At 49.7% G+C, this 235,235-nt stretch overlaps 1 protein-coding gene and 2 long non-coding RNA genes across 9 annotated transcripts; 2 read left to right on the top strand and 1 right to left on the bottom strand.

The window, feature by feature from the left end:
- Positions 1 to 6,738: 6,738 nt before the first annotated feature.
- LOC149437630 (asparaginyl-tRNA synthetase-like) lies at positions 6,739 to 186,722 on the bottom strand. 6 transcript variants are annotated; one of them, XM_089660820.1, is made up of 14 exons: positions 186,677 to 186,722; positions 143,962 to 143,990; positions 141,778 to 141,974; positions 136,144 to 136,253; positions 124,541 to 124,661; positions 121,486 to 121,626; positions 109,331 to 109,405; positions 104,204 to 104,304; positions 96,816 to 96,948; positions 92,544 to 92,642; positions 87,905 to 87,942; positions 79,824 to 79,890; positions 56,145 to 56,282; positions 6,739 to 6,894 (listed from the first exon to the last, which is right to left on the bottom strand). In XM_089660820.1, exons 3-14 carry the CDS (start codon positions 141,913 to 141,915, stop codon positions 6,793 to 6,795), a joined length of 1,263 nt encoding a protein of 420 aa, XP_089516946.1. In that variant the 5' UTR covers positions 141,916 to 141,974; positions 143,962 to 143,990; positions 186,677 to 186,722; the 3' UTR covers positions 6,739 to 6,792. The 6 variants fall into 6 exon arrangements, with proteins under 6 accessions (XP_089516946.1, XP_089516948.1, XP_089516943.1 ...); XM_089660822.1 differs by lacking the exons at positions 143,962 to 143,990; positions 186,677 to 186,722 and adding an exon at positions 143,996 to 144,037; XM_089660817.1 differs by lacking the exon at positions 186,677 to 186,722 and having other exon boundaries at positions 143,877 to 144,012.
- On the top strand, positions 143,871 to 153,937 carry LOC149437632 (uncharacterized). The gene is made up of 2 exons (XR_016308033.1): positions 143,871 to 144,203; positions 153,351 to 153,937. It is a non-coding gene; the product is annotated as an uncharacterized LOC149437632 (long non-coding RNA).
- On the top strand, positions 159,808 to 163,187 carry LOC149437631 (uncharacterized). Of its 2 annotated transcripts, none has more exons than XR_016308035.1 (3): positions 159,808 to 160,113; positions 161,901 to 161,974; positions 162,887 to 163,187. It is a non-coding gene; the product is annotated as an uncharacterized LOC149437631 (long non-coding RNA). The 2 variants fall into 2 exon arrangements; XR_016308034.1 differs by having other exon boundaries at positions 159,978 to 160,038.
- Positions 186,723 to 235,235: the final 48,513 nt, after the last annotated feature.

Here is a 235,235-nt window from a genome sequence, read left to right as displayed (position 1 = left end):
TGGGGGGTTTAGTGGCTGTAGAAAAAACATCAAAAGCCAAAAACAGCCGCTGTAAAAACGTCCCGTGTGCATGAGGACTTCGGAGGATGAATTCAGCCACTGGCCTATGTAAACAGTGAATCCAGGACCAGAGGACAACCAGGACCAGAGGACAACCAGGACCAGAGGACACCCACGGCAAGGGGACACCAAGGACCAGAGGACAACCAGGACCAGAGGACACCCAGGAGCAGAGGACAGCCAGGAGCAGAGGACAGCCAGGAGCAGAGGACAACCAGGACCAGAGGACAACCACGGCAAGAGGACACCAAGGACCAGAGGACACCCAGGACCAGAGGACACTCAGGAGCAGAGGACACTTAGGAGCAGAGGACAGCCAGGACCAGAGGACAACCAGGACCAGAGGACAACCACGGCAAGAGGACACCAAGGACCAGAGGACAACCAGGACCAGAAGACACCCAGGACCATAGGACAACCAGGACCTGTTCAATAAGTACTGTCTATGTGTAAACTTTAATTTATGGGAAGTGTTACCAACATGACAGGTTCCCTTTAAACTGCACAAGTGTGAATGAGCCCTGAGGCAGAGGGACCCATCCTGATCCTCAGCATACATCTGGCTGGACGGCTCCTCCCGTCGGCAGGAAGACTGCGCTGCCATAATGTGGCTTCTGTGCTATATTTATCTCGGGCTCAATTAATTTAATATACGTTTATTAGCTTCCCAAATCAGAGCCAGCTGATGAGCGTCACATGCGCTGTGTGTGCGATGCAGGAGGATCCGATTAGGGGCCAGCTGACGGGCCCCGCACACAAAACTTCTAGGGACATTTTATGTGTCTGGAATCAGAGCGACAGAGATGTGTAATTAGGGGAAGATTCTCCATTTGACCTGTGAGCCGAGGGTAAAGGGCTAGTTTACGCATGCATCAGCCCTCTGCAGAGCGATCTGCAGTGGATCGCTTAACAGAGGACATTTGGCGGGTGTTGAGGAGGTGAAATGACATCTCCTCGCCTCCTGTTTTAACCCCTAAAACACCGCACCGCCACGTGATTGCAGGGTGGCTGCGACGTGGCCCCATCCGCTTGAATGGGTCACATTCGGCAGGCAGAAATGTGTTTTTCTATTTGATCATTTCTACTAAAGTGTATATTTTTGTACTCCTAGTTTATTTTTTGTTGTTGTGTCTTATTCTGGGTACCTTGTAACCACTTGCCCTCCAGAGGATTTACCCCCCCCCCCCTTTCCTGACCACGCCATTTTTTGCGCTTTAGTTGCGCGGTCATGCAACGCTGCACCCAAATGTCATTTATATCCATTTCCCCCCCACAAATAGAGCTTTCTTTCTGTGGTATTCGATCACCTGTGCGGTTTTTATTTTTTGCGTGATAAACAAAAAAAGACCGACAATTGTGAGGGAAAAACAATATTTTTGACTTTTTGATATTAAATATGTCCAGTAAAAAATTTTAAAAATCGAATTTTATCCTAAATTTAGGCTAAAATGTATTCTGCTCCATGTCTTTGCTAAAAAAAAAATCCCAATACGTGTAAATTAATTGGTTTACGTGAAAGTTATAGCGTTTACAAATGGCGGTATAGATACTGGGATTTTTTTTTTTTTCCGCGATCAGTGACTTATAGAGGGACTGCGGCGGGCATTCTGACACTGGGGGGGAACTGACTTGGTGTCACTGACATCCCCAGTGACACCAATACAGTGAGCAGTGCGAATAAAAAGAACTGACACTGTACTAATGGCACTGGGCAGGAAGGGGTTAACGTGAGGGGCGATCAAAGGGTTAACTGTGTGCTGTTTTACTATGGGGGCTGTGTGTTTCTCTGTAAGCACACTGCTTTGTATAGCTCCGCTATACAAAGCAGTGTGCAGGAGCTGACAGGGGAGAGATCTATGTGGTTTATACACAGGTCTCTTCCTCGTCAGAGATACTTGGTGATCACTGGGTGCCGGCGAGAAATCATTGGCTGGGACCTGGTGATTGACAGTTGAGGCCATGAATGGCCTAACTGGAATTGCAAAATTGCGTATATATACACGTGATTTTGCACAGCCCTGCAGCAGTGTTTCTGCTATAGGGCAGCGCAGAAGTGGGTAAAGAATACTCCCACTTTTGTTGAGCAGAAACACCCTCTGAGAGGGATTTTAACAAACTTTGTTGCAGATTCCTACCTTCTGTTACTCTGAAGAAATAGCTGTTTGTTTGTCTGTGTCCATGTGCAGAGTGAATGGGAGTGATTTTATCTACTTGTGGACCAGTGATGTACCTATATGTCACTGGACTTTAAAGTGTTCCTAAACCCAGGACCCTGCATTCACTATATCTGGTCTCCCAGGACCCTGCATTCACTATATCTGGTCTCCCCGAACCCTGCATTCACTATATCTGATCTCCCAGGATCCTACATTCACTAAATCTGGTCTCCCAGGACCCTGCGTTCACTATATCTGGTCTCCCGGAACCCGCATTCACTATATCTGATCTCCCCGGACCCCGCATTCACTATATCTGGTCTCCCCGGACTCTGCATTCACTATATCTGGTCTCCCAGAACCACACATTCACTATATCTGATCTCCCCGGACCCCGCATTCACTATATCTGGTCTCCCAGGACCCTGCATTACTATATCTGGTCTCCCAGGACCCCGCATTCACTATATCTGGTCTCCCCGGATCCTGCATTCACTATATCTGGTCTCCCCGAACCCTGCATTCACTATATCTGATCTCCCAGGATCCTGCATTCACTAAATCTGGTCTCCCAGGACCCTGCGTTCACTATATCTGGTCTCCCGGAACCCGCATTCACTATATCTGATCTCCCCGGACCCCGCATTCACTATATCTGGTCTCCCCGGACTCTGCATTCACTATATCTGGTCTCCCAGAACCACACATTCACTATATCTGATCTCCCCGGACCCCGCATTCACTATATCTGGTCTCCCAGGACCCTGCATTACTATATCTGGTCTCCCAGGACCCCGCATTCACTATATCTGGTCTCCCCGGATCCTGCATTCACTATATCTGGTCTCCCAGGAGCCCGCATTCACTATATCTGGTCTCCCAGGATCCTGCATTCACTATATCTGGTCTCCCAGGACCCCGCATTCACTATATCTGATCTCCCAGGACCCCGCATTCACTATATCTGATCTCCCAGGACCCTGCATTCACTATATCTGATCTCCCCGGACCCTGCATTCACTATATCTGGTCTCCCAGGACCTTGCATTCACTATATCTGGTCTCCCAGGACCCTGCATTCACTATATCTGGTCTCCCCGAACCCTGCATTCACTATATCTGGTCTCCCAGGACCCCGCATTCACTATATCTGGTCTCCCAGGACCCCGCATTCACTATATCTGGTCTCCCAGGACCCCGCATTCACTATATCTGGTCTCCCTGGACCCCGCATTCACTATATCTGGTCTCCCAGGACCCCGCATTCACTATATCTGGTCTCCCAGGACCCTGCATTCACTATATCTGGTCTCCCAGGACCCCGCATTCTCTATATCTGATCTCCCAGGACCCTGCATTCACTATATCTGGTCTCCCCGGACCCTGCATTCACTATATCTGATCTCCCAGGACCCTGCATTCACTATATGTGGTCTTCCAGGACCCCGCATTCACTATATCTGGTCTCCCCGGACCCTGCATTCACTATATCTGGTCTCCCAGGAACCTGCATTCACTATATGTGGTCTCCCAGGACCCCGCATTCACTATATCTGATCTCCCAGGACCCCGCATTCACTATATCTAGTCTCCCAGGACCCTGCATTCACTATATCTGGTCTCCCAGGACCCCGCATTCACTATATCTGATCTCCCAGGACCCTGCATTCACTATATGTGGTCTCCCAGGACCCCGCATTCACTATATCTGATCTCCCAGGACCCTACATTCACTATATCTGGTCTCCCAGGACCCTGCATTCACTATATCTGGTCTCCCAGGACCCTGCATTCACTATATCCGGTCTCCCACAGTACACACAACATGGAAATGCAATTATTTTTGTAAATATAAACTGATAAACACATTTTCTCATCAGCAGTACATAGCAGTCTTGTGTTTTCTATCGGTGTCCAGCAGAACACTGGTTAAAGCTTGTAAGAGGAGAATTATTTCTGCTCTAGGAGGATGCAGAATCCCTGACCTCTGACTGAACAGTGCTGATTGGCCCTGTGCTGATCACATGCACTCTCCCAAGAAAAAAATAAAAAAAACTTCTCTAGCAACACACACTAAACTGAGCATGTGAAGAGTGACTCCACATGATATGTCTTATCAGGAGCTTAGAGGGGGGCACTGGAAGAAGGGGAGGATCAGAGAAGACAGGATCAAACAGTGTTTTTACACAATGCGGAGGATTAACCCCTTAAGTTCCACAGTGAGTATAACAAGCATGCTTTACTGCATCTACAGACTGATTGTTCTGTTGTGGGTTTAGTAACACTTTAAGTGGTTATACTGGAGGGATGCCTGCAGGCACAAGAGTGGAGTTCCCCTTTAAGGGGAGCCTTGCATCAAGTGAGCGGCCTTACCAGAGCCAATGAGTATTAGGAGGTTTGCTCTGTTTTATTCTAAAGTCCCAGCGCTTTTCAGATATGTGATTTTAAAATGTTATTAAAGTATAACAAAATGCAAAACTTTATTTTTTGTTTTAGTTTTTGGATAGAGTGGAGAAGTATTAGAACCCCTGTCAGTTGTTACTGCTGTCTGTGCCCCCGTTAGGGAGTCTCATCCTCTCTACTTGTCCTGACTGCCTTTATCACCGAACGTAAAAGAAAATCCCAAATTTTAGGTTGACATCAGAACAGGAATAGAGGGGAAATCTTTAAATGGGGACACTAGTTCAGGTGACACACTGGGATTTCCTCATGTTGGAGAGATTTGCTCTCACTTCCTGTTTGGCTATGGGACTGAAATGAAGGGAAATCTCCCCAATGAGACACAGATGGCAAAAAAAAAAAAACTGGGGTTACCTACTCTATCCAGAAGGAAACAATATTTTGGTTCTACTTCAAAGTGTTACTAAGCCCAAAACAGCACAATCAGTCTGTATATGCAGTAAAGCATACTTGTTATACTCACTGTGGTTAATCCTCTGCATTGTGTAAAAAGGCTGTTTGATCCTGACTTCTCTGATACTCCCCTTCTTTTACTGTTATATACTGCTGATGAGAAAAGGTATTTAGCAGTTTATAGTTACTAAAATAATTGCATTTACGAGCTCTGTGTCAGATATAGTGAATGCAGGGTCCTGGGAGACCAGATATAGTGAATGCAGGGTCCTGGGAGACCAGATATAGTGAATGCAGGGTCCTGGGAGATCAGATATAAAGAATGCAGGGTCCGGGGAGACCAAATTTAGTGAATGCAGAGTCCTGGGAGACCAGATATAGTGAATGCAGAGTCCTGGGAGACCAGATATAGTGAATGCAGAGTCCTGGGAGACCAGATATAGTGAATGCATAGTCATGGGAGACCAGATATAGTGAATGCATAGTCATGGGAGACCAGATATAGAGAATTCAGGGTCCTATGAGATCAGATATAGAGAATGCGGGGTCCTGAGAAACCAGATATAGTGAATGCAGGGTACGGGGAGACCAGCTATAGAGAATGCGGGATCCTGGGAGACCAGATATAGTGAATGCAGGGTCCTGGGAGACCGGATATAGAGAATGCAGGATTTGGGGAGAGCAGATATAGTGAATGCAGGGTCCTGGAAGACCAGATATAGTGAATGCAGGGTCCTGGGAGACCAGATATAGTGAATGCAGGGTCCGGGGAGATCAGATATAGAGAATGCGGGATCCTGGGAGACCAGATATAGTGAATGCAGGGTCCTGGCAGACCAGATATAATGAATGCAGGGTCCGGGGAGATCAGCTATAGTGAATGCAGGGTCCTGGGAGATCAGCTATAGTGAATGCAGGGTCTGGGGAGACCAGATATAGTGAATGCAGGATTTGGGGAGAGCAGATATAGTGAATGCAGGGTCCTGGAAGACCAGATATAGTGAATGCGGGGTCCTGGGAGACCAGATATAGTGAATGCAGGGTCCAGGGAGACCAGATATAGTGAATGCGGGGTCCTGGGAGACCAGATATAGTGAATGCGGGGTCTGGGGAGACCAGATAGTGTGAATACGGGGTCCTGGGAGATCAGATATAGTGAATGCGGGGTCCTGGGAGACCAGATATAGTGAATACGGGGTCCTGGGAGATCAGATATAGAGAATGCGGGGTCCTGGGAGACCAGATATAGTGAATGCAGGGTCCTGGGAGACCAGATATAGTGAATGCAGGGTCCTGGGAAGACCAGATATAGTGAATGCAGGGTCCTGGGAAGACCAGATATAGTGAATGCAGGGTCCTGGGAGACCACATATAGTGAATGCAGGGTCCGAGGAGACCAGATATAGTGAATGCAGGGTCCTGGGAGACCAGATATAGTGAATGCGGGGTCCTGGGAGACCAGATATAGTGAATGCAGGGTCCTGGGAGACCAGATATAGTGAATGCAGGGTCCGGGGAGACCAGATATAGTGAATGCGGGGTCCTGGGCTTAGTAACACCAACTTCCTGGGCAGATGATTGGCCTCAGAACGGAAAGTAAAGAGGAATATTCATTTTGGGTGTCACATGATATTGCATATGTGTGAAGAATGGGGAAAAATGACAAGGCCGGGTCTTTATACATCCTCCCCCGGCATTCTGCTTGCGGCTGATTGAAGCTCGGTTACCTGTCAAGACGTGATTGCAGTATGTGAAGTCTCTCCTCTCTCAGGCTGCCCCCAAACAGCTCCCCGATTCCTGGGACCAGCAGATCCACTGCAGACACCTGGAGAACAGAGAACGAGACATCTTATAGGTAAAGGGTTCCATCACACCTGAGTGACTTAAAGGGTTAAATGATGCTGTTGTTGTGAACTTCAGGCCTTGTAGTACCGGGGTTCTGGGCTCCAAGCAAAAGGTGCAGCGCGACTCACGCATGCGCAGTAGGAAATCCGCTACTTAGATTAAAAGTCAGCAGCTACAGTATTTATAGCTGCTGACTTTTATTCTTGTTGGCTTTTCACCCGGTGACTTGGTCAGTAACACACCTCCTGTATTAGAGTGCCCCCACTCTGGATGAAGGAGCACAGGGGGCACAGCAGACAGCAGGACTGTCAGTCTGGGGGGAGGGTTAGATGTACTAGCAGATTTAAATACACTAATAAATGGAAGCCAGCCAAACTCCAGCTCACACTTTATAATCGGTTATAGAAAACATTTCTTTGTTTCCTTTTGGGATAAAGATTTTTAAAAGGTAAATAAAAGCTGATCATTGTAGTGACACCTGCCAGTGTTCGGTGGTTTGTCTCATCCATGTAAATGATACATTCTAGTGATGCACAGATATATCGGCGCCCAAGATTTACCGGCTGAAAAGAGTGTTAGCGGCATTTTGGCAATAGGAAAGAAGTAGCTGATAATGGCCGCCGAAAACATGCAATTTTTCCTGAGATTTTACCACTTTTAGGGCCGGTTCACACTGCATGCGTTTCAGTTGCTTTTTTTCTGCATCCAAAACGCACAGAAAGTAGGTGATATGGTTGTTAATGTCATAGTTCACATCCGTGCAGGGGCGGACTGACCATTCGAGCTCTCGGGCACTGCCCAAGGGCCCAGGGTCAGTAGGGGGCCCCATGAAATGACCCTGGTACGTTTAATAGGCTTTTTTGGGTGTGCTTTGAGTGTGGGCAAGGACACAGGGGCCCCATGTTCCCCTACAGACCGGGGGCCCCATGAGTTGTCAGTCCGCCCCTGCATCAGTGCTTGCAGATCCAGTGCATTCCGGTTGCAGGAAAAAAGTAGAAAAGGCTGCATTTTTCTGCACAGAACTGTACTGGAATACGGTAAAACGTATAAAAAATGCACATGTCCCTATTTAAATTGAAGAAAAAGAGGGGGAAAAAAATTAACTGAAATGCATTAAAAAACGCAATGGAAAGCATCAAAACTGCACCGGAACTTGTCAAAAACGCACATGCAAAAAACGCATCCGGAACGCATCTGAACGGCGTTTCTATAGTGTGGACCGGCCCTTTTCTGCATCCAAAACGCACAGCAAGTAGGTGATATGGCTGTTAGTGTCATAGCTCACATCAGTGCTTGCAGTTCCAATGCGCTCCGGTTGCAAAAAAAAAAAAAGTAGAAAAGGCTGCATTTTTTCTGCACAGAACTGTACTGGAACGTGGTAAAACGCATAAAAAATGCACCAGAACGCACATGTCCCTATTTAAATTGAAGAAAAAGAGGGGGGAAAAATTAACTGAAATGTATTTAAAAAACGCAATGGAAAGCATCAAAACTGCACCGGAACTTGTCAAAAACGCGCACGAAAAAAACGCAACCAGAATGCATCAGGGCCAGGTTCACACTACATGCGTTTCAGTTGCTTTTTTTCTGCATCCAAAACACACAGAAAGTAGGTGATATGGCTGTCAGTGTCATAGTTCACATCAGTGCTTGCAGTTCCAGTGCGTTCCGGTTGCAAAAAAAAAAAAAAAAAAAAGTAGAAAAGGCTGCATTTTTTCTGCACAGAACTGTACTGGAACGTGGTAAAACGCATCAAACGCGCACATGTCCCTATTTAAATTGAAGTAAAAATTAACTGGAATGCATAAAAAACGCATCAGAAAACGCACCGGGACACACCAAAAACGCGCATGCAAAAACACATTTGGAAGGCATCTGAACTGCGTTTATATAGTGTGAACCGGCCCTTAGGGTGCATTTTTCATAGGTCATGTGAGTAAAAAAAACCCAGCCTCAAAACGCAACACGTGTGCATTTTTGTTGGGTTTTCAATGCATTTCAAGCCTGGTTCAAACCAATGCAATTTGCGTTTTGTCCGTTATGCATTTTTGCATGCGTGGTTTTGATGCGCTTTTTTGATTTTTTTTTTTTTTTGCTAACTTGTTGCTGGTCAGATTCAAAATGCATCAAAAATGCAACACCTGCAATTTTGGTACATTTTTAATACATTTCAGGCCTGGTTCACACCAATGCTGTTTGCGTTTTGCGTGCAGGATTTTGACATGTTTTCCGTGCAGTTTTTTTTTAAGTGTTTTGCATTTTTAATTTGTTAATTAACCACCTCCCGTCCGGCCATTTTATATAAACGGCCGGACGGTGGCAGTGCAGGGTCGGGTGACCGTTTATTTATTGGTGGTATTTAATCGTCGCTGGATGCTTTACTTTTTGCGCTATAAACAAAAAAAGTGCAAAAAATTTGAAAAAAAACAAAACGTTTCTTTGTTTCTATTATAAAATTTTTCAAACAGGTAATTTTTCTCCTTCACTGATGTGCGTTGATGAGGCAGCACTGATGGGCACTGATAGGCGGCACTGATAGGCAGCACTAATGAGGTATCACGGATAGGCGGCACTGATAGGCAGCACTAATGAGGTATCACAAATAGGCGGCACTGATAGGCAGCACTAATGAGGTATCACTGATAGGCGGCACTGATAGGCAGCACTAATGAGGTGTTACTGATAGGCAGCACTAATGAGGTATCACAGATAGGCGGCACTGAAGGCAGCACTAATGAGGTATCACGGATAGGCGGCACTGATAGGCAGCACTAATGAGGTGTTACTGATAGGCAGCACTAATGAGGTATCACTGATAGGCGGCACTGATAGGCAGCACTAATGAGGTGTTACTGATAGGCAGCACTAATGAGGTATCACAGATAGGCGGCACTGAAGGCAGCACTAATGAGGTATCACGGATAGGCGGCACTGATAGGCAGCACTAATGAGGTGTTACTGATAGGCAGCACTAATGAGGTATCACTGATAGGCGGCACTGATAGGCAGCACTAATGAGGTGTTACTGATAGGCAGCACTAATGAGGTATCACAGATAGGCGGCACTGAAGGCAGCACTAATGAGGTATCACGGATAGGCGGCACTGAAAGGCAGCACTAATGAGGTATCACAGATAGGCGGCACTGATGATGGGTACTGATAGACAGCACTGATAGGTGGCACTGACTGGTGCAACCGCTGGGCACTGACTGGTGGCAATGACTGGCGGCAGTGGTGGGTGGCATTGATGGGCACAGGTGGGCTGCACTGGTGGGCTGCACTGCTGGGCACTGATCATCAGTACCCTGATGATCGGTGCCGATCCCTGCTCTGACAACTGCCGGTTCTCGGCAGTACTTTCCTCAGCCTCTGACAGCGTGAGGAAAGTGCAGCCGAGAACCGGCAATTGCATTTCCCGGTGATCAGCATGTCATTGGACACGGCTGATCACGTGGTAAAAGGCCGCTGTAATTGGAATTTTACCACATCACGTGATCAGCTGTGTCCGTAGGACAATGTGATCACGGAGATCGCCGGGGGCGCGCAGGAGAGCGCGTTCTGGGAGGACGTCATATGACGCCCTCCCACAGCGTAGCCGTCATTCGGCTATCTGCGGTTGGCAAGTAGTTAATCTTTCAAGTTTTCGGTTTGCACTCCTAACACAGCCATCATGAAGGGGGTCCCACTCCATCTGTTACATTAGTTATGAAGACTGGAAGGACAGTGGGAACCCCCCAAAACCTTGCAGTATCAGAGTTGTCAGCAGGCATCCCTCACTGTTGGGTGGAGTGCCCCTTTAAGCCGGGACTCATTTTTCTTGCCTCCTTAAAGAAGTCAGAGTTCACATGGAACCCAAACACTTGTGTAACCCACTCAGGTTCCTGTCATTACCTTTCATCTCTCAGTGTTAAAGGCATCCCGAAATAGATCGTGGAAACTGCCAGAAGGGAAGCGTGAGCGATCGTTTCCAGAGAATGGAAACCTTCGTATGGCCACGCTGGGTAAGTGTGTTGTAATTAGAAGCACAAAAAGTGCTAACCGACCAGAAAAGGACAGGAGACACGACACGGGGCAGCAGCTCAATCACAATCTCCCAGCTACAGCCGCCTGTATATCACTTCATCTGCTTATATTTTACCTTCCCTGGTACCCCCCCCCCACCCCCACCAATCAACATGATGATGACGACATTTTTAAATGAAAGCTGTTTTCATTACACACCTTTTAAAACCCAGTGATGTCATCACTTGGTCTATGTGTTTCACTATGCAATGCAGGCAAATCTTGGCTGGGGCCGGCAGGGAGCTGTACATAGCGTCCTGACAGAATCAAGCACCCCTATCCGTGGGCTGGCTCTTGGGAGGAGTTTTGCAAATATTAAAAAAAAGAAATGGATGGGTGCCGGTATGGAGAGGTTCCTGGGCACGCTGTGTTTCCATGCAGGCCACCTTAGGTAACCACATGTGATGCTGAGCCTCTGTGTTCCCTGAAAGCACAGTACTATACTATTTTTTAGTCTTCTTTTATGCTTGCCTTTTTGCAGAAGTCTTAAAGTGCAGGACCTCGCATTCACTATATCCGCTCTCCCCGGACCCTGCATTCACTATATCTAGTCACCCAGGACCCCGCATTCACTATATCTGGTCTCCCAGGACCCTGCATTCACTATATCTGGTCTCCCCGGACCCTGCATTCACTATATCTAGTCTCCCAGGACCCCGCATTCACTATATCTGGTCTCCCAGGACCCTGCATTCACTATATCTGGTCTCCCCGGACCCTGCATTCACTATATCTGATCTCCCCGGACCCTGCATTCACTATATCTGGTCTCCCCGGACCCCGCATTCACTATATCTGGTCTCCCCGGACCCCGCATTAACTATATCTGATCTCCCAGGACCCTGCATTCACTATATCTGATCTCCCAGGACCCTGCATTCACTATATCTGGTTTCCCCAGACCCTGCATTCACTATAATTGGTCCCAGGATCCTGCATTCACTATATCTGGTCTCCCCGGACCCTGCATTCACTATATAGGGTCTCCCAGGACCCCACATTCACTATATCTGGTATCCCCAGACCCTGCATTTACTATAATTGGTCTCCCAGGCCCCTGCATTCACTATTTAAGGTCTTCCAGGATCCTGCATTCACTATATCTGATCTCCCAGGACCCTGCATTCACTATATCTGGTCTCCCCGGACCCTGCATTCACTATATCTGGTCTCCCCGGACCCTGCATTCACTATATCTGGTCTCCCCGGATCCTGCATTCATTATATCTGGTCTCCCCGGACCCTGCATTCACTATATCTGGTCTCCCAGGACCCTGCATTCACTATATCTGATCTCCCAGGACCCTGCATTCCCTATATCCGGTCTCCCAGGACCCTGCATTCACTATATCTGATCTCCCAGGACCCTGCATTCACTATATCTGATCTCCCAGGACCCTGCATTCACTATATCTGGTTTCCCAGGACCCTGCATTCACTATATCTGGTTTCCCCAGACCCTGCATTCACTATAATTGGTCCCAGGATCCTGCATTCACTATATCTGGTATCCCCAGACCCTGCATTTACTATAATTGGTCTCCCAGGCCCCTGCATTCACTATTTAAGGTCTTCCAGGATCCTGCATTCACTATATCTGATCTCCCAGGACCCTGCATTCACTATATCTGGTCTCCCCGGACCCTGCATTCACTATATCTGGTCTCCCCGGACCCTGCATTCACTATATCTGGTCTCCCCGGATCCTGCATTCATTATATCTGGTCTCCCCGGACCCTGCATTCACTATATCTGGTCTCCCAGGACCCTGCATTCACTATATCTGATCTCCCAGGACACTGCATTCACTATATCCGGTCTCCCAGGACACTGCATTCACTATATCTGGTCTCCCCGGAACCTGCATTCACTATATCTGATCTCCCCGGACCCTGCATTCACTATATCTGGTCTCCCCGGACCCTGCATTCACTTTAATTGGTCCCAAGACCCTGCATTCACTATATCTGATCTCTCCGGACCCTGCATTCACTATATCTGGTCTCCCAGGACCCTGCATTCACTATATCTGGTCTCCCACAGTACACACAACATGGAAATGCAATTATTTTAGTAAATATAAACTGCTAAATACCTTTTCTCATCAGCAGTATATAGCAGTCTTGTGACTTTTGTCAGTGTCCAGCAGAGCAGTGATTAATCTTGTAAGAGGAATTTTATTCTGTCCTGACTGTCCTCTGAGGCTGCATAACCCCTGACCCTCTGTCTGGACAGTGCTGATTGGCCCTATGCTGATCACATGCACCCTCCCAAAGAAAAAAAAAAAACTCTCTAGCAATACACACTAAACTGAGCATGTGCAGAGTGCTTCCTAGAGCTCTGTACTATTAGCAGATGAATTGTGAATAGTAGAAGAGGAGAATCAGAGAAGACAGGATCAAACAGCCTTTTTTTTTACATACAATGTGGAAAATTAACCCCTTAGGTTCCACAGTGAGTATAACAAGCATGCTTCACTGTATATACAGACTGATCTTACTGTTGTGGGTTCAGGAACACTTTAAGGCTGGTCATGTGACAGGCAAGATCCTTTTCACCCAGCACAGGGCGATCCCTCAGTGCAGTCAATATAGCAGACATGACATCAGCACCGCCTATTCTTCACTATATTAGGAGTGCAGGACGCTGCGGTGACACCCCCCCCCCCCAAGGGGCAGGTCTACGATACCCTACATCACAGGTGTTAAACTGGCGGCCCTCCAGCTGTTGCCAAACTACAAGTCCCATGAGGCATTGCAAGCATGACTCCCAAAGGCAGAGGCATGATGGGACTTGTAGTTTTGCAACAGCTGGAGGGCCGCTGGTTTGACACCCCTGCTGTACACGGGTTGGATGTCCTCAGTCTTTCAGGTTGCTTGACACTGGGTGATATTCAACCTGAAAGACTGACATCTAATGGCGGAAAGTGCTTACTGCAGCATTGCACCCATAAGAGGAGCCACGCTGGATCGCAGAGCAGGGATAATGCCAGTATTGCAGCGACAGCAACATTTTATGTTGTTAAAATTGCCGGACAACCATTAAAAAAAACAAAACAAAAAAAAAACCAAAGACTTGGGATTTAAGCTTATATATTTTTAAACTTTTTTTTTCTACACTATTTGTTATTAACCGATAAAAACAGAGTGCAGCGCTAAAAAATATGAATACAAACGAGAAAAGTCCGTAATAATTAAATAGATGTATATCTTAACGAATCCCAAGGAATAGCTGATAAAGCCCGGAGACAATGGAAAGAGTGCGCACTCACCGGACGCGCATGGAAAATGCGCATATAATAAATATCCCCTGGAATCTTTATGGAAATGAAGAGAATAAGCTCCAACTCTGTAAATCAATCAGCCTGGAGATGTATGAGAGAAGTCCGGAGATCCCCTTTACAGGTGGTAAGGTAATCAGCCAGGATCCAGAGCTCCGTCCCTCCGGTGGTGGTAAACACACACTACAGGAATCCTGCAAATGGATTTAGCTCCCAAACAGGAACCAAAAAACAGGTGCCCATAGTGTAGTAATTCAAACCAATTTTAATAAAAAAATCAGGATAAAAATACAGGGTAGTAGGCTGTGTACAATGGATATATTACAGCAGAGTACGCAGCAAAAGGTACTGACCCTAAGTTAAAATGGCCGCCGGGCTATCTCGTGGCTCCGGGCGGGAGATGACGTCATGCTCTGTCGGTTCCTCCTAAGGCCTTTCGTGCCCAAGCACATCATCAGAGGGGATACCAACCAGAGCATGACAGACGTCCATCTAATTTATACTGAATAGCGGCACTCGCGCATGCGCAGTACGGCGCCGCCATTTTGCCGAAGTTCATGGAGTGCGCATGCGCGGCTCCATAGAGGCCATTTTGCCGTGGGTGAAGTCATATGCAGTTCGTGATAAACAAAAACGGTTGCTACCAACGTTCAATGGTGCAACCAGAAGATTTATTCTTTACACCAGGGAATTAAATAAGGTTAAACACTGGTGTTATAAATAGTAGATGGGTAAGATGAAAACCCATAAGGTGCAATTACACTGCCAAATGAGGATCAGCATTATTATACTCTGCACTACGGCAAAAGGGACACAAGGGGGTGCCAAATCCACCAAAAGGATAAAACACAATTTAAAATATATATACATTGCAGATCATGATAACAACCTATTAAATGGTTGTAAAAATCAATACATGATAAATTCATATTGATAGTAAAAGCATAATACCGGAATATACAAAACCCAGAGAATCATAATATGGCTCAACATTAAAATTAATGAAATGTGAAAGAAAAAGAAAGATAGGAAAAAATACCAGGAATCCAGTAGTATCCAAATGACCTTATGTGGCGAAGACTGTATAGATGCATAATATATTATCAATCAGTGATTTGCAATAAAGCAGTTGACATCAATTTCAATATTGTGTCCTAATGGGTATAAAGTACCCAATTCGTATACCCACTTGGTTTCTGCTTGTGAGACTGCGCGTGTTTTGTTCAGGCCTCTCCAATGTGGGGTAATGATATCAATAGCCGTGAACTTAAGCGAGGTAGGATCTTGATTGTGATAAATCCTATAATGATTAGATAGAGCATGATCCTTGTATCCTTTCTTAATATTGGATACATGCTCGCGTAAACGATCACGTAATCTTCTAGTGGTACGACCCACGTATTGCTTTAAGCAGGGACATTGGAGTAAATACACAACGTACCTGCTATTGCAAGAAATAAAGTGTCTTATAGTATATGTTTTCCCAGTGACATGTGAATTAAATAAATTCACCCTGCGTTTTCTAGTGTTGTCACATTTACATATAACACACCTATTGCATGGGTGAAAACCTAATATATCAGCAAATAGTTTAATATTTTTAGGAGGGTCAACTACATTCGGTGCCAGACTGTGTCTCATAGAGGTCGCTCTCCTAAAAACAATCTCTGGTTTATCTGGCAGAATCTTACCCAGAATAGGATCAGTTTTCAAGATATCCCAGTTCTTTTTTATTAATCTGCTGATAGATCTATGTTGTACTGAAAATGTTGTAACAAATGGACAAACTTTAGCTTGTATAGGTCTAGTACTGTTCTGTAGCATTACACTTCTATCAGTGTTGGCTACATCATTGAGGGTATCTGCCAGAGTGTTCTTATCGTATCCCTTTTCAAGGAATCGATTTTTCAGGATCTGAGCTTGGGAATGATATACAGTCATGGCCGAAATTGTTGGCACCCTTGATATTTCTCCAGGAAATCATGTATTTCTCACGAAACGTATTGCATTAACACATGTTTTGCTATACACATGTTTATTCCCTTTGTGTGTATTGGGACAAAACAAAAAAAGGGAGGAAAGAAAGCAAATTCGACATAATGTCACACAAACCTCCAAAAATGGGCTGGACAAAAGTATTGGCACCCTTTCACAACTGCGGATAAATAAGAATGTTACAAGCATGTGATGCTCCTGTAAACTCACCTGGGGCAAGTAACAGGTGTGGGCAATATAGAAATCACACCTGAAAGCAGATAAAAAGGAGAGACGTTCACTTAACCTTTGCATTGTGTGTCTGTCTGTGCCACACTAAGCATGGACAACAGAAAGAGGAGACGAGAACTGTCTGAGGACCTGAGAACCAAAATTGTGGCAAAATATCAACAATCTCAAGGTTACAAGTCCATCTCCAGAGAACTAGATTTGCCTTTGTCCACAGTGCGCAACATTATCAAGAAGTTTGCAACCCATGGCACTGTAGCTAATCTCCCTGGTCGTGGACGGATGAGGAAAATTGATGAAAGATTGCAACGCAGAATAGTCCGGATGGTGGATAAGCAGCCCCAAACATGTTCCAAAGACATTCAAGCTGTCCTGCAGGCTCAGGGAGCATCAGTGTCAGCGCGAACTATCCGTCGACATTTAAATGAAATGAAACGCTATGGCAGGAGACCCAGGAGGACCCCACTGCTGACACAGAGACATAAAAAAGCAAGACTACAGTTTGCCAAAATGTACTTGAGTAAGCCAAAAGCCTTCTGGGAAAACGTCTTGTGGACAGATGAGACCAAGATAGAGCTTTTCGGTAAAGCACATCATTCTACTGTTTACCGAAAACGGAATGAGGCCTACAAAGAACAAAACACAGTACCTACGGTAAAATATGGTGGAGGTTCAATGATGTTTTGGGGTTGTTTTGCTGCCTCTGGCACTGGGTGCCTTGACTGTGTGCAAGGCATCATGAAATCTGAGGATTACCAAAGGATTTTGGGTCGCACTGTAGGGCCCAGTGTCAGAAAGCTGGGTTTGCGTCCAAGATCCTGGGTCTTCCAGCAGGACAATGACCCCAAACATACGTCAAAAAGCACTCAGAAATGGATGGCAAAGAAGCGCTGGAGAGTTCTGAAGTGGCCAGCAATGAGCCCAGATCTAAATCCCATTGAACACCTGTGGAGAGATCTTAAAATTGCTGTTGGGAAAAGGTGTCCTTCCAATAAGAGAGACCTGGAGCTGTTTGCAAAGGAAGAGTGGTCCAAAATTCCGGGTGAGAGGTGTCAGAAGCTTATTGATGGTTATAGGAAGCGACTGATTTCAGTTATGTTTTCCAAAGGGTGTGCAACCAAATATTAAGTTAAGGGTGCCAATACTTTTGTCCAGCCCATTTTTGGGGTTTTGTGTGACATTATGTCATATTTGCTTTTCTGCCTCTGTTTTATATTTGTTCCAATACATACAAAGGGAATAAACATGTGTATAGCAAAACATGTGTTAATGCAATACCTTTTTTGTGTGAAATACTTGATTTTCAGGAAAAATATCAAGGGTGCCAACAATTTCGGCCATGACTGTACCTCTAGATCTGTACAATTTCTCCTAATCCTCATGAATTGGCTCTTGGGTATATTCGCCAACCAGTTAGGATGGTGACAACTGTTGGTAGGGATATAGCTGTTACGATCCGTATTCTTAAAGAAAGACTTGGTCATAATTCTTCCGTCCATGTTAATGAGTGTTAAGTCTAGAAAATTGATTTCTTGCTTACTATAAGTGTATGTAAGGTGAATATTTAATTTATTATTATTCAAGGTGCCAAAAAAATTGGTCAAAGATTCCTCATTACCATTCCACACCAACACAATGTCATCTATATATCTTTTATAAATAGTTAATTCCGGCCAGTCTCTAGCATATATCAAATCTTCCTCCCACCTTGACATAAACAAATTTGCGAGACTGGGGGCAAACTTTGCCCCCATGGCAACTCCCTTAATCTGCAAGTAATAGGTCTTATTAAACCAGAAATAGTTTTTCATCATGGCAAAATCCAACAAACGTAAGATGAAATCTTTCTGTATAGTTGGTAGGGAACTATGGTGTGTTAAATAAAAATCAGCGGCCTCCATTCCATCACAATGATTAATATTAGTATACAATGAAGTTACATCCGCTGTCACTAAAAATGTGTCTGAAGAAATAGTGACATTATTCACGAGATTTAATACTTGCTTAGTATCCTTTAAATAGGACGGTGTCTGTGTGACCAAAGGTTGCAAGAAGAAATCGATATATTCTCCAATTTTTGAGCACAAAGACCCTATTCCACTAATTATAGGACGACCTGGCGGTTTAATAGGGTCTTTGTGGATCTTAGGCAATATGTATAAAATGGGTAGTTTAGGGGCAGCTGGAATCAAAAAAGCCTTCTCTTTCTTATTTAATATATGGTTATCATACCCATAATTAATAATATCCTTGAGAGACCGTTTAAAGTTAGTAAGGGGGTCTTTTGCTAATGGGACATATGTAGTCCGGTCTTTCAAAATATTTTCGACTTCTGCTATATAGTCAATTTTATTGAGTATCACTACCCCGCCCCCTTTGTCTGCCGGTCTTATTACCAAGTCTTTCTTTTCAAGAAGTGATCTGATGGTTTTATAGTCTCCTGATCCATCAAATGGCCGTTTAACGGATAAATTACCCAATTCTTTAAGAACTTTATCTTTAAATATGTTAACATGAGAGTTAGTTTGTGGAGGGGGGTTGAAAGTTGAAGCATTACGTAAGTTGGAATGTGTAAAATTATCATAAGTTGTAATGTTATGAGGACGGTTAGCAAAAAACCTTTTTAAAGATAGTTGCCTAGCGAATTTGTGTATATCCATGTATACTTGGAATTTATTCAGTTTACAGGGAGGGGCATATTTAAGCCCTTTATCAAGCAACCTAAGTTCATCATTTGTAAGTTCTTTATTACTGAGGTTAAATAACCCTTTACCTACTACATCTTTCTTTTCTTGTTTGTGTCTATTAGTCCTCCTCCCTCCCCTTTTTCCTCTGTAGTGTTTCTTCGCTTTCGTGTATTGCCATTCCCTAAAAAAGGTTGTCGTGGATTATTATAATTAGAATTTTGAGGATTCATGTTTCTATTGGGAGTCATAGGGGGTGCCTGGTAACCATACGATTGATTAGGAGGTGCCTGATAACCATAAGATTGATTATTCCTTCTTGGACCTTGCCAGTATTGTCCATTATGAGATGGTTGTGTCCTTCTATTATTATATTGACGTGGAGGATAGTAAGAATTGTCATATTGGCGTGAAGGAGGATAATGAGAAGAGTTATCATATTGGCGTGGAGATGGATAGTAAGAATTGTCCCCATTACGCCTTTGAAAATTATCGTGTCGCTGAAACCCATTTTGCTTAGGGGTATGAGTGTGCATATATGTCGATGTCTCCATGGTAGAGTGCCAGCGAGAACCAATGTTATCATCATATGGTTCATAAAGAGGTTCAAACCTATTATGAGTCTGAATATTGTAATGTTGAGTCTTTTGATTACCGGTATGATATGTAGGTCGAGATACAGGACCTGAAGTGTTCGGTATGGGGTTATTAATAGGTGGTACCGGTTGAGTTTCCTTATTTTGCCAATTAAATACAACATGTTCAGAATAGTCTTTATGGTCCCTCTGGTATTTTTTCCTTTTCTTAACCTTCTGTTCCTTTTCTACTCCTTCCAGATGTGTTTTTAATCTGTCTGATTCTATTTTATATTTCTCATTATCTTTATATGGCATGAGTTTTTCTCGAACTGTATTAATTTCCTTATCAAGATTTATTAATTTTTTCTTTTTCCTCAAAATGAGAAATTTAAGTAAGTCTATGCCAGCAGCATTAAAAAATTGATACCATTCCAAATGGCCTTTAATATCATCTGAATCGGGAGGTACATCCCATCGTAAAGATCTTGGCACCATTTGCTCTTTTACATATTTATCTAAAAAAGAGATATCCCATAACGTTTTTATTTCTGTAGTGTGTGTTTACCACCACCGGAGGGACGGAGCTCTGGATCCTGGCTGATTACCTTACCACCTGTAAAGGGGATCTCCGGACTTCTCTCATACATCTCCAGGCTGATTGATTTACAGAGTTGGAGCTTATTCTCTTCATTTCCATAAAGATTCCAGGGGATATTTATTATATGCGCATTTTCCATGCGCGTCCGGTGAGTGCGCACTCTTTCCATTGTCTCCGGGCTTTATCAGCTATTCCTTGGGATTCGTTAAGATATACATCTATTTAATTATTACGGACTTTTCTCGTTTGTATTCATATTTTTTAGCGCTGCACTCTGTTTTTATCTGTTACTTGTAGGTATACTGTGATTACCTTTAGTGCCTTAGCTGCTTACTTAGGAGCGCTCACTTTATACCTTTTATTAGTTTGCCATTTATCCAGTGCTAAGTTGAAGCGGCTCTTTTATTCAGTGATACTACTTTTTACTTATCACCATTTAATATGGGAGATATATTTGACCTCAGATTATCTAGGACAGAGTTATCTGACGATTTTTTCACTATTGACAGTGATAGTGATGACCTTAAAGGTCTTTTTCTACATCTTAAAAATCTCACCACAGCAGAAATAAAAACGTTATGGGATATCTCTTTTTTAGATAAATATGTAAAAGAGCAAATGGTGCCAAGATCTTTACGATGGGATGTACCTCCCGATTCAGATGATATTAAAGGCCATTTGGAATGGTATCAATTTTTTAATGCTGCTGGCATAGACTTACTTAAATTTCTCATTTTGAGGAAAAAGAAAAAATTAATAAATCTTGATAAGGAAATTAATACAGTTCGAGAAAAACTCATGCCATATAAAGATAATGAGAAATATAAAATAGAATCAGACAGATTAAAAACACATCTGGAAGGAGTAGAAAAGGAACAGAAGGTTAAGAAAAGGAAAAAATACCAGAGGGACCATAAAGACTATTCTGAACATGTTGTATTTAATTGGCAAAATAAGGAAACTCAACCGGTACCACCTATTAATAACCCCATACCGAACACTTCAGGTCCTGTATCTCGACCTACATATCATACCGGTAATCAAAAGACTCAACATTACAATATTCAGACTCATAATAGGTTTGAACCTCTTTATGAACCATATGATGATAACATTGGTTCTCGCTGGCACTCTACCATGGAGACATCGACATATATGCACACTCATACCCCTAAGCAAAATGGGTTTCAGCGACACGATAATTTTCAAAGGCGTAATGGGGACAATTCTTACTATCCATCTCCACGCCAATATGATAACTCTTCTCATTATCCTCCTTCACGCCAATATGACAATTCTTACTATCCTCCACGTCAATATAATAATAGAAGGACACAACCATCTCATAATGGACAATACTGGCAAGGTCCAAGAAGGAATAATCAATCTTATGGTTATCAGGCACCTCCTAATCAATCGTATGGTTACCAGGCACCCCCTATGACTCCCAATAGAAACATGAATCCTCAAAATTCTAATTATAATAATCCACGACAACCTTTTTTAGGGAATGGCAATACACGAAAGCGAAGAAACACTACAGAGGAAAAAGGGGAGGGAGGAGGACTAATAGACACAAACAAGAAAAGAAAGATGTAGTAGGTAAAGGGTTATTTAACCTCAGTAATAAAGAACTTACAAATGATGAACTTAGGTTGCTTGATAAAGGGCTTAAATATGCCCCTCCCTGTAAACTGAATAAATTCCAAGTATACATGGATATACACAAATTCGCTAGGCAACTATCTTTAAAAAGGTTTTTTGCTAACCGTCCTCATAACATTACAACTTATGATAATTTTACACATTCCAACTTACGTAATGCTTCAACTTTCAACCCCCCTCCACAAACTAACTCTCATGTTAACATATTTAAAGATAAAGTTCTTAAAGAATTGGGTAATTTATCCGTTAAACGGCCATTTGATGGATCAGGAGACTATAAAACCATCAGATCACTTCTTGAAAAGAAAGACTTGGTAATAAGACCGGCAGACAAAGGGGGCGGGGTAGTGATACTCAATAAAATTGACTATATAGCAGAAGTCGAAAATATTTTGAAAGACCGGACTACATATGTCCCATTAGCAAAAGACCCCCTTACTAACTTTAAACGGTCTCTCAAGGATATTATTAATTATGGGTATGATAACCATATATTAAATAAGAAAGAGAAGGCTTTTTTGATTCCAGCTGCCCCTAAACTACCCATTTTATACATATTGCCTAAGATCCACAAAGACCCTATTAAACCGCCAGGTCGTCCTATAATTAGTGGAATAGGGTCTTTGTGCTCAAAAATTGGAGAATATATCGATTTCTTCTTGCAACCTTTGGTCACACAGACACCGTCCTATTTAAAGGATACTAAGCAAGTATTAAATCTCGTGAATAATGTCACTATTTCTTCAGACACATTTTTAGTGACAGCGGATGTAACTTCATTGTATACTAATATTAATCATTGTGATGGAATGGAGGCCGCTGATTTTTATTTAACACACCATAGTTCCCTACCAACTATACAGAAAGATTTCATCTTACGTTTGTTGGATTTTGCCATGATGAAAAACTATTTCTGGTTTAATAAGACCTATTACTTGCAGATTAAGGGAGTTGCCATGGGGGCAAAGTTTGCCCCCAGTCTCACAAATTTGTTTATGTCAAGGTGGGAGGAAGATTTGATATATGCTAGAGACTGGCCGGAATTAACTATTTATAAAAGATATATAGATGACATTGTGTTGGTGTGGAATGGTAATGAGGAATCTTTGACCAATTTTTTTGGCACCTTGAATAATAATAAATTAAATATTCACCTTACATACACTTATAGTAAGCAAGAAATCAATTTTCTAGACTTAACACTCATTAACATGGACGGAAGAATTATGACCAAGTCTTTCTTTAAGAATACGGATCGTAACAGCTATATCCCTACCAACAGTTGTCACCATCCTAACTGGTTGGCGAATATACCCAAGAGCCAATTCATGAGGATTAGGAGAAATTGTACAGATCTAGAGGTATATCATTCCCAAGCTCAGATCCTGAAAAATCGATTCCTTGAAAAGGGATACGATAAGAACACTCTGGCAGATACCCTCAATGATGTAGCCAACACTGATAGAAGTGTAATGCTACAGAACAGTACTAGACCTATACAAGCTAAAGTTTGTCCATTTGTTACAACATTTTCAGTACAACATAGATCTATCAGCAGATTAATAAAAAAGAACTGGGATATCTTGAAAACTGATCCTATTCTGGGTAAGATTCTGCCAGATAAACCAGAGATTGTTTTTAGGAGAGCGACCTCTATGAGACACAGTCTGGCACCGAATGTAGTTGACCCTCCTAAAAATATTAAACTATTTGCTGATATATTAGGTTTTCACCCATGCAATAGGTGTGTTATATGTAAATGTGACAACACTAGAAAACGCAGGGTGAATTTATTTAATTCACATGTCACTGGGAAAACATATACTATAAGACACTTTATTTCTTGCAATAGCAGGTACGTTGTGTATTTACTCCAATGTCCCTGCTTAAAGCAATACGTGGGTCGTACCACTAGAAGATTACGTGATCGTTTACGCGAGCATGTATCCAATATTAAGAAAGGATACAAGGATCATGCTCTATCTAATCATTATAGGATTTATCACAATCAAGATCCTACCTCGCTTAAGTTCACGGCTATTGATATCATTACCCCACATTGGAGAGGCCTGAACAAAACACGCGCAGTCTCACAAGCAGAAACCAAGTGGGTATACGAATTGGGTACTTTATACCCATTAGGACACAATATTGAAATTGATGTCAACTGCTTTATTGCAAATCACTGATTGATAATATATTATGCATCTATACAGTCTTCGCCACATAAGGTCATTTGGATACTACTGGATTCCTGGTATTTTTTCCTATCTTTCTTTTTCTTTCACATTTCATTAATTTTAATGTTGAGCCATATTATGATTCTCTGGGTTTTGTATATTCCGGTATTATGCTTTTACTATCAATATGAATTTATCATGTATTGATTTTTACAACCATTTAATAGGTTGTTATCATGATCTGCAATGTATATATATTTTAAATTGTGTTTTATCCTTTTGGTGGATTTGGCACCCCCTTGTGTCCCTTTTGCCGTAGTGCAGAGTATAATAATGCTGATCCTCATTTGGCAGTGTAATTGCACCTTATGGGTTTTCATCTTACCCATCTACTATTTATAACACCAGTGTTTAACCTTATTTAATTCCCTGGTGTAAAGAATAAATCTTCTGGTTGCACCATTGAACGTTGGTAGCAACCGTTTTTGTTTATCACGAACTGCATATGACTTCACCCACGGCAAAATGGCCTCTATGGAGCCGCGCATGCGCACTCCATGAACTTCGGCAAAATGGCGGCGCCGTACTGCGCATGCGCGAGTGCCGCTATTCAGTATAAATTAGATGGACGTCTGTCATGCTCTGGTTGGTATCCCCTCTGATGATGTGCTTGGGCACGAAAGGCCTTAGGAGGAACCGACAGAGCATGACGTCATCTCCCGCCCGGAGCCACGAGATAGCCCGGCGGCCATTTTAACTTAGGGTCAGTACCTTTTGCTGCGTACTCTGCTGTAATATATCCATTGTACACAGCCTACTACCCTGTATTTTTATCCTGATTTTTTTATTAAAATTGGTTTGAATTACTACACTATGGGCACCTGTTTTTTGGTTCCTGTTTGGGAGCTAAATCCATTTGCAGGATTCCTGTAGTGTGTGTTTACCACCACCGGAGGGACGGAGCTCTGGATCCTGGCTGATTACCTTACCACCTGTAAAGGGGATCTCCGGACTTCTCTCATACATCTCCAGGCTGATTGATTTACAGAGTTGGAGCTTATTCTCTTCATTTCCATAAAGATTCCAGGGGATATTTATTATATGCGCATTTTCCATGCGCGTCCGGTGAGTGCGCACTCTTTCCATTGTCTCCGGGCTTTATCAGCTATTCCTTGGGATTCGTTAAGATATACATCTATTTAATTATTACGGACTTTTCTCGTTTGTATTCATATTTTTTAGCGCTGCACTCTGTTTTTATCTGTTACTTGTAGGTATACTGTGATTACCTTTAGTGCCTTAGCTGCTTACTTAGGAGCGCTCACTTTATACCTTTTATTTATTTGTTATTAACCATTTCAATACCGGGCACTTTTACCCCCTTCATGCCCAGGCCATTTTTCAGGTTTCAGCGCTCTCACACTTTGAATGACAATTGCGCGGTCATACAACATTGTACCCAAACTAAAATTTTATCATTTTCTTCACACAACTAGAGCTTTCTTTTGGTGGTATTTAATCAACGCCGAGGTTTTTATTTTTTTGCTAAATTAACAAAAAAAGACCAAAAATTTTGAAAAAAAACACGTTTTTCTTTGTTTCTGTTATAAAAGTTTACAAATAAATAATTGTTCTTCATAAATTTAGGCCGAGATGTATTCTGCTACATGTCTTTGGTGAAAGTAACCCAAATTAGGATGTATTATTTAGTTTGCAGGAAAGTTATAGCGTTCACAAATTATGGCATAGATCTGAATATTGATCAATCCTGAAGTACTGACAGCCAATCTAATTTCTTGAGGTCCAAGAATGTCAGAACAGTACAGATATCCCCCAAATGTCAGAACAGTACAGATATCCCCCAAATGTCAGAACAGTACAGATATCCCCCAAATGTCAGGACAGTACAGATATCCCCCAAATGTCAGGACAGTACAGATATCCCCCAAATGTCAGAACAGTACAGATATCCCCCAAATGTCAGAACAGTACAGATATCCCCAAAATGTCAGGACGGTACAGATATCCCCCAAATGTCAGAACAGTACAGATATCCCCCAAATGTCAGAACAGTACAGATATCCTCCAAATGTCAGGATGGTACAGATATCCCCCAAATGTCAGGACAGTACAGATATCCCCCAAATGACCCCTTTTTGCAGAGTAGACAGTCCGACGTACTTCATAAGAGGCATGGCGAGATTATTGAAGTTGTATTTTTTTTGTCATAATTTTTCGGAAAATGAAAAAATAAAAAAAATTATTTTCACTATTTTTTTTTACATACAGTCACCAGTGCAGTACAGCGTCATCATATAACTGGCATGGCGGTGATCAGGGACACTGACTGGTGACAGTATTAAAAAATATATATATGTTTGTTTTTATTTTTTTTATTTTACATTTTTTATTACATTTTTTTTTCATATTTCACTATGTCCAAAGTAGTACAATGTTACCATAATAACATTGTACTACTTTGGGGAAGTGATCAGTATTTTTTTTTTTTTTCTACACAATTTGCTTATAGCAAAGAATTACTTTGCTATAAGCAAGCATTTACCTGAATGACATCGATTCATTCATTGTTTTTTTTTTTTGTGCTTAGCTGTGATTTGGCCACAGCTAATCACATGACATGTGCATGTGACCTGCTGTGACCATTCACAGCTAGGCACTAGTATACAATGGATGGCATGAATGAAGCCATCCATTGTATACAACTGTCATGTGATCTGCTGTGATTGGTCTCAGCAGGTCACATGGTACCGACAACGGGGGTCGGTACTCAGATTTGTCATCGGCCGTGTCCGAGGTACACGGCCGGTGACAGATCGCCCCGCTGCGCGGCTCTGCAAGCGCGAAAACTGCAGATGCCCGGGAGGACACCATATGGCGTCCACCCGGAAATCTAAAGCACTTTGCCGGACGCCAAACAGCTATTGGTCGAAAAATAAAAATGAATAACCCTACACCCACAGTTGATCCAGAGGAAGGAAAAAAAAAACAGCAAAGCACGCTCCAATTTGCTCCTGCAGGGGAAAAAAATCCTCCCTGATTCCCTGAGAGGCAATCTGATAATCCCTGGATCAACTTATAAATGTTATATCCAGTTATATTCTGTGTATCCTAGGAAGAATCCAGGACTTTTTTTTTAAAGCAATCCACTGAGCTGGACAGAACACACTCATGAGGGAGTCTATTCCACATTTTCACAGCTCTCACTGTGAAGAAACCTTTCTGTGTTTGGAGATTACATTTCTTTTCCTCCAGATGTAAAGAGCGCCCCCTTGTCCTCTGTGATGACCTCAGGGGGAATAGCTCTACACCGAGTTCACTATATGAACCACTGATGTATTTATACATGGAGATCATATCCCCCCTTATGTATTATACATGGAGATCATATCCCCCCTTATGTATCATACATGGAGATCATATCCCCCCCTTATGTATCATACATGGAGATCATATCCCCCTTATGTATTATACATGGAGATCATATCCCCCCTTATGTATTATACATGGAGATCATATCCCCCCTTATGTATCATACATGGCGATCATATCCCCCTTATGTATTATACATGGAGATCATATCCCCCTTATTTATTATACATGGAGATCATATCCCCCCTTATGTATTATACATTGTGATCATATCCCCCCTTATGTATTATACATGGAGATCATATCCCCCCCTTATGTATTATACATGGAGATCATATCCCCCTTATGTATTATACATGGAGATCATATCCCCCCTTATGTATTATACATGGAGATCATATCCCCCCTTATGTATTATACATGGAGATCATATCCCCCCTTATGTATTATACATGGTGATCATATCCTCCTTATGTATTATACATGGAGATCATATCCCCCCTTATGTATTATACATGGTGATCATATCCCCCCTTATGTATTATACATGGAGATCATATCCCCCCTTAATCTCCTCTTCTCAAGAAAGAATAAATTCAGTTCCTTAAATCTTTCCTCATAGCATATGTATTATGTCATATTCATCTGACATGCAAATAAAAAAGCATTATGCATTCTGTTTAAAGGATAAGTTCACCTTTGGAACATGTAACATCTTCCCGTAGCTGCAGCCGTGCCTGCCACATTTACATCCCAACTATTCTGACAGGTCTGCAGGAGACCTGCATGGCATCACCAATCTACTGATCGCTGGTGCAATGCTTTCCAGGTTCCTTTGGACAAAAATAATAAATGCACATTTTTTTTATCTGCAAAACCTATCCTTTAAAGAGCTCCTGAGATCTAATTAAAAAGCTGAAAACAGGATTCTTTTAAGCTGGTAAAATCACAAACTGTAAACCATAAAAAAAGAAAAGAAAGAAAAGAAAGGAAAGAAAGGAAAACAAACGAAATGCAAACCTAGCCAAAAGTGAAATTAATTTGAACTGCAAATAGAAAATGCTACAAAAAAGTGAGAAAATGACCTCGATGATCCAGGTATATTAGTAATAATTGTATATATGCACATATACCGTGCATACAAAAACACACAATATTTGTTATATATATATATATATATATATACACACATACAAACACACACAACCTTTTTTTTTCAAAAATTAATTGAATGCTAGACAATGGATTCCCAGAGTGCTAAACGTTATCTTAAACAGACTAACATAGTAGAAGAAACAGGCAAAAGTGGTCTCCTCAAAGAGAGTAATTTGTAGAGAAGGGAAAGAGTCGCAGTTTTAACTCAGTCTCTGTGTGTAAATTTTAGCTTCAGCTATTGAGCTCTGCAAACAGACCTTTAAAAAACAAAGCCCCTGGAAAACCAGTTAAAATGTCTAAATCTCCATCTGCTGGCTACAATTGAACTCAATGTTTTCTATGCAGGGCACCTTTGTTGCACTCTCCTTTGGCGATAGCTTTGTGGGAACTTCCGGTTACACGACAGCCAGCTTTAGCTGCCGCTTCTTGTCATAGCCAGCTTTTATTTTAACACCCTTGTCTATAGCTCTCAGTACTAGGGGTGATGTAATGATGCAGCCCCAGCAGCCAGAAGTCTTTAATATTGGCCCAAACAGCAAAGCATCAATGCCCCCCACCTTGAACCATACAGATTTTCTGGGACAAGTAGTTCCTGTACTGCCACTGCTCCCTGCCTGGCTCCACACCACAGAAAGGAGAAAAATGGGTATGGACTGGTCATGCGACCGCTCCAGTAAAGTCTTTAAAAAATTATCTAGCTAGAAATGTAAGATACAAGGTAAGGTACATTGCCCCGGGGTAGGGGAGAAAATGATCACTTGAATGCCTGGAGTCCGGCTTTAATCACTTTGCCAATAAACCAATAATAAAAGTACCCGGGAACCACACGGCACACATCTGAGCACAAAAATCTGATTGGATTATTTTGCGGTCTCTTCCCCCACTGGGAAGATGTCCCCTTACTTCTGTGCTCCCAATGGGAATGAAGACAATTAAAGAGGTATTAAACCCAAAAGCAAACATTTACTACATTGTAGCTCACCAATCCTTAGATGTGATGGCTGCTTTAGTTTTCTTTTTCTTTTTTTTTTCTTTTACTTTCACTTAGTGATCCAGCCAGTAAGTCTGTTCTTTTTCAACAGAACAAGCTGTCCTGCAAATGCATCAGTTAAAAGTGTTGTGACAAACCATTTACCACTGACAGGGGTGCTTGCAACCATCAGCTGTTATGTATGTAAATTCTTTCCCAAAAGAAAAAAAAAATGTTGCTGTAACTGTTTATAAAGTATGAGCTGGAGTTTGGCTTGTTAGTGTATCTAAATCTGCTAGTACATCAAACACTCCCCTCCCCCTAGACTAGCCTTTCTCAACTAGGGTACCTTAGCAAAATGTCTACGAATTGCACAAAACCCAGTGGGTAGAACAAACCTGCCTTTTAGTTACACAAAGTCACAGGATTTTCACTGTGCACCATTCCGACCTTCTAGCCTCCGATGTCCTAACTGTCAATGACATCATCAACTGATAAGGAGGATGTCAACTGCCTGCACACAGGGGCGTCCCTAGGCAGGTGGGGGGGATGCGCAACGCACCGGGTGACACCAACCGCACAGGGTGACACCGGACCTACTTCACGAAAAGATAAGTTGTAAAGCAAGCCAAAGATCCCCGCAGGATGGATCGGATCTGCGGATTGAGCATAATGGATCAGAGTCCGATCCATTATGCTCCCCAATCCGCAGATCCGATCCATCCTGTGGGGATCTTCGACATGCAACCTATATGGGGTGACACCGGACCCGCTCCACGAAAAGGTAAGTTGTAAAGCAAACCGACAATCCCTGCAGGATGGATCCGATCTGCGGATTGGGGAGCATAATGGATCGGACTCTGATCCATTATGCTCAATCCGCAGATCCGATCCATCCTGCAGGGATCGTCGTACAACTTACCTTTTCGAGGAGCGGGTCCGGTGTCACCCTGTGTAGTAGGTGTCACCCGATGTGGCGCGAACCCCCTGCACCTGCCTAGGGACGCCCCTGTGTGCAGGCAGTTGACATCCTCCTTATCAACTGATGTTGTCATTGGTTGTCAGGACGCCGGCGGTTAGAAGGTCGGAACTTACCTTTTCGTGGATCGGGTCCGGTGACACCCCATATAGGTTGCATGCTGACGATCCCCGCAGGATGGATCGGATCTGCGGATTGGGGAGCATAATGGATCGGGCTCTGATCCATTATGCTGTTGTGGTGGTTTATGTAAGGGTATATATTATTTATAAAGGGCGTGTCCCTTTCCCTTAGATGAAATATTACAGTGCCTCCAGCCGTTAAAATACGGCAAATATTTAGTAAACCAATAATTTGGACACCTTGATAATTTGATCACCACTTATTATTATACCTTGAATTCTTTTAGCCAATATGATTTCGTACCATACACACAAAATTTGCCTTATAATAGATAAATATAAAAATTTATTTATGTACAAAAATTATATATATATTAACACAAAACGCAAAAGACTGGTGATAAATGAATATTGGTACACACAATCAAAGATATAACCTACCAATGTAAGACACACTAATCAAGTTTCTAACTAATTACATCAATTACAATTTTTAAATGATATGATTATTTATTAAATTTATTAATAATTAATAATTTCGAATATCTCAAAGGTTATATTCTCGCACGCCGTGGCCATAGGATTGCAAGAAGTAAGCCCTTGATATGTGATACTCTGGTTATTAATATTCAATAAATTATGAAATATGGAAAAATTTATAATATGGCAATAAACAATTTTTAACAGTAACACAGTATCTTTCTACATATCTCTAACTACCCAATATTGTTGTAATACACTAAGGTAATTTTATGATTCTACACAACAGAGAAATTAATTAATACAAAATCAAATAAACATCTCACCACACCCGGACGTCAGACTAGGCAACTCTCCCGTGGATTTAGCTGGCAGTGGAACGCCTTTAGACTGATATATAGGGCAAGTGAAAGATTCTCAGTAGGGGAGAATGTAGGAAGTTATAAGATTAGAGGTTTAAAGTTTTAAGAAGTTTGAAAAGATGGAAGAGTAATTATTTCAGCAGAGATCTTCTTCAGATGTCAGTTCTTTCCATGAGGTCTTTATGAGGGTTCCTCCTTTTTTTAAAGCACATGGGCTTTTATATCCACTAGTCCATTGTTCTAAGATACCTTCCCACCAGGCTTCCTGATTGGCTAGTTGAGAAATGTGTGTACATAAGCTATTTCTCACCTGCCCGCCAGGTGGCGGTCATGTATCACAGAACAATGTGAGCATTTGAGATGACTCATACCTTGGGTGGAATCTTCAGGTAATTTCAGGAATAAAATATACGGCTCTATCCAGATATAGCAGTGATACCTATATTATTCTAAATAGGGACCATGGAATATAGGTGTATATTCGGTTATTCCTCCTGGAAGTACCATCCTGTTTGTTTCCTGATAAGACATGTAACTAATGCTAGTTTATAATACATCTTACTTCCCATCATCTCAATACTCAAGTTAGTGATATGTAGTTCCCATTGCTGAGTATTTAGTGGTGTTTAAAGTCTATGACATCTTATTTATAATCTGTTTTTGTAATACATTTTTGTAATGATATACAGTGAACTTTTAAACTTAAATGTCCTGAATTTCACCCCTTTGTTTCAGAATCAACATTTCCTCTGTGTAGGGAAAAAAAATTCTCTATTTGCCTGGCCCTTGTATTGGACTCATGGTAAACATCTGTTAATGCCTTCACCCTTGGTGAACAATAGTATATGGTAATAGTTTCAGAGGTCTGTTGGTTCATCACACTCTACAAGGTTTGGGTAAGCTCTCAGACAATCAGTTTGGTTCCTCTATTGTCATGTCCAGACCTTGTATATGTTTACCTGCTTATTGAAGTCTGAATAATGGTGTTTGATCACCTGTAGAACTTCAAAATAGTATTGTCTCTAGGAGGAAAGAAAAACAATCCCTTCACCCATTCTCTCCAGTTCTTTAACTAGAATTCTTGGTGGTTCAACCAAGACAAAATTAACTCTTAACATCCGGTTATGCTGATCTGTTTGCCATATAATATTATGTCTTGATAAAAGTCATATTCTTGAGACATGATTCAAAAGCCCACAACAAAATCCCCCTTTGTTTTTGGGGTATAGGCACGCGTAGAGGGGTGTCTGTATCGAAAAACATGAGTGGGACTTTTGGTTAGAGTGATCGTTCGTCTTCTCCGGTGAAGGGAATGAAATTCAAAAAAAAAATTTTCGATAATAAAATGGCAGCGGTCATGCTGGTTGTTCCTCAACTTGACTCGGCGTCTTTAGATGGACACTTCCGATGACGATCCTGGTCTTGTGATGAGGCCGGCCTGGCCTGGCACATCCACCTTGGGGTCCATGGGTCCTCCGCACGACAGGTCTCTTAGACGGTCTCCTAGGCGGGTCTTTTCCTCTGGACTGGCCCTTGGTGGCCTGGGACATCAGGTTATCGTCTCCGGATCGATCTCTGGCATCTGGTCTTTCCCACAGGACATTATAGCTTCCTTCTAGGGTCCGGTCATTGACACCTCCGATCGCCGGTCTGGTCATAGTCTGGGCCTTCCTTTCTAAATTATTAAAATGAACAGTTTGAGTAATGGATATACATAAAATTATGTTACTGGATCCTGTAAGGCAAAAGATGAATTATATGTTTAAAGGAAATTTAATAATGATCTCAATATCTCCAGATAGGAATTGGTGGGTTCAGTCTTCCAACAACTGCAATTGAGACTTCGGATGGCAAGCACGTAATTGGTTGATGTGCACCCATCTATCACTGATTTCACCATACCGGGTAACCTGCAATTTATATGCGACCGGAGAGATTTTATCAATGATAGAGAACGGACCTTTCCAAGATGGAAGGAATTTCCGTTCCTTGATCTGGTCTCTTGCAAAGTTGTATAGATAGACCTTGTCACCAATCTCATATTCCTTCTTGGAGGTTTTGAGATCATAGTATGTCTTAGCACTAGTTGCAGCTCTTTCCAAATTTCGCTGGGCAAAGGTAAAAGCATATTGCAGATGTTTACGTAAATCCTCTATGTACTGGTGTGTGGTGGTAGCATTGATCAAATTTTGATCTGTAGTGCGATACAATAAGTGCTGGGGCAGTACCATCCGTCTACCTGTCATCAGTTCAAAAGATGACATTTTTGTAACTGTATTCGGAGTAGCCCTCAACGCCATCAGGACCAGCGGGAGCTTGACATCCCAATCTTTGCCTGTTTCCTTAACAAATTTCTTAAGGACATTAACGATGGTCTGATTGTATCGTTCTACACCACCACTAGAGGCTGGCCGATAGGCGATATGCAATTTCCTTTTAACCCCCAAAATTTTCCACAATTTGGCCATCACTTCGCTAGTGAAGTGCGATCCTCTATCAGACTCTATCCTCTGAGGTAAACCAAAACGTGAAAATACATGATTTATTAGCAATGCGGCACATGTCTCGGAGCTGTTATTTGGTGCTGGTATACATTCGACATACTTGGTGAATAAACATGTAACTGTTAACATATACCGATTTCCTCGTGAAGATTTTGTTACGGGCCCAATAAAATCCATCTGAAGGTCTGACCAAGGCATACATATCCCCCTCTTCTGGAGAGGTGCTCTGTGAGTTGGCTTGGTAGGTTGAAATTGGGGACATATTAGGCAACCTTGGCAGTACTCCTTCACATCACGTAACATATGAGGCCAGTAGGCATAATCCCGCAGGATCTCATACGTGATCTTCTCTCCACGATGACCGGAAGTGGGAGCATCATGGGCATGCTGTAGCATCAAACCTCTAAATTTAAGTGGGACGACCCATTGTTGTACGCCACCCTTTGAGGTACGTATCAACAATCCCTGGCATAAAGAGAATTGGGATTTGGATTTCATTAAGATACGTAAATCCTCCTTCCCACTACATACTTCCTTATTTATGGGATTTTGGTTGGGATCTTCTATATGACTATAAAACAAGCCAATTATTGGGTCTTCTTTTTGGGCAGTAATTAAATCCTCACTAGGAGAATCGTGACTCCACTGTAATGCATTCGGATCACCAGCTGTTCTGGCCTGTTGCCTGGTGACAGCTTCAACCTGTACGGTACCTAAAAATTGATCAATGTCTAACAGTTCACCGGTGATTGCCCCTTCCTTGGCTAGAGAATCGGCCAGATCGTTCCCTTCTTTCTCGGCACCTAGAACCTTGGAGTGGCCTTTGGTCTTCTTGAAGTGCAGGGTGAGATCATTGGACCTTACCAGTTCATCGATGTGACAAAAGAGCTTACCATGTTTCACGGGTTTGTGATTACTCTTGTTCATGTTGTTTCGCTTCCACCTAGGGAAATACTCCACAAAACTATTCCTGACATAATTGGAATCGGTTATGATGGCACACTCTCTGATGTTGAACTCTATAGCCATCTCAACTGCTCTAAGAATTGCAGTAAGTTCAGCAACCTGACTGCTTTTTGGTCCAAGTTTGTATCCCACAGAAATTGGGGTGACACCTTGGGTCCAAACGATTCCAATACCTGCCACTAGTTGGAGCTGTTCCCCATCCTTGTGATGAAAAGCACAACCATCCACATATACACATGGCAGCTGTTTACAGTATTCTTCATCGTAAACCTTGTAGGGAGAGAACAGTTGTTCTTCCAGAAAGTCAGTGTCCGGGGCCTCCATAGCAGGCGTAGTTGCGGAACAATCATGGAGCTCGGCTAGGCCCTGGGCTACTGGACTTTCCTTGTTCTGTTTGTACCGAATTTCAAGAGGCCACCCTTGCAAAGACAAAGTCCAAGCAGTGATGCGGCTATTAGACACATTTCCTCCCTTGATACGTTCACTCTTTAAATACTGTAAAGGCTGGTGTGCCGTTTCAACAATGATTCTCTCTCCCTGAATGTAACTGCGGAAATTCTGTAATGCCCACACGGTGGACAATAGAGCTTTTTCACAGTCACTGAACTTTACTTCAACCGGGGACAAAGTTTTACTGGCATAGGCAATCACCTTACTGACATCATCACGTTTCTGGTAAAGAACAGAACTCATACTTACCTGCGTAAACCCTGTCTCTAGATAGAAATTTTTACCCCCTTCGGGATATCCGAGACACGGAGCTTGTGTGAGACGTTCCTTTAACTCCTTCATGGCGTCCTCCTGTTTCTTACCCCACGACCATTCGACATCCTTCTTCAGTAGGTGAAGCAGTGGCTTGCTTATCTCGGCGTAATTATCAATAAACTTACGCGAGTAGTTTACCATACCTAGGAATGATCTCAATTCTTTAAGGTTAGTAGGGACTTTACAATTCAGAACCGCCTCAACTTTCTTCTTTTGTGGGTTCAAACCTTCAGCAGTAACTTCATGGCCTAGGAAGTTTACCTTCGTGCGACACCACTGGGCTTTTTGTAAGGACAGTTTTACTCCTGCTGCTTTTAATTGGCCCAGGACATGCCGAAGTTCTGTAATGTGTTTGGCCATATCAGTACTTTTGATCAGGATATCGTCCACATATGCCAACGTCCCCCTTTCGAAGGCGTCTGGCATGGCCTTGTGCATGAACACAGCAAATTCATGTCCGGAATTTATGAATCCGAAAGGCATTCTCACCCAACAATATTGTCGATTCCCAAAACTGAAGGCCAGTTTGTATTGGTCTTCCTCGCTCACCTTTATGGTCCAATACCCCTGTGCACAATCCAAGGCTGTGAAAACTTGGGATCCTTGGAGCTGGGCTAGACATTGGTCTATGTATGGGACAGGCCATCCTGACATGTACACACGCTTGTTTAGCTGACGGAGGTCAGCGCACAGACGCCATTGTCCATTGGGTTTTAAGATACCCAGGATCGGGTGGTTGTAGGAGCTGTGGATGGGCCGAATTATACCCCTTTCATGTAACTTCCTGATAATCTCAGCTAGAGATTCATAGGAAGCTAATGGTAACCTATACTGTCTTACGAATACTGGTGGGGCATCTGGATCTGTTTGGATCCTAGCGATGTGTAGGTCAGTAGTCCCACAATCGTAAGAATCCTTGGCAAAGATCTCTTGGAATTCAAGGAGAAGCTCTCGGAGCAATTGTCGGTCGAGATCACTGGCACACGCGTCGGCGAGGGCCACCATCTCTTCCACTAACTCCTTGAATCCAGGAAAGCTTTCCGGCTGACCTATCTCATATGCCTCTTCAAGTTTTGTGGTGAGGTCATTGGGTATGTGATGTGTGTGTGTGTTCTCCTGCCATCCAGGTTCTTTGGGGTACTCTTGTTCTTTGATTGGGTGATCAAAGACAATTGATGTCTCTTCGATTCGACAGGTGCCATCTTTAGAATCGAATGGATAAATGGACTCTATGGTGAAAATACCCTCTGGTAATGAATGGAATGTTTGTTCAATTAATTGTTCCTCCGACAAATATTCATCGGGGATGAGTCCAATCACCTGGTTAGTAACCCCAAAGGTATAATATTCAGTCTCTACCGCTAGACCAATAAGGGTCTCTTTGGGTAAGACGATGTCCTGATTGGACAGATTATGTACGTAAATGTACATCGGGGATTGATGTGTGTTGACTAGGGGCGTGTGTGTAATGTTCAGTCCCTCCCCCTGCATTTTATGGGAGAGGCATACTAATGCATCTGACCCCTTCAGTCTATGTCCCTTTTTAACTTGGATGGGGAGTATGAAATTATTTATGCCCTTAGGAATTGTAATCTTTTGGGCTACCTGGACTTCAACAGCATAAGGCATCTGTTGCTGGGATTTTAAAGCTAAGTCCAGATTTTGGTATTTTTCGGGGTCCCCCTTTAGTCGACTCCATAAACAGTCATTAATTAGGTCGACTTGCATTGCAAAGCGATGTAATACATCGTTGCCAAAATAAATTTTAGTTTGGGGATTATCCAAGACTAGGAACACATGGGTGGCTGTTTTGTTTCCTACAGTGACGTTTAAGAGACACCTAGCCATTGAATTGTGATCATCAGAGTCATCAAGGGAGTCTGAAATCCAATGACGCTGAGGTGTGGAGAAACGGATCATTTCCATTTCGGTCAGTTGTTTTATCAACCCATGGCTTACAAAGCTGTGTTCCTGTCTCAAATCTAGTTTGGCATATTTTGACCTATTAAGACCATTTATCCGGATGGGGATAAACAAGTCGCTGTTAACCCTTTCAATACCTGTCAAGAATTGGGTATGATCTCCCCCTTTTCTTGGTTTATCCTCCTGATGAAAAGATATCGTAAGGATGTCATCTTGGAGGGAGATATCTTTTATTTTATCTTGGGGAATTCTAAAAATGTGTTCCTCATCTCTTCTGATAGGGTTACAGTCATCAGGTTTGATAACCGTTACATCAGGAAGTTGGCTGTTCCTGAAATGGATTTCTAATGATCCAGGCCTTTCTTCCACCAGGTGGCAGTGTTGTCGGGAATGGGGAGTTTTAAGTTTCCCATATTTAATTGGGGTATTTACCTGTGACCACAGGACTTGGTTCACACAGTCAACTATGGTGTTCAGCCTTTTTAGGAAGTCCATCCCAATTATCATGTGGTGCTGGGAGATACTGGCAATGATGATGGGGTGTCTCAGTTCCTTATTACCCAGTTTCAATTTAAGCCAGGCGGTACCCATGACTTGTAACGGGTCTCCACCTACACCAATCAATGAGCTGTCAAAACTTTTAAGTCTCGGCTTGGTGGGCATGACATTCGCCACTTTGTCAAAATGTTCCTGTGACATGATGGTTGCTTGGGATCCAGTGTCTATTAAGCCGACAATCGAAAGATCACTGGCATCCTGCACCTGCACCGTGGCATAATATCTCCCATCAGATTCAGTCAGCTCACACATGAAATTAGTGTGGTTGAAGATCTGTGGGCCCTTCAATAACCTATGACTAGCTCTTATCTCACCGCATGTGGTGGACACATCACCCTTATCCTCCCTGGTGGGATTCTTGGACTGTCTCAAGACAGAAGCACAACTAGAAGTTGGTGCTCCGTCTGGCTTGTCAATCCCGACGACTTCCGATGCCGCGACTATATTAGGGGCAATAGATGGACACTGAAAAACAGGAGAATCATTAATAACCAACAACTGGTCCCCCTTTGCCTGAGAACTAGCTTCTCCATTAGTAGGCGTGTCAGGGACGGGGCACACATCTCCTGTCATTTGACTCAGTGTCCTCCCCTGTTGGTTTAAGGCTTGGGTGCCTGTTAATTCTGTGACCCTTGGTTGGTCACAGGAGCTGCTCCTAAAAAAGGATTGGATGGAAATTGAGTGACAAGCCTGTCCATTTGTTCAGCCATTTTGCTGACCTGTGCCTCTATTTGTCCAATACGCTCAGAGGAGTCATTCTGTTGATTCTCCCTTTTCCTATACTTGCGCTTGTATTTTGGACGAGACTGGTAATGAGACTCAGAGTCAGAACTACTGCTCTGATCCCGACGCCATTGTTCTCTCTGAGGTTTTGGGGTCTCCCTGTTATTAAAGGGAGCCTGGGGTACTGTATCCCCCCTTTGAGCCTGAGGGTGTTCTTGGCGTGGAGGAAATCTTTGGAAGTCGGAGTTTTTATTAAAATTGGGATTCTTATTGTAATTATGGTTCCTATTGAAATTGGGGTTCCCATAAAAATTCCCATGTTGGTTTTGGCGAGGATAATAGAACCTCTGAGGATACCATTGCCTCCTTTGATTCTCATCACTGTACTGACCCTTACCATACTTTTTATTCTTCTCACTTCCACTACCGTAGTTCCCTGGCTTTTGTCTATCCTTTCTCACCCACTGGTTTTGGGGTGCAAAGTTTTGGACCTCCTTCACTTGCTGGGTTTGAGGTACAAATCTAGGGGAACCATTGGTTTTACCCCCACGGACTACTTCCGCATATGATTTCTTCTCTGCCTGCAAATTTGGATTTGGAGGGGATACGGTAGTGGCTGCTACTATCTTGGGGCTATTTTTAGGTTCTCTTTTTATCCCGCCCTCACTGGACTGTTGGATCGAGAATAAATAGTCACTCTCTCTCACCAACCAATCAAGAGAGCATCCCTTTCTGTAATCCTTTGCAAGTCCCAATTTTATGTAAGCAGGTAATGCTTCATAGAATAGTGTCTTGAATTCTGGCTGGTTAGGATTGGGATCCTTTTCAGCCAGGAAATAGGCATTTCTGAGGACAGCCAGAAATTCTGCAGGGCTTTGGTGAGGACCACACTTTAAATTGTAGGCCGCAGCCTTGGCAGAGGTTACAGTTTTATAAGGCCCAAATTCCATGTGGCACTTATGTTTAACCTCTCTCCAGGACTGATTGGAATAGGCCCTCAAGGTCTCAAAGAATTGCCGGTATTTCTCTTCAAACACCCATGGCAGCAATTCTATTTTGGTGTGGTCATCTCTAATGCCCAGAATCTCTAACGTCTGTTCATATGTTCTTATGTGTTCGGTGACCTCAAGGGACCCTTTCTTAGAAAACATAGGAACAGTGTCCTTCAGGAATTTAATAACCTTTGGGGTGTCATATCTCCTGAATGACCCCTGGGATTTCCCTTCCTGCCTATATGAAACCTCATATTTTTCTTCAGAGCGCTCTGGAGTGTATCTTGAAAGCCTAGGAGGTGACCTATATTCTGACCCTGACTCACTATCAGATACTTCGCTGTGATGCGGGTATCTCCGCTCATCAGCCTCTGGCTTGACTGGGTTGGTCCGTCCTTGGACCCCAGAATTTATTTGGGCCGTCAACCTTATAATCTGCTCCTCCAGAGTTTTCTGCTCAGATTTTATCAAGGTAAGTTCTGACTGGTCATGCTTATCCCCTGGGTGAACTTTAATTTTGACAGGAGATAACCTCTCTGATCTGAAGTACTCCACCTCATCTTTTAAGTCCTGATACTTCTTTTGAAGTTGTTTTAATTCCTGAAAGTTTCTTTCATATAGGTCCTGAGCACTTCGAAAGTCTCCGACCAATCTATCATAATGTTTCTCGGATTCGTCTAAACGAACACCGGCATGACCAAGCTTCCCTTTCAAAGACTCAATGTCCTGATTTTTGCTTTCTAACAAGAGGCGGGCCTCTGACAACTCTTCCCTTAGAGTCATGGTCTGCTGGGCAGCTCCAGCGGTCATGAACCATAACATGGGCCAAGCTTCTAGGAGAAGTCTGTCACGGCTTCTATCACTTTCTGCTCCAGCAAATGCTATTAAAAACCCAACAACCTGGCCCTTTTGGTTGAACAGGTCCTCAAAAGTGCTAATAGCCTGCTTTTTCTCTTCATCCACAAATTCCATATTGCTATCCCCCAAACTTAATCTCTTGCGGAGATAATCTATTACTTCATTTTCAACATACTTCTGCCAAGCACCGGCAGCTTTCCGAGCTGGCTTCATAACTTCCTGCTCAATGCCTTGAGCCGCCATATTTTCCTCGTTATGCTTGGAAGAGGTGGATCCGTGATTACTGGATGCCATTTTGATACAAAATATATGTTTGATAAAGTGTACAAATATACAATCACCAGTGCGTTTTGTGTTATGGTACGATTTCTATGGATCTCAGCAGTGCCTCCAAATTTATGTTGTGGTGGTTTATGTAAGGGTATATATTATTTATAAAGGGCGTGTCCCTTTCCCTTAGATGAAATATTACAGTGCCTCCAGCCGTTAAAATACGGCAAATATTTAGTAAACCAATAATTTGGACACCTTGATAATTTGATCACCACTTATTATTATACCTTGAATTCTTTTAGCCAATATGATTTCGTACCATACACACAAAATTTGCCTTATAATAGATAAATATAAAAATTTATTTATGTACAAAAATTATATATATATTAACACAAAACGCAAAAGACTGGTGATAAATGAATATTGGTACACACAATCAAAGATATAACCTACCAATGTAAGACACACTAATCAAGTTTCTAACTAATTACATCAATTACAATTTTTAAATGATATGATTATTTATTAAATTTATTAATAATTAATAATTTCGAATATCTCAAAGGTTATATTCTCGCACGCCGTGGCCATAGGATTGCAAGAAGTAAGCCCTTGATATGTGATACTCTGGTTATTAATATTCAATAAATTATGAAATATGGAAAAATTTATAATATGGCAATAAACAATTTTTAACAGTAACACAGTATCTTTCTACATATCTCTAACTACCCAATATTGTTGTAATACACTAAGGTAATTTTATGATTCTACACAACAGAGAAATTAATTAATACAAAATCAAATAAACATCTCACCACACCCGGACGTCAGACTAGGCAACTCTCCCGTGGATTTAGCTGGCAGTGGAACGCCTTTAGACTGATATATAGGGCAAGTGAAAGATTCTCAGTAGGGGAGAATGTAGGAAGTTATAAGATTAGAGGTTTAAAGTTTTAAGAAGTTTGAAAAGATGGAAGAGTAATTATTTCAGCAGAGATCTTCTTCAGATGTCAGTTCTTTCCATGAGGTCTTTATGAGGGTTCCTCCTTTTTTTAAAGCACATGGGCTTTTATATCCATTAGTCCATTGTTCTAAGATACCTTCCCACCAGGCTTCCTGATTGGCTAGTTGAGAAATGTGTGTACATAAGCTATTTCTCACCTGCCCGCCAGGTGGCGGTCATGTATCACAGAACAATGTGAGCATTTGAGATGACTCATACCTTGGGTGGAATCTTCAGGTAATTTCAGGAATAAAATATACGGCTCTATCCAGATATAGCAGTGATACCTATATTATTCTAAATAGGGACCATGGAATATAGGTGTATATTCGGTTATTCCTCCTGGAAGTACCATCCTGTTTGTTTCCTGATAAGACATGTAACTAATGCTAGTTTATAATACATCTTACTTCCCATCATCTCAATACTCAAGTTAGTGATATGTAGTTCCCATTGCTGAGTATTTAGTGGTGTTTAAAGTCTATGACATCTTATTTATAATCTGTTTTTGTAATACATTTTTGTAATGATATACAGTGAACTTTTAAACTTAAATGTCCTGAATTTCACCCCTTTGTTTCAGAATCAACATTTCCTCTGTGTAGGGAAAAAAAATTCTCTATTTGCCTGGCCCTTGTATTGGACTCATGGTAAACATCTGTTAATGCCTTCACCCTTGGTGAACAATAGTATATGGTAATAGTTTCAGAGGTCTGTTGGTTCATCACACTCTACAAGGTTTGGGTAAGCTCTCAGACAATCAGTTTGGTTCCTCTATTGTCATGTCCAGACCTTGTATATGTTTACCTGCTTATTGAAGTCTGAATAATGGTGTTTGATCACCTGTAGAACTTCAAAATAGTATTGTCTCTAGGAGGAAAGAAAAACAATCCTTTCACCCATTCTCTCCAGTTCTTTAACTAGAATTCTTGGTGGTTCAACCAAGACAAAATTAACTCTTAACATCCGGTTATGCTGATCTGTTTGCCATATAATATTATGTCTTGATAAAAGTCATATTCTTGAGACATGATTCAAAAGCCCACAACAATGCTCAATCCGCAGATGCGATCCATTCTGCGGGAATCGTCGGAGGGGGTGCCACCAAGTGTTATAACACCGGGTGACACCAACTCTAGGGACGCCCCTGCCTGCACAGCATCCTAGTTTGACCCTTCCCTGCCCCTCTCCATCAGTGCCGGAGTCACATTAGCTCAGTGATGGAGGATAGGAGCTTTGGGACTGCCCACAATTTTAAAGAGTGCCTTGACTGAAAAAAGGTTGAGAAACGCTGCCTTAGACTGACAATGTTTCTGTCTGCTATGCCCCCGGTGCTCCTTCACCCAGAGTGGGGGCTCTCTAATACAGGTGGTGCGTTACTGGCCAGATCACCAGGTGAAAACAGAGGGGAGTGTAGCTGGCCAGCTAAGACCAGTCCTAGGTTGCTAATATGGTTCACATATATGTGTATACCAAACCTGCCAATAACATCAGTATAGTATATATGTGCACATGTTAAAGCCAAAAGCAAAATCATTGCTGTAATTTATGTCTTTGATTGTTATATGACATTTATATATTCATTGTGTTAGCAGAAGCAGAAAAGGAAAATGTGCCTTTAAGAGTTAGTATAAGGTGAGCCAATCACAGACAGCCTCACACTGTACAGAGCCTTAACCAATCCCAGCCAGTTTCACATCTATGCCTGTGTAAAACTCCCTGCTAGGATTTTCTAGAGACACATGCTCAGCAGACAGAGGAGGAAACAGACAGTTCCAATCGGAAAAGCTTTATGGAGCAGAGAAGGCCAAATAGGTATTTAATGCACTTGTGTGTTCCTCTATTGTTTGGCAGTGCAGGTGGATCTGTGTGTTGAAACTGTTGTGTGTGTTTTACTTGTAGTTCCACCGAATATAACGAACGATCGAACGAACTTAACGAACGAACGAATATAACGAATCGAATATAGCAAATCGAATTTACTGAATCTAACAAATTTATCAAGCTATCAAATCAAACCACTGTAATATAAAGAAATAAGCTACTGTATGATAAATGAAACAAGCCATTGTAAGCAGTTATATGAAGAAGATTGAAGTTATTAAAGAAGTTAACTAAAGTATTCGGTGTGCTCTTTAAACCTACTGCATCCATAGAGCGGCATTGGAGGAATTACAGAGTAAAGTCAGTCTAATCAAACAAAGAAACAGCAATTGCATAATTTTTCTAATGCCACAGCGCACAAGGCACCAAAGGGTGCTGCGCCTGCCACAGGGGGGGAGGCAAAAAAAAAACAAAAACCAATGCAGCCGCCACGTCTAATGATTGGTAAGTGGCAATATATAAAATTTTTGGTTTTGGGCTCAACCACTTCCTGTCCGGCCCATGTATATACGTAAACAGCCAGACGGTGGCAGTGCAGGGGCAGGTTGCCATTCATAAACAGTGTTCAGCTGTCCAGAGGACACAGTTGAGCACCGATCGTCGGACGGGACCTCTGTGTGAGGTCCTGATCATGTGATCACTGATTGGCCAATCAGTGATCACATGAATAGTAGTAAGCAAGATGTCACCTTCTGACATCATTGCTTACTACATGTGAAATCTGTGAATGATGACAGAGGTCACATGGTACAAGGCTATTCACAACAGCCTTGTACCATGTGACAAGCTGTGACCAATCACAGCTCACTCAATATTCCTCAATTTGCTGCAAGAATGCAGCCAGAGAGAAGGAGAAATGATTGCTTTTACAGCCTTTATGGGTGTAAAAGCAATCAGTGTAAAAAAAAAAAAAAATCTTCATCACCCCCCACAAGTAGTACAGTGTCACTATGGTGACACTGTACTGCTAGGGTGACAGTATGTTAATAAAACAAAAAACAAATAATAATATAAAAAAAATAAAATCGTAAACTATTTTTTTGGAAAAATTATAATTTTTGGTTATAAACTAATTTGGGTTATTTTTTTTTTTTTTACTAAAAAGATAATTGAATACATTTTGGCCAAGATTTATGAAGAAAGATTATTTGCGAAATTTTATAAGAAAAACGTTTTTTTTTTAAATTTTTGGACTTTTTCATTTATATAGCAAAAAAAAATAAAACTCCCAGTGGTGAATAAATACCACCAAAATAAAGTTTTATCTGTCTCCAAAAAAGATGCTAAAAAACTCATATGGGTAGAGCGTTGCATGACCGCGCAATTGTCATTGAAAGTGTGATAGCGCTGAAAGCTGAAAATTGGCCTGGACAGGAAGGGGGTGAAAGTGTCCGGACTGGAAGTGGTTAATATCGCTGTAAAATCTGTCCAATAACTGGCTGGCGCTCCACAAGCTAATAAAAAAAACATTAGTGTAGTTCCTAACCCAACTGCCACTTTTTTTTCAGCATACTGTCTTCTACAAAACGACATGTGTTTTATTAAATCTGAAAAATGTTTTTCAGATGTCTGTGAGAGCGTCAGACATTATACAGGGAAGAGAGCGTTGGCTTCAGATGTCACGTAATAAAGCCCAGCGACACATCTGATTCACATGATGCAGCGAGCCGCCACGTTTCATTCATTACATGTCAGAGCCGTATTAATCAGTGACATCTGTGATGCGATCTCCTTGCTGGAAAATCGTATGGAATCAACAAAAAAATAAAAACCGATCATTATTAATAGAAATGAACACATCTGTTCCTCTGCTTTTGCAGTAGGCGGGGGCAGAGCCATGAAATCCTTGGAACCAAAATGTGGAGCGAGCTCATAAGTTAAAGGATAGGTCCACTTTAAGGGACAGTTCACATCAGGGGCGGACTGACCATTTGGAAACTCGGGCACTGCCTGAGGGCTCGGGGTCAGTAGGGGGCCCCATGAGATGCCCCTGGTACCTTTTTCATAGGCTTTTTTGAGTTTGGGCAAGGACACAGGGGCCCCAAGATCCACTAAATTGCCCGGAGGCCCCATGAGTTGTCAGTCCGCCCCTGGTTCAAACCACAAAAACGCACTCTGAATGCATTCCGGATACGTTTTTGCTTTGCAGTTCACATCGCTCTCTGTTCCGGTGCAGTTCTGATGCAGGTCCAGTATGGTTCTGTGCAGAAAAAATTCAGACTGTTCTACTTTTTATTCTACACCGGGAACTGACTGCACTGGTGTGAACTAGGACCATTGGAAAACACTGTGCATGCATTTTTGATGCAGAAAAAAAAAACGCACTGGACTGCATCTAGTGTGAACCAGCCCTAAAACAATTGTTTCACTTTTTTTCTCCAAAAACAAAACGAAAATAAAAATAAAAAAAACAAAAATAAAAAACAAAAAAACAAAAATAAAAAACAACAAAAAAACAAAAAAACAAAAACAAAACAAAAAAAAAAAACAAGAGGAGAGGTAGCATACTCACCTTGGCAGTAGTCCATATCTCTTGCCTCCTCGCTGCAGCCATTTACAAGCCCTTCAGGGACTGTTCAGGGAGTGTTGGGGTACCAGCAGACCTGCTGCATGCTGTGGTTTCATTCTCTGACCCCTTTGCCACCTTACTACACAGCAGTCATTTAGGAGGTCAGAGAATGGAACCACAGCACACAGTGAGTACTGGTATCGGACTCTCCTGGAAGTAGAGAAACAATTGAGTACTGTCCGTGATACTTTTTTTATTTGCACCAACATCCAATTTTCAGGACAAGCTTTCGGGGTATGTCCTCTTCTTCAAGGTCCAAGCAGTACCAAATGCTAGAGGGCCTGGAGGAGGTTGCATTTCCCGGAACAGAGGCGAAGTTGGAGATACGGGTCAACAGAGAGGTGGGATTGCTACCTCTTCTTTTGCAGGGAATTTTCAGCTCTATTTTTCAAGGACCTGACAGGGTCGCTTTAACTAGTTGCTGACTTTGGGCATGCTACACACGTCCCAAAAAACCCCATCATCATTGTACACAGAATGTGTGTAGCACGTCCAGTCTCTCTACTCTGTTTGTGGGACCCTCCCCCCACACTAGTTTTCAGAAATCGTTGGCTTGGATTAATCAGAGCGGCATAATTGTAAGTTCAGAGAAGGTGTCGGCGGCTGTAGCTGCCAAAAAAGCGTTCTGCATAAAACTCTGTTTACACTAGTGTGACCTGCAATGCGAGTTTGGATACCAGGGGCGGACTGACAACTCATGGGGCCCCCAGGCAATAGAGGATCATGGGGCCCCTGTGTCCTTGCCCAAACTCAAAAAAGCCTATGAAAAAGGTACCAGGGGCAGCTCATGGGGCCCCCTACTGACCCCGGGCCCTCGGGCAGTGCCAGTTTCCAAATGGTCAGTCCGCCCCCGTTGGATACAGATGGTTGTGTGACAAGTCGCAGCCCATCGATTGAACGGCACCCATTCCATTCTATGTGACCTAAAGTCGCAGTAACTTTGAAAAGGTTCCTGCACTACTTTGATGCCACTTTCCTGCTATTTAAGTGCCAGAGAGTTTAAAGCCGCATAAAAGTCGCACAACAAAGACGCACTCGAAATCGCGTGACTTTGGAGTCGCCCTAGAGTGCACAGAGCCTCAATCTGCGATTATACAAAGATACAAAGTAACATTTTGTTACTTTTGTATCATTCTATACACTCATCTGCAGATCAAAAGGGATGTCAGTTAAAGCAATGTGACAAGTAAAAAAAAAAGTAAAAAATAAAATAAAATGTTCCTCTTTTTAACCCCTTATTAACCCTTAATTTACTCTAATCAGCCCCAATTAACTGCTTAGTCTCCTTCTCCCTTAAACTATTATTTGCCTGCTGATTTTTTGTTTCTATTTCAATAACTATTAATATTGAAATATTTGTTTTTAAAGGTTAATGTTTTTACAAAGGAGTGGCTTCGTAAGAAGCATTTCAAGGTCCTGGAGTGGCCTAGCCAGTCTCCAGATCTCAACCCCATAGAAAACCTTTGGAGGGAGTTGAAAGTCAATGTTGCCCAGCGACAGCCCCAAAACATCACTGCTCTAGAGGAGATCTGCATGGAGGATGGGGCAACATACCAGCAACAGTGTGTGCCAACCTTGTAAAGATTTACAGGAAACGTCTGACCTCTGTCATTGCCAACAAAGGATATATAACAAAGTATTGAGATGAACTTTTCATATTGACCAAATACTTATTTTCCACCATAATTTGCAAATAAATTCTTTCCAAATCAGCCAATGTGATTGTCTGGATTTTTTTTCTCATTTTGTCTCTCATAGTTGAGGTCTACCTATGATGCCAATTACAGGCCTCTCTCATCTTTTTAAGTGGGAGAACTTGCACAATTGGTGGCTGACTAAATACTTTTTTGCCCCACTGTACACAACACAGATATATATAAAAGACATACACACATTCATATATATATATATATATATATATATACAGTGGGGCAAAAAAGTATTTAGTCAGCCACCAATTCTGCAAGTTCTCCCACTTAAAAAGATGAGAGAGGCCTGTAATTGGCATCATAGGTAGACCTCAACTATGAGAGACAAAATGAGAAAAAAAATCCAGACAATCACATTGGCTGATTTGGAAAGAATTTATTTGCAAATTATGGTGGAAAATAAGTATTTGGTCAATATGAAAAGTTCATGTCAATACTTTGTTATATATCCTTTGTTGGCAATGACAGAGGTCAAACGTTTCCTGTAAGTCTTCACAAGGTTGGCACACACTGTTGCTGGTATGTTGGCCCATCCTCCATGCAGATCTCCTCTAGAGCAGTGATGTTTTGGGGCTGTCGCTGGGCAACATTGACTTTCCACTCCCTCCAAAGGTTTTCTATGGGGTTGAGATCTGGAGACTGGCTAGGCCGCTCCAGGACCTTGAAATGCTTCTTACAAAGCCACTCCTTCGTTGCCCAGGCGGTATGTTTGGGATCATTGTCATGTTGGAAGACCCAGCCATGTTTCATCTTCAATGCCCTTGCGGATGGAAGATGGAAAACTCACGATACATGGCCCCATTCATTCTGTCCTGTACATGGATCAGTCGCTCTGGTCCCTTTGCGGAAAAACAGCCCCAAAGCATGATGTTGCCACCCCCATGCTTCACAGTAGGTATGGTGTTCTTTGGATGCAACTCAGCATTCTCTCTCCTCCAAACACGACAAGTTGTGTTTCTGCCAAACAGTTCTATTTTGGTTTCATCTGACCACATGACATTCTCCCAATCCTCTTCTGGATCATCCAAATGCTCTCTAGAAAACTTCAGACGGCCCGGACATGTACTTGCTTAAGCAGGGGGACACGTCTGGCACTGCAGGATCTGAGTCCCTGGCGGCGTAGTGTGTTACTGATGGTAGCCTTTGTTACGTTGGTCCCAGCTCTCTGCAGGTCATTCACTAGGTCCTCCCATGTGGTCCTGGGATTTTTGCTCACCGTTCTCGTGATCATTTTGACCCCACGGGGTGAGATCTTGCATGGAGCCCCAGATCGAGGGAGATTATCAGTGGTCTTGTATGTCTTCCATTTTCTAATTATTGCTCCCACAGTTGATTTGTTCCCACCAAGCTGCTTGCCTATTGCAGATTCAGTCTTCCCAGCCTGGTGCAGGTCTACAATTTTGTTTCTGGTGTCCTTCGACAGCTCTATGGTCTTCACCATAGTGGAGTTTGGAGTGTGGCTGTTTAAGGTTGTGGACAGGTGTCTTTTATACTGATAACAAGTTCAAACAGGTGCCATTGATACAGGTAATGAGTGCAGGACAGAGGAGCCTCTTAAAGAAGAAGGTACAGGTCTGTGAGAGCCAGAAATCTTGCTTGTTTGTAGGTGACCAAATACTTATTTTCCACCATAATTTGCAAATAAATTCTTTCCAAATCAGCCAATGTGATTGTCTGGATTTTTTTTCTCATTTTGTCTCTCATGGTTGAGGTCTACCTATGATGCCAATTACAGGCCTCTCTCATCTTTTTAAGTGGGAGAACTCGCACAATTGGTGGCTGACTAAATACTTTTTTGCCCCACTGTATATATATATATAAAAGATTTTTTTCCCCTGCATAGAAATCACGTATATATTGGACTGTGTATGGGACTTAATTACGAATTGGACATTTATACATAATTGTTTAGTGTTGATGTCTAAATGTATTTTTCTATTGTGGTTACCGATGATATAGTAGAGCGCGTTGCTATTAGTTAATATGATGTTCACATGTGTGCTGATTGCACTGCCAGGTTGTAGCAGCTCTGCAATTGCAAAACTGTTTTCTATTTTCACATTTTTTTCTATATTATTTTTAATTTGATTTCCTTTTATTAATTTTGATATTTTTTTGTTTGAGCACAGTAATAACATGGGGATCACTATTTATTTTATATTTGTTATCACATCTTAAGTAATGACAAAAGGTATTGCCGAATTAACAGGTCCATAACAGAGATATAAAAACTGCTCTTCTCCATAGGGGGAAAGATGAAGTAGTTAAGATATATCAACTAGCCGAAGACACTGGACGTGCTGCACATGCCCATAAAAAAACATCATCAAAGTACACAGGACATGAGTAGCACATCCAGTCCTTCTACCCCTCTGCCCCCTTCCAATTGCTAGCCGTTCTAGGTTCTAAAAATGAAAAGAAAAAAAGCTGTCCGTTTATCAACATTGCTCAGATGCAAAATAGACAGATACAATGTAACAGTATTACTTTTGTACCTACTACATTTTAGTGCTCGGTCACACTGAATCAGACTTTGAAATCGTGCAACTTCACTTAAAGTCGCACGATTTCAAAGTTGGATGTCAGTGTGACGTCAGGTGCGACTTGCAAGAAATCTGTGCGACTTGCATAGGCACATGTGGCTATGCAAGTTGCCCCCGAACTTGCAAAAAGTAGTGCATGCACCGATTTCAAAATCGGTGCAACTTTAATGAAGTCGGAATCGCACCAATTTGACGGCTTCAATTGCAGACAATAGGGTGCGACTTGTCATGTTGATTTGAAACTATCAAATTCCATGATGAGTCACAATGATATGACTGGGGTCTTACCCTAGGTTCACATCTGTGCGGGTGGTGCCGCTGCAGATCCGCACGGAAATCCGTGCAGCCGCACCACCCACACAGAGAACTGCGGACCCGCGGGCGGGTGCCGTTAGTTCTAATGGCACGCCGCCCGCACTGGGAAACGTAACCGTAGTGGGAACCGAGGTTCCCGTGCGGGCTGCGTTTTCCAAAGAAGTGCAGGGACTTCTTTACCTGCGTGTCACGGGCACGGGAGTCCATTCAAATGAATGGGCTCTCGTGCCCGAGCAAAACGCGTACCGCACGGCCGCATATGTGTGAACCGGGGGTTACGGCTGATTCACAATGTAAGGAGTGCTACTGCAGCACTTTACTTCTGCGAAAGCTCTTTGTCGCCAGCTGCTCTAGGGGGTAGTGTGGTGCGCGAATCAGCGCATTGTACTGCTCCCCCCCCTTTTTTTTTTCTTTTTCTGTATAAACTTTATTTGAAATGTACAAAATGTACACTTCATTCACTGCAATGTCATGCAGTATGATGCGATAAAGTGCAGCATGTCTGCATTTTAGCGCAGCGCTAGGCTGTGTTGCAGTGTGAATGAGACACATAGGAAACAATTGTTTCCTTTGTGTACCTGTGGTGACAGACGTTTTTACAATGCGGTAAAATGTCTGTAACCGCACATAATTTCAATCTGCATATCCTGTCAGTTAAAGCAGCCTGACAAGAGGAAAAACACATTTATTAAAATAAAATTGGTCTATTCAACCCCTTATTAAACCTTAGTTTACCCAAATCAGCCCAAATTAACTCCTTCTTTCCCTTCTCCCCTCAACCATTTTCTTTCTAATTTTTTTGTTTATTTCTATTTTATTGAAGTGGGACTAAAATGCACAAGACTTACCTCCCCCACTCTTCTAACAAGCCACCAATCAAAAAAAAACAAAAAAAACGCACTTGCGCAGATGCACTGCTGGTCTCCTCCAGGCTTTTGGGAACTGCTGGAAAAGACCGGTGATGCAAGCTGCTTGGCGATAGTTTGGTAGCCCAGTCCAGCCTTGTATAGGTCTACAATCAACAGACTTCATGAGGGTGGCCTGAGGGCCCGACGTCCTCTAGTGGTCCCTGTGCTCACTGCCCAGAACCATAGAGCTCAATTGACATTTGCCATTGAACACCAGAATTGGCAGGTCCACCACTGGCGCCCTGTGCTTTTCACAGCTGAGAGCAGATTCACCCTGAGCACAAGTGACAGACGTGAAAGGGTCTGGAGAAGCCATGGAGAATGTTCTTCCCAACTCCTCCACCTAACCTCCTCCTTCGCGCTCACACAGCACACTCAATCCTCCACCCACATCATTGGGAACACCCTGGACCTCGTCTTCTACCACCTCTGTACCCTCAACCAGTTCTCTAACACCCCCTTCCCTCTCTCCGACCACCACCTCCTCACGTTCTCCATCTCCCCTTCCCCTAACTCCCCCCCCCAGAGCGCCAAACCATCACCAGCCGCAACCTCCGCAACCTGAACCCGGCCCCCCTCCACTCAGCTGCCGGCCGCCTACACGACAGCATCCTTCCACTGTCTTGTCCTGACCTAGCCACTAACACGTACAACGACTCACTATCAGCTACCCTAGACTCTCTGGCACCCCTAACCACACGCTACATCAAACCCAGACTGCTCCAACCCTGGCAGAACGACCACACTAAATGCCTCAAACGTCGCAGTCGCGCGCTGGAGAGACTATGGCGCAAAACCAGGTCCCCCCGTTCATTCTCCCTCTACAAATCTGCCTTCCTCACTTACACCTCCTCCCTCCACGCCGCCAAGCAGGCTTACTTCGTAAACCTGATTAACACCCTCTCCACCTGCCCTCGCCGACTCTTCTCCACCTTCAACTCCCTGCTCTCCCCCCCCCCCTCCTCCACTCAGTACCTCACTCACCGCCCACGAAATTGCCACTCATTTCCACAACAAAATTTATGCAATCCGTCAGGACATAGTCAACTCGCAATCTACCTCCCCACCTAGCCTCCCCCCCCCTATCTCCCCCTCATCTCTTCCCTCCTCTGACCTCGCAACCTCACTGCCCCCCTCCACACCCAAGACCCCGCTTACCGTAACCCCACCAGCTCTGCACTCCTTCAGCCCTACTACCACTGAGGAAGTCACCAGGGTCTTCTCAGAAGCCCGCCTCACTACCTGCCCCCTGGACCCTATCCCCTCTCGACTCCTCCAGTCACCCCCCTCTTCCCTCATGTGCTCCCTCACCCACATCTTCAATCTCTCCCTCTCTACCGGCGTATTCCCCTCCCCCCTAAAGCATGCGCACATCACCCCCATACTCAAAAAGCCCTCCCTGGACCCCTCTGACCCAAACAACCTCAGACCCATCTCCCTGCTGCCACTCACTTCCAAACTCCTGGAGCGCTTAGTCTACAACCGCCTAAGCGCCCACCTAACTGACAACAACCTCCTTGATCCACTACAGTCCGGCTTCCGTCCCCTACACTCCACCGAAACCGCCCTCCTCAAAATCACCAACGACCTGCTAACCGCCAAAGCCAAAGGCGACTACTCTGTCCTCCTCCTCCTGGACCTCTCCGCGGCCTTCGACACAGTTGACCACCCCCTCCTCCTTAATAAACTACTCTCCCTTGGCATCAGAGACACCGCTCTCTCCTGGTTCTCCTCGTACCTATCCCGACGCTCCTTCAGTGTCACCTACAATGGTGCCACCTCCCCCTCACTCCCCCTCTCTGTTGGGGTCCCCCAGGGCTCTGTCCTTGGACCCCTTCTCTTCTCCATCTACACCTCCTCCCTTGGCAAACTCATACACTCCCACGGCTTCAACTACCATCTCTATGCTGATGACACTCAAATTTACCTCTCCACCCCTCACCTCACCTCCACTTTCTCCGCCCGCATCACTCACCTCCTAAACGACATCTCTGACTGGATGTCGCTCCATTTCCTCAAACTCAACCTCTCCAAAACCGAGCTTCTCGTCTTCCCTCCTGCCAGCGCACCCCCCCCATCCTATCCATCACTACTAACATCACCACCATCAATCCCGCCCCGCAAGCCAAAGTCCTTGGAGTCATTCTGGACTCTAACCTCTCCTTCCAACCTCATGTCAAATCACTTACAAACACATGCAGACTCCACCTCCACAATATCGCCAAAATACGCTCCTGCCTTACCCCAGACACCACTAAACTACTTGTACACTCCCTGATTATCTCACGCCTTGACTACTGCAACTCCCTCCTCACCGGCCTACCCCAGTGCAGGCTCTCCCCGCTTCAGACCATCCTCAACTCAGCGGCTAGACTCATCCACCTCACCACCCGCTCCACCTCTGCCACCCCCCTCTGCCTCTCCCTCTACTGGCTCCCTATCGCCCAACGCATCAAATTCAAACTACTCACTCTGACCTACAAAGCCATTCACAACACTGCCCCTAACTACCTCACCAACCTGATTCCCAAGTACCACCCTACCCGTACCCTTCGCTCTTCACAGGACCTCCTTCTATCTTGCTCCCTGGTCTCCTCCTCACACGCACGTCTGCAAGACTTCTCCAGGTCCTCCCCCATCCTCTGGAACTCACTACCCCAATCCATCAGACTGTCACCTTCCCTCCTCACCTTCAGGCGCTCCCTGAAAACCCACCTCTTCAGGGAAGCCTACCCCACCCTCACCTAACTGCTGCTCTCCTTCATTCCTCCTACCACTCCATCCCCCACAGCCACTTCCTCCTGTACCACTACCCCCTCCCTCCTAGATTGTAAGCTCGAAAGAGTAGGGCCCTATAACCCCTCGTGTGCTGTTTGTAGTTGCTGTAATGTTTCATGTATTGTCCCCCCCTCTATTGTACAGCGCTGAGCAAACCCTTTGGCGCTATATAAACTCAATGTAATGTAATGTAATGTAATGTTCTGCTCCCTGTAATATGGTTCAACATGACCGTTTTGGTGGTGGGTCCAGGGACGGACTGACAACTCATGGGGCCCCTGGGCAATAGGGGATCATGGGGCTCCTGTGTCCTTGCCCAAACTCAAAAAAGCCTATGAAAAAGGTACCAGGGGCATCTCATGGGGCCCCCTACAGACCACGGGCCCTCTGGCAGTGCCCGAGTTTCCAAATGGTCAGTCCGCCCCTGGTGGGTCAGTGATGGTCTGGGGAGGCATATCCATGGAGGGACGCACAGACCTCTACAGGCTAGACAATGGCACCCTGATTGCCATTAGGTATCGGGATGAAATCCTTGGACCCATTGTCAGACCCTATGCTGGTGCAGTGGATCCTGGGTTCCTCCTGGTGCATGACAATGCCCGGCCTCATGTGGGGAGAGTATGCAGGCAGTTCCTGGAGGATGAAGGAATTGATACCACTGAATGGCCCCAGTGCTCGCCTGACCTAAATCCAATAGAACACCTCTGGGATATCATGTTTCGGTCCATCCGACGCCGCCAGGTTGCACCTCAGACTGTCCAGGAACTCAGTGGGCCATACAAACTACCGAGGACCATTCTAAGTTGCTGCAATGAAATTTCAGCAAAATGGACTAGCCTGCTGCATCATTTCTTCACTTTGATTTTTGGGGTGTCTTTGGATTTAGTCCTCTGTAGGTTGATCATTTTCATTTCCATCAAACGATGGGACATCCTTACATTCCGAACACATTACCCAGTCCATATCAGTATAGATATCCAGCATGATATTGAGATCTGATGTGTTTTCAAAGTGTTCCTTTCATTTTTTTGAGCCGTGTATATAGGTTCGGGAATTTTAAATACTCTCCAGACCCAAAATGTACATTTTAATGTGTGCAAAAAAACATGGGGCCCAAGCAGCAAAAGGGCTCATTCTATTGCATAGGAAATTCAAATAATGAAATGTGTTAATCTAGAACTCAATGTGACTGATCGATCACAACCAGATGACTACTGTACTTACGGTACGCTGAGGCCCGTCCTCATTGTCTCGAGCGTAGAAAGGTTTGAGGTCATATGGATAGTTGATGACGAATACAGGGACGTCCCCACAATGTCGGACCAAATATTTCTCATGCTCCGTCTGTAGATCACAGCCCCACTGCAAGTGAAAGAAACACAAGGTATGTTAGATTAGAGAAGGACTCCAGGAATCACTATTGATACCAAAAGTGTTCCCCTGAACAGAACTGCAATTTTAGAGAAGAATAACCCTCCTTGTATGCAAACAGATGCTGTTTTTGGGGCCCCTGTGGCTCTACTAATCGCTAAGGTGCAGCGTACAACAATCATCCTGTTTTGCTGACTAACTGCGGTGTGTTTTATTTGAATAGGCTGCAAAACGCACTGCACCACGGAAAAAGTAGTGCTTGCAGTACCGTGCGATTTTGTGGCTGCAAATGCACTGCGTTTGCAAGCTGCATTTGGGATGCCATTAACAATACATTTGTAAGGGCAGCGCGTTCACCTGCAGTGAGGGAAATTTGCATGAAATGCGCCTTTCCTGTTCTGCTTTCTGGTGTGAACTGGCCCTAAATTTGAAGAAAAAAAAGAAAATAGTGCATTTGCTTATGTCATGAAAGCCATGTAAACAGTACTGAATAGGATCAGAATAAGCACACTGAAGCACATTATAGATACTAATCAGCCGCTTTGTTCATCATTCAAAGCAGAACTCCGGGCAGACAGCTAAATACACAGACAAAAAATATACATGGGAGCTGTTCTACATACCAATGGATTCTGTTTTTTTTTTTAAAATAGCAAACATGTTATATTCACCTGCTCTGTGCAATGGTTTTGCACAGAGCAGCCCGGTCTCCTGCCAGTGCCCCCATAGCAAGCTGCTCGCGGGCTCGCTCCCAAGTCGTGCTTCGTGTGTCCACTGACACACAGAGCGCTACTTGGCCCTGCCAATGGCTCCCACTGCTGTCTTAAATCCTATGAGATCAGGCTCAGGTAAGTATGGGGGGGACTGGGGGAAAATGCATGCTGAATGCATAGAATGATATGACTATGGTAAAAAATAAAACCATGAGCCTTTAGAACCACATTAAAGTGTTACTAAGCCCAGGACCCTGCATTCACTATATCTGGTCTCCCATTACCCTGCATTCTCTATATCTGATCTCCCAGGACCCTGCATTACCTATATCTGATCTCCCAGGACCCTGCATTCACTATATCTGATCTCCCAGGACCCTGCATTCACTATATCTGGTCTTCCAGGACCCTGCATTCACTATATCTAGTCTCCCAGGACCCCGCATTCACTATATCTGGTCTCCCAGGATCCTGCATTCTCTATATCTGATCTCCCAGGACCCTGCATAAACTATATCCGGTCTCCCAGGACCCTGCATTCACTATATCTGGTCTCTCAGGACCCTTCATTCACTATATCTGATCTCCCAGGACCCTGCATTCACTATATCTGATCTCCCAGGACCCTGCATTCACTATATCTGATCTCCCAGGACCCTGCATTCACTATATCTGATCTCCCAGGACCCTGCATTCACTGTATCTGGCCTCCCACAGTACATAGAACATGAAAATGCTATTATTTTTGTAAATACAAACTGCTAAATACCTTTCCTCATCAGCAGTATATAGCAGTCTTGTGACTTCTATCAGTGTCCAGAAGAACACTGGTTAAAGCTTGTATGAGGATTGTCCTATGAGGCTGCAGGACTCCTGACCCTCTGTCTGGACAGTGCTGATTGGCCCTGTGCTGATCATATGCATTCTCCCAAGAAAAAAAAAAACTTTAGCAATACACACGGAACTGATCATGGGCAGCTTACCCCCAAGGCTCTGTTCTATCAGCAGATGGATTGGGGACAGTAGAAGGGGAGGATCAGAGAAGACAGGATCAAACATCCTTTTTACACAATGCAGAGGATTAACCCCTTAGATTCCACAGTGAGTATAACAAGCATGCTTTACTGCATATACAGACTGATTGTACTGTTGTGGTTTTAGTAACACTTTAGGTAACCCCTAAGGTCTTGTTCCTCCCCAAGCAGCACAGTAAGGAGCTCATCTCTCTATTACTATGCTCTCTCCTCTCATCAACAAGACCTTGTTAATATAGAAGTATTGCAATATAATTGATTGGCATCTTGTGCTGCTTCACCCTCTCCCAGTCTGCACTGGGACACTTCTGACATCATTGCTTATTACGTGTGAAATCTGTGAATGATCACAGAGATCACATGGTACAAGGCTATTCACAACAGCCTTGTACCATGTGACAAGCTGTGACCAATCACAGCTCACACAGTAATTCTCAATGGCTGCAAGAATGCAGTCAGAGAGAAGGAGAAATTATTGTTTTTACAGCCTCTATGGTTGTAAAAGTAATCAGTGTAAAAAAAAAAAAATCTTCATCACCCCCCACAAGTAGTACAGTGTCACCATGGTGACACTGTACTGCTAGGGTGACAGTATGTAAAAAGAAAAAAACAAAAAAAACCAAATAATAATATAAAAAATAAAGATGTAAAAAAAAGTTTAAAAATTATAATTTTTGGTTATAAACTAATTTGGGTTTTTTTTTACTAAAAAGATAACGGAATAAATTTTGGCCAACATTTATGATGAATATTATTTATTTGCAAAATTTTATAAGAAAAACACTTTTTTTCAAAATTTTTGGACTATTTCCATTTACATAGCAAAAAAAATAAAAATCCCAGTGGTGAATAAATACCACCAAAATAAAGCTTTATCTGTTACAAAAAAATGCTAAAAAATTCATATGGGTACAATGTTGCATGACCGCGCAATTGTCATTCAAAGTGTGATAGCACTGAAAGCTGAAAATTGGCCTGGACAGGAAGGGGTAAAAGTGTCCGGACAGGAAGTGGTTAAGGTGCATAGGAACAGGCTGCAACCCACATACACAAAGGATGCGTTCAGCCTCAAGGTGGATAAAAGTAGTTCTAAAACCTAAACATTTTTTTTTACCTTAATGCATTCTCTGGTATCACCCCCTCACCCCCCTTATACTTACCTGAGCCTGATCTCGATCAAGCGCAGTGCCTGTCTGTAGCGGCTCTCTACTTTTCTTCCCACCTTCACAAGCTTTTCCGAGAGCAGCAGGATCCATTGGCTCCCACTGCTGTCAGTCAAATCTTGTGAAGAGGGAATGGGGGGCGGGGCCCCGCATCACTGTCTGTGTCTATAGACGCAGGCAGCGTGCTTTTGGGAATTCCGCCCACAGGTGTGCCACAAGCAGCTTCCTATGGTGGCACATGAGAGGCGGAAGAGACAGAAGCGCCGGAAGAGACAGGAGCGCCAGCAGGGGACCCCAGAGGAGGAAGTTTCCATTGCACAGAGCAGGTAGCTATAAAATGTTTGTTATTTAAAAATAAAAGGAAGTTTCAAATGCTAAAATTGACGTGGCCAGTAATACTCGATTCAGACTCCCATAAACAAAAACCTTATTAGTTTCACTACTCATCTAAGTGGTTTCCTCAGTACTAATATGTCAAAATACCCACATGGACCACTCAGTCCTTTTAAAGCAGGCATTGGCTATCCCCGACGCATGTGCCCAGGCAAGAAAACAATGCTGTTTGTGTCGGCATCTGCTGTCATTGGCTGCAAAACTGACAGCTCACTAGGTGACCATTTACAAAGTCTGAGCCCACCCACCTCCCTGTGGTCACTAAAAGCCCATCAACATCTACAGGAGGTACCCTGCTTTCCTAAAAGTAAAGGGTCCGATCTGAAGGGTGAAGGTACAGGAATTGAGGTGATCTGAGGTGTGAAGGTGCAGGAATTGGGGTGATCTGAGGTGTGAAGATGCAGGAATTGGGGTGATCTGAGGGGTGAAGGTGCAGGGATTGGAATGATCTCAGGGGTGAAGGTGCAGGGATTGGAATGATCTCAGGGGTGAAGGTGCAGGGATTGGAATGATTTCAGGGGTGAAGGTGCAGGAATTGGAATGATCTCAGGGGTGAAGGTGCAGGAATTGGAATGATCTCAGGGGTGAAGGTGCAGGGATTGGAATGATCTGAGGTGTGAAGGTGTGGGAATTAGGATGATCTGAAGTGTGAAGGTGCAGGAATTGGAATAATCTGAAGTGTGAAGGTACAAGAATTGGGGTGATTTTAGGGGTGAAGGTGCAGGAATTGGAATAATCTGAAGTGTGAAGGTGCAGGAATTGGGATGATCTGAAGTGTGAAGGTGCAGGAATTGGGATGACCTGAAGTGTGAAGGTGCAGGAATTGGGATGATCTCAGGGGTGAAGGTGCAGGGAATGGAATGATCTCAGGGGTGAAGGTGCAGGGATTGGAATGATCTCAGGGGTGAAGGTGCAGGGATTGGAATGATCTCAGGGATGAAGGTGCAGGGATTGGAATGATCTCAGGGGTGAAGGTGCAGGAATTGGAATGATCTCAGGGGTGAAGGTGCAGGAATTGGAATGATCTGAAGTGTGAAGCTGCAGGGATTGGAATGATCTCAGGGGTGAAGTTGCAGGGATTGGAATGATCTCAGGGGTGAAGGTACAGGAACAGGGTCCAATCTTAGGCGAGAAGGTGCAGGAATTGGGGATGATCTGAAGTTTATACATTGGGACTGATCTGAGATGTGAAGGTGGAGGAATTGGGGATGATCTGAAGTTTATACATTGGGACTGATCTGAGATGTGAAGGTGGAGGAATTGGGTCGAAGTGTGAAGGTGCAGGAATTGGGGTCATCTGAGGAGTGAAGATGCAGGAATTGGGATAATGTGAGGGGTGAAGGTACAGGAATTGGGAATGATGTGAAATTTGAAGTTTACACATTGGGACCGATCTGAGGAGTGAAGGTGCAGGAATTGGGGTGATCTGAGGAGCAAAGGTGAAGGAAGTGGGGTGATCTGAGGAGTAAAGGTGCAGGAATTGGGGTGATCTGAGGAGTAAAGGTACAGGAATTGGATCTGATCTGCGATGTGAAGGTTCAGGAATTTGGGGAGTGTCTGAAATTTGAAGTTTATACGTTGGGGTGATCTGAGGTGTGAAGGTGCAGGAACTGGGGCGATCTGAGGATTGAAGTTTATATATTGAGCTGATCTGAGATCTTAAGTGCATGAATTTGGGCTGAACATGTTTTGTGTGTTCACCATCTAGTCAATGTTTGCACACATAGCTGTACTGCTAATGACATACTAGCAGTACAACTAAAGAGTGCAATAAAATTGAAAACAAACCAAAACATACTATTGTTCACTGGAAGAAGCAGTCCATAATATCAGACACAAAAGAACGTGGAAGTGAAGGTGGAATATGAACGTTGACTTCCATTTTCCTATGAGTACTGGGGATAAGTAGGAGATGGCAAACCCTCCATATTAGTACATGTCCTTGCTCAGAGTTATGGGAGAGGAGTGGCAAAAAAGAAACCCAAAAACAAACACTCAAAACACCAATGACAAGACATTCTTGGAAACCAACTGCGAGTGGTTTTAATAGGAGGGGGAGCATTTTACAACTCTAAACCACATAAGTCTGTGGGAGTCAACCTGCCCTCCACATCTACTGCTGAGCAAGGGAAAATAAGTTCTCATGTACAAAACATCAAAGAGAGTAAAAACAATTATTACGGGGAAACTGAACCTCTGCACTACGGAAAATATAATCACAAAAAAACTGCAACAAACGGACATGGTGGAATGGGCCCTAAAGGATGATTTTAACATTTACTCAGAGAAGATCCCCTTCAAAGGAAACTAGTCACTGCCCCAGAAAAACATGCAGCCAGTGAAAATAAACAAGTTCTAAAGCCCTCGGACTTACATGCACTTCTTCAAATCACTTCAAGCTTCAAGACTTTCCCCACCTCCTGCTTGACCCTGACCAGCTAGTGTCCATTATGAGAATCTTCCAAAAGATGGGAAGAAAGGACTTCCAACTCCCAAGTTAGATTCCTGAACCACAAAGCCAGGGATAGCCTGTCCTTGGAGTCAACCACTCACCCTGTCCAGAGACCAGACTTGCTTGTCCAACTATGACAGAAAAGTACATAGCGGATGTCTGGAGTGAAATAGGGCAAAGGGAACTGACTCAAAGGACTCTACCATCAGACCCAAGACTCTCATGCAGAAGCAAAGAGATGGATGGCTTCTTGATTAAAAGGTTTGTACTCGAGACCAGATGGTCTAAAGCTTGTCCTGAAGAAGGAACCCTCTGGCCTAAAACCCAGATGCAGATTCTTCAGGTGATGAGTTTCTTCCAGTGATCATTTCTGAAGGTTCAGAATTCATCCAAACCTCTGTGACCACTGGGCAGGCAGAGATGTGTTGTCAGTAGGGGTGCACCGATACCATTTTTGTAACACCAAGTACGAGTTCCGATACTTTTTCAAGTACTTGCTGATACTGATACCTATTGTCATAGAAAGGTAAGTGGACAAGGGATGGGGGAAATCACGCTATGGTTGGGAGGGGGGGTGAAGGTTAGGATAGAGGGGCAGGGGTGTGGGCTTGGGGTGGAATGGTTGGGATGAGTGGTTGAGGGATGGGATAGGTAGACAGGGCTGGTAGCTAATGTGACAGCTGGGGGGAGGGGGTGAAGTTTGGAAAGTTGCTAGGTGGCAGAAGGGGACCTTTAAGCTGGACACAGTGGGGCTGCAAAGGATGGAGAACTGTGACTAAACTAGGAGTAGGGTAGATGGTAGTGATAGAGGATAGAAGAGTGGGATAATGACAGGATTGTTTGACAGTTGTGGATTCGAGGTTGTAAAATGTGCCGGGGGAAGGGGGGGAATAAATTGGCAAGGAGTGGTGACAGTAAAATGGAGAGAAGGGCAGCCATCAGAAATTTTGGGGCCCCTTACACCAATCTAGTGTCATCCCATATACTGATAGCAGCCAGTGTGGCCCCCAGACAATGCATAGAAGAGCTGCACAGTGTTGGACCCCAAAACACAATGCAGTAGAGCAGCAGAATGTGGCCCTGGGTGCCTCAGAATATAAAGCAGCAGGGGCCCAAAACACAGAATATCCCTGGTTCCACAGCATACTCTCAAGAACGGAGGCAGCAGAATGTGGCCCCCCTGCACAATATAGAATAGCATAACGGTGTGGCCCCCAGGAGGCCCATAGGCTGCCTAAACCATAACATAATACATGCAGCCCATCCCTGTGTGGCCTCCAGGTCCCCTCCTCACATATTCCAGAACAGCCCCATGTCAGTCTCACCTGGATGAACTGTATGGTGAGAGCGGACTTCCCGACCCGGCCTCCTCCCATCACCACCACCCGGTACTTCTCCTGCTTGGTGCCCTCCCTCCAGTCAGACATCCCGCAGTCCACATTGTGAGATGCTCAAAGTTTGGGATATTATTTTATAACTTAACCCTGCTTTAACCACTTGCCTATGGGGCACTTTCACCCCCTTCCTGCCCAGGCTGACTTTCAGCTTTCAGCGCTGTTGCACTTTGAATGACTATTGCGCGATCATGCAACACTGTACCCATATGACATTTTTATCATTTTTATTTTAAATAGATAGAGCTTTCTTTTGGTGGTATTTAATCACCTCTGGGTTTTTTTATTTTTTGATAAGCCAAAAACAACTGAAAATTTTGAAAAAAAAAAAGTTTTTTCTTAGTTTCTGTTATAAAATCTTGCAAATGAGTAATTTTTCTCCTTCATTGCTGTGCGCTAATGAGGCTGCAGTGATGGGCACTGAGGAGGCACTGGTAGGTGGCATTGACAGGCATCACTGGTGGGCATTTACAGACATCACTGAAAGGCAGTACTCATATATGGCACTGATAGGCAGCACTGACTGGCATTGATAGGTGGCACTGAAAGTCAGCTCAGATGGGCACTGATATGTGGCATTGATGTGCACTGGTAGGCACTGATATGTGGCATTGATGTACACTGGTAGGCACTGATATGTGGCACTGATGTGCACTGGTAGGCACTGATATGTGGCACTGATGGGCTACACTGATCATCAGGGCACTGGTCATCAGTGCCCTGATGTTCAGTGTAGATGTCCCCTCTGAGGAATGCTGATTACTGGTTCTCCTCTCCTCACCAGCTGTCAGCTTGTGAGGAGAGAAATGCCGATAACCAGCATTTCCTTATTCACATCTGATCAGCTGTGATTGGACACAGCTGATCACATGACAGAGCCAAAGTCATCAGCTCTTTCCGCTGATTGGTAATCCCCTGTGTCACGGGGACACAATGCACCACCGATCGCCATTTGTCTGTTAAACTATATCACCGGGACTGAAAATGAAAGAAAATCCCAAATTTTGGGTTGACACCATAATAGTAATAGAGGGGAAATCTTCCAATGGGGACACTAGTTCTAATGACAATCAGGAATTCCTTCACTTTGGAGGATCTACCCATGGGCACCTCGATAACAAAAACAAAACCTCAACGGACAGGAGTTAAAGCCCTCGCTTACTCTATCTAAAATGGTAAAAACAAAAAGTCTCGCTGTTAAGTTTCACTTTAATCATTCTTCTGATTGCTTTCCATTGTCCATCTCTGCTCTATGTCATGTCATTCCTGACTCAGCTGATTCAGGGAAAGATTTAGAACAGTCAGCAACAGCAATTAGATGTTCTATATCACAGGTGTCAAACACAAGGCCCGCGGGCCGGATCTGGCCCTCCAGGCCATTTCATGTGGCCCTTGCACCTCTCCTACAGGTACCCCATTGTCTCCACCCCCACCTTGTCTCGGCAGTCAGCAGCAGAAGGTTAATAGGACTTCTCTGCCAAATCCTGCACCTCTCAGTGCAGCTGCAGCACCCCTCATCTCTGCCTCCCCTGGTCTAAGCATTCAGCAAACTCTGGTAACTGACTCCACTCCTCCTCTGGTCCTCCTGCAGATCCTGCACTTTCTGCTTTTCAGCTCTGCCCCCAAAGGGGGTGCACGGTGATGTTAGGGAGGATGTGGGATTCTTGACATCTGATGTAATGGGGGGGTGGGGTGCTCTGGATATCTAGTCTTACAGATACAACCAGCCAATTGAGGGAAACCATAATGCTGATACGGCCCGCGATGAAATGGAGTTTGACACCCCTGATCTATATCATAACTGGGTTCCTGTACACTTTGTCTTTAACATGCAAATGTTATATAACAGATCTGTTACCAGGAAATACTCCATAGGAAGTGCCTAATGTGTACAAGAGGAAACTTTGTTCTTATAATTGTTCTTGTTTCCAGTGATCTTTACTGAGAATTTTAAAAGAACAGAAGTTCCATGCTGGAGAGGAGGAGGTCTTATGGAGGACACATTATAAAAATATCACCGCCCGCCAAAAAATAAAGCAACGGGCACAAAGGATGTATGTGTCCAAGACAAGAAATCTCATTATCACGGGTCCACACAGTGCACAGGAAAAGCAGCAAACATTAAAGTAGATGTAAACCCCAGCTAAAGGATTTAATTTACTAAAGCACTTGTATCAAACAATTGCTACGGTTTGCTTTAGTTTTTTTTCTTTTTTATTATAAAATGTGTTTCTCATAATATTTTGATTGCATATCAGCACATATTGCCTGCAGCCAGGGGCGTCCCTAGGGTTGGTGTCACCTGGTGCGCGTACACTTGGTGTCACCCCTCCGACGATCCCCGAAGGATGGATCGGATCTGCGGATTGAGCGTAATTTATTTATTTCAGGTACTTATATAGTGCCGTCAATTTACGCCACGCTTTACACATATATATTGTACATTCACATCAGTCCCAACCCTCAAGGGGTTTACAATCTAAGGTCCCTAACTCACATTCATACACATACAGTGGGGTAAAAAAGTATTTAGTCAGCCACCAATTGTGCAAGTTCTCCCACTTAAAAAGATGAGAGAGGCCTGTAATTGGCATCATAGGTAGACCTCAACTATGAGACACAAAATGAGAAAAAAAATCCAGACAATCACATTGGCTGATTTGGAAAGAATTTATTTGCAAATTATGGTGGAAAATAAGTATTTGGTCAATATGAAAAGTTCATCTCAATACTTTGTTATATATCCTTTGTTGGCAATGACAGAGGTCAAACGTTTCCTGTAAGTCTTCACAAGGTTGGCACACACTGTTGCTGGTATGTTGGCCCATTCCTCCATGCAGATCTCCTCTAGAGCAGTGAAGTTTTGGGGCTGTCGCTGGGCAACACAGACTTTCAATTCCCTCCAAAGGTTTTCTATGGGGTTGAGATCTGGAGACTGGCTAGGCCACTCCAGGACCTTGAAATGCTTCTTACGAAGCCACTCCTTCGTTGCCCGGGCGGTATGTTTGGAAGACCCAGCCACGTTTCATCTTCAATGCCCTTGCTGATGGAAGGAGGTTTGCACTCAAAATCTCATGATACATGACCCCATTCATTCTGTCCTGTACATGGATCAGTCGTCCTGGTCCCTTTGTGGAGAAACAGCCCCAAAGCATGATGTTGCCACCCCCATGCTTCACAGTAGGTATGGTGTTCTTTGGATGCAACTCAGCATTCTCTCTCCTCCAAACACAACAAGTTGTGTTTCTACCAAACAGTTCTATTTTGGTTTCATCTGACCATATGACATTCTCCCAATCCTCTTCTGGATCATCCAAATGCTCTCTAGCAAACTTCAGACGGGCCCGGACATGTACTGGCTTAAGCAGGGGGACACGTCTGGCACTGCACGATCTGAGTCCCTGACGACGTAGTGTGTTACTGATGGTAGCCTTTGTTACGTTGGTCCCAGCTCTCTGCAGGTCATTCACTAGGTCCCCCTGTGTGGTCCTGGGATTTTTGCTCACCATTCTTGTGATCATTTTGACCCCACGGGGTGAGATCTTGCGTGGAGCCCCAGATCGAGGGAGATTATCAGTGGTCTTGTATGTCTTCCATTTTCTAATTATTGCTCCCACAGTTGATTTGTTCACACCAAGCTGCTTGCCTATTGCAGATTCAGTCTTCCCAGCCTGGTGCAGGTCTACAATTTTGTTTCTGGTGTCCTTCGACAGCTCTATGGTCTTCACCATAGTGGAGTTTGGAGTGTGACTGTTTGAGGTTGTGGACAGGTGTCTTTTATACTGATAACAAGTTCAAACAGGTGCCATTGATACAGGTAATGAGTGCAGGACAGAGGAGCCTCTTAAAGAAGGTACAGGTCTGTGAGAGCCAGAAATCTTGCTTGTTTGTAGGTGACCAAATACTTATTTTCCACCATAATTTGCAAATAAATTCTTTCCAAATCAGCCAATGTGATTGTCTGGATTTGTTTTCTCATTTTGTCTCTCATAGTTGAGGTCTACCTATGATGCCAATTACAGGCCTCTCTCATTTTTTTAAGTGGGAGAACTCGCACAATTGGTGGCTGACTAAATACTTTTTTGCCCTACTGTACATACTAGGGCCAATTTAGACAGGATCCAATTAACCTACCAGCATGTCTTTGGAGTGTGGGAGGAAACCGGAGCACCCGGAGGAAACCCACGCAGGCACAGGGAGAACATGCAAACTCCATGCAGGTGGTGCCGTGGTTGGGATTCGAACCCATGACCCATTTACTGCAAGGCAGACGTGCTAACCACTAAGCCACTGGGCTGCCCCAATAATGGATCAGAGTGTGATCCATTATGCTCCCCAATCTGCAGATCCGATCCATCCTGCGGGGATCATCGGCTTGCAACCTATACGGGGTTAACTGATCTCTCCACGAGCTCCACGAAAAGGAAAGTTTTAAAGCAAGCCGACGATCCCCGCAGGATGGATCAGATCTGCGGATTGGGGAGCATAATGGATCGGACTCCGATCCATTATGGTCAATCTGCAGATCTGATCCATCTTGAAGGGATTTTCAGCTTGCTTTAAAACTTTCCTTTTCGTGGAGCTCATGGAGAGGGTCTGGTGTCACCCTGTGCAATAGGTGCCACCCTGTGCATCGCGTACCCCCTGCACCTGCCTAGGGATGCCACTGCCTACCTGCAGCCACTTCCTGTCTACATGCATGCCCTCCTACATGCATTGCTCAAGGAGGTTTTCATGCCGGTGTGTCACGGACCTGCCTGTGTGTCAGAAAGGCCACTTACAGTCCTTGTCAAGAGAATGTGTAACAGCGTGACAACTCAAATACACAATTGGGTGCCTGGGATGGAGTGTTTTTTTTTTTAAATCTATATTCCCATCGCAGATATTCCTGGAAGTACGGCTCATCAAATGGAAGGTGCTGTAGCGACTACCAGCTGGGACTGGAAACATCACAGGCAAACGTACATATTCGCCAGCGCACCACGGATCTCCAATATGGTCCAAAAAGGTTTTAATTGCAAAAAGATCATATCACAAAAGAAAGTGCAATGTTTCGGAGCCACACAGGACCCCTTCGTCAGGCATGTGATAAGGGTGCATCAGTGACTATACAGAATATATATACATAAACCACCAATCAAAACCAAGAACATATCACCATCCCCATCATCTGACATCTCATGATATCACAATCCCGCCAAAATATACAAAATATGGTTAGAAGCGCAGCTACTAATATATGTTGCCAATCGGGCACACTAGTCAGATGTGCGCAATTGGGGATCGCTAGAGAGGCTCGCTGTTGCATGGTGGTCACCAATCCGGGTACGCCGCGAGTGGCGCATGCGCACACAGGTACTTAGCGGCGGAAACACATGACGTCTGTCTGCTCGTCTGGCCAGGGGCAGGCTCACCTCCAGAGAGGGAGCTGAATAGACACCAGGGACAACGCAGTAAAAAAAAAAAAAAAAACACAACTGAAAACAAAGGTGAAAATAAAATGGCCAAAAATTGGAAAACAGAAAAAAGAACCACAAAGGAAAACGAGCGACAACATATATTAGTACCACAACGGCTGCGCTTGGCAGAAGGTCATTATTGGCACATGGAGGTTTATACACACAGCACTGAGACTCTTTAGAACCATATTTTGGCGGGATTGTGACGTCAGATGATGGGGATGGTGACATGTTCTTGGGTTTGATTGGTGGTATATGTATATATATTCTGTTTAGTCAGTGTTGCACCCTTATCACATGCCTGATGAAGGGGTCCTGCGCGGCTCTGAAACATTGCATGTGATCTTTTTGCGATAAAAATCTTTGTGGACCACACTGGAGATCCATGGTGTGCTGGCGAATATGTACGTTTTTGTGGGGCTGAGTGTCGTCACCCTACAACAGCAAGAGCCAGGTCAAAGATCGTCACTGGCAAGATGACCATGTATTTTCTAAAAAGCTGCAGATTTAAAAAAAACAAAACAAAAAACACATCAACATGTTCAAATGTATTTGAGATTCAATGGATCGGGTTTACCATCAGACCTACCTGTCAACAGAAGCAGAACCCAGCCTCCACTACTCTCTGTGCCACCAGGTGACAGATTGTGTGTGTGTGTAGATAGATATATATATATATATATTTAGATTCCCAACCATGGCGCCTTCTGCATGGAGTTTGCATGTTCTCCCTGTGTTCGCGTGGGTTTCCTCCAGGTACTCTGGTTTCCTCCCACTTTCCAAAGACATGCTGGTAGGTTAATTGGCCTCTGTCTAAAATTGTCCTAGTTTCATCCCTGGCCATGCGGGATCTCCTGCATGGGTGGGGTTGGGGAAAGACCTGGCAACCTACCCTATAAAATAATTGGTAAGAGAATTCGTGGAAGAAGTCGCTTGCGAGTGACGGTCCATGCAATCGCCAAGGGTCGTATACGACTGAATGGATAGATAGATATATATTCGTATGTATGTATATATATGTACATACATACGAATATATACATTTATATACACACACACACATATATACAGTGGGGATCGAAAGTTTGGGCACCCCAGCTAAAAATTTGTATTAATGTGCATAAAGAAGCCAAGGAAAGATGGAAAAATCTCCAAAAGGCATCAAATTACAGATTAGACATTCTTATAATATGTCAACAAAAGTTAGATTTTATTTCCATCATTTACACTTTCAAAATAACAGAAAACAAAAAAATGGCGTCTGCAAAAGTTTGGGCACCCTGCAGAGTTAATATCTTGTACTGCCCCCTTTGGCAAGTATCACAGCTTGTAAACGCTTTTTGTAGCCAGCCAAGAGTCTTTCAATTCTTGTTTGAGGTATCTTTGCCCATTCTTCCTTACAAAAGTCTTCCAGTTCTTTGAGATTTCTGGGCTGTTTGTCACGCACTGCTCTTTTAAGGTCTATCCATAGATTTTCAATTATGTTGAGGTCAGGAGATTGTGAAGGCCATGGCAAAACCTTCAGTTTACGCCTCTTGATGTAATCCCCCGTGGATTTCGAGGTGTGTTTAGGATCATTATCCATTTGTAGAAGCCATCCTCTCTTTAACTTCAGCTTTTTCACAGATGGCATCAAGTTACCATGCAAAATTTGCTGAAATTTTATTGAATCCATTTTTCCTTCTACTCGTGAGATGTTCCCTGTGCCACTGGCTGCAATACAACCCCAAAGCATGATTGATCCAACCCCATGCTTAACAGTTGGACAGAGGTTCTTGTCATTAAATTCTGTGCCCCTTCTTCTCCAAACGTACCTTTGCTCATTCCGGCCAAAAAGTTCAATTTTAACCTCATCGGTCCACAGAACTTGTTTCCAAAATGCATCAGGCTTGTCTATATGTTCATTTGCAAAGTTCAAACGATGATTTTTGTGGTGAGGACGTAGAAGAGGTTTTCTTCTGATGACTCTTCCATGAAGACCATATTTGTACAAGTATCTCTTTATAGTGGAATAGTGTACCACAACTCCAGTGTCTGCCAGATCTTTCTGGAGGGATCGTGCAGTCAAACGTGGGTTTTGAATTGTTTTTCTCACAATCCTGCGAGCTGTTCTGTCTGATATTTTTCTTGGTCTTCCAGATCTTGCTTTAACTTCCACTGTTCCTGATGACTGCCATTTCTTAATTACATTCCGAACAAAGGATATTGACATCTGAAAACGCTTTGCTATCTTCTTATAGCCTTCTCCAGCTTTGTGAGCGTCAACTATTTTCAGTTTCAGTTTTCTAGACAACTGCTTAGAAGAACCCATGGTGCTGATTGTTGGGGCAAGGTCAGATGAGTCTGGGCATTTAAAACCTTTGAGATTGACATAACCTGGTCTTCCCAGACGATGATTGAGAACAATCCATGACACTGGCATGTCTCAGCTTTGCAAAGGGGGCAGTGCATGCTATAAATTCTGCAGGGTGCCATTTTTTTGTTTTCTGTTATTTTGAAAGTGTAAATGATGGCAATAAAATCTAACTTTTGTTGACATATTATAAGAATGTCTAATCTGTAATTTGATGCCTTTTGGAGATTTTTCCATCTTTCCTTGGCTTCTTTATGCACATTAATACAAATTTTTAGCTGGGGTGCCCAAACTTTCGATCCCCACTGTATATATATATATATATATATATATATATATATATATATATACACACACACACACGGGGTGTACCGAAAGCAATACGAAAGTGGGCATAACCTTTTAATCAACCCCTTCCCACCGCTCCTCTCAGCCCTTTAAGAGGATTTAAATGCCAGAAGGCAGAGGCAGGTATTCCGATCATGTGACCACAGTGATTGGCAGTCACAGCGGTCACATGATCAGAAAGCTCCTAATCGCAGGAAGCGTGCTCTCAACACAGTAAAGTGCTTATCTAGGGCCATATATATGCAGCCACTAAAGCTGGCGCTAAAGCTCAACCATACATGCGCCAGGTTGGAGGTAAGTGGGTAATCTACAAGTCAAACTAAAATAATGAAGTGCAGCGCTAAGAAGAATAAAAAGTCAATAGAGTGATAATCTGGTATCACAATGGTGTACTGTAGAGGTACGGAATCCCACGGCTTCCACTTTATCAGAATGACAGAAATGCGCACTCACCGGAAACGCATGGGTTATGCGCATGTGTGATTATGCATCACGGGCAATGGGAACATCAGAATCCAGGCAGCCAGGCGTCTCCCTCACGATGGGTCATCACAGACTCCTGTAACAGGTCCGGGGGATCCCCTTAAGGTAAGCCAGCTGTTCCCTTCTCCAGGAAAAAACCTCCTCTCAGGATGGCAAAAGTGCTTTCTCTATGGGAGTGAAAGCTCCAGATAGGAGCCCCAGAAAACAAATGCCCAGAATAGTGTAGTATGTTCAAAATCTCAGGTTTATTCATCAAAATAGCAGCAGGGCAGTAAGCATATGGTACATCATGATATGTGAAGTACATAAAGTAAACAAATGCAGTACTGACCCCCAGTGGTGTAAAACGCCGGGCCTCCTCGTGGCTCCGGCGGGTATAAGACGTCACGCTCTGTGCAGTTCCTCCTTAGGCCTTTCGTGCTAGAGGCACATCATCAGAGGGGAGACTGCACAGCAGCGTGACTGACGCCAGTGTAAGAAATAAGGGAACTGGCACATGCGCAATGAGCCGCGGCCATTTTCCCGAAGACAAACGCGCACTGCGCATGCGCGAGCACGGCAGCGCCATTTTGCCGTGGATCCGCGATCTACCATGTAATGAGGAGGAGACAGAGAAGTCTCAAAGTAAAAACCCAGACACGATTGTTAACTATGTCACAGACCCCAGGGAGTGAACTGTATACAATATGTCACAGACCCCAGGGAATAAATAGTAGATGCTATACCTTTATAGGGAGTGAAAGTGCCAGTATCTGTAATCTTAACAGTGCACAAAAATGAACTATGGGGTATAGAGATCCCCTCAGTGAATGGCATAAGTTATATAACGGACCACGGCAAGATGCAGGATACAAACGCATACATGCTACAAACTTTAGATATAAGAAAATAAGATGAGGATATAAAATTATAAAACACAGATGTTAAATATATCGTGTATTGGATCTGGCAGAATAGCATATCCAATATCTCAGTGCCAGACCCAGTCAGGATAACGAATAGAAGTCCCATAATAAATATATATGGAGACAACAGAAAATCAGGATAAAAAGAGGTAAAAAAACCCAAAACACTTAAAACCAGAAAAATGAATAGAAACCGTATACTCCTTCCTACGCCCGTCGCCCAAATAAACGCAAGAAACAGGGCGGGAGGAGGTAATTAATGATAAAAAGACTGGTGTAACAGTCAGAGTAGATACAGTCATGGCCGAAATTGTTGGCACCCTTGATATTTTTCCTGAAAATCAAGTATTTCACACAAAAAAGGTATTGCATTAACACATGTTTTGCTATACACATGTTTATTCCCTTTGTATGTATTGGAACAAATATAAAACAGAGGCAGAAAAGCAAATATGACATAATGTCACACAAAACCCCAAAAATGGGCTGGACAAAAGTATTGGCACCCTTAACTTAATATTTGGTTGCACACCCTTTGGAAAACATAACTGAAATCAGTCGCTTCCTATAACCATCAATAAGCTTCTGACACCTCTCACCCGGAATTTTGGACCACTCTTCCTTTGCAAACAGCTCCAGGTCTCTCTTATTGGAAGGACACCTTTTCCCAACAGCAATTTTAAGATCTCTCCACAGGTGTTCAATGGGATTTAGATCTGGGCTCATTGCTGGCCACTTCAGAACTCTCCAGCGCTTCTTTGCCATCCATTTCTGAGTGCTTTTTGACGTATGTTTGGGGTCATTGTCCTGCTGGAAGACCCAGGATCTTGGACGCAAACCCAGCTTTCTGACACTGGGCCCTACAGTGCGACCCAAAATCCTTTGGTAATCCTCAGATTTCATGATGCCTTGCACACAGTCAAGGCACCCAGTGCCAGAGGCAGCAAAACAACCCCAAAACATCATTGAACCTCCACCATATTTTACCGTAGGTACTGTGTTTTGTTCTTTGTAGGCCTCATTCCGTTTTCGGTAAACAGTAGAATGATGTGCTTTACCGAAAAGCTCTATCTTGGTCTCATCTGTCCACAAGACGTTTTCCCAGAAGGCTTTTGGCTTACTCAAGTACATTTTGGCAAACTGTAGTCTTGCTTTTTTATGTCTCTGTGTCAGCAGTGGGGTCCTCCTGGGTCTCCTGCCATAGCGTTTCATTTCATTTAAATGTCGACGGATAGTTCGCGCTGACACTGATGCTCCCTGAGCCTGCAGGACAGCTTGAATGTCTTTGGAACATGTTTGGGGCTGCTTATCCACCATCCGGACTATTCTGCGTTGCAATCTTTCATCAATTTTCCTCATCCGTCCACGACCAGGGAGATTAGCTACAGTGCCATGGGTTGCAAACTTCTTGATAATGTTGCGCACTGTGGACAAAGGCAAATCTAGTTCTCTGGAGATGGACTTGTAACCTTGAGATTGTTGATATTTTGCCACAATTTTGGTTCTCAGGTCCTCAGACAGTTCTCGTCTCCTCTTTCTGTTGTCCATGCTTAGTGTGGCACAGACAGACACACAATGCAAAGGTTAAGTGAACGTCTCTCCTTTTTATCTGCTTTCAGGTGTGATTTCTATATTGCCCACACCTGTTACTTGCCCCAGGTGAGTTTACAGGAGCATCACATGCTTGTAACATTCTTATTTATCCGCAGTTGTGAAAGGGTGCCAATACTTTTGTCCAGCCCATTTTTGGAGGTTTGTGTGACATTATGTCGAATTTGCTTTCTTTCCTCCCTTTTTTTGTTTTGTCCCAATACACACAAAGGGAATAAACATGTGTATAGCAAAACATGTGTTAATGCAATACGTTTCGTGAGAAATACATGATTTCCTGGAGAAATATCAAGGGTGCCAACAATTTCGGCCATGACTGTATATGATAAAATGCCAAATACTAGAAGTTTATACATAAGGAAAAAAATCTCCCATGATACATTTCAAACACTAAAATGTTATACACATAAATGATATATGCTTGGGAAAATAACTCTCATGCTGGAAATAAACCCAAGGTGATAGTCCAACATAATTAAAGCATAGTGTGCAAAGAAAACTCAAATCACAATATATGATTAAATAAAAAATAAAAAGTATAAAAGATATGAAATGAGACCGTCAGTTGTTAGCAATGAAGCAATTGACGTCTACCTCAATGTTGTGGCCCAGAGGATGTAAAGTTTGGAGCTCAAACACCCATTTGGTTTCGGCTTGGGAAACTGCCCTGGTTTTATTAATACCCCTCCAATGGTTATTGATTACATCAATCCCAATGAATTTAAGTGAGGAAGGGTCTTTATTATGGTGGAGGCGGTAGTGGTTTGATAATGAGTGCTCCCTGAAACCCTTCTTGATATTGGAGACGTGCTCGCGTAAACGGTCACGTAGACGTCTTGTTGTCCTGCCAATATATTGTTTTTGGCAGGGACATTGTAGTAAATACACTACAAATTTGCTATGACAAGAGATGAAATGTTTAATGTTATAAATTTTTCCAGTAACTGATGATTGGAATGTACTGATTTTCCTCTTTCTGGTATTGTCACACTTACAGATGATGCATTTATTACAGGGGTGAAATCCTTTTAGATCCTTAAACAGAGAAGTGTTATTAGGAGGATCCACAACATTTGGTGCAATCATGTGCCTAACAGCAGTTGCTTTCCGAAATACAATTTCCGGTTTCTCCGGTAGTATTGCTGTTAGAACCGGGTCCATTTTTAAAATACCCCAATTGTTATTCATTATTTTATTGATTGCCTTATATTGGGTTGAAAAGGATGTGACAAATGGGCAGATTTTTTTCCTTTGATTGCTCCTTGTTTTATCAATCAGCATGGTGTTTCTATTCATCTGCGCCACTACCCGAATAGTATGATCAAGGGTTGTCTCACTATATCCCTTCTCCAGAAACCTATGTTTTAAGATATTGGCCTGAACGTGAAAAGTCTCATAATCCGAGCAATTGCGCCTGATCCTCATTATCTGTCCTTTAGGAATATTAGACAGCCATTTGGGATGATGACAACTCCCAAGAGGAATAAAGCTATTGTGATCTGTTGCCTTAAAGAAAGATCTAGTGGTAATCCTGCCCATGTAGTTGACAAGAGTTAAGTCTAGGAAATTAATCTCCTCCCGGCTATAAACATATGTGAGTTTGATGTTAAGGGTATTATTATTTAATGAGTTAAAGAAGTTTATGAGAGACTCCTCCTCCCCATTCCATAGAAGCAAGATATCATCGATATATCTTTTGTAAAACAACAGTTCAGGCCAATCTCTGGCAAAAATAAGGTCCTCCTCCCACCTGGCCATAAAAAGGTTTGCCAGGGAGGGGGCAAACTTTGCCCCCATTGCCACGCCCCTTATCTGCAGATAGTAGTCTTTATTAAACCAAAAATAGTTCTTTAACATAGCAAATTCTAAAAGCTCTAGAATGAAATTCTTCTGGGTGACAGGTAAGGGACTGTATTGTGTTAAAAAGAAATCAGCCGCTTCCATGCCATCATTATGGTTAATGTTTGAGTATAGAGAAGCGACATCCGCTGTAACCAGAAAGGTGTTGGGAGAAGTGACTAGGGAGCGGACCTCGTTTAGGACCTGTTTGGTGTCCTTTAAATACGCTGCAGTTTGTAAAACGAGTGGCTGGAGGAAAAAGTCCACATATTCACCAATCCTAGAGGATAAAGAACCAATACCGCTTATTATTGGCCTCCCCGGTGGTTTTATGGGGTCCTTATGAACCTTCGGTAATATATACAAGACTGGTAACTTGGGTGCTGTTGGACATAAAAAGGACTTTTCTTTCTTATTCAGAATACCCTCTACATACCCCTTGTTGATGATGTTTTTAAGAGAACGTTTGTACTCTATTTTAGGATCCTTAGGTAAACGAACATAAGTGGTATTATCGCTCAAAATGTTGTTAACCTCATTAATATAGTCTTCCTTGTTGAGAACCACTACACCCCCACCTTTGTCTGCTGGTCTTATTACCAAATTCTTCCTTTCTAATAATGATTTAATGGCTTTAGTGTCGCCTGTTCTGTCAAAAGGTCTCTTAAATGGTATTTCCCTCAATTCTTTCAGGACCTTGTCTCTAAATAGATTCACATACGAGTGAGTTTGTGGGGGAGGGTTATAGGTGGATGCATTGCGTAGATTAGAATGAGTATATTTTCCAATCGATACATCCCCATTGATAGGATTATTCGCAAAATACCTTTTCAGGGACAATTGTCGTGCGAACTTATGTATGTCCATATAGGTTTCAAACTTATTAAGGCTTTTTGATGGGGCATATTTCAATCCTTTATCAAGCAAGTGAAGCTCTTTTTCTGTAAGATTAGTTCCACTAAGGTTAAAAATACCTTGTGTCTTTACACCCTCCTTTTCTTTGGAGTGTCCGTTTGCTCTCTTCCCTCCTCTCTTTCCCCTCCTGTGTCCCTTCTTTTTCTTGTATTGCTCACCCCTAAAAAAGGCTGACGGGGATAATTGGTAGTTTGCTGATAATAATCAGGATTTTGTTGCTGGTTGTAATAGTAATCCGAATTAGGTGGTGGTCTAAAGTTATTGTTAAATGGTTTATTGTTCTTATTGTTATTATAATTAGCTGGTCCTAATCGGGAGTTGTCATGTTTGGGTTTATGGTAAGTACCTTTGTTGTAGTTTTTACCCCCTTTATTATTCCTGGGAGATGAGTATTGCGTTTTATGTTGCCCTTTAAACTGTTGAGGTTGGTATTGGTCATAATTATACGACCCCGAGGGGTATTGATTCCCATACGACCTATCATATTCATTATGAGGATAGGGATGGTGATTGTCAGATGGAGCATTAGTGGTATTTGAATACCAACAGAAATCTCGTGATCCTATATTCTCATCATGAACGTTCTGCAAAGGTTCATATCTATTGTAGGTGGGTAGATCATAATGTTGATACTCATGATCTCTCATAATTGGCCTGCTTTGATTTTTATTCGGTCCCATCATAGGAGGTATGTGGTTAGGGACTGGTTGGTTAACAGGGTCTAATTGTTTCTGCCAATCAAAAACCATTTTGTCAGAATAATCTTTATAATCTCTATTATATTTTTTCCTCTTTTTAATTTTCTGTTCTTTTTCCACCCCTTCCATATGAACCTTTAATTTATCGGATTCAAATTTATATTTCTCATTATCTTTAAAGGGGGTTAATTTCTCTCGCACTAAATTGATTTCTTTATCCAAATATGCTAACTTTTTCTTTTTGCGTATAATGAGAAACTTTAGAAGGTCAATACCAGTGTTATTAAAAAATTGGTACCACTCAAAATGGCTACTGGGATCCTCCGAATCTGGGCGTACGTCCCACCGGAGTGATCTGGGAACCATCTGTTCTTTAATATACTTTTCCAAGAAAGATACATCCCATAAGGTTTTAATTTCGGCAGTAGTTAAATTTTTTAGATGTACAAAGAGTCCCTCTTATTTTCTTATATCTAAAGTTTGTAGCATGTATGCGTTTGTATCCTGCATCTTGCCGTGGTCCGTTATATAACTTATGCCATTCACTGAGGGGATCTCTATACCCCATAGTTCATTTTTGTGCACTGTTAAGATTACAGATACTGGCACTTTCACTCCCTATAAAGGTATAGCATCTACTATTTATTCCCTGGGGTCTGTGACATATTGTATACAGTTCACTCCCTGGGGTCTGTGACATAGTTAACAATCGTGTCTGGGTTTTTACTTTGAGACTTCTCTGTCTCCTCCTCATTACATGGTAGATCGCGGATCCACGGCAAAATGGCGCTGCCGTGCTCGCGCATGCGCAGTGCGCGTTTGTCTTCGGGAAAATGGCCGCGGCTCATTGCGCATGTGCCAGTTCCCTTATTTCTTACACTGGCGTCAGTCACGCTGCTGTGCAGTCTCCCCTCTGATGATGTGCCTCTAGCACGAAAGGCCTAAGGAGGAACTGCACAGAGCGTGACGTCTTATACCCGCCGGAGCCACGAGGAGGCCCGGCGTTTTACACCACTGGGGGTCAGTACTGCATTTGTTTACTTTATGTACTTCACATATCATGATGTACCATATGCTTACTGCCCTGCTGCTATTTTGATGAATAAACCTGAGATTTTGAACATACTACACTATTCTGGGCATTTGTTTTCTGGGGCTCCTATCTGGAGCTTTCACTCCCATAGAGAAAGCACTTTTGCCATCCTGAGAGGAGGTTTTTTCCTGGAGAAGGGAACAGCTGGCTTACCTTAAGGGGATCCCCCGGACCTGTTACAGGAGTCTGTGATGACCCATCGTGAGGGAGACGCCTGGCTGCCTGGATTCTGATGTTCCCATTGCCCGTGATGCATAATCACACATGCGCATAACCCATGCGTTTCCGGTGAGTGCGCATTTCTGTCATTCTGATAAAGTGGAAGCCGTGGGATTCCGTACCTCTACAGTACACCATTGTGATACCAGATTATCACTCTATTGACTTTTTATTCTTCTTAGCGCTGCACTTCATTATTTTAGTTTGACTGTTTATATTTAAGGCATTGTGGTTGCCTATTGTGTTCTAGCTGCTGACATCTATTAGAGCGCTCACTACCTATTTTAAGGGTAATCTACAAGGGTTGCTCAAAGTTCACATGTTGGTAGAGTAACTCTTCCTCTGTAGTAACCCTTCTTCTTCTTCCTCTTCTTCCCTGCAGGTAAATAATGGATTCTTTCTTGACTTGATACCTACATTATTCAATCTGCCTCACCAAACCTTTGTCTGTATCACCCACCTCTGTGCTGTACTGGAAGGTGACTGGAGCTTTCCGTAGAATTTCTATTGCTTCTGTGTAAGACATTCTGTAAAAATAAAGGAACAACAATAAACCTTGTTTAACCACTTCCAGACCGGACACTTTTACCCCCTTCCTGACCAGGGCAATTTTCAGCTTTTAGCGCTATCACACTTTGAATGACAATTGCGCGGTCATACAACACTGTACCCAAATGAATTTTTTACCATTTTTTTTAGATAGATAAAGCTTTATTTTGGTGGTATTTATTCACCTCTGGGATTTGTATTTTTTTTGCTATGTAAATGAAATGTCCAAAAATTTTTTTAAAAAGTGTTTTTTTTATAAAAGTTTGCAAATAAATAATATTTCATCATAAATCTTAGCCAAAATTTATTCCGTTATCTTTTTAGTAAAAAAAAAAAAATCCAAATTAGTTTATAAGCAAAAATTATAATTTTTAACATTTCTTGTTACATTTTTATTTTATTTTTTTATATTATTATTTTTTTATTTTATTTTATTTTTTTACATACTGTCACCCTAGCAGTACAGTGTCACCATGGTGACACTATACTACTTGTGAGGGGTGATAAAGATTTTTTTTTTTTTTACACTGATTGCTTTTACACCCTTATAGGATGTAAAAGCAATCATTTCTCTTTCTCTCTGTGTGCATTCCTGCACTCATTGAGAAATACAGAGTGAGCTGTGATTGGTCACAGCTTGTCACATGGTACAAGGCTTTTGTGAATAGCCTTGTACCATGTGACCTCTGTGATCATTCACAGATTTCACACATAGTAAGCAATGATGTCACAAGTGACATCTTGCTTACTACTTTGCATGTGATCACTGATTGGCCAATCAGTGATCACATAATCGGGACCTCGTACAGAGGTCCCGTCCGACGATCGGTGTTTCACTGTGTCCGGAGGACACAGCGGGCACCGGATCGCGGTGCTGCGCGCTCCCAGGGAGCGCGCACAAGCAGGGTGCGGGGAGGCCGTTTATAGACGGCCACCCGACCCTGCAGTGCCACCGTCCGGCCGTTTATATACAACGGCCGGTCGGGAAGTGGTTAAGAGGAATTGACACTCTTTATCATATATTTATTTAATGCTGAACTTCACCCTTACCTTCTCCCCCACACCACTAGCAAGTGCTTTCCTGGTTAGAAACTGATTACTCCCAATTCCAAACATGCATCCACAATATAACACTTTGAAACTGCAGCCCACCTTTCGTTATATCAAAGTACAAATTTCCGGCATCCCTTTAGATGTGCATGCTCCCAGGGTGGTGAAGGCCCTTAGATGTGCAAGTTGCTGAAGGCCTACTTGATTACAAATCAAGCAACTGATGACCTGATCAGTCTCTCACAGGTATTAGCTTTCTCTTCTATTATTTTGTTCCCATGCATTACATGAAGAACACATTCCCGGCATCCATTTAGATGTGCATGCACCCAGGGTGGTACAGACCCTTAGTTGTGCAAGTTGCTGAAGGCCTACTTGATTACAAATCAAGCAACTGATGAGCAGATCAGTCTCCCACAGCTATTAGCTTTCTCTCCTATTATTTTGTTTCCATGCATTATATGAAAGAACACATTCCCGGCATCCCTTTACATGTACATGCTTTCTGGTTGGTACAGACTTTAGCTGTGCAAGTTTCTGATCATCTGCTCAATTTCAAATCAAGCAACTGTTCAGCAGATCATACAGCTAAAGTCTGCAGCACTCAGTGGCAAGCAGGGAGCAGCATGTGCACTTAAAGCGATGCCAGGAATGTTTTCTTTCACATATGAAAAAAATCAGAGACAGGATGCTGTGATGTTTTCAGGAGACTGCTGGCTCCTCCCACATGGAAGAAAAATATATTTGAAATATAATTTAAAAATATATTTTTAAATATACCCACATATATATATATATATATACATACATACACACACACACACATACATATACACACACACACTGTATGTTGAAATGCGTTTTGTTTACAAAATATGTGAAACATTTTTAAAAATACATTTCAAATATACTGTATTTAAAAATACAAATCTACATTTTTGGAATGCATTTACAAATATATGTAAAAATAGATGTTAAAATTACCGTATTTGCCGGCGTATAAGACGACTTTTTACCCCTTAAAAATCTTCTCAAAAGTCGGGGGTCGTCTTATACGCCGGTATAACATGACATGACACTTTTTAGGGGGGCGGCGCGGTGCCGCCGCCGCCCCCCCCTTCCCCTAACGGAAGGGACACTAAGTACAGGGGTGGGCAGGGGCTATTTCTTACCTGGTTCCGGTCCCACGACGATCCGGTCCAGGAAGCGCGGCTGCGCCTTCAGTTCGGCCACTGGATGTTCGCGCGGCTGCTCGGCTCCGCCTCCTCACCAGCGATTGGCCGCCAGAACTGTAGCTCAGGAAAGGCACACAGGCGGCCAATCACCGGCGAGAGGGTGGAGCCGAGCGGCCGCGCGAAAATCGAGTGCAGGACCAGCAGGTAAGTGGTCAGTGTAGAGGTGCTGCTGCAACCACATATGCTGGCTGCAGCAGCACCATACGAGAACAGAGTCAGCAAGTGTCAGTGGGAGGAATAGTGCCCCATCATTGGTGTCACTGATACCAATGATGGGGCACTATTCCTCCCACTGATACCAATGATGGGGCACTATTCCTCCCACTGATACCAATGATGGGGCACTATTCCTCCCACTGATACCAATGATGGGGCACTATTCCTCCCGCTGATACCTATGATGGGGCACTATTCCTCCCACTGACACCAACGATGGGGCACTATTCCTCCCCCCCACTGACACCAACGATGGGGCACTATTCCCCCCCCCCCCCACTGACACCAACGATGGGGCACTATTCCACCCCCCACTGACACCAATGATGGGGCACTATTCCACCCCCACTGACACCAATGATGGGGCACTATTCCTCCCCCCCACTGACACCAACGATGGGGCACTATTCCCCCCCCCCCACTGACACCAACGATGGGGCACTATTCCACCCCCCACTGACACCAACGATGGGGCACTATTCCACCCCCACTGACACCAATGATGGGGCACTATTCCACCCCCCACTGACACCAACGATGGGGCACTATTCCACCCCCCCACTGACACCAATGATGGGGCACTATTCCACCCCCCCACTGACACCAATGATGGGGCACTATTCCTCCCACTGACACCAATGATGGGGCACTATTCCTCCCACTGACACCAATGTTGGGACACTATTCCTCCTACTGACACCAATGATGGGGCACCATTCCCCCCACTGATATTAATGATGGGACACTATTCCCCCCACTGATACCAATGATGGGGCACTATTGCTCCCACTGACACCGATGATGGGGCACTATTCCTCCCACTGGTGTGCACTGGAAGAGGGGTAGTCTTATACGGCGAGTATAGCCCAAACACTACATTTTAGCAGGAAAAGTAGGGGGGTCGTCTTATACGCCGGCAAATACGGTATATGTTAAAAAAATCTGAAGAATATATATATTTTGAAATATATTGAATATTGGCAAAATTGTAGCATTTCAAATATATGTCAATATATTTGGGAAGAATATTTTTAAAATACATTTCAAATATATTTTTTTCCATATGGGCTCCCATGAAACTCGGCACAAAGACCACCAGTCAGACTCAAGATGTCACGTCAAGGTCTCAAAAGAGGCATTTCTTAAAAACAAACCAATTTTAACAAAAGAAAGTGAACCGCATGTTGCTCAGGTGGAAATGTGAACACGACAAGGTATTATATGCAGTACACATAGAATGTGTAATATGTTACATTACATTATTATATGCACAGGGGCGGACTGACCATTTGGAAACTCAGGCACTGCCCGAGGGCCCGGGGTCAGTAGGGGGCCCCATGAGATGCCCCTGGTACCTTTTTCATAGGGTTTTTTGAGTTTGGGAAAGGACACAGGGGCCCCATGATCCCCTATTGCCCGGGGCCCCCATAAGTTGTCAGTCCGCCCCTGTCCCCCACTGATGGAGATCACATGACCAAACACCAAGGTTTTCGATTCTAATCCAGTTAGACATCAGCCTTATGTGGAAGCAGGTCTGCAAAATTTACAAAAAAAAAAAGAAAAAAAAGATAAAAAGGTGCTAATGGTGTCAGAAAGGAAAGTAATCCTTCCTATGGAGGAAAGATATTTTTAGCAATGGCAGATCCGCTTCTCGTTTTAGAGTATTAATTTCCCCATAAAAAGCCCCAATTTTCTCAGCACTAATCGCTGTACTTGAGCGACTCTTAACTACTCCTGATTGCTACCCTAATTGGAGCTCAATTATGCCGGTGAACTGAATGGGTTTCCATATAAAGATGGCTCCGTACTGATATGGCATCGCTGTGTAATGGACAGGAACCGTCACAGGACGTCAGCTGACCTAATTATTCCACAGATAATAAGCTTGCCCTAAAAAAGAAAAAAAAACAACAACAATCCTGGCCTGCTGGGATTTGTAGTTCTCCAAATGGGGCGCACCCTCACATCTAAAAGGTGACCAAGACAATTGTAGACGATGGAGCAGGACCAATATATGGTCATCCAGCACTAGTGGATACCGTATCTGGCAACATTTTGAATGAAGAAAAAAAAAGAAAAGAAAAGGGAAACAGTGCGATCCGCTGATCTCAGCTGGAGCCGTGTGAACCAGCCCTAACGGAAGCTTTAAAACTGACCTCCAGCTCTTCCTTCAGTCTTGCACAGGTGTACCGGCTCCTCTCCTGTGCTGAAATCGCTTCCTCCGATTTCACTGCACACTGTGAGCTTCTCATAATGTGCATTAAAAGCTGCAGCAAATCAGACACAGCCTGCCTCAGTTACTGCTTGGAGGATGCTCAACGTCATCTAATACAGGAGTCTCCAAACTGCTGCCGCATGTGGCCCTTTACTATAACCAGCCCTAGAGGGCCTGCCACTGACACCAACAATTGGGCATATTTTCTGCCAATGACACCAACAATGGGGCGCTTCTCCTTCCGTTGACACCAACAATGGGGCATAATTCCTGCCACTGACACCAACGATAGGGCAAAATTCCTTCCACTGACACCAACGATAGGGCAAAATTCCTTCCACGGACACCAACAATAGGGCATAATTCCTGCCACTGACACCATCGATAGGGCATAATTCCTTCCACTGACACTAACAATGGGGCATAATTCCTGCCACTGACACCATTGATAGGGCATAATTCCTTCCACTGACACCAACAATGGGGCATTATTCCTGCCACTGACACCAACAATGGGGCATAATTCCTGCCACTGACACCAACAATGGGGCATAATTCCTTCCACTGACACCAACAATGGGGCATAATTCCTGCCACTGACACCATCGATAGGGCATAATTCCTTCCACTGACACCAACAATGGGGCATAATTCCTGCCACTGACACCAACAATCGGGCACTTCTTCTGCTGACACCAACAATCGGGCATTATTCCTGCCACTGACACCAACAATGGGATACTATTCCTCCCACTGACACCAACGATAGGGCCAAATTCCTTCCACTGACACCAACGATAGGGCATAATTCCTTCCACTGACACCAACAATGGGGCATAATTCCTGCCACTGACACCATTGATAGGGCATAATTCCTGCCACTGACACCATTGATAGGGCATAATTCCTGCCACTGACACCATTGATAGGGCATAATTCCTTCCACTGACACCAACAATGGGGCATAATTCCTGCCACTGACACCAACGATAGGGTATAATTCCTTCCACTGACATCGATAGGGCATAATTCCTTCCACTGACACCAATAATGGGGCACTTCTTCCGCTGACACCAACGATGGGGCATTATTCCTGCCACTAACACCAACAATGGGAATCTATTCCTCCCACTGACACCAACAATGGGGCATAATTCCTTCCACTAACAACAAAAATGGGGCACTATCCCACCCACCGACACCAACCATTTCTCCCCCTAATACCAAAGATAGGGCATTGTGTACTCCAACTGGGCACCGTCCAGCCCCCCTAAGGTCTGAAGGACTGGGCAGCACAGTGGCTAAATGGTTAGCACTTCTGCCTGGCAGTACTCGGGTCTTTTCTTCGAATACTAACCAAGGCACCACCTGCCTGGAGTGTGCATGTTCTCCCTGTGCGGGTTTCCTCCGGGTACTCCGATTTCCTCCCACACTCCAAAATTGGCTCCTGTCTAAATTGGCTCTAGTATGTGTATGTATGAATGTGAGTTGGGGACCTTAGATTGTACGCCCCTTGAGGGTTAGGGACTGATGTAAAAGTACAATATATACACACACACGTAAAGCGATGCATAAATTGACAGCAAAATATAAGTACCTGAAATAAATAAATAATAACCTAGCCCTTCCTATAGAAAGTTTGGAGACCCCTGGTCTGGTCCTTTCCTCCCCAGCCTAGCCGTCTCTGGCCTCCCACTTTCACTAGCTGGATTTAAAGTGGTTCTAAAGGCTCAAGGTTTTTTACCTTCACGCATTCTATGCATGAAGGTAAAAAAACCTTCCGTGTGCAGCAGCCCTCCTAATACTCACCTCTCCCAGCAGCCCCCTCTCGATCCAGCGATGTGCACTGGAGTCTCGGCTATCCCCGGCCTCCCTCTTCTCATTGGCTGAGACAGAAGCGGGAGTCACTAGCTCCCACTGCTGTCAATAAGAAAAGAGAGGGGGCGGGGCCGAGCCGCGGCTCCGTGTGTAAATGGACACATGGAGCAGCAGGTGCCCCTATAGCAAGCTGCTTGCTGTGGGGGCACCCGACAAGAGGGAGGGGCCAGGAGTGCCGGTGGGGGACCCGAGAAGAGGAGGATCCAGGCTGCTCTGTGCAAAACCACAGCACACAGCAGGTACGTATAGACATGTTTGTTATTTTTTCTTCAAAGAAAATAAGTCTTTAGAATCACTTTTGGTTGTTTCATCCATGGAGGCTCAGCCTCACGTGTTTGCAGGTAAATACGGGCAGTCATGGAACAGCCACTCCTCCAGACAAACATCAACCCATCAAGGCATTTTGATATTTCCGTAACTCCTCACAAGATCTAACCCACTGCTTGCATCAGGGCTCCTGAGAGAAGTACTGAGGCAGGGTGCTGTGGTGTATTCAGGCCACGCCTTTCTGATGATGTGCTATCGCACGAAACGCGTTAAAGGGGCCTGCACGCCGTGATGTCTATTTGCACATTTGGTCAGTAATTGTTTTTTCTTGCTTTTATTTATATCCGAGTTATTTTACCACGTGGATTAATAAACGCCAATTTTAAACTACTACACTATGGGCTATTTCTTGCTGGTGAGCCCCATATCCGTTCCAGAGCCCAAGCATCAGAAGTCTGTGACACTTGACACCACCTTAAGGATGACGCATGCCCTGATGTAGGCTGTCCATTCCCAGAGGGAGACAACAGTTTGGCCGCTCTACACCCAGAGGAAGGAGAGTCCGCTAAGATGGCCCAGCTTGTCCATCCCATCCCATGAGGGGGACCTCTGGTTTATCACAAGCGTATTGAAAATACGCATCTGGTGAGTGCGCATTTTTACTATTTTTCACCAGACCGCAGGATCGGAAAGTCACTATCAACTCCTGAATAGTTCACTTATCGCGAACTGTCACTATTAATTTATTTATTATTTTTAACATTTTATTACGTTACTTCTTATAGCCATATGATTTGGAGAGCATACTGAATAGAATATATTTTATTGGAATATATATATATATCTATATCTATCTCTCTCTCTATATATATATCTCTATCTATCTCTATCTATCTATATATCTCTTTTAGCGCTGCACTTCCTATATAGATACAGCACCCTGATGGCCCCTCCCACGTTTCCAGAACTGCACTCAGTGCATAGTGAAGCACAGTGACCCAGTGATGATATCATTGAGACTATTACAAGGCATTTAACCAAAACTGAAAGGTTTGATTAACATAATGTCATTAGCATGTTAATGAGGGGGAGGGGGAAATCAGGGAAAACAAAAGCATAATATAAACTTACGTGGTAAACTTGTTCTTTATTAGGTTCTCACTCCTGTCCTTGGAAAGAAATGGAGGAAATGAGAGAATTAATGGAAATAAATCATCACTTCTGTTTTTTTAATGAAAGAACCAAACCCCCCACCCCCCCAAGGACAATTTTATACATACTGCAAGGAATTTTGTAACATTTAAGGCCGGGTTCACACTGATGCGGTGCAGAATTTGCACCGGTTTCTGTGCGAATTCCTCACCACATCACAATCGCACCCCGTTCATGTGAACCGCTGCAGATGTGTATGTTAAGTTAACAGCACCCCGAAGTCGGTCTGCAAAAAGCGGTGCGATGTGCAGAATTGGATTGCATAGGCATGAATACTCATGTGATCTGATTCTAGTGCAGACAAAAAAAAGGGTCCTGCACCTTTTTAGGGCGGATGCAATGCAATTTGAGCCATACAAAATATACGGCTCAAACAGAACCGCACGGAAACTGCATGTGATTTTCACAGGGATGCGTTGCGGTTCCTGTGCGAATCACATGCGATATGCTGCACCGCATAAGTGTGAACCCGGCCTTACTGCAGAATCCTAAAAGCAACACCTCCTGTGCTCATGGACCCTGATCAGTAGGGGGCCGATGGACCAATATTATTGGAGAGTATGGGAATTCATCCAGGGTCGATCAAAGGCTGTGCAGCTCTAACGCGAAGCTGGGGAAGAGAGCGCACCAACCTTGCGCATTACCTCAGTAAACAATTCATTGATTTAGGAGATATACTCCCAAACGTAGCAGTAAAACAAGCATGTAAAATCCAAAATCAAACCACACGATAAGGAGACACATGCACATCCAATCGGAAAGGGAGACTCTCAGAGTGATGCTGATGCGTTTCGAAGGAGGGGGTCCCTTCTTCATCAGAGCATCATCTAGCTCTGATGAAGGGACCCCCCTTCGAAACACATCAACGTCACTCTGAGAGTCTCCCTTTCCGATTGGATGTGCATGTGTCTCCTTATCGTGTGGTTTGATTTTGGATTTTACATACTTGTTTTCCTACTATGTTTGTGAGTATATCTCCTAAATCAATGAATCAATTGTTTACTGAGGTAATGTGCAAGGTTGGTGCCCGTCTTTTGTTCTCCATTACTGAAGAATCCTACTTGCCTTTGGCCAACAGATTTTTTTTTTTTTTTTTTAAAGTCCGCGGAAGTGCGAAAAACAAAAACCTGCAAGTGAACAAAAAACGTGCTAGTGCAAAACCAACACAAAAAAGTGCACTTAGGGGTGTGCTTTGTCCACCCCCCGAAGGGGTAGGACTTCTACCCTGATCCCCCGGGGCGTGAGGCTCCTGACAGGGACTAAGGTTTCCACATGGTCCGCCTAGCCAAAAGGCCTGGCGGACCCCTTTCCTTGTGGCTAGCCGAAGCCAGCCACCAAGTATTAGGTCAGGGGGCTCTTCCGAAAAGAGACCCCCCCCCCAGGGACAGGGGAGGAAGGAACCAAAAGGTCACACATCCTCCCCCTAGACTTCAGGGTAGGCCCAAGGACCCACACCCTACCATCCGCGAGAAAAAACACACACATAAGTGAAAAGTGATACAAACGTGGGAGAAAAATAAAATAAATAAACAAATAAGTAAAAATTAAAAAAAGGTGGTCGTGCAATTGTGCACTGGCTAGGCCCTGAGGCCTGTGGCATACAAATTGCCCTGGACTTAGCCAAAAGGCCTAGCCCTAAAAGGCGCAGTGCAGAAAAAGTGCCCTGTATTTGGCTCCATCTATCTTCCCATCAACTCTGCCCATCTTCCCTGTCTCTGCTGAAGAACAGCAAACCCACATCATGATGCTGTCACCACGTTTCCCGGTGGGGATGGTGTGTTCAGGGTGATGTTCAGGGTTAGTTTTCCCCCACACATAGCGTTTTGCTTTCAGGCCAAAAAGTTCCATTTTGGTCTCATCTGACCAGAGCCCCTTCTTCCACATGTTTGCTGCGTCCCCCACATGGCTTCTCACAAACTGCAAACGGGACTTCTTATGGCTTTCTTTCAGCAATGGCTTTCTTCTTGCCACTCTTCCATAAAGGACAGATTTGTGGAGTGCACAACTAATAGTTGTCCTGTGGACAGATTCTCCCACCTGAGCTGTGGATATCTGCAGCTCCTCCAGAGTTACCATGGGCCTCTTGGCTGCTTCTCTGATTATTGCTCTCCTTGCCCAGCCTGTCAGTTTAGGTGGACGGCCATGTCTTAGTAGGTTTGCAGTTGTGCCATAATCTTTCCATTTTCAGATGATGGATTGAACAGTGCTCCGTGAGATGTTCAAAGCTTGGGATATTTTTTTTATAACCCAACCCTTCTCCACGACTTTATCCCTGACCTGTCTGGTGTTTTCCTTGGCCTCCATGATGCTGTTTGTTCACTAAGGTTCTCTAACAAACCTCTGAGGGTTTCACAGAACAACTGTATCAATAAATCACACACAGGTGGACTCTATTTACTAATTAGGTGATTTCTGAAGGCAATTGGTTCCACTAGATGTTAGTTAGGGGTATCAGAATAAGGGGAGGCTAAATACAAATGCACGCCACACTTTCCAGATATTTATTTGTAAAAAATTTGAAAACCATTTATAATTTTCCTTCCACTTCACAATTATGTGCCACTTTGTGTTGGTTTATCACATAAAATCCTAATAAAACACATTTACATTCTTGGTTGTAACATGCAAAATGTGGAAAATTTCAAGTGGTATTAATACTTTTTCAAGGCACTATGTGTGTGTGTAATATATATATATATATATATATATATATATATATATATATATGTCACTTCTGTCCAGTTCTGTGGTACTTATCTCCATGTTTCTAAGTGCTTTCTAACCTTAGCAGGGGGCAGCCAATCCGACGTTAGCTAAGACGGCTGACTCAGCTTGCCTCAGCTGCGAATACTTTCCCAGGGTAAAATAAATATATCAAAAGTATTTTAACCTCACAAAACCACACACCAAAAAGAACTATAAATAAAATAATTTCAAATGACCTAAAAACTTAATGAGTGAATAGTGAACTCACATAAGTGGATGAATAAATGAAACATATATAATGCTGCTGTCTTAAATAGTGAATATAACAATAATCACCCCATAAATCTTTACAATGACCAGTGAAAGCAGAGCAAAAAAAAAAAAATCAGATAACACGGTGACAAAAATAAATATGCAATGAAATATTGTGCTATAGCAAATAAATAGAAATGTGAAACCATCAATAAGATGCTGCTCGGCCATGGAAACCCATTCCATGGAGCTCTCTACACACTGTTGTTGTGCTAATCTGAAGGCCACATGAAGTTTGGAGGTCTTTAGCTATTGACTCTGCAGACAGTTGGTGACTTCTGCACACTGTGCGCTTCAGCATGCGCTGACCCCGCTCTGTCATTTTACGTGGCCTACCACTTGGTGGCTGAGTTGCTGTTGTTCCCAGTTGCTTCCACTTTGTTATAATCCCACTAACAGTTGACCGTGGAATATTTAGTAGCCAGGAAATGTCACGGATGGACTTATTACACAGGTGACAACCTATCACGGGACCACGCTTGGAGTCACTGAGCTCCTGAGAGCGACCCATTCTTTCACAAATGTTTGTAGAAGCAGTCTGCATGTCTAGGGGCTTGAATGTATACACCTGTGGCCATGGAGGGGATTGGAACATCTGAATCCAATGATATGGAGGGATGTCCCAATACTTCTGGCAATACAGTGTGTGTTTAATATAGTGTGTGTATTTTTTATACACACACACACACAGATAGATCTTCTTTTGGGCTGCATTAGGGGGGTACAATGTTTTTTTCCACTCCTGGCAAGCCCAGGAGCTGGGAACAGCCACCTATAGAAGGGCTGTATGTGGCTGTACGCTGTCACTCATATAAACCCCACATATTGCGTGTAGACAGATTTTCTGCAAGCAGAGAATATTCCCATATGCATGTTTACATGAGCATCACAGTACACCCACACACAGCCATTCATGCCTATGGGTGGTTGCATGCAGCATGGAAAAAAAAGCCAGAATTTAATGATGTATGCCCCTGTGCATGTGGCCTAAATGTTGCATATCATTCTGCAGACTTCTGGGATACTTGGTGTTTATTCCTGGAGGCTGAGGGAGTGGACATCTCTCAACAGAACGGCAACAGTGCTGCAAAAGACATGGGGCCAGATCTCTGAGTATACACAGGTTCTTGGTACAAGAAATTCCCTTTTAAAATAAAGAGATCCTAAAGTGTATTTCTGAGCATAAAAATAATTTTAAAAAGTGCAGAAGTACAAAAAAATACCCGTTGATCTTCCAAAAATCCAGTGAACTCTTAACTTCCTCTAGAGATCGGACAACTCTGCCCATGCTGGGCTGAAAACCCAGCCATGTCCACTTCTTTTTCCTGCACTACAGAACACCCTCCCCCTCACCTCATCTCCATAACATAAGATGGAGGTGTTCTCTAGTCCAAGGGAAGAGGTGTGTTATGAACTGCCGAGGTATCGTAAGTTTTTTCTCACTTTGCCCTAACAAATGTGGTCAGTCTGGAGCCCAGATCTGACTATGGCAGTCCCGGAAGGAAAATCCAGGACTTTGCTGGTATGACATCATACTTACTTTCTGTCCTGGGGAGACGTATTTGAAGAAGATTGCCAAATCTTCAGGACATTTGCTGAGCAATGATGTGGTTGTCCTTTTAAAAAGGTCTTCCATCACCTAGAAATAAAAAAGTTCATTGAAAAATAGGAAAGGGTTATGACATGCAAGTAGGGAGGGGCCTGTGCTAAGGAAATGCACTCTTCAGAAGCAGTCAGATTATCTCTCTCTCCATCTCTCTCTATCCATCTATCTCTCTCTCCATCTCTCTATCCATCTATCTCTCCATCTATCCATCCATCTATCTCTCCATCTATCCATCCATCCATCTATCTCTCCATCCATCTATCTATCTATCTCTCCATCCATCTATCCATCCATCCATCTCTCCATCCATCTCTCTATCTCTCCATCCATCTATCTCTCCATCCATCTATCTCTCCATCTCTCTCTCTCTCTCTCCATCTGTCTATCTCTCTCTCTCCATCCCTCCATCTGTCTATCCCTCCATCTGTCTATCCCTCCATCTGTCTATCCCTCCATCTGTCTATCCCTCCATCTGTCTATCCCTCCATCTGTCTATCCCTCCATCTGTCTATCCCTCCATCTGTCTATCCCTCCATCCGTCTATCTCTCCATCCGTCTATCTCTCCATCCGTCTATCTCTCCATCCGTCTATCTCTCCATCCGTCTATCTCTCCATCCGTCTATCTCTCCATCCGTCTATCTATCCATCCATCTATCTCTCCATCCATCTATCTCTCCATCCATCTATCTCTCCAACCATCTATCTCTCCATCCATCCATCCATCTATCTCTCTATCTATCTCTCTCTATCGCAAAGTCAGAATGGATCTTATTTTACTCTTAAGTACAACCAGCTTGCCCATAAATGGATCGAATTTTGGCCGGTTTCTGCTGAACTGCCCAAGATTCGATCCACCTATGGCTGGCTTAAGTAGTAAAACTGGCTTGAACAATCCAAGAAGAGGAAGAGGGAGGGGGGCAAAAATAAATAAATATTAGTCTGGATGTGGGCTTTAAGCACTGTCTGTGCTGTCTGGCACACTATCCAAAGACTGAATGAAAAGATCTACAAATTATTTGGTACGTAAAAGTCCTATATGTGTACTTCAACTCTTTATTCGTCAATTTGGCTGGGATTAAAGTGTTACTAAACCCACAACAGTAAAATCAGTCTGTATATGTAGTAAAGCATGCCTGATATACTCACTGTGGAATCTAAGGGGTTAATCCTCTGCATTGTGTAAATAGGCTGCTTGATCCAGTCTTCTCTGATCCTCCCCTTCTTCCAGTGTCCCCCTCTTATCTCCCCATAAGATATATAGTGTGGAGCCACTTTGCACATGCTCAGTTTAGAGTGTATGGATAGAGAGCCTTTTTTTTCTTTCTTCGGACAGTGCATGTGATCAGCACAGGGCCAATCAGCACTGTCCAGACAGAGGTCAGAGGTTCTGCATCCTCCTAGAGCAGAAAGAAAACTCCCCCTACAAGCTTTAACCAGTGCTCAACTGAAGTCACAAGACTGCTCTAACTGCTGATGAGAAAAGGTATTTAGTAGTTTGTATTTACTAAAATAATTGCATTTCCATGTTGTGTGTACTGTGGGAGACCAGATATACTGTAGTGAATGCAGGGTCCGGGGAGACCAGATATACTGTAGTGAATGCAGGGTCCGGGGAGACCAGATATACTGTAGTGAATGCAAGGTCCTGGGTTTAGTAATACTGGAAGTTCTAAAGCTACATTCATATCGACGACTTAGGCCGGTGTGAATTGTAGCGGCAGGAATCAGATTCCTGCTGTTGCTCTGAGCGGCAAGCTGCGGCCCCCGTCCCGTTCACTATAATGACAGGTTTCCGGCACCCACAGTTATTCGCGGCTCCTTGCAGAGTGAGCGATTACTTGCGGTGATTGCTGCTGGATGCGCTTTATGTGTGTCCAGCAGGGACCACTGCAGGTAATTGCTGGCTGTGCGGAGAGCCACGAATAGCTGTGGCTGCTGGCGAACTGTCATAGTAAATAGTGGTGCACCGAAATGAAAATTCAGGTGCCGAAACCTAAACTTCAAAATGCACTTGTCTGGAAACGGAAACGAGCAGTTTTTAAAAATGAATATATATTTTTTGGAAAAAAATACACTTTGATTAAAAAAAAAAATCTATACCCCAGTTTTTTTGTAAAATATGTAAGAGGATGTTATGGTGAGTAAATAGATACCCAACATGTCACGCTTAAAAATTGCGCACGATCATGGAATGGCGTGAAACTGCAGTGCTTAAACATCTCCATGGGTGATTCTTCAAAAATTTCTACAGGTTAGCAATGTAAAGTTACAGAGGAGGTCTAGTGCGAGAATTATTGCTCTCGCTCCGACATACGTGGTGATACCTTAGTTGTGTGGTTTGAACACCATTTACATATGTGGGCATGGCCTACATAAGCGTTCACTACTATGTGCGAGCACGGGGGGATGGGGGCACGTTAAACTTTAAAAAAAAAATGTATTTAATGTTTTTTTTTTTTTTTGCACTGTTTCTTTAAAAAAAAATTGTAATCACTTTTATTCTTATAACAAGAAATGCATGCATCCCTTGATAGAAATGATAGAAAATAATTAGTGATAGATTAGTGAAAGTGATAAAAATAATTAGTGACAGGTCCTCTTTATGGAGAGATATGGGGTCAATAAGACCCCATATCTCTTCTCTGCAATGTAAAGCATTGGATCAAAAAAAGCATTGATCTAGTGCTTTAAAAAAAAAAAAAAAAAAAATGGCCGGAACCGGAAGTGACATTGCTCCGGTCCTCCAAGGGCATAGAGATATGTGGCGGCCATCTTTCCTCCTCTCATCTCTATGCCCAACGCCAGGATTGATAGTTTCTCAGGTAAGACTGAACTACCGATCGGCGGCCGGGCGATGGCGAGGGGTGCGTTTTTTTCGGCACCTGTATAAGTGCTTTTTTTACATTTCGGCTGACAGCCAAAAAGGGTGTTTTCGGCAGAAACGTGTCAGCAACCGGAATTTCGGTGCATCCTTAACCACTTCCCGACCGGCCGTTGCATATAAACGGCCGGGCGGTGGCAGTGCAGGGTCGGGTGGCCGTTTATCCCAGGGAGCGCGCAGCACCGCGATCCGGTGCCCGCTGTGTCCTCCGGACACAGTGAAACACCAATCGTCGGACGGGACCTCTGTACAAGGTCCCGATCATGTGATCACTGATTGGCCAATCAGTGATCACATGCAAAGTAGTAAGCAAGATGTCACTTGTGACATCATTGCTTACTACATGTGAAATCTGTGAATGATCACAGAGGTCACATGGTACAAGGCTATTCACAACAGCCTTGTACCATGTGACAAGCTGTGACCAATCACAGCTCACTCAGTACTTCTCAATGAGTGCAAGAATGCAGACAGAAAGAGAAATGATTGCTTTTACATCCTATATGGGTGTAAAAGCAATCAGTGTAAAAAAAAAAAAAAAAAAAAAATCTTCATCAACCCCCACAAGTAGTACAGGTGTCACCATGGTGACACTGTACTGCTAGGGTGACAGTATGTAAAAAAAAAAAAAAATAATAATAATATAAAAAAATAAAAATGTAAAAAAAAATGTTTAAAAATTATAATTTTTGGTTATAAACTAATTTGGATTTTTTTTTTTTACTAAAAAGATATCGGAATAAATTTTGGCTAAGATTTATGATGAAATATTATTTATTTGCAAAATTTTATTAAAAAAAAACACTTTTTTTCAAAATTTGTGGACTTTTTCATTTACATAGCAAAAAAAATAAAAATCCCAGCGGTGAATAAATACCACCAAAATAAAGCTTTATCTGTCTCAAAAAAATGGTAAAAAATTCATTTGGGTACAGTGTTGCATGACCGCGCAATTGTCATTCAAAGAGTGATAGCGCTGAAAGCTGAAAATTGCCCTGGTCAGGAAGGGAGTAAAAGTGTCCGGTCTGGAAGTGGTTAATAGTAAACGGAGCTGGCGGCTGGCCATAGCAGGAATCCGATTCCTGCCGCTACAATTCGCACCGGCCTACATTGCAGATGTGAATGTAGCCTAAAAAAAAAAAAAAAAAATGGTTCAAATGCAAACACAACAAAAATTGTAGTAGACCAGAGGAGTTGCGTTGTATTTTCACTGTACACTTAGTAAACCTCCCCCCTGCCTGCACCCTCTGTGCATCAATTGGGTGCATACTGATCAACTGGAAAAATGACAGGTTCACGTGAAACGCAGCAACTTGCAAGGTACCTGCATGATGTCCTCCAGACTCTCTGTAAAGGAAATTTCAGCCTCTACCATGTAAAACTCCGCCAAATGTCGCCGGCCTTGCGAATTCTCAGCTCTAAACGTCGGCCCGAAGGTGAACACTCTTGTGAATGCGCTGGACGTGGAGACAAATGAGAAGAGGATTCTTAATCGTAAAACACAAAACAGAATTCAGTTTTTTATAATAACAATTATTATTATTATTATCAATAATATTATTATACAGGATTTATATCACGCCAACGGTCTGCGCAGCGCTTTACAACACAGGGGCAGACAGTACAATTACAATACAATTGAATACAACAGGAATCAGAGGGCTCTGCTCATTAGAGCTTACAATCTAAAAGGGTCTGTTATGTCTATGGAGAAATGGATTTAACTGAATTTAGGCAATACTTTTGTTATATTTAACAATTCCGTTTTTTCCCCTCTTAGGTTGCTGCGTTGTACGATATGAGGGGAGGGCCATGATTATACCTTAATATTGAACGTCTCCTATGTGAAAGTGAAAAACAGAGCGATAAGCGTGAACAATGTACTGTATAAACCACAAATAAATAAAATGAATAAAAACAAAATGCTGCTACTTCAAAAAAATATCAAATATAACACATAAATGAGCACTCAAAGGTGATCCAGTAGTGCATAAATATATACGTGAAAATATATGTGTAGACAAAAAAAAATATAAAATGAATAAAGATAAGTGTATAGTCCCAAGAAAAGTCCAAAGAACGATCCTTATCCGCCAAACGATTCTTCACACTTCTCAAAGTAACCACCACTTGAGAAAAGAAAATGGTGTTCCCCCTATCAGGTGTACACTCACCAGCACGTGTTTCCTCCCACTCTCATGGTTGGCAAAAATGGCTCAATGTATATCTCTCGGTGGGATGAAGGGTCTATCAATGCCGATATGCTTCCTCTCCTCCACTTTCCATAATCGCCTCTTGTCACTTGTCAGGCTCGGCTTTTCTTCTGTCCTCATACTAGTGACGCTTCTCTGTCTGGCAATACGATGGACGTGTCTGGCATATATATATAGCGCGTGGTCTGTCAGGGATCCCTTCTAGGGTGGTACTGGATACAGCTTGGGGTTAGATGGCCTTCCTCTGGGTTACAGGATGATGATAAGCCGAAGGTTCCCTTTAGGAGATATATAAATCAACCTCTTCCAGGCACTGGGATGGTCACCAGGGAGATTCTGGGGGATTAAAGTGCTGAATGCGGAGCAAAGAAGGGGGGTATGCCCATAGTGTGGTAATTAAGGAATGTTTTAATGGTATTACACAAATAAAATGCCAAAATGATCACATACATAGATATAAGGCAGGGTAAAAGCAAATGCATGCAGCATAAAGCTGCTGAATAAACTGACCAGCTGGTACTCTAAAATGGCCGCCGTACCTCCGTAATCCGGCGGCGTGATGTCACGGCGTGCAGGCTCCTCCTTGACGCGTTTCGTACTATGGTACGTTCTCAAAAGGGGTGTGCCATCATCATCCTGTAACCCAGAGGAAGGCCATCTAACCCTAAGCTGTATCCAGTACCATGCATAAAAGTGGCCACCCGCCCAAGTCTATAACTGGCTTATGAAGCAAGGACACATAAACAGGCATCACATAGTGAATAAGGGGGAGAGAACAATGTTCTTGGACAACTTGCCAGCCAGCCTAACAACCGAATTAACCTGTCTAGCAGTATGCGTTTATAACAGGGGTTTAGTTAGCACACATTTGCAGATACGTACGTAAGCCACAGAGCCACGACACGGCACCCTGATAATCTGTGGTCCTAACTCTACAATTTAGTTATAGACTTGGGCGGGTGGCCACTTTTATGCATGTTTGAGTTTTTGGTACGTGGGTGCACTAGGACCCTGGTTGCCATTGTGCTACTTGCTGGGGTCCAGGGCACTCCTTTGCCTTTAAGAGGGGTGGCTCCCTCAGGTTCACCTGCCCTTGATCTATCCATTAAATGCATGTGCCTCTACTATGGGGACTCACAAATTGTAGAGTTAGGACCACAGATTATCAGGGTGCCGTGTCGTGGCCCTGTGGTTTACGTATGTATTTGCAAATGTGTGCTAACTAAACCCGTTATAAACGCATGCTGTTAGACAGGTTAATTCGGTTGTTAGCAGGCTGGCTGGCAAGTTGTCCAAGAACATTGTTCTCTCCCCCTTATTCACTGTATCCAGTACCACCCTAGAAGGGAGCCCAGAAAGACCACCATTTATTGTATACAATGCACTATACATATGCGCATCTGGTGAGTGCGCATTTTACCTATTTCATGCACACTACTGGAGTATTGCATCACATTTAACTGGGAATAACAGAGTCACCTGGCGATAACCCTTGATGTTTATCTGAACTTTGACCATATTTATTTGAACTCTTTATACATCTTTCATAGTCTTTATTTTAACGCATACCTAGTCATTGGGCACAGTTTGGAGTTATCCATATCTATGTTTATACCATTGATCCCTCGTACCTATTTATTCATTTCATTTATACCTTTAGAGCTGCACTATTACTTTATCTTCTTAAAGGCATATGCAATCGCTGCTTTTTATCTAGCTTTCGCTGAACATTGTATACACATAAAACAAAACATGGCAACAAGTAAATCAGTGAAATGCCCCTGTTCAAAAGTCTACATCCCCTTAGTTCTTAATACTGTGTACTGCCCCTTTAGCATCAATGACAATGCGCAGTATTTTGTAATAGTTGTCTATGAGGCCCTGAATACTAGCAGGTGGTATAGTTACCAATTTGTCTTGGCAAAATGCCTCCGGGTCATGCAAAGTCTTTGGTCATCTTGCATGAACAGAACGTTTGAGATCTCCCCAGAGTGCCTCGATGATATTAAGGGTAGGAGACTGTGATGCCCATTCCCGAACCTTCTCCTTTTTCTGCTGTAACCACCGGAGGGGAAACTTGACCGTGTGCTTAGGATCACTGTTGTGCTGGAAAGTCCAAGAGCGTCCCGTGTGCAGCTTTTGCGCAGAAGAATGCAAATTGCCTGCCAGTATTTTCTGATAACATGCTGCATTCAACTTGCCATCAATTTTTCCCAAGATTCCCCGTGCCTTTAGAGCTCACACATCCTCAAAACATCAGTGAGCCATAACCATGCGTCACAATGGGGGTGGTATTCTCATCGCTATAGGCCTTGTTGACCCCTCTCCAAATGTGGTATTGGTAAAGGCTTCTTTCTAGCAACCTGACCATGCAGCTCATTTTTGTTCAAATATTGTCATATTGTGCTCTTTGAAACAACCACACCGTCTTTTACGGTTACCTGTGGGTTTTTCTTTGTATTCCGAACAATTCTTCTGGCAGTTGTGGCTGCAATCTTTCTTGATCTACCTGACCTTGGCTTGGTACCAAGAGATCCCCAAATTTTCCATTTCTTAATAAGTGATTGAACAGTACTAATTGGCCTATTGAAGGAGAGGAGATGAGAGGAGAGAGAGAGAGAGAGAGAGAGAGAGGGAGAGGGAGAGGGAGAGGGAGAAGGAGAGGGAGAAGGAGAGGGAGAGAGAGAGAGAGAGAGAGAGAGAGTGTTTTAGGTGAGAGGGGGATGTGGGACAAAAATGGGTGCTTGGAGGGGGAATATCAGCAGGGAGGTGGATTTGTACTGGAAGGAGAGGGAATTTGGGGGTAAGCATGGAAATTATTGTTTTTTTTTTGAGGGGCAGGGGGAATTCTTGCTGACACATAATGCTCACACATCATGGAGGGGCACAGTTTGGCATATTCACCTGGGCTCTAGATGACCGTATCTCGGCACTGGTGCAAATGTTTCAGCACAACTGTAAATGTATCATATACATATCTTTTATTTCTTTTTTAATACAACATTGTATGGCTCTATATTTGATTATTGCATGTAACGTAACCGGACCCCGACTGCGCTTGGGTACTTCCATTAGAATACTGCTTCCCGGTCCGAACACCGACACCGGACACCATAGCAGACCAAACAAGACTAGACGACACCAGTCTTAAAGTAAAATCAGGAAATATACTAGTTTAACACAGATTCAACATATATACATTCAAGAGAACAACCCCCCTCCCTGCATAATGACACAGGGCGAGGCAATCTACCTTTATTAACAAGAGACACACCAACAGACAGTCCCATCAGGAGGGTGGCTGCTGCAGACACCCCCCACCAAGCCAATACACATACATCCCATAATAGTTTGCTCCCAAGTAAGACACACAATAGAACAATGGGATGCAACCACATGGCATTAAACAATCCACAACCCCCACCCCAATATTAGGCCAAATCACCCTGAACCCCTAACAGGCACAAGGTGACTTACAAATAAGAGGGATATGGTGAGCTGAGACAGGGGTCTCCCCACCAAAGTGAGCTGTGTTCCATGGGCCCCCCACTTAAAGTGACTCCCGTCACATATCTCCCCTTTTGGCAGGAGAGTAACGCAGGAAGTGGACTCTGAAGTTAGTCTGTACTTCCAGTCCCCCAATGCCAGCACCCACAGAGTTGCCCAAACAAATTGTCCCAAACATAGCATTACTCACCCAGCCAACCTCTGCCTCATTCGTAGAACATACCCGCTGCTGGGGAGAAGTATGGGCTGGTCCTTCTCCCTGAAGTCCTCTCAGCCGCTGAAGAGAAGAAAGGGTGGCTGGGCCGATTCCATCATGCTGTTGTGGATCTGGGCCAACTGCCCAACATCCCTGGGGTATCCAGGTGGTGACTGTAGTCTCATCCACTTTGACACCTCCCAGTGTTTGCAAAGTAAGGCTGACATCCTCCTGCACCAATGCCAGACCCTTTTCTGGAGTTGTGTCAGTGGAGACCGAAGTCCCATCCACGGACATCAGCTCAAGCTGCAGTTGTGAGGTGCCGATTGCATCCTCTTCCTGTAGCTCCTGCGGTGCTGATTGTTGTGGGCAGAGGTCAACAATGCCATGCCCTGATACCAGCTCTTCTGCTGGAGGCGCACTGGCTGATTCCTCCTCAGCAGAAAAGTCAATCAAATCCCTAGTCTCTGGAACTGGTGTCTGGGGATAGGGGGTTCACCATCTCCTGTCCGTGGAACTCAGAAGATGTTACCAGTGCTGGGCAGAGTTCAGTATTGTTTGGCCCTGTTGCCAGCTCTTCTGTTGGAGGCTCACCTGGTTGTTTATCCGCAGCAGAGAAGTCTATCAAATCCCCAGTCTCTGGAATTTCCACTGACGATTCTTGGGCATGCTGCTGAACATGTTTTAGCAGTTGCCTGTATGCCCTTTCCAGATGCTGTTCTTTCATCAGCAGGTATTCCAGATCTGGTTCAAGCTGTGAGACCCGTGAGACCGAACATAGCCTCTCGGTCTTCTTGCAAGTCCTCAAGGGTAGGTTCTCCTACTTCGACAAACACAAAATGATCTGTAAGGCTCTCCCACAGCAATCCAGGGCCACCAAAGTCATATCCCTCCGGAGAGCATTCTGTTGTCACCCCTAAATATTTCTGCTCTGCATATCATTGCAGAGCCCGATATCGGTTGTCCAGCTCTATCTCCTGCTAGACCAGCCAGTCCAACTCAGTCACCCATTGCTCCTGGGGTCGCTCTCCCAGGAATGGCATCCGTAACCTTCGATGGTCCCTGGCCCGTTCCGCTGGGGTTGGATAGCACTTGCCCTTGTACACACCAGCAACCTGGAGGGCTCCACTCCAAAGCACTACCCGAATCTGCTGCCTCAGCTCCAGGCACTAATCCGCAGACACAGTCCTGGGGTATGTTGCAAGAACGATCCGCAGCAGCCCCGGGAACTCTGATGCCAGGTCCATATCTCCACTGGGGTGACCGATGTCTACTTTCCTGATCTAGAATCCGGTGGTGGTTTGGATGTGTTCACAGCCAGGAAGCACAATCCCACTGCTTGCCACCAATGTAACGGAACCAGACCCCGACTGCACTTGGGTACTTCCGTTAGGATACTGCTTCCCCGTCCGAACACCGACTCCAGACACCACAGCTGACCATATGAGACTAGACACCACCAGTCTTGAAGTAAAACAAGGAAATAGACTACTTTATTTTAACACAGATACAAGATATATACATTCAAGGGAACAACCCCCCCTCCCTGCATAATGACACAGGGCGAGGCAATCTACCTTTAGTAACAAGAGACACACCAACAGAGAGTCCCATCAGGAGGGAGGCTGCTGCAGACACCCCCCACCAAGCCAATACACATAGACACATACATCCCATAATAGTTTGCTCCCAAGTAAGACACACAATAGAACAATGGGATGCAACCACATGACATTAAACAATCCACAACCCCCCACTCCAATATTAGGCCAAATCACCCTGTTCAGGCACAGGGTGACTTACACATAAGAGGGATATGGGGAGCTGAGACAGGAGTCTCCCCACCTCTCTAAAGTGAGCTGTGTTCCATGGGCCCCCCACCCAAAGTGACTTCCGTCACATTGCAAAAATAAAATTTATTTTTACAAGTAAATGTTTATGTTGATGGATTACAACCTCTGGTGTCCTGTTATACTGAACACTAGATTGTAAACTCTAATAAGCAGAGCCCTCTGTTTCCTCTTGTACCAAATTGTATTGTAACTGTAATGTCTCCCTTCATTTTGTATAGCGCTGCGCAAACTGTTGGCACAATATAAATCCTGTATAATAATAATAATAATAATAATAAAACCAAACTTAAAAGATGTATACATGGGATTGTGATGCCATGGGAGACACAAATTTAAAGATGAATTCCAGGTATGGATACTTTATATAATTACATTGTTCCAACTTGGACAATATAACCATGTATACACCATATCTGTGGGATCCCTCTAGAACACGGGTATCAAACTGGCGGCCCTGCAGCTGTTGCCAAACTACAAGTCCTAGGAGGCACTGCAAGATTGATAGTAACAAGCATGACTCCCAAAGGCAGAGGCATTATGGGAATTGTAGTTTTGCAACAGCTGGAGGGCCGCCAGTTTGACACCCCTGCTCTAGAAGCTGGAAATCCATGAAGCAGACACTGCTACTCCAGTGATCTCCACAAGCTTCCGGGTCTGGGGCAGCCCTGCTGCATCCTGAACACAGGAGGTCAGCCACTCGGCACAGGCGCCATTCAGACTGCAAAGTGTTCTTTGATTGGATAAGGTGGAGAGGGTGACAGTACTTCCCTGTCTTTCCACCTTGTCCAATCACACAATTCTATGCCTCCAGTGGCACTCTTGATAAGAAATCAGAAACCAGAATGTGTTATATTCCATCTGAACTGGAAGGATTGCCTTCAGTGACATTCCCTAAAGGTTTTGGAATTATTGCACCATACAAAAAACACACATGAAGCATTACCCCGACATAACTTCCAGATGTAGCTGGCCCGATACAGTGAGGAACGCAGGAACCCCGAAAAATCCACCATCATCTCCTGAAGCAGGGTCCTTATTCACAACCTGCAACAAGCAACATTTGTTAAAGATCTGTCTTGTTACTACATATGTTGCAGCCAGGGCTGTCAACAGGGGTGCAGGCAGTACTCCTGCACTGGGTCTGTGCCCTACAGGGTCAGCAGGGGGGCCTGGGCCCTACAGGGTCAGCAGTGGGGCCTGGGCCCAATGTACTGACTGTCTAAAGCCGGCCATACACGGGTCGAATTCCGAAATAATTGTCTTTCAAAAATCCTTTCTTTTATTTATTTATTTATCGAGTTTATATAGCGCCAAAGGGTTTGCTCAGCGCTGTACAATAGAGGGGGGACAATACATGAAACAGAACAGTAACATCAAACAGCACACGAGGGGTAAGAGGGCCCTACTCTTTCGAGCTTACAATCTAGGAGGGAGGGGGTAGAGGCACAGGAGGAAACGGCTGTGGGGGATGGAGTGGTAGGAGGAGGGAAGGGCAGCGGCTGTTAGGTGAGGGTGGGGTAGGCTTCCCTGAAGAGGTGGGTTTTCAGGGAGCGCCTGAAGGTGAGGAGGGAAGGTGACAGTCTGATGGATTGGGGTAGTGAGTTCCAGAGGATGGGGGAGGACCTGGAGAAGTCTTGCAGTCGTGCGTGGGAGGAGGAGACCAGGGAGCAAGATAGAAGGAGGTCTTGTGAAGAGCAAAGGGTACGGGTAGGGTGGTACCTGGGAATCAGGTCGGTGAGGTAGTTAGGGGCAGTGTTGTGAATGGCCTTATAGGTCAGGGTGAGCAATTTAAATTTAATGCGTTGGGCAATGGGGAGCCAGTGGAGGGAGAGGCAGAGGGGGGTGGCAGAGGTGGAGCGGCTGGTGAGGTGGATGAGTCTGGCCGCTGAGTTCAGGATGGTCTGGAGTGGGGAGAGCCTGCACTGGGGTAGGCCGGTGAGGAGGGAGTTGCAGTAGTCCAGGCGTGAGATAATCAGGGAGTGTACAAGTAGTTTAGTGGTGTCTGGGGTAAGGAAGGAGCGTATCTTGGCGATATTGCGGAGGTGGAGTCTGCATGTGTTTGTGAGAGATTTGATATGAGGTTGAAAGGAAAGGTTTGAGTCCAGAATGACGCCAAGGACCTTGGCTTGCTGGGCGGGATTGATGGTGGTGTTGTTGGTAGTGATGGAAAGGATGGGGGGGGGGGGGGGCGGGCTGGGGGGAAGATGAGAAGCTCGGTTTTGGAGAGGTTGAGTTTGAGGAAATGGAGCGACATCCAGTCAGAGATGTCGTTTAGGAGGTGAGTGATGCGGGCAGAGAATGTGGGGGTGAGGTGAGGGGTAGATAGGTAGATTTGAGTATCATCGGCATAGAGGTGGTAATTGAAGCCGTGGGAGTGTATGAGTTTGCCAAAGGAGGAGGTGTAGATGGAGAAGAGAAGGGGTCCAAGGACAGAGCCCTGGGGGACCGCAACAGAGAGGGGGAGTGAGGAGGAGGTGGCACCGTTGTAGGAAACGCTGAAGGAGCGTTGGGATAGATAGGACGAGAACCAGGAGAGAGCGGTGTCTCTGATGCCAAGGGAGAGTAGTTTATTAAGGAGGAGGGGGTGGTCGACTGTGTCAAAGGCCGCGGAGAGGTCTAGGAGGAGGAGGACAGAGTAGTCGCCTTTTTCATTTGAATTTCGCACCGTGTGTCACAGAAACGTCCGACTTCTGTTTGACTATCGAATTTGAGTGATTGGGCACCTTGGAAATTTTTTGAAAAACAAACAAATTTCGAGTCAATGATGGAAGAATCGGGCAAGAAAGTTGATTGAAAAAAGAAATGAGCGTGAGCTGTGACCTGGAAAGAAAAGAAAATTCTTGGCCACCAAAATTGTTTTCTGTAGCAACACAAAGTGAAACTGATGGCTTGGTTGGTTGAATTTCAAAATCAATGGCGGCACCATCGGATTACAAAATGCACAAAACTTCCGATTTTCTAAAGAGAACTTGGAATTCGACCCGTGTATGGCCTGCATAAATCTCTTCTCTGTATACTCTCCTCCTTCTTTCCTCCCCTCAGCTTCCTTCTGCAATTGATGGTCAGTGGAGGGGAGGAAGGTATATGCTGGGAATTGTCCCTCACAACACAATCACTGGTGCATTACGGAGCAAGAACTGCAGAAGACAGCACACTCTTCAGGATTTGCAGGACGTTCGAAAGGTAAGCCTCTCTTTTCAGGTGAGATGGGTCCAGTTGCTGACTCCAGTCGAGGACCGCTGGACTGTGTGTAGCTCCCAGCTTGACAGCTTGCAGTAGTCCCCTGAAGTTTATGATGACACCAGACCATGGACTTCAAGTTTATATGGAGATCCTTGGGGGGGTTAAACTTTATGAGGTGACACTAGGGGGAGGAAACTTGTCATGTAGGTTGTACAGGGACCCATGATTTCTAATGGCATCCATAGCTGCAGCTAACACACTCATTCTTCCTAGGGGTGATAGGGTGTAATCACAAGAAAGAACTAAAGCCGGCTATAGATGGATCGAATCTGGGCTGGTTTAGCAAGGACTGCCCAAGATTCCATCCATCTAAGGTCAGGCTAGATGTACTGAAGTTGATCCATTGATCGACTTCAGTACAAGCAGCCTGTCGGATTTTTAGCAGGGACCGGCCAAGATTCCATCCTTCTAAGGGCAGGCTAGATGTACTGAAGTTGATCCATTGATCGACTTCAGTATAAGCAGCCTGTCGGATTTTTAGCAGGGACCGGTCAAGATTCCATCCATCTAAGGTCAGTCTGGTTGTACTGAAGATGATCCATTGATCGACTTCAGTACAAGCAGCCTGTCGGATTTTTATCAGGGACCGGGCAAGATTCCATCCTTCTAAGGGCAGGCTAGATGTACTGAAGATGATCCATTGATCGACTTCAGTATAAGCAGCCTGTCGGATTTTTAGCAGGGACCGGTCAAGATTCCATCCATCTAAGGTCAGTCTGGTTGTACTGAAGATGATCCATTGATCGACTTCAGTACAAGCAGCCTGTCGGATTTTTAGCAGGGACCGGCCAAGATTCCATCCATCTAAGGTCAGTCTGGTTGTACTGAAGATGATCCATTGATCGACTTCAGTACAAGCAGCCTGTCGGATTTTTAGCAGGGACCGGCCAAGATTCCATCCTTCTAAGGGCAGGCTAGATGTACTGAAGTTGATCCATTGATCGACTTCAGTATAAGCATCCTGTCGGATTTTTTTATGTGATCACTGCTGCTGTCAACCAAATCCAGAGATGAGGGAGAGAGGCTGAGATGTACGGTGTGTGTGCCAATGGACACATAGTGCGTGGCCTGGGATCAAGCCTTCTTAGAAATGATTAGAAAGTTGAATGAACTTTCTGAAAACACAACAAATTAAACAAACTTCTACTAGTGAATGACCAGCTTTAGTTAACCCTAATCAGCCACATTCTCTCTTCTATCCCCTAAACCCCTGGTGCACTACCTGCGGCCCTTTGGTATACGATGTGCAGCCCTCAGACTTCAGCTGTCTGTAGTGGGAACATTGATTAGGGTAAAAGCATCGATCTCTACTAGAAATACTAGCCAATTGGCTATCATAGTGGTCACATAATTGTTTCTAATCATTAGTAGAGATTAAGAGCTGTTTTTGACAGCTCAGTCACTGTGCTGGGTGTGTGCAGTAAGGCGATGGTCAGAGACTGCAGACACACTACAGGAGATGGTCAGAGACTGCAGATACACTACAGGAGATGGTCAGAGACTGCAGACACACTACAGGAGATGGTCAGACTGCAGACACGATACAGGAGATGGTCAGAGACTGCAGACACACTACAGGAGATGGTCAGAGACTGCAGACACACTACAGGAGATGGTCAGAGACTGCAGACATACTACAGGAGATGGTCAGAGACTGCAGACACACTACAGGAGATGGTAAGAGACTGCAGACATACTACAGGAGATGGTCAGAGACTGCAGACACACTACAGGAGATGGTCAGAGACTGCAGACATACTACAGGAGATGGTCAGAGACTGCAGACATACTACAGGAGGTGGTCAGAGACTGCAGACACACTACAGGAGGTGGTCAGAGACTGCAGACACACTACAGGAGGTGGTCAGAGACTGCAGACATGATACAGGAGATGGTCAGAGACTGCAGACATGATACAGGAGATGGTCAGAGACTGCAGACATACTACAGGAGATGGTCAGAGACTGCAGACACACTACAGGAGATGGTCAGAGACTGCAGACACACTACAGGAGATGGTCAGACTGCAGACACGATACAGGAGATGGTCAGAGACTGCAGACATACTACAGGAGATGGTCAGAGACTGCAGACACACTACAGGAGATGGTCAGAAACTGCAGACATACTACAGGAGATGGTCAGAGACTGCAGACACACTACAGGAGATGGTCAGAGACTGCAGACATACTACAGGAGATGGTCAGAGACTGCAGACATACTACAGGAGGTGGTCGGAGACTGCAGACATACTACAGGAGGTGGTCAGAGACTGCAGACACACTACAGGAGGTGGTCAGAGACTGCAGACACACTACAGGAGGTGGTCAGAGACTGCAGACACACTACAGGAGGTGGTCAGAGACTGCAGACACACTACAGGAGGTGGTCAGAGACTGCAGACACACTACAGGAGGTGGTCAGAGACTGCAGACACACTACAGGAGATGGTCAGACTGCAGGCATGATACAGGAGATGGTCAGAGACTGCAGACATACTACAGGAGATGGTCAGAGACTGCAGACATACTACAGGAGATGGTCAGAGACTGCAGACATACTACAGGAGATGGTCAGACTGCAGACATGATACAGGAGATGGTCAGAGACTGCAGATATGGTACAGGAGACCATTAAAGTCCCTCTACAATTCAGTGCTCCTTGCAGTCCCCCTACAAAAGTTACAGGCAGCACATTTGATAATCCATTATAAGAGTTTAAAGAAAAAAAAATACAAAAATGAGAAATAAACTATAGACAATACTGACTACTGGGGGCCACAGGTCCCTCTTTAAAAAGAAAAAAAAACAAAAACAAAAGCACCTACCTGGAAGAGCTCTCCTGCTCCCTCACAGTCATTAGAAGTAATTATTGGGGTGTGGATGTGAACATACCCATGGCTCTATATAGAGAGAAGAGAGGTGTGAAGTCACATTCTGGAACATTGCACCAACACTGCCGGCATCACAGCAACATAACTCCCGAAAATCCCTGCACATCATTAGATCTGACCTCCAGCCTTCCCTCCAGTCTTGCACAGTTGTACCGGCTCCTCTCTTGTATTGCACACTGTGAGCTTTTTACAATGTACATTAGAAGCTGCAGCCATTCAGATAGAGCCCACCTCATTTCCTGGCTGGAGGACATCCAGCACCATCCAGATCTTTCCTCCGCAGCCTGACTGTCCCTAGCACGCTCCTTGAATTTGAGTCTGAGCATCATATATGGGCATTAAGTAGGGTGGTCTTCATGCAAATACAGCCTGCCTAGGAACACTCACTCCTCCAGACTGAAACCCACTCACCTAGGCATTTTGATATTTGTATAGCTCCTCCTATGAACAAGTGCACTGCTTCATCAGGACTGAGGGTTCTAGAGAGGACTATGGAGGCAGGGTGCTGTGATGTTCTCTGGAAGCTATGTACAGCACCCTTCTGGCCCCTCCCACTAGCCATAATCTGCCTGCATTGCATAGGGAAGCATGGAGACCCAGTGATGACATCAGAAAGATATGTAATGAAAACAGAAAGGTTTTTTTTTTTTTTTTTTTTTTTTTTTAAGTAGCATATTGATGAGGGTAGAACCAGGGAAGCAGAATATAAGGAACTTAAACATCAGCTTCCAATCCCCTGCATTTTATAGCTGCAGTAACTAGACAGGGCTCAGTGCCAACCGTTTAGCCTAAGAGATGACAGGTCATCTTAGACTTGTTTAGCTCAGAAACATGAAGGCTATTTACTAAAACTGTTTGGTGCAAAATTTGGTGCAGCTCTACATAGAAACCAATCAGCTTCCAGGTTTCACATATCCGTGTTCCTGCGGGCAGCGTTTTGCGCGGGCACGAAAGCCCATTAATTTGAAAGGACTCCCGTGCCCCAGGACACGCAGCGAAGTCCCTGTACTTCTTCTGAAAATGCAGCCCACATGGGAACCTCGGTTCCCAGTGTGGTTGCGTTTTCCAATGCGGGTGTTGTGCCATTAGAATTAATGGAACCCACCCGCGGGTCCGCATTCTTCTGTGTGGGTGGTGCGGCTGCACGGATTTTTGTGCAGATCCGCAGCGGCACCACCCGCACAGATGTGAACCTAGCCTCATTGTCAAAGCTCAATTGAACAAACAGACGTTAGAAGCTGATTGCCTTCTGATTGCACAGCTGCACCAGATTCTGAGTGCTCGTTTTAGTAAATCTCCCCCATAGACTCCTATATGCCTGGTTCACATATATGCGGCCCGTGATTTGCGTGGGAACGAAAGCCCATTCATTTGAATTGACTACCGTGCGCCGGGACATGCATAAAAAAGTCCCTGCGCTACTTGGGAAATCACAGCCCGCACGGGAACCAAGGTTCCCGGTATGGCTGCGATTTCCAGTGCGGGCGGCACGCCATTAGAATTAATGGCACCTGCCTGCGGGTCCCGCATTCCTCTGTCTGGGTGGTGCGGCTGCAAGTATTTGTGAGGGTCCCACAGCGGCACCAACCTCACAGATGTGAGCCAAGCCTAAAGGTGATCAAACTGACATGTATAACTATATCTAAGGCATTCATATTTAACTTTCCACAACCTCTTAGATTACTTTCACACAGAGGAGTTTTTGAAGTGCTTTTGTGATAAAAAAAAAGCTCCTGAAAAGCTCAAGAAAAATGCTTCCCTATGTGTGTGAATGTATATCTATTCATGTTTTCACACTGAGGCATTGCGCTTGCAGTGCGGTGTAACAACTCCTGCTTGCAGCATCTAAGGGGAGTTAAAAAAAAAACGCCCCAAAAATGCCCCTTCCCATTGAAATCAATGGATAGCGCCTAAAAAGTGCCTCAAAAACACCTCTGAGAAGCGTTTTTGGTGCAGTTTTTAAATCCTGTAGCCTCCCTAGCAGTCTGATAATGTCAGTATTTCTGTGCTCAAAGCGGTACATTTTTTTGCATGGAAATGTTTTTTTATTGTAGGCTGTAATTTTTAGGAATAACTCACTGAAATCTGTCCGAACAAGAGTCTAGTAAACATCCCGGGTAGGATAAAATTTGAAACACGAAATCATAAATTATAATTTATTAAATAATCATAAAAAATAATAATATAATAAATGCAATTCAATAATATAATCAAACCAAAAACACTGAAATTTCAAATAGAGCGCCAAGTTCGCACATCGCTGAGCAAAGTCGCAAAATCGTTTTCAGTGTCTGATGATGAATTTCCCCCACGAATCATTATCACTCAATTCTGCAAGTGGTTCTAATTTACTATCGCTGTTCTCTAGCCGGTCCAAAACCGCTTTTGACCTAAAAAGGGACGCTTTTTGGACGCCATGAACGTTTCACAGGTTCCAGGCAGAAAGAACAGTAAAAATGCAGGCAGGGCGCCGGACAAAGCACTCGGGACAAAATGTATGTGAAATGGTTTGATACAGGAATGTTATACTATGTGATTTTAGTGTATTAGTGAATGTCATTTTTAAAATTTTTAAATTTCCCGCCAGTTCTGTCCCGTACATCCCAGGGAACAGAAGACGGATGCCGGCATCGGCCGGAGGAGATGGCCGGGGACGCTGCAGGGGGGACATCGCGGGAGCGAAGGACAAGGTAAGTGATCGAGGGATCCCGGAGAAACGCTGCAGGGTATTCCCGAGTGTAGCTCGGGGTTACCGCTTGTGGTTCTGAAAGTTAACTCCGAGCTACACTCGGGAATACCTGCAGGGAGGCTAAAAAAAAGCCTATGCGTTTTTGCAGCAGATCAGTGTAAAAGTAGCCCTCCTCTCACCATACCTGTTACAATCTGACTCTACCATCTGTGCAATGGGTGTTGTCACATAAATCGTACACGTAGATTGTCATTTGCTCTTAATAATCTTACTAAAAAAAAAAAAAAAAAACTTAAAAAATGACACCACTGATGAAAACAGTTATTTTGTACGTAGAGTTCGGTTTTCAGGTCCGGTACACGCTATGCCTACATTTTATGAATAAAGTGCGCCATCTTTTGGGGACATTTAGGAAGCGCATTCCTTGTTGCAGAACTACATTTAAAGGTAAATAATTTGTGGGAATGCATTCTCACATGTGGGAAGACACTGGCAGGCTCATGTATCTGCTGCCTATGGTCATCTGGAACCGTTTTATGCCAGGGCTTCTTCCAAGTATTATCATCTTGTTTGGATAAGCTGCGCCCTGATTTCGATGTACACGGGCCTTGGATAGTCCATGTTCTCAGGACCCTGATGTCCCTCTACCATTCTGCTAAAACATCATACATGGAGCACTACCCCCCTTAGGAGTTGCATGAGATTTGGGTCCCCCTATAGCCTTGTACAGCCAGGCAACACGCATTTCCTTCACACAGACTTGCATTAAGAGACAGTAACCAGTCCTTGAGCTTTGTTTTGAAGTTTTATTAGAACTTGGGCATCCCATTCACCCCTTTACCCCATCCAAGGGGAATGGCAACGGAGGACAAACTCCTTAGCAACTATGTACGAGTCTCTACAGCAAAGTTTTTCTTCTGGAGAGCCAGCCAGCATCTCTCGCAGTACCACCCCAGATGACTCTGCTCCTCATCCAGCTGTACTGGGTGAATCCCTGGGCAGGGGATCCAGTGCCTTGCCACTGCAGTGTGAAACAGTCCTGGGTAAGATAGCAAATCCAGCTCCCCACTAGAGTGCTCCTTTCCCCTTACTGGCCCAGGAGGGGCAGGTTTACTCACTTAGTCCTTCTCCTGTGCTGCCGGTGGGTCGGTGGCTGCTACCAGGCCTTCCAGCTGAGCTGCTACTTCCCTACCACACAGGTTGTCCTCTCCAAGGGGGCCGGTGAAGTCTCAAGCTTTCAGCCTTCCAAGGTCCTCTGCCTGTAGTTGAGCCCCTCTCCATCCAGACCCCCACAGGCTCCTGCCTCCAGCCTCACATCCTTCTCTCTCTCCCACCTGAACTCTCCCCCTGCTGAGCAGGCTCAGTTACTCTTAAAGGTTGTCCTGGCCCCTTGCCAAACCTCCTGTTGGGGATTGGCCAGGATCCTCTTAGAGTAAAAATTAGCCACTCCTCAGATCAACCCACTGCTTCTAGATCTTTCTCCAAAGTTCTAGAGCAGGGGGAAATTCCAGAGGGATTGGTCTGCAGAGCCTCTCAGCCCTGACCACAATTTGACCTCCCTCTGACTGCTGCACCCAGGCTGCTACTCAGCCTCTGCCTAACAATTAAGATCTAGCTCCCCTTAGCTATCTAGCAGGGTGCTACATACGGAAGTCCTTAACCTCTTCAATACCAGACACTTTTACCCCCTTCCTGCCCAGGTCAATTGTCAGCTTTTAGTGCTCCCACACTTTAAATGACAATTACTCAGTCATGCAACACTGTACCCAAATTAAATTTTTATAATTTTGTTCACACAAATAAAGCTTTCTTTTGGTGGTATTTAATCACCACTGGGTTTATTACTACTTGCTATATAAATACTAGAAATAAAAAAAAAAAAAGACTGAAAAGTTTGGGGAAAAAAAAAATCTTATTTCTGTTACAAAATTTTGCAAATAATGAAATTTCTTCATAAATGTAAGCCAAGATGTATGGTAATCTGCTACATAACTTTGATAATGGTAAGCCAAATCGGTGTACATTAGTCTATGTGACAGTTATAGAGCCCACAAACTATGGGATATACTGTATGATTGAAAATTGATCAATCCTGATGTCCTAACGGCCGATCTCATTTCTTGAGGCCCGAAAACGCCAGGACAATACAAATATCTCCCCAATGACCCCTTTTTGGAAAGTAGACAGTCCAAGGTATTTAGTAAGAGGCATTGCTAGTTTTTTTAAGAAGTTGTAATTTTTTTGTCACAATTTTTTGAAAATGAATTAAAAAAAAAAAAAAGACATTTTTGTTTTCACATCTTTATTTACATGCTGTCACCAGTGCAGTACATCATCATATAATAGGTGTGACAGTGATTAGGGACATTGGCTGGTTTGCAATTTGTGTAAAAAAATTGTTTTTGCAATTGTTTTTCTTTTGTATTATTACTTTAAATTAATTTTTTTTACCATTTTTTATTTTTTTTTTTTTACATACTGTGACCAGGGCAGTACAGGCGTTACCATAGTAACACTGTACTACTCTGATAAGGTGATCAGGATTTTTACATCCATAAATCACTGTTATAAGCAACTATTTGTTGTGAATTAATCCATTCATCAAGTGTGTATTGTTGTAATTAGCTGTGATTGGCCACAGCTAATCACATGGTACAGGTGGGCTGTGATTTGCCGTTTCTGTACCATGTGATCACATTGAACAACACGATAGTACACAATTATTTATTTATTATTTATTTCAGGTACTTATATAGCGCCGTCAGTTTACGCAGTGCTTCACATATATATTGTACATTCACATCAGTCCCTAACCCTCAAGGGGCGTACAATCTAAGGTCCCTAACTTACATTCATATACAAGGGTCATTTTAGACAGGATCCAATTAACCTACCAGCATTTCTTTGGAGTGTGGGAGGAAACCGGAGTACCCGGTGAAAACCCACGCAGGCACAGGGAGAACATGCAAACTCCAGGCAGGAGGTGTCCTGGCTGGGATTCGAACCAAGGACCCTAGTACTGCCAGGTGGAAGTGCTAACCATTTAGTCACTGTGCTGCCCTACAATGAAAGACTATGCAGATAAGGCTGTGAGTTTAATTAACACCTTAATCAGCCATAGAACCTGTGTAATTAATGTGTTTGGTTTTAAAGGGGTGAGGTGGCAACCCTTCTCAACCCAATAGAACACCTTTGTGATGAACGGAGACTGTACATTCACATCAGTCCCTAACCCTCAAGCGGTGTACAATCTAAGGTCCCTAACTCACATTCATATACAAGGGTCAATTTAGACAGGATCCAATTAACCTACCAGCATTTCTTTGGAGTGTGGGAGGAAACCGGATTACCCGGAGGAAACCCACGCAGGCACCGGGAGAACATATAAACTCCAGGCAGGAGGTGCCGTGGTTGGGATTCGAACCAACGACCCTAGTACTGCCAGGTGGAAGTGCTAACCATTTAGCCACTGTGCTGCCCTACAATGAATGACTATGAATGAAAGCCATTCATTGGAGTGCAATTGCCATGTGATGTGTTACTGCTGATTGGTCACAGCAATCACATGGTACCAGCAGTGGTTCGTGAGTGACAGATCATACTGCAGGGCAGCCCATGGTGCATGATCCTGGGAGGGTGTCATATGATCTCGCCCAGCTGTCAAGTGCATCCTGAAATGGGCACAGTGACCGGTTCTGTTTTAAGAGAAACACCACATCTAGTGTTATTCACCTTATGCTGCAGTTCCTCCCCCCCTGCACTGCTCTACTCCTCCATTGGAGCCCCCAATAAATAAACATAGCATGTGATCTGCTCTCAGCATGTAGTACTCAGGCCCGAACACTGCATGTGGTGGGGGGGTGCATTGTTCTTACAAGACAAACTGTCACTTTGACCAGAATGGCACAGACTCTCTTTGGAACATAGAAGTACTGATGCAGTAATACATAACTATGCTCCTATTACGCAGTTTTGCTTTATTGAGGGCAAATCCTGGGCTATGTATGTGTGTGAGGCAGATGTATGCTCTTAGATTGGTCTTTTATAACCAGGAGGTGAACTGCAGCACAGACAAGAGTAAGCCTGAGTAGGTGCACCAGCGCTGGGAGTAGTGCAATCCCTTGAAATTTATCATGTGCAGCTGTGAAGCTTAGTTTTTGGCTGGGGTAAAAAAATGACTTTACTTATTTTTAAAGTGGTTGCATATCCCTCAATAGTGTGTACTTGTCCCAATCCAGAGCACCAAGTGTCATTTCTGTCTGCTGCCTCCTTCCTCTGCCATTAGTATGAGTCACTTCTGACAAGTTTAATCATCAATGTGGCCAGGCACGCTACTTCACTTCTTGGAAGGGAACAGAAAAGTTTCTTCCAGGCTTTGGCTGTTGTGTGTTTAGCAGGAAAAAATAAATACTTGGCCAGTTTTTGTTGGTATGAAAACAGGCCTGGGATAGGGCAATGTAGTAGAGCCACCTTAGGGATTATTACATGGAATAGAGTTTGGAGCAATCCAAAGGCCTTGGACCAAAAGGCAGTCAGTTGCGGGAATGAACACCAAATTCAGACATACCGCGGACCATGCTGTCCACAGTCCCTGAAGCATCTATCGCTGTGGGTTTGGTTTGCATGAGCTATGTGGGAAGGGACCCAGAACCACCTGAAAAGAACTTTAGAAGCGGATTCCAATACAGTTCTGTTAGGAGCATTTTGCTATGTTTGACCACGCTTTACTTTAATCCTCAAGATCTATTGAAATTGCAAGATCTCCTTCCCAATGGCCCACATAGGAGATAATCGGCAAGGATCTTGTTATTTAGCACAGCATATATGGCGGAGAAAAGGCAAGGTACACATACACTATACTGCCAAAAGTATTGGGCCGCCTGCCTTTCCACGCACATGACCTTTAATGGCATCCCAGTCTTAGTCCGTAGGGTTCAATATTGAGTTGGCCCCGCCCTTTGCAGCTATAACAGCTTCAACTCTTCTGGGAAGGCCGTCCACAAGGTTTAGGAGGGTGTCTATGGGAAGGTTGGACCATTCTTCCAGAAGCGCATTTGTGAGGTCAGGCACTGATGTCGGATGAGAAGGCCTGGCTCACAGTCTGCATTCATCCCAAAGGTGTTCTATTGGGTTGAGGTAGGGTTGCCACCTCATCCCTTTAAAACCAAACACACATTAATTCCACAGGTTCTGTGGCTGATTAAGGTGTTAATTAAACTCACTTGCAGCCTTATCTGCACTAAATTAGCCTGTGTAATCTGAGTAATTATTCGGTTTAGTGTTCGGTTTTAAAGGGATGTGGTGGCAACCCTAGGTTGAGATCAGGATTCTGTGCAGGCCAGTCAAGTTCCTTCACCCCAAACTGGCTCATCCATGTCTTTATGGACCTTGCTTTGTGCACTGGTGTGCAGTCGTGTTGGAACAGGAAGGGGCAATCCCCAAACTGTTCCCACAAAGTTGGGAGCATGAAATTGTCCAAAATGTCTTGGTATGGTGACGCCTTAAGAGTTCCCCTCACTGGAACTAGGGAGCCAAGCCGAACCCCTGAAAAAAAATCCCCATGCCATAATCCTCCCTCCACTAAATTTTACACTTGGCACAATGCAGTCAAGCAAGTACCGTTCTCCTGGTTACCACCAAACCAAGACACATCGATCGGATTGCCAGAGAAGTGTGATTCGTCACTACAGAGAACACGTCTCCACTACGCTAGTGCCTGGTGGTGCCGTGCTTTACACCACTGCATCCGACGCTTTGCATTACCCTTGGTGATGCAAGGCTTGGATGCAGCTGCTCGGCCATGGAAACCCATTCCATGAAGCTCTCTATGCACTGTTGTTGTGCTAATCTGAAGGCCACATGAAGTTTTGGAGGTCTTTAGCTATTGACTCTGCAGACAGTCGGTGACTTCTGCACACTGTACGGTTCAGCCACAGTCATGTGACGTGGCCTACCACTTGGTGGCTGAGTTGCTGTTGTTCCCAGTTGCTTCCACTTTGTTATAATCCCACTAACAGTTGATCGTGGAATATTTAGTAGCCAGGAAATGTCATGGATGGACTTATTGCACAGGTGACAACCTATCATGGGACCACGCTTGGAGTCACTGAGCTCCTGAGAGCGACCCATTCTTTCTCAAATGTTTGTAGAAGCAGTCTGCATGCCTAGGGGCTTAATTTTAAACACCTGTGGCCATGGAGTTGATTGGAACACCTGAATCCAATGATTTGGAGGGGTGTCTCAATACTTTTGGCACCATAGTGTATGTGTTCAAAGGTTGTTTTCCTAAAAGGAAACGCTGAGGTTCGATATAATATCATTATCCAGTGTCAAATTTGAAGGTATCGACAGAACTCCTAAGAGGGTGCTTCATGAAGTTCTTGTAGGTAGGCCCAAGAAGGGAAGGTGCAGGCGGACAGAAAATGATGTACATGTGTAAAACCATGCATCACTCATCATGTAATTGTTCTTGGTTGTTCCAGTCCCAGCGGGAGGAGTGGGTTATTTAGGACTGGTAACAAAGGTTGGAAAGGGGACAGGAGGTTGCCCAGGTACCAAACTGAGTCCCAAATTTCAAGCTTTGGGACATTAAAGGGCTCAGGGAGGCTGTCAGGGACCGCCGCGGCGCCTCCCCCGGCGCACGCGCACTAGCGGCGGCTCACGCCGGGACACAAGCACCAGGTCCCGGCGGACCACGGCTGACAGGACGCCGCGTATGCGCATTAGGAGCCGCGGGCGCGCCTCGTGTGGCCAATGACAGTGCAGGGCGCAATATTTAAAGATGCCCTGCACTGTCACAGATTGCCGCAAGGTCTATCTGTGATCCTGAGTTCCTGAACCTGTAATATTGACCCTGATTGTCCTGACTACGCTGCCTTCTCCTGTGTTTGACCCGGATTGTCCTGACTACGCTGCCTTCTCCTGTGTTTGACCCGGATTGCCCTGACTACTCTGCCTTCTCCCCTCCTGACTCCCGGCTTGTTTGACCTATCTGCGGACTGACTTATCCTGCTGACCCTGCGTGTGACCTGACTCCTCTCTGCCTGCCGATTCTGTACCTCGCTTACCCCACGGGACCACTGCTCGTGACCCATCCTGCTAGGTCCTGCCGGCCTCCTCACATCTGGCTCTCCCGGTACCTATACATCCCCGGAGGTTCCCTCTGCCACTGGTGGGCCTGCTCAGAGGTCGTGACCTGGTCCTGGTCTGTTACAAGTCCATCCCCACCATCAGGGGCCCTGGCGAAAGCACAGACCGGGACTTAGACTCCACGCTTTGGGTAGGTCTGACAAGTGGGCAGCCGGAGGCACCACCTGGCGGATCATAACAGAGGCTGGGAGTGTTTTTTGTGGAAGCCATAGCAAGGCTGTAATAGGAATAGACTCGCAATTTGGGAGTTCCAAAAGTACCCAGAGCGGGACATCAGAAGTAACATGGATAATGGTGAGATTTGGGCTGCTTAGTGAGATTTGAGTGAAAACAGGGGACCCTAGGGCATTTGTGAACCCAATTTAGTATCCAGTTTTACACTCTCCTGCAGGCCCTAAATATTAGTATATACTCAGGTCACTGTGCTTTCAAATTATAAAGCTGCTTTGGTGGCAGAAGTAATAAGTCTCATGTATTGGGTTGGGGTTTTTATCACGTATTCAAATGCAAAGTCTTCAAAATACATTGCAAAGCCTGAACAATTCTCAAAGTGGCTTGTTAAGGCCCAGAGCTGGGCATAAAAAATTTACAAGAGTTATAGCTGTTCCTTCACCCCCGCAGCTCGTTTCACTGGCCCTCCTGTATTCCAGGAGGCCGGCATCTTCAGTGTGGGCACCCAGCTGTAATAGCTTGCGGCTTCACAGCCGGGTACCCACTGCGCATGCGCGAGTAGGGCTGCGCTTTATGAATGGTCCTGTAGTCTTCTGGGACCTGTCACGTGTCCCAAAAGACTAGAGGGAGGGAGGACACCTTCCGCTTCCGATCGCCTAGGTGATCGGACCGGAAGTGGGAGCGGGTACCTGTCAAATTCGGGTTCCCGCTCCCCAAAGGTGCCAATCTTTAATGGGGAGCGGGGGAGCAGTCCTTACAGCGGAACTTCCCCTTTAAGCAAGACATAGATCAAAATTTGTCTGGTTCAGCAGGAACCGGCTTAATGTCAATCTGTCTATGGGCAGGCTGGATGTACTGAAGTTGATCCATCAAATGACTTCAGTACAACCAGCCTGTCAGGATTTTTTCGCCTTATCAATACCAGCAGCAATAGGCACCAGCAGTGATCATTGTATTCTGCATGTGGGGAAGGCTCCCTGCTGACAGAACATGAAAGAGCTGTGGGAAGGATTCCTCCATCAACACTGACTGATGGGGAGATCGAACAATTTACTGTCCTTCAGCCCCGGTTGAAGGAAAAAAAATTGCATAATGTATGGCCTGCCTTACACTCTCCATGTTCTGGCTTGCTCCTCAGTCCAGTGCTGGTTGTCCTCTCCAGGCAGAACACAGCACTCTGTCATTCTGCCATCTCCTGTGAGCCCAAACAGCTGCCGCTATAGACAGATCGAAATTTGTCTGGTTAAGCAGGAACCCGCTGAAAGTCAATCCATCTATGGGCAGGGCAGGCTGGTTGTACTGAAGTTGATCCATCAAGCGACTTTGGTACAACCAGCCTGTTGGGATTTTTCCGCCCGATCAATGCCAGCAGCTATAGCCACCAGCAGTGATCACTGCATTCTGCCTGTGGGGAAGGCTCCCTGCTGGCAGAACATGATAGAGCTGTGGGAAGGATTCCTCCATCAACACTGACTGATGGGGAGATCGAGCAATTTTCTATCCTTCAACCCCAGTTGAAGGAAAAAAAAAATTGCATAATGTATGGCCTGCCTTACACTCTCCATGCTCTGGCTTCCTCCTCAGTCCAGAACTGGTTGTCCTCTTAAGGCAGAACACAGCACTCTGTCATTCTGCCCATCTCCTGTGAGCCCAGACAGCTGGGGGGGGGGGGGTGCACCATCATGCAGGCTGGGCTCAAAGTACTTCAGGACTGAGTTGCGTTTGCACATCATTAGCAAAGCCCAGTCCTGAAAGAATGCCCATTGCAACTGGAAAAAGGAGAAGAAGCTGCAGCACATAATATTTTTTTAATGGGACGCCATAGTTTTACTTTAATCCTGCATCTAGGGTTGTGGTTTGGGGTTGTGTTTCTTCTAACACAGCAGGTCCTATTGAGATATATGTGAATGGAAGGTGAAGAAAGTTAGACCCATCTTTGCATTTGAACCCAGCACTACTCACTAGCATGTGTTCAAATGCAAAACATCAAGATTTGTCAACACTTATGTACACAAGCCCTTACACACAATGCACTTCACAAAAGCAGCTGCTAAAAAACAAACACACACACACACGCTACCTTGAAATACTCATGGATGGCTGCTGTGGCTTCACTGCGAATTCTCAGTAGGGATCCAAACGTGTTGGTCCTGCAGCGCAGGTGAGGAAACTGCCGAATATATTCTGGGGGGTGGTGCTGTTTAATTTTAAATGGAAAATCCTGCAAAAACAAAATAAACATCTTCTAGTACAGTGGTTCTCAACCTTCCTAATGCCGCGACCCTTTAATACAGTTCCTCATGTTATGGTGACCCCCAACCATAAAATTCTTTACCCAGTAATTATAATTCATGTGTCGTTTTACCTTCAATACGGCTTTCAACACGGTAGCTGCTTTCAACACGGTAGCTGCTTTCAACACGGTAGCTGCTTTCTACACGGTAGCTGCTTTCTACACGGTAGCTGCTTTCTACACAGTAGCTGCTCTCAACACAGTAGCTGCTCTCAACACAGTAGCTGCTCTCAACACAGTAGCTGCTCTCAGCACAGCAGCTGCTCTTTACACATCAGAAATATGTGTTTTCCGATGGTCTTAGGCGACCCCTGTGAAAGGGTCGTTTGACCCCCAAAGGGGTCGCGACCCACAGGTTGAGAACCACTGTTCTAGTAGTAAGTATACCAAAGCATTCTGTTCTCGTAGGTCACATTCACACCAGTGTACTGGGAAAGCATATGTCTTTTTGTTAAAACACATAAAGCACTTTTAAAGTGGCACTAAAGCCTTCACGTTTTCCAGAAACATAGATATGGATAAATGTTGCACGGGACAATGGTTACTACCAGAAAAGTCCAGAAACACATTATTTTAAATCTGCAACATCCTGCTTCCTCTGCTCCACATGTCATGTCGTAATCATCCTCTCATCATCCTGTAGTTCTCTCCAGACAGCGCTTATGAAAGCATAGCTACAGCAGGTCTCTATAGGACCCTGCAAGGCAATGTAGCCACCCTTAAAGTGGTAGTAAACAACAAAAAAAAATTGGCCCCTGCAGGAGAATGTCATAACGCACTAGTATGCAGTGCACATTACTAGCACATTATGGCAGAATTACCCTAAAATGAAGCCCTCCAGCGACACGTGCCGTCACCGCTGACATGGCTTCCATCTTCACTCAGTCTTCCTTCTGGGTTTACATGCCTTGGCCGTTTGATTGGCTTTCAGGATCGTTAAACTTCCACAGATGCAGAGTGATGTGTGTGTCCTCTGCACTCCCCTGGCCCCCCGCGCACTCTGCACTAGCCTGGCCCCCCACGCACTCTGCACTAGCCTGGCCCCCCACGCACTCTGCACTAGCCTGGCCCCCCCACGCACACTGCACTACCCTGGCCCCCCCAAGCACTCTGCACTACCCTGGCCCACACACACACTCTGCACTACCCTGGCCCACACACACACTCTGCACTACCCTGGCCCACACACACACTCTGCACTACCCTGGCCCACACACACACTCTGCACTACCCTGGCCCACACACACACTCTGCACTACCCTGGCCCACAAACTCTGCGTGCTGCACTACCCTGGCCCCCCGCACGCTGCGTGCTGCAATACCCTGGCCCCCCGCACACTGCGTGCTGCACTACCCTAGCCCCACGCACACTGCGTGCTGCACTACCCTGGCCCCCCGCACGCTGCGTGCTGCATTACCCTGGCCCCCCGCACACTGCGTGCTGCACTACCCTAGCCCCACGCACACTGCGTGCTGCACTACCCTGGCCCCACGCACGCTGCGTGCTGCATTACCCTGGCCCCCCGCACGTTGCGTGCTGCATTACCCTGCCCCCCCCCCCACTCAGCGTGCTGCATTACCCTGGCCCTCGCACTCTGTATGTTACTTTCCAGACCCCTGCACACGGGACATTCCGCTTCTGACTCACCCAGGACACTGCCACTCTATCAGTGCATACAACTCTGCCCTAAGTGTTTCATCTAATCTGACATCATTGGGGCTGGATACACTGATGAACTCTCTCTATTTTAAAGCAACTACCAGACACACTCCTCCCTGATCCCTGCCCTCTGTGTGTTACATTGTCCATAACCCTTCCCTCTGTGTGTTACATTGTCCTGACCCCCACACTCTGTCCATTACACTTTCCTGACCTCTGCATGTTACACTTTCCTGTCCTCTATACAATCAGGACTTTTTTTTTCTCATCTAGTGGGACTGTTGTTTTTAAACCTGCCTCAATATGTTGTATACTTTTAAAAGGGTGCCGTGCCTGAAAAAAGATTGAGAAACACAGCTTAAAAGGACATTTCAGCTGGCCATACACTAGTAGAATTTGTGTTTTAAGAACATCCATTCTATTTTCTAATTGTGGGATCAAATTGACAATTGTATTGCCAACTTTTAAACTGGCTTTCACCAAAGGGAGCAAGAGCGAATGAAGAAACGAAGGCACCCTTCCATTGAATCTGATCATCACGGTTAAATAAATTTAAGGAGGATCTTTGGCCACCTCTCCCCTCCCCCTTCCCCAGCTTACCGTATGGCTTAGGTGGGCCATTCCTGATACTCACCCACCCAGAGGATCCAGCGTTGTCCTGCCGAGATTCTTTTGTATTCTGACACCTTTCTGTCCTGCAATGCCATGGTCTTGTGCGACGTCATTGGAAGGCCCGCCGTCTCTCCCTGGTTCAGTTTGAGCGCCTCCTGATGATGCAGCGCTAGGCCCGTTCCCCTCCTCCTTTCTGAATGAAGTGATATGCCTCCTGGGATATGTGAAGTACATATCCCAGGAGGCAAAAGGAGGACCTTGCTTGGCATTCACCTAGGCAGCAGAAGGGGAGGGAAGTCTCCCTTGAGGGTGAATCCACTTTACGAAACTGAAAGAATAATTGCGATTGAACAGACATCATTTCATAATTGTAAACCCTGTAGAGCAATCTGATAACCATCATGGATTCTTCAATCTGACCGCGCCAGTGCTTGACTGAAAACAGCGCATCAGGTGATCGACTAAAATGGAAACTGAAGAATCGGAATTGCTATGTGTATGGTCATTATTAGAATTAACTGAAGATTGCGGTTCCATCCAGAAAATCTGGAATTATAGAGAACATCTTACTTTGGTGTCACATTCTCCAATCACTCGAATATCTTCTGCCTTGACCTCCACACTCTGCTTGGTGCCGATACTACTCACCAGAGCCCCCGACACTTCCACCGCACTGCCGAAACTGATGGAGCTAAAAGGAAACAAATGGAGGCAAATTAGAGAGACAATGAACAGCTTTACAATCTTTCTACAATAATCCTATAAACCTGTAACCTGTTTGATGCCAAAGCCGTTTTTGCACTTTTTTTTTTTTCAAAAATCTTTTTAGGCCTGATAATTTCATAAACCCCCAAAACATTACATATTTTCACTCTGCACTACCCAATCACTCGAATATCTTCTGCCTTGACCTCCACACTCTGCTTGGTGCCGATACTACTCACCAGACAATGAACAGCTTTACAATCTTTATACAATAATCCTATAAACCTGTAACCTGTTTGATGCCAGAGCCGTTTTTGCATTTTTTTTTTTTTTCAAAAATCATTTTTTATGTCACTCAATATTAGCACAATGTTTTCTGGAACGCAAAATTTAAGTAAAAAATGCACAAACTTTAGGGTGCGCACGCACAATAAATGACTCACAGGAGCGCTGAGCTGAGGAGGGGGATGGAGCGGCTGGCTCAAGCTCTCAGCGGCTCCAGACTCTGGGGTGGATCCCGGCTTTAAAGTCGGGATCTTTCCCCAGCCCGGACCGGCTGAGTGACATCAGCCGACATCGGGGTTCAGCCTGTTGTCAGCTGAAAACGGGTCACAGGAATACAGAACGAACTGCACTCCTATGATCTGAAGAAGTACAGCCAAAGGAGCTTTAAGTGTTTGGGTGTGATTTTAACCACTTCCCGACCGGCCGTTGCATATAAAGGGCTGACGGTGGCAGTGCAGGGTCGGGTGGCCGTTTATAAATGGCCTCCCCGCACCCTGCTTGTGCGCGCTCCCTGGGAGTGCTCAGCACCGCGATCCGGTGCCCGTTGTGTCCTCCGGACACAGTGAAACACCGATCGTCGGATGGGACCTCCGTACGAGGTCCCGATCATGTGATCACCGATTGGCCAATCAGTGATCACATGCAAACTAGTAAGCAAGATGTCCCTTGTGACATCATTGCTTACTACGTGTGAAATCTGTGAATGATCACAGAGGTCACATGGTACAAGGCTATTCACAAAAGCCTTGTACCATGTGACAAGCTGTGACCAATCACAGCTCACTCAATACTTCTTAATGAGTGCAAGAATGCAGACACAGAGAAGGAGAAATGATTGCTTTTACATCCTATATGGGTGTAAAAGCAATCAGTGTAAAAAAAAAAAAAAAAATCTTCATCACCTCCAACAAGTAGTACAGTGTCACCATGGTGACACTGTACTGCTAGGGTGACAGTATGTAAAAAAAAAAAAAAAAAAAAAAAAAAAAAAAAATAATATAAAAAAATAAAATAAAAATGTAAAAAAAAAAGTTTAAAAATTATAATTTTTGGTTATAAACTAATTTGGATCATTTTTTTTTCTACTAAAAAGATAACGGAATAAATTTTGGCTAAGATTTATGATGAAATATTATTTATTTGCAAAATTTTATAAAAAAAAAACACTTTTTTTCAAAATTTTTGGACTCTTCATTTACATAGCAAAAAAAATACAAATCCCAGTGGTGAATAAATACAACCAAAATAAAGCTTTATCTGTCTCAAAAAAATGGTAAAAAATTCATTTGGGTACAGTTTTGCATGACCGCGCAATTGTCATTCAAAGTGTGATAGCGCTAAAAGCTGAAAATTGCCCTGGTCAGGAAGGGGGTAAAAGTGTCCGGTCTGGAAGTGGTTAATTTTTTTACACCGATTTTTCATTAAACTTTTTTTTTTTTATCACATAGGGGACCGATTGGTACATACAGGGGTGTGTGAAAGCGATCCGGCCGCTGCAGAGCCACTGGATCGCTTTCATCTGACAGCCAACTTGTCAGATTTTTTAACAGCCCTTGCTGGCAGTATCAGACACACAAACACAATAAATTACTCGTTGGAGCGCTGGGCTGTGCAGGGGGAGGGAGCGGCTGGCTCAAGCTCTCAGCGGCTCGCCAGGTGCTGCTCCAGACTCTGGGGTGGATCCCTACTTTAAAGTTAACATGTAGCCATACAGCAGTTAGGACATAATTAAGAACAGTAAACCTCAACCCTATTAGCAATATTGATCAACTGACAAAACATCATGTGCAAATGAAAAGCAGAATTCCAAAAATCCAGCTGCCTTCATGTATACAGTGCGGAGAATAGTGAATAGCGCGAGGGAACTGGCTCTCAGTGCGATCAAATGCGGCCGTGACTCAATGGCAGCAAGTTTATACAGTGAAGGGCCATGCTGTCAGGGCTCCTGGTAAGACCAGAGATGCGTGAACTGACACAGGGAAACGCAGGCTCAAGTATGGTGTAACAATATAATTTATTAAGGGTTATACACAAATATAACGCACAATATAAACCAAACCTCCAACTGATAACGGAATGTACACAGATAAGAGCAGTCAGGGCTGGTGAGGTGGAGTGGTCAGGCGGGCCGGGTCAGGAACCATCGGGCAGACAAGACACAAAGGCGTAGGCAGAGCGTAGTCAGACGGGCCGGGTAAGGAACAATCAGGCAGACGAGGTACCAAAGGAGCAGGAGAGTGGTCAGAAATAGCCAAGGTCAGGACAGGCGGAGTTCATTCAGGGTCAGGATCAAGCAGAATCAGGCAGGAAGCAGACAGGATGCAGATACAGGGGCTCATGGGAAACATACACCAAGGCCCTGACTGCAGGTCTGGCCATTCCTTAAATACACCTCCTGCAACCAGCCTCAGGTGATGGCTGACTGCAGGAGTGAGCTTCTGGTTGCTGAGAGCACCCGCTGGCCAGCCCTGGTACTGCAGCCCACAAGGCAGGTGAGTCCCACCACCATTGGCAAGTCTATTCCTGACACATGCTCATTATTGACATTAAAGCGGAGCTCCACCCAAAAGGGTAAATATATTTATTGAAATATATTTTGAATATGGTCAAAGTTGTAGCATTGCAAATATATGGCAATATATTTGGGGAAAATATTTTTAAAATATATTTAAAATATATTTTTCTTCCATATGGGTTCACAAAGCACAACCGGGTCTGGCTTGCAAAGTATGCTACCTTATCACATGATGCAAGCTTTAGGCAGGCCATACATGGGTCGAAATTTGACCGATTTTTCATCCGTAAATCCAAACCTAAGAATAATCGGCCGATTTTCGCTCTATTAGTGGGTCAATGGCACCGGCCCATTTTCGTGGTTTCTCCCTTTTTCGGTGATCGAGCATGTTGGAAAATTTGTGAAAAACAACTGATTTTCGACTCAATGATGGTCAAATCGTACGATCGTTTTTCCGAAAAGTATATGAGCATGAGCCGTGACCTGGAAGGAACAGAAAGTCGCCTGTTATATGGGGTGAACTTTATAACTTGGTCGGTCGATTTTCAAAATCAATGATGGCACCATCGGATTACCGAGCGAACGACGTTTCCGATTTATGGACGAAAAATCTTTCGGAATTCGAACCATGTATGGCCGGCATTAGTGTGCTGACAAACAAGTGACCTCTCCTCCCTCTGCACCGCCCCCCCCCCCTTCTTTTACAAACAGAAAGTTTTCAGGATGCATCTCTTAGGCCTTGCAGCTCTCCCCCGACACTACTACCAGAAATGTATTACAAAGCAGCAACAGCTGTCAAATTGGCCATCAAAATGTCAGTCTGCAAGCGTCATTGTACAAATGCAATGATAGAAATGTATCGAAAGTGAAGCAGCTAGAATCTGCAACAGCTGTACATGACAACCAATCAGGCACCTTATTCACTTAAAGGATAAGTTCACCTTTGGAAACATGTTACATGTTTCACCCATTTTTAGGGTGGAACAGGTAACATGTTTCCAATGCTGCAACTACATTCCGCTGCCCCCCCTTCCTCTGACAGAAGTATGGGGGGGGAGATACCCATACTAGCTGTCAGATTTGAAAACAGCGAGGCTGTGCCAGGCTCCGCCCACACGGCAGCGTCATTCATTCACAGTCCTCCATGAATGAATGAACTGCAAATCCTGATAGTCTTGTGGAGCGCCGTGGTAGTTCATTGAATCTTCCTGTTAGTATATCTGCTTGCCCGTACATCCCATATGGTAAAACAGATATACTGACAGATCTGCAGGAGACCTGCATGGCACCAGCGATATACTGATCACTGGTGCAAAGCTTTATAGGCTCCTGCAGACAAAAATAATAAATGCACATTTTTTACCTGCAAAAAAAAATGTGCATTTATTATTTTTGTGCAAAAGGTGAGCTTATCCTTTAAAAGCTGACTATCTTTTGCACTACACTACATTTTATACATGTAACATGGTACAAATGGGCCTACCATCAACATATCCCCCCCACCTCCATGACAGTGTACGGGGGTTCCTCTTCCCCACAGTAGCTGTCACTGTTGAAATCTGCAGAAATCTGTGAATGAATGAACTACAAGTCCCATCTTCCACTGCGGCAGACGGACTTGGAACCCAAGTATGGTGATCTACGCACTTGTAGTCCATTGACACTTCATCCAGCTCTGTAACTGAAAGTCTGTACATCTGTACACACTGGGAGCTGGAGAAAGAGCCTGCAGGAGCCTGGCATTGTGATTCCCATCTACTGAACACTTTTCCCATGTTCTGCAGGCTCCTGTGAAAAAAATAAAAACACATTTTTTTCCTGCAACAATGTCCATTTCTTTATTTTATTTAAAAGTTGGGGCATAGCCTTTAAAGCGGTAGTAAACACCACTTGGACACGTATTCCTACAGGTAAGGTCACAATAAAGATTACCTGTAGATATAATGAATACTTCGTAAACGTGCACCACTTAGGAGACATTCGCTATATCTGCAACTGCGATCTGAATTGAGGACACCCTGAGGGTGCAGACAATACAGAGCACTGTGCAGCGACCATAACTCCTGTGCACATGGGTGGGAGTGACGTCATCGCGGCATGGCCATTAACACTGCCAGAGCTCATGAGGCCAGAAGGAAGACCGGGTGAAGATGGAAGTGCCAAGAGATGTGACAGCGTGCCGCTGAAGGGCTTAAAGTGTTACTAAACCCAGGACCCCGCATTCAGTATATCTGGTCTCCACTGACCCTGCATTCGCTATATCTGGTCTCCCAGGACCCTGCATTCACTATATCTGGTCTCCCAGGACCCTGCATTCACTATATCTGATGTCCCAGGACCCCGCATTCACTATATCTGGTCTCCCCGGACCCTGCATTCACTATATCTGATCTCCCAGGATCCCGCATTCACTATATCTGATCTCCCAGGACCCCGCATTCACTATATCTGATCTCCCCGGACCCCGCATTCACTATATCTGATCTCCCCGGACCCCGCATTCACTATATCTGATCTCCCCGGACCCCGCATTCACTATATCTGATCTCCCCGGACCCCGCATTCACTATATCTGATCTCCCCGGACCCCGCATTCACTATATCTGATCTCCCCGGACCCCGCATTCACTATATCTGATCTCCCCAGACCCCGCATTCACTATATCTGGTCTCCCAGGACCCCGCATTCACTATACCTGGTCTCCCAGGACCCCGCATTCACTATATCTGATCTCCCCGGACCCCGCATTCACTATATCTGATCTCCCCGGACCCCGCATTCACTATATCTGATCTCCCCAGACCCCGCATTCACTATATCTGGTCTCCCAGGACCCCGCATTCACTATACCTGGTCTCCCAGGACCCCGCATTCACTATATCTGATCTCCCAGGACCCCGCATTCACTATATCTGATCTCCCCGGACCCCGCATTCACTATATCTGATCTCCCCGGACCCCGCATTCACTATATCTGATCTCCCCGGACCCCGCATTCACTATATCTGATCTCCCCGGACCCCGCATTCACTATATCTGATCTCCCCAGACCCCGCATTCACTATATCTGGTCTCCCAGGACCCCGCATTCACTATACCTGGTCTCCCAGGACCCCGCATTCACTATATCTGATCTCCCAGGACCCCGCATTCACTATATCTGATCTCCCTGGACCCCGCATTCAATATATACGCTCTCCCCAGACCCTGCATTCACTATATCTGGTCTCCCACAGTACACACAACATGGAAATGCAATTATTTTAGTAAATAGAAACTGCTAAATAACTTTTAGCAGTTTATATAGCAGTATATAGCAGTCTTGTGCCTTCTACTAGTGTCCAGCAGAGCACTGGTTAAAGCTTGTAGGAGGCATTTTCATTCTCTCTTGATCATCCTATGAGGCTGCAGGACCCCTGACCCTTAGTCTGGACAGTGCTGATTGTCCCTGTGCTGATCGCATGCACTTTCCCAAGAAAAAAAAAAAAACGCTCTAGTAATACACACCAAACTGAGCAAGTGCAGCTTGCCTCCAAGCCTCTGTTCTATCAGGAGTTATTCTGGGAACAGTAGAAGGGGAGGATCATAGAAGATAGGATCAAACATCTTTTTTTACACAGTGCGGAGGATTAACCCTTTAGGTTCCACAGTGAGTATAAATAGTATATGATTTACTGCGTATACAGACTGATTTTACTGTTGTGGGCTTAGTAACACTTTACACTAAATTAAAAGGTAAATCTCTCATAATGTCCTAGTATACAGTGGATATAAGAAGTCTTCACACCCCTGTTAAAATGTCAGGTTTCTGTGATGTAACAAAATGAGACAAAGATAAATCATTTCAGAACTTTTTCCACCTTTAATGTGACCTATAAACTGTACAACTCAGTTGAACAACAAACTGAAATATTTTAGGTGGAGGAAAGTAAAAGTAAAAAACTAAAATATTATGGTTGCATAAGTGTGCACACCCTTAAACTAATACTTTGTTGAAGCCCCTTTTGATGTGATTCCAGCACTCAGTCTTTTTGGGTATGAGTCTATCAGCATGGCACATCCTGACTTGGCAATATTTGCCCGCTCTTCATTGCAAAAACACTCCAAATCTGTCAGATTGCGAGGGCATCTCCTGTGCACAGCCCTCTTCAGATCATCCCACAGATTTTCCATCGGATTCAGGTCTGGGCTCCGGCTGGGCCATTCCAAAACTTTCATCTTCTTCTGCTGAAGCCATTCCTTTGTTGATTTGGATGTATGCTTTGGGTGGTTGTTATGCTGAAAGATGAAGTTCCTCTTCATGTTCAGCTTTCTAGCAAAAGCCTGAAGGTTTTGTGCCAATATTGACTGGTATTTGGAACTGTTAATAATTCCCTCTACCTTGACTAAGGCCTCAGTTCCAGCTGAAGAAAAACAGCCCCAAAGCATGATGCTGCCCCCACCATGCTTCACGGTGGGTATGGTGTTCTTTTGGTGATGTGCAGTGTTATTTTTGGGCCAAACATCTTTTAGAATTTTGGCCAAAAAATTCAACCTTGGTTTCATCAGACCAGAACACATTTTCCCACATGCTTTTGGGAGACTTCAGATGTGTATTTGCAAAATTTAGCCAGACTTGGATGTTTTTCTTCGGAAGAAAAGGCTTCCGTCTTGCCACTCTACCCCATAGCCCAGACATATGAAGAATACAGAGATTGTTGTCACATGGACCACACAGCCAGTACTTGCCAGATATTCCTGCAGCTCCTTTAATGTTGCTGTAGGCCTCTTGGCAGCCCCCCAGACCAGTTTTCTTCTCGTCTTTTCATCAATTTTGGAGGGACATCCAGTTCTTGGTAATGTCACTGTTGCGCCATATTTTCTCCACTCGATGATGACTGTCTTCACTGTGTTCCATGGTATATCTAATGCCTTGGAAATTCTTTTGTACCCTTCTCCTGACTGATACCTTTTAACAGTGAGATCCCTCTGATGCTTTAGAAGCTCTCTGCGGACCATGGCTTTTGCTGTAGGATGCGACTAAGCAAATGTCAGGAAAGACCTACTAGAACAGCTGAACTTTATTTGGGGTTAATCAGAGGCACTATAAATGATGGCAGGTGTGTACTGACTCCTATTTAACATAATTTTTAATGTGATTGCTTAATTCTGAACAAAGCTACATCCCCAGTTATAAGAGGGTGTGCACACTTATGCAACCACATCATTTTATGTTTACTTTCCCCCCAAAAGATCACAGTTTGTTTTTCAATTGAGTTGTACAGTTTATAGGTCACATTAAAGGTGGAAAAAGTTCTGAAATGATTTATCTTTGTCTCATTTTTTTTTATATCACAGGGGTGTGTAGACTTTTTATATCCACTGTACACATTATGTTATGACATTAACTTGGGGGACCTTTTTTTTTTTTTTTCTTAACTGCTGCTTTAAAGAATAACTAAAAGGATGGAGTTGGATTAGAACACAAAACTGAAAAAATTATAGAAAAGGAGACTATTCTCAGGAAACCTTCAAGGGACAGAGCCGCTTGCCATATGTTCCGGTAAACAACATACATTTAAACCAACTTCTCAAAGGCAGCACTAAATCCCCCCCAAAAAAGTAGTGAATTATAAATAATTAATTCATTTTTTTCTGGGATTGAGTGCTGCCCTTAAAAAGTTGGTGGATTAGAACACCTGTCAGGTCTTTATAGCCCCCATTAGGGAGATTCACCCTCTCTGTTCATCCTGTGTACCATTATCATTGAAAGTAGAATAAAACCCACACATTTTGGGTTTTCCCCATAAAAATAATAGAGGGGAAATCTTCCAATGGGGACACTAGTTCTGGAGACCTGGGAGTCCCCAATTAATTCCTTTACTTTGTAGCGATTTCCTCTCACCTCCTGTTTTGACTGTAGGAGAGGTAGTGAAGGGAAACCTTCCCAAAGGTATACAGATAGCAAAGAAAAACCATAACCCCTCCCTTATTTTATCTAAAATGGAAGTAAAAAAAAAAAGTTTTTACTATAGTTTTACTTTAGCCTAACACTATAAATTGCCAAGGAATCGTACAGGAATTGCACTGCATTCCAGTGCAATTACCATGCAAATTCAGTGCTGTGCCAACTGGGCTAATTAATTTTGAATGGGCTGAAATCGCACCAACTTAACGCATGCACTACTTTTGGTAATGCACTGCATCTGGATCAAATGATAGTTTTGTACCAGGCGATTCAGGGCAGGCAAACGCACTGCGTTTGGGGTGTTAACAATGCATGGACACCTGCAGCAGATTGAAAGGGCAGTGCTTTTTTTTTAAATTCCATAATGTTTTGGCCGTGCTTTGTTAATGTGGTGTGGGAAACGTGCACAGATCATGGGTTTCCCGCACTGCGTTCTAGTATGGATCAGGGCATGAGCTTTTTTGGAAAAAAAATAAATAAATAGAAGTTGATTGGTTGCTGTCAGGAATGGACTCAGCACTGGTGGTGGGACTCACCTGCCGTGTGGGCTGCAGTACCAGGGCTGACCAGCGGGTGCTCTCAGCAACCAGAAGCTCACTCCTGCAGTCAGCCATCAGCTGAAGCTGATTGCAGGAGGTGTATTTAAGCAGGACCAGGCCTGTGATCAGGGCCTTTATTGTATTGTTTCCCATGAGCCCCTGTACCTGGTATCCTGTGTTCCTGTTCTGCTGACTATCTGATTTGTTGCCGACCCTGCCTGATCCTGATCTCTGCTGACTTCTCCTGCTTGATCCCTGGCTTGCCTGACCATCCTTCTGCCTGATCCTCAGTACCGCGCTGCCCGTGAGTTACTGAACCCGGCTTGTGACCCTGACTATTCTCTGCCTGCTCCTCCGATACCTCACTGCCCGCACGTTGCTGACCTGGCCTGCCTGACGCTACCCAGACCATCCATCCTGCACGGATCTGTCCCTGTTACTAGGTCTGCCAGCCTCTTCACGTCAGGCTTTCCCACGGTACATACCCTCGGCGGACCCCTCTACCACAGTTGGGTGCACTCAGGGGCCGCGACCTGGTCTCAGTCCTGCGCCAAGTCCATCCCCACCATCAGGGGCTCTGGTGAAAAGGCAGACTGGGGCTTAGACTCCGCACCCTGGGGAATCCCGTTCTGTGGGTACTAGAGATCCCGCCGCGCGGTGCCTGACAGTACCTAGCAGCCTGCCTGACCATTCCACCTCTCCAGCCCTGACTACGCCTGTGTTCCTGAAGCCTGCTACTTCCCTGTGTCAGTCCACACATTTCTGGTCATACCTGGATCCCTAACAGTTGCCATGCACAGCTGCTCCAGTTTTGATAAATTCCCACTATTGCAACTTTGATAGAAGAATATCTTAACACCTTCCATTCTGCCTATAGCAGATTGACGGCCGGGCGCGACGCTCCTCCTTCTGGGTGGACGTCATATGACGTCCTGTCAGAAGGTGCCGCTCAAGCAGCCGTGCAGCAGCGTGATCTGTCACCGGCTGTGCCCTCGGGACACAGTAGAGGACAGATCACTACATCGGCCCGCTGTCAGTGTCCTGTCACCGCTGTGACTAACCACAACAGATCACATGACAATTGTATACAATGGATGGCTTCATGCCATCCATTGTATACAATTGTGTTGTCAGCTGTGACTGGTCACAACAGTCACATGGTACAGACAGGCCCATCTGTACCATATGTTGAGCTTTACCCAATCACAGCTAATCACAACAAAAGACTAAATCAATCAGTTTCATTCAGTAAAAATGGTTGCTAATGTCAATGAAAAACATTGGTATTAGCAATCATAATGCGTAAAAAAAAAAAACAACTATGCACATTGTTAACATTGTATTACTCTGGTCACAGTGTGTTGAAAAAAAAAATTGTAAATAGAAAAAAATAGTAATAGAAAAAAGAATAAATTAAATATTTTTTATTTCCACATACTGGTCACCAGTCAGTGTCCCTGATCACTGCCACACCAGTTATATGATAAATGCTGTACTGGACTGATGACAACATATAAAAAAAAAAAAGAAAAAAATTATTTTTTCAATTTCTTAATTTTCCAAAAATTGGGACAAAAAATTACAAAATTACAGCTTCATGCCTCTTACCAAATACCCTGGACTGTCTATTTTCCAAAAAAATGGTCATATAGGGGGTATTTGTACTATCCTGGCATTTTCAGGCCTCAAGAAATGAGATTGGCCGTCAGTATATCAGCATTGATCGATTGTCAGATATATATACCATGATTTTTGGACTCTAGCTTTCCTACAGACTAAATTATAAACACTGATCTGGGGTATTTTCACCAAAGAAATGTAGCAGAATACATTTTGACTGAAATTTATGAAGAAAGCTTATTTATTTGCAAAAATTTTAAAAACAGAGACGAAGAAGAACGCGTTTTTTTTCCAATTTTTTTTTTTAAACTCAGTGCTGATTAAATACCATAAAAAGAAAGCCCTATTTGTGTGAACAAATTATAATTATTTTTAAAGGGTACAGTGTTGCATGACAGCGCAATTTTCATTCAAAGCGAGACAAAGTGCTGAAAGCTGAAAATTGGCCTGGGCAGGAAAGGGGTAAAAGTGCCCGGTAGGCAAGTGGCTATTACATACACATGTGTGATATTCCTACACTTTTCATTGCTGACTATTCTGCTCTAAAACAGACACCGGTACCTGTGCTGGAGGCTGGGCTCAGCCACAATCTGGAGGTTTTGCAGAGAAGATCCGTCATTGATATGAAGGAACAAAACTTCTTTGTGGGCTCGGACTGAGCGCACCCAACCCTGCGGAAGGAGAGGAGGTTAGTGAGCCCACATATTCTACAATGATGTAACAACCCAACTACACCGAAGGCTTTGCACAGCTTTGGTCATACATAATGCCGAGCTGTTTGATTCCCCCAGATGAGACTTTCTATGTAATACATCGGATTTATCTCTCCTTCATACTGGGCATGAAGACTCCATTTGTTTCTATACAAGAAATACAGCCAACTAGCATGATGTAGTGTGAGTTACATAGTTAGTCTGGCTGAAAAAAGACAAAAGTCCATCCAGTTCAACCATTAAAAAAAAATAATTTATAATCCTACACCCACAGTTGATCCAGAGGAAGGCAAAAAAAAACCAGCAAAGAATGATCCAATTTGCTCCTGTAGGGGAAAAAATCCTTCCCGATCCCCCGAGAGGCAATCGGATATTCCCTGGATCAAATTTACCTATAAATGTTCTATCCAGTTATATTCTGTGTATCCAAGAAAGAATCCGGGACTTTTTTAAAGCAATCCACTGAGCTGGCCAGAACCAACTCTTGAGGGATAGACACAAAGTTTACCCAATACACCTTTTCATCAAAAGCCACACAACAGATATACTGTATATTACTTGTTATAAAGTTCCTGTCAAAGTATAACTAACAGCAAAACTTTATTTTTAGTTTTGGATACCATGGGGAGGAATTAGAACCCCCGTCAGGTTATGTGTGTATGTTCCACTATTAGGGAGATTCACCCTATTTATCACAAAGAACAGGTTGTACCCAGAACAGTAATAGAGGGGAAACATTCCACTAGCTTTGGTGACCCCATTGGATTTGCAGGGATTTCCTCACTTCCTGTAGTGGCTATGGGACAGGAAGTGAAGGTAATTTTCCCTGATGGGACACAGATGGCATGTAAAAAAAGAAAACCTGACAGGAGTTGTAACCTTCCCTTATTCTATCCAAAACGTAAGAAAAAAAAAAGTTTTGCCTATAGTTCTGCTTTAAAGTGATTTTTTTTTGTAAAATAATATACATGTCTATACGTACCTGCTGTGTGCAGTGGTTTGGCACAGAGCAGCCTGGATCCTCCTCTTCTCGGGTCCCCCGCAGGCTCTCCTGGCTCCTCCTGTCTGTCGGGTGCCCCCACAGCAAGCAGCTTGCTATGGGTGCACCCGCTTCTCCGTGTGTCCATTCACACACGGAGCAGTGGCTTACCCCCACGCCCTCTCTCTTCTCACTGGCTGACTGGCTGTGATTGACAGTAGCGAGAACCAATGGCTGCCGCTTGCTGTCTCAGCCAAATGAGGAGGCAGAGACCCGGGACAGCCGAGGCTGTCATTCACTTCGCTGGATCGCGATGAGGCTCAGGCAAGTATTGAGGAGGCTGGGGGAGCTGCTGCACACAGAAGGTCTTTTTACCTTCAAGCATAGAATGCATAAAGGTAAAACACCTGGAGCCTTTGGAAACACTTTAAAGATAAAAAATTACGAGGATAAAAACAAAAAAAATGTTTTATCCCACTAAGCTCCTGTAAGTTCTAAGCAAGTTCTATGTTGAAGGTTTGGCAGTCCTATGCAAAATGCTTATCTATGAGACAGAGTTCATTTATTTTAGTCATTCATACTGTGCTGATATATTCTGCAGAGCATTACAGACAATGCTGAGCCATTCACAGCAATCCCTGACCAGAGAGATCACAGTCCATATCGAGGAAAGACATTTAGGCCTCATTCATAAGAGGTGTACTAAACCATACGCTCATGCAGGGCCATGTTTAGCACATCCACCTGGCAGTACTAAAGTCATGGGTTCGAATCCCAACCACGGCACCACCTGCCTGGAGTTTGCATGTTCTCCCTGTGTGGGTTTCCTCCGGGTACTCCGGTTTCCTCCCACACTCCAAAGATATACTGGTAGGTTAATTGGCTCCTGTCTAAATTGGCCCTAGTATGTGTATGTATGAATGTGAGTTAAGGACCTTAGATTGTACGCCCCTTGAGGGTTAGGGACTGATGTGAATGTACAATATATATGTAAAGCGCTGCGTAAATTGATGGCACTATGTAAGTACCTGGAATAAATAAATAAATTGGTGGTGGTCCAGGTTTCCTCGTGCAGGCAGTCCAATTCATGTCCATTGGCACATAGTGGCTGCATGGACTTAGTTGCTGTGTCTTTACATGACATCCATGTAGATGAGGGTGCGTGTCACTGAACTTACACTGTCTATATCTGGGGACATGCACCGACACGGATGTCACATTGGGACACAGCAGCTGTGTCCCAAAGGACATCAATGGGACAGCCTGTACGGGGATGCACACAACACCTGAGGGTAAAGACGGCCTTGCAGGGGCATACGGTAAGAGAGGCCCTGTGTGAGAGGCCCTAACCACTTACAATCCTGAGGATTTACCCTCCTTCCTGATCAGGCCATTTTTTGCGTTACAGCGCTCCATTACTTTAACTGACAATTGCGCGGTTATGCAACAACGCACCCAAATGAAATTTACGTCCTTTTTTTCCTATGAATTAAGCTTTCTTTCGGTGGTATTGATAGCCTGTGTATTTTTTATGCTAAAAAAAAAAAAGAGAAGACTGAAAAAAAAACAATATTTTTGATTTTTTTTTGCTATTAAACGTGTCCAGTAAAAGAATTTACAAAAAAAAAAAAAATCTAAATTTTTTCATAAATTTAGGCCATGTGAAAGCTATAGCGTTTACAAATGGAGGTATATATACTGGGATTTTTTTTTTTTTGCTAGTAATGGCAGCGATCAGCGATTTATAGCAGGACTGCGGCAGGCATTCTGACATTGAGGGGGGAACTGACTTGGTGTCACTGACATCCCCAGTGACACCAATACAGTGATCAGTGCTTAGGGGGGAAAAAAAACACTGACACAGTAATAATGGCACTGGGCAGGCAGGTGTTAACATGAGGGGTGATCAAAGGGTTAACTGTGTGCTGTTTACTGTGTCCGTGCTTCACTGTAAGCCATGCAAAGCAGTGTGCAGGAGCTGACAGGAAGGAGAACTGTTTTGTGTACAAACAGTTGTTCCCCCCCCCAAAGTCGGAGATGCTCAGCAATCACTGGACGCTGGCGAGTAATCATCAGCTGGGACCTGACGATTGACAGCTGAGGCAGCGAATGGTGGCGTGGATAGTGTGTGTGTGTGTGTCAGATAGTGGTTAAAGTGATAGTAAAACCTACATATACCCAATGAAGTGCCCGGCCTCAGGTGATACAAATCCCCCTCCTACATACGTTGTACCTGTTTATCTGCACTATTTCTTCTCTACATCCCTTCAAATTACAGAATTTATAAAACTAGCCTGAGCTGTCAGAAAACAGAAGGGCGGAGAGCTAAAATTACATACTGCAGAGCTCAGTGAGGAGATCTCTGAGAGCTGTTTGGAGGGAAGGCTCACAACCCCTTCACAGAGCACACTGGAACAGAGCTGAGGATGTCAATCACAGGCTGTGTGCTGGAGCTCCCATCCCTGTCACCTTTGTATCTCTTTGTGTCAGGAAAACTTGTCAGATGTGACTCATGCAGGTAGCAGAGGAAGAAAGCAGCAGAGAGAAATGACACTTAGTGCTCTGAATTGAGACAAGTGCCCACTATAGCGGGATATGCTTTGTTCATATTTCATGTCTGAGGTTTACAACAGTTATTGTTCATCTTCCCTGCCCCTTCTCGGTCAACATGCAATTAAAATAAAGATGAAAAAATACCCAGATTAATCGCTGGATCTTTGTGTTTCTCTATGCAATGCAAACAGATCAGGGTGTTGTACGCAGCTTCCTGAAAACATTACAGCACCCTGTCTCAGGGCTCCTCTGAAGAGTCCTCAGTCCTGGTGCAAGCAGTGGGCTGGATCTTGAGAGGCGTTTTGCAAAATAACAAAATGACTTGATGGGTGGATGTCAGTCTGCAGGAGTGGGCGTTCCTAGGCAGACTTTATTTGCATACAGACCACCCTAGGTCAGGGCTCGACAAATCCCAGACGCCAGGTCACCATGGCGACAAGAAATTGCGTCCTGGCGTCTGGGTTCACAGATATGTATACACGTATACTGAAATCTCCATGTCATTCAGGTTTCTGTGAGATTTCAGCACAGGTGTGATTTTGTCGCTCTCTATCCATGACTGCCTCTCATTGACTTCAATACAAAATTGCATCCCATTGACTTCAATACAATAACACCTCCCACTGACTTCAATGCAAAATCGCCTACCATTGACTTCAATGTAAAAACACCACCCATTGACTCCAATGCAAAAACTCCTGTCAATAGCAATCTTATGTGAACACTTCTCTTTGCATGTCACTTTAGGCTCCGTTCACACTTATGCGACTTGTCATGCAACTCTGGGGTACAAAGGCGCATCACAAGTCGCCCCCCCATGTTTCCCAGTGGGTACCATTCAGATCTGCGTGACTTCAAGGTAGTTCCTGCATTACTTTGGTCCGATTTTCATGCAACTTGAGGGCCATAGACTTCATGTAAACCCTCCAAAGTCGCACCTGAATGTTGTACATGCGACTTGTGTGCGACTTTGTACAGCAGAAACAATTATTCTTGGTCAAAGCTAAAGTTGCACTCATCCAAAGTCGCACTGTAAAGTCGCAATGAAAATCGCACAAGTTTGAAGACGCACAAGTGTGAATGGAGCCTATCACTTGTGAATCTGGAACGCACCGCTAGAAACTCGCTAAGGATTGCATCTGTGTGAACCACCTCAATAGGAACACATAATATCTCGCCTGGCATATGAATCTGTTTGAAAACGCATCCAGAAAGGCATATGTGTGAACCAGGACGGCTCCATTCACACGTGGGCTATTGGGATCATGGCAGAATCAGTGTGATCACAAAACACAGGTTCAGGTGCCATTATTGTCAATGGCACCTAAACCGTGGTGCAGTTTTGCTGCGATTGTCGCGTGGCCAATCCCATCACGGGAAGCTTGTCATCCAAATGTTGCCTTGCCCCGGGAGCTGACAACCCACGCTACACTAAAAAAAAAAAAATTGGCTCCTAACATTTTTAGCTGGCTCCTAGATTCAAGGCAATATTGTCAAGCCCTGCCCTAGGTAAGACCCATGTAACATCATGAGCCTCCATGATTAAAAGGAATGAAATCCAATGAATGAAAGAGGCGGGACAGGGACAGTCAGGCTGGGGAGGAAAGTGCTGGATGACGCTGGACATCCTCTAGCTAGGAGGACTCTTTCGGACTTGCTGCAGCTTCTAATGCACACGGTGGGAAGCTCACAGTGTGCAGTGAAATCAGAGCGATTTCAGTCCAGGAAAGGAGCCGGTACAAGTGTGCAAGCCCAAGTCAAGGTGACAGCTTCTAGGACCGGAAGTTGCTGAGCTCTATTCCACGGTGCTGGTGTGAAAGAGGGGGACGTGGTGGTCATGTGACTGCGATGAAACCTCAGAGGACGGTACAGAAATGTGAGGAAAGATCTTTGCCATGTTGACCTTCAGCTCTTTAGGAGCGGATCCATTAGTACAGAGTTCTCACCTACCTGAATTTTCACTTTCTTTATGTTTCCACCATGACTGGTGAGTGCGTCGCGCACACATAACCTGCTCCCGCTTCGGTGACAACGGTGCCAAGGACAGCGTGACACCAGCCTGGTGACAACCTTCCCTGCTGCGAACATGGTTCCTGCAGATCACCACTGATGATGATGAAGCACAGCGAGTGTAAGAGACCCAACTCCTGAAATGCAGAATGACATCGGTAAAACATCTTTGTGATCCAGGCACACGTCTGTTTCCTCTCCATAATAGTGCCAGGATAGATAATAACTGCTGATCTGCCTGAAATCCAGAGAATGCTTTTCTTTCTGTCTGGGCTGACAACTCTGCTTCGCTAAAATCCCGACCATCCGCCCTGCCTGCTGAGCTGCAGGACGACTCCTCACCCAGCTCCCCTCTCTGTCCCTCTTCATATACACACAGTCATTTCTTTCCAGGAAAAACAATTCTGCTGCTGTGAATCACAAAATCCTGCCCATACTCTTGGGAGATGTAGATCTGGGGGTGTGCGGGGAAGGGCTCTTGGGACTTGTAGTTCTGGGGTTGGGTAAGCAAAGGGTACTTGAGGGATGTAGATCAGGGGTGCATAGGGAAAGGGCTCTTGGGAGACATAGATCTGAGGGTATGTAGGGAAAGGGCACTTGGGAGATGGTAGATCTGAGGGTGTGTGTGTAGGGAAAGGGATCTTGGGAGATGTAGATCTGAGGTGTGTAGGGAAAGAGCTCTTGGGAGATGTAGATCCGAGGGTGTGGAGGGAAAGGGCTCTTGGGAGACGTAGATCCGAGTGTGTGGAGGCAAAGGGCTCTTGGGAGACGTAGATCCGAGTGTGTGGAGGCAAAGGGCTCTTGGGAGATGTAGATCCGAGTGTGTGGAGGGAAAGAGCTCTTGGGAGACGTAGATCCGAGGGTGTGTAGGGAAAGGGCTTTTGGGAGACGTAGATCCGAGGGTGTGTAGGAAAAGGGCTCTTGGGAGACGTAGATCCGAGGGTGTGTAGCGAAAGGGCTCTTGGGAGACGTAGATCCGAGGGTGTGTAGGGAAAGGGCTCTTGGGAGACGTATATCCGAGGGTGTGTAGGCAAAGGGCTCTCGGGAGACGTAGATCCGAGGGTGTGTAGGCAAAGGGCTCTCGGGAGACGTAGATCCGAGGGTGTGTAGGCAAAGGGCTCTTGGGAGACGTAGATCCGAGGGTGTGTAGGGAAAGGGCTCTTGGCAGACGTAGATCCGAAGGTGTGTAGGGAAAGGGCTCTTGGGAGACGTAGATCCGAGGGTGTGTAGGGAAAGGGCTCTTGGGAGACGTAGATCCGAGGGTGTGTAGGGAAAGGGCTCCTGGGAGACGTAGATTCGAGGGTGTGTAGGGAAAGGGCTCTTGGGAAACGTAGATCTGAGGCTGTGTAGGGAAAGGGCTCTTGGGAGACGTAGATCCGAGGGTGTGTAGGGAAAGGGTTCTTGGGAGACGTAGATCTGAGGGTGTGTAGGGAGAGGGCTCTTGGGAGACGTAGATCTGAGGGTGTGTAGGGAGAGGGCTCTTGGGAAATGTAGATTCAGGGTGTGTAGGGAAAGGGCTCTTGGGAAACGTAGGTCTGAGGCTGTGTAGGGAAAGGGCTCTTGGGAGACATAGATCTTAGGGTGTGTAGGGAAAGGGCTCTTGGGAGACGTAGATCCGAGGGTGTGTAGGGAAAGGGCTTTTGGAAGATGTAGATCCGAGGGTGTGTAGGTAAAGGGCTCTGGGGAGACGTAGATCTGAGGGTGTGTAGGGAAAGGGCTCTAATAAGATGCAGTTCTGGGGGGGGGGGGATGTATAGAAAGTACTCTTGGGATGTAGATCTGTGGATGTGCAGGGAAGAGCTCTTGGGAAATGTGTATCTGGGGGTGTCTGAACAATCCAGTTAATATCCAGTCAGGCGGGATCTTGCACTACATACTTTTATAGCTAAAGAAGATCATACAACCAGACTGTATCCTGTATGGGGAGCTGTAATCTGACTGTACGATCTCCGTAGAGCTCAGTGTACAGGTGATGAGATCATACAACCAGATTGTATGGTGTATGGTCAGATCTGCAGTTCTACAGACCTGTGACTGACCTTTGTCCTGGTATGACGCACAGTGTGTGAGCAGACACATGACTGGCCTCTGACACCAGCCCCGTGTGTCCCCTTCTCACCTCACCTGCCTCTCCGGGGTCACCCCCTCCACATCTTACCGGTTGCATGAAGATGTGTTGCTGTATCTGCGCATGTGCCAGTTTCAGGCATAAGCAGACGATCAGCGATCTCGCTCTGAGAAAGTGTTAACTCCTTTCATGCTGGATCCTTTCATGCTGGATTGCAAGTACAGGAGTCACATGCATCGGATCACTGCTGCTGCTGCTGACGTTCCTAATGTCGCCAAGCTGCTGGGGGGGTGACATGGCAAGTACAGTCACATGTGGGGGGATCAGTGATATTGGGGGCCCATAACATGTTTTGGTGGTGCAGTTACACGTGGGTACCAGTCACATGGGGGTGGGGATTTGCATCAAGGGAGACTGAGCTTATTGCCAGGGGGTGATGTTTGCGTCAATGGGGGGGGGCAGATCTTCACGGGGTACTGATCCTGGGGTGAGGGGGGTAATGACAAGGGGGGCACATCTTCACGGGGGAATGATTTTGCTGGTGAATAATGACAAGGGGGGCAGATCTTCATGGGGGACTGATCTTGCTGGGGGGGAATGACAAGGGGGGCAGATCTTCACGGGGGACTGATCTTGCTGGGTAATAATGACAAGGGGGGCACATCTTCACGGCGGATTGATCTTGGTGGGGGGTAATGACAAGGGGGGCACATCTTCACGGGGGACTGATTTTGCTGGGGGGGAATGACAAGGGGGGCAGATCTTCACGGGGGACTGATCTTGCTAGAGGGAGTGACAAGGGGGGCAGATCTTCATGGGGGACTGATCTTGCTGGGGAATAATGACAAGGGGGGCACATCTTCATGGCGGATTGATCTTGCTGGGGGGGGAATGACAAGGGGGGCACATCTTCATGGGGGACTGATCTTGCTGGGGGGGTATGACAAGGGGGGCACATCTTCACGGGGGACTGATCTTGCTGGGAGGGAATGACAAGGGGGGCACATCTTCACGGGGGACTGATCATGCTGGAGGGAGTGACAAGGAGGGCAGATCTTCATGGGGGACTGATTTTGCTGGGGGGGAATGACAAGGGGGGCACATCTTCACGGGGGACTGATTTTGCTGGGGAATAATGACAAGGGGGGCACATCTTCACGGGGGACTGATCTTGTTGGAGGGAGTGACAAGGGGGGCAGATCTTCATGGGGGACTGATCTTGCTGGGGGGAATGACAAGGGGGGCACGTCTTCACGGGGGAATGATTTTGCTGGGGAATAATGACAAGGGGGGCACATCTTCACGGGGGAATGATTTTGCTGGGGAATAATGACAAGGGGGGCACATCTTCACGGGGGACTGATCTTGCTGGAGGGAGTGACAAGAGGGGCAGATCTTCATGGGGGACTGATCTTGCTGGGGAATAAAGACAAGGGGGGCACATCTTCACGGCGGATTGATCTTGCTGGGGGGGGAATGACAAGGGGGGCACATCTTCGCTGGGGACTGATTTTGCTAGGGAATAATGACAAGGAGGGCAGATCTTCATGGGGGACTGATTTTGCTGGGGAATAATGACAAGGGGGGCACATCTTCATGGGGGACTGATTTTGCTGGGGAATAATGACAAGGAGGGCAGATCTTCATGGGGGACTGATTTTGCTGGGGAATAATGACAAGGGGGGCACATCTTCATGGGGGACTGATCATGCTGGAGGGAGTGCCAAGGGGGGCAGATCTTCACGGGGGACTGATCTTGCTGGAGGGAGTGACAAGGGGGGCAGATCTTCATGGGGGACTGATTTTGCTGGGGAATAATGACAAGGAGGGCAGATCTTCATGGGGGACTGATTTTGCTGGGGGGGAATGACAAGGGGGGCACATCTTCACGGGGGACTGATTTTGCTGGGGAATAATGACAAGGGGGGCACATCTTCACGGGGGACTGATCTTGCTGGAGGGAGTGACAAGGGGGGCAGATCTTCATGGGGGACTGATCTTGCTGGGGGGAATGACAAGGGGGGCACATCTTCACGGGGGAATGATTTTGTTGGGGAATAATGACAAGGGGGGCACATCTTCACGGCGGATTGATCTTGCTGGGGGGGAATGACAAGGGGGGCACATCTTCATGGGGGACTGATCTTGCTGGGGGGGTATGACAAGGGGGGCACATCTTCACGGGGGACTGATCTTGCTGGGGGGGAATGACAAGGGGGGCACATCTTCACGGGGGACTGATCATGCTGGAGGGAGTGACAAGGAGGGCAGATCTTCATGGGGGACTGATTTTGCTGGGGGAGAATGACAAGGGGGGCACATCTTCACAGGGGACTGATTTTGCTGGGGAATAATGACAAGGGGGGCACATCTTCACGGGGGACTGATCTTGTTGGAGGGAGTGACAAGGGGGGCAGATCTTCATGGGGGACTGATCTTGCTGGGGGGAATGACAAGGGGGGCACATTTTCACGGGGGACTGATTTTGCTGGGGAATAATGACAAGGGGGGCACATCTTCACGGGGGACTGATCTTGTTGGAGGGAGTGACAAGGGGGGCAGATCTTCATGGGGGACTGATCTTGCTGGGGGGAATGACAAGGGGGGCACGTCTTCACGGGGGAATGATTTTGCTGGGGAATAATGACAAGGGGGGCACATCTTCACGGGGGAATGATTTTGCTGGGGAATAATGACAAGGGGGGCACATCTTCACGGGGGACTGATCTTGCTGGAGGGAGTGACAAGAGGGGCAGATCTTCATGGGGGACTGATCTTGCTGGGGAATAAAGACAAGGGGGGCACATCTTCACGGCGGATTGATCTTGCTGGGGGGGGAATGACAAGGGGGGCACATCTTCGCTGGGGACTGATTTTGCTAGGGAATAATGACAAGGAGGGCAGATCTTCATGGGGGACTGATTTTGCTGGGGAATAATGACAAGGGGGGCAGATCTTCACGGGGGAATGATTTTGCTGGGGAATAATGACAAGGGGGGCACATCTTCATGGGGGACTGATCATGCTGGAGGGAGTGCCAAGGGGGGCAGATCTTCACGGGGGACTGATCTTGCTGGAGGGAGTGACAAGGGGGGCAGATCTTCATGGGGGACTGATCTTGCTGGGGAATAAAGACAAGGGGGGCACATCTTCATGGGGGACTGATCATGCTGGAGGGAGTGACAAGGGGGGCAGATCTTCACGGGGGACTGATCTTGCTGGAGGGAGTGACAAGGGGGGCAGATCTTCATGGGGGACTGATTTTGCTGGGGAATAATGACAAGGAGGGCAGATCTTCATGGGGGACTGATTTTGCTGGGGGGGAATGACAAGGGGGGCACATCTTCACGGGGGACTGATTTTGCTGGGGAATAATGACAAGGGGGGCACATCTTCACGGGGGACTGATCTTGCTGGAGGGAGTGACAAGGGGGGCAGATCTTGATGGGGGACTGATCTTGCTGGGGGGAATGACAAGGGGGGCACATCTTCACGGGGGAATGATTTTGTTGGGGAATAATGACAAGGGGGGCACATCTTCACGGCGGATTGATCTTGCTGGGGGGGAATGACAAGGGGGGCACATCTTCATGGGGGACTGATCTTGCTGGGGGGGTATGACAAGGGGGGCACATCTTCACGGGGGACTGATCTTGCTGGGGGGGAATGACAAGGGGGGCACATCTTCGCTGGGGACTGATTTTGCTAGGGAATAATGACAAGGAGGGCAGATCTTCATGGGGGACTGATTTTGCTGGGGAATAATGACAAGGGGGGCAGATCTTCACGGGGGAATGATTTTGCTGGGGAATAATGACAAGGGGGGCACATCTTCATGGGGGACTGATCATGCTGGAGGGAGTGCCAAGGGGGGCAGATCTTCACGGGGGACTGATCTTGCTGGGTAATAATGACAAGGGGGGCACATCTTCACGGCGGATTGATCTTGCTTGGGGGAGAATGACAAGGGGGGCACATCTTCACATGGGAATGATTTTGTTGGGGAATAATGACAAGGGGGGCACATCTTCACGGCGGATTGATCTTGCTGGGGGGGAATGACAAGGGGGGCACATCTTCATGGGGGACTGATCTTGCTGGGGGGGTATGACAAGGGGGGCACATCTTCACGGGGGACTGATCTTGCTGGGGGGGAATGACAAGGGGGGCACATCTTCGCTGGGGACTGATTTTGCTAGGGAATAATGACAAGGAGGGCAGATCTTCATGGGGGACTGATTTTGCTGGGGAATAATGACAAGGGGGGCAGATCTTCACGGGGGAATGATTTTGCTGGGGAATAATGACAAGGGGGGCACATCTTCATGGGGGACTGATCATGCTGGAGGGAGTGCCAAGGGGGGCAGATCTTCACGGGGGACTGATCTTGCTGGGGGGTAATGACAAGGGGGGCAGATCTTCACGGGGGACTGATCTTGCTGGGGAATAATGACAAGGGGGGCACATCTTCATGGGGGACTGATCTTGCTGGGGGGGTTTGACAAGGGGGGCACATCTTCACGGGGGACTGATCTTGCTGGGAGGGAATGACAAGGGGGGCACATCTTCACGGGGGACTGATCATGCTGGAGGGAGTGACAAGGAGGGCAGATCTTCATGGGGGACTGATTTTGCTGGGGGGGAATGACAAGGGGGGCACATCTTCACGGGGGACTGATTTTGCTGGGGAATAATGACAAGGGGGGCAGATCTTCACGGGGGACTGATCTTGCTGGGGAATAATGACAAGGGGGGCACATCTTCATGGGGGACTGATCTTGCTGGGGGGGTTTGACAAGGGGGGCACATCTTCACGGGGGACTGATCTTGCTGGGAGGGAATGACAAGGGGGGCACATCTTCACGGGGGACTGATCATGCTGGAGGGAGTGACAAGGAGGGCAGATCTTCATGGGGGACTGATTTTGCTGGGGGGGAATGACAAGGGGGGCACATCTTCACGGGGGACTGATTTTGCTGGGGAATAATGACAAGGGGGGCACATCTTCACGGGGGACTGATCTTGTTGGAGGGAGTGACAAGGGGGGCAGATCTTCATGGGGGACTGATCTTGCTGGGGGGAATGACAAGGGGGGCACGTCTTCACGGGGGAATGATTTTGCTGGGGAATAATGACAAGGGGGGCACATCTTCACGGGGGAATGATTTTGCTGGGGAATAATGACAAGGGGGGCACATCTTCACGGGGGAATGATTTTGCTGGGGAATAATGACAAGGGGGGCACATCTTCACGGCGGATTGATCTTGCTGGGGGGGGGAATGACAAGGGGGGCACATCTTCACGGGGGAATGATTTTGCTGGGAAATAATGACCAGGGGGGCACATCTTCACGGGGGAATGATTTTGCTGGGGAATAATTACAAGGGGGGCACATCTTCACGGCGGATTGATCTTGCTTGGGGGAGAATGACAAGGGGGACACATCTTCACGGGGGACTGATTTTGCTGGGGGGGAATGACAAGGGGGGCACATCTTCACGGGGGACTGATCTTGCTGGAGGGAGTGACAAGGGGGGCAGATCTTCATGGGGGACTGATCTTGCTGGGGGGAATGACAAGGGGGGCACATCTTCACGGGGGAATGATTTTGTTGGGGAATAATGACAAGGGGGGCACATCTTCACGGCGGATTGATCTTGCTGGGGGGGAATGACAAGGGGGGCACATCTTCATGGGGGACTGATCTTGCTGGGGGGGTATGACAAGGGGGGCACATCTTCACGGGGGACTGATCTTGCTGGGGGGGAATGACAAGGGGGGCACATCTTCGCTGGGGACTGATTTTGCTAGGGAATAATGACAAGGAGGGCAGATCTTCATGGGGGACTGATTTTGCTGGGGAATAATGACAAGGGGGGCAGATCTTCACGGGGGAATGATTTTGCTGGGGAATAATGACAAGGGGGGCACATCTTCATGGGGGACTGATCATGCTGGAGGGAGTGCCAAGGGGGGCAGATCTTCACAGGGGACTGATCTTGCTGGGGGGTAATGACAAGGGGGGCACATCTTCACGGGGGACTGATTTTGCTGGGGGGGGAATGTCAAGGGGGGCAGATCTTCACGGGGGACTGATCTTGCTGGGGAATAATGACAAGGGGGGCACATCTTCATGGGGGACTGATCTTGCTGGGGGGGTATGACAAGGGGGGCACATCTTCACGGGGGACTGATCTTGCTGGGAGGGAATAACAAGGGGGGCACATCTTCACGGGGGACTGATCATGCTGGAGGGAGTGACAAGGAGGGCAGATCTTCATGGGGGACTGATTTTGCTGGGGGAGAATGACAAGGGGGGCACATCTTCACGGGGGACTGATTTTGCTGGGGAATAATGACAAGGGGGGCACATCTTCACGGGGGACTGATCTTGTTGGAGGGAGTGACAAGGGGGGCAGATCTTCATGGGGGACTGATCTTGCTGGGGGGAATGACAAGGGGGGCACGTCTTCACGGGGGAATGATTTTGCTGGGGAATAATGACAAGGGGGGCACATCTTCACGGGGGACTGATCTTGCTGGAGGGAGTGACAAGAGGGGCAGATCTTCATGGGGGACTGATCTTGCTGGGGAATAATGACAAGGGGGGCACATCTTCACGGGGGACTGATCTTGCTGGAGGGAGTGACAAGGGGGGCAGATCTTCATGGGGGACTGATCTTGCTGGGGAATAAAGACAAGGGGGGCACATCTTCACGGCGGATTGATCTTGCTGGGGGGGGGAATGACAAGGGGGGCACATCATCATGGGGGACTGATCTTGCTGGGGGGGAATGACAAGGGGGGCACATCTTCACGGGGGACTGATCATGCTGGAGGGAGTGACAAGGGGGGCAGATCTTCACGGGGGACTGATCTTGCTGGGGGGTAATGACAAGGGGGGCACATCTTCACGGGGGACTCATTTGGCTGGGGGGGAATGACAAGGGGGGCAGATCTTCACGGGGGACTGATCTTGCTGGGTAATATTGACAAGGGGGGCACATCTTCACGGCGGATTGATCTTGCTGGGGGGTAATGACAGGGGAGGCAGATCTTCATGGGGGACTGATCTTGCTGGGGGGAATAATGACAAGGGGGGCACATCTTCACGGCGGATTGATCTTGCTGGGGGGGAATGACAAAGGGGGCACATCTTCACGGCGGATTGATCTTGCTGGGGGGGGGAATGACAAGGGGGGCACATCTTCACGGGGGAATGATTTTGCTGGGAAATAATGACCAGGGGGGCACATCTTCACGGGGGAATGATTTTGCTGGGGAATAATTACAAGGGGGGCACATCTTCACGGCGGATTGATCTTGCTTGGGGGAGAATGACAAGGGGGACACATCTTCACGGGGGACTGATTTTGCTGGGGGGGAATGACAAGGGGGGCACATCTTCACGGGGGACTGATTTTGCTGGGGGGGAATGACAAGGGGGACACATCTTCACGGGGGACTGATTTTGCTGGGGGGGAATGACAAGGGGGGCACATCTTCACGGGGGACTGATTTTGCTGGGGTGGAATGACAAGGGGGGCACATCTTCACGGGGGGGCTGATTTTGCTGGGGAATAATGACAAGGGGGGCAGATCTTCACGGGGGACTGATCTTGCTGGGGGGAGTGACAAGGGGGGCAGATCTTCATGGGGGACTGATCTTGCTGGGGGGAATGACGGGGGGCAGATCTTCACGGGGGACTGATTTTGCTGGGGAATAATGACAAGGGGGGGCACATCTTCACGGCGGATTGATCTTGCAGGGGGGGAATGACAAGGGGGGCACATCTTGACGGGGGACTGATCTTGCTGGGGGGGAATGACAAGGGGGACAGATGTTCATGGGTGACTGATCTTGGGGGGGTAATGACAAGGGGGGCAGATCTTCACGTGCCACATTATTGATATCAGTTGGGGGAGGAATAGTGCCCCATCGTTGGTGTCAATGGGAGGAATAGTGCACCATCGTTGGTGTTAGTGGGATGAATAGTGCCCCATCCTTAGTATCAGTGACACCAATGATGGGGCACTAATCCTCCCACTTACACCAAAGACACTTAACATGCTGACCCCTGCACCAGGGTAGGTGCTGCTGCAGGCAGCATACCTGGTTGCAGCAGCACCATCTGCACGGCACACTTACCAGGCGGTCAGCTGTCCTCTTTCATTCACTCTGGCTGCTCCCTCACTCGATGTTGTGGGTCCGTTCGGCTACGGCTCCTTGCATGTGATTGGCCGCCTGTGTGCCTTTCCTGAGCTACAGTTCTGTTGCCCAATCACCGGTGAGGAGGCGGAGGCGAGCAGCAGCATGAACATGGAGTGAGGGAGCAGCGCTTCCTGGACTGCATCATCGTGGGACTGGGACACGTAACCAGGTAAGACACAGCAGACCCCATCCCGCTCCGGTACACAGTGTCCTTTCCATTGGAAGGGGTGGCGGCAGCACCACGCCAACCCCCTAAAAAGTTCCACCCTAGGTAAACGCCTTGTTTGCCTCGCAACAATTTCGCCCCTGGGTACAGTGACATGGTAGGGGGAGAGTTCAAATTTGAGTGGGGCAATGATATGGGGGTTGGCAGTGATATGGGGGGGCATTACATATGAAGCACATTGACATGTGGGGGCAGTGACATGGTCAGGCTTGACATGGGGAGGACAGTGACATATGGTGTTGCCTGACATGGGGAGGACAGAGACATGTGAGGGGGCAGTGACATGGTAGGTCCTGACATGGTGAGGGAAGTGACATATGGGCGGACAGTGACATGGTGGGTCCTGACATGGGGAGGTCAGTGACATGGGGAGGACAGTGACATTCTGGGGTCAGTGACATGGGGAGGACAATTACAATGACATGGGGAGGACAGTGACATTGGGGGGTCAGTGACATGGGGAGGACAGTGACATTGGGGGGGCAGTGACATGGGGAGGACAGTGACATTGGGGGGTCAGTGACATGGGGAGGACAGTGACATTGGGGGGTCAGTGACATGGGGAGGACAATTACAATGACATGGGGAGGACAGTGTGGTTGAGTTGTAGTCTGGATGTCGGTCAGTCTGTGTTGTCAGTTGCGTGTGCCAATTTTTTATGATCAGTTGTGGAGTGTTGGTCGTGTTTGCTAGGAGTCTGTGTTTTTGTTTGGGGTGCAGGAAATGTTTCATTTTGTGTTGTAATCAGGTGGAGGTGATGTGTGTCAGGTTGTCAGTCTGTTGTTTCTGTTCTGTTGGATTGGGATCATCCTTGGACTTCTGTAGGTAGATATGGGGGGGTGTCAGGCTGCTTGCGGTGTTGCTCTTGTAATTCTTGTGTGTCATGGCCGGTGTGTTTAGTCTTCATGCTGTTGTATGTTATATTGTTCATGTATGTCTGTTATCCTGTGAAATATCATTGTTCTATTTGTTGGTTTCTAACTGTTCTCTTTGTTCTCTGTTTTAGGTCCAGGCTTTGTTCGCTGTATACAGCATTCTTGTTGCTATTGGGTGTGCCCTTGCAGATCTTCAATGGTCACATCAACCTGTGACAGGACGTGTACTTATCCATGTGGATAGCGAACTTGGCTGATAATTGTGTATCCAGCTCACCTTTACATAATTCTGCTCCTGTGACTTCTGGATAATTCATCTCCTTCATCTGTTTTCAGGCATCAATGTCTCACCTTGCAATAGTGTAGCCTACTTCCTCTGGTCAATAGCAGGGATAGACTGACCATTTTTAAACTCTGGCACTGCCCCAGGGCCAGGGGACAGTAGGGGGCCCCATAAGATGCCCCTGGTACCTTTTTCATAGGCTTTTTTGAGTTTGGGCAAGGACACAGGGGCCACATGAGTTGTTAGTCCTCCCCTGGTCAACAGTGAGAAAAAATAAATGAATGGACTATTGTTGTTATAGCGGTATTCAAGCATTAATTTATTTTTTAATGTGTTTTTTTTTTCTTTTATGATTTAAAATACATTTACTAACATTTTTTGAAATAAAATGTTTTTTGTTTCACCAATAAAAGGGCCATGGCCTATTTTATCCTACTATCTAGTCATGTTTTGTATGTATCAAAATATTTAGATTTATCTTGTGCTTATCCACTTGTCTGCAAGGTTTTACCTCCATGACGACAGTCTTTATTGCTATTCATTACATTGCTACTTTAACTGGCCGTTGCAGAGTCATGTAATATTGTAATAAAATTTAATTTGATTACCAATATATATATATATATATATATATATATATAAATATTATTTTTATTATTTATTTACTTTGTATTATTTTGCATCACCACTGTTTATTTTCGATGATAAATTGATTTTAAAGGCTCAAGTTCTTTCAGCTTCATGCATTGTATGCATGCATTACAAAAACATGTATGCTGCAGTACACCCATCCCCGCCAACCCCCACCACACAATATTTACTTGATCCCCATTGATATCAATGAATGGCCACATCAGCCTTGGATGTCCCTTTTCTCTGCCTTGTCATTGGCTCCCACTGCTCTAAATCACAGGCAGTCATTTAACCTCCCTGGCGGTATTCCCGAGTGTAGCTCGGGGTAAAATGTCTATACCAAAAGCGGTAACCCCGAGTTACACTCGGGCTTACCATGCAGCGCTGCATAGGGAGTCCCTGCAGAGCTTACCTTGTCCTTCGCTAACGCGATGTGTCCCCTGCAGCGTCCCTGGCCATCTCGTCCGGCCGATGCCGGAATCCGGCTCCTGTGTTCCGGTCCCCGTGACGTCGGGACGTACGGGCGCCAACGGCGCCGGGAAATTTGAAAATTTTCAAAAATTTTTTTTTTTTTTAAAACGATTCTACATAGTAAAACATTGCTGTTTCAACCCATTTCACATACATTTTGTCCCGAGTGCTTTGTCCTGTCCCCTGTCTGCAATTTGATTGTTCTTTCTGCCTGGAAACGTAGAAAAGTCCATGGCGTCCAAAAAGCATCCCTTTAGGTCCGACGCGGTTTTAGACCGGCTAGAGAACAGCAATAGTAAATCAGAACCACTTGCAGAATTGAGTGATAATGATTGGTGGGGGAAATTCCTCATCAGACACTGAAAACAATTCTGCGACTAAGCTCAGCGATGTGTGAACTTGGCGCTCTATTTTACATTTCAGTGTTTTTGGTTTGATTATATTATTGAATTAAATGTATGATTTAGAATCTTGTTCAGACAGATTTCAGTGAGTTATTCCTAAAAATTACAGCCTACAATAAAAAAACTACATATTTCCATGCAGAATAATGTACCGCTTTCAGCACCAAAAATATCAAATAATCATACCGCCAGGGAGGTTAATGAAGTAAGAGGAGGCGTGGCCAAGCCATGCCCTGTGCGTGAATGGACACATGGAGCATCATCTTGCCAATGCACCTGCTTGTGTGTCTCCATAGGAAGTTAAGTATAATTTTTTTTCTTAGTTTCAAAAGAAAATTAAACTTTCATATAGCTTTTGAAAAGACTGGAAATATGTACAATTAAAAAATACTTTCTACTCCAATAAAATCATATTTCTTTAGATTAATGTAGGCAATAATGGATCATCCGACATGTCTTAAAAAAAATAAAAAAAATTCTATGTGTTATTAATTGGCTAGGGGGAACAATACAGTCTATAAACTATGTTATATACAATATATCTGATCATTCTTCAGTCATGATTAACTCTTGTCTTCTTTTTGTCGAGGCTCTAAAATGCCTGGACAGTACAAATTAGCCCAAATGATATCTGTATGGAAATTAATTCTTTTTTTTTTTTGTTTTGAAAATTTTTTGATTAACTAATTGCCAACAGCAGCTAGCCGAATGACGGCTACACTGCGTCCGGCCAGTTCTGGGTGGACATCATATGACGTCCTCCCAGAACGCGCTCTCCTGGGCGCCCCCTGCTCCGTACATCCGGCGATCTCCGTGATCGCTGTGTTCTACGTACACAGCTGATCACGCAATGTGTTAAAAGGCCAATTATGCCTGTATTTCAGCACCTGATCAGCTGTGTCCAATGACACACTGATCACCGGGAAATGCGATTGCAGGTTCTCTTTCCTCACGCTGTCATAGCACCAGGAAAGTACTGACGAGAACTGGCAGTTGTTAGAGCAGGGATCGGCACCGATCATTAGGCCAGTGATGATCAGTGCCTTGATGATCGGTGCCCAGCAGTGCCACCCACCAGTTACGCCCACCTGTGCTTAGCACTGCACCAATCTGTACACCCACCTGTGTCAGCCACCTGTGCCCAGCAGTGTACCCACCTGTGCCACCACCTGTGTCCACCAGTGCCACCCACCTGTGTCCACCAGTGCCACCCACCTGTGCCCACCAGTGCCACCCACCTGTGCCCATCAGTGCAGACCAGCGGTTGTGCCAGTCAGCGCCCAGCAGTGATGCCAGTCAGTGCCACCTATCAGTGCTGTCTATCAGTACCCATTATCAGTGCTGCCTATCTGTGCCACCTCATTAGTGCTGCCTATCAGTGCCATTGAGTGCTGCTTATCAGTGCCCATCACTGCTGCCTATCAGTGCTGCCGATCAGTGCTGCCTCATTAACGTACATGATTGACGGAGAAAAATTACCTTTTTTAAAAAATTGTATAATAGAAACAAAGCAATTTTTATTTTTTTTTATTGTTTGCACTTTCTTTTTTTATATTGCAAAAAGTAAAGTGCCCAGCAGTGCTTAAATACCACCAAAAGAAAGCTCTATTTGTGAGAAAAAGATAACAATTTCATATGGGTACAATCTTGCATGACCGCGCAATTGTAATTCAAAGTGCAACAGCGCTGAAAGCTGAAAATTGGCCTGGTAAAGAAGGAGGTATAAGTGCCCGATAGGGAAGGGGTTACAAGTGAATGTGGAAGAAACATATTATTATTATTTTTTTTTTATTAATAAATGTCACCAGTGTAGTACAGTGTTATCATCTGACTGGTGTAGTGCTGATCTTGTGTGCTGACTCTTGTCATTATCTTTTCATTTAAATTGAACTAATTTTTTTGCAACATTTAAACATGTAACATGTTACGAAAGTTGTGCTCACCCTTTGATGATGTCCTACAAGATCATCAATTCCATCTGCTATCTGTTATCCTGTGTAATTCTTTATCCCCTCACTGATATGTCCTGTTCTATGTCATACAGTCAGTGATGCATTTAGGATGCAGGCTGCCGTGGCAACCAAACATTGGCTCAAACACCCCTCCCCCCACAACCAGAGAGACACTGACCAACCCCCCCCCCCCCTTCAACCACAAAGAGAGCCTGACATTGAACAACAAGACCCCACCTCTACCTGAGAGAGCCCTCCATTACCACCACTCCCCATACACTGGCAACACCACACACCACCCTTGCCACAGAGAAGACACTCACCTTCACGACTCTGGACATCACTGGGAACAAGAGTCATGTTCTGCATACCCCATCAACCATCTCCCACCTGGTCCCCATGCTGTGTGTGTCCCTTCTTCCATCCCTTCTTTTGGGTGGGGGCGCTGCACCCCTAAAAATTTCCTAAGCCACCCTGAAACATGCTTCCCTTGGCAAATGTCTTGTTTGCCTTGTGGTAAATATGCCCCTGCATTGACCTCCTGTTCTGAAATTTCAGTTGATGTGCAATGGGTGAAGCAAAGTAATATTAGCCCTTTTGTAGGGAAACGCTGCCCCTCTGAAAAATACCCCCTAAGGCAAATGCCTTGTGATAAAAACACCCCTGCCTAAAGTCACATATTATATCCATGTGGCATTTGGGTCCTGTACCTACCACCTCCCCCCTTCCTGTGCCAAAAGCAATACTAATATCAAATCTTGTCATTGACACGGGGCAAGTTGACATTATTTCTGTTCTAGTGAAATCATGGCCACCGTCTAACCTTCTATGCATGTCAAGCTGTGCACTTGTATGGATGTCACATTGGAATCTGCAGCTTTGTCTGTGCAGCCACCGCATCACACTTGTCTTAAAGGATTTCCTCATTGGAATGTAACACGGAATTCTTAATCACCATGTGTGTAAACACAGCCAGCACATGGATCATGTAATCAAATATCCCCATGTCAACCAAAAAAAAGGGTTTTAAAAATGTTTCTTATTTGTGTTGTATTTTTGCATGTCATTTTTGCTAAGTTAGGATGGCCAAACATGAGACAATTATGTTGCCTCTTTTTCCTTATAGATGGCCCTAGATTGTACATTTTTCTTACAATTTTTTTTACATTGCTGCACAATCATGCCCCTCAAGTATGTAGTGCAACGATCTTACAGATTGTATGCCAATTAAAAGTTTTGCTTATGTATTACCTAATAATATCTGTTTTGTATTACATAGCATTATACTTGAAAAATGTATCCCATATGGTCACATTTATACATCAGGTTCATAAAACATGTTCCACTGCATTAACAGCCAATTCAGTTAAAATAACGACATATTTGTTTAGAGAGATGATATCATTAAGATGAGGTAACACTAGGGTAAAGGCTGCTGATAAGGTCATTATCATACTTTTCCCTGAAGTGATATGTCTGCAGAAAGCAACACCTTGTGATAAGATGAACAGCTGCCATGTGCTAATGTGACCTCTTCAAAAAAAAAAAAAAAAGACAATATGTTTTTATATCAGAATACTTATCATTGCAATCCCAAGTAAACATTTATCTTTACCATTGTGTAATTTATAAACTACATTAATGTCACATGCAGGGGCGAAATTACCATTTTGAAACTTGGGCACTGCCCAAGGGCACGGGGTCAGTATGGGGCCCCATGAGATGCCCCTGGTACCTTTTTCATAGTCTATTTTGGAGTTTGGCCAAGGACACAATGGCCCCATAGTCCCCTATTGCCCGGGGGCCCCATGAGTTGTCATTTTTCCCCTGGTAACATAGTACTATATGAAATGAACATTGATGAGACAATATATTTTCAAAATCTATTTTACGCTCAGAGTGTGCAAATAGTACACATTATGTACATGAAATATAATCATATTGCATAAATCATATTATTACTAACACATTACTTTGATTTTTCTACGGGTTCACTCAGGGTTCATTTTGTATACCTGTAAGCATGCATGCTGTCTCTTTCCTCGTGTCCTGTGCATCATAAATCATAGTACTCTCTCCTAAAAAGTGATAAGCATTTTGTTTGTTTAAGCATTTAAGATTAGCTTGAAGCCTTTTTTCTCTACCAATGTTCAAACAGCAGTCCTATGTGCATTCCAATTTGAACATGTGCTTCAGCAGATATAAAGCTTTGGAGGTGATTCATGATGTCAGGTAAAAATGCTTTTAAAGGAGATTTGATCAGTTATTGGGCCAGTGAATAGCTACATAATTAAAATAATAATATTTTGATTTATCAAAAATCCAAAAGAGTTTTCATACTTTATTGTGTTTTATCCCTGTTGATCCTACCATTTCCTCTGCTTTCTCATAACAAAATGACCACACCTGTCACGAGATCACAGTGTTTACAGTTTTCTGGTTGTTCTTGTCTAGACATTATTCAAAACCTACACAAACATTAACCTCTGAACTATAATGTCCTGCTGTTTCTCCTCCTCCAGCTCTCCAAACTCTTTCTATCACTGTTATAAGCTATTATTTAACTTTCGTCAAACAAAATTTTTTTTAATATTTGTGTCGACAAATTAAAATTTAACTTTTCAATTCAATTTCATTTAGTTACTTTATTTTTTCCAAAAAAAGGTGTGTCGTTTTGGCACCTAGTTTAAAATGGTGATGGCCCATTTCTTAGTCTTTCTTATTAACTCTATGTAAATTTTACATACTTTCTAACAGTGTGACATATATATGTGGACACCATGTATATTCTAAGTGTGGTTTTACAAGTGGAGGTTTACTGATTAGTTAAGATAATAGTGTCTTTTTTAATCTGGTGATCCTGCCAGTCCCTCTGCTTTCTCATAACAAAATGAACACACTAGGCATGAGAGCATGAGATTTTTTTAGAATTAGAGTCAGGTGAATGATTAACCAATAATCCCAAGCAAGTGCTGATAATCATCAATTTCATATGTAGGTTGAAACAGTCATTAACTGAAAGAGAAGCAGCTGTGTAGGAGGCTTAAAATGGGAACTGCGAAACTGTGCTACTAAGGTGAGGTTGTGGAAGACATTTTCATGTTACAGGTCATACTCCATGGCAAGACTGAGCACAGCAACAACACACAAGGTAGTTATACTATATCAGCAAGGTCTCTGCCAGGCAAAGATTTCAAAGCAGACTGGGGTTTCATGATGTGCTGTTCAAGTTCTTTTGAAGAAGCACAAAAAAACAGGCTATGCTGGGTACCCTAAAAGCAGTGGGCAGCCAAGGAAACTTGTAGTTGGAGACTTGGTCAGGATCAACTTCTCCAGGACTTCACCCATCCTCTGGAAATCCCTAACCTAATTCATCAGGCTGTCACCTACCCTCCACAACTTCAGGCGCACCCAGAAAAAACACCTCTTTAGAGAAGACTACCCCACCCCAACCTAACAATAGATCTCTGCTCCTCCTACCACTCCATCCAACACAACCACTTCCTCCAATACCCCTCCCCCCTCCCTCCTAGATTGTAAGCTTGAAAGATCAGGGCCCTCAATCCCCTTGTGTACTGTATTGTTACTGTACTGTCCCATGTATTGTCTCCCATTGTAATGTACAGCGTTGAGCAAACCTTTTGGCGCTATATAAATACTGTATAATAATAATAATGTTGTTTACCTTAACAAGACGTCTCCAGCATGTATAGAGGAATAAATGGATTGTGTTGCTGCCATGTGATTGGCTGATTATGAATTTTAGTTAACAAGCAATTAAACAGGGGCACCTAATAATGTTGGTGTTTGTGTCTATGTGTGTGTGTGTGTATTAATTTCTCTATATATAACTATAGAAATTTTTTGTAAAAAAAAAGTATATATAGAATGTCAATGTACATCAAGGATTTTGGGTTGGGATAGTGTTAACAAAAAGAACTGTGCATTTGATTGGTTAAATTATGGTGTTTTTGTATCATTTTAAATTACTTACAATTTTTAACATGCCAACGATTTTACACAACAACACTTCAAAACTATTGAGCAAAGAAAATGAAAAAAAAAAAGTTAATGGAATTATTTGTCCCTCACAGTGTATACATTTCAGTAACTGCATCACATCTCTCTATAAAAACACTCAGCTTGGGCAGTACATGCTCCCACTTTGGTTAACTCATTAAAAAAAAGATTAATGTACATTTAATACACAAATTAGGTTAAAAGGGGATGAGGCATGAAGCTTGAGCAGCCTGTACACCCACAAAAAAGGTTCCAAAATTCATAAGAAAAACATTTTGATGTCCTTTAGCACAAAATTATATATATATTTTAAATTGATTAGCTATGACAGAGGCAAAAAATTTTTTTATTGGCAAACAAAGAGTCACAATAGACCAGGCCTTATCTTATGGTGTGTTTCTTTTTATGACATGCAAAGTCAATGATAAATATGGCTATAAATGCACAGCCTGTTAAAGTAGTAGTGTTGATGTATTTATTTCAAATAACATAAAAATGTCAATTTATATATAAAAATTACTAAAAATTAAAAGAAAAATTTGAATATGACTTTCAATGACAAGCCTGCATAAGGCTTTACACAACATTTCAATTAAATGTAAAAACCAAAATATACATCAATATTAATATAATTATTTAATTTTCTTAAAATGTATTTACTTTAGTTAGATTAAAATAAAGTTTTTTGTTATACAATTTGATATTATTACTTAATAAATAATATATATTTAAAAAGTATTCCAGAATTCACTGTAAAAAGCCAAAGATTAGTAGTGATGAGCAAGGTAAAGTTTAGTAATTTATAGTACCGTGTGTGCTTAGTAAATCAAAAGGGAAACAAAACAATTGATTACATCTATTATTATTTGCAAATGTATACTTATGTAATTTTTTAACTTCAACATTTATTTGATGCAGATGATTTGCATGGCCTTTGCCGGATATGTGGAGAAGAAAACGATTTCAATGAACACACATACACAGTCCAATGGGTATGTTTCAGAAAACATAAGAATTAACTTATAATTTATGCACCCAAAAATATAAATATTTATGAGCATATGAACACTTGTGTGTTAAAGAAAGGACAATTACGCTGTGTAATGTGATAAAATTTGTCAAACCATACATTTCAGTTGAAACACGATTTCATCACTTGGTTAATACATTAAACTTTTTTCATCTTTTGCTTGTTTTTACATTATTATTATTGTTATTATTATTATTATTATTAACAGGTTCCTGCCCAGCCTATAGATAGATGGCGGCCTTCAAAACCCCTTATCCCTCTAGGTGGATGACATCGGAGTACTGGCACCGTTGCTGGTAACGTGACCTGGTGTGACCAATCACAGCAGGTCACATAACAGTTGTATACAATGGATGGCTTCCTTTCATGCCATCCATTGGATACTAGTATGTGTAGCTGTGAATGGTCACAGCGGTCACATGCACAAGCTGGGCCAATCACAGCCCAGCTATGTCATGTGATTAGCTGTGGACAAATCACAGCTAAGCACAAAAAAAAACGTGAATGAATCGATGTCATTCAGGTAAATGCTTGCTTATAGCAGAGTAATTCATTGCTATAAGCTAATTTTCCACCAAAAAAAAAAAAAAAGCGTCACCAAAGAAGTACAATGTTACTATGGTAACATAGAACTACTTTGGTCATAGTGAAATATGAAAAAAAAGTCTTACAAAAAAGAAAAAAAAAAAAAAAGGGAGAGGGAGGGGTGAGAGAGAGGGGATATAGGAGGGGTGAGAGAGTGAGAGAAGAGGGGAGAGCGAAAAGATATACATAGTTTTAAAAGTGTGTTTTGCCATTTACAGAGCCATATATGTATGTATGTAACAAAATTAATTAACTTCATCTTTTAATATATCATTTACATTTTTTCCAGATTTCATGTGAAAGTTGTGCACTGTGGTTCCACATATCCTGCACAGGGCAACAAATTCCAGACGAATACAGATGCCCATTGTGCATTCAAAACTATTACTAAAAATGTAAATATTGTTGGACTTTATTTAAATTTCCTAGAAGAACTGTGATGTTTGATAGATTTTGTACATATTTATATTTTGGTTGAAGTGTCCGAAAGGTTTGACTATGTTGTCAATTTCTAAATTATTTTTATATAATGTACATATTAAAATTGTTATACATGCAAAATATTAAAATTGGTTTATCTATGTTCAAAATGTATAATTTAATTGTATATAAATTACATGTTCAGTTTGTGATACATAAACACTTATAACCACCTCCCGCCCTCCATATAGTACAATGACAGGTGCAAGGTGGTTCTCTCGTTCTTGGAGGATGTCACATGATCAGCTGTGTCCAATCAAAGCTCATCGCATGTAAACACGGAAAGGCTGGTTATCGGCATTTCTCTCCTCTCGAGCTGTCATGCTGACAGAGGAGGAGAGGAGAGCCAGTAATCGGCTTTACGCCGAGGGGACATGTGCACTGATCATGAGAGCACTGATGATCAGTGTAGCCCCAGCAGTGCCACCTGTCAGTGTCCAACACTGACTCGTGCCAGTACCCATCAATAACACATGTCAGTGCCTACCAGTGCACATCAAGTCCACAGATCAGTGCCCATCTGAGCTGCCTTTCAGTGTCTCCCATCAGTGCCACCTATCAGTGCGAATCAGCACCACCTATACGTGTTGCCAATCAGTGCCACCTATCAGTGTCAGTCGGTGCTGCCCATCAGTGCCAGTCAGTGCTGCCTAACAGTGCCATATATCAGTGCTATGTATCAGGGCTGCTTTTCAGTGCCCATCAGTGATGCCTGTCAATGCCCATCGGTACCACCTACCAGTGCCTCCTCATCAGTGCCACCTATCAGTGTGGATCAGTGCAGCCTATCAGTGCCCATCACTGCAGACTCATTAGTGCACATCAGTAAAGGAAAAAAGTCACTTATTTTGAAAATTGAATACCAAAGACATAAAAAAAATTGTATTTCAAATTTTTCGGTAGTTTTTGGTTTGTTTGGGAAAACAAAAAAAAAAAGGGTGATTAAATAGTAAAAAAATAAAGCTCTATCTGTCACAACAAAAATGAATACATTTTTTTTATGGGTACAGTGTTGTATCACTACGCAATTGTCATTCAAAGTGTGATAGGCAGGAAGGGGGGAGAAGTGCCCTGTACGCAGGGGGTTACATTTGTTATAAAATAGATGTAAGTGCGTGTTGCATTGTTCCTTTTTTTAATGTAACGGATAGGATTTGTATGGCCTTCAAGGTGTTGAGAAACTGCAAGTCCCATGAGGCCTTGCAAGACTATGACAGCCACAGGCAAGAGTCCCAGAGTCAGAGACATGATGGGACTTGTAATATTTATACATCTGGAGGGCCATAGTTTGGAGAACCATGCTTTACATCATATGAGTTTGTACAATATCAAATATATAGGACTTAAGTATGATTTAAAATATAATATGTAAATAATATTGACTATTAAAGAAATAATGTGAAAACAAATATCACGGAGCTGGCCCTTCCCCCCCATCATGTGGGCTTGCTGCCTAACACCCTCCCACCCCTCACTCTTCTGTTCCGTCCATGCTGGAACTTCTAGTCCTCCGTGTCCCTGACACAGGCAGCCGTCCACAGCCCTTCAACCTCCCTTTGCCTGCAGTCTGGCCCCCTGCTAAGGGAATCCAAACACAGGCCCTCTCCTCCCTTCCCCCTCATGCACAGGGCCATTGCCATGGTAACCTGACAGGAAGGCCCTGATTCACTATTGGGCGTGGGCGCATATTTATGGGCTTAAGCCCAATTTTCATGGGCGTCCGTCATTTTTTACCCTGCAACCTAATTCACTATTGAGCAGAGCCCATAAGCAGATGCCCAATCTAATTCACAAAGAGACACACGCCCGAAATCAGACTCACAAAACAGACTTGCTAAGAAGCAAGTCTAAAACCATGAAAAATCACTGTAGAGACATGTTCACTTAGAAATTTGCTTTGCCAAATATCAGGACTTCACTTTAAACAATATCTGCTATTTCCAAAAAAATTAAAAATGTGTTAAAAATCGTTTTTTTCAAGGAAATCGACACAGTAAAAATCTAGAAGCCCGTGCAGTGTCTTTGGCAGATACAACTGAGCATGTGCAGAACACATTTTAGACTTCTGCCATGGGCGTTTGCTTTTTAGCCACTGACTAATAGTGAATCTGATTGTGGATTCCTCTGAGAGCCGGCACTCGCTTGCGACTATTGTGTTTAATAAACAGCACTCGGCATATCTTCATGTAATCTAACTAGATTTCCTTAGTTCTAGTGATTCTATTTTTGTTTCTTATCCTTTATAATTATTTCTGTAATGATTTTACTTATTTCAAAGGTCTAGATAATATATATTTTGACAGCTGAATGTAAAAATAAAGGTCCACAATAAAAAAAAAAAAAAAAAAAAACAGCGTGGGTCCCCCCTCTCATCCATACCAAGCCCTTCAGGTCTGGTATGGATATTAAGTGGGAACTCCACGCTGAAATTTAAAAAAAAAAACAGCGTGGGTCCCCCTCAATATCCATACCAGACCCTTATCCGAGCATGCAGCCCGGCAGGTCAGGAAAGGGGGGGGACGAGCGAGCACCCCCCCCCCTCCTGAACCATACCAGGCCACATGCCCTCAACATGGGGGGGTGCTTTGAGGCAGGGGGGCTCCCCCCCCCAAAGCACCTTGTCCCCATGTTGATGAGGACAAGGGCCTCTTCCCCACAACCCTGGCCGGTGGTTGTGGGGGTCTGCGGGCGGGGGGCTTATCAGAATCTGGAAGCCCCCTTTAACAAGGGGGCCCCCAGATCCCGGCCCCCCCCCCTACGTGAACGAGTCTGCGGTAGATGCTCCCGCAGACTCCTTCACAAAAAAAAAAAGTGTGGTGTAAAAAAAACACAGTACAGGGTCTTTGACAAGTCCTTTATTAAAACAATGTCCCCCGAAGTAGATCCAACGTCAATCACGGCGGCGGCGGCAGGGACCCGAAAAAAGAAAAAAAAAAAAAGGTTCCGCTCCCGTCGGAGGCTTCCAGCCATGTGAAGAAGAGGCTAGCTGACAGTTCTTATATAGGTATGGGGCGGGGCCAGCCGGGCACATCATCCCCGCCCCTTACCTATTTGAGAAATGTCACCCTGTCTCTCCGCTGAGGCTAACTAGCTGAATGCAGGAGACAGTCTGACATTTCTTATATAGCTATGGGGCGGGGCCAGCCGGGGACATCATCCGAGTGACCCGCCCCATGTCACATGCTTGCTGTTCCTGGCTGGCCCCGCCCCATAGCTATATAAGAAATGTCAGACTGTCTCCTGCATTCAGCTAGTTAGCCTCAGCGGAGAGACAGGGTGACATTTCTCAAATAGGTAAGGGGCGGGGATGATGTGCCCGGCTGGCCCCGCCCCATACCTATATAAGAACTGTCAGCTAGCCTCTTCTTCACAAGGCTGGAAGCCTCCGACGGGAGCGGAACCTTTTTTTTTTTTCTTTTTTCGGGTCCCTGCCGCCGCCGCCGTGATTGACGTTGGATCTACTTCGGGGGACATTGTTTTAATAAAGGACTTGTCAAAGACCCTGTACTGTGTTTTTTTTACACCACACTTAGTTTTTTTGTGAAGGAGTCTGCGGGACCATGTACTGCAGACTCGTTCACGTAGGGGGGGGGGCCGGGATCTGGGGGCCCCCTTGTTAAAGGGGGCTTCCAGATTCTGATAAGCCCCCCGCCCGCAGACCCCCACAACCACCGGCCAGGGTTGTGGGGAAGAGGCCCTTGTCCTCATCAACATGGGGACAAGGTGCTTTGGGGGGGGAGCCCCCCCTGCCCCAAAGCACCCCCCCATGTTGAGGGCATGTGGCCTGGTATGGTTCAGGAGGGGGGGGGCGCTCGCTCGTCCCCCCCCCTTTCCTGACCTGCCGGGCTGCATGCTCGGATAAGGGTCTGGTATGGATATTGAGGGGGACCCACGCTGTTTTTTTTTTAAATTTCAGCGTGGAGTTCCCCCTTAATACCCATACCAGACCTGAAGGGCTTGGTAAGGATGAGAGGGGGGACCCACGCTGTTTTTTTTATTATTTATTTAATTCACGGAAATAATTTAAAATTCAGCTGTCAGTGGGAAACCCCGATGACAGCTGAAACATTCCTTCTGTCCCTGCAGAGAGCTCCGCTATTATATTTGACATTAAAAAGTATAGAGACTGCAACATTGTATCCATTTGTATCCATTCCGGATATAGATGTTTTTATTCGGATACAAATAGATACAATGTTGCAACCTTTATACTTTTTAATGTCAAATATAATAGCGCAGCTCTCTGCAGGGACAGAAGTAATTACTTCGCTATTATATTTGCAGGCCGTAGATGGGGCGAAAATCGAACAATTTTTTTGCCATTGGTGGTAACGTCGGCCCATTGAACAACCGATTTTTTTTTTTTAAAACGGTCAGTTTTCGCCCCATCTAAGGCCTGCATTTTTCTTTTCCTTATTCTTTTTTTTTATTCTTTTTCTTGCAGGTCATGGCTCATGTGCAGATTATTTATCTGTTAAAAGATCAGCCAATTTGCCGATCATTGCAGCTAAAATCGGCCGATCTGCAAAATCGGCCAATTTTTATCCAAATTTACCAATTAAAAAAAGTTGCAAAATCCCCAAAAATGGCTGACCAATTAACCCACTAACGGGCTGAAAATCAGCCGATTTTTTTTGCGGACGATTTTAGACCCATGTAAAGCAGGCCATAGATGGGTCTAAAATCGGCCGATTTTTCTGCCGAAAAGAAAATCGAACGATTTTCGGGCCGTTAGTGGGTTAATTGGTCAGCTGTTTTTCGGGATTTTGGCAAATTTATTTATCAGTAAATTTGGAACAAAAAATTTTCAACTTTACTGGTAAACAAAATATGCTAAAATCCCAAAAAATGGCTGACCAATTATCCCAATAACGGAAGAGGCCCTTGTCCCCATTAACATGGGGACAAGGTGCTTTGGGGGGGAGCCCCCCTTCCCCAAAGCACCCCCCCATGTTGAGGGCAGGTGGCCTGGTATAGTTCAGGAGGGGGGGCGCTCGCTCGCCCCCCCCTTTCCTGACCTGCCGGGCTGCATGCTCGGATAAGGGTCTGGTATGGATTTTGGGGGGATCCCCAAGCTGTTTTTTTTTATTTCAGCGTGGAGTTCCCCCTTAATATCCATACCAGATCCGAAGGGCTTGGTATGGATGGGAGGGGGGACCCCACGCTTTTTTTTTTTTTTTTTACATTCAGCTGTCAGTGGGGAACCCCGCTGACAGTTGAAACATTAACACATGGCTGTCGCTCCTACAATCCCGCATGAGTTATGTTATCAACTCATGCAGCATTTTAGTAGCGAAAACCAATGCAGCGCTCATGTTTCAGCTGTCGGCGGAGTTCCCCACTGACAGTTGATGTAAAAGTATTGCAGGGAATTATAAACAATTTGTAAAAAACCCGGCGTGGGGTCCCCCCTCCCATCCATACTAAGCCCTTCGGGTCTCGTATGGATGTTAAGGGGTAACTCCACGCTGAAACTAAATAAAAAACAACATGGGGTACCCCCCAAAATCCATAACAGATACTTATCTGAGCATGCAGCCCAGCAGGTCAGGAAAGGGGGGGGGGGACAAGCGAGCGCCTCCCCCCCTCCTGAACCATACCAGGCCACATGCCCATACCAAATTATTCAAACATTTGTAAACAGACCAATTAACTGAAATGGTTTGGCATTTGTACCCCAAATATGACGTTCCCTGAGGCATTGGTAAACCGAGGTACGCCTGTATTAGTATTGCAATCCTTTGTATTGGGATACATAGAACCATCATACATGTGAATTGGCAACATAGCACAACATTTGTGTCACATTGGAGATATCTGGTAGTTACACTGAACTTGCCCAGTGACCTAAGATTGATTCACAGCACAGAAATACAGGCTGGATTAGCAATGTAGCTCCGTGGATTAGTGGTTAGCACTACTGCCTCACAACTCTAGAGTTGTCGGTTTGAATCCCAACCACGGCAAGGAAGTAGTATGATCTCCGTGTGTGGCTGTCTTCAAATAGATGTTCTGGCAACATCTTTGCTTTCTGTCTAAGTGATCCCTAAAATGTGAATTAGAATGAGGCCTTGTCTGTTGAAACACCTTCAAAGCTGCACCTTATGTGAATGTCATACAATGGGGTAAGATAAGAGCCTGGAGCACTAATAGATTTGATAATGATGGTTTACACTCAACCCACTTTTGTGAAGGATTTGGCAAGCAAAGAGCTGACAGAGAGAGAGAAGAGCGAGCCAGTGAGATGAAGAAGAGGGAGCGAGAAAAACATACTGAAGAGTGATAAAGAGAGACATACAGAAGAGTGAGCGAGAGAGAAGAGCGAGCCAGTGAGACAAAGAAGAGTGAGCGAGAGAGAAAAGACTTGGTTGGTGAATCCACACATCAAACTTGTCACAAATACTGGTATGGATTTTTCCACCAAATGCAAAGCAGACCGCACGCCTTCAAAGATTTATTTCCTTTGTTAATTCTCCTGCTTCGTTCACACTATATGCAAATGAAAATTACTGTTTAAGTTGCCAATTTTACTGTGTTTTCTAGAGAATTACTAACTAGTTGTGTTTTCAATTGTGTGTAGCATTGCGATTTCTATTTGAGTCTAGATGTTAAATTGCTAATAAATGGCCAAAATCTTCAAATACCTTTGAACTCTCACTGCAACAAATGGCGTATGTTAATACACTCACATTCACATTCATTATATCCAATATCAGGTACCATGTCAATTCACAAATCGCACCTGAAATTGCACACCCTGGATGCGACTTGTCATGCGATTGGCATGGCCAGCAACTTGCCCTTTGCATGGCAAATTGCACACAATGTTACTGGGGGCTAACACCACTGTCACATCTAATCTGATGCGGCAATTGCCCAACTTACAGTGAAGTTGCACGAGTTCACAATCCAATTGGATGTGAACAGAGCCTACAGTGGCCAATAGGGTGCGACTTGGTCTACGATTTGCAAGTCGCCTGTAATGCCAATTGCATGGCAATCGCAAACAATGTTACTGGGGGCTACCCGGTCACATTAAAGCAGATTTCTAAGTGGTGTTATTGACACCACAGTCACATCATGTGACTTGCATAGAAGTTGCATGATTTCAAAGTTAGGGTACATGGTGATTTCAAGTGCAATTTGCAAGACAATCGACACCGATCTCTCAGCAAATTGCATGAAAAGTAGTGTATTCATTACTCTATTATTACTTGCGGCTCCAACCAAGTTTGAACCACAACAATATGAACGCTCCAATAGCGTGCTCATTGAGTGGGACTTGGCATGTGATTTGCACAACATGCAAGTTGTAAATCGTCTGCAAAGTCGCACCCTATTGTCTGCTATTAGAGTGACCACATGGGTGCGTTTCAAACACTGATTTCTATAGTAGTACATGTACTACTTTAGCGGCAATTTGCATAGAGATCTGTGTCAGATGTCTTGAAAATTGCATTAAAATGGTCAACTTTACTGTAAGTCGCAGGATTTGTAAATCAGCTTTGCCCAGAGTGTAATGTTTGGTGATGTTTGATTTCTGGAGTGTTTTGCCAATTGATGGGAAATTCACCATACTAGTCAAATCGATTTGTCATTTTCAGTATTGCATACAAGATGTGGTCATGTGACTGTCTTAACTCATGCGAGAATCTGGAGGGAATTGTGACCATAGTAGCAATAACGGTTCCAATTGGGGTTCCCTTTCACATCCCTGCTCAATGTTCTGTTGTATGCTGCACACGTACATTTCACTGTATATTTCTTTCTGATTTGTGGGGCCTGTATACCAAGGGTTAATGCAGGTAGGAAGCGGATTCATCAGGTGAAAACACTTTCACTGACCAAATTAAGGTCAGTGGTGGGTGTGGCTTCATTGGGTGTGGGGCCTTGTTTGGCGTGCTCCAAATACAACCTAGCTTATATAAAGACGTGCAGTAGGGAGTGATTTGGCCTGTTACTAGGCCGGGTGGTTTGTGACTAAGTCCTTGCTTGTAGTGGTTTGGGGGAAGAAGAGATTTTGTGCTGAATTGCCCCAGACACCACTCAGGCTGTGTTTGGAAGTGGGCTGGAAATGTTTGCATAATTTTGGCCTTGTAAAGTGTTTGTGTGTTATTGCACAATGATTGTGTTTTTTCTCTTTGCATTGAAAGCCTCACACATGTCAATCGTTTTGTTTAAAATCTGCCCTTGTTTTAATTTTGCTTGCTTATTTAGACTCCAATGCATTTTTCTTACAAACCTGCTGACAAATGTATGTGTAGGGGATTTGTAGAGGTGGGAGGGGATTTGTAGAGGTGGGAGGGTTTTTTTTCACATGCTTTGTTTTCTTGATATTTTGATCTGAAGACTTTTTTTTTTGTGAATGGATCTTCATACTAAGTGATTGATTGTGTAAGTAAATCCTATGTGCATGAAAATGTTACTTGATTCATCTTCCCCTTTGTTTCCTGCTATAACCTGAGCACACACAGTTCACTAGAAGTATCTTTAGATTGTAAGCTCTTATGAGCAGGAGTGTTTTATTTTTGCCACATCAATCCTATTTTTGTGACTCACCAAGATATTGACTGTACCTACTTGTTCCTGCTGACCAAATAAATGACGATATATTTGATCAATAAATATTTGACCGATGTTTTTGTGTTTATTTTATGTTCAATATATGAACAACCTTAATAGTTACTTTGTATACTTATATAATCTGCTCAAATGTAGCTTGTAAGAGCGTGAATATGCAAGTGTGTGCAAACTGGCTTTTTCAAAACCAAAAAAAAAACCCACTTGCACCACAATATTGTTATGTACTAATGAATGTCACATTCACTGTGCAGCCAGCTACAGGTTTTCTACAATTCGATTTACAGTAATAAAATAGTCCACACTTTGTTGCTTTTTGGCCTTTGGCAACAAATATTAGCCAAGGTTAAAAAAAACAAATCAATAAGAAACACACATTTGCGAAAGCTATCATAGCCGCACATAAAAATGCGCGATTGCAAACAAATAAGCACCAAACAGGTGTCCGCATGGAGCATGAACGGCTATCCTGGAAGTCCGTCATCACGTGCGCGCGCACCCGGAAGTGGTTGTGGGGAGTGTAAGTGGATCAGAAGTGGTTGGAGGTTTTGTGTTGGTTGAAAATTTTGATAACCTTATTGGCATTTGGACATGGCGAGAGCACAGTTCTCAACTGAGGAGATGATCCTTATATGTACAGTAAGTGTGGCCATTGCAAACATGTTTATAACATGTGAGGGACAGGTAATTGCAATTTTGTGGGTGGAGCCTAGCAGAATCTCACTTGGTGCACATGCTACTTATCTGTACATTAGCTCCTGGGTATTGATGGGTCAATGATATTAACCACTTGCCTACTGGGTACTCCTACCCCCTTCCTGTCCTGGCCAATTTTCATCTTTCTGCACTGTTACCCTTTGAATGACAATTGTGCGGTCATGCCACATTGTACCCATCTTAAATTTATATCAGTTTTTTCAGACAAATAGAGCTTTCTTTGGGTGGTATTGACTTGCTGCTGTGTGTTTTACTTTTTGCTCGATAAACCACAAAATAGCTCATAATGAATAAAAGTCTGTTTATATTATAACATTTGGTAAACTGGTAATTTAGCAACACTGATGTGCGTTGATGAGGCAGCACTGGTGGGTGGCACTGCTGGCCACAGGTGGGCGTAACTGTTGGGTGGCACTGGTGGGCACTGATCATCGGGGCCGACCCCTGCTTTGATAACTGCTGGTTCTCGGCAGTACTTTCCACACATTCTGACAGCGTGATGAAAGTGCAGCCAAGACCCGGCAAATGCATTTCCCGGTGATCAGCGTGTCATTGGACATGGCTGATCACATGGTAAAAAGCCGCTGTGATTGGCCTTTACCACATCACGTGATCAGCTGTGTCCTTAGGACACAGCAATCACGGAGAGCGCGTTCTGCCAGGATGTCATATGACACCCTCCCAGAGCTGCCTGGATGCAGTGTAGCATTATTCGGCTATCTGCGGTCGCCCAATAGGTAACCAGCTAGGCCTTCATGGCTAATCTTTGAATATCTGGACATGTATACTGCGTATAATGCATTACATTCTACAATGTGTTGGTGTACATGGTATTACAGTGTGCAATGCGTTGCTGGATTCTGCATGACAGTGGACAGCGTATCACAGTGTGCAATGCGTAGCTCCATCCTGCATGACAGTGTACAGTGCATTACAGTCTACAATGTGTGGGTGTACACGGTATTACAGTGTATTACAGTGTGCAATGCGTTGTACACTGCAGTGTGCACTAAAGCATTTTACACTCATGCACTGTACACACTAAAGCATTTTACACTCATGCACTGTACACACTAACGTATTTGACATTTTTAGTGTGCAATGCGTTAGTGTGCAATGCCTTGGACAGTACAATACATGTGCATACCCTGAAAAAGGGTCCTGCACATTTTTGGCCCGGATGCGGTGCAATTTGAGGTGTGCAAAATGTTTGTCTCTAATTGCAACGCACACAAATTGCATGTGATTTGCCCAGGAGTGCGGTGTTAGACCACAATGCATGTATGTGAAGCCAGAATAAAAGGATGTGGATTTTGTCTATTTTTACTTGCGTATGTTAACATTATGTAAGTGCATTATTCTTCTGTTTAACATGCTATAGAAATGCAACATGCATTTGGATGGAGTGTTTTTGTATGTGCATTTTGGAAGTATTCTAAACACACATTGACCCTAGGGCCACACCATATCTTATGCAGGCCATAGATGGGTCGAAAATTGGCCGATTTTTCGTCCGGAAATAAAATCGGCCGATTTTCGGATCGTTAGTGGGCTATTTGTTCGGCCGTTTTTCGGTATTTTGGCAGATTTTTTTTTCGGTAAAGTTGGAAAAAAAAACGGCCGAATTTGCCGATCGGCCGATTTTCGCGGCAATGATGGGCAAATTGGCCGATTTTTTACTGATAAAAAATCTGCACATGAGCAGTGACCTGCAAGAGGAAGACAAAAAGAAGAAAAAGAAGAAGAGGATGAAGAAGAGGATGATGATGAAGAAGAAGAGGATGATGATGATGAAGAAGAAGAGGATGAAGAAGAAGAAGAGGATGATGATGAAGAAGAAGAGGATGATGATGAAGAAGAAGAAGAAGAGGATGATGATGATGATGAAGAAGAAGAAGAGGATGATGATGATGAAGAAGAAGAGGATGATGATGATGATGAAGAAGAAGAAGATGAAGAAGAAGAGGATGATGATGAAGAGGATGATGATGATGATGAAGAAGATGATGAAGAAGAAGAGGATGATGATGATGAAGAAGAAGAGGATGATGATGATGATGAAGAAGAAGAAGAGGATGATGATGATGAAGAAGAAGAGGATGATGATGATGATGAAGAGGATGATGATGAAGAAGAGGATGATGATGAAGAAGAAGAAGAAGAAGATGATGATGAAGAGGAGGATGATGATGAAGAAGAATAAGAGGATGATGATGAAGAAGAAGAAGAAGAAGAGGATGATGATGATCAAGATGATGAAGAAGAAGAGGATGAAGAAGAAGAGGATGAAGATGATGAAGAAGAAGAGGATGAAGAAGAAGAGGATGATGATGAAAAAGAAGAAGAGGATGATGATGAAGAAGAAGAAGAAGAAGAGGATGAAAAATGAGAGGAATTCCAGTATGGCAAAAAGTGTCCCTGCAGAGAGCTCCGCTATTTCTTTGACAGTTCCTTGACATTTACAGCGGTTGCAACATTGTATCTATTTGTTTCCGAATAAAAACATCTGTATCCTAAATGGATACAAATAGATACATTGTTGCAACCGCTGTAAATGTCAAGGAACTGTCAAAGAAATAGCGGAGCTCTCTGCAGAGACACTTTTTGCCGGCTGTAGACGGGATGAAAATCGGCCGATTTTTTTTTTACCATTGCTGGCAACGTCGGCCACTTGAACAACCAATTTTTCATTTTTTAAAAGAAAAATCGGCCGTTTTTCTCCCCGTCTATGGCCTGCATAAGCATTAGTGTGCCTGGGGGAGGGGGGGACCTTTGGCCTTTCCAAACACAGTAGATGCTCCAAGAATGTTTCCTTGAACTCTTGAAATGGTTAAAAAGGAAAGACACTCTAGATAGCCTGCACTGAGAATTGACTGTCATGATGACGTGTCAATGATTATTTGCTCTCATTTTTCAGGAGTGGTACTGCTTGCGGTTGAAGCTGGTAGAAATCCACCTTCACGTCCTCCACTCACCTTCACTCATGGCCAGTGGATATTTTGTGGCCGCAGGCAAGAACTGGCATCGAGGACCTGCATAATGACCCTGGCATGCCAGAGGTGGTTTGGAAGCAGCACAGCAATTTGACCATCCCTTTCCTCTATGTTGGTTTTAGGGGTGCAGAATTGCTTCTCGTTCGTGAACGGACTGTCGCCGGATATCAGAGTCCCCATATTTTCAAGATATGTTTTAGCCATGTTGGCTTATTTTTATGTTATTTTCCAAGTGTGTCGCACCTAACCGCACAGTAGTGTGGTGCCATGCGTATTTGTGGCTGTGAATGGGGCTGTTTTTAATAGACGTGTGTAGGTGCAACAACGTTTTCATCATGGTACCTGCGCACATCTACATAGGGCATTGCATTTCTTTGCTGTGCTGGAAAATGTGTGTTCTTGCATGCGTTTCTGCACCACCAATGGTGTGAACAAGTCCTAAGGGCTGGTTCACACTATAGAAACAGTCTAGATGTGTTCCTGATGGGTTTTTTTCATGCCCTTTTGGCATGCATGTTTAGTGTGTTCCAGTACATTTTGGATGCGTTTTGGACATGTTTACATTGCATTTTTATATCCCTTCCACTTATTTTTTTCTATTTTCTTTGTATTCAATGTAGTTAGGGACATGTGCGTTTTAGTACATTCAAGGACGTTTCAATGTGTTCCAGTACAGTTCTGTGCAGAAACAATGCAGCGTGGTCAACTTTGTTTACAGCACCTGCAATGCACTGAAAATGCAAGTGCTGATGTGAACTATGACATTGACAACCATATAACCTTCTTTCTGTGCGTTTGTGATGCTGAAAAAGCAACTGAAACACATGTAGTGTGAACTGGCCCTAAAGTTTATTAGAGGTCAGGGAACAGGACTGACCAGGAATTGTGAATTCAATCAGACTAGTGGTGAGATACAATCAGCAATTGTATAATAATGTGAGATCTGAGCTGTAGCTGATAGAAAATGAGACACATTCACTTGATCAGTAAATAGATAGTTAAAGAGTGGGGCGGTGATCCATAGATTTGCATATGGGACAGGTGATGGCGGGGTGGGGGAGGGGGTCAAGTTGTATAAGGAGACAGATTTAAAAGAGAAAAATGTTACAATGAAATATACACGGCATGAAACTTGCACATTTCCTAATTGGCAGAAGAGTACATTCATCCACTTTCTAGTCATTAGGCAAAATCATAATTGTTTGATCAATATTCCTGGCACTGACACAACCCAGAAAATTGATCTCCATTTTTTAGGATGTAGCCATGACCGGGATTAGAACCCATGAGCCAAGTGCTGTAAGTTCTGAGCTCTAACCACTAAACCACTGTGGGAGACACAGTTTGAGTTATAATGTAGAATAGTTCCATTGTTTGAAAATGATAGAGCGAGCGCTGGTCAAATGATATAGACTAGTAAAATGGTATTACACAAGATAAATATAACCACGAACAGTAGTGCATGAACTCGTGAAAGGTCATCCACCCCTGTGACAGTGTACTACACTATTGAGCACCTTTCTGGCTCCTGTGGCTGAGCTAATTCCTCCCCAGGACCATTTGGGCACCCACCCTGATGGATGGATGGATTGAGCTGGATGGCTAACCCATAGCTGCCAGCATATCGCTGCACCCCCAGATGTGTGATGTGTATAACCCATGCACATTAATACTTTTGTTCTGGTGAGTGTAGACCAGTCCCAAGGGTGGTTTACCTTTCACGAGTTCATGCACTACTGTCCGTCACGGAGAGACCACACGTGCCATTCATAGGCACTCTCTGAGTTGGTACTCTCACACGAAGGACATTCCATTATTCAGGAATGATTCTATGAACTTATTTTAGCACCATTTACAATATTACATCATTGTTGCAATTCTTTGCACTTTTTGGTTTTTACATGCGTTCATTATTGATCACATGCATTTATAGCGCTGCACTTGTCTTTACCATAGAATAGTTACGTGATTAAAGAGAATGAAGATATATAATTATATTGGGAAATTAGAAGTATATAAATTATTTGAGATATAAGTGTGTAAATGTTTAACATTTGAGTACAGAATGTTTGACATTCATTAGTAAATGCATTAGTTTCCTGATCATTTTGGAGACACAGCAAGAAAATAAATAGAAGAAAATAGAAAATTCTAATACAGGTGTACAGGTGTATTTATAACATTCTAAGAATTATTTTGCGATCATGAAAACGCCAATGTAAATAAAGCCCGCGCTTGTGCGCCATCTAGCGAACATATCCGGTATTGCACCTAAAAATGTGCCAGTGATAGCAAAGTAGTCAATAGACGCTCGTCAATGAGCTTGCTAGACGCTGGTCAGACGACTGATTGATTGACCGGAGTCTGCCTGAATGGTCAGTCTCTGCTATTACACTCACATCTTAGTGAATCAGGGCCGAAGTGTCTGGTTACCAACAAGCCTCACAGCTCTATACTTAAGGGTGATCAAGAAACGGATCCCCCCACCTCCACCCTGTACCCTACCCGTTGTTCCATATTGCCATCCAGAGAACTGTACTGTGTACTGCTGTGTCTGCTGTGAACCTATGGACTAAAGGAACTGTTGACTGTGCCCCAAAAACCTCCCCAATTAAAGCACGCACAGTGGGTTCTGTGCAATCTGTCTCTGTGTGCTCTCTGGTTCTCTTGACAACAAACAACATCTTGAATCACAGCACTTGCACAAATTATGTATCGCCTCTATTTCGACTTTCCAATTAACTAGTTGGCAAACGGAGATAGCCAAATGACGGCTACACTGCGGCCGCCCATTTCTTGAAGGGTGTCATATGACATCTCCATGAACGTGCTCTCCTGCTCGCCCCCGGGGGCACGCATCCGGCAATCTCCATGATCGTTGTGTCCTATGGGCACAGCTGATCACGTAAAGTAATGGTAAAAGGCCAATCACAGCGGCCTTTTACAATGTGATCTGCTGTGTCCAATGACACGCTGATCACCAGGTAATGCAATTACCGTTTCTCAGCTGAACTTTCCTCACGCTGTCAGAACATGTGGAAAGTACAGCAGATAACCGGAAGTTGTCAGAGCAGGGATCGGCAAAAATCGTCAAGGCAATGAACATCAGTGCCCTGATGATCAGTGCCCAGCAGTGACAGCCACCACTTCCGCCCACCTGTGTCACCTACCTGTGGCCAAGAGTGCCACCCACCTGTGCCCAGCAATGCCACCCACCTTTGTCACCAACCTGTGCCCATCAGTGCCACCCACCAATGCTCATCAGTGCAGACCAGTAGTTCCGCCACTCCTTCCCAGCAGTAGCCCCAGTCAGTGACACCAGTCAGTGCCGCCTAGCAGTGCCGCCTATCCGCGCCATCTCATTAGTGCTGTCTATGAGTGCCCTTCAGTGCTGACTATCAGTGCCGCCTATCATTGGCCATAAGTGAAGCCTATCAGTGCCGCATCATCAACACACATCAGTGAAGGAGAAAAATTACCAGTTTTCAAAATTTTTTAATAGAAACATAGAAATGTTTTGGGGGCACTATTATTGTTTATAGTGCAAAAAAATAAACACACAGTGGAGAGTACATACCACGAAAAGAAAGTTGTATTTGTGACAAAAAATGATAAAACTTCAGATGGGTACAGTTCTGCATGAACGCACAATTGTAATTGAAAGTGCGACAGCGCATATAGCTGAAAATTGTCGGGGGCAGGAAGGGGGTAGAAGTGCCCTGTAGGCAGGAAGGGGGTAGAAGTGCCCTGTAGGCAGGAAGGGGGTAGAAGTGCCCCGGTAGGCAGGAAGGGGGTAGAAGTGCCCTGTAGGCAGGAAGGGGGTAGAAGTGCCCGGTAGGCAGGAAGGGGGTAGAAGTGCCCTGTAGGCAGGAAGGGGGTAGAAGTGCCCTGTAGGCAGGAAGGGGGTAGAAGTGCACGGTGGGCAGGAAGGGGGTAGAAGTGCCCTGTAGGCAGGAAGGGGGTAGAAGTGTCCTGTAGGCAGGAAGGGGGTAGAAGTGCCCTGTAGGCAGGAAGGGGGTAGAAGTGCCCTGTAGGCAGGAAGGGGGTAGAAGTGTCCTGTAGGCAGGAAGGGGTAGAAGTGCCCTGTAGGCAGGAAGGGGGTAGAAGTGCCCGGTAGGCAGGAAGGGGGTAGGAGTGTCCTGTAGGCAGGAAGGGGGTAGAAGTGCCCGGTAGGCAGGAAGGGGGTAGAAGTGCCCTGTAGGCAGGAAGGGGGTAGAAGTGCCCGGTAGGCAGGAAGGGGGTAGAAGTGCCCTGTAGGCAGGAAGGGGGTAGAAGTGCCCTGTAGGCAGGAAGGGGGTAGAAGTGCACGGTGGGCAGGAAGGGGGTAGAAGTGCCCTGTAGGCAGGAAGGGGGTAGAAGTGTCCTGTAGGCAGGAAGGGGGTAGAAGTGCCCTGTAGGCAGGAAGGGGGTAGAAGTGTCCTGTAGGCAGGAAGGGGGTAGAAGTGTCCTGTAGGCAGGAAGGGGGTAGAAGTGTCCTGTAGGCAGAAAGGGGGTAGAAGTGTCCTGTAGGCAGGAAGGGGTAGAAGTGCCCTGTAGGCAGGAAGGGGGTAGAAGTGCCCGGTAGGCAGGAAGGGGGTAGGAGTGTCCTGTAGGCAGGAAGGGGGTAGAAGTGCCCGGTAGGCAGGAAGGGGGTAGAAGTGCCCTGTAGGCAGGAAGGGGGTAGAAGTGCCCGGTAGGCAGGAAGGGGGTAGAAGTGCCCTGTAGGCTAGGCAGAAAGGGGGTAGAAGTGTCCTGTAGGCAGGAAGGGGTAGAAGTGCCCTGTAGGCAGGAAGGGGGTAGAAGTGCCCTGTAGGCAGGAAGGTGGTAGAAGTGCCCGGTAGGCAGGAAGGGGTAGAAGTGCCCTGTAGGCAGGAAGGGGGTAGGAGTGTCCTGTAGGCAGGAAGGGGGTAGAAGTGCCCGGTAGGCAAGAAGGGGGTAGAAGTGCCCGGTAAGCGAGGGGTTAATAAAATTAGGTATCCATTCAATGTATCCTCTGATAATCATAGAGGCCATGAAATAATGTATCACTTTAATTCATGATACTGCAGAATGTAAAACTGTAGCCACTGAAATATTGGGGTGCCAATTGTGACCCCTAAATTGCTGTAACACGACCTACCAACCACAGACATCCACAACAAAACTACCACAAACAATTATTGACAGACTTCCGCCCCTTCTGCCATAAACAGCACCCCTACCAAAGTAACACCATCAAGTGACAGAACTGCAACTGCACTGACATCCGTGTACCCATATGAATGGCGCAGCGTGCAAAGGGTTATATATTGTGTAGATCTGCCCCCCTTGTCATTTCCCCCCAGCAAGATCAGTCCGCCGTGAACATGTGCCCCCCTTGTCATTATTCCCCAGCAAAATCGGTCCCTCGTGAAGATCGGCCCCCCTTGTCATTCCACCCCAGCAAGATCAGTCCCCCGTGAAGATGTGCCCCCCTTGTCATTATTTCCTAGGAAGATCAGTCCCCCGTGAAGATGTGCCCCCCTTGTCATTCCCTCCCTGCAAGATCAGTCCGCCGTGAAGATGTGCCCCTCTTGTCATTCCCCCCCAGCAAGATCAGTCCCCCGTGAATATGTGTCCCCCTTGTCATTCCCCCCCAGCAAGATCAATCCGCCGTGAAGATGTGCCCCCCTTGTCATTATTCCCCAGCAACATCAGTCCCCCATGAAGATCTGCCCCCCCTGTCATTCCCCTCAGCAAGATCAGTCCCCCATGAAGATCTGCCCCCCTTGTCACTCCCCCCAGCAAGATCAGTCCCCCGTGAAGATGTGCCCCCCTTGTCATTATTCCCCAGCAAAATCAGTCCCCCATGAAGATGTGCCCCCCTTGTCATTATTCCCCAGCAAAATCATTCCCCCGTGAAGATGTGCCCCCCTTGTCATTCCCCCCCAGCAAGATCAATCCGCCGTGAAGATGTGCCGCCCTTGTCATTATTCCCCAGCAAAATCATTCCCAAGTGAAAATGTGCCCCCCTTGTCATTCCCCCCACCAGCAAGATCAATCCGCCGTGAAGATGTGCCCCCTTTGTCATTCCCCCCCAGAAAGATCAATCCGCCGTGAAGATGTGCCCCCACTTGTCATTATTCTCCAGCAAGATCAGTCCCCCATGAAGATCTGCCCCCCTTGTCATTCCCCCAAAGCAAGATCAGTCCCCCATGAAGATCTGCCCCCCTTGTCACTCCCCCCAGCAAGATCAGTCCCCCGTGAAAATGTGCCCCCCTTGTCATTATTCCCCAGCAAAATCAGCCCCCCGTGAAGATCTGCCCCCCTTGTCATTATTACCCAGCAAAATCAGTCCCCCATGAAGATCTGCCCCCCCTTGTCATTCCCCCCCAGCAAGATCAGTCCCCCGTGAAGATGTGCCCCCCTTGTCATTATTACCCAGCAAGATCAGTCCCCCATAAAGATCTGCCCCCCTTGTCATTATTCACCAGCAAAATCATTCCCCCGTGAAGATGTGCCCCCCTTGTCATTACCTTCCAGCAAGATCAATCCGCTGTGAAGATGTGCCCCCCTTGTCATTATTACCCGGCAAGATCAGTCACCCGTGAAGATCTGCCCCCCTTGTCATACCCCCCCCAGCAAGATCAGTCCCCCGTGAAGATGTGCTCCCCTTGTCATTCCCCCCCAGCAAAATCAGTCCCCCGTGAAGATGTGCCCCCCTTGTCATTACCCTCCAGCAAGATCAATCCGCTGTGAAGATGTGCCCCCCTTGTCATTATTACCCGGCAAGATCAGTCCCCGTGAAGATCTGCCCCCCTTGTCATACCCCCCCAGCAAGATCAGTCCCCCGTGAAGATGTGCTCCCCTTGTCATTCCCCCCCAGCAAAATCAGTCCCCCGTGCAGATGTGCCCCCCTTGTCATTACCCCCCAGCAAGATCAATCCGCCGTGAAGATGTGCGCCCCTTGTCATTCCCCCCCCCCAGCAAGATCAGTCCCCCGTAAAGATGTGCCCCCCTTGTCATTATTCCCCAGCAAAATCAGTCACCCATGAAGATCTGCCCCCCTTGTCTCCCCCCCCCCAGCAAGATCAGTCCCCCGTGAAGATCTGCCCCCCCTTGTCATTATTCCCCAGCAAAATCAGTCCCCCGTGAAGATCTGCCCCCTTGTCATTCCCCCCCAGCAAGATCAGTCCCCCGTGAAGATGTGCCCCCCTTGTCATTACCCCCCAGCAATATCAATCCGCCGTGAAGATGTGCCCCCCTTGTCATTATTACCCAGCAAGATCAGTCCCCCGTGAAGATGTGCCCCCCTTGTCATTCCCCCCCAGCAAAATCAGTCCCCCGTGAAGATGTGCCCCCCTTGTCATTACCCCCCAGCAAGATCAATCCGCCGTGAAGATGTGCCCCCCTTGTCATTATTACCCAGCAAGATCAGTCCCCCATGAAGATCTGCCCCCTTGTCATTCCCCCCAGCAAGATCAGTCCCCCATGTCATTATTCCCCAGCAAAATCATTCCCCCGTGAAGATGTGCCCCCCTTGTCATTCCCCCCCAGCAAAATCAGTCCCCCGTGAAGATCTGCCCCCTTGTCATTCCCCCCCAGCAAGATCAGTCCCCCGTGAAGATGTGCCCCCCTTGTCATTACCCCCCAGCAATATCAATCCGCCGTGAAGATGTGCCCCCCTTGTCATTATTACTCAGCAAGATCAGTCCCCCGTGAAGATCTGCCCCCCTTGTCATTCCCCCCCAGCAAAATCAGTCCCCCGTGAAGATGTGCCCCCCTTGTCATTACCCCCCAGCAAGATCAATCCGCCGTGAAGATGTGCCCCCCTTGTCATTATTACCCACCAAGATCAGTCCCCCATGAAGATCTGCCCCCTTGTCATTCCCCCCAGCAAGATCAGTCCCCCATGAAGATCTGCCCCCCTTGTCATTCCCCCCAGCAAGATCAGTCCCCCATGTCATTATTCCCCAGCAAAATCATTCCCCCGTGAAGATGTGCCCCCCTTGTCATTCCCCCCCAGCAAAGTCAGTCCCCCGTGAAGATGTGCCCCCCTTGTCATTATTACCCGGCAAGATCAGTCCCCGTGAAGATCTGCCCCCCTTGTCATACCCCCCCAGCAAGATCAGTCCCCCGTGAAGATGTGCTCCCCTTGTCATTCCCCCCCAGCAAAATCAGTCCCCCGTGCAGATGTGCCCCCCTTGTCATTACCCCCCAGCAAGATCAATCCGCCGTGAAGATGTGCGCCCCTTGTCATTCCCCCCCCCCAGCAAGATCAGTCCCCCGTAAAGATGTGCCCCCCTTGTCATTATTCCCCAGCAAAATCAGTCACCCATGAAGATCTGCCCCCCTTGTCTCCCCCCCCCCAGCAAGATCAGTCCCCCGTGAAGATCTGCCCCCCCTTGTCATTATTCCCCAGCAAAATCAGTCCCCCGTGAAGATCTGCCCCCTTGTCATTCCCCCCCAGCAAGATCAGTCCCCCGTGAAGATGTGCCCCCCTTGTCATTACCCCCCAGCAATATCAATCCGCCGTGAAGATGTGCCCCCCTTGTCATTATTACCCAGCAAGATCAGTCCCCCGTGAAGATGTGCCCCCCTTGTCATTACCCCCCAGCAAGATCAATCCGCCGTGAAGATGTGCCCCCCTTGTCATTATTACCCAGCAAGATCAGTCCCCCATGAAGATCTGCCCCCTTGTCATTACCCCCAGCAAGATCAGTCCCCCATGTCATTATTCCCCAGCAAAATCATTCCCCCGTGAAGATGTGCCCCCCTTGTCATTCCCCCCCAGCAAAATCATTCCCCCGTGAAGATGTGCCCCCCTTGTCATTCCCCCCCAGCAAAATCAGTCCCCCGTGAAGATGTGCCCCCCTTGTCATTACCCCCAGCAAGATCATTCCCCCGTGAAGATGTGCCCCCCTTGTCATTACCTTCCAGCAAGATCAATCCGCTGTGAAGATGTGCCCCCCTTGTCATTATTACCCGGCAAGATCAGTCCCCCGTGAAGATCTGCCCCCCTTGTCATACCCCCCCAGCAAGATCAGTCCCCCATGAAGATGTGCTCCCCTTGTCATTCCCCCCCAGCAAAATCAGTCCCCCGTGAAGATGTGCCCCCCTTGTCATTACCCTCCAGCAAGATCAATCCGCTGTGAAGATGTGCCCCCCTTGTCATTATTACCCGGCAAGATCAGTCCCCGTGAAGATCTGCCACCCTTGTCATACCCCCCCAGCAAGATCAGTCCCCCGTGAAGATGTGCTCCCCTTGTCATTCCCCCCCAGCAAAATCAGTCCCCCGTGCAGATGTGCCCCCCTTGTCATTACCCCCCAGCAAGATCAATCCGCCGTGAAGATGTGCGCCCCTTGTCATTCCCCCCCCCCCAGCAAGATCAGTCCCCCGTAAAGATGTGCCCCTCTTGTCATTATTCCCCAGCAAAATCAGTCACCCATGAAGATCTGCCCCCCTTGTCTCCCCCCCCCCAGCAAGATCAGTCCCCCGTGAAGATCTGCCCCCCCTTGTCATTATTCCCCAGCAAAATCAGTCCCCCGTGAAGATCTGCCCCCTTGTCATTCACCCCCAGCAAGATCAGTCCCCCGTGAAGATGTGCCCCCCTTGTCATTACCCCCCAGCAAGATCAATCCGCCGTGAAGATGTGCCCCCCTTGTCATTATTACCCACCAAGATCAGTCCCCCATGAAGATCTGCCCCCTTGTCATTCCCCCCAGCAAGATCAGTCCCCCATGTCATTATTCCCCAGCAAAATCATTCCCCCGTGAAGATGTGCCCCCCTTGTCATTCCCCCCCAGCAAAATCAGTCCCCCGTGAAGATCTGCCCCCTTGTCATTCCCCCCCAGCAAGATCAGTCCCCCGTGAAGATGTGCCCCCCTTGTCATTACCCCCCAGCAATATCAATCCGCCGTGAAGATGTGCCCCCCTTGTCATTATTACCCAGCAAGATCAGTCCCCCGTGAAGATCTGCCCCCCTTGTCATTCCCCCCCAGCAAAATCAGTCCCCCGTGAAGATGTGCCCCCCTTGTCATTACCCCCCAGCAAGATCAATCCGCCGTGAAGATGTGCCCCCCTTGTCATTATTACCCACCAAGATCAGTCCCCCATGAAGATCTGCCCCCTTGTCATTCCCCCCAGCAAGATCAGTCCCCCATGTCATTATTCCCCAGCAAAATCATTCCCCCGTGAAGATGTGCCCCCCTTGTCATTCCCCCCCAGCAAAATCAGTCCCCCGTGAAGATGTGCCCCCCTTGTCATTCCCCCCCCAGCAAAATCAGTCCCCCGTGAAGATGTGCCCCCCTTGTCATTACCCCCCAGCAAGATCAATCCGCCGTGAAGATCTGCCCCCCTTGTCATTATTACCCAGCAAGATCAGTCCCCCATGAAGATCTGCCCCCCTTGTCATTATTCACCAGCAAAATCATTCCCCCGTGAAGATGTGCCCCCCTTGTCATTACCCTCCAGCAAGATCAATCCGCTGTGAAGATGTGCCCCCCTTGTCATTATTACCCGGCAAGATCAGTCCCCCGTGAAGATCTGCCCCCCTTGTCATACCCCTCCAGCAAGATCAGTCCCCCGTGAAGATGTGCTCCCCTTGTCATTCCCCCCCAGCAAGATCAGTCCCCCGTGCAGATGTGCCCCCCTTGTCATTACCCCCCAGCAAGATCAGTCCCCCGTGAAGATGTGCCCCGCTTGTCATTCCCCCCCAGCAAAATCAGTCCCCCGTGAAGATCTGCCCCCCTTGTCATTACCCCCCAGCAAGATCAGTCCCCCGTGAAGATCTGCCCCCCTTGTCATTCCCCCCCAGCAAGATCAGTCCCCCATGAAGATCTGCCCCCCTTGTCATTATTCACCAGCAAAATCATTCCCCCGTGAAGATGTGCCCCCCTTGTCATTCCCCCCCAGCAAAATCAGTCCCCCGTGAAGATCTGCCCCCCTTGTCATTACCCCCCTCACCCCAGGATCAGTACCCCGTGAAGATCTGCCCCCCCCCATTGACGCAAACATCACCCCCTGGCAATAAGCTCAGTCTCCCTTGATGCAAATCCCCACCCCCATGTGACTGGTACCCACGTGTAACTGCACCACCAAAACATGTTATGGGCCCCCAATATCACTGATCCCCCCACATGTGACTGTACTTGCCATGTCACCCCCCCAGCAGCTTGGCGACATTAGGAACGTCAGCAGCAGCAGCAGTGATCCGATGCATGTGACTCCTGTACTTGCAATCCAGCATGAAAGGATCCAGCATGAAAGGAGTTAACACTTTCTCAGAGCGAGATCGCTGATCGTCTGCTTATGCCTGAAACTGGCACATGCGCAGATACAGCAAGGGGGGCAGATGCTCACGGTGTTGCATGAAGATGTGTGTCCCGTGAGCATCTGCCCCCCTTGCTGTATCTGCGCATGTGCCAGTTTCAGGCATAAGCAGACGATCAGCGATCTCGCTCTGAGAAAGTGTTAACTCCTTTCATGCTGGATTGCAAGTACAGGAGTCACATGCATCGGATCACTGCTGCTGCTGCTGACGTTCACAGTTGCTGCAGGCATTGACTAAGACACCTAAAAACTGTCCCAAGCAGGCAATGCTGAAGACAACTAAAAAGCGCCTCCGTGAGGGCCTCTTGCGTATGACGTCACGCAGTCTGGGAAGTTCAAACGGCGCCTGAGCACTGTAGAGGTAGGACGTGTCGGTGGGAGCTCCGCATTCTGTGCGTGTACAGAGCCGTAGATTCTCCGATTGTACGGTATCGTTATTATTATTATGTGTAACTAGAAAATCTACAATTTGTGGGGAATTTGTGTGGAGTGTTCTTGCCTCCACCAGTAGTCTGTAACTGCAGTGGGCGGAGTCGTTTTGTCACTCAGCTGAGTGCTCACACACCTGGGTTCCTATGGCAACTCACTCTACAGCAGGGGGAGAGGCCTGGTTGTAAACAAACTGCTCCAAGTTGCTGACTTCACTGGCGGTTGCCATCTTCAAACGGTTGTAGTTTTACAACTATACATCCTACAGTGAAGAGCTTTATACTGTGAGAATCACAAGACCCCGACCTACATGTCGGTGCCTAGTATGTCCCTGAAATATTTACAGTGAAGGCACAGTCGTGGTTTAAAAATCGCCCTTCAAATTTCAGGTGTCTAGAGTGGATTTTCAATGAAAGTCAATGAGTTGCAAACAAATGGTCATATTGTGAAAACTATCAGGACGATGGCTTAGCCGTGGACATTGTTAGTGGCAGCAGGGATAGCTGAACGTGTTGATATCAGGTTTGTGTAGGTGGGCTTTATAATGAGGGAGTGATGGCAGTTTACAGGTCATGTCCTGATTGTTCAGCTCACACTCTAGTTTTCAACATTCCGCCATTCATTCCTATGGGAAAAGTTCACCACAAAAACGGTGATATTTCGTGAACCATTCGGCCAAACGTTCCACAAAGTAATAGCGCACCAATGGGGAACAATCCGCACGTTTCCGTATATTACTGTCTATGTAGTGTAAACTGTGGGAGGAGTTAGGGTGGTAAATGTGTCTGTAATAAGAATCTATATGTGAGATAACAAGAAGTGTTCCTGTAAGAAGACGTCATTATTAGGATTTATTTATTCTGATGATTGCAATGAGGTCTGTATTAAATCTTCTATTATTACATTGGAGACCCATGACTGCAGGTGACGGTTCACTCCTACTGACTACTGTGCCCCCACCCCCCTTTTTTTTTTTTAATAGAAATTAACCAATTAAGGTCCAGGCTTTTTCTGGCCTTTTTTATTCACATATATTTTTTTTTTTATTAATATAAAAACGTACTGAAACCTCCCCAACATTACATTTTGTATTCAAGCCGAAGCCCTAGACAATAAATTGGTGTGTTTTTGCAAATTTTTTGTTTTTGTTATGTATATATGTCACTGTATTTGCGCAGCGGTTTTTCAACTGCATTTTTTTTGTTTTGTTTTTTTTTGCGGAAAAATTATACTTATGACACTTTTTGAATTTTAATGCTAAAAACCCCACACATCTCAATTTTTATTTCTGTAAAATAAAAATGACGTTACGCTGAGCGAATAGTTACCAAACGTCACGCTTAAAAATTGCGTATGCCCTGTGCAGTGGAGAAAAACGATGTGCATTTTACTATCCATAGGCGATGGTTTAAAAGGCTTCACAGGTTACCACTTCAGATTTGCAGAGGAGGTCTGGTGCTAGAATTACTGTCAATGATCTGATGTTTGCGGTGATACTTCACATGTGCGGGAAGATCGCGGCTTGCTTGCATGTGTGCGCGTTCGGTGCATGCATTTGCTTTGGCGTGCAATCACGAGCATACTTTAATTTTTTTTTTTTAGTACTGTCTTTTTTATTAAAAAAAATACTGTGATTGCTGTAATAAAGAATATACACATCCCTTTGAGTGCAATAGGCCTCGCACTAGTTGCAGCCAGGCACCGGGTCCGGCTCGCACTAGTTGCAGCCAGGCACCGGGTCCGGCTCGCACTAGTTGCAGCCAGGCACCGGGTCCGGCTCGCACTAGTTGCAGCCAGGCACCGGGTCCGGCTCGCACTAGTTGCAGCCAGGCACCGGGTCCGGCTCGCACTAGTTGCAGCCAGGCACCGGGTCCGGCTCGCACTAGTTGCAGCCAGGCACCGGGTCCGGCTCGCACTAGTTGCAGCCAGGCACCGGGTCCGGCTCGCACTAGTTGCAGCCAGGCACCGGGTCCGGCTCGCACTAGTTGCAGCCAGGCACCGGGTCCGGCTCGCACTAGTTGCAGCCAGGCACCGGGTCCGGCTCGCACTAGTTGCAGCCAGGCACCGGGTCCGGCTCGCACTAGTTGCAGCCAGGCACCGGGTCCGGCTCGCACTAGTTGCAGCCAGGCACCGGGTCCGGCTCGCACTAGTTGCAGCCAGGCACCGGGTCCGGCTCGCACTAGTTGCAGCCAGGCACCGGGTCCGGCTCGCACTAGTTGCAGCCAGGCACCGGGTCCGGCTCGCACTAGTTGCAGCCAGGCACCGGGTCCGGCTCGCACTAGTTGCAGCCAGGCACCGGGTCCGGCTCGCACTAGTTGCAGCCAGGCACCGGGTCCGGCTCGCACTAGTTGCAGCCAGGCACCGGGTCCGGCTCGCACTAGTTGCAGCCAGGCACCGGGTCCGGCTCGCACTAGTTGCAGCCAGGCACCGGGTCCGGCTCGCACTAGTTGCAGCCAGGCACCGGGTCCGGCTCGCACTAGTTGCAGCCAGGCACCGGGTCCGGCTCGCACTAGTTGCAGCCAGGCACCGGGTCCGGCTCGCACTAGTTGCAGCCAGGCACCGGGTCCGGCTCGCACTAGTTGCAGCCAGGCACCGGGTCCGGCTCGCACTAGTTGCAGCCAGGCACCGGGTCCGGCTCGCACTAGTTGCAGCCAGGCACCGGGTCCGGCTCGCACTAGTTGCAGCCAGGCACCGGGTCCGGCTCGCACTAGTTGCAGCCAGGCACCGGGTCCGGCTCGCACTAGTTGCAGCCAGGCACCGGGTCCGGCTCGCACTAGTTGCAGCCAGGCACCGGGTCCGGCTCGCACTAGTTGCAGCCAGGCACCGGGTCCGGCTCGCACTAGTTGCAGCCAGGCACCGGGTCCGGCTCGCACTAGATGCAGCCAGGCACCGGGTCCGGCTCGCACTAGATGCAGCCAGGCACCGGGTCCGGCTCGCACTAGATGCAGCCAGGCACCGGGTCCGGCTCGCACTAGTTGCAGCCAGGCACCGGGTCCGGCTCGCACTAGTTGCAGCCAGGCACCGGGTCCGGCTCGCACTAGTTGCAGCCAGGCACCGGGTCCGGCTCGCACTAGTTGCAGCCAGGCACCGGGTCCGGCTCGCACTAGTTGCAGCCAGGCACCGGGTCCGGCTCGCACTAGTTGCAGCCAGGCACCGGGTCCGGCTCGCACTAGTTGCAGCCAGGCACCGGGTCCGGCTCGCACTAGTTGCAGCCAGGCACCGGGTCCGGCTCGCACTAGTTGCAGCCAGGCACCGGGTCCGGCTCGCACTAGTTGCAGCCAGGCACCGGGTCCGGCTCGCACTAGTTGCAGCCAGGCACCGGGTCCGGCTCGCACTAGTTGCAGCCAGGCACCGGGTCCGGCTCGCACTAGTTGCAGCCAGGCACCGGGTCCGGCTCGCACTAGTTGCAGCCAGGCACCGGGCTTGGCCTGCACTAGTTGCAGCCAGGCACCGGGTCCGGCTCGCACTAGTTGCAGCCAGGCACCGGGTCCGGCTCGCACTAGTTGCAGCCAGGCACCGGGTCCGGCTCGCACTAGTTGCAGCCAGGCACCGGGTCCGGCTCGCACTAGTTGCAGCCAGGCACCGGGCTTGGCCTGCACTAGTTGCAGCCAGGCACCGGGTCCGGCCCGCACTAGTTGCAGCCAGGCACCGGGTCCGGCTCGCACTAGTTGCAGCCAGGCACCGGGTCCGGCTCGCACTAGTTGCAGCCAGGCACCGGGTCCGGCTCGCACTAGTTGCAGCCAGGCACCGGGTCCGGCTCGCACTAGTTGCAGCCAGGCACCGGGTCCGGCTCGCACTAGTTGCAGCCAGGCACCGGGTCCGGCTCGCACTAGTTGCAGCCAGGCACCGGGTCCGGCTCGCACTAGTTGCAGCCAGGCACCGGGTCCGGCTCGCACTAGTTGCAGCCAGGCACCGGGCTTGGCCTGCACTAGTTGCAGCCAGGCACCGGGTCCGGCTCGCACTAGTTGCAGCCAGGCACCGGGTCCGGCTCGCACTAGTTGCAGCCAGGCACCGGGTCCGGCTCGCACTAGTTGCAGCCAGGCACCGGGTCCGGCTCGCACTAGTTGCAGCCAGGCACCGGGTCCGGCTCGCACTAGTTGCAGCCAGGCACCGGGCTTGGCCTGCACTAGTTGCAGCCAGGCACCGGGTCCGGCCCGCACTAGTTGCAGCCAGGCACCGGGTCCGGCTCGCACTAGTTGCAGCCAGGCACCGGGTCCGGCTCGCACTAGTTGCAGCCAGGCACCGGGTCCGGCTCGCACTAGTTGCAGCCAGGCACCGGGTCCGGCTCGCACTAGTTGCAGCCAGGCACCGGGTCCGGCTCGCACTAGTTGCAGCCAGGCACCGGGTCCGGCTCGCACTAGTTGCAGCCAGGCACCGGGTCCGGCTCGCACTAGTTGCAGCCAGGCACCGGGTCCGGCTCGCACTAGTTGCAGCCAGGCACCGGGTCCGGCTCGCACTAGTTGCAGCCAGGCACCGGGTCCGGCTCGCACTAGTTGCAGCCAGGCACCGGGTCCGGCTCGCACTAGTTGCAGCCAGGCACCGGGTCCGGCTCGCACTAGTTGCAGCCAGGCACCGGGTCCGGCTCGCACTAGTTGCAGCCAGGCACCGGGTCCGGCTCGCACTAGTTGCAGCCAGGCACCGGGTCCGGCTCGCACTAGTTGCAGCCAGGCACCGGGTCCGGCTCGCACTAGTTGCAGCCAGGCACCGGGCTTGGCCTGCACTAGTTGCAGCCAGGCACCGGGCTTGGCCTGCACTAGTTGCAGCCAGGCACCGGGCTTGGCCTGCACTAGTTGCAGCCAGGCACCGGGCTTGGCCTGCACTAGTTGCAGCCAGGCACCGGGCTTGGCCTGCACTAGTTGCAGCCAGGCACCGGGCTTGGCCTGCACTAGTTGCAGCCAGGCACCGGGCTTGGCCTGCACTAGTTGCAGCCAGGCACCGGGCTTGGCCTGCACTAGTTGCAGCCAGGCACCGGGCTTGGCCTGCACTAGTTGCAGCCAGGCACCGGGCTTGGCCTGCACTAGTTGCAGCCAGGCACCGGGCTTGGCCTGCACTAGTTGCAGCCAGGCACCGGGCTTGGCCTGCACTAGTTGCAGCCAGGCACCGGGCTTGGCCTGCACTAGTTGCAGCCAGGCACCGGGCTTGGCCTGCACTAGTTGCAGCCAGGCACCGGGCTTGGCCTGCACTAGTTGCAGCCAGGCACCGGGTCCGGCTCGCACTAGTTGCAGCCAGGCACCGGGCTTGGCCTGCACTAGTTGCAGCCAGGCACCGGGCTTGGCCTGCACTAGTTGCAGCCAGGCACCGGGCTTGGCCTGCACTAGTTGCAGCCAGGCACCGGGCTTGGCCTGCACTAGTTGCAGCCAGGCACCGGGCTTGGCCTGCACTAGTTGCAGCCAGGCACCGGGCTTGGCCTGCACTAGTTGCAGCCAGGCACCGGGCTTGGCCTGCACTAGTTGCAGCCAGGCACCGGGCTTGGCCTGCACTAGTTGCAGCCAGGCACCGGGTCCGGCTCGCACTAGTTGCAGCCAGGCACCGGGTCCGGCTCGCACTAGTTGCAGCCAGGCACCGGGTCCGGCTCGCACTAGTTGCAGCCAGGCACCGGGTCCGGCTCGCACTAGTTGCAGCCAGGCACCGGGTCCGGCTCGCACTAGTTGCAGCCAGGCACCGGGTCCGGCTCGCACTAGTTGCAGCCAGGCACCGGGTCCGGCTCGCACTAGTTGCAGCCAGGCACCGGGTCCGGCTCGCACTAGTTGCAGCCAGGCACCGGGTCCGGCTCGCACTAGTTGCAGCCAGGCACCGGGTCCGGCTCGCACTAGTTGCAGCCAGGCACCGGGTCCGGCTCGCACTAGTTGCAGCCAGGCACCGGGTCCGGCTCGCACTAGTTGCAGCCAGGCACCGGGTCCGGCTCGCACTAGTTGCAGCCAGGCACCGGGTCCGGCTCGCACTAGTTGCAGCCAGGCACCGGGTCCGGCTCGCACTAGTTGCAGCCAGGCACCGGGTCCGGCTCGCACTAGTTGCAGCCAGGCACCGGGCTTGGCCTGCACTAGTTGCAGCCAGGCACCGGGTCCGGCTCGCACTAGTTGCAGCCAGGCACCGGGTCCGGCTCGCACTAGTTGCAGCCAGGCACCGGGTCCGGCTCGCACTAGTTGCAGCCAGGCACCGGGTCCGGCTCGCACTAGTTGCAGCCAGGCACCGGGTCCGGCTCGCACTAGTTGCAGCCAGGCACCGGGTCCGGCTCGCACTAGTTGCAGCCAGGCACCGGGTCCGGCTCGCACTAGTTGCAGCCAGGCACCGGGTCCGGCTCGCACTAGTTGCAGCCAGGCACCGGGCTTGGCCCGCACTACTTGCAGCCAGGCACCGGGCTTGGCTCGCACTAGTTGCAGCCAGGCACCGGGTCCGGCTCGCACTAGTTGCAGCCAGGCACCGGGTCCGGCTCGCACTAGTTGCAGCCAGGCACCGGGCTGGCCTCGCACTAGTTGCAGCCAGGCACCGGGTCCGGCTCGCACTAGTTGCAGCCAGGCACCGGGTCCGGCTCGCACTAGTTGCAGCCAGGCACCGGGTCCGGCTCGCACTAGTTGCAGCCAGGCACCGGGTCCGGCTCGCACTAGTTGCAGCCAGGCACCGGGTCCGGCTCGCACTAGTTGCAGCCAGGCACCGGGCTTGGCCTGCACTAGTTGCAGCCAGGCACCGGGTCCGGCTCGCACTAGTTGCAGCCAGGCACCGGGTCCGGCTCGCACTAGTTGCAGCCAGGCACCGGGTCCGGCTCGCACTAGTTGCAGCCAGGCACCGGGTCCGGCTCGCACTAGTTGCAGCCAGGCACCCGGGTCCGGCTCGCACTAGTTGCAGCCAGGCACCGGGTCCGGCTCGCACTAGTGCAGCCAGGCACCGGGCTTGGCCTGCACTAGTTGCAGCCAGGCACCGGGCTTGGCCTGCACTAGTTGCAGCCAGGCACCGGGTCCGGCTCGCACTAGTTGCAGCCAGGCACCGGGTCCGGCTCGCACTAGTTGCAGCCAGGCACCGGGTCCGGCTCGCACTAGTTGCAGCCAGGCACCGGGTCCGGCTCGCACTAGTTGCAGCCAGGCACCGGGCTTGGCCCTGCACTAGTTGCAGCCAGGCACCGGGTCCGACTCGCACTAGTTGCAGCCAGGCACCGGGCTTGGCCTGCACTAGTTGCAGCCAGGCACCGGGCTTGGCCTGCACTAGTTGCAGCCAGGCACCGGGCTTGGCCTGCACTAGTTGCAGCCAGGCACCGGGTCCGGCTCGCACTAGTTGCAGCCAGGCACCGGGTCCGGCTCGCACTAGTTGCAGCCAGGCACCGGGTCCGGCTCGCACTAGTTGCAGCCAGGCACCGGGTCCGGCTCGCACTAATTGCAGCCAGGCACCGGGTCCGGCTCGCACTAATTGCAGCCAGGCACCGGGTCCGGCTCGCACTAGTTGCAGCCAGGCACCGGGTCCGGCTCGCACTAGTTGCAGCCAGGCACCGGGTCCGGCTCGCACTAGTTGCAGCCAGGCACCGGGTCCGGCTCGCACTAGTTGCAGCCAGGCACCGGGTCCGGCTCGCACTAGTTGCAGCCAGGCACCGGGTCCGGCTCGCACTAGTTGCAGCCAGGCACCGGGTCCGGCTCGCACTAGTTGCAGCCAGGCACCGGGTCCGGCTCGCACTAGTTGCAGCCAGGCACCGGGTCCGGCTCGCACTAGTTGCAGCCAGGCACCGGGTCCGGCTCGCACTAGTTGCAGCCAGGCACCGGGTCCGGCTCGCACTAGTTGCAGCCAGGCACCGGGTCCGGCTCGCACTAGTTGCAGCCAGGCACCGGGTCCGGCTCGCACTAGTTGCAGCCAGGCACCGGGTCCGGCTCGCACTAGTTGCAGCCAGGCACCGGGTCCGGCTCGCACTAGTTGCAGCCAGGCACCGGGTCCGGCTCGCACTAGTTGCAGCCAGGCACCGGGCTTGGCCTGCACTAGTTGCAGCCAGGCACCGGGTCCGGCTCGCACTAGTTGCAGCCAGGCACCGGGCTTGGCCTGCACTAGTTGCAGCCAGGCACCGGGTCCGGCTCGCACTAGTTGCAGCCAGGCACCGGGTCCGGCTCGCACTAGTTGCAGCCAGGCACCGGGCTTGGCCTGCACTAGTTGCAGCCAGGCATCAAGCTTGGCCTGCACTAGTTGCAGCCAGGCACCGGGTCCGGCTCGCACTAGTTGCAGCCAGGCACCGGGCTTGGCCTGCACTTGTTGCATCCAGGCACCGGGTCCGGCTCGCACTAGTTGCAGCCAGGCACCGGGCTTGGCCTGCACTAGTTGCAGCCAGGCACCGGGCTTGGCCTGCACTAGTTGCAGCCAGGCACCGGGCTTGGCCTGCACTAGTTGCAGCCAGGCACCGGGTCCGGCTCGCACTAGTTGCAGCCAGGCACCGGGTCCGGCTCGCACTAGTTGCAGCCAGGCACCGGGTCCGGCTCGCACTAGTTGCAGCCAGGCACCGGGTCCGGCTCGCACTAGTTGCAGCCAGGCACCGGGTCCGGCTCGCACTAGTTGCAGCCAGGCACCGGGTCCGGCTCGCACTAGTTGCAGCCAGGCACCGGGTCCGGCTCGCACTAGTTGCAGCCAGGCACCGGGTCCGGCTCGCACTAGTTGCAGCCAGGCACCGGGTCCGGCTCGCACTAGTTGCAGCCAGGCACCGGGTCCGGCTCGCACTAGTTGCAGCCAGGCACCGAGCTTGGCCTGCACTAGTTGCAGCCAGGCACCGGGTCCGGCTCGCACTAGTTGCAGCCAGGCACCGGGTCCGGTTCGCACTAGTTGCAGCCAGGCACCGGGTCCGGCTCGCACTAGTTTCAGCCAGGCACCGGGCTTGGCCCGCACTAGTTGCAGCCAGGCACCGGGTCCGGCTCGCACTAGTTGCAGCCAGGCACCGGGTCCGGCTCGCACTAGTTGCAGCCAGGCACCGGGCTTGGCCTGCACTAGTTGCAGCCAGGCACCGGGTCCGGCTCGCACTAGTTGCAGCCAGGCACCGGGTCCGGCTCGCACTAGTTGCAGCCAGGCACCGGGTCCGGCTCGCACTAGTTGCAGCCTGGCACCGGGCTTGGCCTGCACTAGTTGCAGCCAGGCACCGGGTCCGGCTCGCACTAGTTGCAGCCAGGCACCGGGTCCGGCTCGCACTAGTTGCAGCCAGGCACCGGGTCCGGCTCGCACTAGTTGCAGCCAGGCACCGGGTCCGGCTCGCACTAGTTGCAGCCAGGCACCGGGTCCGGCTCGCACTAGATGCAGCCAGGCACCGGGTCCGGCTCGCACTAGTTGCAGCCAGGCACCGGGCTTGGCCTGCACTAGTTGCAGCCAGGCACCGGGCTTGGCCTGCACTAGTTGCAGCCAGGCACCGGGTCCGGCTCGCACTAGTTGCAGCCAGGCACCGGGTCCGGGCTCGCACTAGTTGCAGCCAGGCACCGGGTCCGGCTCGCACTAGTTGCAGCCAGGCACCGGGTCCGGCTCGCACTAGTTGCAGCCAGGCACCGGGTCCGGCTCGCACTAGTTGCAGCCAGGCACCGGGTCCGGCTCGCACTAGTTGCAGCCAGGCACCGGGCTTGGCCTGCACTAGTTGCAGCCAGGCACCGGGTCCGGCTCGCACTAGTTGCAGCCAGGCACCGGGTCCGGCTCGCACTAGTTGCAGCCAGGCACCGGGTCCGGCTCGCACTAGTTGCAGCCAGGCACCGGGTCCGGCTCGCACTAGTTGCAGCCAGGCACCGGGTCCGGCTCGCACTAGTTGCAGCCAGGCACCGGGTCCGGCTCGCACTAGTTGCAGCCAGGCACCGGGTCCGGCTCGCACTAGTTGCAGCCCCAGGCACCGGGTCCGGCTCGCACTAGTTGCAGCCAGGCACCGGGTCCGGCTCGCACTAGTTGCAGCCAGGCACCGGGCTTGGCCTGCACTAGTTGCAGCCAGGCACCGGGTCCGGCTCGCACTAGTTGCAGCCAGGCACCGGGTCCGGCTCGCACTAGTTGCAGCCAGGCACCGGGTCCGGCTCGCACTAGTTGCAGCCAGGCACCGGGCTTGGCCTGCACTAGTTGCAGCCAGGCACCGGGTCCGGCCCGCACTAGTTGCAGCCAGGCACCGGGTCCGGCTCGCACTAGTTGCAGCCAGGCACCGGGCTTGGCCTGCACTAGTTGCAGCCAGGCATCAAGCTTGGCCTGCACTAGTTGCAGCCAGGCACCGGGTCCGGCTCGCACTAGTTGCAGCCAGGCACCGGGCTTGGCCTGCACTTGTTGCATCCAGGCACCGGGTCCGGCTCGCACTAGTTGCAGCCAGGCACCGGGCTTGGCCTGCACTAGTTGCAGCCAGGCACCGGGCTTGGCCTGCACTAGTTGCAGCCAGGCACCGGGCTTGGCCTGCACTAGTTGCAGCCAGGCACCGGGCTTGGCCTGCACTAGTTGCAGCCAGGCACCGGGCTTGGCCTGCACTAGTTGCAGCCAGGCACCGGGTCCGGCTCGCACTAGTTGCAGCCAGGCACCGGGTCCGGCTCGCACTAGTTGCAGCCAGGCACCGGGTCCGGCTCGCACTAGTTGCAGCCAGGCACCGGGTCCGGCTCGCACTAGTTGCAGCCAGGCACCGAGCTTGGCCTGCACTAGTGCAGCCAGGCACCGGGTCCGGCTCGCACTAGTTGCAGCCAGGCACCGGGTCCGGTTCGCACTAGTTGCAGCCAGGCACCGGGTCCGGCTCGCACTAGTTTCAGCCAGGCACCGGGCTTGGCCCGCACTAGTTGCAGCCAGGCACCGGGTCCGGCTCGCACTAGTTGCAGCCAGGCACCGGGTCCGGCTCGCACTAGTTGCAGCCAGGCACCGGGCTTGGCCTGCCACTAGTTGCAGCCAGGCACCGGGTCCGGCTCGCACTAGTTGCAGCCAGGCACCGGGTCCGGCTCGCACTAGTTGCAGCCAGGCACCGGGTCCGGCTCGCACTAGTTGCAGCCTGGCACCGGGCTTGGCCTGCACTAGTGCAGCCAGGCACCGGGTCCGGCTCGCACTAGTTGCAGCCAGGCACCGGGTCCGGCTCGCACTAGTTGCAGCCAGGCACCGGGTCCGGCTCGCACTAGTTGCAGCCAGGCACCGGGTCCGGCTCGCACTAGATGCAGTCAGGCACGGGTCCGGCTCGCACTAGTTGCAGCCAGGCACCGGGTCCGGCTCGCACTAGTTGCAGCCAGGCACCGGGCTTGGCCTGCACTAGTTGCAGCCAGGCACCGGGCTTGGCCTGCACTAGTTGCAGCCAGGCACCGGGTCGGCTCGCACTAGTTGCAGCCAGGCACCGGGTCCGGCTCGCACTAGTTGCAGCCAGGCACCGGGTCCGGCTCGCACTAGTTGCAGCCAGGCACCGGGTCCGGCTCGCACTAGTTGCAGCCAGGCACCGGGTCCGGCTCGCACTAGTTGCAGCCAGGCACCGGGTCCGGCTCGCACTAGTTGCAGCCAGGCACCGGGCTTGGCCTGCACTAGTTGCAGCCAGGCACCGGGTCCGGCTCGCACTAGTTGCAGCCAGGCACTGGGTCCGGCTCGCACTAGTTGCAGCCAGGCACCGGGTCCGGCTCGCACTAGTTGCAGCCAGGCACCGGGTCCGGCTCGCACTAGTTGCAGCCAGGCACCGGGTCCGGCTCGCACTAGTTTGCAGCCAGGCACCGGGCTTGGCCTGCACTAGTTGCAGCCAGGCACCGGGTCCGGCTCGCACTAGTTGCAGCCAGGCACCGGGTCCGGCTCGCACTAGTTGCAGCCAGGCACCGGGTCCGGCTCGCACTAGTTGCAGCCAGGCACCGGGCTGGCCTGCACTAGTTGCAGCCAGGCACCGGGTCCGGCCCGCACTAGTTGCAGCCAGGCACCGGGTCCGGCCCGCACTAGTTGCAGCCAGGCACCGGGTCCGGCTCGCACTAGTTGCAGCCAGGCACCGGGTCGCTCGCACTAGTTGCAGCCAGGCACCGGGCTTGGCCTGCACTAGTTGCAACCAGGCACCGGGTCCGGCTCGCACTAGTTGCAGCCAGGCACCGGGTCCGGCTCGCACTAGTTGCAGCCAGGCACCGGGTCCGGCTCGCACTAGTTGCAGCCAGGCACCGGGTCCGGCTCGCACTAGTTGCAGCCAGGCACCGGGTCCGGCTCGCACTAGTTGCAGCCAGGCACCGGGTCCGGCTCGCACTAGTTGCAGCCAGGCACCGGGTCCGGCTCGCACTAGTTGCAGCCAGGCTCCGGGTCCGGCTCGCACTAGATGCAGCCAGGCACCGGGTCCGGCTCGCACTAGTTGCAGCCAGGCACCGGGCTTGGTCTGCACTAGTTGCAGCCAGGCACCGGGTCCGGCTCGCACTAGTTGCAGCCAGGCACCGGGCTTGGCCTGCACTAGTTGCAGCCAGGCACCGGGCTTGGCCTGCACTAGTTGCAGCCAGGCACCGGGTCCGGCTCGCACTAGTTGCAGCCAGGCACCGGGTCCGGCTCGCACTAGTTGCAGCCAGGCCCCGGGCTTGGCCTGCACTAGTTGCAGCCAGGCACCGGGCTTGGCCTGCACTAGTTGCAGCCAGGCACCGGGTCCGGCTCGCACTAGTTGCAGCCAGGCACCGGGTCCGGCTCGCACTAGTTGCAGCCAGGCACCGGGTCCGGCTCGCACTAGATGCAGCCAGGCACCGGGTCCGGCTCGCACTAGTTGCAGCCAGGCACCGGGCTTGGCCTGCACTAGTTGCAGCCAGGCACCGGGCTTGGCCTGCACTAGTTGCAGCCAGGCACCGGGCTTGGCCTGCACTAGTTGCAGCCAGGCACCGGGCTTGGCCTGCACTAGTTGCAGCCAGGCACCGGGTCCGGCTCGCACTAGTTGCAGCCAGGCACCGGGTCCGGCTCGCACTAGTTGCAGCCAGGCACCGGGTCCGGCTCGCACTAGTTGCAGCCAGGCACCGGGTCCGGCTCGCACTAGTTGCAGCCAGGCACCGGGTCCGGCTCGCACTAGTTGCAGCCAGGCACCGGGCTTGGCCTGCACTAGTTGCAGCCAGGCACCGGGTCCGGCTCGCACTAGTTGCAGCCAGGCACCGGGTCCGGCTCGCACTAGTTGCAGCCAGGCACCGGGTCCGGCTCGCACTAGTTGCAGCCAGGCACCGGGTCCGGCTCGCACTAGTTGCAGCCAGGCACCGGGTCCGGCTCGCACTAGTTGCAGCCAGGCACCGGGTCCGGCTCGCACTAGTTGCAGCCAGGCACCGGGCTTTGCCTGCACTAGTTGCAGCCAGGCACCGGGTCCGGCTCGCACTAGTTGCAGCCAGGCACCGGGTCCGGCTCGCACTAGTTGCAGCCAGGCACCGGGTCCGGCTCGCACTAGTTGCAGCCAGGCACCGGGTCCGGCTCGCACTAGTTGCAGCCAGGCACCGGGTCCGGCTCGCACTAGTTGCAGCCAGGCACCGGGTCCGGCTCGCACTAGTTGCAGCCAGGCACCGGGTCCGGCTCGCACTAGTTGCAGCCAGGCACCGGGCTTGGCCTGCACTAGTTGCAGCCAGGCACCGGGCTTGGCCTGCACTAGTTGCAGCCAGGCACCGGGCTTGGCCTGCACTAGTTGCAGCCAGGCACCGGGCTTGCCTGCACTAGTTGCAGCCAGGCACCGGGCTTGGCCTGCACTAGTTGCAGCAGGCACCGGGTCCGGCTCGCACTAGTTGCAGCCAGGCACCGGGTCCGGCTCGCACTAGTTGCAGCCAGGCACCGGGTCCGGCTCGCACTAGTTGCAGCCAGGCACCGGGTCCGGCTCGCACTAGTTGCAGCCAGGCACCGGGCTTGGCCTGCACTAGTTGCAGCCAGGCACCGGGCTTGGCCTGCACTAGTTGCAGCCAGGCACCGGGTCCGGCTCGCACTAGTTGCAGCCAGGCACCGGGTCCGGCTCGCACTAGTTGCAGCCAGGCACCGGGCTTGGCCTGCACTAGTTGCAGCCAGGCACCGGGTCCGGCTCGCACTAGTTGCAGCCAGGCACCGGGTCCGGCTCGCACTAGTTGCAGCCAGGCACCGGGTCCGGCTCGCACTAGTTGCAGCCAGGCACCGGGTCCGGCTCGCACTAGTTGCAGCCAGGCACCGGGTCCGGCTCGCACTAGTTGCAGCCAGGCACCGGGTCCGGCTCGCACTAGTTGCAGCCAGGCACCGGGTCCGGCTCGCACTAGTTGCAGCCAGGCACCGGGTCCGGCTCGCACTAGTTGCAGCCAGGCACCGGGTCCGGCTCGCACTAGTTGCAGCCAGGCACCGGGTCCGGCTCGCACTAGTTGCAGCCAGGCTCCGGGTCCGGCTCGCACTAGTTGCAGCCAGGCACCGGGTCCGGCTCGCACTAGATGCAGCCAGGCACCGGGTCCGGCTCGCACTAGTTGCAGCCAGGCACCGGGCTTGGCCTGCACTAGTTGCAGCCAGGCACCGGGTCCGGCTCGCACTAGTTGCAGCCAGGCACCGGGCTTGGCCTGTACTAGTTGCAGCCAGGCATCGGGCTTGGCCTGCACTAGTTGCAGCCAGGCACCGGGTCCGGCTCGCACTAGTTGCAGCCAGGCACCGGGTCCGGCTCGCACTAGTTGCAGCCAGGCCCCGGGCTTGGCCTGCACTAGTTGCAGCCAGGCACCGGGCTTGGCCTGCACTAGTTGCAGCCAGGCACCGGGTCCGGCTCGCACTAGTTGCAGCCAGGCACCGGGTCCGGCTCGCACTAGTTGCAGCCAGGCACCGGGTCCGGCTCGCACTAGTTGCAGCCAGGCACCGGGTCCGGCTCGCACTAGATGCAGCCAGGCACCGGGTCCGGCTCGCACTAGATGCAGCCAGGCACCGGGTCCGGCTCGCACTAGATGCAGCCAGGCACCGGGCTTGGCCTGCACTAGTTGCAGCCAGGCACCGGGTCCGGCTCGCACTAGTTTCAGCCAGGCAGCGGGCTTGGCCTGCACTAGTTGCAGCCAGGCACCGGGCTTGGCCTGCACTAGTTGCAGCCAGGCACCGGTCCGGCTCGCACTAGTTGCAGCCAGGCACCGGGTCCGGCTCGCACTAGTTGCAGCCAGGCACCGGGCTTGGCCTGCACTAGTTGCAGCCAGGCACCGGGCTTGGCCTGCACTAGTTGCAGCCAGGCACCGGGTCCGGCTCGCACTAGTTGCAGCCAGGCACCGGGTCCGGCTCGCACTAGTTGCAGCCAGGCACCGGGCTTGGCCTGCACTAGTTGCAGCCAGGCACCGGGTCCGGCTCGCACTAGTTGCAGCCAGGCACCGGGTCCGGCTCGCACTAGTTGCAGCCAGGCACCGGGTCCGGCTCGCACTAGTTGCAGCCAGGCACCGGGTCCGGCTCGCACTAGTTGCAGCCAGGCACCGGGTCCGGCTCGCACTAGTTGCAGCCAGGCACCGGGTCCGGCTCGCACTAGTTGCAGCCAGGCACCGGGTCCGGCTCGCACTAGTTGCAGCCAGGCACCGGGTCCGGCTCGCACTAGTTGCAGCCAGGCACCGGGTCCGGCTCGCACTAGTTGCAGCCAGGCACCGGGTCCGGCTCGCACTAGTTGCAGCCAGGCACCGGGTCCGGCTCGCACTAGTTGCAGCCAGGCACCGGGCTTGGCCTGCACTAGTTGCAGCCAGGCACCGGGCTTGGCCTGCACTAGTTGCAGCCAGGCACCGGGGTCCGGCTCGCACTAGTTGCAGCCAGGCACCGGGTCCGGCTCGCACTAGTTGCAGCCAGGCACCGGGTCCGGCTCGCACTAGTTGCAGCCAGGCACCGGGTCCGGCTCGCACTAGTTGCAGCCAGGCACCGGGTCCGGCTCGCACTAGTTGCAGCCAGGCACCGGGCTTGGCCTGCACTAGTTGCAGCCAGGCACCGGGTCCGGCTCGCACTAGTTGCAGCCAGGCACCGGGTCCGGCTCGCACTAGTTGCAGCCAGGCACCGGGTCCGGCTCGCACTAGTTGCAGCCAGGCACCGGGTCCGGCTCGCACTAGTTGCAGCCAGGCACCGGGTCCGGCTCGCACTAGTTGCAGCCAGGCACCGGGTCCGGCTCGCACTAGTTGCAGCCAGGCACCGGGCTTGGCCTGCACTAGTTGCAGCCAGGCACCGGGTCCGGCTCGCACTAGATGCAGCCAGGCACCGGGTCCGGCTCGCACTAGTTGCAGCCAGGCACCGGGTCCGGCTCGCACTAGTTGCAGCCAGGCACCGGGCTTGGCCTGCACTAGTTGCAGCCAGGCACCGGGCTTGGCCTGCACTAGTTGCAGCCAGGCACCGGGTCCGGCTCGCACTAGTTGCAGCCAGGCACCGGGCTTGGCCTGCACTAGTTGCAGCCAGGCATCGGGCTTGGCCTGCACTAGTTGCAGCCAGGCACCGGGTCCGGCTCGCACTAGTTGCAGCCAGGCACCGGGTCCGGCTCGCACTAGTTGCAGCCAGGCCCCGGGCTTGGCCTGCACTAGTTGCAGCCAGGCCCCGGGCTTGGCCTGCACTAGTTGCAGCCAGGCACCGGGCTTGGCCTGCACTAGTTGCAGCCAGGCACCGGGTCCGGCTCGCACTAGTTGCAGCCAGGCACCGGGTCCGGCTCGCACTAGTTGCAGCCAGGCACCGGGTCCGGCTCGCACTAGTTGCAGCCAGGCACCGGGTCCGGCTCGCACTAGATGCAGCCAGGCACCGGGTCCGGCTCGCACTAGATGCAGCCAGGCACCGGGTCCGGCTCGCACTAGATGCAGCCAGGCACCGGGTCCGGCTCGCACTAGATGCAGCCAGGCACCGGGCTTGGCCTGCACTAGTTGCAGCCAGGCACCGGGTCCGGCTCGCACTAGTTTCAGCCAGGCACCGGGCTTGGCCTGCACTAGTTGCAGCCAGGCACCGGGCTTGGCCTGCACTAGTTGCAGCCAGGCACCGGGTCCGGCTCGCACTAGTTGCAGCCAGGCACCGGGTCCGGCTCGCACTAGTTGCAGCCAGGCACCGGGCTTGGCCTGCACTAGTTGCAGCCAGGCACCGGGCTTGGCCTGCACTAGTTGCAGCCAGGCACCGGGCTTGGCCTGCACTAGTTGCAGCCAGGCACCGGGTCCGGCTCGCACTAGTTGCAGCCAGGCACCGGGTCCGGCTCGCACTAGTTGCAGCCAGGCACCGGGTCCGGCTCGCACTAGTTGCAGCCAGGCACCGGGTCCGGCTCGCACTAGTTGCAGCCAGGCACCGGGTCCGGCTCGCACTAGTTGCAGCCAGGCACCGGGTCCGGCTCGCACTAGTTGCAGCCAGGCACCGGGTCCGGCTCGCACTAGTTGCAGCCAGGCACCGGGTCCGGCTCGCACTAGTTGCAGCCAGGCACCGGGTCCGGCTCGCACTAGTTGCAGCCAGGCACCGGGTCCGGCTCGCACTAGTTGCAGCCAGGCACCGGGTCCGGCTCGCACTAGTTGCAGCCAGGCACCGGGCTTGGCCTGCACTAGTTGCAGCCAGGCACCGGGCTTGGCCTGCACTAGTTGCAGCCAGGCACCGGGTCCGGCTCGCACTAGTTGCAGCCAGGCACCGGGTCCGGCTCGCACTAGTTGCAGCCAGGCACCGGGTCCGGCTCGCACTAGTTGCAGCCAGGCACCGGGTCCGGCTCGCACTAGTTGCAGCCAGGCACCGGGCTTGGCCTGCACTAGTTGCAGCCAGGCACCGGGTCCGGCTCGCACTAGTTGCAGCCAGGCACCGGGTCCGGCTCGCACTAGTTGCAGCCAGGCACCGGGTCCGGCTCGCACTAGTTGCAGCCAGGCACCGGGTCCGGCTCGCACTAGTTGCAGCCAGGCACCGGGTCCGGCTCGCACTAGTTGCAGCCAGGCACCGGGCTTGGCCTGCACTAGTTGCAGCCAGGCACCGGGTCCGGCTCGCACTAGATGCAGCCAGGCACCGGGTCCGGCTCGCACTAGTTGCAGCCAGGCACCGGGTCCGGCTCGCACTAGTTGCAGCCAGGCACCGGGTCCGGCTCGCACTAGTTGCAGCCAGGCACCGGGCTTGGCCTGCACTAGTTGCAGCCAGGCACCGGGCTTGGCCTGCACTAGTTGCAGCCAGGCACCGGGTCCGGCTCGCACTAGTTGCAGCCAGGCACCGGGTCCGGCTCGCACTAGTTGCAGCCAGGCACCGGGTCCGGCTCGCACTAGTTGCAGCCAGGCACCGGGTCCGGCTCGCACTAGTTGCAGCCAGGCACCGGGTCCGGCTCGCACTAGTTGCAGCCAGGCACCGGGTCCGGCTCGCACTAGTTGCAGCCAGGCACCGGGTCCGGCTCGCACTAGTTGCAGCCAGGCACCGGGTCCGGCTCGCACTAGATGCAGCCAGGCACCGGGTCCGGCTCGCACTAGTTGCAGCCAGGCATCGGGCTTGGCCTGCACTAGTTGCAGCCAGGCACCGGGCTTGGCCTGCACTAGTTGCAGCCAGGCACCGGGTCCGGCTCGCACTAGTTGCAGCCAGGCACCGGGTCCGGCTCGCACTAGTTGCAGCCAGGCACCGGGCTTGGCCTGCACTAGTTGCAGCCAGGCACCGGGTCCGGCTCGCACTAGTTGCAGCCAGGCACCGGGTCCGGCTCGCACTAGTTGCAGCCAGGCACCGGGTCCGGCTCGCACTAGATGCAGCCAGGCACCGGGTCCGGCTCGCACTAGTTGCAGCCAGGCACCGGGTCCGGCTCGCACTAGTTGCAGCCAGGCACCGGGTCCGGCTCGCACTAGTTGAAGCCAGGCACCGGGTCCGGCTCGCACTAGTTGCAGCCAGGCACCGGGCTTGGCCTGCACTAGTTGCAGCCAGGCACCGGGTCCGGCTCGCACTAGTTGCAGCCAGGCACCGGGTCCGGCTCGCACTAGTTGCAGCCAGGCACCGGGTCCGGCTCGCACTAGTTGCAGCCAGGCACCGGGTCCGGCTCGCACTAGTTGCAGCCAGGCACCGGGTCCGGCTCGCACTAGTTGCAGCCAGGCACCGGGCTTGGCCTGCACTAGTTGCAGCCAGGCACCGGGTCCGGCTCGCACTAGTTGCAGCCAGGCACCGGGTCCGGCTCGCACTAGTTGCAGCCAGGCACCGGGTCCGGCTCGCACTAGTTGCAGCCAGGCACCGGGTCCGGCTCGCACTAGTTGCAGCCAGGCACCGGGTCCGGCTCGCACTAGTTGCAGCCAGGCACCGGGTCCGGCTCGCACTAGTTGCAGCCAGGCACCGGGTCCGGCTCGCACTAGTTGCAGCCAGGCACCGGGTCCGGCTCGCACTAGTTGCAGCCAGGCACCGGGTCCGGCTCGCACTAGTTGCAGCCAGGCACCGGGCTTGGCCTGCACTAGTTGCAGCCAGGCACCGGGCTTGGCCTGCACTAGTTGCAGCCAGGCACCGGGTCCGGCTCGCACTAGTTGCAGCCAGGCACCGGGTCCGGCTCGCACTAGTTGCAGCCAGGCACCGGGTCCGGCTCGCACTAGTTGCAGCCAGGCACCGGGTCCGGCTCGCACTAGTTGCAGCCAGGCACCGGGCTTGGCCTGCACTAGTTGCAGCCAGGCACCGGGTCCGGCTCGCACTAGTTGCAGCCAGGCACCGGGTCCGGCTCGCACTAGTTACAGCCAGGCACCGGGTCCGGCTCGCACTAGTTGCAGCCAGGCACCGGGCTTGGCCTGCACTAGTTGCAGCCAGGCACCGGGTCCGGCTCGCACTAGTTGCAGCCAGGCACCGGGTCCGGCTCGCACTAGTTGCAGCCAGGCACCGGGTCTGGCTCGCACTAGTTGCAGCCAGGCACCGGGTCCGGCTCGCACTAGTTGCAGCCAGGCACCGGGTCCGGCTCGCACTAGTTGCAGCCAGGCACCGGGTCCGGCTCGCACTAGTTGCAGCCAGGCACCGGGTCCGGCTCGCACTAGTTGCAGCCAGGCACCGGGTCCGGCTCGCACTAGTTGCAGCCAGGCTCCGGGTCCGGCTCGCACTAGTTGCAGCCAGGCACGGGTCCGGCTCGCACTAGATGCAGCCAGGCACCGGGTCCGGCTCGCACTAGTTGCAGCCAGGCACCGGGCTTGGCCTGCACTAGTTGCAGCCAGGCACCGGGTCCGGCTCGCACTAGTTGCAGCCAGGCACCGGGTCCGGCTCGCACTAGATGCAGCCAGGCACCGGGTCCGGCTCGCACTAGTTGCAGCCAGGCACCGGGCTTGGCCTGCACTAGTTGCAGCCAGGCACCGGGTCCGGCTCGCACTAGTTGCAGCCAGGCACCGGGCTTGGCCTGCACTAGTTGCAGCCAGGCACCGGGCTTGGCCTGCACTAGTTGCAGCCAGGCACCGGGTCCGGCTCGCACTAGTTGCAGCCAGGCACCGGGTCCGGCTCGCACTAGTTGCAGCAGGCCCCGGGCTTGGCCTGCACTAGTTGCAGCCAGGCACCGGGCTTGGCCTGCACTAGTTGCAGCCAGGCACCGGGTCCGGCTCGCACTAGTTGCAGCCAGGCACCGGGTCCGGCTCGCACTAGTTGCAGCCAGGCACCGGGTCCGGCTCGCACTAGTTGCAGCCAGGCACCGGGTCCGGCTCGCACTAGTTGCAGCCAGGCCCCGGGCTTGGCCTGCACTAGTTGCAGCCAGGCACCGGGCTTGGGCCTGCACTAGTTGCAGCCAGGCACCGGGTCCGGCTCGCACTAGTTGCAGCCAGGCACCGGGTCCGGCTCGCACTAGTTGCAGCCAGGCCCGGGCTTGGCCTGCACTAGTTGCAGCCAGGCACCGGGCTTGGCCTGCACTAGTTGCAGCCAGGCACCGGGTCCGGCTCGCACTAGTTGCAGCCAGGCACCGGGTCCGGCTCGCACTAGTTGCAGCCAGGCACCGGGTCCGGCTCGCACTAGTTGCAGCCAGGCACCGGGTCCGGCTCGCACTAGTTGCAGCCAGGCCCCGGGCTTGGCCTGCACTAGTTGCAGCCAGGGCACCGGGCTTGGCCTGCACTAGTTGCAGCCAGGCACCGGGTCCGGCTCGCACTAGTTGCAGCCAGGCACCTGGTCCGGCTCGCACTAGTTGCAGCCAGGCACCGGGTCCGGCTCGCACTAGTTGCAGCCAGGCACCGGGTCCGGCTCGCACTAGTTGCAGCCAGGCACCGGGTCCGGCTCGCACTAGTTGCAGCCAGGCACCGGGTCCGGCTCGCACTAGTTGCAGCCAGGCACCGGGTCCGGCTCGCACTAGATGCAGCCAGGCACCGGGTCCGGCTCGCACTAGTTGCAGCCAGGCACTGGGCTTGGCCTGCACTAGTTGCAGCCAGGCACCGGGCTTGGCCTGCACTAGTTGCAGCCAGGCACCGGGTCCGGCTCGCACTAGTTGCAGCCAGGCACCGGGTCCGGCTCGCACTAGTTGCAGCCAGGCACCGGGTCCGGCTCGCACTAGTTGCAGCCAGGCACCGGGCTTGGCCTGCACTAGTTGCAGCCAGGCACCGGGTCCGGCTCGCACTAGTTGCAGCCAGGCACCGGGTCCGGCTCGCACTAGTTGCAGCCAGGCTCCGGGTCCGGCTCGCACTAGTTGCAGCCAGGCACCGGGTCCGGCTCGCACTAGATGCAGCCAGGCACCGGGTCCGGCTCGCACTAGTTGCAGCCAGGCACCGGGCTTGGCCTGCACTAGTTGCAGCCAGGCACCGGGTCCGGCTCGCACTAGTTGCAGCCAGGCACCGGGTCCGGCTCGCACTAGATGCAGCCAGGCACCGGGTCCGGCTCGCACTAGTTGCAGCCAGGCACCGGGCTTGGCCTGCACTAGTTGCAGCCAGGCACCGGTCCGGCTCGCACTAGTTGCAGCCAGGCACCGGGTCCGGCTCGCACTAGTTGCAGCCAGGCACCGGGTCCGGCTCGCACTAGTTGCAGCCAGGCACCGGGTCCGGCTCGCACTAGTTGCAGCCAGGCACCGGGTCCGGCTCGCACTAGATGCAGCCAGGCACCGGGTCCGGCTCGCACTAGATGCAGCCAGGCACCGGGTCCGGCTCGCACTAGTTGCAGCCAGGCACCGGGCTTGGCCTGCACTAGTTGCAGCCAGGCACCGGGCTTGGCCTGCACTAGTTGCAGCCAGGCACCGGGCTTGGCCTGCACTAGTTGCAGCCAGGCACCGGGCTTGGCCTGCACTAGTTGCAGCCAGGCACCGGGTCCGGCTCGCACTAGTTGCAGCCAGGCACCGGGTCCGGCTCGCACTAGTTGCAGCCAGGCACCGGGCTTGGCCTGCACTAGTTGCAGCCAGGCACCGGGTCCGGCTCGCACTAGTTGCAGCCAGGCACCCGGTCCGGCTCGCACTAGTTGCAGCCAGGCACCGGGTCCGGCTCGCACTAGATGCAGCCAGGCACCGGGTCCGGCTCGCACTAGTTGCAGCCAGGCACCGGTCCGGCTCGCACTAGTTGCAGCCAGGCACCGGGTCCGGCTCGCACTAGTTGAAGCCAGGCACCGGGTCCGGCTCGCACTAGTTGCAGCCAGGCACCGGGCTTGGCCTGCACTAGTTGCAGCCAGGCACCGGGTCCGCTCGCACTAGTTGCAGCCAGGCACCGGGTCCGGCTCGCACTAGTTGCAGCCAGGCACCGGGTCCGGCTCGCACTAGTTGCAGCCAGGCACCGGGTCCGGCTCGCACTAGTTGCAGCCAGGCACCGGGTCCGGCTCGCACTAGTTGCAGCCAGGCACCGGGCTTGGCCTGCACTAGTTGCAGCCAGGCACCGGGCTTGGCCTGCACTAGTTGCAGCCAGGCACCGGGTCCGGCTCGCACTAGTTGCAGCCAGGCACCGGGTCCGGCTCGCACTAGTTGCAGCCAGGCACCGGGTCCGGCTCGCACTAGTTGCAGCCAGGCACCGGGTCCGGCTCGCACTAGATGCAGCCAGGCACCGGGTCCGGCTCGCACTAGTTGCAGCCAGGCACCGGGCTTGGCCTGCACTAGTTGCAGCCAGGCACCGGGCTTGGCCTGCACTAGTTGCAGCCAGGCACCGGGCTTGGCCTGCACTAGTTGCAGCCAGGCACCGGGCTTGGCCTGCACTAGTTGCAGCCAGGCACCGGGCTTGGCCTGCACTAGTTGCAGCCAGGCACCGGGTCCGGCTCGCACTAGTTGCAGCAGGCACCGGTCCGGCTCGCACTAGTTGCAGCCAGGCACCGGGCTTGGGCCTGCACTAGTTGCAGCCAGGCACCGGGTCCGGCTCGCACTAGTTGCAGCCAGGCACCGGGTCCGGCTCGCACTAGTTGCAGCCAGGCACCGGGTCCGGCTCGCACTAGTTGCAGCCAGGCACCGGGTCCGGCTCGCACTAGTTGCAGCCAGGCACCGGGTCCGGCTCGCACTAGATGCAGCCAGGCACCGGGTCCGGCTCGCACTAGTTGCAGCCAGGCACCGGGTCCGGCTCGCACTAGTTGCAGCCAGGCACCGGGTCCGGCTTGCACTAGTTGAAGCCAGGCACCGGGTCCGGCTCGCACTAGTTGCAGCCAGGCACCGGGCTTGGCCTGCACTAGTTGCAGCCATTCACCGGGTCCGGCTCGCACTAGTTGCAGCCAGGCACCGGGTCCGGCTCGCACTAGTTGCAGCCAGGCACCGGGTCCGGCTCGCACTAGTTGCAGCCAGGCACCGGGTCCGGCTCGCACTAGTTGCAGCCAGGCACCGGGCTTGGCCTGCACTAGTTGCAGCCAGGCACCGGGTCCGGCTCGCACTAGTTGCAGCCAGGCACCGGGTCCGGCTCGCACTAGTTGCAGCCAGGCACCGGGTCCGGCTCGCACTAGTTGCAGCCAGGCACCGGGTCCGGCTCGCACTAGTTGCAGCCAGGCACCGGGTCCGGCTCGCACTAGTTGCAGCCAGGCACCGGGTCCGGCTCGCACTAGTTGCAGCCAGGCACCGGGTCCGGCTCGCACTAGTTGCAGCCAGGCACCGGGCTTTGCCTGCACTAGTTGCAGCCAGGCACCGGGTCCGGCTCGCACTAGTTGCAGCCAGGCACCGGGTCCGGCTCGCACTAGTTGCAGCCAGGCACCGGGTCCGGCTCGCACTAGTTGCAGCCAGGCACCGGGTCCGGCTCGCACTAGTTGCAGCCAGGCACCGGGTCCGGCTCGCACTAGTTGCAGCCAGGCACCGGGTCCGGCTCGCACTAGTTGCAGCCAGGCACCGGGTCCGGCTCGCACTAGTTGCAGCCAGGCACCGGGTCCGGCTCGCACTAGTTGCAGCCAGGCACCGGGTCCGGCTCGCACTAGTTGCAGCCAGGCACCGGGTCCGGCTCGCACTAGATGCAGCCAGGCACCGGGTCCGGCTCGCACTAGTTGCAGCCAGGCACCGGGTCCGGCTCGCACTAGTTGCAGCCAGGCACCGGGTCCGGCTCGCACTAGTTGCAGCCAGGCACCGGGCTTGGCCTGCACTAGTTGCAGCCAGGCACCGGGCTTGGCCTGCACTAGTTGCAGCCAGGCACCGGGTCCGGCTCGCACTAGTTGCAGCCAGGCACCGGGTCCGGCTCGCACTAGTTGCAGCCAGGCACCGGGTCCGGCTCGCACTAGTTGCAGCCAGGCTCCGGGTCCGGCTCGCACTAGTTGCAGCCAGGCACCGGGTCCGGCTCGCACTAGATGCAGCCAGGCACCGGGTCCGGCTCGCACTAGTTGCAGCCAGGCACCGGGCTTGGCCTGCACTAGTTGCAGCCAGGCACCGGCTTGGCCTGCACTAGTTGCAGCCAGGCACCGGGTCCGGCTCGCACTAGTTGCAGCCAGGCACCGGGTCCGGCTCGCACTAGTTGCAGCCAGGCACCGGGTCCGGCTCGCACTAGTTGCAGCCAGGCACCGGGTCCGGCTTGCACTAGTTGAAGCCAGGCACCGGGTCCGGCTCGCACTAGTTGCAGCCAGGCACCGGGCTTGGCCTGCACTAGTTGCAGCCAGGCACCGGGTCCGGCTCGCACTAGTTGCAGCCAGGCACCGGGTCCGGCTCGCACTAGTTGCAGCCAGGCACCGGGTCCGGCTCGCACTAGTTGCAGCCAGGCACCGGGTCCGGCTCGCACTAGTTGCAGCCAGGCACCGGGCTTGGCCTGCACTAGTTGCAGCCAGGCACCGGGTCCGGCTCGCACTAGTTGCAGCCAGGCACCGGGTCCGGCTCGCACTAGTTGCAGCCAGGCACCGGGTCCGGCTCGCACTAGTTGCAGCCAGGCACCGGGTCCGGCTCGCACTAGTTGCAGCCAGGCACCGGGCTTGGCCTGCACTAGTTGCAGCCAGGCACCGGGTCCGGCTCGCACTAGTTGCAGCCAGGCACCGGGTCCGGCTCGCACTAGTTGCAGCCAGGCACCGGGTCCGGCTCGCACTAGATGCAGCCAGGCACCGGGTCCGGCTCGCACTAGTTGCAGCCAGGCACCGGGTCCGGCTCGCACTAGTTGCAGCCAGGCACCGGGTCCGGCTCGCACTAGTTGAAGCCAGGCACCGGGTCCGGCTCGCACTAGTGCAGCCAGGCACCGGGCTTGGCCTGCACTAGTTGCAGCCAGGCACCGGGTCCGGCTCGCACTAGTTGCAGCCAGGCACCGGGTCCGGCTCGCACTAGTTGCAGCCAGGCACCGGGTCCGGCTCGCACTAGTTGCAGCCAGGCACCGGGTCCGGCTCGCACTAGTTGCAGCCAGGCACCGGGCTTGGCCTGCACTAGTTGCAGCCAGGCACCGGGTCCGGCTCGCACTAGTTGCAGCCAGGCACCGGGTCCGGCTCGCACTAGTTGCAGCCAGGCTCCGGGTCCGGCTCGCAACTAGTTGCAGCCAGGCACCGGGTCCGGCTCGCACTAGATGCAGCCAGGCACCGGGTCCGGCTCGCACTAGTTGCAGCCAGGCACCGGGCTTGGCCTGCACTAGTTGCAGCCAGGCACCGGGCTTGGCCTGCACTAGTTGCAGCCAGGCACGGGTCCGGCTCGCACTAGTTGCAGCCAGGCACCGGGTCCGGCTCGCACTAGTTGCAGCCAGGCACCGGGTCCGGCTCGCACTAGTTGCAGCCAGGCACCGGGTCCGGCTCGCACTAGTTGCAGCCAGGCACCGGGTCCGGCTCGCACTAGTTGCAGCCAGGCACCGGGTCCGGCTCGCACTAGTTGCAGCCAGGCACCGGGCTTGGCCTGCACTAGTTGCAGCCAGGCACCGGGCTTGGCCTGCACTAGTTGCAGCCAGGCACCGGGTCCGGCTCGCACTAGTTGCAGCCAGGCACCGGGTCCGGCTCGCACTAGTTGCAGCCAGGCACCGGGTCCGGCTCGCACTAGTTGCAGCCAGGCACCGGGTCCGGCTCGCACTAGATGCAGCCAGGCACCGGGTCCGGCTCGCACTAGTTTGCAGCCAGGCACCGGGCTTGGCCTGCACTAGTTGCAGCCAGGCACCGGGCTTGGCCTGCACTAGTTGCAGCCAGGCACCGGGCTTGGCCTGCACTAGTTGCAGCCAGGCACCGGGCTTGGCCTGCACTAGTTGCAGCCAGGCACCGGGTCCGGCTCGCACTAGTTGCAGCCAGGCACCGGGTCCGGCTCGCACTAGTTGCAGCCAGGCACCGGGCTTTGCCTGCACTAGTTGCAGCCAGGCACCGGGTCCGGCTCGCACTAGTTGCAGCCAGGCACCGGGTCCGGCTCGCACTAGTTGCAGCCAGGCACCGGGCTTTGCCTGCACTAGTTGCAGCCAGGCACCGGGTCCGGCTCGCACTAGTTGCAGCCAGGCACCGGGTCCGGCTCGCACTAGTTGCAGCCAGGCACCGGGTCCGGCTCGCACTAGTTGCAGCCAGGCACCGGGTCCGGCTCGCACTAGTTGCAGCCAGGCACCGGGTCCGGCTCGCACTAGTTGCAGCCAGGCACCGGGTCCGGCTCGCACTAGTTGCAGCCAGGCACCGGGTCCGGCTCGCACTAGTTGCAGCCAGGCACCGGGTCCGGCTCGCACTAGTTGCAGCCAGGCACCGGGTCCGGCTCGCACTAGTTGCAGCCAGGCACCGGGTCCGGCCTCGCACTAGATGCAGCCAGGCACCGGGTCCGGCTCGCACTAGTTGCAGCCAGGCACCGGGTCCGGCTCGCACTAGTTGCAGCCAGGCACCGGGTCCGGCTCGCACTAGTTGCAGCCAGGCACCGGGCTTGGCCTGCACTAGTTGCAGCCAGGCACCGGGCTTGGCCTGCACTAGTTGCAGCCAGGCACCGGGTCCGGCTCGCACTAGTTGCAGCCAGGCACCGGGTCCGGCTCGCACTAGTTGCAGCCAGGCACCGGGTCCGGCTCGCACTAGTTGCAGCCAGGCTCCGGGTCCGGCTCGCACTAGTTGCAGCCAGGCACCGGGTCCGGCTCGCACTAGATGCAGCCAGGCACCGGGTCCGGCTCGCACTAGTTGCAGCCAGGCACCGGGCTTGGCCTGCACTAGTTGCAGCCAGGCACCGGGCTTGGCCTGCACTAGTTGCAGCCAGGCACCGGGTCCGGCTCGCACTAGTTGCAGCCAGGCACCGGGTCCGGCTCGCACTAGTTGCAGCCAGGCACCGGGTCCGGCTCGCACTAGTTGCAGCCAGGCACCGGGTCCGGCTTGCACTAGTTGAAGCCAGGCACCGGGTCCGGCTCGCACTAGTTGCAGCCAGGCACCGGGCTTGGCCTGCACTAGTTGCAGCCAGGCACCGGGTCCGGCTCGCACTAGTTGCAGCCAGGCACCGGGTCCGGCTCGCACTAGTTGCAGCCAGGCACCGGGTCCGGCTCGCACTAGTTGCAGCCAGGCACCGGGTCCGGCTCGCACTAGTTGCAGCCAGGCACCGGGCTTGGCCTGCACTAGTTGCAGCCAGGCACCGGGTCCGGCTCGCACTAGTTGCAGCCAGGCACCGGGTCCGGCTCGCACTAGTTGCAGCCAGGCACCGGGTCCGGCTCGCACTAGTTGCAGCCAGGCACCGGGTCCGGCTCGCACTAGTTGCAGCCAGGCACCGGGTCCGGCTCGCACTAGTTGCAGCCAGGCACCGGGTCCGGCTCGCACTAGTTGCAGCCAGGCACCGGGTCCGGCTCGCACTAGTTGCAGCCAGGCACCGGGCTTTGCCTGCACTAGTTGCAGCCAGGCACCGGGTCCGGCTCGCACTAGTTGCAGCCAGGCACCGGGTCCGGCTCGCACTAGTTGCAGCCAGGCACCGGGTCCGGCTCGCACTAGTTGCAGCCAGGCACCGGGTCCGGCTCGCACTAGTTGCAGCCAGGCACCGGGTCCGGCTCGCACTAGTTGCAGCCAGGCACCGGGTCCGGCTCGTACTAGTTGCAGCCAGGCACCGGGTCCGGCTCGCACTAGTTGCAGCCAGGCACCGGGTCCGGCTCGCACTAGTTGCAGCCAGGCACCGGGCTTGGCCTGCACTAGTTGCAGCCAGGCACCGGGTCCGGCTCGCACTAGTTGCAGCCAGGCACCGGGTCCGGCTCGCACTAGTTGCAGCCAGGCACCGGGTCCGGCTCGCACTAGTTTGCAGCCAGGCACCGGGTCCGGCTCGCACTAGTTGCAGCCAGGCACCGGGTCCGGCTCGCACTAGTTGCAGCCAGGCACCGGGTCCGGCTCGCACTAGTTGCAGCCAGGCACCGGGTCCGGCTAGCACTAGTTGCAGCCAGGCACCGGGTCCGGCTCGCACTAGTTGCAGCCAGGCACCGGGTCCGGCTAGCACTAGTTGCAGCCAGGCACCGGGTCCGGCTAGCACTAGTTGCAGCCAGGCACCGGGTCCGGCTCGCACTAGTTGCAGCCAGGCACCGGGTCCGGCTCGCACTAGTTGCAGCCAGGCACCGGGTCCGGCTCGCACTAGTTGCAGCCAGGCATCGGGCTTTGCCTGCACTAGTTGCAGCCAGGCACCGGGTCCGGCTCGCACTAGTTGCAGCCAGGCACCGGGTCCGGCTCGCACTAGTTGCAGCCAGGCACCGGGTCCGGCTCGCACTAGTTGCAGCCAGGCACCGGGTCCGGCTCGCACTAGTTGCAGCCAGGCACCGGGTCCGGCTCGCACTAGTTGCAGCCAGGCACCGGGTCCGGCTCGTACTAGTTGCAGCCAGGCACCGGGTCCGGCTCGCACTAGTTGCAGCCAGGCACCGGGTCCGGCTCGCACTAGTTGCAGCCAGGCACCGGGCTTGGCCTGCACTAGTTGCAGCCAGGCACCGGGTCCGGCTCGCACTAGTTGCAGCCAGGCACCGGGTCCGGCTCGTACTAGTTGCAGCCAGGCACCGGGTCCGGCTCGCACTAGTTGCAGCCAGGCACCGGGTCCGGCTCGTACTAGTTGCAGCCAGGCACCGGGTCCGGCTCGCACTAGTTGCAGCCAGGCACCGGGTCCGGCTCGCACTAGTTGCAGCCAGGCACCGGGGCTTGGCCTGCACTAGTTGCAGCCAGGCACCGGGTCCGGCTCGCACTAGTTGCAGCCAGGCACCGGGTCCGGCTCGCACTAGTTGCAGCCAGGCACCGGGTCCGGCTCGCACTAGTTGCAGCCAGGCACCGGGTCCGGCTCGCACTAGTTGTAGCCAGGCACCGGGTCCGGCTCGCACTAGTTGCAGCCAGGCACCGGGTCCGGCTAGCACTAGTTGCAGCCAGGCACCGGGTCCGGCTAGCACTAGTTGCAGCCAGGCACCGGGTCCGGCTCGCACTAGTTGCAGCCAGGCACCGGGTCCGGCTCGCACTAGTTGCAGCCAGGCACCGGGTCCGGCTCGCACTAGTTGCAGCCAGGCATCGGGCTTTGCCTGCACTAGTTGCAGCCAGGCACCGGGTCCGGCTCGCACTAGTTGCAGCCAGGCACCGGGTCCGGCTCGCACTAGTTGCAGCCAGGCACCGGGTCCGGCTCGCACTAGTTGCAGCCAGGCACCGGGTCCGGCTCGCTCTAGTTGCAGCCAGGCACCGGGTCCGGCTCGCACTAGTTGCAGCCAGGCACCGGGTCCGGCTCGTACTAGTTGCAGCCAGGCACCGGGTCCGGCTCGCACTAGTTGCAGCCAGGCACCGGGTCCGGCTCGCACTAGTTGCAGCCAGGCACCGGGCTTGGCCTGCACTAGTTGCAGCCAGGCACCGGGTCCGGCTCGCACTAGTTGCAGCCAGGCACCGGGTCCGGCTCGTACTAGTTGCAGCCAGGCACCGGGTCCGGCTCGCACTAGTTGCAGCCAGGCACCGGGTCCGGCTCGCACTAGTTGCAGCCAGGCACCGGGTCCGGCTCGCACTAGTTGCAGCCAGGCACCGGGTCCGGCTCGCACTAGTTGCAGCCAGGCACCGGGTCCGGCTCGCACTAGTTGCAGCCAGGCACCGGGCTTGGCCTGCACTAGTTGCAAGCCAGGCACCGGGTCCGGCTCGCACTAGTTGCAGCCAGGCACCGGGTCCGGCTCGCACTAGTTGCAGCCAGGCACCGGGTCCGGCTCGCACTAGTTGCAGCCAGGCACCGGGCTTGGCCTGCACTAGTTGCAGCCAGGCACCGGGCTTGGCCTGCACTAGTTGCAGCCAGGCACCGGGCTTGGCCTGCACTAGTTGCAGCCAGGCACCGGGTCCGGCTCGCACTAGTTGCAGCCAGGCACCGGGTCCGGCTCGCACTAGTTGCAGCCAGGCACCGGGTCCGGCTCGCACTAGTTGCAGCCAGGCACCGGGCTTGGCCTGCACTAGTTGCAGCCAGGCACCGGGCTTGGCCTGCACTAGTTGCAGCCAGGCACCGGGTCCGGCTCGCACTAGTTGCAGCCAGGCACCGGGTCCGGCTCGCACTAGTTGCAGCCAGGCACCGGGTCCGGCTCGCACTAGTTGCAGCCAGGCTCCGGGTCCGGCTCGCACTAGTTGCAGCCAGGCACCGGGTCCGGCTCGCACTAGATGCAGCCAGGCACCGGGTCCGGCTCGCACTAGTTGCAGCCAGGCACCGGGCTTGGCCTGCACTAGTTGCAGCCAGGCACCGGGGCTTGGCCTGCACTAGTTGCAGCCAGGCACCGGGTCCGGCTCGCACTAGTTGCAGCCAGGCACCGGGTCCGGCTCGCACTAGTTGCAGCCAGGCACCGTTTCCGGCTCGCACTAGTTGCAGCCAGGCACCGGGTCCGGCTCGCACTAGTTGCAGCCAGGCACCGGGTCCGGCTCGCACTAGTTGCAGCCAGGCACCGGGTCCGGCTCGCACTAGATGCAGCCAGGCACCGGGTCCGGCTCGCACTAGTTGCAGCCAGGCACCGGGCTTGGCCTGCACTAGTTGCAGCCAGGCACCGGGCTTGGCCTGCACTAGTTGCAGCCAGGCACCGGGTCCGGCTCGCACTAGTTGCAGCCAGGCACCGGGTCCGGCTCGCACTAGTTGCAGCCAGGCACCGGGTCCGGCTCGCACTAGTTGCAGCCAGGCACCGGGTCCGGCTCGCACTAGATGCAGCCAGGCACCGGGTCCGGCTCGCACTAGTTGCAGCCAGGCACCGGGCTTGGCCTGCACTAGTTGCAGCCAGGCACCGGGTCCGGCTCGCACTAGTTGCAGCCAGGCACCGGGTCCGGCTCGCACTAGTTGCAGCCAGGCACCGGGCTTGGCCTGCACTAGTTGCAGCCAGGCACCGGGTCCGGCTCGCACTAGTTGCAGCCAGGCACCGGGTCCGGCTCGCACTAGTTGCAGCCAGGCACCGGGCTTGGCCTGCACTAGTTGCAGCCAGGCACCGGGTCCGGCTCGCACTAGTTGCAGCCAGGCACCGGGTCCGGCTCGCACTAGTTGCAGCCAGGCACCGGGTCCGGCTCGCACTAGTTGCAGCCAGGCACCGGGCTTGGCCTGCACTAGTTGCAGCCAGGCACCGGGCTTGGCCTGCACTAGTTGCAGCCAGGCACCGGGTCCGGCTCGCACTAGTTGCAGCCAGGCACCGGGTCCGGCTCGCACTAGTTGCAGCCAGGCACCGGGTCCGGCTCGCACTAGTTGCAGCCAGGCACCGGGTCCGGCTCGCACTAGTTGCAGCCAGGCACCGGGCTTGGCCTGCACTAGTTGCAGCCAGGCACCGGGTCCGGCTCGCACTAGTTGCAGCCAGGCACCGGGTCCGGCTCGCACTAGATGCAGCCAGGCACCGGGTCCGGCTCGCACTAGTTGCAGCCAGGCCCGGGTCCGGCTCGCACTAGTTGCAGCCAGGCACCGGGTCCGGCTCGCACTAGTTGCAGCCAGGCACCGGGTCCGGCTCGCACTAGTTGCAGCCAGGCACCGGGTCCGGCTCGCACTAGTTGCAGCCAGGCACCGGGCTTGGCCTGCACTAGTTGCAGCCAGGCACCGGGTCCGGCTCGCACTAGTTGCAGCCAGGCACCGGGTCCGGCTCGCACTAGTTGCAGCCAGGCACCGGGTCCGGCTCGCACTAGTTGCAGCCAGGCACCGGGTCCGGCTCGCACTAGTTGCAGCCAGGCACCGGGTCCGGCTCGCACTAGTTGCAGCCAGGCACCGGGCTTGGCCTGCACTAGTTGCAGCCAGGCACCGGGTCCGGCTCGCACTAGTTGCAGCCAGGCACCGGGTCCGGCTCGCACTAGATGCAGCCAGGCACCGGGTCCGGCTCGCACTAGTTGCAGCCAGGCACCGGGTTCCGGCTCGCACTAGTTGCAGCCAGGCACCGGGTCCGGCTCGCACTAGTTGCAGCCAGGCACCGGGTCCGGCTCGCACTAGTTGCAGCCAGGCACCGGGTCCGGCTCGCACTAGTTGCAGCCAGGCACCGGGCTTTGCCTGCACTAGTTGCAGCCAGGCACCGGGTCCGGCTCGCACTAGTTGCAGCCAGGCACCGGGTCCGGCTCGCACTAGTTGCAGCCAGGCACCGGGTCCGGCTCGCACTAGTTGCAGCCAGGCACCGGGTCCGGCTCGCACTAGTTGCAGCCAGGCACCGGGTCCGGCTCGTACTAGTTGCAGCCAGCACCGGGTCCGGCTCGCACTAGTTGCAGCCAGGCACCGGGTCCGGCTCGCACTAGTTGCAGCCAGGCACCGGGCTTGGCCTGCACTAGTTGCAGCCAGGCACCGGGTCCGGCTCGCACTAGTTGCAGCCAGGCACCGGGTCCGGCTCGTACTAGTTGCAGCCAGGCACCGGGTCCGGCTCGCACTAGATGCAGCCAGGCACCGGGGTTGGCCTGCACTAGTTGCAGCCGGCACCGGGCTTGGCCTGCACTAGTTGCAGCCAGGCACCGGGCTTGGCCTGCACTAGTTGCAGCCAGGCACCGGGCTTGGGCCTGCACTAGTTGCAGCCAGGCACCGGGTCCGGCTCGCACTAGTTGCAGCCAGGTACCGGGTCCGGCTCGCACTAGTTGCAGCCAGGCACCGGGCTTTGCCTGCACTAGTTGCAGCCAGGCACCGGGTCCGGCTCGCACTAGTTGCAGCCAGGCACCGGGTCCGGCTCGCACTAGATGCAGCCAGGCACCGGGTCCGGCTCGCACTAGTTGCAGCCAGGCACCGGGCTTGGCCTGCACTAGTTGCAGCCAGGCACCGGGCTTGGCCTGCACTAGTTGCAGCCAGGCACCGGGTCCGGCTCGCACTAGTTGCAGCCAGGCACCGGGTCCGGCTCGCACTAGTTGCAGCCAGGCACCGGGTCCGGCTCGCACTAGATGCAGCCAGGCACCGGGTCCGGCTCGCACTAGTTGCAGCCAGGCACCGGGCTTGGCCTGCACTAGTTGCAGCCAGGCACCGGGCTTGGCCTGCACTAGTTGCAGCCAGGCACCGGGTCCGGCTCGCACTAGTTGCAGCCAGGCACCGGGTCCGGCTCGCACTAGTTGCAGCCAGGCACCGGGTCGGCTCGCACTAGTTGCAGCCAGGCACCGGGTCCGGCTCGCACTAGATGCAGCCAGGCACCGGGTCCGGCTCGCACTAGTTGCAGCCAGGCACCGGGCTTGGCCTGCACTAGTTGCAGCCAGGCACCGGGCTTGGCCTGCACTAGTTGCAGCCAGGCACCGGGCTTGGCCTGCACTAGTTGCAGCCAGGCACCGGGCTTGGCCTGCACTAGTTGCAGCCAGGCACCGGGCTTGGCCTGCACTAGTTGCAGCAGGCACCGGGTCCGGCTCGCACTAGTTGCAGCCAGGCACCGGGTCCGGCTCGCACTAGTTGCAGCCAGGCACCGGGCTTGGCCTGCACTAGTTGCAGCCAGGCACCGGGTCCGGCTCGCACTAGTTGCAGCCAGGCACCGGGTCCGGCTCGCACTAGTTGCAGCCAGGCACCGGGTCCGGCTCGCACTAGTTGCAGCCAGGCACCGGGTCCGGCTCGCACTAGATGCAGCAGGCACCGGGTCCGGCTCGCACTAGTTGCAGCCAGGCACCGGGTCCGGCTCGCACTAGTTGCAGCCAGGCACCGGGTCCGGCTCGCACTAGTTGAAGCCAGGCACCGGGTCCGGCTCGCACTAGTTGCAGCCAGGCACCGGGCTTGGCCTGCACTAGTTGCAGCCAGGCACCGGGTCCGGCTCGCACTAGTTGCAGCCAGGCACCGGGTCCGGCTCGTACTAGTTGCAGCCAGGCACCGGGTCCGGCTCGCACTAGTTGCAGCCAGGCACCGGGTCCGGCTCGCACTAGTTGCAGCCAGGCACCGGGCTTGGCCTGCACTAGTTGCAGCCAGGCACCGGGTCCGGCTCGCACTAGTTGCAGCCAGGCACCGGGTCCGGCTCGCACTAGTTGCAGCCAAGCACCGGGCTTGGCCTGCACTAGTTGCAGCCAGGCACCGGGTCCGGCTCGCACTAGTTGCAGCCAGGCACCGGGTCCGGCTCGCACTAGTTGCAGCCAGGCACCGGGTCCGGCTCGCACTAGTTGCAGCCAGGCACCGGGCTTAGCCTGCACTAGTTGCAGCCAGGCACCGGGCTTGGCCTGCACTAGTTGCAGCCAGGCACCGGGGTCCGGCTCGCACTAGTTGCAGCCAGGCACCGGGTCCGGCTCGCACTAGTTGCAGCCAGGCACCGGGTCCGGCTCGCACTAGTTGCAGCCAGGCACCGGGTCCGGCTCGCACTAGTTGCAGCCAGGCACCGGGTCCGGCTCGCACTAGTTGCAGCCAGGCACCGGGCTTGGCCTGCACTAGTTGCAGCCAGGCACCGGGTCCGGCTCGCACTAGTTGCAGCCAGGCACCGGGTCCGGCTCGCACTAGATGCAGCCAGGCACCGGGTCCGGCTCGCACTAGTTGCAGCCAGGCACCGGGTCCGGCTCGCACTAGTTGCAGCCAGGCACCGGGTCCGGCTCGCACTAGTTGCAGCCAGGCACCGGGTCCGGCTCGCACTAGTTGCAGCCAGGCACCGGGTCCGGCTCGCACTAGTTGCAGCCAGGCACCGGGTCCGGCTCGCACTAGTTGCAGCCAGGCACCGGGCTTGGCCTGCACTAGTTGCAGCCAGGCACCGGGTCCGGCTCGCACTAGTTGCAGCCAGGCACCGGGTCCGGCTCGCACTAGTTGCAGCCAGGCACCGGGTCCGGCTCGCACTAGTTGCAGCCAGGCACCGGGTCCGGCTCGCACTAGTTGCAGCCAGGCACCGGGTCCGGCTCGCACTAGTTGCAGCCAGGCACCGGGTCCGGCTCGCACTAGTTGCAGCCAGGCACCGGGTCCGGCTCGCACTAGTTGCAGCCAGGCACCGGGTCCGGCTCGCACTAGTTGCAGCCAGGCTCCGGGTCCGGCTCGCACTAGTTGCAGCCAGGCACCGGGTCCGGCTCGCACTAGATGCAGCCAGGCACCGGGTCCGGCTCGCACTAGTTGCAGCCAGGCACCGGGCTTGGCCTGCACTAGTTGCAGCCAGGCACCGGGTCCGGCTCGCACTAGTTGCAGCCAGGCACCGGGTCCGGCTCGCACTAGATGCAGCCAGGCACCGGGTCCGGCTCGCACTAGTTGCAGCCAGGCACCGGGCTTGGCCTGCACTAGTTGCAGCCAGGCACCGGGTCCGGCTCGCACTAGTTGCAGCCAGGCACCGGGCTTGGCCTGCACTAGTTGCAGCCAGGCACCGGGCTTGGCCTGCACTAGTTGCAGCCCAGGCACCGGGTCCGGCTCGCACTAGTTGCAGCCAGGCACCGGGTTCGGCTCGCACTAGTGCAGCCAGGCCCCGGGCTTGGCCTGCACTAGTTGCAGCCAGGCACCGGGCTTGGCCTGCACTAGTTGCAGCCAGGCACCGGTCCGGCTCGCACTAGTTGCAGCCAGGCACCGGGTCCGGCTCGCACTAGTTGCAGCCAGGCACCGGGTCCGGCTCGCACTAGTTGCAGCCAGGCACCGGGTCCGGCTCGCACTAGTTGCAGCCAGGCCCCGGGCTTGGCCTGCACTAGTTGCAGCCAGGCACCGGGCTTGGCCTGCACTAGTTGCAGCCAGGCACCGGGTCCGGCTCGCACTAGTTGCAGCCAGGCACCGGGTCCGGCTCGCACTAGTTGCAGCCAGGCACCGGGTCCGGCTCGCACTAGTTGCAGCCAAGCACCGGGCTTGGCCTGCACTAGTTGCAGCCAGGCACCGGGTCCGGCTCGCACTAGTTGCAGCCAGGCACTGGGTCCGGCTCGCACTAGTTGCAGCCAGGCACCGGGTCCGGCTCGCACTAGTTGCAGCCAGGCACCGGGCTTGGCCTGCACTAGTTGCAGCCAGGCACCGGGCTTGGCCTGCACTAGTTGCAGCCAGGCACCGGGCTTGGCCTGCACTAGTTGCAGCCAGGCACCGGGTCCGGCTCGCACTAGTTGCAGCCAGGCACCGGGTCCGGCTCGCACTAGTTGCAGCCAGGCACCCGGGTCCGGCTCGCACTAGTTGCAGCCAGGCACCGGGTCCGGCTCGCACTAGTTGCAGCCAGGCACCGGGCTTGGCCTGCACTAGTTGCAGCCAGGCACCGGGTCCGGCTCGCACTAGTTGCAGCCAGGCACCGGGTCCGGCTCGCACTAGATGCAGCCAGGCACCGGGTCCGGCTCGCACTAGTTGCAGCCAGGCACCGGGTTCCGGCTCGCACTAGTTGCAGCCAGGCACCGGGTCCGGCTCGCACTAGTTGCAGCCAGGCACCGGTCCGGCTCGCACTAGTTGCAGCCAGGCACCGGGTCCGGCTCGCACTAGTTGCAGCCAGGCATCGGTCCGGCTCGCACTAGTTGCAGCCAGGCACCGGGTCCGGCTCGCACTAGTTGCAGCCAGGCACCGGGTCCGGCTCGCACTAGTTGCAGCCAGGCACCGGGTCCGGCTCGCACTAGTTGCAGCCAGGCACCGGGTCCGGCTCGCACTAGTTGCAGCCAGGCACCGGGTCCGGCTCGCACTAGTTGCAGCCAGGCACCGGGTCCGGCTCGCACTAGTTGCAGCCAGGCACCGGGTCCGGCTCGCACTAGTTGCAGCCAGGCACCGGGTCCGGCTCGCACTAGTTGCAGCCAGGCACCGGGTCCGGCTCGCACTAGTTGCAGCCAGGCACCGGGCTTGGCCTGCACTAGTTGCAGCCAGGCACCGGGTCCGGCTCGCACTAGTTGCAGCCAGGCACCGGGTCCGGCTCGCACTAGTTGCAGCCAGGCACCGGGTCCGGCTCGCACTAGTTGCAGCCAGGCACCGGGCTTGGCCTGCACTAGTTGCAGCCAGGCACCGGGTCCGGCTCGCACTAGTTGCAGCCAGGCACCGGGTCCGGCTCGCACTAGTTGCAGCCAGGCACCGGGCTTGGCCTGCACTAGTTGCAGCCAGGCACCGGGCTTGGCCTGCACTAGTTGCAGCCAGGCACCGGGTCCGGCTCGCACTAGTTGCAGCCAGGCACCGGGTCCGGCTCGCACTAGTTGCAGCCAGGCACCGGGTCCGGCTCGCACTAGTTTGCAGCCAGGCACCGGGTCCGGCTCGCACTAGTTGCAGCCAGGCACCGGGCTTGGCCTGCACTAGTTGCAGCCAGGCACCGGGTCCGGCTCGCACTAGTTGCAGCCAGGCACCGGGTCCGGCTCGCACTAGTTGCAGCCAGGCACCGGGTCCGGCTCGCACTAGTTGCAGCCAGGCACCGGGTCCGGCTCGCACTAGTTGCAGCCAGGCACCGGGTCCGGCTCGCACTAGTTGCAGCCAGGCACCGGGTCCGGCTCGCACTAGTTGCAGCCAGGCACCGGGCTTGGCCTGCACTAGTTGCAGCCAGGCACCGGGTCCGGCTCGCACTAGTTGCAGCCAGGCACCGGGTCCGGCTCGCACTAGTTGCAGCCAGGCACCGGGTCCGGCTCGCACTAGTTGCAGCCAGGCACCGGTCCGGCTCGCACTAGTTGCAGCCAGGCACCGGGTCCGGCTCGCACTAGTTGCAGCCAGGCACCGGGTCCGGCTCGCACTAGTTGCAGCCAGGCTCCGGGTCCGGCTCGCACTAGTTGCAGCCAGGCACCGGGTCCGGCTCGCACTAGATGCAGCCAGGCACCGGGTCCGGCTCGCACTAGTTGCAGCCAGGCACCGGGCTTGGCCTGCACTAGTTGCAGCCAGGCACCGGGTCCGGCTCGCACTAGTTGCAGCCAGGCACCGGGTCCGGCTCGCACTAGTTGCAGCCAGGCACCGGGCTTGGCCTGCACTAGTTGCAGCCAGGCACCGGGTCCGGCTCGCACTAGTTGCAGCCAGGCACCGGGCTTGGCCTGCACTAGTTGCAGCCAGGCACCGGGCTTGGCCTGCACTAGTTGCAGCCAGGCACCGGGTCCGGCTCGCACTAGTTGCAGCCAGGCACCGGGTCCGGCTCGCACTAGTGCAGCCAGGCACCGGGTCCGGCTCGCACTAGTTGCAGCCAGGCACCGGGTCCGGCTCGCACTAGTTGCAGCCAGGCACCGGGCTTGGCCTGCACTAGTTGCAGCCAGGCACCGGGCTTGGCCTGCACTAGTTGCAGCCAGGCACCGGGTCCGGCTCGCACTAGTTGCAGCCAGGCACCGGGTCCGGCTCGCACTAGTTGCAGCCAGGCACCGGGTCCGGCTCGCACTAGTTGCAGCCAGGCACCGGGTCCGGCTCGCACTAGTTGCAGCCAGGCACCGGGTCCGGCTCGCACTAGTTGCAGCCAGGCACCGGGTCCGGCTCGCACTAGATGCAGCCAGGCACCGGGTCCGGCTCGCACTAGTTGCAGCCAGGCACCGGGCTTGGCCTGCACTAGTTGCAGCCAGGCACCGGGCTTGGCCTGCACTAGTTGCAGCCAGGCACCGGGTCCGGCTCGCACTAGTTGCAGCCAGGCACCGGGTCCGGCTCGCACTAGTTGCAGCCAGGCACCGGGTCCGGCTCGCACTAGTTGCAGCCAGGCACCGGGTCCGGCTCGCACTAGTTGCAGCCAGGCACCGGGCTTGGCCTGCACTAGTTGGCAGCCAGGCACCGGGTCCGGCTCGCACTAGTTGCAGCCAGGCACCGGGTCCGGCTCGCACTAGTTGCAGCCAGGCACCGGGTCCGGCTCGCACTAGTTGCAGCCAGGCACCGGGTCCGGCTCGCACTAGTTGCAGCCAGGCACGGGTCCGGCTCGCACTAGTTGCAGCCAGGCACCGGGTCCGGCTCGCACTAGTTGCAGCCAGGCACCGGGTCCGGCTCGCACTAGTTGCAGCCAGGCACCGGGCTTTGCCTGCACTAGTTGCAGCCAGGCACCGGGTCCGGCTCGCACTAGTTGCAGCCAGGCACCGGGGTCCGGCTCGCACTAGTTGCAGCCAGGCACCGGGTCCGGCTCGCACTAGTTGCAGCCAGGCACCGGGTCCGGCTCGCACTAGTTGCAGCCAGGCACCGGGTCCGGCTCGCACTAGTTGCAGCCAGGCACCGGGTCCGGCTCGTACTAGTTGCAGCCAGGCACCGGGTCCGGCTCGCACTAGTTGCAGCCAGGCACCGGGTCCGGCTCGCACTAGTTGCAGCCAGGCACCGGGCTTGGCCTGCACTAGTTGCAGCCAGGCACCGGGTCCGGCTCGCACTAGTTGCAGCCAGGCACCGGGTCCGGCTCGCACTAGTTGCAGCCAGGCACCGGGTCCGGCTCGCACTAGTTGCAGCAGGCACCGGGTCCGGCTCGCACTAGTTGCAGCCAGGCACCGGGTCCGGCTCGCACTAGTTGCAGCCAGGCACCGGGTCCGGCTCGCACTAGTTGCAGCCAGGCACCGGGTCCGGCTAGCACTAGTTGCAGCCAGGCACCGGGTCCGGCTAGCACTAGTTGCAGCCAGGCACCGGGTCCGGCTCGCACTAGTTGCAGCCAGGCACCGGGTCCGGCTCGCACTAGTTGCAGCCAGGCACCGGGTCCGGCTCGCACTAGTTGCAGCCAGGCATCGGGCTTTGCCTGCACTAGTTGCAGCCAGGCACCGGGTCCGGCTCGCACTAGTTGCAGCCAGGCACCGGGTCCGGCTCGCACTAGTTGCAGCCAGGCACCGGGTCCGGCTCGCACTAGTTGCAGCCAGGCACCGGGTCCGGCTCGCACTAGTTGCAGCCAGGCACCGGGTCCGGCTCGCACTAGTTGCAGCCAGGCACCGGGTCCGGCTCGCACTAGTTGCAGCCAGCACCGGGTCCGGCTCGTACTAGTTGCAGCCAGGCACCGGGTCCGGCTCGCACTAGTTGCAGCCAGGCACCGGGTCCGGCTCGCACTAGTTGCAGCCAGGCACCGGGCTTGGCCTGCACTAGTTGCAGCCAGGCACCGGGTCCGGCTCGCACTAGTTGCAGCCAGGCACCGGGTCCGGCTCGTACTAGTTGCAGCCAGGCACCGGGTCCGGCTCGCACTAGTTGCAGCCAGGCACCGGGTCCGGCTCGTACTAGTTGCAGCCAGGCACCGGGTCCGGCTCGCACTAGTTGCAGCCAGGCACCGGGTCCGGCTCGCACTAGTTGCAGCCAGGCATCGGGCTTTGCCTGCACTAGTTGCAGCCAGGCACCGGGTCCGGCTCGCACTAGTTGCAGCCAGGCACCGGGTCCGGCTCGCACTAGTTGCAGCCAGGCACCGGGTCCGGCTCGCACTAGTTGCAGCCAGGCACCGGGTCCGGCTCGCTCTAGTTGCAGCCAGGCACCGGGTCCGGCTCGCACTAGTTGCAGCCAGGCACCGGGTCCGGCTCGTACTAGTTGCAGCCAGGCACCGGGTCCGGCTCGCACTAGTTGCAGCCAGGCACCGGGTCCGGCTCGCACTAGTTGCAGCCAGGCACCGGGCTTGGCCTGCACTAGTTGCAGCCAGGCACCGGGTCCGGCTCGCACTAGTTGCAGCCAGGCACCGGGTCCGGCTCGTACTAGTTGCAGCCAGGCACCGGGTCCGGCTCGCACTAGTTGCAGCCAGGCACCGGGTCCGGCTCGCACTAGTTGCAGCCAGGCACCGGGTCCGGCTCGCACTAGTTGCAGCCAGGCACCGGGTCCGGCTCGCACTAGTTGCAGCCAGGCACCGGGCTTGGCCTGCACTAGTTGCAGCCAGGCACCGGGTCCGGCTCGCACTAGTTGCAGCCAGGCACCGGGTCCGGCTCGCACTAGTTGCAGCCAGGCACCGGGTCCGGCTCGCACTAGTTGCAGCCAGGCACCGGGCTTGGCCTGCACTAGTTGCAGCCAGGCACCGGGCTTGGCCTGCACTAGTTGCAGCCAGGCACCGGGCTTGGCCTGCACTAGTTGCAGCCAGGCACCGGGTCCGGCTCGCACTAGTTGCAGCCAGGCACCGGGTCCGGCTCGCACTAGTTGCAGCCAGGCACCGGGTCCGGCTCGCACTAGTTGCAGCCAGGCACCGGGTCCGGCTCGCACTATTGCAGCCAGGCACCGGGTCCGGCTCGCACTAGTTGCAGCCAGGCACCGGGTCCGGCTCGCACTAGTTGCAGCCAGGCACCGGGCTTGGCCTGCACTAGTTGCAGCCAGGCACCGGGTCCGGCTCGCACTAGTTGCAGCCAGGCACCGGGTCCGGCTCGCACTAGATGCAGCCAGGCACCGGGTCCGGCTCGCACTAGTTGCAGCCAGGCACCGGGTCCGGCTCGCACTAGTTGCAGCCAGGCACCGGGTCCGGCTCGCACTAGTTGCAGCCAGGCACCGGGTCCGGCTCGCACTAGTTGCAGCCAGGCACCGGGTCCGGCTCGCACTAGTTGCAGCCAGGCACCGGGTCCGGCTCGCACTAGTTGCAGCCAGGCACCGGGTCCGGCTCGCACTAGTTGCAGCCAGGCACCGGGTCCGGCTCGCACTAGTTGCAGCCAGGCACCGGGTCCGGCTCGCACTAGTTGCAGCCAGGCACCGGGTCCGGCTCGCACTAGTTGCAGCCAGGCACCGGGTCCGGCTCGTACTAGTTGCAGCCAGGCACCGGGTCCGGCTCGCACTAGTTGCAGCCAGGCACCGGGTCCGGCTCGCACTAGTTGCAGCCAGGCACCGGGCTTGGCCTGCACTAGTTGCAGCCAGGCACCGGGTCCGGCTCGCACTAGTTGCAGCCAGGCACCGGGTCCGGCTCGCACTAGTTGCAGCCAGGCACCGGGCTTGGCCTGCACTAGTTGCAGCCAGGCACCGGGTCCGGCTCGCACTAGTTGCAGCCAGGCACCGGGTCCGGCTCGCACTAGTTGCAGCCAGGCACCGGGTCCGGCTCGCACTAGATGCAGCCAGGCACCGGGTCCGGCTCGCACTAGTTGCAGCCAGGCACCGGGTCCGGCTCGCACTAGTTGCAGCCAGGCACCGGGCTTGGCCTGCACTAGTTGCAGCCAGGCACCGGGCTTGGCCTGCACTAGTTGCAGCCAGGCACCGGGTCCGGCTCGCACTAGTTGCAGCCAGGCACCGGGTCCGGCTCGCACTAGTTGCAGCCAGGCACCGGGTCCGGCTCGCACTAGTTGCAGCCAGGCACCGGGTCCGGCTCGCACTAGTTGCAGCCAGGCACCGGGCTTGGCCTGCACTAGTTGCAGCCAGGCACCGGGTCCGGCTCGCACTAGTTGCAGCCAGGCACCGGGTCCGGCTCGCACTAGTTGCAGCCAGGCACCGGGTCCGGCTCGCACTAGTTGCAGCCAGGCACCGGGTCCGGGCTCGCACTAGTTGCAGCCAGGCACCGGGCTTGGCCTGCACTAGTTGCAGCCAGGCACCGGGTCCGGCTCGCACTAGTTGCAGCCAGGCACCGGGTCCGGCTCGCACTAGTTGCAGCCAGGCACCGGTCCGGCTCGCACTAGTTGCAGCCAGGCACCGGGTCCGGCTCGCACTAGTTGCAGCCAGGCACCGGGTCCGGCTCGCACTAGTTGCAGCCAGGCACCGGGTCCGGCTCGCACTAGTTGCAGCCAGGCACCGGGTCCGGCTCGCACTAGTTGCAGCCAGGCACCGGGTCCGGCTCGCACTAGTTGCAGCCAGGCACCGGGTCCGGCTCGCACTAGTTGCAGCCAGGCACCGGGTCCGGCTCGCACTAGTTGCAGCCAGGCACCGGGTCCGGCTCGCACTAGTTGCAGCCAGGCACCGGGTCCGGCTCGCACTAGTTGCAGCCAGGCACCGGGTCCGGCTCGCACTAGTTGCAGCCAGGCACCGGGTCCGGCTCGCACTAGTTGCAGCCAGGCACCGGGCTTGGCCTGCACTAGTTGCAGCCAGGCACCGGGTCGGCTCGCACTAGTTGCAGCCAGCACCGGGCTTGGCCTGCACTAGTTGCAGCCAGGCACCGGGCTTGGGCCTGCACTAGTTGCAGCCAGGCACCGGGTCCGGCTCGCACTAGTTGCAGCCAGGCACCGGGTCCGGCTCGCACTAGTTGCAGCCAGGCACCGGGTCCGGCTCGCACTAGTTGCAGCCAGGCACCGGGTCCGGCTCGCACTAGTTGCAGCCAGGCACCGGGTCCGGCTCGCACTAGTTGCAGCCAGGCACCGGGTCCGGCTCGCACTAGATGCAGCCAGGCACCGGGTCCGGCTCGCACTAGTTGCAGCCAGGCACCGGGCTTGGCCTGCACTAGTTGCAGCCAGGCACCGGGTCCGGCTCGCACTAGTTGCAGCCAGGCACCGGGCTTGGCCTGCACTAGTTGCAGCCAGGCACCCGGGCTTGGCCTGCACTAGTTGCAGCCAGGCACCGGGTCCGGCTCGCACTAGTTGCAGCCAGGCACCGGGTCCGGCTCGCACTAGTTGCAGCCAGGCACCGGGCTTGGCCTGCACTAGTTGCAGCCAGGCACCGGGCTTGGCCTGCACTAGTTGCAGCCAGGCACCGGGCTTGGCCTGCACTAGTTGCAGCCAGGCACCGGGCTTGGCCTGCACTAGTTGCAGCCAGGCACCGGGCTTGGCCTGCACTAGTTGCAGCCAGGCACCGGGTCCGGCTCGCACTAGTTGCAGCCAGGTACCGGGTCCGGCTCGCACTAGTTGCAGCCAGGCACCGGGCTTTGCCTGCACTAGTTGCAGCCAGGCACCGGGTCCGGCTCGCACTAGTTGCAGCCAGGCACCGGGTCCGGCTCGCACTAGATGCAGCCAGGCACCGGGTCCGGCTCGCACTAGTTGCAGCCAGGCACCGGGTCCGGCTCGCACTAGTTGCAGCCAGGCACCGGGTCCGGCTCGCACTAGTTGCAGCCAGGCACCGGGTCCGGCTCGCACTAGTTGCAGCCAGGCACCGGGCTTGGCCTGCACTAGTTGCAGCCAGGCACCGGGTCCGGCTCGCACTAGTTGCAGCCAGGCACCGGGTCCGGCTCGCACTAGTTGCAGCCAAGCACCGGGCTTGGCCTGCACTAGTTGCAGCCAGGCACCGGGTCCGGCTCGCACTAGTTGCAGCCAGGCACCGGGTCCGGCTCGCACTAGTTGCAGCCAGGCACCGGGTCCGGCTCGCACTAGTTGCAGCCAGGCACCGGGCTTAGCCTGCACTAGTTGCAGCCAGGCACCGGGCTTGGCCTGCACTAGTTGCAGCCAGGCACCGGGTCCGGCTCGCACTAGTTGCAGCCAGGCACCGGGTCCGGCTCGCACTAGTTGCAGCCAGGCACCGGGTCCGGCTCGCACTAGTTGCAGCCAGGCACCGGGTCCGGCTCGCACTAGTTGCAGCCAGGCACCGGGCTTGGCCTGCACTAGTTTGCAGCCAGGCACCGGGTCCGGCTCGCACTAGTTGCAGCCAGGCACCGGGTCGGCTCGCACTAGATGCAGCCAGGCACCGGGTCCGGCTCGCACTAGTTGCAGCCAGGCACCGGGGTCCGGCTCGCACTAGTTGCAGCCAGGCACCGGGTCCGGCTCGCACTAGTTGCAGCCAGGCACCGGGTCCGGCTCGCACTAGTTGCAGCCAGGCACCGGGTCCGGCTCGCACTAGTTGCAGCCAGGCACCGGGTCCGGCTCGCACTAGTTGCAGCCAGGCACCGGGCTTGGCCTGCACTAGTTGCAGCCAGGCCACCGGGTCCGGCTCGCACTAGTTGCAGCCAGGCACCGGGTCCGGCTCGCACTAGTTGCAGCCAGGCACCGGGTCCGGCTCGCACTAGTTGCAGCCAGGCACCGGGTCCGGCTCGCACTAGTTGCAGCCAGGCACCGGGTCCGGCTCGCACTAGTTGCAGCCAGGCACCGGGTCCGGCTCGCACTAGTTGCAGCCAGGCACCGGGTCCGGCTCGCACTAGTTGCAGCCAGGCACCGGGTCCGGCTCGCACTAGTTGCAGCCAGGCTCCGGGTCCGGCTCGCACTAGTTGCAGCCAGGCACCGGGTCCGGCTCGCACTAGATGCAGCCAGGCACCGGGTCCGGCTCGCACTAGTTGCAGCCAGGCACCGGGCTTGGCCTGCACTAGTTGCAGCCAGGCACCGGGTCCGGCTCGCACTAGTTGCAGCCAGGCACCGGGTCCGGCTCGCACTAGATGCAGCCAGGCACCGGGTCCGGCTCGCACTAGTTGCAGCCAGGCACCGGGCTTGGCCTGCACTAGTTGCAGCCAGGCACCGGGTCCGGCTCGCACTAGTTGCAGCCAGGCACCGGGCCTTGGCCTGCACTAGTTGCAGCCAGGCACCGGGCTTGGCCTGCACTAGTTGCAGCCAGGCACCGGGTCCGGCTCGCACTAGTTGCAGCCAGGCACCGGGTTCGGCTCGCACTAGTTGCAGCCAGGCCCCGGGCTTGGCCTGCACTAGTTGCAGCCAGGCACCGGGCTTGGCCTGCACTAGTTGCAGCCAGGCACCGGGTCCGGCTCGCACTAGTTGCAGCCAGGCACCGGGTCCGGCTCGCACTAGTTGCAGCCAGGCACCGGGTCCGGCTCGCACTAGTTGCAGCCAGGCACCGGGTCCGGCTCGCACTAGTTGCAGCCAGGCCCCGGGCTTGGCCTGCACTAGTTGCAGCCAGGCACCGGGCTTGGCCTGCACTAGTTGCAGCCAGGCACCGGGTCCGGCTCGCACTAGTTGCAGCCAGGCACCTGGTCCGGCTCGCACTAGTTGCAGCCAGGCACCGGGTCCGGCTCGCACTAGTTGCAGCCAGGCACCGGGTCCGGCTCGCACTAGTTGCAGCCAGGCACCGGGTCCGGCTCGCACTAGTTGCAGCCAGGCACCGGGTCCGGCTCGCACTAGATGCAGCCAGGCACCGGGTCCGGCTCGCACTAGTTGCAGCCAGGCACTGGGCTTGGCCTGCACTAGTTGCAGCCAGGCACCGGGCTTGGCCTGCACTAGTTGCAGCCAGGCACCGGGTCCGGCTCGCACTAGTTGCAGCCAGGCACCGGGTCCGGCTCGCACTAGTTGCAGCCAGGCACCGGGCTTGGCCTGCACTAGTTGCAGCCAGGCACCGGGTCCGGCTCGCACTAGTTGCAGCCAGGCACCGGGTCCGGCTCGCACTAGTTGCAGCCAGGCTCCGGGTCCGGCTCGCACTAGTTGCAGCCAGGCACCGGGTCCGGCTCGCACTAGATGCAGCCAGGCACCGGGTCCGGCTCGCACTAGTTGCAGCCAGGCACCGGGCTTGGCCTGCACTAGTTGCAGCCAGGCACCGGGTCCGGCTCGCACTAGTTGCAGCCAGGCACCGGGTCCGGCTCGCACTAGTTGCAGCCAGGCACCGGGTCCGGCTCGCACTAGTTGCAGCCAGGCACCGGGTCCGGCTCGCACTAGATGCAGCCAGGCACCGGGTCCGGCTCGCACTAGTTGCAGCCAGGCACTGGGCTTGGCCTGCACTAGTTGCAGCCAGGCACCGGGTCCGGCTCGCACTAGTTGCAGCCAGGCACCGGGTCCGGCTCGCACTAGTTGCAGCCAGGCTCCGGGTCCGGCTCGCACTAGTTGCAGCCAGGCACCGGGTCCGGCTCGCACTAGATGCAGCCAGGCACCGGGTCCGGCTCGCACTAGTTGCAGCCAGGCACCGGGCTTGGCCTGCACTAGTTGCAGCCAGGCACCGGGTCCGGCTCGCACTAGTTGCAGCCAGGCACCGGGTCCGGCTCGCACTAGTTGCAGCCAGGCACCGGGTCCGGCTCGCACTAGTTGCAGCCAGGCACCGGGCTTGGCCTGCACTAGTTGCAGCCAGGCACCGGGTCCGGCTCGCACTAGTTGCAGCCAGGCACCGGGCTTGGCCTGCACTAGTTGCAGCCAGGCACCGGGCTTGGCCTGCACTAGTTGCAGCCAGGCACCGGGTCCGGCTCGCACTAGTTGCAGCCAGGCACCGGGTCCGGCTCGCACTAGTTGCAGCCAGGCACCGGGCTTGGCCTGCACTAGTTGCAGCCAGGCACCGGGCTTGGCCTGCACTAGTTGCAGCCAGGCACCGGGTCCGGCTCGCACTAGTTGCAGCCAGGCACCGGGTCCGGCTCGCACTAGTTGCAGCCAGGCACCGGGTCCGGCTCGCACTAGTTGCAGCCAGGCACCGGGTCCGGCTCGCACTAGTTGCAGCCAGGCACCGGGCTTGGCCTGCACTAGTTGCAGCCAGGCACCGGGCTTGGCCTGCACTAGTTGCAGCCAGGCACCGGGTCCGGCTCGCACTAGTTGCAGCCAGGCACCGGGTCCGGCTCGCACTAGTTGCAGCCAGGCACCGGGTCCGGCTCGCACTAGTTGCAGCCAGGCACCGGGTCCGGCTCGCACTAGTTGCAGCCAGGCACCGGGTCCGGCTCGCACTAGTTGCAGCCAGGCACCGGGTCCGGCTCGCACTAGTTGCAGCCAGGCACCGGGTCCGGCTCGCACTAGATGCAGCCAGGCACCGGGTCCGGCTCGCACTAGTTGCAGCCAGGCACTGGGCTTGGCCTGCACTAGTTGCAGCCAGGCACCGGGCTTGGCCTGCACTAGTTGCAGCCAGGCACCGGGTCCGGCTCGCACTAGTTGCAGCCAGGCACCGGGTCCGGCTCGCACTAGTTGCAGCCAGGCACCGGGCTTGGCCTGCACTAGTTGCAGCCAGGCACCGGGTCCGGCTCGCACTAGTTGCAGCCAGGCACCGGGTCCGGCTCGCACTAGATGCAGCCAGGCACCGGGTCCGGCTCGCACTAGTTGCAGCCAGGCACCGGGTCCGGCTCGCACTAGTTGCAGCCAGGCACCGGGTCCGGCTCGCACTAGTTGCAGCCAGGCACCGGGTCCGGCTCGCACTAGTTGCAGCCAGGCACCGGGCTTGGCCTGCACTAGTTGCAGCCAGGCACCGGGTCCGGCTCGCACTAGTTGCAGCCAGGCACCGGGCTTGGCCTGCACTAGTTGCAGCCAGGCACCGGGCTTGGCCTGCACTAGTTGCAGCCAGGCACCGGGTCCGGCTCGCACTAGTTGCAGCCAGGCACCGGGTCCGGCTC

This window comes from Staurois parvus, unplaced genomic scaffold, assembly GCF_062004578.1.
Source record: "Staurois parvus isolate SC_StPar_1 unplaced genomic scaffold, SC_StPar_1.0 ptg001282l, whole genome shotgun sequence".
NCBI classification, from domain to species: domain Eukaryota; kingdom Metazoa; phylum Chordata; class Amphibia; order Anura; family Ranidae; genus Staurois; species Staurois parvus.
Note: the sequence above shows the minus strand (reverse complement) of the source record. Positions and strands in the feature narration are given on the sequence as shown.

Bases quoted from the DNA above. Each gene is read 5' to 3' on its own strand.
- LOC149437630 (XM_089660820.1), bottom strand. From the start codon at position 141,915: ATGTTCGCAGCAGGGAAGGTTGTCACCAGGCTGGTGTCACGCTGTCCT. The intron at 104,305-109,330 runs GTAGGTGCTTTT...TGCTTGTTGCAG, and splicing joins GAGCAGGAGAGCTCTTCCAG to GTTGTGAATAAGGACCCTGC. The intron at 92,643-96,815 runs GTACCTTGCAAG...TTTTATTTCTAG, and splicing joins GTCTGGAGGACATCATGCAG to GTGATGGAAGACCTTTTTAA.